The sequence below is a fragment of the Mustelus asterias genome, chromosome 4 (genome assembly GCF_964213995.1).
Source record: "Mustelus asterias chromosome 4, sMusAst1.hap1.1, whole genome shotgun sequence".
In the NCBI taxonomy this organism is placed as follows: domain Eukaryota; kingdom Metazoa; phylum Chordata; class Chondrichthyes; order Carcharhiniformes; family Triakidae; genus Mustelus; species Mustelus asterias.
In genome coordinates, this window is record NC_135804.1 from 89,310,409 (window position 1) to 89,582,123 (window position 271,715).

General features: G+C 42.9%; 1 protein-coding gene across 2 annotated transcripts; it reads right to left on the reverse strand.

The window, feature by feature from the left end:
- Positions 1–95,545: 95,545 nt before the first annotated feature.
- Positions 95,546–236,146, reverse strand: thoc2 (THO complex 2). 2 transcript variants are annotated; one of them, XM_078211345.1, is made up of 39 exons: positions 236,043–236,146; positions 214,508–214,566; positions 209,377–209,468; positions 205,165–205,216; positions 204,659–204,729; positions 192,323–192,444; positions 189,972–190,105; positions 189,107–189,273; positions 187,620–187,712; positions 175,447–175,602; positions 172,867–173,039; positions 168,706–168,901; positions 165,989–166,030; positions 164,769–164,899; positions 164,580–164,681; positions 159,185–159,269; positions 157,895–157,988; positions 156,319–156,399; positions 155,601–155,697; positions 154,654–154,771; positions 153,772–153,951; positions 152,985–153,149; positions 150,120–150,395; positions 149,556–149,697; positions 146,672–146,829; positions 146,459–146,587; positions 146,202–146,333; positions 143,523–143,707; positions 139,409–139,590; positions 133,387–133,489; positions 129,934–130,388; positions 127,669–127,727; positions 126,206–126,241; positions 106,025–106,174; positions 105,599–105,665; positions 103,047–103,216; positions 101,946–102,016; positions 101,580–101,628; positions 95,546–96,246 (listed from the first exon to the last, which is right to left on the reverse strand). In XM_078211345.1, the coding sequence occupies exons 1-38, from the start codon at positions 236,105–236,107 to the stop codon at positions 101,601–101,603; spliced, it is 4,818 nt and encodes a 1,605-aa protein (XP_078067471.1). In that variant the 5' UTR covers positions 236,108–236,146; the 3' UTR covers positions 95,546–96,246; positions 101,580–101,600. The 2 variants fall into 2 exon arrangements, 1 of the variants encoding a protein (XP_078067471.1); XR_013497645.1 differs by lacking the exons at positions 95,546–96,246; positions 101,580–101,628; positions 101,946–102,016 and having other exon boundaries at positions 103,165–103,216; positions 126,852–127,727.
- Between the last annotated feature and the right edge of the window lie 35,569 nt (positions 236,147–271,715).

The window sequence follows — 271,715 nt, forward strand, 5'->3', positions numbered from 1 at the left end:
TGGAGTTGCACTCATCCAGGCAAGTGGAGAGTATTCCAATATACTCCTGACTTGTACATGGTGGATAGGCATTGGGGAGTCAGCCCAAACCTGGATGTTGTCCATGTCTTGTTGCATTTGGATATGAACTGCTTTAGTATCTGAGAAATCACGAATGGTGCTGAACATCCCAACTTCTGACATTATGATGGAAGGAAGGTCATTGATGAAGCAGCTGAAGATGGTTGGGCCAAGGACACTACCCTGAGGAACTCTTCCATTGAAAGCCGGCAACTGAGATGATTGACCTCCAACAACCACAACTTGTGACAGGCATGATTCTAACCAGTGGACAGCTCTCTCCCTAATTTCCATTGACCCCGGTTTTGATAGGGATCTTTAATGCAATACGCGGTCAAATGCTGCTTTGATGTCAAGGGCAGTCACTCTCACCTGACCTCTGGAGTTCAGCTCTTTTGTTCACATTTGAAACAAGGCTGTAATTCGGCGAAGAGCTGAGTGACTCTGGCAGAACACAGACTGAGCATCCGTGAGCAGGTTATTGCTGAGTATGTTCTCCTTGATAGCACTGTTAATAACCCCTTCCATCACTTTACTGATGACCGAGTGTAGACTCACGGGACGGTAACTGATTGGGTTAGATTAGTCCTGTTTCATGTGTACAGGACATGCCTGGAAAATTTGCAGCATTGCCGGGTAGATGCCAGAGTTGTAGCTGTACTGGAACAGCTACTGAGTTAGGGGCGCAACAAGTTCTGGAGCACAGTCTTCAGTACTATTGCCTGAATATTGTCAGGACCCATGGCTTTTGCAGTATCCAGTGCCTTCAGCCATTTTTTGATATCATGTGAAATGAATCGAATTGAATGAAGACTGATATCTGTTATTCTGGGGACCTCCAGAGGAAGTGCTCTGATCTACAATGTGACTAGCTCTTAAAATACCCTCCAAAATGGCCCAGCGAGCCACTCAGTTCAAGGGCAATTAGCGATAGGCAACAAATGCTGGCCCAGCCAGTGATACGCACATCCCATAAATGAATAATTTTAAGCCACAGATTGACTACATTTTGTTCTGATTCTGTTTACAACCTAACCCTTCATTGACATAGCATCTAGATAACTCTCAAACAAAGGCCGGATTTTTACTTTGGAGCGACTGAGGGGTGGACATTGGGAAGGTCTGTTGGCCTCAGGTGGGATTTCACGGTTTTGGGATGAGTGAGGCCATAAAATCCTGCCCAAAATCCCTGAATGATAGCAATCCCTCTCAAAGCTAAAAATAATAAGTGTGTTCCAGTGAATAAATGCACAGTCCTTTCATAACTCAGAACAAGATTCAAATCCATTACACACTGCTGGGGTGAAAAGTTCCAATTTAGCTGCAGGGATTGAAAGCGAAAAGGGTCTCATTAACCTCAATCCATTTCTAATGAGGGTGAATCTACAGAACAGGTATCCATAGTGGACATTAATTAGGATCATATATTAATCTCATTCAAAGGGCTGCACAATGAGTGTTCTAATGAAAGTGGGACTAAGAAACACTGTTAATGCAGAGGCAAATGACCCTATTCCTGCACCCAACTAATCTTGCAGATAGTGAATACTGGTCACTCACACCTTCCCACAGCACTAACATCTCTTATTTACAATATGGAAAATCACCAATAAGTATGATTAAGACTTTTACGACAATTTAACAAATGTTGCAAATGAAGAAATATTAAGCTTCACTGTGTTTTTCTTTTATCTTGTTTTATCGATACCATCACAAATAGGCAATATGTATATGAATTGAATGGTACAAGATGGAGAATGTATTTTCACAGCATTCATAGATTCAGTGGCGATGAGCAGTCTCGTAATCTGTAGCTAACCGGTTATAGCTAATGGAATGATAAACACTGTCCTTAGATAAAGTACGATGTATGAAATATTTATTGTGTGCAGACACAAACACAGCTTTATTCTGACTCAGGCTGTGGCAGCATCACAGTTCCACACATTTATAAGGCTTAATTCTGCTGTCCCGAGGAGCAGCCTTTGTACTGGGAATCTTAGTTGTCACATCAATCTCAAATTAAATCAGTTAATATTTTGAAACACAAGTTGAATTGGTGAAAATCTGATATAAGCAAATTTGCGCTAGATTTGCCACGTCACTTTTGTTCTCAGGTGGAATTTAATCCAAGCTACAGGGGTCTCACTCGCCAGCTGGAGAACTGGCGAGAGCCCCATGTCATGTCCTTCAGGGAAGGCTCACCACATTAAGTGAGAGTCAGGCACTTAAGTGTCCAGCGGTGGGAGGGCACAGATACCACTCCTCCACCCCGCGCCCCTGGAATGCCACCAGCAAGAGGCCAGCAGCTACTCATCAGCATCAACAGCAATGGGGGAGCAGTGCTAGCTGCAGAAATACACCCAATCCAGGCCTGGAATCAATGAGGGAACCAGACCACAGGCAAATGTATAATGACTGAATGCCAATGTCATATGCTCGGGATACATCTAAAGTGACTCAAATCAACCAGTTCTGAGTTAATAAGGAAACATAGGGTGGAATTCTGGGACTAAGTCCTGTGGTAGGGGCGAGGAATGTGGAGTGGTCCCTGTAGCAGAGGCTGACAGGAAACCGCATCATATCTTCCAGCCCCAACCTCATTAATTATGCACCTGGGGATTTAGCGCCATTTCCACGCTGGGGCGGGCGGAAGTTCCGCCATCGTAGCTGGGTGCCATATTGGAAAGTCACCCAACATCGCTGACCCGGGTTGAAGAAAGAAGATGGACTCCCTGACAAAGGATGGATCTCCTGGAATACGCCGAATCTGGAAGATGGATCTCCTTGAAAATACTGAATGATCTACCTGTAGATGCTCCCCATCCCCCCTTCTGTACTGTTCTGGGGTCCAGGGTGGTCTCCATCCTGAGCTCCAGAGGCAGCCCAGGCATTTTTCAAGTAAGTCCTGACTTCCACATGCCACATTGTTCCACACGTGTTCCCGTTGACGATATGGAGAATCAGGTGTGGGCAGAAGATTCCGGTCAGGCCTCAATCTGCATCCCATTAGCGTGTAAATTAGTTTCACGCTGGTCACCAGCGGGTTTGCTGATCCACCATGTCGGGCACCAGCAGAAGATCTCACAGGGGATAAAATCAATCATTGGACTCCCATCGAATAATCCGTGCCCTGCCTGCCATTGAACCCATGGGAGAATTCCACCCACAAGTGGTGAATCTTGATCCTAAGGCAGTTATCCTTATGTTAATGACATATTTGTATCGGTTTCCTATGTTCCATTGTGCCTTCACTATGGAGCATCTTGCAGTTGAGAACAACTGTGACTGGGATGTTGGAATTTGGCATTTACGAAAAGGGGGAACAAACACCTGCAGAAATATTGAGACTGTTACAGAAAATATTTTTCAGCTGGCGTTTGCAACGGGCGAAAATGACGACACCGGTGGAAAATCCCATGAGACCGCAGGAACGAGAATCTCACCGGTGAAATCCTATCCTCCCATTTTCCCCTCCCCTCTCCAGTGACGCAATATATTTAAATACATTAAAGGACTTCCCCACCATATGTTCCCTCCCGCCTCTTCCCCCAACCCCCGCGCTCCCCGGTAGAGAATTCCTCGCTCTCTGATGTGATCGCTCTTGTTGGCGATGTTTACACCTTCTGCAAAAGGTGTAACTGTCAAGGAAAACCCTACCTGGGGTGCAGAGGTCAGTACAGCAGCCGGGGTGGGGGGTAGGGGGGGTTATACCCAGGCAATGCCCTGGCAACCCTGATGTTCGTTGGGGAGGGCGAGGAGGTTGCCCTGATGCTTGTGAGGGGTCCTCCATGTCCGTGGGGTGATGGGGTTGTGGTGCGGGGGATGGGTGGGGTGGTTTCTTTCAAACGCTGATCAGGGTTCCCTTTAAAGATCTCTGTTGCCAGTCTGATGGCACAAACCACGCTCCCAGATTTTATGTGCACAGAGTGCCAGAGAATCTGGAAAGAAAATTTGGCTGGTCAGCTGGAGAGCTGCACGCCAGTTTTCTTGCTGACTAATTATGGGAAGATTTCGCCCTGTGCAACTATTTATTTTTGCATCTGTTAAAAAGAGAAATGGTTGAAATTATACTGAGAAGACATAACCAGGCTGACTTTCCCAGTATGGATTCTGTGGGGCAATCAGGAATCCACTTGATCCCATCAGGCTGACCCTTGCACATTTTTGACACTTGGGCCACAAATACATTTCATTGCTAGGTTATCCACTTCATTCCAGCAGTAATGGGCAGCACACCTGAAAGGCATGATTCCTGGTGAGCTTAAATCCATTTAGGGTGAATTAAAACCAGATGTAATTCTGCTCAGAGAGCGACATCTGCACTCCCAGATATCTCAGGCAGCCGGAGCTGGATTCTTTGACCCAGGAGTGGATCAAGTAAGGGCATTTAGGTCCTCTTTACCTCAGACGACTGTAAGATTCGCATACCAATGCTGCAGAAGGCCTAGAAGGACTTGGCAAACAAGTTTAGTGTCTGGCTATTATTTAGACCTCTTCTCATTCAGACGGCATGGCAACCTGATGCTGCATTATGCTGCCAATCATCTGCTACTCCCTAGCCATCACATACCATGCCAACCAACCCTATCCCTCTCCAGGTTTTCTAGATTCATCTGAAGGCCTGGAGCCTGCAGAGCAATACGCATAGGAAGAAGCATTGGCATTCTTTCATTCATTCCTCTCAAGCACCAAGACAGAAATTGGCACTCTGTTGGGATAAATAAAAAGTTACACAGTTCTGCACAAACACACCACAGAAGGAAGGAACTAATAGAGCAAACAGTCCAGGAGACAGCTCAGATCCTGGCTTCGATGAAGAAGAAACACTGAAGAAGAAAGAAATGGCCAAGTTGAGAAAACTATTCTGCACAAGAGGAGCTGCAGTGGTTGTTGGACAGTTGACAATTCATGTCTGAGAATATGGAAGAGTCTACTTCCAGCTGGCATTGCATTCTGGCCCAAGACATTAGCAACCTGCAATGTACCATGGAGTGTGTGACTATCCCTATGGGTGCTGTGGCTAGGCCCTCATACTAAATTTCTGCATCGCCAGCTCTTGCAGTATTGATTATATTTCAAATTGCTGCCATTCAAGGTATTGAGTTTCCCTCAATTTGAAATGGTGTGCGAACCATAGACTTCTAGCAGTGAAACATCAGTCCAAACATTTTAACACCAGGATCTCAGCAGTAACTCAATTAACAGAAATCATCCCATTCCAGGACTATCGACCCATGATTTTAGTTTTTGATATCTATGGGCTTGGTCTACAACTGCTCCAGCCATAGCTATATCTTTGAATATCATCAGTACAGACAATTTATATTTTATTATTCATTCAAGGGATGTGGGCTTCACTGCCCTTCAAAAGGTGGTGGTAAGCTGCCTTCTTGATCCGCTGCAGTCCATGTGGGGTATGTAGACCCACAGTGCTGTGGTGGGGTTAGGATTTTGACCCAGTGACAGAAAGGAACGGTAATATAGCTCCAAGTCAGGATGGGGCGCGGATGGTGGTGTTCCCATATATCTGCTGCCTTTCTCCTTCTAGATTGAAGTGGTCGTGGACTGTCTAAGAAGCATTGGTGAGCTCCTGTGGTGCATTTTGTAAATGGTACACACTGCTGTTACAATGCATCGGTGGTGGAAGAAGTGAATGTTTTTTGTGGATGAGATGCCAATCAAGCGGGTTGTTTTGTCCTGGATGGTGTCAAGCTTCCTGAGTGCTGTTGGAGCTGCACTCATCCAGGCAAGTTGAGAATATTCCATCACACTCCTGACTTGTGCCTTGTATATGTGGACAGGCTTTGGGGAAATCAGGAGGTGAGTTATGCACCGCAAGACTCTTAGCTTCGGACCTGCTCTTGTAGCCATTGTATTTCTGTGGCTAGTCCAATTCAGTTTCTGGTCAATGGTAACTCTGATAGTGAGGAATTCTGTGATGGTAATAACATTGAATGTCAAGGGATGAGGGTTAGATTCTCTTTTGTTGGTCGTGACCATTGCCTGGCACTTGTGTGGTGCAAATGTTACTTGAAACTGGTCAGCCCAAGCCTGGATATTCTCCAGGTCTTGTTGCATTTGGACACAGGTCTACTTCAGTCTTGAATGGTGCTGAACATTGCAGCAAACATCCCGACTTCTGACCTTATGATGGAAGGGAGGTCATTGATGAAGCAGCTGAAGATGGTTGGGCCTAGGACACTACCCTCTGCAGTGATGTCCTGAAGTTGTGATAACTAAGCTCCAACAACCACTACCACCTTCCATTGTGCTCAGTATGACTCCAACCGGTGGATAGTTTTCCCCGAGTTTTGATAGGACTCCTTGATGCCATACTCGGTCAAATGCAGCCTTGATGTCAAGAGTAGTCACTCTCACCTGACTTCTGGCGTTCAACTCTTTTATCTATGTTTGAACCAAGGCTGTAATGAGGTCAAATGCTGAGTGGCCCTGGTGGAACCCAAACTGAGCATCAGTGAGCAGGTTATTGCTAAGCAAGTGCCGCTTGATAGCACTGTTGATGACCCCTTCCATCACTTTACAGTCAGTCTGCTAGTCTTTACTGTTAGAGAGTTATTACAAGAACTACCACGAAAGGCATCAAGACAACTATCTTAAGAGCTCTTAACAATTTGCAGTCATATATCTCAGGCACATTCTCTTCCCTTCACCATTACACACACACTTCCACTTCCTGAATTCACAAGTCATATTTTGTTTTCTGAAAGTGGTAGTTAATACTAAAATTAATGCCCGAAGAATGATATTAAAGAAAGGGCAGGGACTGCCTAACAGTGAATTTGGAACCAGTTTAAATACTTCACGTAATTTCCATAACTTCCCCTGAGTGGTTAGCACTGCTGCCTCACAACGCCGAGGGGCCCGGGTTCGATTCTCGGCTTGGGTGCGGGGTCTGCGCATTCTCCCCGTGTCTGCATGGGTTTCCTCCAGGTGCTCCCGTTTCCTCCCACAGTCCGAAGGACGTACTGGTTTAGTGCATTAGCCATGCTAAATTCTCCCTCAGTGTACCCGAACAGCCGTTAGAGAGTGGCGACAAGGGGATTTTCACAGTAACTTCATTGCAGTGTTAATGTAAGCCTACTTGTGACACTAATAAATAAACTTTAAAAACTTTGATAGTGGATCTCTGCAATTCTGATGACAGAACTCCAGCTATGAACAACAGAATGGAAAATTTCAAGCTTTGAACTGATAAAATAGGTCATGATCAGAATTGCTTTTGGTTCCCCATTACCACTGGAAATCCAGTTCAACCATTTTAATATTACAATATTTCTTTGTTTTTAGGAAGCCACTTGTACTGTAGATTTAGTATCATTGCCTTTTGTGTTTAAGTTTTAAATCTTTTGTCCTATACTTATTAACAGATTTGATGAGTCTAATTCATATCTATGTGGATGATGAAGAACTGTATTGATTTTGAACTTGAACCAAGATCCTCTCAGTCATGTGAAAAACTTGTTAAGCGAGTTACTATCTATTCAATTTTTAAAAAATTATTTTGCAGACATCCACAGGTAAAATTAGTGAATTACCCAGGACATGAACAAATTAATCAGGCTCAGCCAAGCATAGAAACAATGCTCCTATGAGATCCCGCATCACTGCAGACTGACCTCATTTCCACAGTACACTCAATACAAGGACAAACTCATTATAAATTACACTTCATAGGAGGTTTGCATTTTATCAGAAGCCCTTCATTCCAGCTTTGAGATTCACTGCTTAAACATGAAGCAATAAAATTCAGCCTCACTGTTGTTTTCTCATAGCTGCTGCAATGGCTGTCGAGGGGTTTAATCTCTTTTAGGCTAAGGCCTGGAAATCTGTCTGTAGTTTGCCTTTCTATCGCAGGTCAGAAGTTCTTCATCCACCATATTGGTAAATATATCCAGGGCCCGCACCTGAAGCAGGTGTGATACCCTCTTCATATGCAAATGTAGGCCTCACGCCTCGCTGCTTGAGGTTCCATGCTTAAAACTAAGTTGCCTGATAGCAGTTGGCATCATACTCACTGTATTCAAGAAAACCAGTCCTACCTTTTGCCCAAATAGGAGTGTTTAAAGGGGCAATTGCAAACAAAGTGCTCAAAAGAATCTGCCTGAAAATGGAATCAAGAGGTGCAGGTGTACTCCTCCAAGCTCATCCCTAATATCCCAAGTTGTAGCCCGTTATTCCTCACTGACTCCTTCCCATTCCATCCTCAATGGCCTGCACCGACAGGCGGAGTTAGGCATTATGTGAATAATGCATATAATAATCCTCAGCTGCATGAAAACCCTCTCGTGAAACTAGGGCTGCGATTCTCCCAAAAGTGCTGAATTGGTGGGAAAACTGTTCTAGATCCCGACTGTTTTGTCAGTTCAGCTTCTCATCTGAATCTGCCCACTCTGTGCACTGCAGAGTTCACAATCGTGAATCTCATTTAAAATCCAGGCGGGGGGGGCCTATTCGTGCCGGAGTCTGACAGTTCTGGAACTCTGCACATGCGCAGTGATCCCCATCTGTCAGTCTCCCCATTTGCTGGCCAGCTCGATCACTGGCCTGCCCTGCCCACCGCAGTTCTGCCCCTCCAGCCCCCCACCCCTTAGCCCAATCGCAGCCCCCACAGCAATTCCTGGCCCAGCCCTGAACCGCCCCCACCGTCCCGGAGCGCCCCGATGCACAGCCCACCCCGCCTCCAGTGGTGATCCCCCCACCCTCCTCACCCTGGCAGACCCCCCCCCCCGCTGACCCCCCCCGGGTCAGACCCCCCAAGAGGCACGCCCCCCCCCCCCAATTGCTGCCCTCCCTCCGTCCCAGACAGATCCTGTCTGCAAAGTGGCAGTGGAAACCCCCACGCCCACCAATTTCCCCAGTCTCTGCCCACAATAGACTCTGCCCCCTTGGCACTGCCCAATGTCTGGTGGGCAGTGCCAAGGTTCCCCTTAGGCATGGGCACTTTGCTCCTTGGACAGTGCCGGGGGGCACAGGCTGGCATTGCCAGGGTGCCCATGCCCAGGGGTCACCACCCCCACCGCCCGACCCCTTGGGGGGGCCCCCTTTCATTCCAGCGGGGTGTCCCGCTACTTCCCCGAATGTGGGGAGCTAGTCTGAACCCTGCCAGAATGAAGTACTCTTGGCAGGGTGGAAGATTCGATTGGGACCTGAAAGTTCCCAACAATTAACTGATAAACATATTTAAAATACAGTTTAAAAAGATTCAAATTACTTACCTGCCTTCCTGCCAGTCTCCAGTCTGGTCTGACCGGCTACTGTTCACCAGCTCTGGGAGATGTGCATGCATTCCCGGCACATGCGTAAATCCCGGTTCAAGGCCGGCGACGCGCATCTTCCACCGCTACCCGCCAGAAAAGTTGCGGGTGGCAATGGGAAAACCGCGGCCTAGGTTTCTCTAACCTCCAGAGAAAACATTTTGTTGTCGAAACCACATGTTATCAAGTTGTATATTACTTGCTTTACAATGGAAATAAACAATTCTGACTCAAATAAGTGTTAATAATCTTTTTATAAGGACTCTGCTTCACTTCAGAAAGGGCTTCAATGTAACGCCAGAGACGAATAGAAGAAAAACTGAAAGTAAAGGCTCCGTAACTATATCGGTGAAGCATTTGCAAACACATAGATGAATTAATAGCACATATAGAAATTAATGGATTTAGTTTACAGCGATTACACATATTCATATTTAGTTGCAAAATGACCAAGTTTAGGAACTAGCCTTGGTAATAAAGAGGTGGGATAAAAGCAGTAGGTAAAACAGTGGGTGAAGCTAAGAAACAACAAGAGGCAATAAAACGCTGGTGGGAGGTTTTATAGCCCCCCCCCCCCCCCCCCCCGACCAGCCCTCGTGTAGAAGAGTGTGTACATTGGTACAAACCCAGTTGGTGTAAATACTAACAGGAAGATCCCAGAATGGAACTCTGGCTCCATTCGTGACATTTAGTATGTTTTTAGATAATGTAGATGAACAGCATCACAGGACTGCCGGTTACCTTTTAACAACAAAATGAATTAAAACTTTGACTATAATAATTATCTTCATAAATGCACACAGATTTCAAGGATAGCATAGGTTACACAATGCATCTTATGTTATAACGTTCTTGATAAACACGCAGTCCATGTAATCCAACAGGCTAACTGTAGTCAGACAACACTCCTACTCTGGAACCCAACAGATCTTCTGTGGATATCTCCTCAACTCACACCAGATGATTATTACATCGTGACCCAACCAATCTCCCTGGACTCCAGCTTCCACATGAGTGTTTCCAAACTCCACTCTCGAACAGATATGCCTTAGAATATTCTTTCAAACAATGCTTTCCCTCAGCTGCTCCCAGCAATGATCCACTTCCAGGTTTTCCAACTCTTCTTTCAGTGTTCCTTTGTCTTACATTGTCATGTGCAGCTTCCACACAATCTCTCAGATTCAGCTACCAATGGCTTTGCAATTACTTCAAAGACTGTAGTAAAATATCACAAACCTTTGGATCACATCAGATATTTCTGGCTTCTTTCCAGCCAACTTTACCAGGTCTCACTCCTTTCAGCTCTGTCTTAACTTTAATGAACAATTCCAGTTTCTGTTTGTTCTTTTGACTTCAAAACTTCCGGAATGCATCTTTCATGCATTGAGGGCACAGCCTCAAAATAAGGGGGGGCCGGTTCAGAACAGAGTTGAGGGGGAACTTCTTCTCTCAGAGGGTAGTGAATCTCTGGAATTCTCTGCCCATTGAAGTGGTGGAGGCTTCCTCGTTGAATATGTCAAAATCACGGGTAGATAGTTTTCTGATCGATAAGGGAATTAGGGGATATGGGGAGCAGGCGGGTAAGTGGAACTGATTCGCTTCAGATTAGCCATGATCTTGTTGAATGGCGGGGCAGGCTCGAAGGGCCAGATGGCCTACTCCTGCTCCTATTTCTTATGTTCTTATGTTCTTATGTTCATTCCCTGGTTTCCAGAACTAACTGCTCTTCAGTTTTCTCTGAGATTTGCCTTTCTTCCCATTACTCCATTGTTTTACTTCTGCCTCTGGCAGAGCTGAGAGCGATGTTGTCTCTCCAGTTGCTAAGCTCTTGCTGCTGTAGGTTCGATTAAAAACAACTCAAAAGGTCTTCTCCCTGACTGTGACCCCTGGTTGCTGAGCAACATCTCATTCTTTCTTCAAGTTCTTCTTTACTTTAGACATCATAAACTTTCTCTCAGCACAATAGAAACACAGTCTGAACTGAAACCAAAAAATTCCATACATGCAAACACCTTGGTCTAACATGAATCTAACTGGAGTTTTAACTTTTGTTACACATAAACATTAAATTATACTCACTTAAATCTATACCTTATTTCTATTATTTAACAATACAAATATAGATCACTTAAAATTACCTCTGCTTACTGAAAACATCAGGAAGTTAGGGATGAATTTACCAAGGATGAGGCAGTAATCATGAGGGACTTTAATCTGGGCAAACCAGAATTGCCTTAATTGTATGGAGAATAAGTTCATGGGATATTTACAAGGTAAGTATCTATGTTAGTATGCCAAGGAACCAAATAGCAAATTGTTCATTTAGATCTTGTATTGTTCAATGAGAAAGGGTGAATTAATAACCCTATAGTAAATGAGCCTTTGGGGAATAATGATCATATGTTAGCATTCATTTTGAGAGTGATTTAGTTAGGTCCAAAATTAAACTCTTAATCTAAACAAAGCAAACCTGAAAGGTATGAGGAGAAAGTTGACTAAAATAGATTGGAACACTCAATTGAAAGATACGGCAGTAGATAAACAAAGCAACAAATTAAATAACTAACACATAATTTGCAACAAATATACATTCCCTTAAAGAATAAATTCCCCACAGGACAAGGGATTCAAATGTAGCGCAAAGGACAGGTTATTACCAGATTAAAAGAGAAGACTTGTAATGTTGTTAAAAAGAGTTGTAAACTGGGTAACTGGGAGAATTTTACGTGAAGAGAATATGAAAGTTAGCTAGAGGTGTAAAACAGACTGTAAATGTTACAATAGGTAAGTGAAAAGGAAAGAGTTAGCAAAAGTAAGTGTGGGTTTCTCAGAGGAAGTGACAGAAGAAATTATAGTAAGGGAATTGCAGTCACTAAATGATACATTTCATTTCTAGATGGTAGAGAACACAAAGAAAATCTGGAAATAATGTGGAACGGATGGTCTAGTGAGAATGAATAACTTAACAAAATTGGTATTAATATTAGTAATAAAATAGTACAAGATAAATTGATGGGAGCAAAGGTCAACAGGTCCCCTGGACATGCTTGTCCATATCTATGATTCTGAAAGAGGCAGCTACCAAAAGATAATGGGGGCAATTCTCCCATCCTGCTGCGCTGCGTTTTTAGCGCAGATGGCTGGGAGACTCAGAGGCCATTTTGTGGGCTCCCCACTGGGCGCCATGCCTTCCACGAGTCTCCGGCAGCCAGATTTCTGGCACCATCAGCTCCGTGCCAGAAATCGGCGCGGAGCTGAATAAATTGTGGAAATTAGAATTTTAATATATTTTAAATATCATTAGTGGGCCCGGGGCTGAAATCTCTAAGCCCGCAAGCCTCTCCTCCCACCACCAGGACTATTTCACTCCAGCAAGATTTAGTACAGCTCTCCACTTGCGGGGAGCTTGCGGCTTGACCCCACTGAAGTGAAGAGGGGGCAATCTAGGCCCCACAGAGGGTCGGGTACCGGGGAGGTGCCCCCTGTGAATTGCCCCCTTGGCAGTGCCAGCCTGGGGCCCCTGGCACTGCCCAAGGGGCAAAGTGCCAATGCCCAGGGCATCTTGGGAATGCCCATCGGGCATGGGCAGTGCCAAGGAGATGGGGCCTAATAAGGATGGGGCCTGATGGGGGAAAGACCTCTGGCAGCGATCTTTTGAGGGTGGGGGTGGGGGGGTTCCCTCTGCCACTGCATTTGGGCTGAATAACAGAGGGTGGGAGGCCTGACCAGATGGTGGGGGGAGGTGGGGGGTTCGGGGCTGGGGGTGAGGGGAGGCAGAGATTGAGGCAGGTGGAGGGTGTTGGGTCCAGGCAGGCCCATGCATGGTTGGATGGGGCAACAATCTGGCCGTGGTGGGGTCGCACTGCCGGCAATGAGGGGTTGCGGGGCTGGCCAGCAATCGGAAGGCCGGCAGTGCAGGCTATTGTTCATGCACTAATCTCGGCACTGACAGATCGGTGCAGTGGCCCACTCAGTACTATGCTGCTGATCTCTCCAGCAGGAATAGGCCTCGCCCCTGGATTTTCAACTGGATTTACACTGGTGCACTCTGCAGTGCACAGAGTGTGGGAAATTCATTTTGAAAATCCCACTGAAAAAAACCAGTGGGATTCACTCCGGTTTCACGCAAATTCGACACTTAGAATTTATTTGGGGTAATTCCCCCCCAGTGATTGCATCGGTTTTGATCTTCCAGGATTCCTTAGATCTTAGAACAGTTCCCATGGATTGGAAGGTGGAAATTGAAATCCAACTATTCAATTAAGGATGGAAGGCGAAAACAAGAAATAATGGGCATGATTTTCCGGCCACGCTCACCCCAAGGCTGGAAAACCCACCCAAGGTCAAGGGACCTTTGCATGGTCTGTGTCCTGCCTGCTATGATTCCCTTGGCAGGTGGGATGGGAAAATTCCATCCAATATTTCAGTTACATTTGCAGGGAAAATTAAAAAATCTATTGTTAGGGACTGGGAAAAACATAACACAATTAGACAGAGTTACAGACGTACAAAGGGGCAATCATGCTTCTGTTAAGCTTTTTTAATGTTATATCAAATAGGGTACACAGGGGAAGGCATTGAGATTTTCAAAAGGCATTCATTAAGGTATAACACTCAAAGTATCACACAAAATTAGGATTCCTAGGACTAGGATAATAAATGATCATGAATTGACAGCAAGCAGAGAGCAGGAATAGATGGGTCATTTTCAAGTTGCCAGGTTGTAACCAGTGAAATAGTACAAGGATAGATGCATGAGCCTCAGCTATTTATAATCTATTTGGGCCGGGATTTTCCGGTCTTCTATGGTGGGTTTTCCTGTGGCAAATGCAGAAAAGCCATCGGCTGCCAGCAGGATCTTCCAGGCCCACCAGAGTCAAGGGCTTTTGCCTTTTGCAGGACCCCACCATAGGGGTAAACTTTGGTGGGACTAGAAGATCCCATCGGCAGAAAGGGTGGGAAAATTCTGCCCTTAAATGAAGGGACTGGCGTAATGTATCCAGGTTTACTGGTGATACAAAGTTAGATTGGGAAAAAGCTATTGGGTGCAAAGCAGGTACAAAGGGAAACAGACATGTTCAATAAGTGGACAAGAACATGGCAAATGCAAGGACTTGTAAAGTTTCACACCTTGGAAGGTAAAATAGAAGAGCAGTATCATTGTTAAATGGTGAAAAATTGGGAAATATTGCTGCTCAGTGGGAATTTGGTGTCCTTGTGCACAAACCAGAAAGCTACAGGAACAATTGGGAAAATAAATGGCATGTTAGCAGGTCCTCAGGTAAGCTTGCAGACTCAGAGCCGGCAGGAATGTCTACCAGTGGTTGTGAAGGAGACAGTGGCCATGAACCTTTTCAGGTCGGCTCCTTCCAGACTGTAGCAGTAGAACATTTCCAAAATCTCTCACTTCACCATTCACTGCAGTTTAAGGGAGGTGACTGCCGCTGTCCTTGAATGTCATTTCTGTAATCATGCCTGCTCCCCCACCAGTTTTGTGTTGCTAATGATTTGCTCCACTTTGTCCAGCAAGAAAGAAGAAAGTGCGCCAATGAGTGTGACATACTGTGTTTGGGTGTTAGTAAAATAGTTAACATTTTGAAATGAGCATCTTGGTGCAGGAGATAAATGGGGAGAAGTCCTCTGTCTAGAGGGACAGGAGGTCCTCCAGACAGACACTGACAAGGCAGTGGGAGTATGGGCTACTTTATCTTGAGTAACTGTTCATAGAATCATAGAATCCCTACAGGCAGAAGGAGGCTATTCGGCCCATTGAGTCTGCAACAACCACAATCCCATCCAGGCCCTATTCCCGTAACCCCACATATTTACCGTTACTCCCCTGACTACTAGGGTCAATTTAGCGTGGCCAATCAACCTAACCCACACATCTTTGGACTGTGGAAGGAAACTGGCGCACCACGCAGACACAGGGAGAACGTGCAAACTCCACACAGACAGTGACCCGAGCAGGAATTGAACCCAGGTCCTTGGCGCTATGAGGCAGCAGTGCTAACCACTTTGCCACAGTTGTCTGACTTGACTTGGTTGCTTCAAACTAGTTTATTAACATTATGTACAAGATAGATTACAGAATGGATATACCTCCCTTCATCATGATACATACTTTTCCTTTAAGAGAAATCCAGGCTTTTGTTAATTAATGCAGGCTAGCTTAAAATGGTGCTAGCCTTGTATGAACCTGTGTGCCTGAGCAAGGTGTGAAGCCACTCCGCAACACATTTAACGTTGGGCCGCATCACAGTGAATGGGCATGGACAGGCAGGGAAGGCATGGGCATAATGAGGCACATGGGAGGATTGGAAGGGTAAATTGCATCTATTTCAATGCAAGGAGCCTGTCTGGCAAGGCAGATGAACATAGAGCATTAATCAACGCGTGGAAATATAATATTGTTGCAATCACTGAGACATGTTTGAAAGAAGCACAGGGCTCAGCGTTCCAGGGTACAGAAATTTCAGGCATGAAGGGGGGATAGAAGAGAGGAGGGGGAATTCCATCATTGATAACAGAGACCATCACTGCAGAATGAGGGAGGATGTCTCAGAAACCTCTTCAATTGAAGCCAAATGGGTAGAGCTTAGAAATAATAAGGGATGATCACTTTGCTGGGATTGTACCAAGGTCTCCCAACAGTCAGAGGGAGATAGAGGAGCAAATGTGTCGGCAAGTCACTGAGACATGAGAGGAATAGGGTTATAGTAGTAGGGGATTTCAACTTTGCCAATATTAACTAGAATCGCTTTAGTGTGGAAGGATTAGATGGGGTGGAATTTTTAAAGTGCATCTAGGAGAGCTTTTTGTGCTGGTACATGGATAGTCCGACCATGGATGGGACAGTGTTAAACCTAGTCCGAGGGAATGAAGCGGCAAGTGATCGAAGTGTCAGTAAGGGAGCATTTTGGGGATTTTCCAGCTGCACTCACCCCAAGGCAGGAAAATCCCACTGCATAACTCTGTAAGTTTCAAAGTCATTATGGAAAGGGATAAGGATAGTCCAGAAATCAAGGGGGCAATTCTCCCAAAAGTGCTGAATTGGTGGGAAAACTGTTCTAGATCACAACAGTTTTTTCAAGGCAACTTCACATTCGAATCTCCCCACTCTGTGCAATGCAGAGGTCACAATCATGAATATCATTATAAAACCCGGGAGGCGAGGACTATTCGCGCCGGAGTCTGACAGCTCCAGAACTCTGTGCATGCGCAGTGGTCCCGACCTGGCAGTCTCCCTGTTTGCTTACCAGCTCAATCGCTGGCCAGCCCGGGACCCCCACAGTGCTGCCCCCACAGCCCGATTGCGACCCCTACGACAATTCCCGGGCCAGCCCTGACAACGCCCGCTCCGGAGCATCCTGATGTCCAGCCCACCTCCCCCCCACCACCCCAGCAGTGGCGATTCCCCCTACACCCCTCACCCCAGCAAACCCCACCTACTGACTCCCTCTGGGTCAGACCCCCTGGGAGGCACCCCCGGCAGACTACCACCCACCCCCAGCCCGCCCCAATCGCTGCCCTCCCTCTAGCCCAGATTGATCCCCATGCAGCGGGACTCCCCCCCCCGCCACCCCATCAATCGCCCCCAGACCCCGCCCACAATGGGCCCTGCCCTTTTGGCACCGCCTGATGCCCAGTGGGCTGTGCCAAAGTGCCCCCTATGCATGGGCACTTTGCCCCTTGGGCAGTGCTAGAGGGCACAGGCTGGCACTGCCAGGGTGCTAATGCCCGGGGGGACCACCCCCCGTCACTCGACCCCCTTGGGGGGGGGCCCCGATTCCTCCCCCTCCTTCACTCTGGCGGGGTCTCCTGCTCGTTCCCCAAACGTGGGGAGCTACTCTAAACCCCGCCAGAATGAAGTACTCCTGGCGGGGTATTTCAGGTATTTTAATCACATCTAAAATACATTTAAAATATATGTTAAACATATTCAAATGGCTTACCTCACATCCCGCCAGATTTCTGCGCATTCCCGGTGGCGCCATTTTCTTCCGGTTGGGAGATGCGCACGGGTCATAAAAGCTCGCGGGGAACTCGCGAAATGGCCGACATGTGCATCTCCCGACCGACCTACCAGAAAAGTTGCGGGTCGCAATGGGAGAATCGGGCCCCAAATGTCTGAAGTGGGGGAAGGCCTATTTCAATATCATTAGACAAGATCTGGTAAACAGAGCAGCTACTTGCAGGTAATCTACATTTGGAAAGTGGGAGCCTTTTAAAGGTAAAATAGTGAGAGTTCAGGGCCAACATGTTCCTCTAAGAGCGAAGGGCAAGGGTGGCAAATCCAGGGAAACCTGGATGTCAAGGAATATTGAGGATCTGATAAGAAAGGAAGCATATGGTAGGAATAGAACACTAAAACTGGGGGATGCCCTTCAGGAGCAGAGAGAGTGTAGGGGGAGTGCTTAAAAATAAATCAGGAGGACTTAGAGGGGGCCACAAGATATTATTGGCAGATAAGAGTAAGGAAATCCCCAAGGAATTTTATAAGTGTATTAAGAGCAAGAGGACAAACAGGAGAAGAATGAGGCCCATTAGAGACCAAAGACGCAATCTATGCATGGAGGCAGAGGAGGTGGACGAAATCTTAAATGAATATTTTTCATCTGTATTCACTAAGGAGAAAGACGTTGTAGTTGGAGATTTCAGTTGGGACGGTGAAGTTCTGGAGCATTTTAAGATTAATAAGGAGGAGCTATTAGATGTTTTGGCAGACATAAAGGTGCATAAATCCCCAGGGCCTGATGAGATGTATCCCAGGCTACTATGGGAGGCAAGAGAGGAGATTGCAGGGACCTTGAAAGAGATATTTAAATCTTCGCTGGCCACAGGTGAAGTGCTAGATGACTGAAGGATGGCTAATGTGGTTTAATCAAGAAGGGTAGCAGAATAAGCCAGGTAATTACAGGCCAGTTAGTCTAATGTCAGTGACAGGGAAATTAATGGAAAAATTCTGAGGGACATGATTAATCAACACTTAGAAAGGCAGGGATTCATCAGAGATAATCAGCATGGATTTGCTCCTCTCTAATTGAGTTTTGGTAAGTAAATATATTGATGAGGGTAGCGCAGTTGATGTGGTTTACATGGACTTCAGTAAGGCCTTTGACCAAGTCCCATATGGAAGGCTGGTCCAAAAGTTTAGAGCCCAAGGAATCCAAGGCAAGTTGGCAAATTGGATCCAAAGTTGGCTTGTTAGTAGGAGGCAAAGGGTGATGGTGGAGGGCTGCTTTCATGATTGAAAGCGTGTGACCAGCGGTGTACCACAGGGATTGGTGCTGGGACCCTTGCAGTTTGTTATATACATGAACAAATTAGATGTGAATGTAGAAGGTATAATGGGTAAGTTTGCAGATGACACACAAATTGGTGATGTTGTTGATAGTGAGGAGGATAGTCTCAGACTACAGACTGATATTGATCAGCTGGCAAGTTGGGCAGATGTGGAGATGCCGGCGTTGGACTGGGGTAAATACAGTAAGAGTTTTAACAACACCAGGTTAAAGTTGGGCAGAGCCATGGCAGGTGGAATTTAACCCTGATAAGTGTGAAGTAATGCATTTTGGGAGGATATACACAATGTACGGTAGGTTCCTAGGGAGCATTGAGGAACAAAGGGACTTTGGTGTACAAGTCTATAGATCCCTGAAGGTGTTAGCACAGGTCGATAGTGTGGTGAAGAAAGCAAATTAAATGCTTGCCTTATTAGCTGATACATGGAATATAGGAGCAGGGAGGTCTTATTACAACTTTATCAAACATTGGTTATACCACAGATGGAGTACTGTGTGCAGTTCTGGTCGCCACACTATTGGAAAGATGTGATTCCACTGGAGACTGTGCAGGGGAAATTCACCAGAATGTTGCCCGGGATGAAGAGTTTCAGCTATGAGCAGAGGCTGGATAGGCTGAGTTTGTTTTCCCTGGAGCAGAGGAGGCTGAGGGGGAATCTGATGGAGGTGTACAAAATTATGAGAGGCATAAATAGGATAGAGCGTAAGAATATTTTTCTCGTGGCAGAGGTGTCTGAGACCAGAGGGCATAGGTTTAAGGCGAGGAGTAAGTGGTTTAGAGGGGATCTGAGGAAATATTTTTTCACCCAGAGGGTGGTGGAAATGTGGAACGCACTGCCTGAGAGGATAGTCGGGTAAGGTACTCTGGCAACTTTTAAGAAGCATTTGGACAAGGACTTAAATCGCCAAGGCATAGTAGGCTCTGTCCAAATGCTGGTAAATGGGATTAGTATAGATTGGTATTTGATGGTCAGCATAGACAGAGTGGGCCGAAAGGCCTGTTTCTGTGCTGATTTTTTTTTGATTTGATTTATTATTGTCACATGTATTAACATACAGTGAAAAGTATTGTTTCTTGTGCACTATACAGACAAAACATATCGTTCATACAGAAGGAAAGGAGAGAGTGCAGAGTGTATTGTTACAGTCATAGCTAGGGTGTAGAGAAAGATCAACTTAATGCAAGGTAAGTCCATGCAAAAGTCTGACAGCAGCAGAGAAGAAGCTGTTCTTGAGTCGGTCGGTACATGACCTCAGAATTTGTATTTTTTTCCCGAAGGAAGAAGGTGGAAGAGAGAATATCCGGGGTGCGTGGGGTCCTTAATTATGCTGGCTACTTTGCCGAGGCAGCGGGAAGTGAAGACAGTCAATGGATGGAAGGCTGGTTTGCGTGATGGATTGGGCTACATTCACGACCTTTTGTAGTTCCTCGCAGTCTTGGGCAGAGCAGGAGCCATACCAAGCTGTGATACAACCAGAAAGAATGCTTTCTATGGTGCATCTTTAAAAGTTGGTGAGAGTCATAGCTGACATGCCAAATTTCCTTAGTCTTCTGAGAAAGTAGAGGCATTGGTGGGCTTTCTTAACTATAGTGTCAGCATGGGGGGGATCAGGACAGGTTGTTCGTGATCTGGACACCTAAAAACCTGAAGCTCTCGACCCTTTCTATTTCGTCCCCATTGATGTAGACAGGGGCATGTTCTCCTTTATGCTTCCTGAAGTCGATGACAACCTCCTTCGTTTTGTTGACATTGAGGGACAGATTATTGTTGCCGCACCAGTTCACCAGATTCTCTATCTCATTCCTGTACTCTGTCCTGTCATTGTTTGAGGTCTGACCCACTACGGTGGTGTCGTCAACAAATTTGAAAATCGAATTGGCGGGGAATTTGGCTGCACAGTCATAGGTGTATAAGGAGTATAGTAGGGGGCTGAGAACACAGTCTTGTGGAGCACCAGTGTTGAGGATGATCATGGAGGAGGTGTTGTTGCCTATCCTTACTGATTGTGGTCTGTGAGTTCGGAAGTTCAGGATCCAGTCGCAGAGGGAGGTGCCGAGGCCCAGGCCATGGAGTTTGGAGATGAGTTTCGTGGGAATAATGGTGTTGAAGGCTGAGCTGTAGTCAATAAATAGGAGTCTGACATAGGTGTCCTTGATATCTAGGTGTTTCAGGGTTGAGTGCAGAGCCAGGGAAATGGTGTCTGCTGTGGACCAGTTGCGGCAGTAGGCAAACCGTAGCAGATCCAGGTAGTCCAGGAGGCTGGAATTGATTCGTGCCATGACTAACCTTTCGAAGCACTTCATAATGATGGATGTCAGAGCCACCGACCGATAGTCATTAAGGCACGCTGCTTGATTTTGCTTAGGTACCGCGGTGATGGTCGTCTCCTTGAAGCAGATAGGGACCTCAGATTGTTGTAAAGAGAGGTTGAAGATGTCTGTGAATACCCCCACCAGCTGATCCACGCAGGATCCGAGTGCTCGTCCGGGTACCCCATCCGGGCCAGTCGTTTTCCGTGGGTTGACCTTCATGACTATATGGGGTTAATTGCACGACTCGATCCCCACATTCATTTCTGGCCTGATCAATTTTTCATCCTTTGTATCCTCCTCATTGCTTACCTTCCCACCTAGCTTTGTATCATCAACAAATTTGGAGATAGAACAAAGAACAATGCAGCACAGGAACAGGCCCTTCGGCCCTCCAAGCCTGTGCCGCTCACGTGCCCACTAGACCATTCTTTTGTATCCCTCTATTCCCAGTCTGTTCATGTGGCTATCTAGATAAGTCTTAAACGATTCCAGTGTGTCCACCTCAATCACCTTGCTTGGCAGTGCATTCCAGGCCTCCACCACCCTCTGTGTAAAATACGTCCCCCTGACATCTGTGTTGAACCTTGCCCCCCTCACCTTGAACCCGTGACCCCTTGTGTTTGTCACCTCCGACCTGGGAAAAAGCTTCCCACTGTTCACTCTATCTATGCCCTTCATAATTTTATACACCTCTATTAGGTCGCCCCTCATCCTCCGTCTTTCCAGGGAGAACAACCCCAGTTTACCCAATCTCTCCTCATAGCTAAGACCCTCCATACCAGGCAACATCCTGGTAAACCTTCTCTGTACTCTCTCCAAAGCCTCCACATCCTTCTGGTAGTGTGGCGACCAGAACTGGATGCAGTATTCCAAATGTGGCCTAACCATCGTTCTATACAGCTGCAACATCATATGCCAACTTTTATATTCGACGCCCCGTCCAATAAAGGCAAGCATGCCATATGCCTTCTTCACCACCCTCTCCACCTGTGCTGCCACCTTTAAGGATCTGTGGACTCGTACACCCAGGTCCCTCTGTGTGTCTATACTCCTGATGGTTCTGTCATTTATTGTATAGCTCCCCCTTACATTAGATCTACCGAAATGCATTACTTCGCATTTATCTGGATTAAATTCCATCTGCCATTTCTCCGCCCAATGTTCCAGCCTATCTATATCCTGCTGTATTCTCTGACAATGTTCATCATTATCCTCAACTCCAGCAATCTTCGTGTCTTCCGCAAACTTACTGATCACACCAGTTACATCTTCCTCCAAATCATTTATATATATCACAAACAGCAGAGGTCCCAGAGCCCTGCAGAACACCACTAGTCACAGACCTCCAACCGGAAAAAGACCCCTCCACTGCTACCCTCTGTCTTCTATGGCTAAGCCAGTTCTCCACCCATCTAGCTAGCTCACCTTTTATCCCGTGAGATTTAACCTTTTGCACCAGCCTGCCATGAGGGACATTGTCAAACGCTTTACTAAAATCCATATAGACGACATCCACGGCCCTTCCCTTGTCAATCGTTTTTGTCACCTCCTCAAAAAACTCAACCAAATTTGTGAGGCGTGACCTCCCTCGTACAAAACCATGCTGTCTATCGCTAATGAGATTATTCAGTTCTAAATGCGCATATAACCTACCTCTAAGAATCTTCTCCAACAACTTCCCTACCACAGACGTCAAGGTCACCGACCTATAGTTACCCAGGTTATCCTTGCTACCCTTCTTAAATAACGGGACCACATTTGCTATCCTCCAATCCTCTGGGACCTCACGTGTGTCCAGTGAAGAGACAAAGATTTCTGTTAGAGGCCCAGCAATTGCATCTCTCGCCTCCGTGAGGAGTCTAGGATAGATGCCATCTGGCCCTGGGGATTTGTCTGTCTTAATGTTTCCTAAAAAACCTAACACTTCCTCCCTTGTAATTGAGATTTTTTCTAGCGGGTCAACACATCTCTCTGAGACACTACCAGTCAACATGTCCCTCTCCTTTGTGAATACTGATGCAAAGTATTCGTTTAGGATCTCACCTACTTCCTTTGGTTCTAAGCATAATTCCCCTCCTTTGTCCCTGAGAGGTCCGATGCTTTCCCTAACAACCCTCTTGTTCCTAACGTATGTATAAAATGCCTTAGGATTCTCCTTAATCCTGTCTGCCAAGGACATTTCGTGACCCCTTTTTGCCCTTCTAAGTCCCTGTTTGAGTTATTTTCTACTTTCTCTGTACTCCTCCAGTGCTCCATCTGTTTTTAGCTGCCTGGACCTCATGTATGCCTCTTTTTTCTTTTTGATTAGACCCACAATTTCACTGGTTATCCACGGCTCTCGAATCCTACCTTTCCTATCCTTCCTCTTTACAGGCACATGCCTGAACTGCAGTCCTATCAACTGCTCCTTAAAAGACTCCCACATGCCAGATGTGGATTTACCCTCCCAATCAACAGCCACCAAATCCTGCCTAATCCGGCTGTAGTTAGCCTTCCCTCAATTCAGCACCTTACCCATAGGACAACACTCATCTTTTTCCATTACTAAAGTTTACAGAATTGTGGTCACTATTTGCCACATGTTCCCCTACTGAAACTTTGATGACCTGACCGGGCTCATTCCCCAGTACTAGGTCCAGTATAGCCCCCTCTCTAGTTGGACTGTCAACATATTGTTCCAAAGAACCTTCCTGTACGCATTTTATAAATTCTTCCCCGTCCAGGCCCCCGGCCCTAAGCGATTTCCAGTCTATGTGAGGGAAATTAAAATCTCCCACTACAACAACCCTATTTTTTCTGCACCTGTCCAGAATCTCCTTACATATCCGTTCCTCAACTTCCTGTGGGCTGTTGGGAGGCCTGTATACCCCCAGCATAGTGACTGCGCCCTTCCTGTTTCTGAGCTCCACCCACAGTGACTCGTTACCTGACCCTTCCATATTGTCCACCCTCTGTACCACTGTAATATGCTCCCTAACCAGCATTGCTACTCCCCCACCTCTCCTCACCCCTCCTCTGTCTCGCCTAAAACACTTATACCCCGGAATATTCAGCTGCCAGTCCTGTCCTTCTTTTAACCAAGTCTCCGTCACTGCAACCACATCCAAGTTCCGTGCAAGCATTAAGGCTCTAAGCTCGTCTGTCTTGCCCGTGACGCTCCTTGCATTGAAGTAGATGCACTCCAGACCTCCAGGCCCACTGAGGTCATCCTCCCCCAGAATGCCCTTCCTCTTAGATAGCCTTGTCTTGGCCCCAACCTCGTCCCCAGCCTCTATGCTTATTGACCTATTGTTCTGATCCCCACCCCCCTGCCACATTAATTTAAACTAAGATGTTACAATTGGTACCTTCATCTAAGCCATTGCCTTCCCAGACTGTCCACTCCATGATCATTTCATCCATTGTCCAAAACCACAAGATCTAAACTGTCTATTAACCTCCCCTCTGGTGAATATTGTCAATTTTCAGTTGGACACAACACACTCTGAATAATCAGTCTGATTTCCAGCTGCCAGTGTGTCTGCTCCTCCTGACTGGAGACAAATGGTTCAAAATGACTTGCAAAAGAACAGAGACATGCTAAATGATAAAGTAATTAAACAGTAGCTAACAATGAACAAACATTATTAGCTGGAAGTTATACAAGGATTACGATTTAATCAACTTATATGTGTTTAATCACTTTCCACGTGACAGCAAGTAATTCATTCGCACATTACCGAAAATTTGTTCATTCCTTTTCCATACCTGATTTAGAATAGTTGCTTCTCATCTTACAGGAAACATTTTCCAGAATGATTCTTTAACAAGTAACTCATGACAAATATTATCAGAGAGCTGTGCAGTTATTCTATCATAGTTGACAAGGAATAAATTAAAAACTGTAATCATGACATTTGTTGAATTGGACTAAGTTGAGATGGTTGCTCTCTTGCCCCAGGCATTATGTCACAGAGTTACTGTCAGGTTCTCTCCCATAACACCAATGTATTTATTTTCCAAGAACTAAATTGTTGAGAATGCCGACAGTGCAGAAAGAGGCTATTTGGCCCATCCAGCCTGCACTGACAACCAACCCACCCAGGCCCTATCCCCATAATCCCATGTATTTACCCTACTAATCCCCCTGACACTAAAGGACAAATTAGCATGGCCAATCAACCTAACCCCCGCATCTTTGGAGTGTGGGAGGAAATCGAAGCACCCGAAGGAAATCCAAGCAGACACGAGGAGAACGTGCAAACTCCACGCTGATAGTCACCCGAATTGTACCCGGGTCCCTGAGGAATGAATCAGAGAAAGAACTATGGCTCAAGTCAGTGGTTCCAGGTTTGCCTTCCTCTCGCGTTGACAGACTCTGAAACACTATTCCCTCGGTCCCAAGTCAACCTTTCCCCCACCCGGCTATACCCTTGGATTCCTCCCATCTCGAATAATGCCAGATCCCTGGACTCTCTATCTGCCACATCCTGGCCAAACACTGCCACTTCTCCCAAGCATCCCACCCCCATCATTGATCAGTTCTGTCGCATCACTTGGGTTTCAACATGGTGCTCCAAAAACCCCGAACCACCCCTTAGTTTTGCCAGTCCCAAAGACATGTTCCTGGTGTGATGCTGAATTCCAGGCACCAACTTGCAGCAACCTCCCTCTATCCTGCAGTGTATCTTAACTTAGTGAGAGACCAAAGTAAACATAATAATAGCATTCAAGGAAACTGATTTGCAGTTTAAACAAAAAATAGACAGAAAAGAAAATCAATCATCTAAACATCAGCAAAAATCCCAGGACACCATTAAATGAAAATGCAATTTGACCTATTCAATCACTAAAATTGTGGTGGTGAAAATATATTACGCATCACATTGAATAACAGAGCTTCGAATGGCAATTGATAGATAATATTCATGCTACATAGATGCCAGGTAATGGACACTGGGGAGGTGCCACCTGATTGGAAAACAGCTAATGTAACGCCACTGTTTAAAAAAGGAGGTAGACAAAAGGCAGGTAACTACAGGCCGGTTAGCTTAACATCCGTAGTTGGGAAAATGCTGGAATCTATCATTAAGGAAGAAATAGCAGGACACCTGGAAAAGAATGGTTCAATCAAGCAGACGCAGCATGGATTCATGAAGGGAAAGTCATGTTTGACTAATTTACTGGAATTATTTGAGGATATAACGAGTGCAGTTGACAGAGGGGAACCGGTGGATGTGCTGTATTTAGATTTCCAGAAGGCATTCGATAAGGTGCATCACAAAAGGTTGCTGCATAAGATAAAGGTACACAGAGTTGGGGGTAAAGTGTTAGCGTGGATTGAGGATTGGCTATCTAACAGAAAGCAGAGAGTCGGAATAAATGGGTGCTTTTCAGGTTGGCAATCAGTGACTAGTGGCGTGCCGCAGGGATCGGTGCTGGGGCCTCAACTATTTACCATATACATAGGCGATCTGGAGGAGGGGACCGAGTGTAGGGTAACAAAGTTTGCGGATGACACAAAGATGAGTGGGAAAGCAAATTGCGTGGAGGACACAGAGTGAAGAAGATTAGGGCACACGGAGTTGGGGGTAGTGTGTTAAAGTGGATTGGGGGCTGGCTATCCGACAGGAAGCAAAGAGTCGGAATAAATGGGTGTTTTTCCGGTTGGAGGAAGGTAACTAGTGGCGTGCCGCAGGGATCGGTACTCGGGCCGCAACTGTTTACCATTTATATAGATGATCTGGAGGAGGGGACGGAGTGTAGGGTAACGAAGTTTGCAGACGACACAAAGATAAGTGGAAAAGTGAATCGTGTGGAGGACGGAGAAGATCTGCAGAGAGATTTGGACAGGCTGAGTGAGTGGGCGAGGATATGGCAAATGGAGTATAACGTTGAGAAATGCGAGGTTATACACTTTGGAGGAAATAATAACAAATGGGATTACTATCTCAATGGAAACAAATTAAAACATGCTACCGTGCAAAGGGACCTGGGGGTCCTTGTGCATGAGACGCAAAAGCCCAGTCTGCAGGTACAACAGGTGATCAAGAAGGCAAATGGGATGTTGGCCTATATTGCGAAGGGGATAGAATATAAAAGCAGGGATGTCTTGATGCACCTGTACAGGGCATTGGTGAGGCCGCAGCTGGAATACTGTGTGCAGTATTGGTCCCCTTATATGAGGAAGGATATATTGGCATTGGAGGGAGTGCAGAGAAGGTTCACCAGGTTGATACCGGAGATGAGGGGTTTGGATTATGAGGAGAGGCTGAGGAGATTGGGTTTGTACTCGTTGGAGTTTAGAAGGATGAGGGGGGATCTTATGGAGACTTATAAGATAATGCGGGGGCTGGATAGGGTGGAGGCGGAGAGATTCTTTCCACTTAGTAAGGAAGTTAAAACTAGAGGACACAGCCTCAAAATAAAGGGGGGTCGGTTTAAGACAGAGTTGAGGAGGAACTTCTTCTCCCAGAGGGTGGTGAATCTCTGGAATTCTCTGCCCACTGAGGTGGTGGAGGCTACCTCGCTGAATATGTTTAAAGCGCGGATGGATGGATTCCTGATCGGTAAGGGAATTAAGGGTTATGGGGATCAGGCGGGTAAGTGGTACTGATCCACGTCAGATCAGCCATGATCTTATTGAATGGCGGGGCAGGCTCGAGGGGCTAGATGGCCTACTCCTGCTCCTATTTCTTATGTTCTTATGTTCTTATGTCTGCAGAGAGATTTGGATAGGCTAAGTGAGTGGGCAAGGATCTGGCAGATGGAGTATAATGTTGGTAAGTGTGAGGTTATCCACTTTGGAAGGAATAATAGTCAAATGGACTATTATTTAAATGGTGAAAAATTACAACATGCTACTGTGCAGAGGGACCTGGGGGTCCTTGTGCATGAATCACAAAAACTCAGTTTGCAGGTGCAGCAGGTAATCAAGAAGGGAAATGGAATGTTGGCCTTTATCGTGAGAGAGATGGAGTATAAAAGCAGGGAGGTCATGCTGCAACTGTACAGGGTACTGGTGAGGCCGCACCTAGAGTACTGTGTACAATTTTGGTCCCCTTATTTAAGAAAGGATATATTAGCTTTGGAGGGATTACAGAGAAGGTTCACCACATTGATTCCGGAGATGAGGGGGTTAGCTTATGAGGAGAGATTGAGTAGACTGGGCCTGTATTCATTGGAGTTTAGAAGGTTGAGGGGAGATCTTATAGAGACATATAAGATAATGAAGGGGCTAGACAGGGTAGAAGCAGCGAGGTTATTTCCACTTACAATGGAAACAAGAACTAGGGGGCATAGCCTCAAAATATGGGGGAGTCAATTTAGAACAGAGTTGAGGAGGAACTTCTTCGCCCAGAGGGTAGTGAATCTTTGGAATTCTCTGCCCAATGAAGCAGTAGAGGCTACCTCGTTAAATGTGTTTAAGTCACAGATAGATTTTTAACTATTAAGGGAATTAAGGGTTATGGGGAGCGGGCGGGTAAGTGGAACTGAACCCACTACCAGATCAGCCATGATCTTATTGAATGGCGGAGCAGGCTTGAGGGGCTAGATGGCCTACTCCTGCTCCTATTTCTTATGTTCTTAATCTCCAAGAAGAAAAGGCCAAACCATTTTCTCTCAATCTTCAATGGTGTTATCATCAATGATGCCCCTGTTATCAATATCCTGAGGTACTGGGGGTTGGAGGAGTTGGTGGTGCCTCCTAACATTCCCTGCATAACTATTCTGCTAAGACAGTCAGAACCTTCAAAAGTCTCTGATCCAAATTGAAGTCTCGGAGGGTTCCAGACGCAGGGTAATTGCCCATTGGAAGTTTAAACTTCCTGGGGGATTCCTGTACAGTCCTAGGAAGGGAACTTCTGGGGGGCTCCCCCAGTGCATCGGGTACCTCGGGCATACAGCCCTCCAGGGGATGGAAGGTCAAGGCCCTGGTTTCAGCAATAATTCCACCTGTTCTGCTGACAATTTCAATATCTGAACTTAATCCAAAATTCAGAAACTGAGCTAAGAAAAGGATTGTGAATTAAATCAGATTAGCAACACATCCGCGGGATTAAATGGATTCAGTAACATTAAGATTCAAGTGATCATTTTGTGCAGAAATTGTCAAGTTGCTTGTAAAGCGTTACTTGGATAATGTCAAGCCTTCTTGATTTGAAACTCTGTGGTAGCACCAAAGTAAGCAAGATTCAACATCGCACAGTCAACAAGCATCACAACACATATTGTAAAATTTTGCATCTTTACTCAGTGCCATCCGTTTCACTGTGCTTTTGGAGTTTCATTGTGGAAAGGTCAAAGTCTCTCAACAATTGGATAAATAAATGCACGCATTTGATTAACCCATGTCGAGACCTAAATTCACTTTATTCTGCGACTTGTTTTATCTCCTCCGCTTTTGAATGCAACTCACAATTTTCTTCAAAAAATTCAGAATAAAATAAGGATTTCATTCACAGAAATTGCATTAAAAATCACAAGAGCTATGTCCCTGCATCTTCACCATAAATGTCAGAAAATCGACTTTTGATTTGGATACTTTAATCGGTCTGCATTCCAACTGGTCGAATTTTTTTATGTCTGCTACAGTCAGGCAATGTAGTGCATTTGAACATAAACCAATGGAAATATTCCCTTATGTTTGAAAATGATGGGAGCCTATATTGTACATATTTTAATTTCTAATCTTTTTCAATGTAATTTGGCAGGAAAATCTGCTCTGTATTTATACCCATCTGTTTTTCAACTTTATACTCTTCAGAGAAAACATCAAAGCACAATGTGAAAAGAGGTGAACAGCCAAAATGTGGCTTTCAAATGGGAATTGGATAAGCACTGGAAGATAAATAATTTGGTGGTCTACAGGGAAAGGATGGCAAGGGTGTGGGGAGGCGGGGGGTTGGGGGGGGGGGGTGGCGGGCGAGTCAGCTGAGTTTCTTGCAGAGAACTGGCATTGCCGGCACGGTGGCACAATGCTTAGCAGTGCTGCCTCACAGTGCCAGGGACCCAGGTTTGACTCCTGACTTGATTCACTGTCTACGCAGAGTTTGTACGTTCTCCCCATGTTTGCGTGGGTTTCCTCCAGGTGCTCCAGTTTCCTCCCACAGTCCAAAAGATGTGCTGGTTAGATGCATTGGCCATGCTAAATTCTCCCTCAGTGTACCCGAACAGGCGCCGGAGTGTGGCGACTAGGGGATTTTCACTAACTTCATTGCAGTGTTAATGTAAGCCTACTTGTTACACTAATAAATAAACTAAAACTGAACATGGTGGCCTCTTTCTCTGCTGTAACGTCCTAAATGATTCTACATGTGGGTTTCTTGCAGTGGGATATTTTCATTAGCGGTGTTTCAGGAAATTACAACAAACAGTCAGCCATATTTTTTATATTAACCTGAACATTTGAGTATCAGCAGACTATTCAGCCACAGAGAACATGACAGTAAAATGTCCCATCCTTAGCTGACTTCCAAAATCACGCATTTCCCAACAACTTAATTCCTGGCTGAAATTGAGCGGGGTGTGAGAGGGTGATCTAGGGAGTTGGTGGCAGGCTGGGAACATATGTATTTTAATTTAGTCATAAATGCGTTCCTGCCTGATTCTCGCCTGCCACTATTTCAACTGAGCCCTTTATTTTTTGGACAGCCAAGGTGCCTGTCTGCTTCAGACAGAAGCCTCATTAATATACAATGCCGTTAGGACTCTCAATGGTATTTTACTGTCTACCAAACTGTATGTTGCACTTTCATTAATACCTGGAAAGGAAGAAGGGGTGGTCCTCCAAGGTAAGTCAAGAAGTGTCCTTAGTAAGGCCAGGAGGAGGGGGAGTGTGTCCTTCTGATCCTGTGCTGACCCGAGATACAATACCACACTCCCCACCACTTACCACCCACATAACAGTCTTAATGATTTCTCTTCAAGGCACCCACACTCCACTGCCTTCATTGCCCTCAGGGCACTTGAACTTTGACCTATCGAATGCCAGACTCTACCCTCTTTCTGTCCACTTCATTCAGACAGTTGGCTGGCAAGATGCAAATGGAGCCTGAGTTAAAATGTCCTAGACATCACATCAATTATGCTGGAAGGGTTTGATGCCTATTCTATATTCTGCCTGCCTGAAACTTGCTGTGCATGGTGCATTGATCTTGTTTTATTTTCATCAAAAAGCCAGTTACTGAACAATAATGTCGGAATAAATGGGTCATTTTCAGCTTTGCAACAAATCTGAACAAGCTGGTCCAGCAAGCTGCTGAGTTAAACACTTTGTGACATCTTTGAACATGCATAGGGCAAAACAAATACAACCAAAGCGGTAAAAAAACAATCAAGGTGCAGTAGGTTTGGAAACCCCAAACATTTTAAGGAACACATAATCAGTATATCAAAAGCAGCTTTCCAAATCTTTCTCTTTCTCTACATTTAGTGCCTTCATTGCATCGTCTTTAGAATGGTACCACAGAGAAGGTGTTTACCTCCCAGTGGCTGCTGGAAATCCTGCTCGATCATTATCTTATAGGAGCTACAATTTCTGCAGGTCATTTGAACAATCTCGGGGGGTGGGGGTGTGGATAGGGGGGATATGTTTGTGCATATGGGGGGATTTTCTCTTTATATTTTCTCCATCTCTCTCTCAGCCTAGATGATGCCCATATTCTGCACCGTGGGTCACTGGACAATAGAGAAAAGCCAGAACTGTGTCTGATTTGGTCCTTTCTATGTAGTGCCTTACGCAACACCAGCAGAGGTTAGATAACTCAAACTGTTTCTCCCCTGAAGTTGAACACCATACTGGAGTCCAGCTGAGAACTGAAGAAAATCATAGAAACATAGAAAATAGAAGCAGGAGTAGGCCATTTGGCCCTTCGAACCTGCTCCGCCATTGATTATGATCATGGCTGATCATCAAAATCAATATTCTGGTCCCCTCCTTCCTCCCAAATCCCTTGATTCCTTCAACCCCAAGAGCTATATCTAATTTCTTCTTGAAATCAGACAACGTTTTGGCCTCAACTACATTCTGTGATAGTGAGTTCCACACATTCACCACCCTCTGGGTGAAGAAATTTCTCCTCACCTCAGTTCTAAAACGTTGACTCCTCATTCTCAAACTATGACCCCTAGTTCTGGACTCTCCCACCATTGGGAACATTCTTTATGAATCCACCCTGTCTAACCCTGTTAGAATTTTATAAGCTTCTATGAGATTCCCTCCCATTCTTCTAAACTCCAATGAATACAATCCTAACCGACTTAATCTCTCCTCATATGATAGATCTGCCATCCCAGGAATCATCCTGGTGAACCTTTGCTGTACTCCCTCTATAACAAGGACATCCTTCCTCAGATAAGGACACAAAAACTGCACACAATACTCCAGGTGTGGCCTCACCAACGCCCTATACAATTGCAGTAAAAGACAGAAATGTGAATCTGAATGTCAGGATCCAAACTCATGACCATCTGGTATTCAAAATTAAACATTAAAGGCTTTCAGCTACCTTTATTACTTCAGTTTTTTAAAAAGAAATAGATACATAGAACATTGGTTCTCTTATTAAATAATCTTTATGATCTTCTTTTCCTTAAATAAAAATATCATAATATTAGCATTGTCCATCATTATTGGCCCAGATATTTGGAGGGTATACTTGATGAACTGTCAGCGTTCTCTATTATTCACCCTCTGAAATGGATCACAACTTCAGAACGTTAGGTATGCCGATATCAGCACTGAATTCCTGAAGTTGCTGCTAGCACTCGATCCCTCAGTGAGATTTACTTTGTGGTCAGCAACAAGCATCCTTGCTTTGCCTTGGAGCACAACCTCTGGGCCCAGGTTTTTTGATGCTCGTACGTTCTTGTTATCTGCCACAAGTGCTGAAATTGCTGATTCTGTGGCCGGTATTTTCATGTTGTCTGAGCAGTTGGCGCCCGTCATCCAGAGAGTCAGCGGGGATCCGACAGGCCCCATGGCCATTTCACACTCAAATCAGCATTGATTAGCAGCAGAAGGGGTTTCTGTTCCACCTCGAAGAGCTATCGACCAATCAGATTGGCCGACAGCTCTCCAAGCCCATCCAGACACAGGTGGCCAGAAGAGATGCCACAGTGCCACGCCTGAGATGAAGTCCCAGGAACTGCAGTAATGGTGAGTAGCAGGGTTCCCAAGTGGAGAGAGGGTAGGGCATACACTGGAGGGTTATTTTGCTGTTGAAGAGGTAGGTGGGAGGAGGTCAGGAGGGTCGGAGGTCTACGGTTCATGAGGGTAGGATGCCCCCCCAGTCTGAAGGGGGTCCTCTGATGGGACCTATCACATTCCCACTGAGATCGAGGTTGAGAACATTTTCTGTTTCAAACACTCAGTCATTGGGCACCCGCCAGCCTGAAAATTGAAGCTAGGCGGGAACAGGCCCTGAAGTGGCCAATAAGTGGCCACAAGGGTCTGAATTGGAGAACGCACGGGCTTCCCTTTGGAGGCCCTGCCTGCCGCACTGTAAAACCATGTCCGGGTCAGGATGGGCAAGATCCCTGGGATCCCAGAGTGAATCCCGTCCATGCTATTTTACACTGCAAATTCATGGTTTTGCTCTTGTCCTTTTGAAAATAATGAAGCCTTTTGAAGATGGAAAGTGTCCTGTGCTCCTATGAAATATTTTGTTTGTTATTTTAAATTACTAACACACTGAGAGAAACACATGCCATCATTTTCAAGACTACTGATTAGTTATTACGTTTGGCAACATGTAAGGAGAATTGAGTTTACAGACAAAAATGTATTTTGGCTTTGTTGAAAGGTTATCTTTCCACAGGAACCCACTTACATGCTTGAAATGCAATATCATTAATTGCTGGTGATTTATCTCTGCTTGTGATCTCTTCAGATTTTGCCTGACTGGCTAGCTTTCTTGTTAAATGGTGATCTGTGCTCATGTGAAATTCAGTTGAACTTTGGTTGATTTCAAGGGAGTTTGGATGAATAGAAACATAGAAACTAGAAGCAGGGGTAGGCCATTTGGCCCTTTGAGCCTGCTCTGCCATTCATTTTGAACATGGCTGATCATCAAATTCAATATCCTGATCCTGTCTTCCCCCATAATAAGAACAGGAATTTTTCTAGTTCTGCAGTCTGATGGAAATTGTATAGGCTTACAGATTACAAGGATCAAAGACTACTTATAGGTACTGTTGCAAAGCCAAAGAGTACCTATAAGTACTTAGGAATATAGGACTTAGTATCAGGAGTAGGTCATTCAGCCCTTTGAGCCTGCTCCATCATTTAATAAGATCGTGATTGGTCTGATCTTAACATCACTTCCCTGGCTTCAACCCTTGACTCCCCTTATCGATCAAAAATCCATCACACTTAGCTTTGAATAAGTTCAATGACCCAGCCTCCCTATTTTCTGTGGAAGAGAATTCCACAGACTAATTATGGGTGGCATGGTGGCACAGTGGTTAGCACTGACTATGTGGAGCTTGGGTCACTGTCTATGTGGAGTCTGCACATTCTCTCAGTGTCTGCATGGGTTTCCTCTGTGTGCTCCAGTTTCCTCTCACAGTCTCAAAGATGTGCTGGTCAGGTGCATTGGCCATGCTAAATTCTCCCTCAGTGTACCTGAACAGGCGCCAGAGTGTGGTGACTGGGATATTTTCACAGTAACTTCATTGTCGTGTTAATGTAAGCCTATTGGTGACACTAATAAATAAATAAACTTTAATTAACCCCCTGAGAGAAAAACAATTCTCCTCATCACCATCATAAAAGGAAAAACTCTTATTTTAAACTTTGTCCTCTTGATTTCATCTCCCCCGCGAGAGGAAACATTCTCCCTATACACACCCGTCCAGGATCTTATATGTAAGGTCACCTCACATTCTTCTAAACTCCAATGGGTAAAGGCCAAACCTGTTCAGCCATTCTTCATAAGATAAGTCCTTCATCCCAGGAATGAGTAGATTGAACCTCCTCTAAACTGCTTCTAACTCAATTATATTCCTTTTTCAATAAGGAGATCAAAATTGTATATGGTACTTCAGATGTGGTCTTACCAAGGCACTGTATAGCTGCAGTAACACTTCACTAGTTTTATATTCCATTCCCCTTGCAATAAGGATCAACATTCCATTTCCTTCCTAATCGCTTGCAGTGCCTGCAGACTAACTTCTTATGATTCATGTACCAGAACAGTCAGACATTCCTGTACCATCAATCTGCAATCTCTCTCAATTTGAATAGTATACTGCTAGTCCATTCTTGCTGCCAAAGTGAGCAAGGTCATATTTTCCCACATTATACTCCATCAGCCAAATGTTTGTCCACTCACTTAACCTATCTAAATCCCTTTACAGACTCCTTATCTACTCTTGACAATTTATTTTCCTCCCTATCTTTGTGTCATAAGCAAATTTGATCACTTGATCCATTGATATAGATTGTAAAAAGTTGACACCCCAGAATTAATCTCTATGGCACACCACTCATTGCAGCTTGTCAAACCAAAGAGGACACATTTATCACTATTCTCTGCTTTCCATTAGCTAACCTGACCTTTATCCATGCCACCCATAAGCTCTTAATTTGTGTAGCAACCTTTGAAGAGGCACCTTATCAAAAGCCTTTGAGAAATCCAAGTACATCTACAGATTCCCCATGGTTGTAAATTCCTTTAAAAAACAGTAATAAATCAGTTAAACACTATTTCCATTTCACAAAACCATGTTGATTCTGTCTAATCCCATTATGATTTTCCAAGTATCCCACTATAACCTCCTTAATAATGGATTCTTGCGATTTCCCTGTTAGATCTTAGGGTAATTGGCCTATAGTTTCCTGCTTTCTTGAATAAAGGTGTTACATTTGTTATTTTCCAATCCATAGGGACCATCCCAGAATCTAAGGCATTTTGGAAGATTGTAACCAATTTTACCATTTTGATTCTAAGTGCTGGGCGGGCTTGAAACTGGGAGCGTTTCAGGTCTGACTTTTAGACTCGTTCTGAGACGCCCCATACGCACTCTGCTTGAAAAAATATCAGCAAGTCTGAATCGCACTGCACAAGCCTGTGGGCGGGGCTTAGTGCACCCAAAATCCTGCAGCTCTGATCGGCACCTCCAATTGCACATGCACAGAAAACAATGATAGAATGCGGCTCCCCTACCAGATCGTTCATGGGCCGGATAATGCCTCCCCCTAGCCCCCACAGACATTGCCCCACCCCACAACATTACTGACCTCCTTATCCCCCTCCGCCACCCAGACCAATCGCAGGCCCCTTCCCCCCTTCCCCCTCACTGATCACAGGCAGAGTGGCAGTGGACCCTCCCCTTCCTCCCCCCCACCGATCTCAAGCAGACAGCCGTCAGACCCACCTTCCCCCCACCGCCCCCCCCCCCCCCACCCCCCGCCCCCCCCTCACCAGCAATCTGAAGCAGAGAGCTGTCGGATGCTCGGCACTTTCCGCCTCACTAACTGGAGCCCCCGAATCGATCTTTTGTGGAGCATGTCTGTTTCGCGCCAAATCTGTGTGGGCGAACACGGTGGTAAAGGGGGAAGTGCCGGTAAGATTGGTAAACCTTTACTGGTAAGGCCGGTAAAATTAAGTCAATTTAAATGTATGCAAATGCATTTAAATGACTGTTGCACCTGTTTTGGGCGCGGTCCCAATCGCGGCCATTTTCGGGCTTTGATAAAGGGGGAACCGGCATGGAGGCGGGCGCGGATCGTGCTACTCGCCTCACGCCCACCTTTACCAAGTCTTTGTGCCTTAAAAAGGGCGCAGCGTGATGGTAAAATCGGGCCCAATGTCTCTACTATCTCTGCAGCCACTTCTTTAAAGACCCTAGGATGCAGACTATCGGACAGTGGGGCCTTCAGGCCCAATCGTTTGGGTGATGGTGATTATTTTAAGTTTTTCCCTCTTTTTCACCTCTTGATTTTCAAATATCTGGGGCAGTTTTTGAAGCATTCTGAAGTGAAGACAGACACAGAATACCTGTTCACCATTTCTGTCATTTCCTTATTTTCCATTATTAATTTCCCAGAATCAGGTGGGATTTTCTGGCCTGAAACACCAGTGGGCATTGTTGCCAATGGGATGGGAAAATTTGGTGAGCTGTAGACTTTTAATAGTTCTCCAAGAGTTCCCGTCCCACTCACAACAATGCCCGCCCTTACTCTCTAGAGAACAAACACTTGCTTTTGTTACATTTTCCCTTTTTAAATACTTGTAGCACTTCTTACTATTTGTCTTTACACTTCTGGCTAACTTTCTCTCATGCTCTAATTTCTCCCCTTTTTTCAGTCATTCTTTGCTAGTTCTTACAACCTGCCCAATATTCTGATGTGCCATTAATCTTTGCAGAGTTGTACAGTGTTACTTTCAATTCACATTTGCGCCATACAAATGCAAAGCAATGACCATCATCAATAAGAGACAATGTAACCACCATCCCTTGACCTTCAATGGTGTTACTATCACTGAGTCCCCCGCTGTCAACACCCTTGGGGTTACCATTGACAGAAACTCAACTGGACTCACAGTGCCTACAAGAGCAGGTCAGAGGCTAGGAATACTGCCGCAAGTAACTCACCTCCTGACTCGACAAACCTGTCCACCATCTACGAGGCACAAGTCAGGAGTGTGATGGGATACTCCCCACTTGCCTGGATGAGTGCAGCTGCAACATCGCTCAAGAAGCTTGACACCATCCAGGACAAAGCAGCCTGTTTGATTGACACCACATCCACAAACATCCATGTTCTCCACCATCAATGCTCAGTAGCAGCAATGTGTACTATCTACAAGATGTACTGCAGGAACTCTCCAAGTTTCCTTGGACAGCACCTTCCAAAGCTATGACCATTTCCATTTCAAAGAACATAGGCAACAGATACATGGGAACACCACCGCCTGCAAGTTAGCCTCCAAGCCACTCACAATCCCGACTTGGGACTACATCGCTGCTCATTCGCAGTTGCTGGATCAAAATCCTAGAATTCCCTCCCTCATGGCATTGTGGGTCAACCCACAACACATGGACAGCAGCATTTCAAGAAGTTCACTACTACCTTCTCAAAGGCTGCTAGGAATGGGCAATAAATGCTGGCCAGCCAGCAAGGTCCATGTCCCATGTTTGAATTTTTAAAAACTAGTCACTATCCTTAACTTTATTTTTCACCCACGGATAATCCATCTTTCTCAAGGAATCTTTCCTTCTTACGAGAATAAATCTTTGTTGATAGTTATTCAATACCTCCTTAAAAGTCTACCTCTGCAACTCTACAACTCTACTCCAATTCACTTTAGCCAATCTGCCTTCATACCCTTATAATAATCTTTAGTTAGATTTAGAACATTACTCTTAGACCCACACTTCTCACCTTCAAAAGAAACGTGAAGTTCCATTATGCTATGATCACTGTTGCCTGGAGGCTCGTTTGCTATCAGGTTATTGATTAATCCTGTCTCATTATACATTACCAGGTTTAGATTTGTCTGCTTCCTGGTTGGTGCTCGAACCTATTGCTCTCGAAAATTATTGTGTGTACACTCTGTAAACTCATTTTTAAGGCTATCTTTGACAAGCTGATTTGCCCAGTCTAAATATAGATTAAAGTCGCCTATAATTATTGTGGTACCTTTCATGCACACCCCATTTATTTCTTACTGTATACTCTGATTTGTAGTGTAACTACTGTTAGAGCACCTATAAACTATTCCTGCAGGTGACTCTTACCTTTCCTATTTTTTATCTCAGCCCAAATTGATTCTATATCTTGCTCTTTTGAGCTAAGGTCACCTATCACTACTGCGCTAATGACCCATAATTACAAATCTACCTCACCACCTTTCCCTAGTTTTCTATCTTTCCAAAATGTCAAAATCCTTTAATATTCAGGTTCCAGACTTGGTCACTGTGTGACTATCAAATTATACATATTTATGCCTAATTGTTCTAACAATTCATCCATTTTGTTACAAATGCCGCATGCATTCAGATGCAGAACTGTCATTCTACCATTTTTTCTGCACTCTTGGGTTTGTTTGCTCTGTTCCTTCCTGCCACACTCTGGCCATCTTTACCCAAATAGTTGCCCTGCTATATATTGAAGTTGTCACTTCTCTTTATTTACCACATCTCTCCCCACTATTTAATGTAAAGCTCTATCTACTGCCCTAGTTATATGACTCACCAGAACACTGGTTCCAGCACAGTTCAGACAAAGACTTTTCCAATGGTGCAGCTCCCACTTTCCCCAGTACTGGTGCCAGTTCCCCATGAATTGAAGCCCATTTCTCCCAAACCAGTCTTTGAGACGTGCATTCATCTCCTCAATCTTATTTATCCTATGCCAATTTGCTCATGGCTCAGGTAAGAATAGAGCTTTCTAATTTAGATTCTAGCTGCTCATAATCCATAAGCAGAACACCATTCCTAGTCCTTCCTATGTTGTTGGTATCCACACCCTCCCATTGCAAATGCAGTTCCAGGCCAGAGTATATGTCCCAGACTACCACTTCAGCTACAGAGAACTATATTGTCCTCTACTGCAACAATATTTTTATTTACTCCCTGCACTTGAATGGTTTCCTGTACCACAGTTCCCTGGTTAGTTCACTCATTCGCCTTATAGCCCCCACTCTCATCTGTACAAGCTACAAGAACCTAGAACATGTTGGACAATTGCCAGAGGCGAGACTCCCACTCCTATCTTCTCGATTTCCTTACCTGCCACACTTGCGGTCACACTCTCCTGTCCCTGACTACTGACCAAATAAGAAGACCGCTTACTCATCCCTTTACTCACATCAGAATATTCCACACAAGACAATCTGTGGCTTCTCTGCATGGGATTGCCAATTTAAGCAAGATCATGTGAATTTTTGTGCTGAGATTCAGATTCTCCAAATAGCTTACAAAGAATGCCCTTCTAGTCGGTATAGACTGAGGATGCATTCACCCCATTGTGTCTGCTAGAGATTGTCATTCTAAGAGCTAAGGGTGTTTGGGTGAGACAGGATACTTTTAAATGGTCCACATATTTGCATAGAATTTATATTGTTGATTGTGTTTACATTATTTTTGTGAATCCTTTCATTTGCAAAGATAAATCTAGATATTCAACAAAACGGTTTAACATTTTCATAATTTCCTTCTTTCAAACTGGCAAGAGCTGAATTTTCAGGAATCCTACATGAAGAGTATTTCCAGGTCACAAAGCCACACCACGTGAACTTCGTAGAATCATAGAATTCCTACACTGCAGAAGGAGGCCTTCAGCCCATCGAGCCTGCACCAACAACAATCGCACCTAGGCCCTATCCCCTTAACCCCACGTATTTACCCTGCTAATCCCCCAACACAAAGAGGCAATTTAGCATGGCAATCCTCCGAACCTGCACATCCTTGGCTTCAGCCATGCAATGTCATTTTTAATGAAAAAGACCCTAATTGGCTCAGAGGAAGATTTTGTGTCTAATTAGGGGCTGCAGTGAGGCAGGGGGAACTAGTTCCACAGGGCAACTGTAAAAGGCAGGTGGAGCTGCGCTTGCTGCTGCCTGGGGGAATGGAGTAGACAGGAGAGCAACGACCCAGCAGACTCAAACTTCTCACTCACTCGCTCACTCACTCCTCAAGTATGAAACAACTTTGTGCCACTGCACGGGCTGCTCAGTTTGACTATTCTGCTTTTAGGTACAGCAGCCAGGGGTGTGTTCAACATGCTACTGACAGCTGTGCACTAACATGTCCCGGACAATTTACTCTTCCTGTTATCAACTTTGGAAAGTTTGATCCTCTCCCTCTCCAGTCTCTTAACAAGCTCTCCAACATCCAGTTAATTGGAGCCACGGGTTGCCAGCTTCCCTCAGCTACCTCTCTTTAAAAATGCCAGTGTCACATGGAGACAGAAGACTGACATGCCAACCAAGCACACTATTTTCTGACCTCACTTTCACGGTTGATTGAAAAGCTTGCCCAGATATTGTGAGCATTGCAGGTGATCTCCACTAATCAATTTACTACGAACAGGGTTAATTGGAAAACCTGCATTCCACAGCTGTAACCCAGCCTTAACAGAAACTGTTGTCAAGTTATTCACAAGAGCAAAGAGAAGTTGGGGAAAGCAGCAAACCATAACCTTTACTTAATGTAATATATTCAAATTTGAGTCTGTCAAGAGCATGGCAATTTAAAATAGAAGAACTCTGCTATTTTCATTGCACAATTCCCTCCGGTTATTCTACTGATTTTCTTCAGATATATTTATAAAGACAGAAGACTTCAAGGAATTGAAAAGAAAACATGTCCACCATCAGCCATCAGTACTATTTTGGACATAATCGCTAAAGATCACAAGTTGGCAAATGAGATTGTTTCTGTCAGTTACTTCACCCTGAATGTCTCCTAAAACCTGCATTCAAATTCAATTGAAGGGACTCTGATGGAACATCTAATTATAATTATGGTGTCTTGTATATTCATTCCTGTTTTCATTGGTTATATTTTTTTTAACTTGAAATAAAATAATGCTCTCCCTTTTCTTGACTTAGCTGAATGTGGGGTCAGGTTGTGTGCAAGGAAGCAATCTGTATTGTTTGGCTTGGTAACAAACAGAATAAGGAAATGTGATTGTCTGACAAGACAGGTTTACATTGTGTCAGCATTAGCATCTTGTAGATATTGCAAGTGCTGGGTAATATTACTCTCATTAACATGTTAGGTTACCACTCTGGCCTACTTTGATGTTTCTGATAGTTCTGCAGCCAAACAGTTTCTGAAAATAAACAGGGCAAGCTTCTCTCATTTTCTCACCCCACTTCATGCATAATGTAACATGAATCACAGTTATGCCAAGCTTCACAGTTACCCTGGTAATTCTGGGATTTGTAGGTCAGTAATTCTCACTGGTCGACACAGGCACAAAAGCCATCGACGGGGAGAGAGAGGTGAGCCACTGTGGAGGTGGAGAATGAATATAGAAGGCAAACTTCTGTTTTAAAGGTTAGTGGTGTGCAAAAAATTCTGACAAATAGTTTCTTGCTACAGCCACCGAATTACTAGTACAGTCTCAACACTTTGCACATTGCAGACTCTCGCGGTTGTCTCTTCCCGTTGGAGTTCGTGCGCATCATGCTGAGTGTGGTTAAACCTATTCCATAAATTTACAAATCACAGATAAAAATTGTCACTGTAACCCACAATCGATCATTGACCTGCAATCCACTCAATCTATTAATTTCACAACCAAATTTAAATCCAAAGAAAACACTCCATCATTATACAAAAATAGATATTGTCCACAATTCATATGTAAACAGGGGCTTTTGAAATTAAGTTCTGCTCAGTATAACCATTTCCTCAAATTCAATTTCATTTTTGTCCATTATGTTTCTTGTTCTTGGTTACACTTGAATAGTAATTTTAAACTACTTCACAAAAGCATCAGCAACCTGAATTTTTCGACCCTTGGCTGACTTTCCAGGGGAATGGAAGTGGATAAGAACAATAAATCGGTCAGGGACACACTACACCAAACTCTCTGCCCTGCTCTTATAATCACTCAACATAATGCTGGAAGTGGCACAGGTTGTATGAAGCATACATCCATTTATCACAGTCAAATGACAGAAATGTTACATTCTACTTATTTTCCACCATTCCACCTGGACATTTATAGTTACACTGGGAGAAAGGAGGTCATTACTGTACATAGCAAAAATAGAGCGAAAGGTTACCAGATCAAAAAACCTGTGGAGTCAATTGCACAGATCTGGAGAGGCGTAGGGAGGAATTTGTAAGCTTAGAGCATAGACAGCTAGAGTCAAATCTTGCACTCAGCTGCACAATATTTTATTGTGCCGTAGATCCTCAGCATCACAGATGCCAGTCTTCAGCAAATTCAATTCACTCCACATGATATCAAAAAATGGCTGAGGACACTTGATACTTCTTTGAACCTTGACAGTATTCCAACAATACTACTGCAGACTTGTGCTCCAGAACTTGCCGTGGCCCTATCCAAGGCTGCACCATTACAGCTACAACACTGGCATCTACCTGGCAATGTGTGAAATTGCCAGTTATATCCTGTACACAAAAAGGACAAAACCATCCTGGCCATTTATCATCCCATCAGTCTCGATCATCAGAAATATGATGGAAGGGGTCATCAGCCATGCTATCAAGCAGCACTTACTCTGTAATAACCTGCTCACTCATTGGTGTACAGTTTTGGTTCTGCCAGGGCCACTCAGCTCCTGACCTCATTGCAGCCTTGGTTGAAACAAAGAGCTGAACTCTAGAGACGAGGTGAGAGTGACTGCCCAGACACCAAAGCAGTGATTGACCGAGTGTGGCACCAAGGAGCCTTAGCAAAACTGGAGTCAATGGGAATCAGACATGAAAATCTCCCTTGGTTGGAGTCATATCTAACACAAAACAAAATTGTTGTGGTTATTGGCGGCCAGTTATCTCAGTCCCGGAATATCATTGCAGGAGTTCTTTAGGACACTGTCCTAGGCCCAACTAACTTCAGTTGCTTCCTTCATGACCTTCCTTCCATTATAGGGTCAGAAATGGGAATATTTGCTGATGATTGAATAATGTTGTGCCCCATTTGCGACTCTTCAGATGCTGAAGCAGTCCATGTCCAAATGCAGCAAGGCCTGGACAATATTCAGGCTTGAGATGATAGGTAGCGAGTAACATTCATGCCATATAAGTGTCTGGCAATTCCCATCTCCAACAATAAAGTACATAACCATCTCTGCTTAACATTCAATGCCATTATCATCACTGAATCTCCCAATATCATCATCCTGGGGGTTGCCATTGACCGGAAGCTGAACTGGACTAGCTATATAAATACTGTGGTTACAAAAGCAGGTCAGACGCTAGGAATCCTGTGGTGAATTACTCACTTCCTGACTCCCCGAAGCTTGTCCACAATTCACAAGGCACAAATCAGGAGTGTAATGGAATACTCCACTTGCCTCGATGGGTGCAGCTCCAATAACATGCAAACCACACCACCCAGGACAAAGCAGCTTCCTTGATTGAGACCCCCTCCTCCACAAACATTCACTCCCTCCACCATAGGTGTACAGTAGCAGCTGTATATACCATCTACAAGATGTACTTCAGGAACTTACCAAGGCTCTTTAGACAACACCTTCCAAACCCATGGCTACTGCCATCTTGGAGGGCAAGGGCAGCAGACACATGGGAACACCACCTATCTGGAAGATCCCCTCCAACCCATTCACAATCCTGATTTGGAAATATATTGCCATTCCTTCACTTGTCACTGTGACAAAGTCCTGGAACTCCCTCCCAAGCAGCATTGTGAGTGTACCTACACCACATGGACTGCAGTGGTTCAACAACAACCAACAACTTCTCAGGGGCATTTGGGGATGAGCAATAAACGCTGGCCTAGCCAGTGAAGCCCACATCCCTCGAAGAATTAAAAAATGCCATCGTTGCCAAGTGGAAGATATAGACTAAGGTGTCCAGTTTAATATCACAATAACTCTTTGAAGGAGATAGAGTATTGCTAATCTTTTGATGGATGATGTATATCAGTGACATTACATACAATCCCACTTGGATATCACTGTAGGATGAAGGCTGTTTGCGAACAGGAACATAAGCTAGAATTTCAACCCATTGCTTGGAATTTCAAGCACAGGTTTCCCTTACCCAAAATAAGGTGCTTAAGCGGCCATTTAACAGTGACATAACGGCCTATTCCCACCCAGCCTCATTTTTAGGCTGATGAGCAGATGATATATTGATGAGAAAGCCTGAAATTGAATAAAGTTTGGTCTCGGGCTAGAAAGCTTTCATCGTCAGAATGGTCTTCCTCCCCTTAGGGCTCGGTGACCTCTGGACCTCCCTCCCCCCAGCCCTATCCCTCAAGATCCTAATCTCCCCCCACAACCACCCAAGCCTTCCTTACCAACCCAGGTTCATCTGGACTCAAAACATCAGCTCTTTTCTCTCCTTACAGATGCTGCCAGACCTACTGAGATTTTCCAGCATTTTCTCTTTTGGTTTCAGATTCCAGCATCTGCAGTAATTTGCTTTTATCCAATGGTCGATAACCATATCTCCATATCCTTTGATGTCATTGGCCTCTAAAGATCTATCGATTTCTGTGATGAGCATGCTCAATGATTGGGCTTTCACAGCCCTCCAGAGTACAGAATTCCAAATATTCACCACCCTTTGAGTGAAGAAGTTCCTCTTCATCTCAGGCTTAAATAGCCTGCCCCTTATTCTGAGACTGTGTCCCCTGATTCTAGACACACCAGCCTGGGGTAACATCTTATCTACATCCATCCTGTCACACCCTGGAAGAATTCTGTAAGTTTCAACAAGATCACCAGAAACAATCAACTATAAATAAAAGAGGACCAATTGTGGATGGGTTGTGCTTGTTGTGGTTTGAAATTATTCCAAACAGCCAGGCATTGATAACGTGTAGTTATAGTCTTCATCATACACCCAAGTACTGATGCCTTTAAAGCAAGTGCCAGATCATCATAGAATTGTGAATATAATAACAAAAGCACCTTTCATGTGTTAGCAGTTTTGTCTTGTAGAATGAATACATGATGGGGGCTCCTTATGGTAATAACGATGCAGAATTACATTATAATCCCACCTGAACCAGCAACAGGAAGGGACAAGTGATCAGAAGAGATGTGGGGTTGGGGGGCTCAGCTGTTAACAACAGAAGTTTCTTTTTAAGGGATCGGGGGGAAAGCACTCCTGCTCCTCCAGCAATTTGTGATTGAAAAAGCTCATCTGCTGAATCTAACCGGTCCCACTTCGATTTAGCTGCTGAGTTTCATGAGCTCTGGGAAACCTGGCCAGCCAGCATTAAATTCAAATGAGCGCCAAAATCTTCGGAATAGAGTCTCCTTAACATATTATAGTGACTGACCCGCCCCACTTGTCAAGAACAAGATACTTGGATGTTCCAAATGCACTGTCGTAAACCAGAAGTCTGGGTTTATGAAGATTGTAGGGTTGGCTTTGCATATTAGCAGATTTTAATCCCCATCAAAACAATGCCCCTCATGATGTTTCTTTTTATAATGAATTCTATTGGGATAGGTTGCTAGTCTGTTGCATGTAGCTTGAGGGGCACCACTTCACATCAAGCGTGGCTGACCAATCCCAAAGACATGCTGTTTAGGTGCATTGGTTATGCTAAATTCTCCCTCAGTGTACCCAAACAGGCGCCGGAGTGTGGCGACTAGGGGGTATTTCATAGTAACTTCATTGCAGCGTTAATGTGACAATAATAAATAAAGTTTAAATTTTAAAAGGAGTCTCTCTGACTCTTACCGCGAGCCATTGGCGTATTTAGAAGGATTTGCAGGTTGACACGCAACCTATTTGACCACATTATGAAAGCACCTTCCTTGACCGTCAAGTTCTGCTGTGGGACTTGAACCCGGAACTTCTGGCTCAGAGGCAGGGGCACAAGACCTCTCCCACATATTAAAAGATTACCAATCATTAGAAAGGCTGGTATACTAACTACATCTTATACTTCACAGGAAGAGTTAAGGGTCAACATTCAAAGTAAATAATTTGGATCTTTCCCAACACAGACCACCAAAGGATGGGCAAAATTGGAATCACCAGTGTCAAGAGACTCTTCTTCACATCTGGCTCAGAGGCAGGGACGCTCCCATTGTGCAGCAAGACATTCTCCAGGAACAATGGTGATCCTATCCTCCTTCAAGATAAATTAGTGAATTCCCATCCATCAGAAATTAATGGAGCAACTAACAAGATAAAGATACAGATTTCACTCAGACTTAATGTCATGGGGAAACATCAAGTTTGCATTCCTAAACTATAAAATCAAAAGGTCATTTTGTTCTTATTATCACATTTTCAAGTTACAAAATTAATTTACAATTTCATTGTCTGGTGCGCTGGAACGATTATCAATTTAAACACCTCTTTGGCTCATTGGAAGTCAGATGAAATTCTTCAATCAGCCCCCTTATTTACAAGAAAAATTGAATTATGTCTCTGTCTTTAATTTGGTCCTGAAAGCACAGTGATTGGCGCTGCTGCCTCGCAGTACCAGGGACCTGAGGTCAATTCCGGCCTCTGGTAACTGCCTGTGTGGAGTTTGCACATTCTCCCCGGGGGTTTCCTCCGAGTGCTCTGGTTTCCTCCCACAGTAAGAAGTCTCACAACACCAGGTTAAAGTCCAACAGGTTTATTTGGTAGCAAATACCATAAGCTTTCGGAGCAATGCTCCTTCGTCAGATGGAGTGGTCTCTGTTCTCAAACAGGGCACAGACACAGAAATCAAATTACAGAATACTGATTAGAATGCAAATCTCTACAGCCAGCCAGGTCTTAAATGTACAGACAATGTGGGGGGAGGGAGCATTCAACACAGGTTAAAGAGATGTGTATTGTCTCCAGACAGTACAGCTTGTGAAATTGTGCAAGTCCAGGAGGCAAGCTGTGGGGGTTACTGATAATGTGACATAAATCCAACATCCCGGTTTAGACCGTCCTCATGTGTGCGGAACTTGGCTATCAGTTTCTGCTCAGTGACTCTGCGCTGTCGTGTGTCATGAAGGCCGCCTTGGAGAACGCTTACCTGAAGATCCAAGGCTGAATGCCCGTGACTGCTGAAGTGCTCCCCCACAGGAAGAGAACAGTCTTGCCTGGTGATTGTCGAGCGGTGTTCATTCATCTGTTGTCGTAGCGTCTGCATGGTTTCCCCAATGTACCATGCCTCGGGACATCCTTTCTTGCAGCGTATCAGGTAGACAACGTTGGCCGAGTTGCAAGAGTAGGTACCGTGTATCTGGTGGATGGTGTTCTCACGTGAGATGATGGCATCCGTGTTGATGATCCGGCACGTCTTGCAGAAGTTGCTGTGGCAGGGTTGTGTGGTGTCGTGGTCACTGTTCTCCTGAAGGCTGGGTAGTTTGCTGCGGACAATGGTCTGTTTGAGGTTGCGTGGTTGTTTGAAGGCAAGAAGTGGGGGTGTGGGGATGGCCTTGGCGAGATGTTCGTCTTCATCAATGACATGTTGAAGGCTCCGGAGGAGATGCCGTAGCTTCTCCGCTCCGGGGAAGTACTGGACGACGAAGGGTACTCTGTCCACCGTGTCCCGTGTTTGTCTTCTGAGGAGGTCGGTGCGGTTTTTCGCTGTGGCGCGTCGGAACTGTTGATCGATGAGTCGAGCGCCATATCCTGTTCTTATGAGGGTGCGTTATCCTGTTCGTCGTCCAGTACTTCCCCGGAGCGGAGAAGCTACGGCATCTCCTCCGGAGCCTTCAACATGTCATTGATGAAGACGAACATCTCGCCAAGGCCATCCCCACACCCCCACTTCTTGCCTTCAAACAACCACGCAACCTCAAACAGACCATTGTCCGCAGCAAACTACCCAGCCTTCAGGAGAACAGTGACCACGACACCACACAACCCTGCCACAGCAACCTCTGCAAGACGTGCCGGATCATCAACACGGATGCCATCATCTCACTTGAGAACACCATCTACCAGGTACACGGTACCTACTCTTGCAACTCGGCCAACGTTGTCTACCTGATACGCTGCAAGAAAGGATGTCCCGAGGCATGGTACATTGGGGAAACCATGCAGACGCTACGACAACAGATGAATGAACACCGCTCGACAATCACCAGGCAAGACTGTTCTCTTCCTGTGGGGGAGCACTTCAGCAGTCACGGGCATTCAGCCTTGGATCTTCAGGTAAGCGTTCTCCAAGGCAGCCTTCATGACACACGACAGCGCAGAGTCACTGAGCAGAAACTGATAGCCAAGTTCTGCACACATGAGGACGGTCTAAACCGGGATGTTGGATTTATGTCACATTATCAGTAACCCCCACAGCTTGCCTCCTGGACTTGCACAATTTCACAAGCTGTACTGTCTGGAGACAATACACATCTCTTTAACCTGTGTTGAATGCTCCCTCCACCCACATTGTCTGTACATTTAAGACCTGGCTGGCTGTAGAGATTTGCATTCTAATCAGTATTCTGTAATTTGATTTCTGTGTCTGTGCCCTGTTTGAGAACAGAGACCACTCCATCTGACGAAGGAGCATTGCTCCGAAAGCTTATGGTATTTGCTACCAAATAAACCTGTTGGACTTTAACCTGGTGTTGTGAGACTTCTTACTGTGCTTACCCCAGTCCAACGCCGGCATCTCCACATCATTTCTCCCACAGTCCAAAGATGTGCAGGATAGGTTGATTGGCCATGCTAAATTTACCCTTAGTGTCAAGGGGATTTGCAGAGTAAATGCCTGGGGTGGTATGGCTTTCTTCTGCTCTGTCGGGATTCCATAATTCTAAATTGGGAGGTGTGATGCCAGGCTTAGGTTTCATATAAATAGTCAGTGTGAGCCTATCTCACCTCCACCGATAATTCGTCCTTCTATAGCATTGCACCTTGCGGTGCCTGTCTCACCAGCGGCTTCTTCGGATGGTCAGGGGTGTTGGGGGGCATGAGGCATGGGGCAAGGACAGAGGGAGGGAGCCAATCACATTGCTGTGCACTGCTGTGGCATCACAACAACCAAGCCCCTTATTCACATGATTCAGCTCATTGCTCCAGAACCTGTAAAAGAGTCCCATCCAATATCAGATTAAATGTATTCCAAATATTCTTATGGCATGGAATTCCAGTCCCCAAAACTATCTCACTTTTGTTATGTGTTTAATTAGTCATGGAGGTCAGTTGGCTCAGATGGTGAGAGTGTGATGTAGATAACGGAGTGGGTTCAATCCATCATATGGCTGTGGTAGTTCTTGGAGAGTTGCCTTTTTGCCTTGTCCTATGTTTGATACAGAGTGGTGTCCTTCAAGCTATATAACCAATTGTTTCCAACAGAGAGAGATGCCTATGTTCCCACATGAACTATGGCTCATTACTATCACCATTTAACATTGTCCAAACCAAAGTATAATTTTACTTGCCAAAATCTTCTTGCCGATTTCAGTTGTCTGAGTTTGCAAGAGTTATTATTTAATATAGTTTGTCAAAAAATAAACTAAATATTTTTTCCGATCCCATTAATCTAAGTTATGTTTGGATGACAACTGGTGATCGCTGCATCTGGTTTTTGGGTGTAAAATGTTCCAACAAGGTCCAATTCTGGGATGCAAGGTCCCACACCCAGTTCTTAATCAAGGTTATTAGCATTGTCCTTTGTTGAAATGAGTTCCTGGATCTCCAAAGCGCATGCCAGGAACAAGTGTGAGAACTCTTGCATTTGCAAATCGGCATCTATGCTAGTTTTAGCTCCTCTCAGAAATGGGTGAAAAACTAGGAATAGCTCATGCTGTGTGTCCATTGACTTGTTTTGTCACGTCTATATTGGTCTCACCTTAAGGAGATCAGAGAGGCTACCAAAAAGGGTAAACATTTTTTTTCAACTTACCTTCCTGTGATGCCAGAATTGCTTGCCCTGGCTCCATCGCACAACTGCTGACAGTGTTCAGCCCAATTTAACGCCTCCGCTGCTCTGCTTCCACCCTACCTTAAGGATTTATCTGCGCACATTTACAGGCAAGGCGGCCATGGAGACTGATGATCTGCCTCTAAAGGCATGATCAATGCTCATAGCTCTCTGGTAGGATTGTAATGAGATCTGATATCCTGGCCAACCTCAGGTCTCCCTGTTTGCCTGTCCAGTAGAAATACAAACTCAGTTATTGTAACGACATCACCGACGTTGGCCTCTTGGAATATAAATTCTCTGATTGAGGTCATAATTGCCTGACCTATCTGGGACCCTCACCTGTATATAAAAATGGGAGTGTCAGGTCTTCTGGCATGTGTACCTGAAGCACTCTAGGAGTGGAATGGAGTTTATAAATAAAGAGAATCTGATGAGTTATTTCAGTTATGTTCCCCGAAGTGAGTAATGATGAATTTCTCGACCATATCTCATCAGAAAAATCATCAAGTAAAAATATTATCAGGACTCAAAGGCATCAACTTCAGCATGATGAAATAATCAAATGAAATACAAATATATGAATTAGGAGCAGAAGTTAGTCATTCGGCCCCACTTGCCTGCTCTCCATTCAATAAGATCATATGTTCGAATTCCACAGTTCCAGGTACCCCTGATAACCCTTTGATTCCCTTGCCTAACAAGAATCTACCTACCTCCATCTTAAAAATATTCAATGATCCCACCTACATCGGCTTTTGAAGCAGAGAGTTCCAAACTCTCAAACCCTCTGAGAGAAAAAAGTTCTCCTCATCCCCACACTTTGGACTTGTTGGAAATATAGGCCCATTGTGACCTGCAACTTTTCTGTCGGCTCGCAGTGGGAGGCACATCTCCGGTCTTGAACAGGGATTTGCACAAGCACCGGGAAAGCATGCACATCTCCCAGAGCCGGCGAACAGTCGCCGGTCAGACCATGCTGGAAACCGGAGGGAAGGTTGGTAAGACATTTAAATCTTTTTGCATGTATTTGAAATATGTTTATTAGCTCATTATCGGGATCTTTCTCTGTACATCGGGGCGCTCCGGGGCGGGGGGATCAGGGCTGGCCCAGGAACTGTTGTGGGGGCCGCGATCAGGCTGTGGTGGGGGGTGCTGGAGGGGCAGCACTGCGGGGGTCTTGGGCTGGCCAGCAATCGAGCTGGCCAGCAAATGGGGAGTCTGGCAGATCGGGACCACTGCGCATGCGCAGAGTTCCAGAACTGTCAGACTCCGACATGAATAGGCCCCGCCCCCTCCTGGATTTTTAATGATATTCCTGACTGGGATCTCTGCAGTGCACAGAGTGCAGAGATTCAGGTGAGAAGCTAAATTGAGAAAACAGTCGGGATTTAGAACAGTTCGCCACCAATTCAGCACTTTTGGGAGAATCGGCATATTTTCCACAGTACACTCACATAGTCTCAATCCGCATCTAACTTGTGCACATTCACATCAGGTATAAGATATGTTACATGAATTCTACTCACATTTCTGAGAACGTGAATCAAAATCAGCTATTTGCTTGACAGGACAACCACAATTTGAAAGCCAATGGGTGTATATAATTGTATCACAAGTCAAAATAAATGGCTATTTGTGTAGCGAGACATTTTGATGAAAGGGTACAGCCAGAGATTTTATGGATCGTATGTGGAATTAAAAAAATCTATTACTCTGCTTCTGGGAATTCAATTTCCAAGGAACTATTGTTCCAAAGATTTTCAGCCTTGTGAGCAAAATGGACGCCAGGAGTTTTGGTGATGTTCCCAATAGGCATCGGTTCACAGCAACATGATCTGTTCAGTTCTCAGTCTCGGTTGGGGAGATAAAGGGTCATAAACAATGAAAAATGACAATATCAGACTTATGCTGGGGGGTACTCTCTTGTGATTGAGATTGAAAGGCAGCAGCAGAGCTTTGTATTACTTACAAATTCTTGCCAAGGCAGACTTGGAAAATGCCTGACATGACAACAGGTGCAAAATGGAACAGTAAATGGCTCACAAGAAATTGACTTTGATATACACATGAATAAAGGAATATAATTGAAGTAAAGCCATCATAGAAATTGTGTTCCATATCACCAACTGTTTCAAAGGGAGCTGCAGATGTAATCAGTGCGAATAGGATTACATTGCTTTTGAGAATAAAATCATTTTCGAGGTGTGAGTTTTTTTGAAGCTAAATGCACAAAGGCATACCATAATTATGAGAAAATTGCTAAGTATCCTTGGAAGAGAAATGAATTTAAACTGTCTAGCAACTGACAGTGTAAACAGTACTCTATTAGTTAAACAATTTGTCATACTGTCACAGAAAGTGATGTTACCACAAAGAATTTTGGAAGCACTGTAACAAAAACAATGCTGGAAATACTCAGCAAACTGAGGTAAGAGAATCGTTGGCTCAAATTTTCAGGTTGATAACCTTTCATCAGAGCAAGGTCGACCCAAGCGACATGAGTAGGAAATGAAACTGAGCTCGAGTTGCTACTGGAAACGAGACAGTTACTGTGAAAGCAAGTTATGGCTATAAGATTACACTGGATAGAATATTGCAACATAGAAACAGGCCATTCAGCCCAACTAGTCCATTGCATTATTTTTCTCCCTTCCCATGGATTTTTGCCAATTATCGCAAATCTGTGTCCTCTGGCTATTAATCTATTTGACAGTTTCTCCCTATCAAATCTAACAAAATGCTTCCTAATCTTAACAGTTTTATTAAATTTCCTCTTATCTTCCCTGGGGAACACACCCAGCTTCTCTCGTATTTCCACATAACTGAAGTCTCACATCCCCTCTGCACCTTCAACTGAAGTGTACCCCCCAGAACAGACAAAATATTCCAGCTGAGCACTGAGCAGAGATTTATAAAGTTTTGCCATAACTGTAGAAAATGCTGGAAATACTCGGCAGGTCGGGCAGTGTCTTTAGAGAGTGTTAATGGGTTCACTTTTCTGCTTGGGACCCAGGCTTCAGGAAGAAATGTAGGTTTCAATCCTGCTCTGTTTGGAGAATACTAACATGATATTGATTTAAAGTTTTATTTTTAAGTTTATTAGTGTCACAAGTAGGCTTACATTAACACAGCAATGAAATTACTGTGCAAGTCTCCTGGTCACCATACCCTGGCACCTGTTCGGGTACACTGAGGGAGAATTTAGCAGGGCCAATGCACCTAACTAGCACGTCTTTCGAACCATGGGAGGAAACCAGAACATCCGGAGGAAACCCACACAGACATGGGAAAACGTGCAAACTCCACACAGACAGTGACCCAAGCAGGAATTGAATCCAGGTCCCTGGTGCTGTGAGGCAGCAGTGCTAAGCACTGTGCCACCGTGTCGCCCTTTTGGCAAGCTGGTCAATTAATCACCAGGAGGGTGCACTTGCCGTCCGATTAATGATGACAAGTAGGTTCCCAAGACTGGAGGGCCAGTAGAGGGCCCTCCAGCGATGTCACATCTGCGACCCCAGCCCAAGGTGGGAGCTGCCAATGCCTGCAGTGAGAGGGAGAGAGAGAGACAGGAGAGATTAATTGACAAAAAAACAAAGAACAAAGAAAATTACAGCACAGGAACAGGCCCTTCAGCCCTCCAAGCCTGCACCGACCATGCTACCCAACTGAACTAAAACCCCGTACACTTCTGGGAACCATATCCCTCTATTCCCATCCTATCCGTGTATTTGTCCAGACGCCCCTTAAAACTCACTATCGTATCTGCTTCCACTACCTCCACCGGCAGCGAGTTCCAGGCACCCACCACCCTCTGTGTAAAAAACTTGCCTCATACATCTCCTTTAAACCTTGCCCCTTGCACCTTAAACCTATGCCCCCTAGTAATTGACTCTTCCATCCTGGGAAAAAGCTTCTGACTATCCACTCTGTCCATGCCCCTCATAATCTTATAGACTTCTATCAGGTCTCCCCTCAACCTCCATCTTTCCAGTGAGAACAAACCAAGTTTCTCCAACCTCTCCTCATAGCTAATGCCCTCCATGCCAGACAACATCCTGATAAATCTTTTCTGTACCCTCTCCAAAGCCTCCACATCCTTCTGATAGTGTGGCGACCAGGATTGAACACTATATTCCAAGTGCAGCCTAACTAAGGTTCTATGAAGCTGCAACATGACTTGCCAATTTTTAAACTCAATGCTCCGGCCGATGAAGGCAAGCATGCTGTATGCCTTCTTGACTACCTTCTCCACCTGCGTTGCCACTTTCAGTGACCTGTGTACCTGTACACCCAGATCCCTCTGCCTATCAATACTCTGAAGGGTTCTGCCATTTACTGTATATTTCCTATCTTTATTAGACCTTCCAAAATGCTAAGAGTCTATGGTAGAAGGACACAATGGCGATGGGAGAAGTAAAGGAGTAAAATATGTGTCCAGAGGAGTGAATGATTGACTGATGAACAACTGATGTCCAAAGACAAGAAGCAGTGAAAATATTTAGACCAAAACCAAAGCCCACAACTGATAAGGAAACAAATGAGGGCAGAGTTTATGGTCCGAAATTGTTGAACTCACTGTTGAGTGCAAATGGCTGTGGAGAACATCATCAAAAGGTGAAGTGCTGTTGCTGGAACTTCATTGGGACAGTGCAGCAGGTCGAGGACAGAGGGGTCAGCATGAGATAAAGGCGGAGAATTAAAATGACAGGTGACCGGAAGCTCAGGATCATGCTTGTAGACTGAACAGAGGTGTTCTGAAAAGCAGTCATGCAATCTGAGCTTTGACAAAGGGTCACCTGGACTTGAAACGTCAGCTTTTTTCTCTCCTTACAGATGCTGCCAGACCTGCTGAGATTTTCCAGCATTTTCTCTTTTGGTTTCAGATTCCAGCATCTGCAGTAATTTACTTTCATCCAATCTGTGTTTGGTCTCCCCACTTTGGAGCAGTTCACATTGAGAGCAGTGAATACTTGTACAGGTAGTCCTCGGACTTAAGACACAATTGGTCCCTGAAAACCGTGTTGTAAGTTGAAATGTCATAATCCAGAATCGATTTTCCCATGGGAATAATTGTAGGGGCATAGAGGATGGGGCATAGGACGGGGCATAGGACAGGGCATAGAGTATAAAAGTTGGGGTCTGATGTTGCGGATGTATAGAACGTTGGTTCGGCCGCATTTGGAATACTGCGTCCAGTTCTGGTTGCCACACTACCAGAAGGACGTGGAGGCTTTGGAGAGAGTACAGAGGAGGTTTACCAGGATGTTGCCTGGTATGGAGGGGCTTAGTTATGAGGAGAGATTGGGTAAACTGGGGTTTTTCTCCCTGGAAAGACGGAGGATGAGGGGAGACTTAATAGAGGTGTATAAAATTATGAAAGGCATAGATAGGGTGAACGGTGGGAAGCTTTTCCCCAGGTCGGTGGTGACGTTCACGAGGGGTCATAGGTTCAAGGTGAAGGGGGGGAGGTTTAACACAGATATCAGAAGGACATATTTTACACAGAGGGTGGTGGGGGCCTGGAATGCGCTGCCAGGCGAGGTGGTGGAGGCGGGGACACTGGGAACATTTAAGACTTATCTAGATAGCCATATGAACGGAGTGGGAATGGAGGGATACAAAAGAATGGTCTAGTTTGGACCAGGGAGCGGCACGGGCTTGGAGGGCCAAAGGGCCTGTTCCTGTGCTGTATTGTTCTTTGTTCTTTGTTATAAGTGAGGGATTGGTTCCTGAACCAAGGTTGTAAGTCACTCATGGGGGGGAACAACAGTGGCAAATGCTCTGAATTCTTGCCTTGTAGAGTTGTGAGGCAATTGTTGATGTCTACACACCTTAGCACAAGTTCCCTGATTAGTTTGGGGATATAATGAAGCCATTTGATCATTGTCAGCTGTCTGTTTCATCTTGAACCCCTGCAAGTCTGAGCACAAATTAAATGCAACGTAAGCAGATAAATGCATTAAATTCACGACAGTCATGCCAAAATAAACAGAATAAAATACAGCTCTGATGAAATGTCATCCTGACTTGAAACTTTGATTCCTTTCTCTCTCCACAGATGCTGTCAGACCTGCTGAGATTTTCCAGCATTTTTCTATTTCTGTTTCAGATTCCAGCATCCGCAGTATGTTGTTTTTATATATCTTAGAACAAAAAATACTTGTCTCTAATCTAATAAAAATGGTTTGACCGATCCAGTCATACAGATGGGTGGATCAGAATGTCAATGCGTACAGATGAACCTTCGGCTGCAGTGTTGTAAAGTCAAAGACAATACTGTGAGTCGAAATGAGGTGTCAATTTCTAAACATAAAAATGTTGTTTGTTGTAACTCGAATTTCATAAAGTCAAGGATGGCCTGCATTCTGAGTGGTGAGAAATACATATAAATTGCCATGGATGGTGAGAATAGCGGAAGCAAAAAACTAATTGTTACATCTTCGTCAGAGCTCTGATGGTCACCCTGACTCAAAACGTTGGTTCTATTCTCTCCCAACAGGTCCTGTCAGACATGCTGAGATTTTCCAGCATTTCCTGTTTTTGTTTCAGATTCCAGCATCTGCAGTATTATACTTTTATCTAGTTGTTACATCTGCTGTGCTTGAATGGGAAGGTGCCATGGGAATAAGAGAGGATGTTGGAGATGATCATGGAGGCAATGCTGAAAGGAGAGGGGAGGGCAGGATGCGTTTTGTGGTGACATCACGCAGGAGGTGAAAGAAATGGCAGAGAATAAAATATATTAAACATGGCGGCTGGTGGTGGAAGATGAAAGACAAGAGGACCCTATCATTGTTCTGGAAGGGCGGGGAAGGGGTGAGGGCAGAAGTGCAAATAATGTGACAGACACAGTCGAGGGTCCTGCCAACCACAGTGGAATGGAAGCCTCAGTTTAGGAAAAGGGAAAACATATTGGAAATGCTGATATGTAAGCTGTCATCATCAGAATAAATGTGATGGAGATGGAAAAACTGGGAGAATGGAATGGAGTCCTTACATTTCTTCAAATCCTGCTTCCTGTGAAAACTATGGGGGCGATCTTACCGGCTCATCATGCAATTGATCAACGTGGTAAACTGGTAAGATTGGGAGGGAGGTGAAAAATTGGGTTCTCGTAATGATACCAGCGCTGAATTGCCGGCGTTCAGCCTTGCAACCAGGAAGGGCGTGCTGATTTTAATATTCATCACCTGCTTTTGATATTATTAGTGAGCCCGGGATGCAATTGTCTGGGTTCACTTGCCTGAATGGCCTCACAGATGGAGGTCTTCACTGCCGAGAATCACGTATGGCCCCCCCACTAATGGGGAGATGATGTGATGGACTCGCTGGTGGGACTGGAGGCCATTCAGGCCCACTGGGTGGTCGAGGGCAGGGGCTGGCAGTGCACCTTGGGCAGTGCCAGTCTGACACTGCCAGTCTGGGACCTGGCTGTGCCCACTGGATACCAGGTGGTACTAAGGAGCAGAGCCTAAGGGGTGGGACAGGGCCTGAAGGGGCAGTGCCTGAAGGAGTGGGGCCTGAAGAGTAGGCAGTGCGTGAGCTGCGCACGCTGCAAACGGTGATCACCAGGGCAGTGATCGACTTGGGGGGGGGGGGGATGAACAGTGGCAGCAATTGACCTTGGGGGGTGAACAGGATGGTAATTGGGGGGGCTGTAATTGAGGGGGACGTGATGGGGGCAATGATTGGGGGGTGATCAGTGGGAGGGGGTGAATGGGGGCAGCAATTGGCGGGGCTGCAGTTGGGGGAGCTGGGGAAGTGATGTCCAGGGGGGTGAGTGGGGGAGTGACAATTTCCCAATACACTATGTACATAATGCAGTGGCAGATCAAGGCACATGTACAATAATGTCCTTTAGCAGTCAACAGCCGGGTTTCCTGTGTGAACAGACTCTGTCCACTCTCTCTAAAAGCAAGAATCACACTATGCCTCATTTTTTTTCTAAATGTGATATGATTTGATTTTTACTCTCGCCGGAAAAATGGGTCTGAAACTCTCCTGTTTTCACACTCGTTCGGCACATAGGCCCTGTTTGTGAACACAAGTCCTCACTCGCCTGGTGAAGGAGCCTGAGACTCCGAAAGCTAGTGCTGCAAAATAAACCCCTGTTGGACTTTAACCTGGTGTTGTGAGACTTCTTACTGTGCTTATCTGAACAGACAGTCTTTGTGAATCAGCTTGTTAGCTAAATGTGCACAGAGATACATAGATTTGTTTTTATGCCTTTCACTGTCCATAGTTACTTAATGTGATATGGTCACGATTCTCTCCCATAATTATTAGTATGGATATTATTCCCCTCTCAATTACTACTTGCTTCATGGAGACATCTGTTCTGTTTATAACAAGTCGATTAGTTACTGAGATACTTCGGTGCTTACAGGTTCAAAAACAATTATTGACGGCTCATTGATGAGATCTTGAAGCTTGTAAATCCAAACATAAACACTTTTATTGGTAGGCTTTAACTATGTACAGTTCCAGATATGTCCTTTCACGGAGCTCTTCCATGCAGGTTTGCTGCTTTGCCATTCAGCGAGTGATTCAGCAATCTTGTTCTGGCATGCAATCTTAGTTTCTCTGTCTGCATTGCTGAGTCTGCTGTCAATTTCAATGCTTTTATCTCTTCAGTTAATTTCTCATTGTCAAGCTTCCTTTCTCCAAAATTATATTCTCCTGATTCCATTCTTCACGGAACTTGTTCTTATTTTCTAGTTGCTTTTCACGGAGTTCCATTTATTCTCCATTGCCTCATTAATTTCTCCTTCTGCTTCACTTCATTTTGTACAATTTTTGCAACTTGTTTTTCCAAGGTTCCTGTCAGTCATTTCATTTTGTTGTTTTAATCTCTTCTCTCGAGCTTTAGTTCTTTTTGCCGATCCCTCTTTATGTTCAATAGCTTGCACCCTCTGCCTCCCACCACCAAACCCCCTCCCCCACGCCACCGCAGGCTCTGCTTGGATCAGAAGCTCGGCAATCTCAGCCTCTTCACTTTCCCACTCTCTGGAGACTGAGCTACAACTCCTTGGAGCATTTTTTTTAATTTCAACCCAAAACACTGTTCTGTGATGTTTTTACCTTTTTTTTCAAGAAAAAAGAACTTGCAGCGATTTTTTCATCTTTTTTTCAAACTTAAATGTCACTTTTCCTTAAACACAAACTCACAGCACTTGCATCTGGGAGTTTATTTTTTCTTCATGTTTTTACTATATATTTCTATATTTTGACTGTATCGGCCAATTCAGGTTTGCTCTGTGTCTGTCCCTCTTAACTTTTTTGTTATTCATTCCTGGGAGATGGGTGTCGCTGGCTGGCCAGCATTTATTGTCCATTCCTAGTTGTCCTTCTTCAGAGGGCAGTTGAGAACCAACCGCATTACCGTGGGTCTAGAGTCAGGTGTAGGCCCGACCAAGCAAGAACGACAGATTTCTTTCGCTAAAGGACATTAGTGAACCAGATGGGTTTTTCCGACAATTGTTTCATGGTCATCAGTAGATCCTTAATTCCAGATATTTTTTATTGAATTCAAATTCCAGCATCTGCCCTCAAGGATGGGTGATTAATGCTGGCCAGCCAGCGATGCCCACATCCCATGAACGAATAAAGAAAAATATATTGTGTAAAGTCTCATACAGAGATCATATGCAGTTGACTGCTACCCTAATGTAGGTATGCCAGATTTGCCTAGGCTGTCAAGATCATTTTTGGGTTACTGCCATACATCAGCAGTGGGCATCATTAGCACGGGTCTCAGACAACAGAAAAGTAGCTTGAGTTTACAGCTCAAATCACCAGCCTGCGATAACTGCTCTATGAAAAGTTAAAAGAAAATAAGAATTGAAAATAATTATTCTTTAAGTCACAGCGTTCATCATAATTTAACAGCAGGCCGATAAAATATGCTAACATCAGAGGATGAATAATTCAGTGCAAGTTACAGCAAATGTGAATGCAGATAATTCTTATACATCAACGCTAATGTTTATTCTTTAATATGCAAACCAATTTTTTTGATAGACAATGCAGGATTACATCTCGCAGTGAAATAATAGCAGTAAAGAGATCATTAATATATTGAAGTATCACAGATGAGGAAGACTATTCTCTATCTTAGCTCCATCCAGCCTCCAGGGTCCTCATCACTGCATAGGGCTTTTTTTTACATGATATCAGAGTTTTATTTTTTCTAGCATTTCTCCAACAACTCACACAAGTGTCTATTCTTCAAGCGTGAGTCTGGAAACTGTAGGTCCACGTGTTATTTTTCTCATGGAAACCAAAGGAGTCAAAATCCAATTTTGTCTTCATTTGAAGTCCACCCACACCTTGTAGCTGTGATCACTGGATAATAATCAGGAGAAGCAAATCTGTCTGACTCCTGGCCCCTCAAGCACCTCCCCCCATTCACCTCCCCCCCTCCCCGCCACGTTCCATCCATAACCATGGTGGCAAGCGGGGGAGGGGGGTTTGAAGCCATTTGTAATTTCCAACTGCTATCCAAGCTGAGATTGGCTGTATTAAACATATATCTTAATGATCTTTGGATTTCCTGTGGCATTGCCCAGTTAGAGGAAGTTTATTTTATTAGTGTCACAAGTAGGCTTACATTAACACTGCAATGAAGTATCCTTTAGTCGCCACACTCAGGCAACTAAGGAAATCGGATAAACTGAGGGAGAATTTAGTATGGCCAATGCACTTAACCAGCACATCTTTTAGACTGTGGGAGAAAACCAGAGCACCCAGACAAAACCCATGCAGACACGAAGAGAACTTGCAGACTCCGCACAGACAGTTACCCAAGCCGGGAATTGAACCCAGGTCCCTGGTGCTGTGAGGCAGCAGTGCTAAGCCCTGTGTGCACTGTGCCACCATGCCATAGAAGTGGTTTAGGATGGCAGGACTATAGTATACATAGCATACTGTATTAACCAACTGTTTGGGGGATCTATTTTGGTCAAGATGTGCTCCCAGAGGCTTCTTAAGTTGAACAAACAGACATTATCTACAAGGTTGCTTCATTAGCTGCGTGCTTCAAGCTAATCCATAGGACACACTTCCTCACTAGGAAAACTCTTCCCCTTAGAGAGATTCCTCCGCCAGTTGTTGATTTGTTGTTCAGACCACATGACACTTTCTCAAAGTGACAATCACTTTTAAATGGAAAGCCAAGGAGGAACTTTTAGGATGGTCGGTGCTGATGAGAGCCCGCTCAGGGTGGGAAGAAAGGAGGAGCAAATGAGTGGGATAAAAACACTAAGCTGGTTAGTCAACATCTGAGACAAATAGCTAAGTTCATGTTTCGAGCATACCACACTTGAAATTTGAGATCAGAAAGAAAGAGAGTTAACCAATCATTTTTATACAATCAGAGCAAAGGTTGCGGGGTGGCATCAAGAGAGGAATGAACAATAACCTGCTTAAAATAAAAATGGGAAATTGTTAGATGGCTGACATATTTTACACATTCCACTATAAAAAAAAGACATTAGAGAAACAAAGAACATGTGATGAGCGAAGGCAACAGAAGACAAGCCAAGGAAGAGTTTAAGTTTATTTATTAATGTCACAAGTAGGCTTACATTAACACGGCAATAAAGTTAGTGTGAAAATCCCCTAGTCGCCACACTCTGGCATCTGTTTGGGTACACTGAGGGAGAATTTAGCATGGCCAATACACCTAAGCAGCCCAGCTTTCCAACAGTGGAAGGAAACCTGAGCACCCAGAGGAAACCCAAACAGACACGGGAGAACATGCAGACTCCACACAGACAGTGGCCCAAGCTGGGAATCGAACCTGGGTTCCTGGCGCTGTGGGGCAGCATGCTAACCACTGTGCCACCATGCCACCCCAGACCTATGAGCATTCAGCTTTGGCTCCTATCAGAAATCTGGGTTGCACATTTTGTCCTGATTCACATTCCAATTTTCTATTATCACATTTATAATGGAAAGTGGGTGTGTAAATTGGCACAGTGTAATTACACTATCTCACTGATGGTAGCACTGCAGCATCTCTACAGGACGGAGAGTGGAACTGCAGGGTGACAAATGCATTAGGTGGTTTCCATTATAATTAGGCACAGCAGAATTTATAATGCGAACCGTTGATGGAAAGAGCATACAACCATAAGGTTTTTTAACCTATTCCTAATCAAACACTAATGGAAATGTACACAGGGTCAATATTTAAATGTCATATGCAGGTGAAAAAGGTTCAGAAGGACAGGGATAATTGAACCAGGAAATAATGATGTGAGTCAGTTCCCATATAAAATTACTGCAATTCGTTCTGTCCTTACTTGCATATCAACATATAAATTCCTATGTTTACATTTACAGTGGAAGTTACTTGTGTTAACTTATCACAGCGTAATTAAAAACTCCTTCTAGTAGTGGCATTACAGTATTATAACTACGAATATATAAATTTAGAACAGAAAGTTGGCAGGATGAATGCATACATAACAGGTCTGCCTTACAGCAATTTTGCTAATGTTTTCAATGCCTTTCTTAATGTATTTTCTGCTAAGCGGTGATGTTACAACACATTTACTAACACCTGACAGGCCAACCCGAAGAAATAAATATTAAGTATTTCTGCAATTTTTATCTCTGGTGCTTTTATGTGCCTTGACTATTAACAACCTGAATTTTATGAGCTTTATGTATATAAAACCATAGTTCCACATCAAGCAACCAACAGGCAAATGAAGGATTTTTATGAGTCCAGCAAGTGATGACAGGCACTTCTTTTTAATACGCAGAGATCATTAAGAAGTACATTTGTAAAAATATACTGACACAGTGGTAATTTAAATATAAAGATTTTTGCAAACTTAGAACTTCTGCCCATAAATACATTTACATATTGTTCAGTCTCACAAGGCAGTGTAGTAAAATAAAGCTTGAACTCTACAAAAATGGGATCTTGCAAATGTGACGCAAATAAGCTCATAAAACAGCTCTGTTTTACAACAATTATGTTACCCTCAGGCAATCAGTAGGTGATAGTAAAGTAAGATTGGGCATTAAATTAGAAGCAATGGATGGGTAGACATTGTAACAAACAATGAGTGTCTATGTTGACATACAAAGCTAAATTCATCGACTCCGTTTACACTTACCACTGCCTCGGCAAAGCAGCCAGCATAATTGAAGACCCCATACACCTCGGACATTCTCTCTTCCACCTTCTTCCGTCGGGAAAAAGATGCAAAAGTCTGAGATCACATACTAACTGACTCAAGAACAGCTTTTTCCCTGCTGCCATCAGACTTTTGAATGGACCCTTATATTAAGTTGATATTTCTCTACACCCTAGTTCTGATTGTAACACTACATTCTGCACCCTCTCCTTTCCTTCTCCTCCATGTAGTCTACGAATGGTGTGCTTATAGCATACCAGAAACAATACTTTCACTGAATCCCAATACATTTGACGATAATAAATCAAATCAAAAAAAGAAATTCTTGCTTGCCTATGATAAAATTACCATGTAGAGTGCTTGTTATTTCTACCTGCCATATTGCTGAATGATTTACACTAAGTAGGAGGAAACCTTCACAAATTTTGGGAGGAAAATATCATTTGAAAGTACATGATATTTTCAAAAGTGTATTTTTTAATCACAAAGCTTGTTATGGCGATCTATGTAAATAGCGATGAAATCAGCTGAGGTGATCAGAGATTTTCATAATATGAAATATTTAGCAACTATAACATTGGATTATAAAAAAATACTCAGCAAAGAAAGCTGAACGGAGAGCAAACAAAGGGATGACAAAAAATGTCTCTGATATCCCATTTATAAAGGTCACACTGCTTTTAGATGCAGCACTGCAATTAATTCATACCCGCAGAGGCTGAGACACAACTCATAATGTTGTTTTGTTTTATGCTTGGAGGTGGGAGAGCAAATTAAAGCTGATAGCGAATGTAAATTGAACACAGCTTTCACACAGGTCAATGATGCCACATCCCCATCACTTTCCCGAACATTCGTTTAGCTTTGTGACCAGAATCATAACTTCACAAATGCAAACTGAGCACTCGCTAATGTTACACTCCAGCAAATGCTCCAGTGTTACATCAGTCTCCAGATCTGCTGCATGCATAATAGAACACCAGGTATCATGTCATATTGGAAGGAGTTCCTTCATAGCAATGGGATTTTAACCAGATGGGTTCCCTCTGATTTCTCCCCCTGTTTGATAAATTATAATGATGGTTCTGTGCACTCAGTAGGTGAATGTGTAAATTAATACGAGGAAAGCCGACAAGAGAAAAAGCCAGCTGATGGGAAGATTGCAGTCCTCTGCTGAGCAGGGATGTAACCAGTTGTTGCATATCTTTAGAATGTGTGAAAACCAAAGGGGCAGAAAGTGGGAAATGAGTGTGAGGAAGAGAGGGCAATGAAGAAAGCTGAAGAAATTAATGTTCAGGAAAGGCAGGAGGTCATTCAAAAATACGCAATCAAGGAAAAGTGCAAGAGGGAACCCAAGGAAACCGAGAGAGCAAGCCAAGTGTAACAGAGCAGAAACAGGAGAGAGAGATCAGAAACTGAGCATAAGAGATTCAGCACAAGAGAGCAAGCACCTGGGATAGCAACTTGTAGTGAGAAAGACCTGGATCTGGTCTGGCAGTTTGGTTGTGGCTAAAAGAGAGGCAGAATAAATTCACAGAAGTAGTAGAGTTTGAAAGATGGAGACAAGCAGGCACATGATCAGCAAGTAAGGACAGTAAACTGGGTTCTTGCAAGAATACCTGAAGGACACCTTGGATGCAAGAAAGAGATTACAGGAAAGATCCCTGAGTGGTGGACAACCTAAGCCAGTGGCAATGCAGAGATACCTGATGCATTAGGCAAATCCCCAGCAAAGGAAATAGAATAGCTGGAGTGAGCAGCTTGGGGACGATAGCCCTGAACAGGCCGGAGAACAGTACAGCCATGACATTGGCCCAAAGTGATCGAGTAAAGTCCCATCTCAGATCAGAAGTTTCCGCAAATGTCGCAAGATCCTTGTGAGGGGAAAAAATCTCAACTTTGGAAATCTTGCAAGAAAATGAATAAGATATTGTAAGTATCCAGTGAAACAAAACTTGTATGATATTCTTGATATCCCAACTCCCAAATCACTGAGCTCCCTTACAGGTATTACAGAGTGTGAATTTTTATCTCCGTAGCAAAGCCTCCAGCCTAGCACTCATTTGGTGTGCAGCGCTGCACGGCCAGTTACATATGGAGTGATGAGCCCTCTTGAGTAGGACACCTGTATGGGTATCGCCATCGAGTCTGCACTGACAACAATCCCACCCAGACCCTATCCCCGTAGCCCACATATTTATCCTGCTAATCACCCTGACACGAAGGGGCAATGTAGCATGGCCAATCAAACTAACCTGCACATCTTTGGAGTGTGTAAAGAAACCGGAGCACCCAGAGGAAACACACGCAGACACGGGGAGAACCTGCAACCCAAACTCCGCACAGACAGTGACCTGAGGCCAGAATTGAACCTGGGACCCTGGAACTGTGAAGCAGCAGTGCTAACCACTGTGCCACCATGCCACCCATCATGCACCACTAGCCTCAGAAAGAGCACCATCCTATCAGCACAGCCTGCTGGTGTTATGTCAGAATGTCTCATTTAACCTCACGGGTCTGGGCAACAAATTTGCACATCACTCCACAAAGAACATGTGCTGGGTTGCAAGTTGGGCCCGAGACTCATATTTCTCAAAGGGCTAGGCATCCAAATTGCAGGCAATATAATTTTGAAGAACCTCTGCTATTGCAAAGTATCTGGGAATACAGGAATGCTTTTTGTAGGTGTTGTGTTAAGTTCCTGAAATTGCTAGTGAGTACTGCTGCATCCTTACAGAGAGGGCAGATGAGTAGGTGACCTACTTCTCATGACGTTTTTAAAAAGCCAGATAGACTGCTTACTAAATACTTTGACATAATGCAATCAGTTTCCGAGTATTGTTTTTAAATAAAACCTAGGATCTGCCTCCTATGGGGGCGGTCTGCCAGGATGGGAGGGGGATGAAGGGGGATGGTCACTGCTGCGGGGTGAGGGGGGTGGTGCTGGAGATTGGGGCATTCTGGGGTGGGGGGGCAGGGCTGGCCTGGGAATGGTCGTGGGGGCCATGATCGGGCCGTTGTGGGGGGGGAGCTGGAGGGGCAGCATTGCGAGGGTCGCGGACTTGCCAGTGATCGAGCAGGCCAGCAAATGGGTGTCTGACAGCGTGGGGCCACTGTGCATGCGCAGAACATAGAACATAGAACATAGAACATTACAGCGCAGTACAGACCCTTCGGTCCTCGATGTTGCGCCGACCTGTGAAACCAATCTAAAGCCCATCTAACCTACACTATTCCAATATCATCCATTTGTTTATCCAATGACCCTTCAAATGCCCTTAATGTTGGCGAGTCCACTACTGCTGCAGGCAGGGCATTCCACGCCCTTAGTACTCTCTGAGTAAAGAACCTACCTCTAACATCTGTCCTATATCTATCACCCCTCAATTTAAAGCTATGTCCCCTCGTGCTAGCCATCACCATCCAAGGAAAAAGGCTCTCACTGTCCACCCTATCTAATCCTCTGATCATCTTATATGCCTCTATGAAGTCACCTCTTAGTCTTCTTCTCTCTAACGAAAACAGCCTCAAGTCCCTCAGCCTTTCCTCATAAGATCTTCCCAGCATAACACGCAACATCCTGGTAAATCTCCTCTGCACCCTTTCCAATGCTTCCACATCCTTCCTATAATGCGGCGACCAGAACTGTACGCAATACTCCAAGTGCGGCCGCACCAGAGTTTTGTACAGCTGCAACATGACCTCATGGCTCTGAAACTCAATCCCTCTACCAATAAAAGCTAACACACCGTATGCCTTCTTAACAACCCTATCGACCTGGGTGCCAACTGGGTGCCAGGGACTGGCAGGCTTCGGCATGAATAGGCCTCGCCTTCCAAGCTTTTAATGAGATTCACGATTGTGACCTCTGCATTGCACAGAGTGTGGGAGATTCAAGCCTGAACTCCCACTGCAAAAACAATCGTGATTTACATCAGTTTTCCTGTCAATTCAGCACTTAGAATTATTTAGGGAGAATCGAGCCCACAATTAATAGGAGCTTCCAAGTTTTGAGGGTGGAGCCTGCTCCGAGTGAGATATTTTTAAACCAGCACAAAAATCACAAGAACTCTACTTGCACTGGATCTAATTTGCACTTGAACTTTTTCCACCTTTAGTTAGTTTTGTATTGAAAAACAGTACAAACCAATGGAAACACCAGTGTTTAATGCACTGAACAAATGATTATGGTTTCTCCATCTTTCCAAATTGTTGATATTTTATTTTTGCGCAATTTGTCATTGTTATCAGTAATCTGATCAATCAGGATTGACTGGTGAGTATGTTGAATCAGCTGGGATTATAGCACATTAGTTATACTGCAAAAAACACATGATCATGACAAGTAGCAAATACTGATTCAGATCAGACAGCTGAGGTGACATGCGTCGATAACTCTCTTCTTTCTCTTTTAATTTTGATGCCTCATGTTTACACAACTTCTGAAACCACACAAAAGCATTATCATGGGTCTATTCTTTTCTCTACCACCTACTGCACTGAAGCTTCCCAAAATCTCCTATTTTATATGTTTTCTTAGTGATAGGCACCTGGATGTATTATTTATAGGATTACGGTCTTATAAAGGCTGGATGGGATTCTCCAGCCATGCTCGCCCCAAAACCGGAAAATCCAATCCGAGGTCAATGGACTTTTGCATGGTCCACACACCCCCACCCACAACCCCCCCCCCCCCCCCCGCCCCCCACCCCCGACAAGAGATCCTCATTTACCAACCTGAAATCAGTGTCTCCTATAACAAAAGAATCCTGACTCCAATTAGCTACCTACATTCCATCCTTGGGAATATACATCCCATGTCCAACATTCAGGAGGTATGTCACATGACTTCCCACAAGCTGCACTGTCATCCCATCCAATGGAACTGAATTTTGTCAGTCTACCATCAAACTGGTGGCAGCAGAAAGAACTCTGACTCTCATCAAACCTGCCAATTGCCGGAACCTTGGAACTCGCACCTCCAGACGCATTCACATTCTCCCATTGTAGAAGTCTCGCTCTGAAAAGATGGAGCACTCTGCAATCAGTTAACCCCCCCTCAAAAGGAATATTCCAATTGAATCTGATTCTGCACTCTGGACACATGTGAAAACCCCTCCCTGTGTTTTATTGTGGTCATGCCCTGAACCCCCTTCCTTTTTCTTTATCCCTATTTATTGTGTGAATGCAAAAAGGATAGACGTTGATCAACCAACCCTTTTTATTTCACTTTACCTCAGGATTCCTGTGCTAGTTAGTAAAAGAGGATTGGAACATTTCTAAATTTGAGGATTGGGGAAAACACACCACCATTTATAAAGGGCGAAATCGAAATAATAAAACACCTTTCTGTTTATGAATGGGTAAAGAGCAGGGGCAGTTTAAATTGACACCCCTCCTGTCCGTAACAAGCAGTTGCTCTCCCCCAGTTGGAGAGGCCTCATCTGACCATAGCGCTTCTCAGGCTAACGACAGCTATCATCACCTAAGAATAATTATTTCACAGATTTGTTTCTAGAGACATGAAACAACAGTTTAATCAGTTTCTAGTCAAATTAAACCTACAACACCAGCCTACTTCTTCATCTATCTTAAGTTGATTTTATATATATGTGGCTAATACAGATAGCTAATTTCTAACATGGTAGACTATGAAAGTAAGAAGATTCAATATTCACATTACATTCGCAATTAAAATAACTTAAAATGGCGGTGAAAAATACCACATAAAAATCCAAATACAAAATTATTACAACAGAGTTACCTAGAAAACACCTTCATTCTGTTTAATCTGAACATGAGATGATAATAGGTTCTAAGGATGTGATACATTTCACAGTAGGCAACAAGGACATGCCTAAATTGACTTGGACCATTCAAGTGAAGCTAGTTGGCATATACCATTTTACAAATTGTCCACATGGCCGAAAGCTGACATTTATAATTTAATTGGAATATAATGCATAGCGATTTTAAGCTGCAGTTATATTGCACCACAGGTTTCAGATCAGACACTGTAAAGTGTGAAGCACAGCTGCTAATTCACCAGTTACAGTATCTCCCTGTGAAACACTGCTAGTCTGTTAAGACAGAGATTTGTGCATGTGTGTCAGTGCTGTGCTCCTGGCTGGTAAATTTTTAATGCTTTAAGTGCACAGTCAGGAGCATCTGCCTGTTCAAAGTATTTTGAAGATTGTTTATAACGTGCTCAGAAGATTAACAGAAAGCCTGAGCACATTTGATGATCGGGCCACATTGCACTGCAATAATACAATTAAATTTTGTTTAAATGCAGCATTGGTGGGGTGGCATGGTGGCAGAGTGGTTAGCACTCATAGCGCCAGGGTCCCGGGTTCAATTCCAGCCTTGGATCACTATCTGTGTGGAGTTTGCACATTCTCCCCGTGACTGCATGGGTTTCCTCTGGGTGCTCCAGTTTTTGCCCACACTCCAAAGATGTGCAGGTTAGGTTGATTGGCCATGCTAAATTGCCCCTTAGTGTTAGGGGGATTAGCAGGGTAAATGGCTGGGGCTAAGGGGTGGTGCCTGGGTGGGATTGTGGTTGGTGCAGACTTGATGGGCCAAATGGCCTCCTGCTGCACTGTAGGGATTCAATGATTCTATGTACATCAGAATCAGGTGACCCAAATTATCAAGCACCGTGGTTTTAAGGATATGCAATAATCTGCTGGAGACGTACCTGCCATACTCAGGGTCAGTATGTCAGATATATATAGACTTACTAGGGCAACACAGATGATGCAAATTACATGATAGTCACATAATAAATTTCCAGCACTTCAGCTATAAATGATATAAATGTTGATTTGCCATACAAAATTGGTAATATATTGTGGACTCATTCCCTGAAACGAAGAATATTAAAGTAAAATCACACTTGCAGACTCTAAAGTCAATCTCTAAGGATGGGTGTGTTTCTCAATTTGTGGCCATGTCCCAGAGGGTTTCTTTTCATTGCAGCAATCAATGGAGCTTTTGTGGCAACTTCATTGGATATTGCAATAGATCATCAGCTAGGAATTGGCCAGGAGCAGTCAGTGCTTACATCTCCACAGAAGCACAGACTTCAGCATCAGAGCACATGATGGAGCATAGTATTGATCATGGTTTCTAACTCTACACGGTAGCACAGTGGTTAGCACTGCTGCTTCACAGCTCCAGGGACCTGGGTCGATTCCTGGCTCGGGTCACTGTCTGTGCGGAGTTTGCACATTCTTCTCGTGTCTGCGTGGGTTTCCTCCGGGTGCTCCGGTTTCCTCCCACAGTCCAAAGATGTGTGGGTTAGGTTGATTGGCCAAGCTAAATTGCCCCTTAGTGTCCCGGGATGCGTAGATTAGAGGGATTAGTGGGTAAAATATGAGGGTTAGAGGGATTAGCAGGTAAATATGTAGGGATATGGGGATATGGCCTGGGTGGGATTGTTGTCGGTGCAGACTCAATGGGCCGAATGGTCTCTTTCTGCACTGTAGGGTTTCTATGGTTTCACGCTGTTTTCTCACAGAATCTGATATCTGTTATATTAAGCCAGCTGTCTACACTGATCATAGGTCTAGTGGAATGGCAAAGTTCACTTCCCAGGTACTCCTATCATTTAGGGAACTTTTTCAAAGCAATGGAGAAATTCTGTTGCCCTGAGAAATTGTTCACAATGGTTTGGCAGTTCCACATATTAAGAAGTCTCAAAACACCAGGTTAAAGTCCAACGGGTTTATTTGGCAGCACTAGCTTTCGGACTCTGAAAGCTAGTGCTGCAAATAAACCTGTTGGACTTTAACCTGGTGTTGTGAGACTTTTTACTGTGTTTACTCCAGTCCAACGCCAGCATTTCCACATCACAGTTCCACATACGTCAGTATGCTCACACTTGTCCTGAATGATGGTGAGCCTTCTCACCAATTCCAAGTCATCGTGTCTACATACACATTTCTGGTAAGATCTTGGAAAATCTTCTCTGCACCTTCTCCAGTGCATCTGCATCTTCTTTGTAATCTGGTGACTAGAATAGGGCAAGGTTAATACATATTTGGCATAACTTCCCTCGTGTTCAATTCTATCCCTCTGGAAGTGAAGTCTAGTGTTTTGTTTGGTTTCTTTTAGGGCTTTGCTAACCTATGGTGCAACTTTTAGTGATTGACGTAGTTGTAATCTGAGATCCCTTTGTTCCTCTGCCCCACCGAAACTTTCACTTCCCAAATAATTAGGGATCTGCCTCATGTTTATCTGTGTTGAACTCTGCCAATTAATTGTCCATTCCAGTTCGCTTCAGTATCGACTACCACCATTCCCACAAATATGTGGCCAAAAGAGATAAAGCAATTTTCAGGATTACTGTTCCTCAGCGGGAGAGTCTAATCTAACATCTGTATTGCTCTTGTAAGGGGAAGTTTTTGCTTCCTACCAGCATAAAAGACAAGCAGACATGAGTACAGTACAAAAGGCAACACAAGTTTTATTCCCTGTCCAAAATAACAAAACCACAGGCCTGGGGGAAGACAGCTGCTCGCCAACTGCTTTCCTGGCCATTGTGCGCTTTACAATTTATAGGGTTTTGAACTTCGCGCCAAACGTATGGTAATGGGCTCATTCAAAGCGGTTGCTGATAGTATGAATGGGACCCATGTGGGTTATTGTAACACTAAGCAGTGACACAATAGCGAAGTATTGAAAAGCCATTATAAATAGGTGGAGTTGATCTGTGGCTAATGATGAAGTGATCCTATTTCCCCTGGGCTGATCTCTTTCTGGAGGGTTCCCTTTGTGACTTGAACTTCTTGCACACTCTAATCAGTTGGTCTATTGTCCATGTTTCCCTGCCTGGAGTCTAAAGTGATTAAACCTGTCTGAAGTGATTAGGGGGTGCAAGGAGCCTCTCCATGAGTCATCGCACTGCTGTGAGCTGCTGACAATATTTCCTATCATTCATTACCGGGCAACATAAATTCGATATAAACGCGTAAAAATGTCCATGATATTAAGCATGAAAGTCATCTTAAGCATAAAAGTCGTCCTCTTCACCCTGTCACTCTCCCAAACCCTGAGCAAGTAGCCTTGCTTTCACCCCATCTGCAAGGACATTTTTCATACAAATCTATCTGTGGGACAATGCTGGTCCCAATATGAATGAATTCCAAATTCCTTACAACTGTCTACTTGTTGCCTTGCTCATTGGTTTACCTTATTAATTTATTTTCAGCTACCAAAACTTCACAACCATGTGAAGGGGGATATAGCGGCATGGTGGTAATGTCATGGTACTAGTAATCCAGCAGCTAATGGCTCTGCGAACATGGGTTCAAATCCCACCATAGCAACTGCTGGGGTTAAATTCAATTAATAAAAATCTGTAATTAAAAGTCAGTGGATAACTACCCTCTGAAATGGCCTAGCAAGCCACACAAGTCAAGGGTAGTTAGGGGATGGGCAACAAATGCTGTCTTTACCAATGATGCCCACATCCCATGAAAGAATTTTGAATATGTGAGGAACTCTGCTTCTAATCTATCTCGAGATAGTATAGTAACTCTTGGGGAGTCAGTTAGCTCAGTTGGCCAGATGGCTGGTTAGTGATGCAGAGTGACACCAAAAGTGCGGGTTCAATTCCTGTACCAGCCGAGGCTATTAATGAAGGCACTGCCTTCTCAACCTTGCCCCTCACTTGAGGTGTGGTGATCTTCAGGTTAAATTACCACCAGTTAGCTCTCTTCCTCAAAGGGAGAGCAGACTATGGTCTTCTGGGGACTATAACACCTTTACTGTAACCCTCCTTTTATTGTATAATCTATTCAAGTTGTTGCCTCCATTTGCCCTTCAATGTCTTTTGGGACTAAGATCTCCCCTTCATGTGGTCAGAGATTCTTCCTCTTTTAAAACACAAGACTCCCTCTCAGAACCACTTTTAGAACATGCACTTCCCTCTCTTACTTTCCATTCCTTTCTACCCCATTCTGCCATTCCATGGACTTCAGTTCTTGGCCATCATCTTGAACACTAAACTAATATTTAAACTTGCCGGTAGCTTTTCCTGCATGTTCCACAATAGTTGCATCTCTCCACTGGAACCTTCTGGAATATATGTCATCCGAGTCCATATTTCAGTCAATTGGCCGTTGGGTGTGATAGTCTTGCCCTGTACATCACAATCACTCTGCCAACTACCATTCAGCCCCTCATCTATTGTATTCTGTTTCTCAGGACTGTCCTCGCAAAATATATGAGAATTTGAGGTAGTGGATGCCTCATCACCTCCAGAGCTGCTCAAATTCTGAGAGCTTGTATTTAATTCTTATTAACTATGAGGAATGAACCTTAACAGCTTAATTGCGATACTGAATAACTATTGTTTTATATACCTTAGAGCTCTCCAAATTTTCTCTAAGACCTCAGAGCCTTGATGAATGACCTTCTCACTGCGTGTAAAACATTTAAAGGTGCAGAAAAAATGGAACTAATCGTAGCCCCTCTTGGAAACGGGAACCATAGATAACTTGGGGTTTCTCCCACGAATCAATTGCTAGGGATTATACCCTCCAGACATCTGAAGCAAATTGCATAGCCCATGAAAGAGCAATTATCAACTTGCAGTTTTTCATCTGCTAAGATGTTATGCAGCATTACATTAATCATTGTGTGATTCCTCCAACAGAGTCTATTGCTGAATAATTTTCAGCTGTCCTGTCGATAGCCACCCATGCTGTTTGTTTTACACATCACTTCAAGAATCCTGCCTTTCTGTTTTGGGCAGCTTATCGCAGTTTATTATGATATTTTGCATCAAATCTGAACCAGCTGTAAACTGTGCCCCAGACCTTCCTGTAGTTCATTCATCCGCTATTCCGGCTTCAATTCCATCACGGTATCCAGATCTGCTGGTGGAGTATTTTCATCCTCATTCCTTCTGTCTATAACTCTTTATGTACAATTGTACAACCAGTTCAACTGCATCTGTTATACAGCCTTCTTCCACAAACAAAACATATTTTGCCATAAGAAATATCAGAGAACATGAGCAGCGTTTTTACTCCCAAGTCCTGATCCCACTATCAGGATGAAATGTTGTTCTGGAATTCACAAATGTCAGAGGCAGGACCCAGAGGGAGATCAATTAATGCTCTCAGGTCTGGAGGGTCAATAGGAGACATATAGCAATTATAGATCTGCAACCACGATGGGCTCTGCTGAGGTATGTCCAATCCTGGCTGCTGCACGAAAAGAGGTAAAAGGGGGGGCCGAAAAGATTATGGCTATTGGAAAGAAAGAAGAAAGCCCCCCCCCCCCCCCCCAACACCACACAACACACAGTAACAGGCACTCCATGTTTACCATGGAGTTTGGAACAATGCCTTCCACATTGAATGGAGCATGTGATGTTTACTCAAGCTGCCAATAAGAGGCAGTCATGATTGCATGGATGGCCACCTGATGCAATGGGCACCCCATGAGCCAGCTGGAAAAACAGCTTGATGTTGGGAGAGAGCCCTTAGTCAAACCCTCCACCATTCCAGTTGTCACTTTGACTCCTGTATCATCCCATGGAAGCAGAAACTTCTTGTGGTTCCAGCTGATGGAATTTACCTCCCAATTCCACCACCACCTCCGGACCTGCTTCCACATAAAAATCAATCCAGTATGTGTCAACCAAGTGCTCACCCCAGCAACCTTCCCATGTGAGTGTGTGAACATGAAGCATGTACATATCTAAAATTCACAACATTTTTGATCCTCCAATACACTGGCAGTCAATGGTCGTTAAAACAAATGGTGAGGAAACATCAACACATAAAATGTGATAAATCGTTGAATCATAAAATCCCTACTGTGCCGAAGGAGGCTGTTTGGCCCATCGAGTCTGCACCGACTGTCTGACAGAGTATTTTACCCAGGCCCTCTCTCCCACACTATTCCTGTAACCCCATACATTCACCATGGCTAATCCATCTAACCTCAACAACTTTGGATACTAAGGGGCAATCAATTTGCAATGGTCAATCCATGAGCATACTTATTTGGCAAACTTTCTGGGATTGGCAAATTTCTTCCTGGATCCCGCCTGGAATCGTGTGCAGACGAGGTAGCCATCTGCACCCAGGCTGAGCTGACATTGCTCTTCACCTGTTAAGCTGCTTTGTTTAATGGAATACTTCTGACTTGTGACCCTGCCATCCATTTTGACCCTCATAAGTAGCAGAATAGTTTTTGCTGTAGGATGCACAGCCCTTCAAGAGGTCCTGGTGCCATTCAGAAAGTTCAGAAGGCTCAGAATGGTTTTCAGATTGTTCCATTCTGGCGTAGGTAATCAGAACCTGATTCTGGAGCCAGGTTGCCATTTCTGTGTGGATGTACAGAAAAATTGGCACAAACCTAGCAGTATAATTTCATCATTAGTCACATGGGATTAAGGCTAGAAGAAATAAATACATTTTTCAATATTTTATACTTAATATTAATATTTTATTTTCTTATATTGTTCAAATTTACAGTCTTCTATTCTAAAATAACTGTGACATTTGAAATCAAACCAACTGACAGGCTAACTAATTCTGCTTTTTGGTGTCAGATTAAAAATATATTCCTTTATAAAGTGATTTTTAACATTGAATCTTGTGGGCTTAGCTACTGAAGAATTGTAGAAGTTATTAAACTGTTCATCCTATTTGATAAATATTTCTTCTTCTTAAAGTATTAATTATTGATTAAATATTACAATAGATTTATTGGGAAATTATCTTATTAATCTACATTAATTAACTTTGAAAATGGAAAAGAAATCAACTTCATTTTGCTAAAGAAGTTTATTGTATGAGCAGGTTTGAAAAAAGCATGAATGATTGGGCAGCACGGTGACACAGTGGTTAGCACTGCTGTCTCACAGCGCCACGGACCTGGGTTCGATTCCGGCCTCAGGCGACTGTGTGGAGTTTGCACGCTCTCCCCGTGTCTGCGTGGGTTTCCTCTGGGTGCTCCGGTTTCCTCCCATAGTCCAAAGATGTGCAGGTTAGGTTGATTGGCCATGCTAAATTGCCCCTTAGTGTCCCAGGATGTGTAGATTGGATGGATTAGTGGAATAAATTGTGGGAGTTTGGGGATAGAGCCTGGGGTGGGATTGTTGTTGGTGCAGACTTGATGGGCCAAATGGCCTCCTTCTGCACTGTAGGGATTCTATGATACAGGGATAGAGCCTGGGGTGGGATTGTTGTCGGTGCAGGCTTGATGGGCCAAATGGCCTCCTTCTGCACTGTAGGGATTCTATGATAAGAAGTCTCACAACACCAGGTTAAAGTCAGGGTATGTGCAACCTATATATCCAAATTAATCCGTTAAGGATTATTGAACACTTTATCAGTAAATTTCCTTGCAATATTTAAGGGAACCAGGGATTCTTTTGATAGCAAGGAAACACCCTTCTAATTATTATTTAGTACATTTCTGAGTGTTGCTTTTTGCCTTTCTTATTACTAATGATCATGTTAAAATGTTAAAACTCTGTCTAATTTGTCAATTTGCTACTGAAAATCTGTGCAAAACTACTGAGTAAAGTTAGCAGAGCTATTTAATATAGGTCAATACATCCCTGGGGCATTCTGTTGAAACAGAATGGGGTGTACTGACATTGTGATTAAATTATTAGCAAATTGAATAGGTACTATAAGCTTAAAATTATTTACAGTGTCCCAATGTTGTATTATTTCTCTCTTTTATCGTACAAGCTTTGTTTACTACCAGAAAATTCAATATAGTACACATTTTCTCCCTGTTAATAACCTCATTATACAATCAGCCGATTGCCTATTATTCACGAACACATTACAAGAACAGAAAGGGTGTCCTTCCATATAATGTCTTGCCAGCACCATTATCAGCACAAAGCACATATGCTACATTATTTTCTAACTATCCTGCATATAGTAATTGGTTGCAGCTACAAAATCTGTAGCCTGGTTGATGCAGAGGTTGATTTGTCTTTGCATAAGGTACCAATGAATGTGACTGTACAATAAATTCATAATGAGAAAGCCGTGTAGCAGTCTCTTTTAATGAAAAGTTGAATAAGGTTTCTTTCAAAACTATTTTTCAATTTCCCTCTAATTTTTCTTTCGCCTCAGTTAGGCCGACATCCATCTCCTCCCTCTGGAGAACAGGATATGAACATACAAATATACAAATTAGGAGCAGGAGTAGGCCACCCAGCCCCTCAAGCCTGCTCCACCATTCAATAAGATCGTGACTAATCCGATTGTAACTTCAACCCCACATTCCTTCCTTCCCCTGATAACCTTACACCCCCTTCTAAATCAAGAATCTATCTAACTCTGTCTTAAAAATATTCAAAGACTGAGAATTCCAGAGACTCATGACCCTCTGACAGAAAAAAATTCCAGAGACTCATGACCCTCTGACAGAAAAAAATTCTCTTCATCTCCATCTTATATAACCGACCCCTTATTTTCAAACAATGACCCACAAGAGGAAATATCCTTTCCACATCCACCCTGTCAATACCTCTCAGGATCTTAAAGGTTTTGATCAAGTCACCTCTTGCCCTTCTAAACTCTCGTGGATACAAAGCTAATCTCTCCAACTTTTCCTCATAAGACAACCCACTCATTAGCCTAGTAAATCTCCTCTGAACTGTGTCAAAAGCATTTACATCTTTTCTCAGATAAGGAGACCAGAACTATACACAATACTCCAAATGTGGACTCACCAATACCCCGTACAACTGAAGCACAACCTCTCCACTTTTGTATTCAATTCCCCTCGTAATCAATATAATATTCTGTTTGCTTTCCAAATTACTTGCTGTGCCTGCATACTAACTATTTGCAATTCATGCACTAAGACACCCAGATCCCTCTGCACCTCAGAGGTCTGCAATCTCTCACCATCTGGATGATATGCTTCGCTTTTACTCATCCTGCCAAAATGGACAATTTCACATTTTCTCACATTATAACCCATGTGGCAGATTTTGTGATGTGGAGATGCCGCATTGGACTGAGGTAAACACAGTAAGAAGTTTAACAACACCAGGTTAAAGTCAAGACTTTAACCTGGTGTTGTTAAACTTCTTACAGCAGATTTTTTGCCCATTCACTTAATCTATGTGCCTTTATAGCCTCTTAAATCTTCTTTACAATTTACTTTCCTACAGTCTTTGTGTTGTCAACAAATTTAACAACCATACCTTCAGTCCCTTCATCCAAGTAATTTATATAGATTGTAAAATGTTGAGACCCTAGCATTGATGCCTCTGGCACACCACAAAACAACCAGAAAATGACCCACTTATGCCAACTCTCTGTTTCCTGTTAGCTAACCAATCTTCTATCCAAGCCAGTTTGTTACCCCCTACGTCATGAGCTTTTATTTTATGCAATAAACTTTGATGTGACACCTTATTAAATGTATCTGGAAATCTAAGTACAGCATATCAACCTGTTTCCCTTTATCCACAGCACATGTGACTCCTTCAAAAAACTCCAATAAATTGGTTAAGTATTATTTCCCTTTCATAAAACCAAGTGTTATAGAACATAGAACATTACAGCGCAGTACAGGCCGTTCGGCCCTCGATGTTGCGCCGACCTGTGAAACCAATCTAAAGCCCATCTAACCTACACTATTCCAATATCATCCATATGTTTATCCAATGACCCTTCAAATGCCCTTAATGTTGACGAGTCCACTACTGTTGCAGGTAGCGCACTCCATGCCCTTACTACTCTCTGAGTAAAGAACCTACCTCTGACATCTGTCCTATATCTATCACCTCTCAATTTAAAGCTATGTCCCCTCGTGCTAGCCATCACCATCCGAGGAAAAAGGCTCACACTGTCCACCCTATCTAATCCTCTGATCATCTTGTATGCCTCTATTAAGTCACCTCTTAACCTTCTTCTCTCTAACGAAAACAGCCTCAAGTCACTCAGCCTTTCCTCATAAGACCTACTCACCATACCAGGCAACATCCTGGTAAATCTCCTCTGCACCCTTTCCAATGCTTCCACATCCTTCCTATAATGAGGCAACCAGAACTGTACGCAATACTCCAAGTGCGGCTGCACCAGAATTTTGTACAGCTGCAACATGACATCATGGCCCCGAAACTCAATCCCTCCACCAATAAAAGCTAACACACTGTACACCTTCTTAACAGCCCTATCAACCTGGGTGCCAACTTTCAGGGATCTATGCACATGGACACCGAGATCTCTCTGCTCATCCACACTACCAAGTATCTTACCATTAGCCCAGTACTCTGTATTCCTGTTACTCCTTCCAAAGTGAATCACCTCACACTTTTCCGCATTAAACTCCATTTGCTACCTCTCAGCCCAGCTCTGCAGCTTATCTATGTCCCTCTGTAACCTGCCACTTCCCTCCGCACGGTCCACAACTCCACCGACTTTAGTGTCATCCACAAATTTACTAACCCATCCTTCTATGCCCTCATCCAGGTCATTTATAAAAATGACAAACAGCAGCGGCTCCAAAACAGATCCTTGCACTACACCACAAGTAACTGAACTCCAGGATGAACATTTCCCATCAACCACCACCCTCTGTTTTCTTACAGCTAGCCAATTTCTGATCCAAACCACTAAATCACCCTCAATCTCATGTGTCCGTATTTTCTGCAATAGCATACCATGGGGAACTTTATCTAATGCTTTGCTGAAATCCATATACACCACATCAACTGCTTTACCCTCATCCACCTCTTTGGTCACCTTCTCAAAGAACTCAATAAGGTTTGTGAGGCACGACCTACCCTTTACAAAACCATATTGACTATCCCTAATCAAATTGTTCCTTTCTAGATGATTATAAATCCTATCTCTTATAATCCTTTCCAAAACTTTGCCCACAACAGAAGTAAGGCTCACTGGTCTACAATTACCAGGGTTGTCTCTACTCCCCTTCTTGAACAAGGGGACAACAGTTGCTATCCTCCAGTCTGTTGGCACTATTCCTGTAGACAATGAGAACATAAAGATCAAAGCCAAAGGCTCTGCAATCTCCTCCCTAACTTCCCAGAAAATCCTAGGATAAATCCCATCCAGCCCAGGGGACTTATCTATTTTCACACTTTCCAGAATTGCTAACACCTCCTCCTTATGAACCTCAATCCAGTCTAGTCTAATAGCCTGTATCTCAGTATTCTCTTCGACAACATTGTCTTTTTCCTGTGTGAATACTGACAAAAAATATTCATTTAGTACCTTTCCTACCTCTTCGGACTCCAAGCACAACTTCCCACTACTGTCCTTGACTGGCCCTAATCTTACCCTAATCATTCTTTTATTCCTGACATACCTATAGAAAGCTTTAGGGTTTTCCTTGATCCTACCTGCCAAAGACTTCTCATGTCCCCTCCTGGCTCTTCTTAACTCTCTCTTTAGGTCCTTCCTGGCTAACTTGTAACTCTCAAGCACCCTAACAGAGCCTTCACATCTCATCTTTACATAAGTCTCCTTCTTCCTCTTCACAGGAGATTCAACTTCTTTAGTAAACCACGGTTCCCTCGCTCGACCACTTCCTCCCTGTCTGACAGGTACATACTTCTCAAGGACACGCAGTAGTTGTTCCTTGAACAAGCTCCACATTTCAATTGTGCCCATCCCCTGCAGATTTCTTCCCCATCTATGCATCCTAAATCTCGCCTAATCGCATCATAATTTCCTTTCCCCCAGCTATAACTCCTGCCCTGCGGTATATACCTATCCCTTTCCATCGCTAAAGTAAACGTAGCCAAATTGTGGTCACTATCACCAAAGTGCTCACCTACCTCCAAATCTAACACCTGGCCTGGTTCATTACCCAGTACCAAATCCAATGTGGCCTCGCCTCTTGTTGGCCTATCTACATACTGTGTCAGGAAACCCTCCTGCACACATTGGACAAAAACTGAACCATCTAAAGTACTCGAACTATAGCGTTTCCAGTCAATATTTGTAAAGTTAAAGTCTCCCATAACAACTACCCTGTTACTTTCGCTCCTATCCAGAATCATCTTTGCAATCCTTTCCTCTACATCTCTGGAACTTTTCAGAGACCTATAGAAAACTCCCAACAGAGTGACCTCTTCTTTCCTGTTTCTAACCTCAGCCCATACTACCTCAGGCGACGAGTTCTCATCAAACATCCTTTCTGCCACCGTAATACTGTCCTTAACTAACAATGCCACACCTCCCCCTCTTTTACCACCTTCCCTGATCTTACTGAAACATCTAAACCCCGGAACCTGCAACAACCATTCCTGTCCCTGCTCTATCCATGTCTCCGAAATGGCCACAACATCGAAGTCCCAGGTACCAACCCATGCTGCAAGTTCACCCACCTTATTCCGGATGCTCCTGGCGTTGAAGTAGACACACTTCAAACTACCTTCCTGCCTGCCGGTACACTCCTGCGACCTTATTCATGACCTCACTACTCACATCCTCCTGTACACTGGAGCAACAACACTTGTAAAAGTGCCCTGCTGTAACACCCTCAATAATTGTTTCTAACATTTTCCCTATGACAGATATTAGGCTAACTGGCCTGGAGCTTCCTGCTCTCTGTCTCCCTCCCATTTGAATAAATTTTGCTCAGTCTTCATGATGTCATACTTGGTCGAATGCTTCCTTGATATCAAGGGCTGTCACTCTCACCTCACCTCTGGCATTCAGTTCTTTAGTCCATGTTTGAACTAAGGTTGCAATGCGGTCAGGAACTGAGTGACCTTGGCGGAACCCAAACTGGGTGTCACTGAGCAGATTATTTCGAAGCAAGTGCCACTTGATAGCATTGTCGATGATGCCTTCCATCACTTTACTAATGATCAAGAGTAGACTGATGGGGCGGTAATTGGCCAGGCTGGATTTGTCCTGTTTCCTGTGTACATTCCCGGGTAGATGCCAGTGTTGTAGCTATACTGGAATAGCTTGGCTAGGGGTGCTGCAAGTTCTGGAGCATGTCTTCAGCACTATTGCTGGAATATTGTCAGGTCCCACAGCCTTTGCAGTATCCAGTGCCTTCCCCCAGTGAGCTGTCCCTTTCAGGGCCTCACTGTCCTCAAAGTTCACAGCTCTGTTATAATTCAGGTCAGAAACTCCAAAGTGTTTTATGAAGTCCATCTGTGTCGTACGTTTTGCAATTTGAATTTGGCTAGGGTAAGCATGAGATGTTTCACTTCAGGTATGATTCAAATGACCCACTGGGAAGCTTTTATTAAACAAAGTTTATTTAAGAATACAGTTAACATATAGCAATAACTTTTACCAATTACAAACAAGAAAAAAAATGATATTGTATAAACGTTAACAGCTATGTGAAATGTTCCAACCAAACAAACTTATCTATAAATATACACCTGCCACAGGTTTAACACAGAAAATAAGAATGCTCACGTGATGCTGGAACTTAGTCCTTTGGTTGGATACATGGTATATACACAGTTTGAAGTCAGAACAGCTTCCCAAAACACCAGGGAGAGAGACTCTAGTTACTAGCTAGCAAACCACCAACAGCAGAATTTTCACGTCAGGAATGCCTGCTTCCAGCTAGCCAGCAGAATTTACAATACCAGGGAGAGAGAAACATTGAAACACTGCTTTTCAGTCTGATGTCCAAACACCTTCTAAACTAAAACAGCAGCCAGCAGCTCCAAACTGAAAATGAAAGAACTCCTGTCACCTGACCTGTCAATCATTCCTCCCCTAACAATGCAAAAGCTCATAAAATCCCCCACACTGCATGAAGCCCAGAGTAAAAGTAAACAAAACTCCACTTAAACCATTGAAGCAACAATAAAAGGACTTCAAAGCAGACAGCTCGGCAACAATGAAAAAAACCAAAGCTGCTTATAACTGCAGAAAACACGATTTTAAAAAATACATTTCTTAAAGGCACACTACCGTCACATCTCGCATATCATGATGAGCATAGCAGACCACCTGAATAGAGTAGGGGAAGCCACCACATGACCTATCCAGGCACTGGACCCAGTGCTCTCTGAAATTAAGACGCCCATCAGTTATGAAGCTGCCCAGCCTTGCAGAGACCCTCCATCAGGTGGGTGATCCATTGGCGTGCAGCCCCCTGTAAAACATCATAGGACACAGATGTCTGTGACAATCTGCCGAGATTAGCAGTTTCCTTCGGCACGGTTCTCAGTTATCTACAGGTATCTTTGCCTCTCTGTAGATGTTGTGACGCTCATCCCTTTCCTCTGCCCATCTTGTGTAGGCTGCTGCTCCTAATCTCCACTGGCCTCAATTTCTGAGAGTGCAGCACCCACTTACACTCATCCTGGTGTACAGGTGGAATCCAAACAACTTTGTCCACTGCTCAGATGTCCATGTGATGTCGGGAGGGTGATGACCCCAGATGGAAAAGTTCTTACTGCTGGTTTCCCCCCTGACCTGGGATGGACTGTTGCCAATCTAACTTCAAAGGATTCGCCCCATAACTGATGGAAAGCATGAAAACTCACCTTTTGAAGCTTGCTTGTCCCTGACACAGTCTCAGCTGCCTTAATTGAGTTGGCCATAGAATCATAGAATCCTACAAAGCAGAAGGAGGCCATTTGGCCCATCGAGTCTGCACCAACCACAATCCCATCTGGGTCCTATCCCCATAACTCATGCATTTATCCTAGCTAGTCCCCCTGACACTCGGGGCAATTAAGCATGGCCAATCCACCTAGTCTGCACATCTTTGGACTGTGGGAGGAAACCGGAGCGCCCGGGGGAACCCCACGCAGACATGAGGAAGGCGTGCAAACTCCACACAGTGAGCCAAGCCGGGAATCGAACCCGGGTCCCTGGCACTGTGAGACAGCAGTGCTAACCACTGTGCCACCGTGCCGCCCCTAAAATGTTGAGACAGCCAACCCCAAAATGTTGTTTGCCCCTCGGAAAATTCAAAACATCTGCAGAGACAGGCTTTCAAAAAGCCCCTAATTAATTTAGTAGGCCTGTTTGGGAGTGGAGGTGAGTTCGGAGGTTGCCGCACAACATCACCGCCATCTTTTTGGACTGCCCACCTACATTCCAGCCTGAATTGGGCTGCAGAAATCTGGGCTGACATAGCAGCATTAAAAGACAACAAAGGAATTGTTCCAATTTCATAAGCAACATCCTCTTTCACCCAATACTACCGGAAACAGCTCAATAGATTCTTCACCTGAGACTCATCACTAAACTCTAACGTTTGTTGAAACAATGATTATAAATTGCAAGTTTTCCTTTCTATTGTTCCTTTGGAAGGAAGTTAGGAGATTATTAAAATTACTAAACCTAGAATGATTCAATAATTAAGGTTATCGTATTAATTGCACAATGTACTTTGAAAAATAACTGAAGATAATACAATTTACTTCTTAAGTTGCTTGACCATTTTTAAAAAAATTCTATCTACAGTGCAGCCAGTCCCTTTCCCTTTAATAAACTACTGTTTTAAGTCAAAAGCATCTATTTCTGAACAACCTTTCACAGTCATCACACTACGACAATAGAAATCAAGGCCCTGGTATTATCTGCCAGTAACGTGCTGTGCAAAGATTTACTGTCCACCTTCATGGACATGGCTAGCTTTGAATGATCAATGCCAGTCAAAGCATAAAAGTGTTGCCAGCTGGGCAGAATAAAGCACATAAGTGTGGCATATTAGCGACATGAAATGCCCCCCGAGTCTTCTCCGCAGTTCACTCTATTCCAAAAGATTGTACTAACTACTATCCTCTTTTGTGATGCCAGAAGTCCCTTGCTGGCTGTTCCACTTTATGACTGTTAAATCAGGCAGACTGATGATTGCCCCATGGTACTGTGTTTTCCTGTCATTTTGTTTTCAGGATCAAATTTCACTGCATTGTCCCTTCGCATGCATCGTATTTTTAACTTGAATATCATTGAGATATACTACTGTGAGATAAATATAAAAAATGAATATAATCACTCCATTATTTTTATAAATAATTTTACTATTAATGCCCATTTTATTAGGTTAGCCAGTCTTTAGAGATTAATTTATCTACCAATGCATAATGCCTTAACCTTGGACTACGTAGTTGAAAATTCGAATATAGTGAATACATTTAAGGTGGCGTCGGAGCATGATGACTTTTGTGAGTTGTCCCCAGCATATCCTCTAATTCTATCTTTTACTCTCATTCTAAGCTTTCAAAACTGTACTCTAACTCGTTTAAACTAACAGTGCTCTATGACTGTAACACTATATTCTGCACCCTCTCCTTTCCTTCTCCCCTATGCATAGAATCCCTACAGTGCAGAAAGAGGCCATCTGGCCCATCGAGTCTGCACTGACCACAATCCCACCCAGGCCCTACCCCCTTATCTCTACACATTTACCCGCTAATCCCTCTAACCTGCGCATCTCAGGGCACTAAGGGGCAATTTTAGCACGGCCAATCAACCTAACCCGCACATCTTTGGACTCTATGAACAGTATGCTTTAAGTATATAGCGCACAAGAAACAATACTTTTCACTGCATCCCAATACATGTGACAATAATGAATCAAATCAAAATAATGAAGTGGGGTGGTTAAACTTCTGGTCATGTTACACAAAATTTCTTACAGTAAATTAATTCTCCTCAAGAAAGAAATACCTACGTATATTACGCAGTTTGCCACAGCATTTTTTTATTGATTCATGGGACATGGGTGTTGTTGGCTAGCCAGCATTTATTGCCCATCCCATGTCCTTGGAGGGCAATTGAGAGTCAACCACATTGCTGTGGCTCTGGTGTCACATGTAGGCCAGACCAGGTAAGGATGGCAGATTTCCTTCCCTAAAGAACATTAGTGAACCAAATGGGTTTTTCTGACAATCGACAATGGTTTCATGGTCATCAATAGATTCTTAGTTCCAGATATTTTTTATTGAATTCAAATTCCACCACCTGCCATAGTGGGATTCGAACCCGGGTTCTCAGAACATTAGCTGAGTTTCTGGAATAATAGTCTAGCGATAATACCAGTAGTCCATCACCTACCGATTTACCGAGATATACACTGGCATATTGTAATAGATCATAGAAAGCCTACTGTGCAGAGAGAGGCCATCTGGCCCATCGAGTCTGCACCAACCACAATCCCACCCAGGCCCTACCCCCATATCACGGCACATTTACCTGCTAACCCCTCTAACCTACGAATCTCAGGACACTAAGGGACAATTTTAGCATGGCCAATCGACCTGGCCCGCACATCTTTGGACTGTGGGAGGAAACCGGAGCACCCGGAGGAAACCCACGCAGACACGAGGAGAGTGTGCAAACTCCACATAGACAGTGACCCAAGCCGGGAATTGAACCCTGGAGCTGTGACACAGCAGTGCTAACCACTGTGCTATTGTGCCGTCCAGTAGTTAGTACAAAGTGTACAAACTATTGGACACAACATACTGTTTGGTGATCAGGATAACTTGACATCAGTCCTTGCAGTTTGGTTAGGTCAGGGATGTCATGGAATTGACAACTGTGGTTATGTGACATAACAACTAGAACTTGGTGGAGCAGTACAAGTGGGTTGTTAATTTACCAATCCACTCTGACTTTCTTGGGGGAGGTATTGGACAGAATTTTATGTTCCTCCTCTGGCTGGTTTGTTGGCTGGTCTATTCACCGGGCTGCTGCTACCCCCAGCCTCTCCGCAGTTTTATAGTGGGCTGGGCAGAGGCCTAGGCCTGCTGACCCGCCTTTGTCCCAATTGAGGCCCTTAAGTAGTCAATTAATGATCACTGAAAAGCTATCTTCCATCCAGCCTCAATTTTCAGGCTGACAGGAGGAGCTCAGGGACATGGGGAAAGCTCGGAATGTGACCCAGTTCAGGCCTCGGGTGGGAAGAGGGAAAGTGTCTCCATCAGCAGCCTTCTTTCAACATCAGACACCTCCCCACTCTTACAAGATCTGGCTCCTGTGAATGGCTGGCAGCTCTCAAATGCAGGCTCCCTCCCGAGTGAGGGGAACAAGTCCCATCACCAGACAAGTAACCCTTGCTGGAGGTTGAAATGGCTGTGGGGCAGCCAGTATCGGCAGGGAGCATTCACCACCAACTCCTTGGATGGTGGAAAGGAAAATCCCGTCATCCTAGGATTCCTGGCCATTATGTGCCTGTATGAGAGAGGCCTGATATGGGAGACTGATGGTCCACACTACCACTGTTCCTCAATGTCCTGGGCAGCCTGCAAGAGCAGCACACAATCAGCTAAAATATTTTTTTCTGTTGAGCATAAGATTGTAGGACATTTATTGTTTATAGAGTTTTAAGATTAGGGAGTCTCCACAGATGTAATGTAATATGTCAGCTTGGTCGCTTGTGTTTATGAGGAATGGAACTGAGTTTGAGGGCAAATGTAAACATGGTAAGAAGATGCTTGGAAGAGATTAAGAGATTTTGCTGGGTTCATGTTTGTCATATATTATTACATATGTTTGTTCCATTTTGATTTATTAATAGTATACATCAAATGTAGCAACCAATGGTAAGAATAGAAAATAAGTGAGTGAATCACTATAGAATATTCATACAGCAATTAGTAGGTCACCAAAAACATGATACTGCATTGTTACAATATGTTTGTGTCATCTATTGCTTAGGGTAACAAGAGGAATTCGAACAAGAAAGTTTTCCAATACCTACATTAAGGGGATTTCCAGGAAGGTGTACCACACTGTCTGACTGGTGTTTTCCATGATCTGAGCTCTGGCTGCCATCTGTCCAGCACAGTGGGGAGTCAATCTCTTATAGCTACTCTTGGCATCTGTGCACATTGCTGAAGAGGTGCATTTCCCTGGAGGCCTGCATAGATATACAAGGACTGTGATGTTTGTTATGCTCTCTGTAGCTTTCCCCTGAATGAGGAGCAAGATTTGCCTTTTTGGTCACAACCTCTTCAGTGATAATCTGGCTGCAATTATGTAGGTGCACCTAACCAGTGGTATGAACAGAGTTAGAGACTTTAAGATGATTGACACGTGTAGGGCTTGTTGGTGTAGTAGGTTAGACACTACTTGGGTTTAAAGCTGATAAAATTAAAATTATCTTTGTTGCTGCTTGCAAGGATGCCTTATGAGATTAGCTTGGTTACATCATGGGCCAATAGTAAAACACTCCTAAAATGAGAGTTGGCAACCTCAGTTAATGACTCTTGGGTAGGGTTTTTCCAGTTTCCCACTGTAACTAAATGCAGAAACCATGGAGAAATAGTGTACAGCCATCAATATTGCTTTTTCATCGAAATTTCTATCAAACTATTTGTAGGCGATTGGGAAAATCGATCCAGAAATCTCTGAGAGAGATGAATATCATGGGATGGTGCAGCGCTGAAGGTAGAGTTGAAACATGTTGTTGGGCAAAGCCTCTGTACTATCTATGCTCACTCACTGTGCTTGATTAGTTAAGCCTGGGTGTGGGCTGAGAGAAAAAGTAAGCAGACTGTAGCACTTGCTGGAAGCGAGAGTTGTCAGCATGAAGACATTTGAAAACACGGGACATCTTAAAGCACTGCAATGTTACAGATAGAAACTAGTGTGATCTCTGCATAGCTCAGAGATATAAATGGTGCACTGAAGGCTCAAAATTGACTTTTTATGCAATCCTAGCACTAACATAACATTCCCAAAAAATACTCAAAGGAGAGTTTTTACAGTAAGTTTGCCTGAAATCAAGGGGGAGAAAGCAAACATTAATGAATGAAATCCAGGCAAGTCGATAAATATGGGAACAAACACAAAGGAAAATAAATGGGGCAGTACGGTGGCACAGTGGTGAGCACTGCTGTGTCACAGCGCCTGGGACCCAGATTCGATTCCCAGCTTGGGTCACTGTCTGTGCGGAATCTGCATATTCTCCCCGTGTCTGTGTGGGTTTCCTCCGTGTGCTCCGGTTTCCTCCCACAGTCCGAAAGACATGCTGGTTAGGTTCATGGGACACGCGAAATTCTCCCTCAGTGTACCCAAACGGATGCCGGAGTGTGGCGACTAGTGGATTTTCACAGTAACTTCATTGCAGTGTTAATGTAAGCTTACTTGTTACAATAGTAAATAAACTAAAAGAAATCATTGTTTAATTTATTAATCTTTCAGATTTCCAGCATCTGGGAAATAACTTGACTAGAGGGCGAGTTGAAAGGTACTATGTTTTCTAAATGGCGAGATGATGATTTTGACATGTCTACATCGTAAAGTACATCGTATACATCGTAAAGTACAATTACTTTACATCGTAAAGTAAAATACATCACATTATTCTGCATCTCAAAAGTCAATACTTCAATATGTCCAGATAACTGAGAAAATGAATCTTTGAACCCATATCACATCCAATCTCAGGTCCAGTGTAGCGCCTTTTTGGTCACAACCCCTTCAGTGTTCTGATAATCTGGCTGCAATTATGTAGGTGCACCGAACCAGTGGTATGAACAGAGTTAGAGACTTTAAGATGATTGACACGTGTAGGGCTTGTTGGGAAAATCACAGAGATGGGTACCTGACACACAAAATGGTTGCCTGGCACATAAAATGGTTACCTGAGAAAGAGACATTAAGCAAGCACTGACGTTTAGCACAGACAGCTACTTAAAATTAAAACATGCGGCACAGGCAGTTATTTAAAGTTAAACATGCAGGAACCAAAGGCTGCAGGAAGCCAGTCAGAGCTTGAGGCACTTTAAAGATAAGGACAGACCCAGGACAATAAGGTCTGATATAAGATCAGCCATAGATGGGAACAGAAATACATAAATCCAGCAAAACCAATCACTGAGTGAATAGATCGAAACCAGTCATTGATAGTCATTGATAGAGGAAATGTATCCATTCTATGTAACAATGCGATGTTAAATGCCCATGTCTGTACCTGTCTGATTGTAACGATGTGTTAACTATCGATCACCATGATCTCTCTACTCAACTATAACGATGTGTTAAATGGCTAATGTCCAGACTATCCATTGTCTGGAAAGTATAAAAATGATCAACTGCTATTGTATTATTGAGAAGGTAGCTGCCAAAGTACTGCAGAGTACCAGTGCTTTCTCCCCGAAGCTTCGTGTCCGAAATAAAGCTGTATTATTGAACCTCCAGTCTGACTCCGGTGGTAATTTCCCACACCAGTATACCAATCAAATGCAATGCAACAATACTTCCTTCCCATCCCCCCCCCCCCTCCCCTCCCCCCACACCATGTCATAGAATCCCTACAGTGCAGGAGGCCATTCAGCCCATTGAGCCTGAACCGACAACATCCCCACCCAGACCCTATTTCCGTAACCTCACATATTTAACCTGCTAGTCCCCCTGACACTGAGTCAATTTAACATGGCCAATCAACCTAACCCACACATCTTTGGTCAGCATGACATCTTTTGTCATGCTGACAACATGTTTCAGTTTAAATTGTAAAATTTAGCTACTAAATATTTGCGCAGTGATGGACACAGTTCTTCTCCCTTTTCCTTCGGGCTCTGTCAACTTTACAACATTTGTGTCACAGTGGTGCATAATAATTGGAAGATATGACACTTTAAAATAAATTTTAAATAAAATAAATTGCTACAAAAAGAAACACCATGTTAAATATTGAGGATTAGAATGCTGTCAGGGATGGAATACAGATGGAATGAATTTTTTGCCAGTTCCTGTGGCTCTGGTTTTTCACAAAAGTTAAGCATTTATTTCATCTGTCGTTAACAAGAACTGGCCTAAAGAAATGCCATAGAGACAATAATATTACTCCACCCCATCAACTGGATAGAAAAGCAATATCACTTTACAAATATCAATGCAAAGAAATGGTTTTGAAATGCTGATTTTGTAAATCCTACTTACTGACAAAATGCCACCAGTTCTGTGAGGAACATAAAATATCTCAACAATTTGCATTTTTTGAATGCAGATCAGAATGAAGCTCCACATTACTGATAAGATTTGCTGGGCAGAATTCTCCCAACCCTCCCACGGTGGGTTTGGTGGTGGGCGGGTGTGGAGAGTCTTGAGAGAAACAAAAGTCTTTGCCAGTGTAAAATCCCACTGCAATTCTCCCAGTGGCAAGTTAATGGAGGGTTGCTCTTCCATTAACAGCTGCCCACTGGCATCCCATAAGGCCTTCTAATCTTGCTTCAGAGCAGCACCGCACTTGGTTACAAAATTGGAGAATCCGCCCCTTGTACGGAGTTCACATCCAACTGTAGGTATTGTGCACCAATCTAATGCACTGCAGCAACCCCTCAGCACATTATATTGACATTTTTCTTCTCACTGTAATCAAACTTTACCTGACTAAACCAGTTTGATACTGTCACTGTTTGTCCAACCAACTGGGGCTTTCAAATAATTTGAGGAGTTTTGTTTAAAACTTGTAGTTTAGTGGTTTGTCTAAAACAGCCCAAACTCATTTTACATGTATTAATAAAGGCTGAGACACTGATCCTCAAATTAATTTATGAGCATGGAATCTATTAGCCAGAGTAAGAACTAAATAAAATGTTGGTGCATAAAATTCTGGGCGATTAATGGAGGATTCTAGTGCTGGGTCAGTTTTGGCATTAATTTAAATAAAGAGAGTATGTTTAAATAGTTTGTTAGTATCACAAGTAGACTTACATTAACACTGCAATGAAGCTACTGTGAAAATTCCCTCGTTCACCACATTCCGGCACCTGTAGTCAGGGAGTAATCTTCAAAACATACTGAAACCAAGTTGATACTATGTAGACACTGGGACATTATCATCTCAAAAGACATGGAACAGTTGCTATCAGACAATCCAATTAAAGAACTGGGAGACCAGCATAGCAGATGGCCCCAGACAACAGCTATCATACAAACAAATGTTGATGACAGCAAAGGAGAAATGGACTTCATCACATGCATCTCAGCTTGAAAGCCAAAGACATCTTACCTGAATGGGCTCCGTTGTTTCGATCAAGGAAACATCATAATGAATGGTTTTGTCCGGACCAAGGCAGGAACCAGACAAAAGAGATTAGAAAGTTGCTAAGCATCAACCATCCAAACAAAATGTCTCCAGGAAATGTGTTTTAATATTTTTGATAAAGTTTAGTAATATAAAGGTCAAGACTGTTGGGTCTGACAATGCAGCCACCAAGGAGAGTCAGGAATGGTCAACCTGATTCACAGCCCTTCAGCTTGCAGCAGAACAGTTAACTGTGTGGAGAGCTTTACCAGCCATATCGGAGGGATATTAGAGCTAATGTTTAAGAATAGTTTAAAAGTAGCAACTAAATCCTGAGGTGGTTTGAGTTGGACCGAATAAAATCTGGGGCAATATTTGCCTGTGGTTTTCCATTGGAGGGTTTTATTAATAAGTTGTGGTTTTCAGTGCTGTGCAGTGTCATTATACCAATTTAGAGCTCTTGTATTGGGGCATTCAAAATGTTGTTGATAAACAAGTTTGTGGTCAAGTCTAAAACAGTGCCTGTGTAAGTTTGCCCTTTACAAAATACTAAAATCAAGAACTAACAGGATGGGCATATGGGAGCCAGCACCTTCTACAGCTACTGACCTCATCACAGCCTTGGGTCAAACATGGACAAAAGAGCTGGGTTCAAATTCTCCCAAAAAAATTCTAAGTGTCGAATTTGTGTGAAAGCTGGCGCAATTCACGCTGTTTCTTTTAGTGGGAGCTCAGAGAAGAATTTCCCACAAACTCTGCACTGCAGAGGCCACCAGTGTGAATATTAAAAACTAGGGGGCAGGGCCTATTCCCACTGGAGAGGCAGAAATCAGCGCAGTGTGGGCCACTGTACATGTGCTCATCTCTCAGTGCTGAGATCGGCACATGCGCAGTGGCCCCACACTACCGGCCTTCCGATCACTGGCCAGCTTGATCACTGGCCTGCCCTGTGATCCCTGCAATGCCAGCTCTCTATCCCCCCCATGGCCCAATCGCTGGCTCCCTGACCATTCCCGAGCCCGAACCCCACCCCACCAATCTCCAGCCTGCTTGATCGACACCCCCTTCAAGCATTTACACCCTCCAGCACTGAAGCATACTAGCAGCAGCATGTACTACCCACAAGACACACTGCAGGAACTCACCAAGGCTCCTTATACAGCACCTTTGAAACCCACAACCACTTCAGAGAACAAGAGCAGCTGATACATGGTAACACTATCACCTGGAAGCTCAGCTCTAAGTTTCTCATCATACTGACGAAATAGACCATCATCCTTTCACTGTCACTGGATCAAAAATTGGGAACTCCCTCCCTAATAGTACTGAGTGTACCGACGCCACATGGACTGCAGTGGTTGAAGGCAGCAACTCAACACCACCTTCTCAAGGGCTAAGATGGACAATGAATGCTGGCCTGGCCAGTGAAGCCCCTCATCCCTTAAATAACTAAATACTCTTGACATTCTGTTTTCCCTACTGGATAACTTCACACTTATCCACATTACACTGCATCTGCTATGTAGCTGCCCACTCACTCATTTGTCTCAATCGCCTTGAAGCTGCTTAACATCCTCCTCACCACTCCCATTCCCACCTAGTCTAATGTCATCAGCAAACACAGAAACACTACATTTGGTTCCCTCATTCAAATCCTTGATATATATTGTGAATAGCTGGGGCCCAAGCACTGATCCCCGTGATACCCCACTGTTTACCACCTGCCACTCCAAAAAAAACCCATTTATTCCTACTGTTTCCTGTCTGCTAACTAACTCTCAATCCCTGCCAATATACTGCCCCAATCCCATCTGCTTTAATTTTGCAAATCTCAGTTCTGGAACTATGATTAACCTCCAATAACCATCATCATCTTCCATAGTGCTACGTATGACTTCAATTAGGGCAAGTCCATGGTAAAGTTTTCCCCTTGATTTCCATGGACTTCAGTTTTGCTAGGGCCCTTCTGATATCACTCTCGGTCAAATGTTTCCTTGATATCAAGGGCAGCCACTCTCACTTCAAGTTCAGCCCTTCTGTCCATGTCTGGACCAAGGCTGTAATGAGTTCAAGGGCTGAGTGGACCTGGTGGAACCCAAACTAAACATGAGTGAACAGTTTATTGCTGTCTAAGTGCTGCTTGATAGCACTGTTGATATTCTTGCATCATTTTAATGATAATTGAGAGTAGACTGATGAGGCAGCATTAGTCCAGAATGGATTTGTCCTGTTTTTTGTGCACAGGACATACCTGGGCAATTTTCCATATTGCCAGGTAGATGCGAATGCTGTAGTTTTACTGGAACAGCTTAGCTCAGTGCACAGCTAGCTCTGAAGTACAAGTCTTCAGTACTGTTGCCAGAGTATTGTCAGGCCTTCATAGTATCCAGTACCGTCAGCCATTTCTTAAATCATGTGGAGTGAATTGAATTGGTTGAAGACTAGTACCTGTGAAAGGGGGGACATCAGGGAGAGGCCAAGATGGATCACCCATTCAGCATTTCTGGTTGAAGATGGTTGTAAAAGCTTCATAAAGGCTTTAGGCCTGTCTTTTGCACTGATGCTTTAGACTCTCCTCCCATCATTGAGGATGTGGATATTTATGGAGGATGGCAATTGTGAGTTAGTTGTTCAGTTGTCCACCACCATACATGCCTGGATGTGGCAGGGCTGCAGAGCTTAGATTTGACCCATTGGTTGTGGGATCGCTTAGCACTTTCTATCACCCAAAGGCTATTTTGTACTGACACAGATTCTTATTGGCATCCAGGAGCCTTTAGAAAACAAAAATACATAGTGCTTTCAGGTCTATAAATAAAGCTGACATTCCGATTATTTCAAATATTTTGATAGTACGCCTAAACTTTTTTTTACTAGTTGCAACTTCAAAGCGGTCAGCATAGTTTTTATTTTGTGTCCATCTTCATTAAAGGTGCCAAGAGTAAAAGTGGCAATGGCAAATTCAAAATCACAGTACTGAAAGAATGAGCAAAATCCCCACTACAACAAATACCGACTGAGAAAACTATCCATTTATTTAGAAAAAGATTACACTGGTAGAATACAGCAGATAAAAAATTCAAATGCAATCTTGAAAATTTATGACCAAACATAGGTATTCATGGAAATAGAAATCTCCTGTAGTTGTACAATTTAAACCTAATTTCATCTTTTAAAGGACAATTCTTGCCATTTGTTTTAAAATCATGGAATAAACACAAGATGCTGCACGGGATAGTTTTAATCAGTAAATTAAACAACGGCTGATTTTAATTACACACAATCACTATACTAGTGTATACATAATATACAAATATCTTCATTGCCATAAAGGTGAAGACAGAAGGTTGTAGACAGTCTGCAGCAGACTCCAATCTGTTCTCAAAGTGACTACAAAATGTACTCTGTGGTTTTGCTGCGTACAGCACATTGTGCTTATATTTAAGAGCAAACCACTTGCTAGTATTATACTGAAAATGACATGCATACAGACAAAACATCAAGTTAAAAGACAACACAACTCAACTTTTAAACGATGGCCAACAGAAATGGAGTGAAAGGAATTCAACAAAATGCTTTAATAGGCTTCGGTTAGGTCCTCTGTCTTGATTTGCCATCCTCACAAATGAAGTCCGTGTATCCAAAGTTCAGTAGCACAAGTAAATCCATGGCAGCAGCTTGTAATCCAATGTGGGAGGGGGGGGGGGGGGGGGACCTGTAAAACATTCAAGAAAAAGTAAATGTTTTCTGAAATATCAAAAACCACAAATGCAGACTTCTGCACAGCACTAGAATTCGGTGTGTCAGCACTTTTAATTGGTTGGAATTAAAACGAGCGCAAGTTTGTCAATGTAAATCATGAGTTCATATTTAATTTGTCACACAGCGAGACAAACTGAACTGTTTCTAAACTGAAACAGTAGAGAAAAGCCTGGGCAAGGCAAAGTACTTTTTCACAGGGTCAAAGGGAAAACTGGGGAGGCAGTTTATCCTCTTGTTCACACATTTGCAGTTTGATGACATGTTGCCTGTTCTTTCTGGAAATGGTGAGCCCCTCCTGATCTGCAACTTTAGATGTGGCCATAAAAATAGCAGGCAAGTTTTTCAAGTTTTTAACTTAATCACTTTAAACAAACAATTAAATTTCATGGTCGAAAAGAAAGGCTGCCTACTTGTGTCTCTAAATACCAAATTCAGATCACACTCACCTTCAACCCTTGCATTCCACCTTGCACAAATTTGCACTCATCCATCACTTGCCTTGGGAAGCTCCACTGGTTCCTTGTACTTCAGTTCCTCAGACATGTCACTTCAAAACTGTTGGCCTCATCTACAATATGCTTGTTCTAGCCAACTTCTTCCAACCCCACACTGAGCTTACTTCCCTTCTTTTCATTTTTGCCTGTAGTTTCTCCTTCCTAGGCTTTTCAAGCATCCTGCCCTCACATTCTGGAAGGTTCTCCCTAAATTCATCCACTTTGTTATGCTGCCTTCAAAAGTCTAAATTTAAAACTACTTCCAACATTGCCATTTTCTTCTTTATTCTTTCTTGAACTTGGCTTTACCTGGGAACACCATAGGATGTTTTATGCTAAATTCATCAAGTAAATTAAAATTGTTGGTCCCCAAGATTGAGTTGGCCCGTCAGTAGCATCCGCCGAACTGCTAGTGTGTATTAGAGTAACACTATGTCCCTCCAATGAGGAGAAGGGGAGGCCCTAAAGATTCAAATGGAGAAAACATGCTTTTTAAAAATATATAATTAATCCTTTCCTGGATCAATTACACTTTCTTACTAAAGTTTAGGAAATGTTTTAGATGTTTATGAGTTGACTCAAGATCTACTTGGATCCACGAAAGGTGTAAAGAGCAGCATTCCCTGGGGAAGCTTATCCCAAACATGCCCCCTGATGCCAATTGTTATATATTTGGGATTGTTGTTGTGTTGTTGCATGGTCACTTAGAGTCTAGTCGCATATATAGTTTGTGACGTCATCGACTGCTTCATGGACTTCGCCTCAGTCTCGATCAGTGGCGTATCCCACTGATCACAATCCTCCAATTAAAAAGGAACACTTTCCTGTCACTCAGCCAACTTCATATCTATGTTGATACTGTACCTTTTAATCCTGTGGGCCTCAACTTTGCTGGCCAGCCCACAACATGGCAATTTAACACTTTTGCAAGTCCATGCACACCACACAAACCACATTACCCATATCAATTCTGTTACCTCATCAAAACATTCAAGTAAATTAATCAAACACAATCTGACTTCTTCAATTCCATGCTGAATTTCCTTAATTAATCTACATTGTCCAAACGACTGTTAAATTTTGGCCTGGATTATCGTCTTTAAAAGCTTTCTTACCACCAACGTTAAACTCACTGGTCTGCAGTTTCTGGGTTTATCCTTACACCAGTTTTGGGACAAGGGCGTAACATTTGCAGTTCTCAGCCCTCAGGCACTACCTTCTTATTTAAGGAGCACCGGAAGATTATGGACAACACCTTCACAAATTTTACCCTAATTTTCCTCAGCATCCTCAGTTGCATCCCATCTAGTCCAGTTGACTTCTCACTTTTTAAGTACTCTAATACATCCTCTATCGATTTTTAACCCATCCAGAATCTTAACCACCACCTTATTCACTATGACTTTGGCACATTCTTCCTTGGCAAAAACAAATGTAAAGTACTCATTTTGTACCTCAGTCATGCCCTCTGCCTTCATTCAGATTCTCCTTTTCAGTCTCTAATGGCTTCACCCCCTCCCTCTGACTACTGTTTTGCTATTTGTATGCTGAAAGCTGATTTCAGCACTGAACCTCAATCCTTTCCAAACGACAGCAGTGGTTCTAACATGGATCATGACTTATGGCCATTCTCCTTTCCAGCACAAAATATTCTGCACCTGTTCAGTGATGTCCTTTACCTGGCACCAGAAGGCAGGCAACAGAGCCTGCCAAACGTGCATCGATAGTACAGAAAAGTAGAGAGAGTGCAGAGAAGGTTTACCAGGATGTTGCCTGGTATGGAGGGTCTTAGCTATGAGGAGAGATTGGGTAGACTGGGGTTGTTCTCCTTGGAAAGACGGAGAATGAGGGGAGATCTAATAGAGGTGTACAAGATTATGAAGGGTATAAATAGGGTGAACAGTGGGAAGCTTTTTCCCAGGTCGGAGGTGACGATCACGAGGGGTCACGGGCTCAAGCTGAGAGGGGCGAAGTATAACTCAGATATCAGAGGGACGTTTTTTACACAGAGGGTGGTGGGGGCCTGGAATGCGCTGCCAAGTAGGGTGGTGGAGGCAGGCACGCTGACATCGTTTAAGACTTACCTGGATAGTCACATGAGCAGCCTGGGAATGGAGGGATACAAACGATTGGTCTAGTTGGACCAAGGAGCGGCACAGGCTTGGAGGGTCGAAGGGCCTGTTTCCTGTGCTGTACTGTTCTTTGTTCTAAAACCTGGTTGAACCCCCATGACCACTGTATTCCTACACATTCACTGTGATCCTTAAGTTTAAGTTTATTTATTAGTCACAAGGCAGGCTTAAATTAACACTGCAATGAAGTTACCGTGAAATTCCCCCAGTCGCCATAGTCCGGCGCCTGTTCAGGTCAATGCAACAAACCAGCACGTCTTTCAGACTGTGGGAGGAAACCGGAGCACCCGGAGGAAACCCATGCAGACACGGGGAGAATGTGCAAACTCTGCACAGACAGTGATCCAAGCCGGGAATCGAACCCGGGTCCCTGGCGCTGTGAAGCAGCAGTGTTAACCACTGTGCCACCGTGGCGTCCTATCCTGTGCAGTCATTTGCCCATTGTGCTATGAAAGAGCTCTGAACTATACTCTCCTTGACACCTACACCCTCATCAGTATTCGGCACGGTTTGAGTAGCACCGCCTGCCTCTTCATACTGTTAGATAGCCATCACTTACTTTCTTCATGGGCTCTGCAGTTTGTAGGGTGATCATCTTCTGGAAAGTGCACTGGAAGAAACTCCTGCATCTTTTGCAAAAGGTTCCAGTGAATCATGCTCAAAAATCCTGAGCTTGCGTTTCAGCAACTGGAGGAACTTCCTGCACACATGATTATCCAAGACATATGAAGCATCCTGAAGTTCCCACATGGCGCCAGACAGACAATGGGCCTCAGATGCCTTATATTTTGTTCAAATTTTATGTTAATGTTTACAGCTGAGTATTGCCTTACTTTGAATTGTTACTTAATTATTGATGCATAACAATGTTTTATTGAATACAATTTGGATCCCTTTATTATTGGCATCCCTACTTGATTCCAATTTAATCCTCATAGATCTTGAACCATTGAAAAGTTATGGCACAGAAAGAAGCTATTCAGTCCATCACATCTGTGTCTGCCAAAGGAAAAAAAATGAGCCACTCATTTTAATCCCACTTTCCAGCTCCTGGCCTGTAACCTTGAAGGTTATAGCACTTTAACGGCCAATCCAGGTACCTTTTTAAATAAATTGAGCATTTCAGCCTCAATCATCAATTCAGACAGTGAATTCCAGATGTCCATCACCCTCTGGGTGAAAAGGTTTTCCCTCATGTCCCCTCTACTCTATCAATCACCTTAAATCTATGCCTCTTGGTAACTGACTCCCTCAGCTAGAGGAAGCAGGTCTTTCCAGTCTACCCGATCTTGGCCCCTCATAATTTTGCACAGCTCAATTTGGTCACCCCTTAAGCTTCCTCTGTTTTAAGGAAAACAACCCTAGCCTATCCAATCACTCCTCAGAGCTGAAATTTCCAAGCCCTGGCAATATACTTGTAATTCTCCACTGTACTCTCTCCAAAGCAATTATGTCCTTCCTGTCATGTGGTGACCAGACCTGCACACAAAATTCCAGCTGTGGCCTAACCAGTGTTTTATACAGTTCCAACATTACATGTTGGCCCCTCAACCAAACCATCAATATAATTCTGGAGATGACAGTTAATCTCTTCACCATCAACCAGACACCAATTTGTGTGTCATCTGCAAATATCCCAATCATTACATCCCGACTTTGGTATTCAATACCTCGTCCGATAAAGGAAAACACCTGTTTATTTACCAACTTGTCCACCTGTCCTGCCAATTTCAAGGACCTGTGGACATTTACTCACTGGTTTCCCACTTGCTCTACCCTTCTCAATATCATCCCATGTGTATTCCCTTGCTTTGTTTTCCCTCCTCAAATGCATTATCTGATACTTTTCCAGATTGAATTCCATTAACCACTTTTCTGCTCCCTCAACCAAACCACCAATATAATTCTGGAGTTAACAGCTATTCTCTTCATCAACGACACAATTTTGTGTCTTCTGCAAATTTCCCAATCATGCCTCCAAATTTGAGTCTAAATTATTTATATTTACAACAAAAAGCAAGACCCCCAACATTGAGCCTAATGGAATGCCACTGGAAAGTGCTTTCCATTTGCAAAAACATCTATCCACCACTACTCTTTGCTCCCTGTTGCTGAGCCAATTTTGGATCCAGCTCGCCACCTTCCCATCTTTCCCATAGGATTTCACTTTTCTGACCAGTCTGTGAAATGCCTTACTAAAATCCATGTAGACAACAACTACTACACTACCCTTATCAATCCTCCTTGTTACTTCCTCAAAATTTCAATTAAGCCAGCAAGACATGTTCTTCCCCCTAACAAAACCATGACAATTATCCCAAATCAATCCGTGCCTTTCTAAGTGACAGTTGATCCGGTCTCTCAGAATCGATTCCAATAATATGCCCCCCACCAAATCATGATTACTTATAGATTTATCGGTGCTCCTTAGTTTAAATTACTTAGCATCCCCTTCCTCCTCTGTACTTTAATTCCCCTCTCATCAAATTCTTATTTAGCACAATGACCCCATGCTGCCTCCACCAAACTGTGTGCGCATCCTGAGAAGGGAAAAGCTATTGAAAAACAACAGAGTGACACTAACAGAACTGCATTCTTAGTTAACTGCTAAAATAAGAATATTTAATTGATTTTAAACTTAAATGAAATTAGAATCTTACCATTAGTTGTGTCATTCTTCATTATCTATGTTTTTCTGATGATTTATGAGTATGACTGTTAAGAAAAACAGCAAATCTACATCACTTGTGCAGACTTTCTAATACAAAATTGCAGATGTTGTTCTGAACCCAGTACAAGTGCCATAAATTGGTTACATCAGACCACAGAACATGTCTGACCCTTTTAGAAAGTTGACAATTCAAATCTACACAAGGTATCTGCATTGTATAACATGTTTTTAGCTTTAGTGATTTTATATGATCGACAATATTTAAAGAGCATTAATTATACACAAAAATGTTCAATCTAATTTTCAGTTAGAAATTTGTATGTTTCAATTGTCACAGGATCAATAAAAAGGATATTGTTTTTTGTCTTCTTTCAGCCCTCCACCCTCGCGCTTCTCTTTTTTCTCTCCTTTATCGTGTCTGGATTCCTATAAAATGTAACAATTAAGAAAATAAAATGTGTTACATGTTGAACAGATCTAGATCACACTAATTGCATTCCCCTAAGGGAGAAACAAAGCATTTCACCACAAGCAAAATTGTTTTTCTGTACACAAACACATCCAACAATGCCATTGAGACAGTTTAACGTTTGCGAGCCTGCAATTCTTCCAAGTTTTGCTCATGTATTTAAGCACAGCTATTCTGCATCGTTTCCAAGGCTACCAGAGTTTTGCAGTTAGTGTTCCACTTTATCTCTTCTATTCAGTATCGCCACAGGATTCCACCGAGAGCTCACAATGTTCCAGCTCTGCTCACTCCATGCCAGTGCCTCACCGTACGATGGTTAAAAACGTAAAACATAACCTACTTTCTTTTGGCTTTTTTCTCTCTCTAGCTAAACAATAATTCCTTAAAAATGCAAGAAGCAACACGCAGAAAATTAGGTGACTTGCCAATGTGTCAGTAGATTAAAAATGCTCTTTTGTTATGAAGCATCATCTTAATTCTACATCTTGGACTTGGCGATTGGTTGTACAGCCCGGCAAGGGGCAAGTGAACTAATTCAAGTGGGTGAGTTAAGCTGGAACACAGGATGGGATTTTGTAAATCAGAGGAACTTGAGCCAAAGGTGGAAAACTCAATGGGGCAGAACAAGCACAGCTGGAACATACAAACAAAGCAGGATCTAGGAAACAAATTCACATCATTCAAACTGGATTCCAATTTCACCTTTCCCAATATCTATTTAATACAACTACGCTTAATATGCTGACAGGTACATAACTTGAACTTGCTTTGTCCATTATAGGCATATAATTGCATATATGCCTAGCTCACATAAAATTCATACAACATGAAAAGTGGAAAATAAAATTTGACATCAAGATTGGATCAAAAACTGATGCCTGCCTTCAAAAAGGCTTTGTAAATTTCTCTTATGTCTGACTTCCATTTTCACTTCTGCTCTATGGTCAATTAGCAAGGATATATAAATTTACATCAACAATACGATACCTTTTTGCTTGTTGTTGAACTCTTTTCCATTTTTTCTAATTTGATGGAATCATTTTTATCCCTGTCTTTACCAGAGCTAGATTTTGAACTCTTATTTTTCTCCTTTTCCTTCTCATTTGAGCGCGGGGAATCTGCTGGACTTGCACTTTTACTCCTTTTTCCAGAGCCACCTGTTAAATAAACATTGAATCCTCATTTATTTTTGCAGCAAACACAAAATGGACAAAAAGTCATACCGCTGCGAGGCTTGCTTCAACTGCAACATTCTTGCCTCGAGTCAGAAGATAATGGATTCAAATCCCGCTCCAGACACTTGAGCACATAATGTGGGATGTCACTTCTGTGCAATACTGATGGGCTACTGCACAGTTGGAGGTGTCAATAAACCAATGACTTTAGCCCCTCAGGTTTGCTTAAAATATCAAAAAAAGTGGTCAAGATTGCCTGATATCCTGAACTCCATAAAACAATATCTGCTCATTATCCTATTACTGCCACATTTTCTTCCATTGTAACAGTGACAACACACATTGCCTACGAATTTAATGTACTGATTTGACTCTCACTCATTTCAATGTATTTTGTTTATTAGGAGGTCTAACTGAGGAGCAGAGAGATATATTAGTCACCAAAGCGGAGAAGATTTTCTGTAAACCAACATAACCAGCCATAAGTTCAGTTTAATTCCCTGTAAATTATTCTTTGAATGCGAATTTAAAATAATTTTGAGGTTCTATTGGACAGTTTCTTTTAAATCTTAGACCATTCCCCGGGCATGTTTTCTTCAAAAATAGAATTTATGGGTAGAAATAGGATTACGGGTTATAAGGAAAAGTTTAGAGACAAATTATTAAATAGGATTAACAGCATGTCATTCAGGAAATGTCATTATCTGCAAGAAGTTTCATCTGTCTCGCATCTCTGTATAGAACTCACATATGTTGCCTTTACTGAATGTTTACTATTTTTAGATGGCAATATAACAGACTGGGTTAGATTTGGCTAATGGGCCAGGTTAAGATCTGCTACAACACACAAGTGTTTGGACATAATTAGCAGAGACAAGTTGAGCTTAGGCCGTGATAAGAGAGAGAGATGCTAGGTATTTTATAAACTTCATGTGACTTTGACTATATGAAAAAACAAGTTCATAGATTAACTAAAAGTCAACAAGTACACCATTTAGAGATGAAATTTATTCATTTCAGTTTATTTATTTATATCAGTCAACTAAATATTAAATTAAGAGACAAATGGGAGGTAGCCCTCTTCATCGCAGGCGCAGAGCAAAATATTAGCTGAATTGAGTTGATCACTGCATGCAATTATTCACGTGGTCAACAAGAGTTATAAACCACAACTCAGTCAAAAATTCACTCCTTGCACTCTATGCAACCACGGTCCACATATTTATCTCTGCTTTCTCTGACCTCCTATAACTAGCTCTCAACGCCCTCACCTAAATTTCAAAACTATATTTTTAATTTGTAAATGCATTCATGGATTTACTCTGTCCCATCCATGCAACCTTCTCTAGTCCTACATTCGTACCTACACCCCTTGACTCTATGATATTTGAATACAGCTCTCTGTCTGCTTTGCCATCAGAGGTTGAATCCTCCTCATGTCCAAACACTGAAATCACTCGACCTTTCAGCTCCACCTTAAAAAGCCTCCTCAAGATCCAATGCATTAAACATGCTTGAACTCTGACATCTGTTGTCCTGCACATATGTAGAAGATAAATCCAGCTAAGGAAAAAAAACAATGAGGTGAGTAAGGGCGCCTATATAAAAATGCTTGGCCTATTTAAGGTACAGGGAGGTTCTAAATCAGAGCACAAACTCGATGTGAATCTTATGCAAACTAGCCAGTAAACATTTGTAATCGTCACCTGTTCAAGACCTGCATGTAGAAGTTGATAGGAATGGGTGAAGCATCAACTGACGTTATTAATCCAGGACGCTAGACCTGTCTTTGAGAGTTCTGTATCATTAAATAAATTTTCCCAGCCATTTTCTAAATGGTATCTTTGGAATCACTATACAAACTCATCTCGTCCTACTGGAAATTTCATTGTTGGTTGGGAAGGGGTGATAGAAAGCAGAATGCCAAGTCAAATCTTAATTTTAACAGATGAACCTTTTAAAAAGGAATCTTGACACCCGAGATTTCTCTTTAAACTCCCAGGAAAGGAGCTGGAACAAGCAATCAACTGTAACGCCCTCTTGTCCAATCTATTATCGTAGCAGAGCTTTCAGCTGCTTTAGTGTACACTCTGGAACTCCTTTTCTCAACCATTTCTCTTTCTCTATTTAAAGGCCTTCAGAAAAGTTATTAGACCATGCCTTTGGTCACATCTCCTAATTCTCCTGTATATGTTCATTGTCCATTTTCATTTCACTGTTCAGCACTCTGGGCCATTTTTCGATGCTGAAACCAATAGGAAGCTTGCTGTATTCACTCCACTGTTGAATCATTCAGACACCTTGGATCTGTTAAACTGTGCTTGGAATTTGAACAGCAACAGAAAGTTAGATATTAGCACTTACCTGTCCCATTTTCATCTTTACGCCTTTTTGATTCTTGTATGTTCTCTCGATCGCTGTTTGAATGATCCTGGGGGGGAAAAGATAAAAATCTCAATTGGGAATAATTAAAAAAAGATTTAAGAGGAAACCCCAATCTGAGCATATTTGTAGATCTCAGATAATTTAAGTTCTACCTGATAGATCAATCAAATTAAACACACAATATGCATATCTATTCATACAAAAGCTTCTTCAAACACTAAGCATAGCCCAAGAAAAGACAAAAACCAGAAAAAACAAGAACACTCAACACAACTGGTATCATCTCAATGTAATTACGAAAGTAACAGATTTGCACTGAGATGCTGCTGTCAGCAGAAACCTACAAGCTGCAAAATATGAATCAGATTTGTCTCGCATCTGCTTTTTCAAGCTTTTTTCTCTTACCCTTTTGCGATCTTTTCTTTCTTTTTCTTCTTTCTTTTCCCTCTCTCTTGATCGATCCCTCAACTTCTCCACCTCTTTCTTCTCCACCTCCCTTTCTTTACTCTTTGACTGCGTGCCTGTACTATGGTTGGTGTGATGAGGGCTATGGTGCTGTTGAAAATGATGCAATGCATACTTATGATCACAATGTCTCAACTGAACTAAATGGCATTCCATTAAGGTCAAATGAAACACTTTATTTTAATACTGAGACAATTTCAATGCAGAATACATTTGCTTGTTAGCCATCTTTAGATTATAAACACACATCTGTAAACCAAAGCAATTCCAATCAGGTCTGCACCCAAAATCTTTAAAGTATGAAGGAGGGAATAAAGGTAGTTCTAAACCATTTTAGAGATGAGTGTAAAAATAAATTCAATAAGAATAATGAAATTGCAATTGATAGCTCAGAACCAGCTAGTTAAAAATGAACCAATTTAATTTTCTTCTAATCAAGGCTAAAATCTGTGAAAAAAACTTCACTTTGATCTTAAATCAAAGCCATTTATTAAGCTGCCAGAGACAGTGGCACAAAGTTGTCCCAGCCGCAACCAAATCTATTGAAAACCAAAGAATAAACATTAAGTTTCACAGCATATCCTACCAATTAGCATTTTTTTTCAATATAATGTTATTAATTTTTACTTGTCCCTACATCCAAGCAGTATTGAGTACAAATCCAAACTCCCAGTAGTAGTGTTTTATGCAGTAGGTTATTAGAAAGATTACTCAAATTGACTCAGGAAATTTCTGATTAAATATCTATTAAAAGGGGAAAGTAAACACAATATTTACTTTTCAGAAGGGTCTTCATGCTGATTATTAGCCTGTTGAACCGCAATATGCATCAGGTAACCAAAGGCAAATTCTATATTTATTATATGGCATGCCAATAATTTTTACGTGTTCTGGGGATCACATTGATTTTCACAGAATAATGAACTGCAGCGTCCCTGATAAAACATTGAAAACCTATAGCTATTTTCAGAAGACTTATCATGTGTTCACTGCAAATGTAAATGCAGCAATTCAAGCTACGATACTCCATTTCTATATTATTACACACTTAAAAAAAACCAAAACAATATATTTGATATTAGTTTATAAGTAACAAACCTCAGTGCATATTAACCCAGAAGAAATTGTAACTATTCAGACTTATGAAGTACATACTTTGCCCAGGGGGCCATTCTTTGAGAGTTCAGGCAGTGCTGGCAGGATGTCTGATCACAAAAGTCATCACAGTTGTGCCAGCCCAATCCTCTCTACCATGTAACCATGCATACTTTTCCCTTTCCTAGCCTGAGGGCATGGTGGGGGAGGGGAGGAAAATGTGAACCCAACTCTTGGGCCCTGTATCAATTCATCAAATGCAGTGCAGACAGAGAACCGAGATGGAAATCTTACAGTTACCATGGCTTAAAAGTACATCACCTGTTGTCCACTGCAGATAAGAGGAAAAACCCAGTAAGTAAGCATCTAAACATGAAAGCTCAAGGTGAACAGAAGCTGAAGAAATAAACAAACTAAACATCATGTACTGAATACTGGACAAACACAAACAAATGAGATAATTTCATTACAGCACAATTTACATACCAAATATGTTTCCAATTTCAAAATCAATGCAAAATTAAGAAAGTGTTGATATTTTCAGAGGAAGATCCAACACAGTTTACATATTTTGTACCAATGTAAAATATTGACGAGGATACCAGGTGAAAAGGTTGAGTACAAGAAGTCAACATTCTGTCCTTGCATATAAACAACACATTGTATTTTACTCATTTTTTCTTGATCCTTTCGTCAATATCCTGGAACTTGCACTGTGAATGTCTTAATTTTTAAAGTTCATAAATCACTATTTTCAGATGCACCTTAACGGAAACAGCATTTGTAACAGTATGATTAGAAAATTAGCGAGCTGGAAAATAACACAGCATCCTTACTATATCAAACAAAACAAAATTTATCTTGAGATATAAAATATACTTCAAAGTACAATACTGCAGATGCTCGAGATCGGAGATAAAAAATGAAGTGCTGGAAACATTCAACAGGTCTGGCAGAATCTATGGAAAAAAAGAGTTGACATCGAGTTTAATGGACTTTTCATTGCCCTAGCCAATATTTAACCCTTCATCAACATCACAAAAAGATTATCTGGTCATTATATTGCTGGTTAAGGGAGTTTGCCCGGTGCAAATGAGTTGTTGCATTTCCTATATTACAACATTGACTACACTCCCAGCTCCAGGACATCTCTGCAGGAGTCCCTCAGGGTAGTGTCCTGGGCCCAACAATCTTCAGCTGCTTCATCAATGACCTTCCCTCCACCATAAGGTCAGAAGTGGGGATGTTCGGCGATGATTGCACAATGTTCAGCAGCATACGTGACTCCTCAGGTACTGAAACAGTACATGTTCAAATGCAACAAGATCTGGATAATATCCAGGCTTGGGCTGACAAGTGGCAAGTGACATTTGCACCACAAAAATGCCAGGCAATGATCATCACCAAGAAGAGACACTCTAACCACTGTCCTTTGACATTCAATGGTGCAACCATCACTGAATCCCCCACTGTCAACATCCTTCGGGTTACCATCGACCAGAAACTCAACTGGGCTCATGACATAATCACAGTGGCTACAAGAGCAGGTCAGAGGCTAAGAATACTGCGGCGAGTAACTCACCTCCCGACTCGCCAAAGCCTATCCACCATCTACATGGCACAAGTCAGGAGTGTAATGGAATACTCCCCACTTGCCTGGATGGGTGCAGCTCAAACAGTACTCAAGAAGCTTGACACCATCCAGGACAAAGCAGCCCACTTGATTGGCACCACATTTACAAACATTCAACCCCTCCACCACTGACGCTCAGTAGCAGCAGTGTGTACTGCAGCAATTTACCAAAGATCTTTAGATAGCACCTTCCAATTCCAGGACCACTTCCATCTCGAAGGACAAGGGCAACAGATAAATGGGAAGACCACCACCTGCAACTTCCCCTCCAAGCCACTCACCGTCCTGACTTGGAAATATATCACTGTTCCTTCGCAGTCACTGGATCAAAGTCCTGGAATTCCCTCCTTAATGGCATTGTGGGTCAACCCATAGAACATGGACTGCAGTGATTCAAGGCAGCAGCTCACCACCACATTCTCAAGGGCAACTAAGGATGGGCAATAAATGCTGGCCAGCCAGTGACGCCCATGTCCCACAAATGAATAAAAAAATGAATAACACTGCAAATCGTGTTACATTGGCTGTAAAGCACTTTGGTTGTGAAAAGCACGATACAAATTCAAGTCTTTCACTTTTTAGATTTTGCACAGCCATGTTTAGCTCTTCCAAGCCTCATAGAATCTTACAATGCAGAAGGAGACCATTCGGCCCACTGAGTCTGCACTGACTACAATTCCACCCAGGCCCCAGCCCCATAACCCCTGCATTTACCCCGCTAGACCCCCTGACACTAAGGGGCAATTTAGCACAGCCAATCCACCTAACCCGCACATCTTTGGACTGAGGGAGGAAACCGGAGCACCCAGACGAAACGCACGCAGACACGGGTAGAATGTGCAAACTCCACACAGGCAGTGACCCAAGCTGGGAATCGAACCCAGGTCCCTGGCGCTTTGAGGCAGCAGTGCTAATCACTGTGCCACCATTCCTCATTTTCCTTTAGCAAAACTCCAATGGCACCATTAAGGACAACCCACTGTTCAGTTTCTCTGTGATTAAGTGCATCCTAAAATGTCTTCACATCCACATGGAGAACACCAATCACAATAATTGCACTATCTTCAATTTCCAAGCTCAAGAACATATACTGCCATGTCCCCTTTCATCTCCCACTATTCCTGAATTATATCCAGCTACTCACTCACTGTCATATAGTTTTTATCTCCTATTTTCCCTTCGCCTTCCCCAAAGGGATCTTTTCCATAATTTTCAAATCCTGGTTCCTCCACCTCATTCAATACTATTCAATTACCTTTTCTGGCTGACCAGCATTGGTAATGATTTCCTTTGTCTCTCATCTCTTTCTAAACCATCACTGGCCACCTCCTATAAAAGCAATCTCTTTTTTCCAAATATTACCTCATACCCCTTCTCTTAAGCTCCTTGAAATCGTAGTTGAGGCACAGCTTTGTGATCATCTCTCCCAAAATTTCCAGTTAATATCTACAGCCTTGCTTCCACCCAGTCCCAAGAGAATCTTTGCAAAAGTGACAATGGCAGCATAACATGCAACAACAATTACACTGCTGCATCTTCATTCTTTCCTCAACATCATCAGTGCTCAATGTGCTCAATCATACTAGTATCTCCATTACCTCGCCTTGCTCATGCACGGCTCCACTCACCGCTGCTCAAAACACAGTGGCTTTTCTTTCATACACAAACATCTGTTGAATTCCTCAAAGATTTGCAGTCAGTCCTCTTTCATATCTGCAAATTACCCCTTGCAGACATGATTTGCACAACAAACTTTATGCTGCAACCAGGACACAGTGAGCAAAAACTTCCTGCAATTGATTTGACTGAAACGATTGCTTGCAAACATGCATTATAGCAAAATCAGGTTCGGCATCCTGTTCACCGAGTTGTATTTCACACCCTACATATCCCATTCATTACCAAAATTGCTTCAACTCAGCTCCGGAACATGCCTCACCTATGCTCTACCCCATATTTACAATAACAAAAAATTTGCTTTGTCACTTCCAGTTCTATTTTAACAAGATCTTCCTTACCAGCTGTGATTCTCCATACTCAATTCCAATTTGTCCAAAATACAGTCACATGCATTTTGTCCTGCAGTAAATCCCACTCGTGCCCTCACAAATTAATATTGCCTACTAATTCCACAAAACAATAAATTTATAATCTTCAAATCTGCTTGTGCACATTGCATGGGCATCCATATGGTGCTGTGGGTGATCAGCAGAATTGCACTCAATCACAATCTGCAATTTAATGGGCTGGCATATCCCTCACTCGACATCACCAAGGACCAAGCCAAAGATCAAACCTCATTCAATGAGTGCAGGGGAGCATGCCAAGAGCATCACCAGCCATACCTAAAAATGTGGTGCCAAATTGGTGAAGTTACAATACAGGACTAAATGCATGTGACAGACAGAGCAAAGTGATCCCACAACCAATGAATCAGATCAAAACTCTTGTCCTGCCACATCCAGTAATGAATAGTGGACAATTAAAAAACTAACTGCAGCAATATTGCTGGAGTCCAGCATACGAATGCAAAAGACGGAAGACTGAAACATTTGCAACCATCTTCAGCCAGAAGTGCCAAGTGGAGAATCCAATTTGGACTTCTCCCAAGGTCCTCAGCATCTCATATGCCAGTCTTCAGCCAATTCGATTCACTCGACGTGACATCAGGAAATAACTGAAAATACTGATACAGCAAAGGTTATGGGCTCTGGCAATCGTTCTGAATACTTTTGCTCTTGAATTAGCCAGCCATTTTGATTCCAGTACAGCCAGAACATTGGCATCGTCCTAACATTGAGGTAAGTTCTCCAGGAATGCCATTGCCACAAAAGGTAGGACAAATCCATCCTGATCAATTACCACCCCATCAGTTTACACTCAAAGTGATGAAAATGCTACTGACAGTGGTATTAAACACTTAATCAGCAATAACCTGCTTACTGATGATCAGTTTAGGTCCCACTGAGGCACATGGTTCCAGACCTCATCACTGCCTTGGTGCAATAATTGCTAAAAGAGCTGAACCCCAGACACATGAGGAGAGAGTGACTGCCCTCAACATCAAGGCAGCATTTGACGGAGTATAGCATCAAGGAGCCCTAGCAAAATTGAACACAATGGGAGCCGCGGCAAATTCTTCACTGGTTGGAGTCACATCAATAAAGGGTTGATTGTCGAAGACCTATCATCTCAGCCCCAGGATATCAGACTAGGTGTTCCTCAGGGTAATGCGTAGGTCCAACCATCTTCAGTTATTTCATCAATGACCTTCCCTCCAAAGTAAGGTCAAAAGTAGGGATGTTCACTGGAAATCAGGTCTGGGCTTGTAAATGGCAATAAACATTTGTGCCATCTAAGTGGCGGGTAATAATCAATTTCAACAAGATAACCTAATCATCGCTCCTTGACATTCAATGACATTACCGTAGCTGAATCCTGCGATTTATCATCGACTAGCAACTGAACTGTGCAAACCTTATAAATATTGTGGCCACATGTGCAGGTCAGAAGCTGGGAAGTCTGTGCCAAATAACTCACCTCCTGATTCCCTGAAGTCTACCTACCATTTACATGGCACAAGTCAGAAATGTGATGGAATACTCTCCACCACCAAATACACTGCAGCAATTTGTTAAGAATCCTCCGTGATCGCTATCATCAAGGAGGACAAGGATTGCAGACACACAAGAACTACGCGAACTGCAAATTTTGCTACAAACCACACACCGTCGTGACTTGGAACCATTTTCACTGCTCCTTCATTGTGGCAGAGTCAAAAACCAGAATTCCCTTCTTAACAGCATCATCATGTGTATACCTACACCACACAAACCGTAGCAGTTCAAGATGATGGCTCACCATAACTTTCTCGAGGAAAATTCAGGTAGGGCACAAAGTTGGCTTTGCCATAGACACTCATCATATGAATAAAACAAAATAGAAACACGCGACCTTATTTTGTCCTTCAGCATGCTCTCCTCGGACATCATGACATCCTTACAAATCAACACTGGCTATCCATCCTTCAAAATATTACAAATCCTCAAATTTGTCCATGTACATTGCCAAATTCCCAATGGCAACCTAATATTGGCTTATATCCTCTGAGCATATCCTTAAACCTTCCATCTATGGTCACCCAGCACTCTTCTCATTTTAGACCAGGAACTGCAACAAAGCCTACATCTGCCCCATTTTCTGAAACATGTTCTACTGCACCCTTCTCATCTCACCGCCTTTAAAAAACCTAAAAGACTGCATTCTTATCAATTCTGAAATGACATCCATCCAATTACTTGGAATAGTTATTATTGTGACACAGACAAATGCAGCAAGCTATCTGGGCCCAGGAAGGCCCTAAAAACCCAAGTAACTGGCATGTATAAAGCATCTATAATAATGTAGAAATCCACAAAGTGTGTCACAGGAGCACTGGCAAATGAAAACTTGACACAAAGCAACTAAAGGCAATATTAAGACAGATCAAAGAGGTAGGTTTCAAGAAGCATCTTAACACAGGTGAGGTAGAGAGGTGAAGAGGTTGAGGTGTATATAACACAGCCACTAATGGCGAAGCAATTAAAATTGGGGATACATGAGAAGCCAGGACTGTGAGAGCACAGAGATTTCATAGGGTTACAAGACTGAAGGAGGCTACAGAGCGAGGGAAGGGGGAGGTCTTTCAACTTTAAAATCTACGGCATTGTTGGAATGGGGACCAATGTAGATCAGAGAACACAGAGCCCTTGGGTGACCAGGGCGTGTTGTTATTTAGGATCTGAGTAGCAGAAATTTGGTTCAGCTCAAGTTTATAAAAGTTGAAAGGTCAGCCAGAAGATGATTGGAACAGTCAAGTTAGAAGGTTAAAAAAAAAAGGCATGGCGTGGATTCCAAAAGCAGATAAATGGAAGCAGAGGCAGAAAATGCTGCAGCTGCGGAGGTCGTTCTGGAGATGGAGTGATTAGTGGCCGGAACTTATCTCGGGGTCAGGTACCAAATTGTGAAAGGTCTGGTTGAGAGAGAGGGATGGAATCGATGACTAATGAATGGAGTATGCGGTAGGAAATGAAGCCAATAACTCTGGTCTTTGAATTTAGTTGGAACAGATTTCAACTGACCAGCACTGGATGTCAGACAAGCAGTGAGACAAAATACCAACAGTGGAGGAGTTGAGAGGGATAGTGGTAACGTAGGGCTGTCATTAAAATACATGCAAAATATGATGGTGTATTTTTGATGATGCTGCTCAGGATTTAAAAAGTTCAAACTGTTTTTGATGCCATTGCTTGAAGTAGGAAGGTTGGTTCTGGTACTGAGAAAACGCCCTACTATCTATAATGATGGAATGGGTTCCGTTAGTTATTGAGCAAGCTGATAAAGTCTCATTTAACATCTCACCCGAACAATGCTCCTTAAATAATTCAACACTGCACTGAAGTGCCAACTTAGATTGTAAATCCAAATTGTAGATTTGGGAATGGAATCTATAATTTATAGCTTCAGTAGTGACTGTACTGCTAATTAAGTCAAGCAGACTCAGATCTTTATTTTAAAAGCTACCTTCTCAGTTCCCCTGCCATCATAACCCAACATCCATTTAAAAAAGTGCTCTGCAAAAAGTTTCTACTTATGTCAGAGCAGGTATGGTTTTGGGAAAAGGAAATTAAATTTGACAAATTTATTGGAGTGTTTTTGAGGATGTAACTAGTAGGGTAGATAAAGCGGAACCAGTAAATATGGTATTATTGGATTTCCAAAATGGCATTTAAATAAGGTGTCACACAAGATAAAGACATAAGGAGTTGTGGGGGAGGGGAAGCTGATCCAGTAATCTAAAACTGGCTTTCAATGCATGTTATAAGAGACCCATGTCTCAGTAGCTCTGTATCATATAATCATGAGTGTATTATTTCATCTGATTATATAGCTGTAATTGAAACAAGCTTGTTTTCAGGGGCAGGAAGAGGGGTAAACAACTCCAGGGATCGGTCAGTCCCACTGATGCTGCAAATGCACCTCATCAATTCCCCTTCACCAGTGATAATCCAAGAACAGGCTGCACCATCTTTTCATTCAGGAAAGTCCTCTCTCTATCTCGGACTTGAAGTACTCACAGTCTGTAATATCCCATAGTAAAAATAACAAAGACTCCCAGGAAGCAGGAGAGCAGCCTCAGCTTCTCGCTGGGGATTTTCTCCGTGGAGAACTTGGCCGCCTCGCCCAGCACCTCTGGCTCCCTGGCACAACCCCGGCCGGTCCCATTATTCCCCGGTCCTCCCGGTAGGGCCAAAACAGCTGTCTGAACATAAACCCGCAGCCTCACAGTGCAAACTGCAACCAGTCAATCCCTTTCGACTTTTGGATATTCATTTAAAAGAAAAATTAAAGAAGAGAAGTTCTGTGATGTCTCCCTGAATGGGGAGAAATAACTGGTGTGACTGCTTCCCCGATTGAAGGTGTCTTGCAGTGATGGTTGGAGCTTGTTGCAAGGGCACATGTGCAGGAGTGATGGCAGTGAGGGCAGACTTGCATACTTCGCGCAGTTGAAAACCACTGCGCTACTCTGGTGCCTGGGGCTTACAGCTTGAAGGGTGCCACTCCACATCAAGCGTGGCTGACCAGAGTTTCTCCCTATCTTACCACAGCCATTAGTGTGCTTGGAAGAATTTGCATGTTGGCATACAATCTGTTTGACCGGGTTATGAATGCACCTTCCTTAGCTATTGATCCTGGGGTGGGACTTCTGGTTCACAGACAGGGATGCTAGCCACTGTGCCACAAGACGGCCATCTTAGTACTTTGTTGAAGTTTAAAACCAGGGAGTGAATAAAAGCCTTGGCACTTACTTCTGTCAGTGAAATTTACACTGATGCCCATTCTTTGCAACCAGATTACAAGATCCCAGGAAATAGCTAAGAAAATTCAATTTGAACTATTTGTACTCCATATTGTAGCCAGCATTCAGTGAGAATGTTCTGTCAAGAGGCCAATGGTGATTGGCATCATTTATGCATAAATGAGACAGCAAAGTCAGATGAGGATTGGACGTGCAGTTAAAAACTAATATCTAAAAGTTGGTGTCTGTGCTGGACTAATAGTTAAATGATTATCTTTATGAAAACAACATCCGCCTCATATGCACTGAATGCTATGAAGTTGCTGCATTTACACACTGCTTACAAATTAAACTTGTTGCAGATATTTCTGGATAGCAATTACAAGCACAAGTCTCCTTTTTAACAGTGTGATGTGTTAATGACTGCTAATTAGTTCATTTTTGATGCCAGAGAGCCTATGTAATATTTAGGCTTTCAAAATCAGCAAAATGTAAAATGTCGAATGTAAATTATATTTTGTCTTGCTTTTCCTTTGCTGCTTCTTCTCTCTTTCTTCATACAATTTGAAATTGAACTCAACCCTTTTAATCCACCCACATTCTCAGCCCTTCTATTTATTTTCCAATTATTAAAATGTATTGGTTATTTGGTTCTTGGTTGCCTGTTCATTCAAGAGCAATTAGGGATGGGCAACAAATGAGAGCATAGCCAGCAATGCCCACATACCATGGAATAATTTTTTAAAAATGCTCAAGCCCCAAGTGCCATTTCCCTTAATGGCTGCCTTATTCAGCAACTTCGTGAGTAACATTTTTTTAAAGTTTTATGATAGAAAGGCAAGGCTCACTAATGCCACACAATATCAAAATGTGGCCCATGATGTATTATAGGAGTACAATAAGAAGTCTCACAACACCAGGTTAAAGTCCAACAGGTTTATTTGGGATCACGAGCTTTTGGACGCTACTTACTCCTTTATTAGGTGAGTGACCCAAATAAACCTGTTGGACTTTAACCTGGTGTTGTGAGACTTCTTACTGTGCCCACCCCAGCCCAGTCCAATGCCGGCATCTCCACATCATATTATAGGAGTATACAATGGTCAGAGTGCAACACTGATAAAATGACAGAAAATAAATGCTCCTGGGCCAGTTTGAAAGGTAGACACTCACAATCATTACTTCTCATTCAAAGGTCATTGCTACAGTTACAGGGAAAAATAATGAATGTTGGATCTATCTTGAAAAGGCTAATGTATGTGTGCTGTGCATGCAGAGTCAGAATGAAAGCTTCCAGCACGCCCATCTCAACAGCACTACCAAAATACAACAGCTGGGCCCATAACTATTCAATTTGAGTGACAAACCCGAGAGCCTGAATCCTGGTTCAATTTTTCTGCTAGTTCAAGTCATCAATAAAGTAGCCACCTTCAAATTATGGGTGGTTATAATAGGCAGGTTTTGCAACATTTTGAACAATATTTTCTGTGGATTCTAGCAGCTTTAATTCAGGGCAGAGTAAAATATTGGGTAAATAAAAAGTCACAGTTCCTTTTTCACTGTAGTTATTTTTCATGTAGGCCGGAGACTTGAGGGGGAAAAGAGAGCGAGTGGGGCAATAAAGAGAGGGAGGGAGAGAAAGTGGGTTTAGAGACAGAAATAAATTAGGAAAATGAAAAAGAAACCAAAAGGAAATAAAAAGAAAATAAAATTGGTTTAGTGCTTTTTAATTTCTGGAATATTCTACTCAGAAATTATTATTGCTAAAGTAACAAATTCAATGAGATTTTTCTTTTAACATTACAACAAAATAGCAGAAACATTGCTGCTCCTTTTCTAAATAACCACCATAATGCATTCTTTAGAACAACTAGCTGAAAAAAGCTCAAAAACTAAGTGCAGCATCAGTAACTGTCACATTTAATGATAACTTGAAATTGAATTCATTGTTGACCGCTTTTGAAAATTAGCTATGACCACATGAGGATGATCTACTCGAAGGATCTTGCTGAGTTGCCAGGATGTTTCAGCAGATTTTATCAGTCTGTCAGAAGAAGTGAAAGGCACCCAAGCAACCTGTACAATGCTTAAGAGGAGAAACTGTCAAATGCTTTTTCCGAAACACTGACCCTTCAAACATCTTTGTTTAAAAAAGAAAGACGTTATCTTTTGTAAGCTTGCTGGTTCTTCATTCGCTGTAGTATATACTGATAGCATAAAAGGTTATGTGTTAGCAATAGAATGGTAAATTTAGAATGGTGTGAAAGTTTCTTAGATGGACATTGGCCATGTTAAATTCACTGTAGGGATTCTACGATTCTATGTATATTCCTCTCAATTTCTCAATTGACGTCATTATAAATTTACCCAATGTGGAATAAAAGCGAAATTTTTTAAAATTCCGTTATTGGTGTGTATACAAAGAAAACATTTTTGAAGATGCCTATGCAAGGTGTTGTGCTCGTTTAATTTTGCAACACACCATAACGCATTAGTTCTTGAATAAAACTATGCTCAATAACGGCTCTTTCCTATTGATCATACAATAGGTCAGCCTGCATTGACTAACAATAGTTTTTTTAAAAACTACCAAAAAAAATGAAAAGCCAAGGGAAAGTATAGTACTGTGTGCAGTACAAAGCCATACAGACTGGAGACCTATCATTAGTCTGTGCTGACTTAATCAGCATGAGCTAGTGTGCAATACAGAAGCAGGACTGGCCATTGTACATTCAGGTTTCCGAAAGAAAAAGCTTAGCTCGGTTGATTCTCCCACTGGAAGTACAAGCATACAAATATTAGAAAGGGACAGCTTTAAACTGACTGCGAATAGGTTACCATTTTCCTGTGGCTCACAAATGAAGAATGGTGACTCGAGTGAAGTAGGGTCTGTGACAGGAGAAGCAGAATAAACTGAAGGAAAACTTAGAAGGGGGGTGGGGGTAGAAGGAAAATTTAAAGGGGAATAAAAATATATCATAATACACATAAAAATTCCACAATTTTAATAGACTGGTTAGTATAGTTACTCTCAGTGCGAGGGTGTTTAACAAAATCAATTTGCACCATTATATAATTTAAGCTAACATAATGAAAGGACTATTACTTGATATGCTGAGAATATAAAGATACTGAACTATGTATTTAACATACAAATCTCTGCTTCACATCCAACTAAAAGGCTTTCATATGTTTAAGCAGAAAAGCTGATTTGAAAACTGCATGTGTAAAATGCACTAAAATTTTATGCATGTGCATGGTGCAATATGAAACATTAACTACAATAAAACCTATTATTGTAGTTCAAATTACAAAGTCTAAGTCTTCATTGTCCAAGATGACACGCGTTGCCAGTAAAAATATGAGACGAAGGGGGGATTCACTGACTACGTCGGACAGCTAGCGGGAATCCTGATGTCCCACTGAATGTTTTGGCCAAAAAGCAAGATTCCCACCGGGCTTGAGGGCTGTCGGGATTCACCCCACCCACTCCACCGAGCCAGATCGGGTTCCCATGTGAAGGTCCATTCGCCATCCTCTCCTGCGGGAAGTTCACCAGGCAGGCTTTGGTGTTGGTCATGGCCAGTTTAGTTTCATCAAAGGGGTTAAGTGATTTAATTCCAGGCTTAGAGTTTATATAAACATGGTAGTTAGGAACAATTGAGGTGCTTGAGATGCATTCAAGTGTGAAATGAAACATAAATAAACACAGCTGACTGGTGGCTGAGTAGAAATCCATTAAGCTGTCAATGGAAGCCTCTTTCAAAGCACCTAACTTGGAATTTGACAGAGATCAAAGGTTTTCAATGCAACAAGAAAGCATTTCAAAGGTTTCAGCTTGCTAAGAAGGCTCAGAGACTTCAAATCAAAGTTGTATGAATTAATTGGGGCTGAGTGCACAGCTGTAGAGAATGGAGCCCCCCCTCCACCCCTGCCAGGTGAAACTGACCTCTTCTCTATTGAAGGGCTTCAAAGGGATCTCCTCACACCTGCAGCCTCTGACAAGGAGAAAGGGAAATCCCGACTGTAGAATAGAGTGCAGCAGTGATTTAAAAGCCTGCCAGGTGACCATGAGCATGAAGTGACCAGGGTACTTCAAAATTTTAACAGCAAACAGGCAGGAATGGAGATATTGGTCACTGGGCTGCCTGAAATCACGACGCCATTCATAAGCAAACCTACTAATCAAACCACTTACATTCTCCTCCAAATCATTTACATTACAAACAATAAGCATCTGAGCACTGATCCCTATGGAACACAACTGATCACAGATCTCCAGTCATAAAAACACTCTTCCACTCTGTCTTCTCTGACCAAGCCAGTTCTGTATCCATCTTAAAAGCTCACTGCGGATCCCATGTGTCTTCACTTTATCAGCCTGCCATGAGGACCTTATCAAAGGCCTTGCTAAAGTCCATGTAGACAACATCCACCCCCCTGCCCTCATCAATTATCTTTGTCATTCCCTCAAAAAATTCCAGTTTGTGAGACATGACCTCCCCCGCACAAAGCCCTGCTGCCGATCACTGATAAGTCCATATTTTTCCAAATGAGAGTAAATCCTGTCCCGAAGAATCTTCTCCAATAATTTCCCTACCACTGACGTAAGGCTCATTGGCCTGTAATTTCACGGATTATCTTTGTTGCCCTTCTTAAACAAAGGAACAACATTGACTATTCTCCTGTCCTCTGGGACCTCTCCTGTGGCTAAAGAGGATACAAAGATTTTGTACAAGGCCCCAGCAATTTCCTTCCCCATCTGCCTCTATTCTGGAACAGATCCCATCAGGTCCTGGGCACTTGTCTAAAAACTTGACGTTTTTCAAAACATCCGATACCTCAACATGTCCTAGAATATCAACATACCCTTCTCTCGACTCACCATCCATCATGTCCTTCTCCTTTATACCAAAGTGAAGTATTTACTAAGGGCCTCACCCACTTTATCTGGTTCCATGCATAAATTCCCTCCTTTGTCCTTGAGTGGACCTATCTTTTCCCTAGCTACCCTCTTGCTCCTTCTATATGTATAAAATGCCTTGGGATTTTCCTTAATTCTGTTTGCCAAGGACATTTCATGGTCCCTTTTAGCCCTCCTAACTCCTTGTTTAAATTCTTTCCTTAACGGTAAGCTAGAAAAACACATGAGGAAAGGAACCCAAAGCTACGCTGTTGGAAGAATGGGGAGATATAAATGGAGCATAAACACAGGTGTCGGCCAATAAACCTGATGGCCTGTTTTGACCTAGACATTTTATGTTTTATGCCTTGAGAGGAATGATTGAGCTTTTATACATAGGAGTTTACAAAGATACAGGGTGATCGTATTGAAACATTCAAGATTTTGAGGGGGCTTGACAGGGTAGATGCAGAGAGGAAGTTCCCTTCATGGGGAAGCTGGCACTTGGTCAGAATAAGGAATCATCCACTTAAGACAGAAATGAGGAGGTAGTTCCTCTCTCAGAGGATGAAAGATCTTTGGAATTCTCTAACGCAGAGAACTGTGGAGAGTAAGTTGTTGAATATATTCAAGACTGAGATTTTTGAACTATGGTGCAGTCAAAGGTTATGTGGAACAGGCAGGAAAATATAGTTGAAACCAAGATCAGATCAGCCATAACCTTACTGAAGATGGAACAGGCACAAGGGTTCATGTGGCTTACTCCTGCTCCTTTTCTTATGTTCTTACTTCGTGTCTGTAGAGCTACCATCCATCACTGCAACCATTATAACTTAGAACCATACCCTATTAAAGAAATCCCGGTAGAGTAGTAATTTAATTGCTTTACAGTTTGATTTACTAAAATCAATCATTCGAGAACAAATTCCAGCTCCCTCATTACATGGACTTATTTTCTGAAAGATGATGCTTTATTCATATTTATATTGTCTGTAGTACTGTCCACATTACCGTGAGGTTTGATATCTTGATTGTTATGATGCTGACAGATTTGTTGATAACAATGCTTCCAACCAAAGCGGCAAAAGGATTAAGCCAGAGCATCTAAAACAAAAATCAAATCCAATAGCAAACAAATGCACAATATCGCTTGCAGAAGGCAAGTCACTGCAGCTGAGTTTTTCAGCAGGTGAGTGCAACAGTTGCAATTGGTATGGTCATTATCATCACTGACTTGAACAGAGACCAATCAAGTGCCCCCCCCCCCCCCCATTAAGGCATTTTCCTAATTAATTCACTAAAACATTTGGCAACCATTCAATATGGCGACTACAATTATGAATGAGCAACGACCAGCAATTCAGTGAGTAACGCATGCTGCTTTCCAGAAACAGAGTGCAGCAAGGAACCGATAATGGGCTAAACATAACAATTCAGAAACATATTTTGTTGATCGAGGTTCACTGTTTGGTTTAATGATTGCTGAGTGTTTCACTAGAAAAGACTGCAACTGAAAAGGAACTGTCCCACACGATTCAATAGTGAACAGCCAAAAATAGCAACTTGAGTGAAAATAATCTTCAAACTGAATAATGATAATTAAGAAAAATTTTCTTAATGAACCATTTAATTTAAGCACTATTCAAAAACCATGTATATAGTATTATTTTTGCTAACACTGCAGTTTCAAACTGAATAGTATGCCAATCCCAGTAATTTTCCATTCTTCCAGTCATATTGCATTACATGAATACTTCAGTGATAAAAATTCAACGAACACTCTTCAAAGACGTTCAAAACTGCACATTTGTCTAAAACAGACATAACATCTTGAAGAGCGAGTCAAATTTTAACACAGCATTTTAACCCTTTTCTTGTAATGGAAATATAACCAAATGAAAAATGGACAAAATTGCATCAATTTAAATTGATACAAGTGAACTGCTCCAACTTTCTTCTCTTGTAATCTATCCAAAGGATTCATACAAACACTAAAGCGAATTATAAATCCATAAAAATAACAATTAAGCAAACAGAAAGCTGTATTGAATGCAATCGTGAGTACAACTGCTGCTCACACCGCACAACCATTCCTTGTAAAGGATACCAGAGAGAAGCTGGAGGATTTATGAAAGAAATTGTCGGAATGAAAGATGAAAATAATTCATTGAATGAGGCACAAATTGAGTACTGTGAACTGTCACAATTATGAGCTTAAGATTTTTGTGTTTTGAGAGTGTACCCTTAAATCTTTGCTGAAAGAAGGGGATCGTGTGACCTGTTCTGAAATTTGCCGAGTGGGCTTGATTGTTAGAGATCAAAGGAGAAGGATTAGATTGTTTTACTGAGAAGGAGGTGCAAGATATTTGTGATTGGAGACAGTGGCAGCACTTTGATTTTACAGTAAGGTTACTCTCTGTCTCCCAAAATTCCAGAAAAATGCTGAAGGTGCCAGGTGTCAGCAGTCATGCAGTAAACTGTCCACTTATTTTTAAGATGAACGGGAGTTGAGATCAAAGAGAAGTAGTTAGCATTTCTATCTAGTTACAAGGTAGAGTAAGCCAATCAATAAACATTGCAGAGAGAAGGCAGTTTTGTGTGGGCGACAGAGAGAAGAGGCTAAAAGCAAAATACTATGGATGCTGAAATTTAAAACTAAAACAAGAAAATGCTGGAAAATCTCAGCAGGTCTGACAGCATCTGTGAAGCCAATGTTTCAAGTCTGGATGACCCTTTGTCAGAGCTAAGAGCAAAGAAAACCTGCAGAGATTTATACTATGAGGTTGGGGTGGGGGGGGGGGTTTTGCTTAATTAGACAAAGGGAATGTAAATGAGGACAAAGGCGGCTGAGAAAGGTGCTAAAAGTGTCCATCAAGTGATCAGAATGTGTGAATGGCAGGACAGAGGCACAGATGGTTATGGGACTGCCTGAGGAATATGGCAGTTGCCCCGAATGGTGGGGGGAGGCAAGGAGAACGGGAATGGAGAAGTGGAAAAACGGAAGTGAGAAAGGAGGATGATAAAAATGGATGAATGAGATGAAAAGAAGAAACAAAATGAAATTTAAAAATGGAAATAGGTTGAAGGTGGAGGGGAGAGTTCATGCTCTGAAGCTGTTGAACTCGATGTTCAGACAGGAAGGCTGTAAAGTGCCCAATCGGAAAATGAGGTCTGTTCCTCCAGTTTGCATTGGGGTTCACTAGAACCCAACGCAAAAGGCCAAGGATGGACATGTGGACAGGAGAGCAGCATGGTGTGTTGAAGTGGCAAACGACAAGGTGGTCTGGGTCCTGCTTGTAGACGGACCGAAGGGATTCAGCAAAGTGGTCACCCTGTCCGTGATCGGTCTCTCCGATGTAGAGTCGACCGCATTGGGAGCAGTGAATGCAATAGACCAGATTGAAGGAGGTGCACTGCTTCATCTGAAAAGGGTGTTTAAGACCTGGGATGGTGAGCAAGAGGGAGGTAAAGGGGCAAGTGCTGCACCTCCTACAATTTCATGGGAAGGTGCTGTGGACAGGAGGTGATGTATTGGATGTGATGGAGGAGTGGGCCAAGGTGTCCTGGAGAAAATGATCCCTGTGGAATGCTGACGGGGGACTGAGGGGAAGATGCATTTAGTCGTGGCATCATGCTGGAGTTGGTGGAAATGACGAAGGATAATCCTTTGAATGCGGAGACTGGTGGGGTGAAAAGTGAGAATAAGGAGAACCCCAACATGATTCTGGGAGGGAGGGGAAGGGATAAGAGCAGTGGTTCAGGGGATGGGTCGGATGGGGTGGAGAGCCCTGTCAACCACAGTGGGGTGGAAAACCACGATTGAGGAAGACGACATACCTGCAGTGCTATTTTGGAAAGTGGAATCATCAGAACAGAAGTGACGGAAGTGAAGGAACTGACAGAATGGGATGGAGTCCTTACAGGATATGGATTGTAAAGAACTGTAGTCAAGGAGAGAGAAGAGGCTGCTTGGCTTTTGAGAGCTACCACAGCCAAATTGGGGAAGGAAATGGTCCTTAGTTGGAGAGATGCATCCTAAAGCCACCCAAGGATTCTGGATACTCATCCTGGCATGGCCCAGGGAAGAATTATCAGAGCAGGCTTTACTAATGGCAGTAGATTTAGGAACTCTGAAAACTGAGGAAAGTGCATGGAAATAGTCACTTGAAATGAATGCCTGGTGAAACAGGGATACGGGAATCTGCTGGAAGCCAGGAGCAACTGTGGACGGTTTGCTACAAGGACTATAATTCTGTGGGGTGTATGGTATGTGATGAGTATAAAAAGGAAACCATCCATTCTGTAAATAAGATAGAAGTTTCCTACAGAAAGAAAATAGCATTTAGTCAAAAGCACTTTTTGTACAGTAAAAGTTTTAAAATGTGAAATCTTGTATCATTCATTCAGCTAGTAACTGGAAGGTCAAGTCTCTTTACAAGTTATCAGTCTCTACGAAGATCATAAAGCCAGCACTATTTCCGCATTAGCCAAGTAAATTCAGACAACAGAAAATCATAGCAAATTTACTGGAAGTCACTCTGCTGTTAAATAAAAATGGTTAGTGAGATATGTAATATAATGGAAAATAGTCATGTATCTTCTGAGAAACTATACATGTGAGAAAGATTAGTTTATAGGAGATTTTAATTTGTATATTGATCCAGATGCTTTCAGCAGCCAGATGAGGAGAGAAACATTACCTTGAGGTTTTCAAGAATGTCATCAATCTGCTTTGACAATGGTATCCCAACTAACAGACTAAGAAAATTAATGCTTCATAAAAGGTGTAGACAATAAAGTCACTGAATTTGGGAAACTAAAAAGGCGTACAAAAGATGTGTTAGTGGTATTGTGAGGAACATTTGTGTCAACCAGACTAGTTACATTTCATTCAAATTAAACTTAAAATAACCTCTATTGACTTACTAATCATGTGAAGCCAAGTTTTAACAATCCACTGAAGGACATTCACCATTGGAAAAATGGGCTGTATTGGGCTTGTGTGTGCATTAAATGCTAATTCAAGCTAACAAGCAAGTGTACATCATTGACAAAACCAGATTTTACTAAATCAACTTGACAGTTGTCTTATTTTATCTGTATATTTTAAGCAGCATGAACACAAATTGAAAGCGCATTGTATCACAGAATTTGCAATCATAATTATAAAGTTAATCTCGCACTTCGCAAGGTTTTCTGTACACTTATCCAGTTTGCATAATTTGAGCAAAAGAGCCATCATTCAAAAGGTTTTGAGTATTTCCCCAAAAGTACATCAAAATCATAATAAAAGTACATTATTTCCCTTTATTTTGTAGCTGCTTACAAATATTGTTGTAGCACAAATCCTCAAAGATTGAGATTCAATTTTAGACTAAGCAAATGAATACAACAACCAGTTAATCCATGATAGCTTTGTTCATTATCTCTGCCACCTATAAATGCGAAAAGAACACAAAATTTGGGCAATTTGTTTTGCAACTACCAGGAAAAAACCTACTGCATATTTATAAACTAAGTAACAGCAATAACATTTTGAAAATTCCAGTCAATAAAAGGATTATAAATGCTGTGTTTCTCACAAAATTCACCTATAAAGGTTATGCAGTCAAAATATGACTCAAGTATCAAAATAACGCTCAAATGTCAAACCTTTGCTGATGATTCCTTGTGATCACCGAGACCATCCTGTAGGAATGAATGGAGATGACAGATGAGCTGCGGCGCTTCTCAGATACCAGAGGACTTTGGGATGCAAGTTGACGACCATTCTAAAGTCTTGCTTCTGACATGCAGTTACACCTTTAGGAACTAGGCTTTAGGAACTGTTAATGCTTACTGGACAAGATAGAAAGCTTGACAATAATGCATTTTAAATATGTGTATCGGGAAACAGTTTACTATGATAAAAATGTCTTCTCAAACTCATTTAGATATATTATTTAAATCTGTGTCTGATGCTGCAGTTGTTCACAACTGTAGTGTATATATTAACAAATTTGCTAATTTACAGCAATATACAAACCAATTACAGCATAAAATTCCCTAAAATGCATGATTACATTTAATGTAAAAAAATTAACAAATAACAAATATACACAATTAAATGTCACATAAGTTAAACTATGTCTTTAAATCTGATTATGTTATAGAATACTGTTTCCCGTGTAAGTATACTAAGTGAACAATTAACTTCAATGCAAATTATGTTAATTTTGTAAAGAGGTGCAGCTGAACAAACCACAATGGGCTCTTTAACCTCCCTTCCAGTGCACTGCATCCAGGAATTGGAACTTACAGCTCGAAGTTTCAACCCACTGCAAACTCAAGGATTCGTGAGGGGTTCATCTACATTAAAATAAATACAGCAAACGGTGCAAGGTAGCATCTGCCCTGATTCTTCTATTAGGATACACCCACGTTTCGTGCTGCGTAGAATGCCATCGGCCCTCTTGGCTGGAAGGCGGGCTTTGCTGCCATATCTGCTTTTTCCTAAGGCAGGATTCAAAAGGCTGGCACCCCCAAGGGAAAACAAACCCATGAAGGGAAGATACTAACAACAGCTGCATGCTGACAGAATTTACACAACTACAGGAGATCTGATCACCAAGGAGATATTAAAGACTTTAATGGAATCCCCTCCATTACTTCCTTCCTAGAAGGTACGAATTGGTAGTATGCTCATCAGCGGGCCTGATGAATCCAGAGGTTTCCGGTAATTCTGAACAACTTCAATATTCTTCAGTGCTGAAACACTCTTCACTCTCAGCGCTGACCACCTTTTTTGCGACTCCACTTTGAAGCTATTTTGCTTGAAGCATTATTGCACTCCAAAAACTGCCCACTTAATATAATTTGAGGCACTTCGAAGAAAAATCTCTTGCATTTTCCTCTTACTATTTATAATTTTCGCTAGGTCCTTGAAGCCTTTTTATATAAAATTTGCTTACAAAAAGTCCAATAAAGAAAACGAATGCATTTTCTATTTAAAAGAAACCTCCAGAGGCTCCATTGTGCACCTTGTCTCACTCGAAGGAAGACGAATATTTCCAGAAAACCGGTATTCCAAACAGGACAGCCTAATATTGACGGTGCCTTCCTTAGGCTATACTAACCTTTACTGTAGCGGAATGTGATGGCGAAGAGTGGGAATCAAGCTTGCGCCGTTTTTGTTCTGGAACAGAAGAAGTATTGAACATTCTAGTTGCTGCTTGTAGCATATTCCAAGTATGGAATGAATAGACATAATATTTGACCAGTCATTCTTCATACAATTCTCTTCAGCTGTTATTTCAAATACATAATATTTATTACCATCAATACAAATTAATTGCCTGCAAACAAGATACAGGGCCTAAAGATATTTTCTACATGTAATGTGACATCACAACAATGCAGTAGTTACCTTCACACTTGAATTATTTATTTTAAAATAAGTTCTGAAATAAGAGAATAACTCAATATTGTTATTGGTTAAGTAAAAATGTATTCTGCACAACTTTCAAATAAAATAGGGATGACTAAACTTTCATAGCCTTTGCCCTCTTTTTGGTCTTGTTGCAATGTTGAAAGATTTCAAAAGCATCCTCAAGAAATTCTCATTTCGTGAACAATTTCCCCATCCAATTATTCAACCTATGAAAGACTACTGAAAAAATCAAATAAATAACCTATATTTACAACTATTTGATCAAATACCCAATTAACTTTTCAATTTGTTAAAATGAATATTATTTCTATCTGGTGTGCACTTTATTATATACTAGATTGATTGAACATCACCCCTTGTACAAAAAAAAACTTACGTGAAGGTTGCTTCTCGGAGGAAATCCATTATAGTAACTAAAATGCTTGCAGATAGTGCTATGATAGGGATTGCTCATTAGACCTGCCTGCTAGTGATTCAGTCATAGTGTGTGAATAGGTTTATTGTCTCAGTATTGACTTTGGAGAAATGCAAGCTATGGCACTATAAACTTTTCAGAAGAGATGTTACTCGGTAAAGACAACACTGTGCCATATCGGGGAGAGGAGTAGGGGGATAACTTTTTACTGTATATTGATACATGTGACAATAATAAATCAAATCAGATATAAATCAGATATATCTAAATGATATGTCATCAGCAATCATAGCCTCCTAAAAGTTTAATTGCCTTATGCAGCCGAGGACGAACTTCAGTTTTTTTGTGTGCGCCTAACCCCAGGAGATTGCTTTAGCGTTGATGTTAGTTATGTTGGCCATGACTTAGTTATAGCACGCTGCCATAATAGTTTTGGTGCACTGTGTTTCAGATGAGATGTTAAACAAGAGGCTGTGCTTTTCCTGGTGGAGCATCTTTTGACACAATTCAAAGAGCAACAGTTTTCTGTCAGGCCTCTAGCCAACACTGATCCCTCACCTCACACCTCTAAAAACAGGTAATCTTGTCCATGTTATTTTATTCCTCTTGGTGCAATTTAGGTCTGATTGCCAAGTTTTCCTTTACTACACAGCAAAGTAAGGTTGCCATGTTTGACTATATTATAACAGTAATTACAGTTCATATGTACTTAATTGGCTGTGAATTGCTTTGGGACATTATGAGGCCACAAAAGGTGCAACATAAAAGCACGCTCCCCTTTCTTGGTATAGGTTGTAGAGCCTGATATCATCTCATGAAAGAAGTGTGTCTGACTTATTCACCCTTCTCACTGTTAGTTTTGCATATTTTCAAACAACTTACAAACAGGTTTCAGCAAAAAGTTATTAGGCTTTCACTGAGTGGCAATTCTTGCTGATAAACATTTTGCAATCTTTTCTAGAACATTAAATACAGCTACAAAGCATTTCTTAAAAGCATTGGTACAATTCATCAAGTGAAATAGCTCACTTCGAATCTTGTTTCCTCTACAACCAAAAGCCTGCAGCAAGTCATAAAAAAAAGCTATGTTCCAAAACAAGTACTCGGCACGGTAGCACAGTGGTTAGCACTGCTGCTTCACAGCTCCAGGATCCCGGGTTCGATTCCCGGCTCGGGTCACTGTCTGTGTGGAGTTTGCACATTCTCCTCGTGTCTGCGTGGGTTTCCTCCGGGTGCTCCGGTTTCCTCCCACAGTCCAAAGATGTGCGGGTTAGGTTGATTGGCCAGGTTAAAAATTGTCCCTTAGAGTCCTGGGATGCGTAGGTTAGAGGGATTAGTGGGTAAAATATGTGGGGGGAGGGCCTGGGTGGGATTGTGGTCGGTGCAGACTCGATGGGCCGAATGGCCTCCTTCTGCACTGTAGGGTTTCTATGTCTATACTTGCCGCTAGATCTGTGCTAAATTAATCCTGTTTACTGCTACAGGTTCTTTGAGCAATATAAAAATAAAGCAGATTGCAGCACCATATTAACTTACCCCTATCAGACTCTGAAGATTCTGATCGTGGAACTGGGGACTTCAAGGACCCAGCAACAGCTGATTTTTCTCCCTTAGTGCTTGTGTGACTTTCTTTGGATTTGGCATCCTTGAGTGCATCTCTCTCCTTCGGTGGTTCCTTTTCTTTCTCCTTTTCGGAGTGTGGTTTTGCTTCAGCAGAGCTAGACGCCGACCTGGATTTATCATCCTTTGCTGTCTTCTCTTCCTTCCTGATTTTTTCTTTCTCCTTCTCTTTGTCAGCTTTTGGTGTTTTTTCCTTGGTCTCCCGTACTTTTTCATCCTTGTTTGTTCGTTCTTCTTTTGATTTCTCCTTTGCATCTTTAGCCGTTGCTTTTGCCTCTGGAGGGACAGCTGGGGTTGTCTTCTCTTTCTTCTCCTTGTCTTTTTCCTTTCCACTTTTCTCTTTCTCTTCTTTTTCTTTTGTTATTTTGTTGCTGAAAAATAAAGTTCATCATCAAATATTCCCAGATTAGTTGTAGTTTAATACAATGTGCAGTATTGGATGGTTTAGGTTGTTTTGGCTAAACTCAATTTGAAATAATATTGCTTGATGAGTTACTCTCCACTCAAAGCATTGGACAATTAAGTATTTTTATAAATATGCAAAGCCAAGAAAACATCCTCATTTTCCTATATTGTGAAATGGTAATAATTTCTTAGATCAACAACTGCATTTATGATGGCCACATTCAGCATTGTCAACTGATGATAACTGGATTTGAATTATAAATTTCTCGCTATCCACTGAATTTAACCAGCAGTGACTTGTATTCACATAAAAGCTCTGTCAACAAGTCAATCAAGTCCTTACAAAAAAACATGGAAACTTAATTCCACAAGGTAGATATCAATACAATACTCAAAATCACAAAGGGAGATGCTGTGGTCACATTAGTGGACTGGTAATCCAAAGGCCTTTACTAATGATGCAGTGACACGAGGTCAGATTCCACCACAGCACCTGGGGAATTTAAACTAAATTAATTAAAATAAATATGGAATTAAAAGTTAGAAATCAGTTATGTCCACAAAACCACTGGACTGTCATACAAACCCACCTGGTTCACTAATGCCCCTTCAGGAAGAAAATCTGACACTCTTCATTGGTCTGGCCTACATGCAAGTCTACTGTCACAAAGTGGTTAGCTTTAACTGCCCTCCACAATGGCCCAACAAGATACTCTAATTCTTATTCAAGAAGGCAGTTCATCATTATCTTGTCAACGAAGAACAGACCCACATTTATACAGCACTTCTCAGAACCATTGGACATCTCAAAGTGCTTTACAATGAAGTACTTTTTGAATTGTAGTCAATGTTATAATGTAGCAAAATATGGCAGCCAACATGCACACGCAAGTTCCCACATGTACTCCAATGCAAAAATAGCCAGATAATGTGTTTTTGGGATGTTGATTAAGATATAAATATTGGCTAGGACACTGGGGATAACAACGCCTGCTATACTTCAAAATAGTGCCATGGGATCTCTTACATCCATCCGAGCAGGAAGATAAGGCTGGTTTAACCTGCCACTCGAAAGAAGGCACCTCAGATGCAATACTCCTTCCATTTGCACTGGAATGCCAGTCTTAATTTTGTGTTCAAGCTCTGGAATGGGACTTAAACCCAGAACCTTTGTGATTCAGAAGGCAGTCTGCTACAAACTGAGTCAAATGCAATTATGGATGGGCAACAGCGATGGCTACATCCTGAGAATGGATAAAAAATATTCAGAGGTCTGTGAAGAACTCACTATCAAGAGATTTATTTTACATTGAGCATTCTTGTCCTGAGTCCAAAACCAAAGGACAGGGCTCTATTCTAAGCTAATACTTAGATGGCACTGAGGTTGTCATTAATGTGAGATAATAAATGTTACTATGATAGAGAGATGGTTTAGGTGGACATTAAAGATAAAATGGTACTATTTGAAGAACAGAGTTCTGCAGGCCTTCTGGCCAGCAGTCCTTCCTTCGCCAATACCACATAAAAACAAGTTAACTGGTATTGCTAAAAAGAAAACAGATGCTGTCGAAGCTTTTTGTTGTGTACTCATCTGGACAGATTTATAAGAATACCAATTCTAAAGGGAACAATTTATACCGCATAAGAGAGTATGGATGGATTGAATTGCAAAGTGAAATCTGATTGATAGAGGCACTGTCATGAGGTATGAACCAGTGAATGGCTATCTCCGAGTTTGGTTGAAAAAGACAATGTATGGATGTTTGGACATGTTCTATTTGCAAATGACAGGGCCCTGTGTATAAATGTATGTTGCTTCCAGAAGACACTGCAAGCCTGACTAGTCATCTTAAATTGGTTGTCAGTGCAATTCTCAGCATAATCATGATTGTTTAGCAAGTGCTGTCCAATCACAAAATCTGCTGGCATTCCATTTCATGGCTATTAATAGTTGCCATTACAAGAATGGTTGCCACATTTGCCTAAGTCAGCGCACTTCAATAACATTGGGGGGGGGGGGGGGGGAAAGAGAGATTGATCTCCCAGCTCGAGCAGCGCGCTGGGAGACTCAAGTGGAGGCCGTGTTGAGGGCTTCCCACTAGGTGCCACTGCCTCAGCGCGTCTCCGACGCCATCAGCTCCGTGCCAGAAATCAGCACATAGCTGCATAAATTGTTCGAATGCTGATTTAAATCTCATTAGCAGGCCTGGGACTGAAGTCTCTGGGCCCGCTAGAGTCTCCCCCTGCCGCCAGGAGTGTTTCACTTTAGCAGGGGTTACAATAGCTCCCCACTAGCGGAGAGCTGGCAGCCTGACTCCGATGGAGTGGGGAGTGGGGGGGTGGGGGGTCGTGGGTGCCCCCTGGGCATTGCCACTTTGGCACTGCCCAAGAGTGAAGTGACAATGTCCAGGGGGCACCTTGGTACTGCCCACCAGGCATCAGGCACTGCCAAGGGAGTAAGGTCTAAGCAGGGCGGGGTGATTGGAGGGGGACCCGCTGCCACTCTGCATTTGGCAGTGATAGAGGGAGGGAGGCCAGTGATCAGGGTTGGCCTGCACATGTCCGGGGGGCCATTGATCAGGTTGCGTGGGGGGCGAATTTGACACAGCATTTTTTTGGGATGAATCCCACCCATGGCGAGTTGAGCCTCCACGGGTGTTTAATATGATCATTGCTGACTTTTAACCTTAACTCTACTTTCCCACCTACTGCCTTTATTCCTTGAGATCAAAAATCAATCCATCTGAACTTTGAACATATCCAATGATGGAACAGCCACAACACTAGTGAATTTCAAAGATTTTCAAACCTCTGAATGATTAAATTTATCTTTCTCTCCCCACTCCGGTCATAAATCATGGACCCCATACTTCAAAAGTAATTCATCACATGGAGTACTTTGAGATTTCAATGTGATAAGACATCATCAATGAGTGTATTTCAGCAACTTAGACAAACTGTTACCTATTTACAGCACCGCTTCCATTACTGGCTGTGACTTTGGGTGTTACATTAGCAGCTTTGTTAGTAACTTTAATGGCACTCTGAGATTTCTCCTTCAATTTATCTGTTAAAAGAACAGAACACAAATATTTTAGTTCATTACATTCAAGACTTTTTTTGCAATTTTTTTCCAAGAATACTAAAGATTTTTTTTAAGAAAAGCTGAAAATCAAGCAGATTTACTACACATCAACATCTAATTAATCATGACCAAGTCAATGGGTCCTATTTTACCATCTTGATTCTAAGTGCTGGGCGGACTTGAAACTGGGAGTGTTTCAGATCCGACTTTTAGGCCTGATCTCAGGCACCCCCATACGTACTCTTCTTGCAAAAATATTAGAGATTCCAAATTACACTGCACAAGCCTGTGGGCGTGGCTTAACGTGCCCAAAACCCGATTGGCACCGCCAAATGCGCGTGCGCAGAAAAAAAAAATGATAGAATAACGCTCCGCTGCCACATCCCTCCCGGGCCTGATAATGCCTCCCCCCTGGCTCCCACAGTCATTGCACCACTCCTACAACATTACTGACCCCCTTACCCCCCACACCCCGGTCACCCAGACTGATCGCGGGCCCCTTCCCTTTCCCCCCATTGATCTCAGGCAGAGTGGCAGCTGACCCCTTCCCACCCACTGATCTCAGGCAAGGAGATCCACCCTCCCCCGCCACCCCCCCCCGCCCCCCCCACCCCCCCTCCAGATATCAGGCAGAGTGATCCCCCTTACCCCAACTCCGGACTCTCCTGCACAAGGCCCTCATCTCCTCCGAACTCCCGATGGCTGTGTGACACCTCCCTCTCTCTCCCCTGCCCCCAATCAATCATTCAGGAACTGGTCCACCCCACCCCCCCAACTCCCTCCTCCTTCCCCATCAGCACACGTGCAAGTGCTTACTTACCTGCCCCTCAATGCTAACAAGTAAACTGCATGTAACTTGCTGGAATGTTCTGCCAAACTGCCTGCAGCTGATCTGCCCTAACGAGGGACAGCTCCACTAAAAACTCAAAAGTGGACAGGCAGGCATTCCTGCACAAAATGTGCGCACGACCAGCCCTCCGATTTTCTGAGGGAGACCTGGGGAGGCTACTGGATGCAGCAGAGGCAAGGCAGGAAGACGCAGACCCAGGGGATCTGATGGAAATGAGGCCTGGGAGGCAGTCGCCACCTCGGTCAGTGCCAAGAACCAGGAAGCAGTGCCGGAAAAAAGTCAATGACTTCATACGTGCAGCAAGGGTAAGTGCTGGACCCCATCTTGCATCTTCCCCCAAATCTCCCCAGATCCCCCCATCCCCAGCACCCTGCATGCTTCCAACTCCTGACCCCCAAGCAGCTCCTTCCTATCGCCCCCAAGAGCCCCACTGCGCTTGCCCTCAAAGGGCAAAGATACTCTGTAGGAGTCACGCCACCATTTCTTTCATGGCTCCTTCTGTCTCCACAGGAGAAGACCGACCATAACACCTGTAAGAGGGCGAAGACAGGGGGTGGTGAGCCAGACCTCTGGGTCCCCACCCCCTTTGAAGAGCAGGTGCTGGAGCTCTCAAGAGACTGGGAGATGCAGGCTGTCAGCGACAGCATGGTCAGGCTGCCGTCAAGACGTGGGCACCTGTCATTCCATCACTCACTTTGAGGCAACTTCTCAGGGGCACGAGTTTTAGGTGCAAGGGGCATGGTTTAAAGGAGATGTATGAGGCAAGCTTATTTGCACAGAGAGGGTAGAGGGTGCCTGGAACTTGCTCCCGGGGGAGGTCGCAGACATGATATTGACCTTTAAGGGCATCTTTACAGCTACGTGAATGGGATGGGAATAGAGGCATATGGTCCCTGGAAGGGGAGGGGGTTACAAATCAGATGGGCAGCTTGGTCGCTACAGGCTTGGAGGGCCAAAGGGCCTGTTCCTGTGATGTAATTTTCTTGGTGCTTTGTTCCATGTTCAATGCAGAAATCTGAATCATGTGTTTGGCATCCCGGATTCCTCTCCCTCCCTTGCACTTAACCTTGTGTTCGGTGTTGCAGGGATAGATCTGGACATCCCGGGCCTTCTGGACTCCAGGCCATACTGCAGCTCCCACCCATCCTGGTCCAGACAGCTCGGACGAGTCCTCAGAGGATATGGGTGAAGGGGCCTCTGAGGGTGGCACCGTTTTGGCGTCAGCTTCCACCTCATAACTCACCATCCCAGATACTGACACGTCGGTGGGTCCACTAAGTGGTGAGGCTTCTGGGTCACTCTCTGGTGAGCACGACACATCTGATAATGTGCATCGGGTAGAAGAAGGAACGTCCGAGGCCTCTGGCATTGGGGGGCCTGCCGGAGGCGAGCACTCATCTGGCCCCAGGCTACATGCTGGGCCTCTGAGATCACTTCACCCTCAGCTGTTAGAGATGCAGCAACAGAGCCAGGGAATGCAGGAGGGGCTGACGGCCACACTGGACCAATTGCAAGACTGCTGGGAGGCGTCCCAAAGTTTTCAGGTGGACCAGCTATTGCCGATCTTGCGTGCTCCCCAGGCCAACACTGCAAGGGTGACGTCCATCGTGGAAAGCCTGGGGCAGGGAATCCTCACGATGGCCGAGTCACAGCTGAGGGACTGAACAGGATTCTTGAGGTTCTGCAGCCCATGGCTGAGAGCCTTGAGAGCTTGCAGAAGACCCAGCGGGACAGCGCTGAGACAGAGCGGGCTACGGCAGGAGCCCTTGAGAATGTGGCCCAGTCACAGAGGGTCATGGCTGAGAGGTTGCAGAGTGTGGCCCAGTCTCAGAGGGCACTTGCTGCGGCCGTTGACAGGTGGCCCCCGGCTCAAGTTGCCATCGCAGAGAGCTCAACCACCATGGGTAGGACGCAGGTGGTCCTCCAGGATTGATAGTGCCAGGTGACGCTGGAGCTCACTGTAGAAGCACCACCGTCCCATGGAGTGACACGGGGCCCACAGGAATCCCAAGGAAGGAGGAAGGGTTCGAGCCCATGCCGGGGCTTTCCAGCCAGGAGACTGTGGCTGTGGCTACACCTTCCGACTCCCCCCTTCCTGACACCGGGGCATCTCAGGGACAGCAGGATGACGAGGGTGTCACGGAAACATCCCAGACTCCTGGAAGCAGGCAAGGAACCTCAAGGTCCAGGGCCTCCAGAGGACACCTGCCAAGCGCATCACAGGCCACGGGGCATGGTAGGCAGCTGACCCCCTCCACTTCGGGGAGTCACTGAGACGTAGTGGTGGGCCATGTAAGGTTAGGAAGTTGTAGTTGCACTGAGATGCCATGGGTGAAGGGCTGCACTCATTGGAAAGATATTTAAGCACCTTAATGTTTTCTGTTCACAAGTTTGTATGTTAGAACGTCTTATTTAAGCACCTTGATTGTAATTAAATATTTTTTCACACCCACTTGTGACTAATTTGTTTCAGATTTGTCTCAAGTAGGAATCCACTTCCATTGATGATCACCAGAGGGATGCTTCATGTTGGTGTCAGTTGGGGAGGCCCCTCAATGCTGTGTCACTGAGAAAAGGAAGCCATTGGTCCCCCAGACCCCATGAGCAATTCCCTCCTGTCCCCCACCCCAGGCCCTGTATGGGGGTTTCAGATTCCTTACCCACTACACAGATGTGGGCCCAGGTGCCAGCGTGCATGCTGAGCTCAGGTAGGAGTCAGACTAGTTTGCACCAAGGCATCATCACAATAGTGCTTAGTGAGTCATCATCACCTTCCTACTTGCCAAAAAACTCGCTAACACTGAGTACACAGGCCCACCACTCTGGTGTGACAATGTTTCAGGAGCTAAAAGGAACTGGGGGGGGGGGGGGAATGAAACCCACAGACACAAACCCCTAGCAACTGAACCACCTAGTGATCAGGACCTCCCTTGCCGCCCTCACATGCTTCATTTAAGCCGCCAGCCCTCCAGCACCTGGGTGGTGTTCCTTGGCATGCTCTTCCTCCTCCTGTTGGTCAGCCTCCACGTCCTCCTCCTCCAATATGTCACCTCTCTGTAGAGCCAGGTTGTGCAAGGCACAGCACACGACCACTATGCAGGAAGAGATCACACGGCTGTACTGGAGGACCCTGCCAGATCAGTCCAGGCACCGGAATCGCATTTTAAGGAGCCCAATGCACCTCTCCATTATCGCACGGGTGGCTACATGGGCCTCATTATTGCGGGTCTCTGCCTCAGTCACAGGACTCCACACAGGCATCATCAGCCATGTCCGAAGCAGGTAACCCACATCACCCACGAGCCACCCCCGCAGCCTGGGCTCCTCCTCAAATGCCTCCGGTTTGTCCGAGCTCCTGACAATGAAGGTGTCAGGAGCTCGTCACCTGGGTGTCTTGTGCAGACATGCATAATGTTCATTTTATGGTCACACACCAAGCTTTCGTGCCCGAAAATGGGCACAACTTGATGGTAAAGTTGGGCCCAATATCATGATTATGTGAAGAAAAACTCTTGTGTATCTACATTGGCCTGAAAATGACTAACTGATGGAATTTCCTTGGAATCCCATAAAGCTAAGACCACTTTCGCTCTCTAATCAGAGAAATAATCTGGACTTGGACAAAAAGAAGTGGATTCAAAAAATTGCTAAAGATAGTCTGGGCTTTGAATTTTAACCAAATTCCTGAAATAAATATCCTATCAAAAATAGCTTCCCCTCCAGCTTGCAACACTTATAACTACGCTTCAGAGTTAAAATGTCATTGTAAATATCATCTTTCTGATGATTCAATTATCTATTAAAATACATGTTTTTCATACAAATGAGTAAGCAGCAATTTGCTGCAACATTTTAATGGTAGAGCACAATTAAATTAGCAAGACGGTGAATGCAAGATTAATAATAGAATGACAAGTGAGAGAATATAGGCTGCATTTTCTCTGTGGGCGTCTGAGCCCCTCCGACAGGTTCAAATTAGGTTCAGAAACCTGGTTTGTGTGGGAAACAATGTTGTTACTGCTGGAGCAACCAATTAATGACCAGAGCTAGGTTTACTGTCCAATTAAGGAGAGTGGGGGGCTTTCAAAGCTGGATCACCAATCAGGGGTCTTTCAAATTGAAAGTAGCAGCAAGATGCCATGGCTTCAAAATAGAGATACTCTGTCTCCAACTTATTTAATTATTTTTTTAAATGGCATCAGCAGCAGAACCACAGCTGTGGCGATGGGGACCAGAACCCTTCCAGAAGGTGCCTTACAGCTACAGTTGCATCCAAACAGGCAGCATCCAGCTGAGCCTAGCTTCAGAGCTCTCAGGCGGCATTTCACAAGGGCATCCCGATCTCAAAGTGCACTCGGAGGGGACCCCCCCCCCCCACCCCACCCCAACCTCATCAATCACCAGCATCCGGGCCCTACAGATGGGTCCCCCTGCCCAACCTCCAACATACAATTCACTCCTGCCACAGCTGGGCAGTCCAGTGGCCACTGCCTGTCCATGCTCCTGATCATCTCAGGGCTTCAGTGGTCTCTGAGCGCCCCCCCCCCCCCCCCCCGCCCGGTGTGACCACTGCGTAAGATCCCTGCTTGTGGTGACCAGTCGCGAATCTCACTGTTATCGCGCTGAGCCTGAAGTCTGGTGAATTCTGTGCACTGGGATTCAAATGGGCTATGCATATTTAAATGCTACTTTAAATATGCTAATTGGTCCCATGCCTTTCCTGGGCATGTCATTAGAAAGAGGCCGGGAGAATCGCAAGTTGTTTGACTCCAGGTGCAAAACTGATTTTCAGCCCGCACGTTATTCTCTGGGATCGGCACATTCTGCTAAAGGTGCAGCAAGGTTGGGGAATCATCCCCATGGTTTCCAAACTGCTGAGATCAGTAACACAAAACAGATGAAGAATTCAACATGGAGCTTCTGGACTTCCTCACCCCATAAATACATTCTTCATCTGCTGAATTCCTAAACAAATATGAAGCAGCCCTGAGAAAAGGTGATTTGTTGTGTTGAGCTTTGACTGGTACAAACAGTCAAGCAATTGTTAATACCTGTCTCCTCATTTGTGCCTTCTTCCGCTTTAGCTGCATTGGTGGTTGCTGCAGCAGGTGTGACTGAGCCTGGTCCATTCTGAACTGTTGCAGGTGTTGCACTCCTTGCTGGGGGATCCTTATGGTGGAATTCGTTTTCAGGAACCATGTATGCTTTCCTACTTTTCAACTGGCCAGAATAGCTGCAAGTCGCACAGAGTGTTAAACAAGCAGAGAAAGAAAATCTTGGAAGACAACTATCAAAGAGTTACAAAGTAACTAATGACTACTCATTTTTTTAAAAAAGTACATAATTTGAGACTTGGCAACTTTATTCCACAACGTGGAGTCTCTCACAGCACTTCAAGGAATTATATCTGATACCCAACCATAGTTATTTATGAATGAGAATGGAACAGCTTTCAACTTCTCCAGAATTCCCAGAGGCTCTGTGATGTAGCTGCCGCATAGCTGTCTGTACTCACAATTACATCAAAATGTTGTAGTCATATGTGCAAAAACTCATGTTATTAACAAAGAGACCTAAATGTTCCATGTTGTTTATATTCCTGCGTCTGAAATTCCAAAATGTGTAATTTGCTGTTTATGTTCTCAACTTGTTTAAAATGCATTTAGCTAATCAGATAACTGAATAAAGACCAGGTGCAAACTCAAATCTCTCAAAATTGGAATAGCTCAGATCAGGTCACTGTGCACACAAAAAATATCACCAATTAGGCTGCTGGAAAACAAACTGCAGTGACCTTGTAATAACTGCCTAATTGTTATATACAGCTAAGAAGTAAAACTAAGAAATGTGGGATTGCTCAAGGAAAACTAACACAAAAATCAACACTATATAGGCTATTTGACGGAAGATCAATTAATTTCAAAAATATCCAGACATTTGAAGCATACTGAAAATGCTTACGTTACAACCTTTTGGCAGAGTACGATTATGTGGACCCATTCACAATACCATATTACCCATTATATGGAATAACAGAGCCACCTAGTGATAAACATACCTAACTTAGAATTTTTCTACCACAGAATGTCTTCCCCATTTTCTCTCCTGAAGTTGCTAATATACCAGGATATGGATCTAACAATTCCAGCAGACCTCCAGTAACTCACCCAACTGATTATTCTTTGCATATAAGTTTAGGCTTTAGCAGCAGACTATATGATCATGAATCCCATCACACTTAGTGCACCAAGCCTGGCTGAATTTTCTCCTTGCACCCTAACTGTGGCAGTGCCAAGATTTGCTAATTCAACATTAACCTGCAACAAATATGGGCCCATCTGGTTTGCATGCCTTCATGCCAAGCAGTTCTGTTACCCACGACACCAGAGAGCATTCCAGACAAGTCATTAACTGGAATTGTGGAAGCTGCTCATTCAGCACTGCATTGATTCGAACATCAACAATCCTTGCTGTCATGGTGCTTTGCATTCAGAAAGTAGATACATTCTGCTAGACTATAACACTGCCTACGCTTCAACATTTATTTATTGGTTGGGAAATGTTTTGGGGCATCTAAAGTTATAAAAGGCACCATATACATATAATCCTTTAACATTATATTTTCAGTTTTCTCTGGGTCACAGTTACTATTTGCAATTGCAGTTACACTTAGTCTTAACCTTGAAACTCTTGTTTCACAATCCAAAATTTCAAAAACTTAACTCTCATAAGAACGGAAAACAAATGCATTAAAATGCAACAGTAGCCTCTTGGTAATCCAGTAAGTCCATTTTTTAAACCACTTACAAACTAAAGGGCAAGATGCATCATACATGATATTACAAATGTTAAAAAGATTAAAAGATAAAGTTGGGAAAAAGCAATGACAGACTTTAGCAGTCCTTTTTAATTTGGATTGCAGAAGATGATCTCCGTGCACATGGATACCTATCTTTACATTAATAATCCAGCTCTCGTCTCCCAGCTGGAGAATTATTCAACTATGAGAAATGGGCTGCAGATTCAATCTCTGGTGTAAGGCTAGTTAGCAGATTTCATGAGATTTTTTCCAAAAATGGGGCTTGCTGCACCGAGAAGGCGAAGGGGAAACTCACAAAAATGCATCACTACCCTGCACCCCACCAACTGCAACCCCTGCAGTAATTTTACTTGGCCCTTCATTTTAAGCAGTCATTCCATATATAAACATTTGATTTCAAATTCATATTGCCTGTTTCATTGTCTCAGTCAGTAATTCAATAACTATAAATGTGAGTATATTTGTTTGCTCAGTGACCTTCGATCTTCATGCAAATTCTTTCAAAAAATCTTTTCAAAAAGAGGTAAAATTACATTTACCTACTTTTTACTGCCTTAAAAATTCAAACAATTAATGCCTGCACGTACATTAAGTGAGCGCACTTGTTTTCTTCAAAAACTGTGGACACCAGGGTCTTCATTTGAATTACAGCTTAGAAAGACTGAATAAAGATAAGGCCCTAAAATTGCTGTGACAGCCCACAAAGTGGCATCAGCTGTTACCTAGACTCATCTGTGCCAGTTTAATGTTGGGGTATTTTGTGATGCAAGTTACTGGAAGATGCACTCCACCCCCTACAGGGCATCTGGGATTAGAGTTAACATGGAAAGCAACTGGATACCATTTCCAGCAAGAAGATTATACTGCTAATTTCAGAATTTTCCAAGGATAGACAAGTGGTTGTAAATTAGAATGCATGAATACAAAGTTAAATCATTTCTAGGTTAGAGAGAACAAAAAATATATAAAACTTATCAAATTTTACATTAAAAAACTACGATAGCCAAAAGTAATGAGTCTTCACATTTGGGATAGTTCATTCTTAGTGATATGGAGGTTCATTAGCAGTTATAAAATGGTGCTGGGACCTCAGCTATTCATAATGAAAATTCATGATTTAGACGAGGGAACTAAATGTAATATTTCCACATTTGCAGTTAAAAGCTGGGTGGCAGGGTGAAGAGGATGCAGAGGTGCTTCAGTGTGATTTGGACAAGTTGAGTAGGTGGTCAAATGAATGAAAGATGCAGTATAATGTGGATAAACGCGAGTTTATCCACTTTTGTAGCAAAAACCGGAAGGCAGATTATTATCTGAATGGCTATCGATTGAGAGAGGAGGATGTGCGACAAGACTTTGGAGTCCTTGTAAGCCAGTCACTGGATTTAAGCATGCAAGTGCAGCAGGCGGTGAAGGCGGCAAATGGTATGCTGGCCTTCACTCCAAGAGAGTTTGAGTACAGGACCAGAGATGTCTGGCTGTAATTATACAGGGTCTTGGTGAGATCACATCTGGAATATTGTGTGCAGTTTTGGTCTCCTTATCGGAGGAAGGATGTTCTTGCTACAGAGGAAGTGCAATGAAGGTTTACCAAGATTAAGTCAGTTAGCATTATATTCGCAGGAGCTCAGAAGAATGTGGGGGGGCGGGTCATGTAGAAATCTATGAAATTATAACAGGACTAGACAGGGTAGATGCAAGGAAGGAAGGAATTTCCTAATTTGGGGAGGAAGGGGCGGGGTTGTGGAGCAGAAGCAGGGGTCACAGTCTGAAGTTCTGGGGTAGACCACGTAGGACTGGGATGAAAGAAATTTCTTCGCTCAGCGAGTGAGCCCGTGGAATTCTCTACCACAGAAACAGTTGAGGCCAAAACATTGTATGTTTTCAAAAAGGAGTTAGATACAGCTCTTGGGGCTCAAGGGGTCAAGGGATATTGGGGGACGGGGGAGGGAGAGAAGCGGGAACAGGTTACTGAGTTAGATGGCCAGCCATGATCATAGTGAATGATGGGGCAGGCTCAAAGGGTCAAATGGCCCACTCCTGCTTCTATTTTCCATGTTTCTAAGACCCAGACAGTAAGAGGCTACTTGCATAAAACAACAGAGAAAGGGTGCATTTTTGACAGTAACTTGGTGATTCCTGCATTTAATTGCACATTTGTCCTTACCTAAAGTTGCTGCGGCATTTACACGTAACAACGAGTGCCATGAGCTTAGTTATTATTTTTAAAATTTGGGGGCCATTATACTCGCTGCTGGTAAATCTAGTCACTAAAAACACGAGACAGATATATTTCCTTAAACTACTTGGCATTAAATCACATTCATTTGACTTCACTTTGTTACCCCATAGCCAGAGCATATAGATCAGGTCTTTTCTCCTTTTCTTCTTGGCAAATTTTATGAACTCTTCGCTCCAGTGCTTGACCTAGGTTCAGTACTTTAGGATACCAAGGGAGCACTTTAGTCAACACGATCAATATGTTCCGGATATGTACATACTCGCCAGTTTCAAGGCAGTGCACAGATGCCTGAAAGAAAATGCAATAATTAGGTCAGAAACTTCTGCAAATGGCTTAGATTATATGCAGTATTTGAATATATTTACATGTACAGTCAAGGTCAATCTTTGTTGAGCAATCTGCATGGCCAAGTGCAATACACAACCTTCAATTCTTCCAAAAGGGTCAGTTTATTACAATATATAATTTGAATTGAATCAGGTTAATAACCTTAAGGGAGTAAGCACATGAAGATAGTCTCAACTCTTAGGAATCTTGCAACTGATAACCAATTCCATTACTGGTTTACCAGTGTGGTGCTCGGTGAATGGCTCCCAGTCTAAATTCCCAGTTAACATTAAGTTTGCCTATTTCAGTTCAAGTGGAAATAGGGGAATTGCAAACATGCATACCACACCAAGGCTAAGAAAGAAAATGTGGAGTTACAGCTCTAGATCACAAACCAAGCTTCTGGATATGCAACAATGGCTGTGATGCATCAGTCAGCTGGGAAACATGCAAAGATTATCAAATGCAAGTCTTATCTTCTGTATATCAATTACATATTACCTGATATTATAATTAAAAGATGTAAAAAACACAACCTCAATTTATTCATCTCTAATTAAACACATCTCATTCTTTGTAGGAATAATAAAACAGGCACGAAATGAAGTTATGGCTCAGTTGAACTGATGAACATCTAAATCTTCATTCAACAATTTTGTGTTCACATTCAACACAATTTCAAACACTAAAATTTCACAGCATAATTCTATAATAAAACAGTCAACCACACAAAGACAAGATTAATATTTACAGATGCAAAGTAATGGCTCAGACCCTGAGAAAGAAACAATCCACAGCCCCAAACCTATTTTGCTAGAAATCTTGCCACGAATGCATTCAAAGAAAAAAATATTTGTTTTGTATGCAATGATAAGCATTTAGAACGCATTGTTTAATAGCCTGCACTCATAGATACAAGTTTAAAACCTCAAATTAGTATGTATACATTCTACCTGTGGCGTTAGTCACCTGATACTGTCTTGCAAGTCACAGTGGTGTTGAATTGCATAAGCCCAACCAAAGCATATAATTGTTATATGGCAATTAAGCACACTGGAGATGTTGAAAGAGGAAAATCTTTTAACAAATCAGGTACAAATCACTGCAGCAAAGTTCCTTCTTAACAAATGACTAATTCCTAAAATATAGATGAGGAAAGTTCACCGGTCTTCTTCATCTCATATCTGTAAAATACCAAATATACTACCTTCCCAGAATAACATCATTTTCTTGCTAAGTGAGTTGACAATCCTGATCAGAACCAATTTTACCAGGAATTCATTCATGCTGCTGAATAACACCGATGCAAGGACAAGCATCCCAATATCTGAATTAAATTTGACCTTCACAGCCCTCTTATTCCTGCAGACTGTTTAAAATTGATCACCTCTATTGCATTAAGGAACATTCCCAGATGTTATGGTCAGCGGCAAAGTGCGAGCCTCAACACAAACAGAAAACTGCCCACAAAGATCTAGTGAGCTCTGCAGCATCAATTTCATTTTTCTAGACATGAATTTTGTTCTACTGCCATCTATAGGGATTCTCTGGCATTCAGCAATGATGATGCCATCAGGCAAGCTAAGCAGTCAATCACATTGAAAAATTCAATTAGCGAAATAACAAGTTGGCTTTACCATTCGCTTTTGATAATTTTACAGAAAGTAAAATCAAAATTGGGACAAACATATGGGATCATGATGAAGTTAATAAATATCAAACTATTCCTATGGAAAATCTATCGAAGTTTATCACTCTGGAAGTCTGATATTCCAGAAACATACAATTCCGTTTTTAGGGCCAAAAGGATTATGATTAAGCACACCATTGAAAACACAGTTACATCGCATCCAACAAGACCTAACTTTTCCAAGGATTTTTACAATGAGAATAACAACATAAGTGGAAGAGTCTGTCAATTTAGTGATTTTTAATCAAATTCCATTTGTCAGGATTTCAACAACGTACCCCGAAGGAAATCACTAACAGCAACTTCTGGGTTCCAGTGTTTAACTACATATGTAGAGATAGCAGAAATTGCTGTCAGTTTCAAGGATTAATGACAGCAAATGTTGAAGTTTCACCATCATCACAATTGCAAGATCTGGGTCATTAACTTGAATTCATAATAACTCATTAAAACAAAAATACGATCAACTCCCAGAACTGGCTTCAGATTTAAAACTATTAAAACATGAGCAAAAGGTTAAATGAATGGCCCAACTCGCAGACTTGCACATTAAATTGACAGGAAGATAAACAACACATTTTATCATATACCAAAGTCCACCTTGAAAAGAAAACCACAGAATAGTGGTATAGTGTTCCCTATTTTAGACTATACTACACCCTTGCACACCCTCTCACAGCCTACACCCAGGCCAGGCAATGCCAGCAGTGGCAAAGAAATCTTATCAGTTCTAACAAAACATGGAAAAAGAGACAAAAAACTTACTTTGGTCAATTTGTAATGCCATTTATGTACAACATGTCTGAAATTTTCATAGTCTAACTGGTCAGCCTTGTTTCCGCCATCGAATCCACTTGCTCGTAAAATTGTGAGGAACCCTGGGTAATTGCCACATTCCTACGGTAAAAATGGAAAGAGCTCAAAAAAGCAGGAAAAAAACTCCTCATTCATGAAGTGTTAAAATAATATGACACAAATATTAGAAGAAATAAACTGTGTCCAAAACATTATTAGAAGGTTACCTTATCGTATATAGTCCTGTCACTGTGCCACCTGGTTACCGTCTCCAACATGCTGCAGAGAAACCTGCCATAGCGACTGGCCTCATTTTCTGTGCAGCTCGCAACAGTGTAAATAATGTCAGAAAAGACCTAAACACAAAAAGTTGTACATTAAAATTAACAATACTTAAAAAAAAGACTTTTTTAAAAAAAAACAAAGAAGTTTTTTTTTACCCGATCATAACACAGAAGCGTAGAAAAGTTAGGTGTCTTCAGCTGATGAACTAATTCCACAAACTTAGCACAGTAAACTGCATCTATGGCTGAGAAGATGCACCTTGGGAAGATGCACAGTTGGAGGAATTTTGTAATGGTCTCATTTTTGGTGGATTCTAGGAGAAAAGAAAACACAATATAATTAAATAGGTGCCCAATTAACCAAAACAATGACACTTATGCAGTCAAGGGTTTCTACCAGCATGAGAGGAATATAAATTTTTAACCAATATTTCGATGCTTTATCCTTCAATGGTGAAATCTCTCTGAATGGTGCCATATGTAGCAGCACCAGCACGTCAAGTGGAATTCCCAGTGTAAGCCAAGCTATGCCAGAAGTGGCTTGAAAATCTCAAAACAAGAAAAGGGGTAGGAAAATCCACTACCATTTCTGCATTGATTCCTACTCAAGAGCAAGTGCATGCAAGAAAGGGCTTCAGTGCGTGAAAGCGGGCATGTGTGCGCACAACAGTAAGTCTGGCACTGAGTTGGCATAGGGAGCAATTCAAGGCCATGGGGAGTAGGGGGTTGAGGGGTGAGGGCAATACGGTCAACAGAGTCTATCAGGTTGTAATACAACCAGAACCGTAACATTACATTTTACTCTCGTTTCCTTTTCCATGAACAGTATGCTTTGTCTGTAGAGCGCGCAAGAAACAATACTTTTCACTGTATGCTAATACATGTGACAATAATAAATCAAATCAAAAAACCAGAAGCAAGTCCAATTGAACAGAGCTGGCTGTTCAATTGGAATGCCTTGGCACATGCACACCATTGTGGCCACCTCTGCTCTGCTTATGAGGTCAGCAGGCCCAACTCTATCCCACTCCCGCAACCCTGAAGTGAAAATAATGCATATTGGGGCACTTTTCAATGGGTCCGGCAAGTGAGGAAATTTCTTGAGTCAAATTACTTGCTGCAGTATTGAAAATCCAGCCTAAACGCCCCAGATTAGAGGCATGATAAATAGGGAATTGTGCAAAGAAACACATTCTTACAGGAGTAAGAACTGGTTTATAGCTGAAAAACTTAAGACAGAGATTTGATGGTAAAACTAAAATCCCAGCAAAACATACAATGGAAACACTAATTACATTTTTGTTATGTTAATCAAATGTCACCCACAGTTTGTTTTATAAATTGCCTTTAATGTAATAAAGTACCCACAGCGGCATTACGAAACAAAACTTTTCAATGAACCGTATAGGGAGATACTGGGGCAGATGGCCAAATTCTTGATCAAGGAAATAAGTTTTAAGGAGTGCCTGAACAAGAATGGAACCAGTTGAAAGTAACCCCATCCAGCTAGATGATGATGGAGAGTTGGAGGAGGATGGTGTGATCAACCATGTGTATGTGAAGTTCAAGTTTGTTTATTTGGTGTCACAAGGAGGCTTATATTAGCACTACGATGATGTTACTATAAAAATCCCCTAGTCACCACACTCCGGTACCTGCTCGGATACAGAAAGGGAGAATTTAGCGTGGTCAATGCAACTAACCAGCACACTCTTTGGACTGAGACAGAAACACAGTAAGAAGTCTCACAACACCAGGTTAAAGTCCAACAGGTTTATTTGGTAGCAAAAGCTCAAAGACTATTTCCTCGGGTGGATGGAGCTATTACAAGGAGGCATAACTATAGGGTTCATGGTGGGAGATATAGGAAGGATATCAGAGGTAGGTTCTTTACGCAGAGAGTGGTTGGGGTGTGGAATGGACTGCCTGCAGTGATAGTGGAGTCAGACACTTTAGGAACATTTAAGCGGTTATTGGATAGGCACATGGAGCACACCAGGATGATAGGGAGTGGAATAGCTTGATCTTGGTTTCAGATAAAGCTCGGCACAACATCGTGGGCCGAAGGGCCTGTTCTGTGCTGTACTGTTCTATGTTCTACTCTGCACAAACAATGGCCTAAGCCAGGAATCGAACCCAGGTCCCTGGCGCTGTGAGGCAGCAGAGCTAACCACTGTACCACCGTGCTGCCTACATTGCCTCCTGCTTAAACAACACTGCAAATATGATGGAACCATCTGTATCAACACATACAGATCATATGATTTTGGAGAAGTATATTAAATAGAAATGCGGTAGTGCAGTATGTTCATCAGATCTGTGAGCCAAGGGTTGGAAGAGAAATAAATAAAGGCTTCCTCTTTTTAATCACATTTAAGAAGCCAATATGATCTGAGCTTTTGGAATTTGAGCAGACATGTGTCTGCCAATTGTACTTGCCGACCACATGCACAGAGATCATAAAAATTACAGATACGAGAGATGTAAATGGTTGCATTGCTGCAGTGTACCCTCTGTATTAGAGATTAAGGCACATGGTCAGCTCAAAGTAGATTTTGTTTTATTCAACATTTAACATGTTATATGGCAGCTAATGCAAATAGCAGACATAAAGCGAAGGAAACTCCACTTTCCCACAATAGTGGCATGCTTTACATATGGGCTCACAGATGGAGATTAAGTACTTTCAAGGACCAAAAGGTGACTGTCGCAAGCCAAACTATACTGCAATCTCTCTGGAAAAGAGATGTGGAAAAATGGGTGCAAAAACAGAACAAAATTAAAGGAAAGTAGCAGTTACAGTCTGCATATCCAGGTCACTCTAAGTGTCGTAATGGAATGATGGGAGGTGGCCTTGATATCCACAATATTGAGATTGGGAGCTCCAAGTGAGAATCATAAGCATGATTCTGCATCAAATTTATTAAAACGTATAGAGCACTGGCTGTTTAGATACATAATGCCACCTATTAAGGTGCCTATTTTTGCTTTAATAATTCTCGATTTCTCAAAAATGCTCAGTTAATTAGCTGCTACTCACTAGCAAGTAGCCAGTTGTCCTTTTCCAGCTTTAATCTCTGTAGAACCCTGTGGGCATGCTCTAACTGCTTCTTTTCTTCTTCTTGGAGTTTATCTTGTAAAGCTGTGCAGCGCTCCTTTTCCTTCTTTTTCTTATTTAGTGGCTTAAAAAAAATTAGAAAGCTGTTAATGCAGCCTTGTAACAGATAGATAAAAGTTGAAACTGAACACTTAAAATACTTCTTCAAATCCAACATTAGAGTTTCAGAATGTTTTACATGATATTTTTGCATTCAGTTGAACACATGCAACATCAGGCTTTGTGAATTTGCTTTCATTAAAACTGTGATCCTAACAAGTTAAACTGGTTCAGTGATTCGGTCCTCAAGCCTATAAGCAAGTCTATAATCACAATAACCAATTGTAATTGGCATTCTCAATATTTAATCAAGTACTTGATACAAATGCTACAACATAAATTACTGACATTTGACCATGAACCGTTTTTAAGGCAGCTAACATAAAACATTGAAAACAAATGCAACAAATCCAATTGAAACCACAAGTTTAATTTCTGTTTTCTTACCATTTCCTGATTGTCATCAATTGCTTTCATTTGGACCTTCAATTTGTTCACTTCTCGATCATAACTTGTGCTGGGGACAGCAAGGTCATACATAGAGAGAGACCAAAATGTGGCATAGAACTGGGGGCTGATGTCATCCCATACTTTAGGAGGATGAAGTGAAACCACAGCATCGTGGACAGGTGCCATCACTAATTCACATGCATTGATGTATTTGTGAACTTTCTGTTGCTGTTTGTTCCCCTTTTCAGCTTTCTTCAGTTCATCATATTTGGACTAGAAAGGAGCAAACAAATACTTACATTTTGTCAACACTTCAGCACTAAGATATAATAATTTTGCGACAGAAAGACACAAATTTGTCCATTGAACTTGTCCCCTGTAAGAGCCTGTGAGGACACAAGAAACCACACCAACTGACATTTACCAACTTTGTTTCCATATTTTTTCTTCTGGTGATTTCCATTGCCTCGTAATTCCGTGTGTAATAAATTCTAAATCTCTTGCATTTAATTATTCCTTTATGGAAGTGGCTGTAGAACTGTCAAACAACATGATGTTCTGATTGTGTGAAGCAGGAAGCAATGAGGGCATTCCTGGTCCTCCTGCCCATGCGAACCCTTGCCCCCACCTGGTCTCCCTCCTTCAGCTTCTCTTTGGCCTCTCCCTCCTTGACTTCTTTTTCATCAGAGGAGACGTTCACTCCTCCTGGTCACCATCATCAAAGACGCTGCTGTGTCAAGTTACGCAAAGCACAGCATACTGCCATGATGCAGGAAACACATTGGGGATGTCCTGGGGGGTCACACCTGACCAGTCAAGACAACAGGAGTGTTTTTTAAGGGACACCGCTCAATCAGTGCCAGGTGGCACTGTGAGCTTTGGTGTAGTGGTCCTCCGCTTCAATCTCAGGCCTCCAAACTGCGGTCATAAGCCATGATCTCAGTGGGATCCCTTGTCCCCAGTGAGCCATCCCTGCAGCTTTGGGTGACTTTAGAATATTGCAGAGATTTGAAATTGCCCATGGATGAAACTATCATGCACACCCCCTGGAAAACGTGCATTATCCTCATCTGGTGATCGCAGACCATCTGAACATGAGGGAAGCGAAACCCCTTCCTGTGTATAAATGGGACTCCCTGATGTCACAGAGTGTAGTGCAATCAATAAGTCTTCTGCACCTGTGGCACACCAGCCATGGTGCCGAATCCCATAGTCCTTGTCCTGATGGGCCTGGTCTAGGTCAAAATTAATGAAGTTCGATGCCCCACATAGAATGCATCTGTGTCCTCAAGGATACATTCATGGGTGGATGACCGCGAAATGCCATGCATGTCACTCATTGAACCCTGGAATAACCCGTGGCATTCAGGGCTGCCACGACCTTCATGGCCACATGGAGCAGGTGCCCTCTTAATACACGTGGCACCAAGTCAGCAAGAACGTTGCACAGGAACCACAGTGTCTCCCTGCCGAAGCGGAGTCTCTTGTGGCACATCTTGACTGACAGCTTCATGAAAGGATACCTGGGTCCTGTAAACGTTTATAACCTCCCCGCACCTGGTCCTGGAAGCAGGTAGTCCTACACCTTATCCGGTAGCTACCGCTCACTCACATATCTGGTGCCCTTCCAACTTCATCATTTGACTGGCCCCGGTAAATGCCACCCTCTCCTTCAGAGTTACCTCGGGCCTCCAGTCTGGTTGGCCCCTCCCCTAATCTCTGCATCACTGGGGGTTCAGATAGATGATCAGCCATGATCTAATTGAATGACAGAAAAGGCTCAATGGGCTGAATAGCCTACTCTTCCTTTGTTCCCAAAATTATCAGTGTATCTGGGACTTTTTGAGGTTTGAACAATAATTAATAACCTTGGAGAGAATTGCCAAACTGGAGTCAAATCTCTGTTCATTCTTCTCTCGGGGATCGAAATTCAGAGTTGAAATCAACCAGTGTACAATGTGTATATCTACCCAAGATGACAGAACACCCAGGACCAGCTAAACAATTAATCACAAAACGAGTTCAAGTACAAAAACTATTAAATAATCAGTAAAAAGCTCGGAAGTGGAAATGTGTATTCTTTGTCCACTGTAGCATCAAGCAAAACAGCAAATAAAATCAATTTAAAATAGGAAGCATTTAAAAAGGCAAACTACCAATCTAATAGATTCTCATCATGTAAATTTTTTCCACATTTTAACAAGATAAATTGTGTATTTTGCAATGAACAGTGACAGGATTTCAGGCATAATTGAATTCAGGGAACACGTGTGATATTGAACAAAGTTCAGAAGTGCCCAAAGTGCATCAATATTTTGGTGATTTTACCTTCCTTATTTTCAGCTTTCAGGAACTATGCTGCATTGCCTCTGCCAATAGAACTAGCCCATTATGAAACAACCAAACTGTTCTTTGCAATACATCCAAGTGCTGAATTTTCTTGGGCTGAGGCTCTGAGTTTTGTTTTCAGGGATTCCATATAACATGGGCCCCTGCCCAGATTGGCACTTATACAAGCACAAATATCATCACACTGCAAAAGGAATAAATGAATAAGGAAAGGTCTCCACCTGAGCCCCATTCTTCTGAAGCTATTAAATAGTTCAAGCATTAATTTAGAAACCAAACGGATTTATAGAGAGAGTTGGATTAAAGACATTTTAAACATGGCTCAGAGAGTTTAAGTTTGCGCTTCCACCAATTTATTGGCAAGCCAATGTTTAAAGTCCCATTTTATGTGACCTGTAGTGCTGATAGGTTGGCCTTCTTAAAGAAATATATAAATAAGGGAAAAAATATCATCAGCATAGTAACCTTTCACATCAACTGGAAAGGAGCTGCCAAAGACCACACTGAACTTACCGAAATGTGGTGTGCATACATAGGACGTGATAAGAAAAATGCAGCATCATGAGGTGTGTGAAACTGATTACAAAGAACATCAATTGAAGGCACTCGTTTGATGTAGTCTTCTGTACTTAGGTTTGAAGCTAAAAATCCTCCAAATTGCACCAGGGTATCATGGCACTGCGAAAGCAAGTAGGGTATATTTAGTATATAAATTGGATTTATAAGCATTTTGTACATTATTTCATAAATCTGAGTGGAATAAGAGAATGCTTGAAAGTGTAGACAATATTAATTTGACAGTGTTGCACTTGTGCTTGTGCAACTAGGTTTAAGTTGTAAAAGAAACTATTCAGGCTGAAAAGGGAGAAATGAAAAATATCTACAGATTAATATGAGAGCACAGCATCCTTTACGTTTCTTCAAGATCATGGCAGAAGTAATCTCAAAGTAATGGAGATGAAGTTCTCATGCAGCTCCTTCTCTTGTCCATACAGGCGGTACAGATTTGGAAGATGCTACAAAATAAGTCTTGACGAGTTGCTGCAGTGCATTCTCTTAACAGTACACAAGGTAACCAAGACATGCTGTTGGTGGAGGGGATTGACATTTAAGCTAGTGGATAGTGTGCTCATCAATCAGACTAGTTTGTCCAGAAAATACACAGTATCTGTCAATGTGAACCAACAAACTTGATAAATAGAATTCCTGAAATAACTGTCAAGCAATTTTATAATCCCACCACCCACAAAAATTATTAAACGATCATTAAACGAATTCCTTGTATATTTGCAACACTTACCTGATCGTACAATTTTCCAACTAATTTGAGGTGCTTCTCACCCCCCTCCTGGAAAATTACGCCGTTTCTCTGCTGAGCCATAAGGAGACAAAGTGGAAGTGCCAGATCATGGTCCAACAGTGCATCTTTTAGCCGCTGAGATGACTTCTTTGTGTTCCTAATTTGTCCAAAGTAGCCACCCTTAAAACAGAATCAAAAACATTTTACCATGATGAGCAAGTTTTTCACCAACGAAGAGCTTTACACCTTTTAATGTTACAGAAGAGATCTCAACATAATTATACCCTGTAGTTAATAGCTAAACTCAGCTTTGGCACCCAATAACAAAATAGAATATAAGGCAATAACAGGAATGTCACATCATAAACTATTTTCTCTTCTCTATCCAATCCAAAATAATAATTGAAATTTACCCTGACGATAAAAGTTATGGTTTTCACATGGTACAAATGGGAAAAGTGACACGTACCACATATTTTGGACCAACTTGATAACCTACTACAGAACACAAGTTAATTCTATTCAGGGAACAACCATAAAAAAAGATATTTCCTCATGCTACTACTGCTTAAGCCAATCAAGAATGCAATTTAAATTGGCAAATGTTACAACCCACCCAATGTTAAGACAATTTTGCAACCTGATTAGGCCTGAGAGAAAAGGTACTTGGTGAAACTCCAAGCACCTATATTTCTGAAACTTCAAGTTCATGATTCCCATTTATTTCAAAGCAGAGCCCAGCAGACTGGAATCCACACATCTGAACGGATTTTATTTTCTATGACGCAAGTTACAGCAGATTTTTAAAGCAAACTTGTCAATGTTTGGTCAGTTGCCCCACATAACCTTTTACAAATGTCATAGCATGCAAAAATGTATTGCCTCAGCTTTTAACTGTTCTCCACCAGTCATGGCTTCCAATTGCTCTGTTGTCATTTCCTCTGTAATTTCAATACCAGCCATCTTCTGCACCACTTCTTTTAGGATCAGCAAATCAAAGCTGCATTGAACAATTAAAGAATAAGTTGAACGGAAAATCACATTGACCTCAAGAATGACAAAAAGTTTTTTGCTGCCCACAGACCACTAAAAATGAAGACAGAATATTTACTGCATAAATTAACTTAAACTCCAAAATTGTTTGCTCCTTACATTATAGTAATTCATTCAGAAAAGGCTAAAATTACTAAGATTCAGACATGATTGCAGAGGCAAAAACTGTGCCTTAATCTTCTAATCTCAAATCTCCATGTGGGTATGCCCCCCCGCCCCCCCCCGCCCCCCCCCAAAAATCATTAAAAAGTCTCACAACGCCAGGTTAAAGTCCAACAGGTTTATTCGCAATCACGAGCTTTCAGAGCGCTGCTGCTTCATCAGGTGAGTCTGAGGAGCATCATAAGCAGCGCTCCGAAAGCTCGTAATTCCGAATAAACCGTTGGACTTTAACCTAGTGTTGTGAGACTTCTAACTGTGCCCACCCCAGTCCAACGCTGGCCATCTCCACATCAAAATAAAACAGGAGTGATGTAACCATACACATACAAGGCAACTGGTAAGCTGTAGGTCAGTAGTTAGAAGAGGTGCAAAACTAAAGGTTTCCGCTGAAATTAGTATTTGACAAAAAAAAAGCCGCAACTAAAATTAACAAGATTTATTTCATTAATTATACCAGTTACAGCTATTATTTTAATCAAAATTAAAACTTGCATATACCAGATTACAGAGTACACAGTTTGTGGATGTAGGTTTGCTCAGAAATCAGACTTGTCGAATGATACCCAAACTTCAAATTATAACCCTAACATTTCCTGGGCATACAATAACCGTACCTTTTCCCAGCTTTTAGTTGGTTTGCCACATACTGCAGAAGACCGGTAAGTTCTATGGGATATTTTCTGAAAATTGCACCACAAAAACTCGCCAGACCTGTTCATAGAAATAAATAAATATTTTCATCATACCACTACAAAAAACAAGGCAATCTTAGTATGATAATACAGTGAAATATTTCTTTAAATAAATAAAACCAATGAATCTTGGAAGTTTGAATGAAAAATGTGCTGGAAATATAACCATGTGAACTTAAAAAAAACCCATCTTAAGTAAAATTTATGCTCAAAGGTAGGGACTCCACCCGACACAGTAGCACAGTGGTTAATACAGCTGCTTCACAGCGCCAGGGACCCGGGTTCAATTCCCGGCTTGGGTCACTGTCTGTGTGAAGTTTGCACGTTCTCCCTGTGTCTGCATGGGTTTCCTCCAGATGCTCCGGTTTCCTCCCACATTCTGAAAGACGTGCTGGTTAGGTGCATTGACCCAAACAGGCGCCGGACTGTGGCGACTAGGGGAATTTCACAGTAACTTCATTGCAGCGTTAATGCAAGTCTTACTTGTGACAAACTTTAAACTTTCTTTTCAAGTTCTCTGTCTAGCAATTTTTATAATCTCTCAACTTGGCTGAATTCCAGACAAACATATTATTAAAATTAAAAGGTAAATCATTAAAGCTACTGCAAAATAGCAAAACTGAATAAAAATTCCACTGACTCTGCAACCAGGTTGAAATGGTGGTGTCATCATGCTTCATCCTCTCTTTTTCGGGATTAGCCAGAGCTTCAATGATGCAATCTTTTCAGAGGTTAAAAGAAAACTATCAACTTGAAATGAAGCAATGACTGATTGATCCTGACAAAAACATTTTGGGCAACTGCATGCAATATTGAACTCTCTCAAAGCTATTTCTCAGCTTTAAAGCCAGAAAGCTAGCATTTTACTTTCCATCTTAACATATGACAGAAAAACATTTTTTGGTCTTATTTTATTTTTATATTTTTCCATTAAATATAGTAATTTTAAACTAGTTAGGTTTTAATCAAATATGCAAACCAGAAAACTAGTTGAATTTCCAATACAAATAAAAGAATTAGTTTCTGTTTTTACACAATATCACAAAGTGAAAAAAAAATTAAAAGCTGTGGAGATTCTCAATCTTTCACGTTGGAAAGCGATAATGGGTTATCAAAATACCATTTCAATTTTTCTGCCTAACATGCCAAAGTTAATCAAAGGACAGTTGTGCACCTTTAAAATTTTTGTGTCTACATGCCTGCTGGGTCTATTATTTATAGTGTCAGTGTCAAAGAGGGAGTTCTTAAAAAATTACTGCCGAAGTGTTTAAAATTCTACCTTTTCAATTGGTGAATATCACCCAACCACATTACATAAATTTTTCTGAGCAGTTACATTCCATCACTGCACCTCATCAATTCCGCTAAATAGCCCTAAAATATTTTCATTAACTTAAAAAAAATCCAATTGATCGGAACCTAAATACAGTGGGGTCGGGGAGGTAGAGTGGGTTTAAGTAACTTCACACCACTGAACCTCTGAATATCTTGAGTTCTGCATCTTGTCTGTATTTGGGAAAAAGGCATTTGCCCATGGTTGAGTTAAGGGATGGTAAAAATCTTTGCAAGGTGATTTGCGAAGCTGAAGCATTTCCAGATCAACTCTTGGCTCGTGTTAAAATCTCACTCCCGCTCCGTTTGCTATTGAGGCACTTTATGGCGCACAGCAATGACTCCTGCAATTGACACCATCGGCACAATCAATCAAGAAAGAACATTATTTCTTTCAACATGGAAAGTTGTGCCAAAAACACCTGCCTCATTCTTCTTCTGAACATCGCTTCTGTTTCAAAGGAAGTTTAAATAGCATCAGACAAGGTTGATATTTTGCCCTTTAGAGACGCCTCATACCAAAAGACATTTTTTTAAAAGATGCTCACAAAAACCTTTGTTCACAGGTATGCTTGACTTCCACATCTTAAGAGCACAACCTGAAACAATTAGTCATCAATCCCACAAATCCTACTCATTCAAACATGCTCCAAAGATCCAATACTTAATGCATATTAAATATAAACATCCCTATTAAGGTTGACTAACATAAGCAGTGCTTTTCAGTTACCAGGGAAAATTCAAATGCAAAATAATTTCTGATTAGCTCTTAATTACTGTGTATTATTTTTGACTAATAAATGAATCCAGTGTATGGGACATCATGACAGACCTAATGATGTTAAATTAATATAAATAAACAACTTCTTTTAAAAAAAGGATACAAGCCAAGACATCATAGTTCAAGGAAGTGAGGTATTTCAAAGAATCCACAACAGGAGTAATTAGGTTGTCATATTTCTGAATCTGTGATAAAATCTAAAAAAAGAACAGATGTAAAAGAGACACACTCAATATGGTGACTGGAATAAGAATGACTGACCATTACAAGAGAACCTATTACACTGCAAACTGGTTACTGTTTAGTTTTTTTAATTACATACTGCGACATAAGTCATAAGTTTCTATGATTTCTATGACATAAGGAAGAGTCATCGTCAAATCATTGGATATTTGTCTTATATTAAAAAAAGATGCATTAAAACTAATTTCACGTACAAGTACAGTAAAAGGCAACAAATTAAATTACAGATGTGGAAGTAGATAATCGATTGTTGAACATAAATACAAGAAAGAGTTACCCTTCCATTTATATTGTGCCTTTCACATCCTCAACACCCTCAAGTACCTCTCAGACAAATGCCATTTGCAATGTAATGTGGACAAAGGCAGTAGCTCAATTGCACACAGGAAGTCACTGACATAATCAGCAAGTATTCTGCCCCATTAAACTATCTGAATACAGGGCTCATGCCTCGAGTGGGTTTAGACCCATGACTTTTGACTCAAAGGTAAATGTGCTATCCCTACGCCACGGCGAACATCTTAAAGCAAATTAAATATACATGACCTGTATATTTAAACTCTGCTCATTTAATTAATTTCTGGCAGATATTGGAACTGAAATTGAAGTTGGAAGGAATGACGAAATAATTTTCAGCCTTTTGACTGTCATTCTTTAAGTTAAGCTTATACAATAAAAATATAGCAATCTGGTAACGAGTCAAAAGCATAGTCACCATTTAGTTATATTAAATTTGGTGCATCTACCAGCTTTTTAAAAAAAATCTTGCCCTTTTCAAAATTGAATTCCAAAATATTTGCAATATCAGTGACCTTTGTGCAGTCAACACAGTGTAACACCATGCTGTGATGGACAAGTCAAATCTGTGGCAGCAATGAACTCTTAGTTCAGACAGACGTGGAGTGAAGAATTTAACATTATGTTGGAAACGTTAGGAACTGGATGGAGTCTCAGCAAACCAGATGCTTATAGCTAGCAGTGAGGGGGATTGTTTCATCTCTTAGACATAGCCAACATTCAAATCCAGATTCCAGAATAATAAGTTATCTCATTTAAAATACACCTAGATCACCCAAAATAAACCATTATACTTTCAGCTGGATGCATGTAATTTTCACTTGTACATAAGTGATGGCAAAAGAACACGTACATAATCAAACAAGATTGTTGGATTGCTGTGACTCAGCTTTCCAATTTGTCTTCCAGAAGGCTTTACATTTTCCTTAGTCAATCGCCTGGAAAAGAGAACAACAGAAAATGAAAACATGGTTTTAGTATTATTTTTACATTTGAAGTTTGAAAGTGCATCAATAAATTGTAAATGTGTTAAAAGTCAGAATTAAATAACATTTTAATTAAAACTTCCACATCATGGAAACGGTGATTTGCAGCACTGACGAGAAGCTTAATAAAAAGGGAGAAAGAAAAAGCTAATTAAGAAAGCATATTTCTTTGTTTGGTAGTTGATGGAAAATCAATCATCAACCCTAACATGCAACCATTACAAAGTGGCTTATACTATAACTACAAAACTCAATTAAATGTAGAAACCATCAACATTAAATATAACTATATATCCTAATTTTCTTCAATGTGCATGGAAAACATTTCAGGGTGTTTCACATTACCATTAAAATGTGCACAAAGTTCCCCAAAAAATGCTTAATTTCTGACACTGGGCAGGACCGAATGGCTTTTTTCTATTCCTATAAATTCCCAGGTTACCAAATTTCCTAAATCAAAAGCTTCTTGAACAAAGACAAATTTGACTGACATCATAGGTAAAAGGACATGTCCATATGATCCAAAAATCAGAGTATTACTCTATCACTGATTCAATCCATTCAGCCAGCAAAAAGGACCAATGGATACCAGAGACACTGGGCCCGATTTTACCATCATGTTGCACCCATTTTTAGGCACGAAAACTTGGTAAAGTTGGGCATGAGGCGACGAGCGCAATCCGTGGCCACCTCCACGCCGGTTCCCCCTCAAGGCACAAAAAATGGCCGTGATCGGGACCGTGCCCGAAACAGGCGCGACGGCCATTTAAATGCATTTGCATGCACTTAAATTGACTGACTGGGCTGCACGCCCAACTTTACTGGCACCTCCCCATTTACCACCGTGTTTGCCCATCCGGAATCGGCGTGAAACAGACATGCTCCATACAAGTCCGATTCACACGTTCCATCAGTGAGGGTTAGTGAGGAGGTAACTGCCTTGCGCCCGACGGCTCTCTCTGCTCGAGATTGGTGGGAGAGGTCTGCTGCCTCTCTGCTTGAGATCAGTGAGGGGGGAGGGAGGGTCCGCTGCCACTCTGCCTGTGATCAGTGGGGGGGGTGGGAAAATCACTCTGCCTGAGATTGGTGGGGGGAGGGGAGTATGTCTGTGGGGGCCAGGGGAAATGTGGCATGTGAGCGGCATTCTATCATTTTTTTTTCTGCGCAGGTCGCAGTTGGAGGCGCCAATCGGAGCTGCAGAGTTTCGGGCACATTAAGCCCCACCCACAGGCTTGTGCAGCACGATTCAGACTCGCTGATATTTTTGCAGGCAGCGTGCGTATGGGGGCGCCTCAGAACAGGTCTAAAAGTCAGATCTGAAATACTCCCGGTACTTCGAATCAAAATGGTGAAATTGGACCCACTGACTCATTTTTCCAGCACAAGCAGAGTATAGCACAGCTGCTGCTATCCTTGTTCAAATCTGTGGGGTGGAATTTTACCGTCCTGCCCATCACGGGAATCATAGACAGGCCCATGCAAAGCTCTGTTGACTTCAGGCAGGATTTTCCGGCCGGAAAATCCCACCCGTGGAATGCATTCACAATTTTGTAGATGGGTTCATCTACGTGCCCAGGACAGGCCAGCTGCAAAAACGCTTCAGCATCAGCACCGTCTCTCATCATGATTTGCCCTTACAAGTGTCCTACCACCACTCAGTCTAAGGTCTCCTGAGGCCCAAGATCTTCAGCTCGAACTGGAGAAAAGAATAATAACCACCAATAAGATAATCAAACTTTTTCAGAATCAAATGTCTTTCTCTTTCAAAAGGCTGAAAAGGGTTCCGCCAATGCATTATTCTGACGCAACTTATAAAAGTGCAATCAATTCAATATTGTCCTAGTAAATTACAAGATCCAAACTAATAATATAAAAATGGCTGTCTCAAAATCTCAAGCCAGATTCTGTTTCAAAAATCCCACTGACCCCATCAATGCATCCTGCACTCCAGGTAAGAACTTAGATCCCATTGCTTTCTGTCAATTATTTCATACATGCTTTGAATAATACTGCAAAAGTTCATTGAAAATATGAAGTCAAATGGCAGAAAATAGTGCTGTTCTTAATTGCAGGGCAGTCAGGTCTGGAAACAGCAACTTGAATTATAAAACGTCAGCTATTTGCAGAAAATTCACATCAGTGTACAATATCGCAGTAAATAGATTTTACCACAATCAGATTAATCTAGTTAAACGATATTTTTAATTTCCTATGCAGGAAGAAAATGCCTTTACTGTTACCAGTGCACAATTCATAACTCTCATGGGCATGAGGCTTCATTTCTACTTCAGTACACACAATATAAGATTACGGCAATAGTTCACAACTGCCACTTTTCATGTCCTTTGCTTAAAACTGTTTACTTGATATTAATAAGAAGTCTCACAACACCAGGTTAAAGTCCAACAGGTTTATTTGGTAGCAAAAGCCACTAGCTTTCGGAGCGCTGCTCCTTCATCAGGTAAGTGGGAGTTCTGTTCACAAACAGGGCATATAAAGACACAAACTCAATTTACAAAATAATGGTTGGAATGCGAGTCTTTACAGGTAACCAAGTCTTAAAGGTACAGACAATGTGAGTGGAGAGGGGGTTAAGCACAGGTTAAAGAGATGTGTATCGTCTCCAGCCGGGGCAGTTAGTGAAATTTTGCAAGCCCAGGCAAGTCATGGGGGGTTACAGCTAGTGTGACATGAACCCAATATCCCGGTTGAGGCCGTCCTCGTGTGTGGAACTTGGCTATCAGTCTCTGCTCAGCAACTCTGCGTTATCGTGCGTCGCCTTGGAGAACGCTTACCCGAAGATCAGAGGCCAAATGCCCGTGACCGCTGAAGTGTTCCCCAATAGAAAGAGAACATTCTTGCCTGGTGATTGTCAAGCAGTGTTCATTCATCCATTGTCGTACCGTCTGCATGGTCTCCCCAATGTACCATGTCTCGAGACATCCTTTCCTGCAGCGTATCAGGTAGACAACGTTGGCCGAGTTGCAAGAGTATGTACCGTGTACCTGATGGATGGTGTTCTCACGTGAGATGATGGCATCCGTGATGATGATCCGGCACATATTGCAGAGGTTGCTGTGGCACAGTTGTGTGGTGTCGTGGTCACTGTTCTCCTGAAGGCTGGGTAGTTTGCTGCGGACAATGGTCTGTTTGAGGTTGTGCAGTTGTTTGAAGGCAAGCAGTGGGGGTGTGGGGATGGCCTTGGCGAGATGTTCATCTTTATCAATGACATGCTGAAGGCTCCGGAGAAGATGTCGCAGCCTCTCCACTCCAGGGAAGTACTGGACTACGAAGGGTACTCTGTCCGCCATGTCCCGTGTTTGTCTTCTGTGGAGGTCGGTGCAGTTTTTCACTGTGGCACATCGGAACTGTCGATCAATGAGTCGAGCGCCATATCCTGTTCTTATGAGGGCATCTTTCAACATCTAGAGATGTCTGTTGCGATCCTCCTCATGTGAGCAGATCCTGTGTATACGGAGGGCTTGTCCGTAGGGGATGGCTTCTTTAATGTGTTTAGGGTGGAAGCTGGAGAAGTGGAGCATCGTGAGGTTATCCGTGGGCTTGCAGTACAGTGAAGTGTTGAGGTGACTGTCCTTGATGGAGATGCGTGTGTCCAAGAATGCAACCGATTCCGGAGAATAGTCCATGGTGAGTCTGATGGTGGGATGGAACTTGTTGATGTCATCATATAGTTGTTTCAGCGATTGTTCACCATGAGTCCAAAGGAAGAAAATATCATCGATGTATCTCGTGTATAGCATCGGTTGAAGGTCCTGTGCGGTGAAGAGGTCTTGTTCAAACCTGTGCATGGAGATGTTGGCATATTGAGGTGCGAATTTGGTCCCTGTGGCTGTTCCGTGTGTCTGGATGAAGAACTGGTTGTTGAAGGTGAAGACATTGTAGTCCAGGATGAAGCGGATGAGTTGTAAAATTGCAAGTGGAGACTGGCAGTTGTCGGCGTTGAGTACTGAGGCAGTTGCAGCAATGCCATCGTCGTGGGGGATGCCGGTCTAGAGTGCCGAGACATCCATTGTGACGAGGACTGCTCCTGGTTCAACTGCTCCATGTGCGGTTGGTCTTGAGAGTGCGGATGGCGTTGCGTTGTGCTTGGGTGATGTTCGGGGCTGTCTGGTGAGTGCGGCTGATGAATCTGGTGTTGACACACCTCCTGACGGCTTGGGCATACATGTCAAGTCGAGGGCAGCGGCCTTCCGGAGGAGTCCAATTCGACTCTTCCCTCTTCAGTTGCTGCACTGCGGATCTCTCTGTCGGCTGTTCCGGTTCATTGGCTGTCTCACTGTGATCACTGTTGGCCTCTTGGGGTTTGTGGAAGAACTCCCGCAGCCTCATACATCTCCACATACTTGATATTACACAGAATAGTTGAAACAAATTCAGTTTAAAGATTACATTTTCTCAACACATGTCGAAAACCTTGTTTTAGTACTGAACGAAATTGTAATAAAAAACCTGAACCATAATTACTATTGCTGCTCTAAAGATCTGCTACTAACCATGACAAATCAAGCAAAAATAATTAAATACATTAAATGAGAGGTGGAAGAGAGAGAAGAATTTGTACATACAATCTTGCACATTCACAATATCACAAAGACAACTGTTCACTTATAAATTGTTGGCATTACTATGTAAGCTTACAGAGACAAATTTTCATGGAGCATTGCCCCACATGCAGCAATTAGATAATTATTTAAGATAACCATTTAATCTGTTTTGACATGTTGGGTGCAAGAAAATGGGATCCCAGGAGAATTCCACCAACTTTAATCAATTAGTCCCTTGGGATTTTTATGCTCACTTACACAAAAATGAGGCCTCATATACGCTACTGCCACATCGATAATAAAACTGTTCAACCAAGACACCATTCATAAACAAACAGAACAGCATTGGTATTTGAAGACAAAAAGAAATTCCAAGTTTTTAAAGAAGAATGCTTGCAAATCTCCTAAAACGTGGAGGGGAAAATCCAAGTGTTTTAATCATCATTTAATAATCTTACCACAAAAAAAATGTAGTGTGGCTTAATTAACATTGTCTGGTAACTCGCATGTCAGAAATAAAAATCAATCATCTGTTCTCAAAGTGGTTTGCAATAATCTATGAATTTAAAAATGGCATGTTTTCCAAGGGGGAAAAAAGCATTAACTTTTCTCATCACTATAACATGAAAGTAATAGGACCTTCTGTAATGATCTTTGTTCCAGCTGATTTATTTGAATATAAGATATATAAACTTACTTCATAATATATTTGGCCCTGTCAATTGTCTGAGCTTTGACTTTAACCAGAAGAGGATGGCTACTGTAGGTGTCATTTTTCCACTGTCCATACAAACGATACCTTAAAACAATATATTTGAATATTAATCCACAATGTAACTACACAAGAATAAATCAATATATTTGAATGCTCCTCTATGATAATCACCTATACTGGTACGGGAATGTTTTCAACATTCCCCAAAGCTCTTCGGACATGCACGCATTGGAGTCCATTAAAGTAAGGGAAGGCAGCAATACCTGATCTGCAATACTGAGAAAACAACTCACGAGTGACTCCTGTAGAATTAAACAGTTACACGGTTAGTGCTCTAGAATTGTTTAAGCTCAAGTTCATGCTTATTCACTTTAATATACAACACAGTCCACATTCATTTGGCTCATCAACATCAAATGGCATATTCAACAATGATCAGAAAAACTGTACATTTCAGCAATGTTTAAACCCTTCATAATGACGTACGGTACTTCACTAAATTAAAATAGAGATCTAAGTCGCTAGCATCAGAAAAATTTAAACAGGATGTCAAATCTTGAAAGTTGAGATATTTCACAATGCTCTTTAACAACTGTCTAAGCACCTCTGAATATTTACTGGAAATAGTTTATTCTTCCAATGCAAGTGCATAATTCTCTGAAGGTGGCCAGGCAAGCTGAAACACTTAAGACTTATAGGATCCTCTGGTTTATAAATAGAGCCTTGGGTATAAAAGCAAGGAAGAGCTGCTACACCTCTACAAATCATTAGTCAGACTACATTTGGAGCAGTGTGTTCAGTTCTGAGCACCTTGTTCAACGAAGGATGCTAAAGCCCAAGAGAGTGTGCAACGGTGATGTGCTGGAATGATACCAGGAATGAGGAATTTTAGATGCAAAGAAAAATTTATGAACTTGAGCTTGTTCTCTTTGGAGTAGAGAAGAGGTAACCTTTTTGAGGTCTTCGATTATGAACAATTCTGACAGGGTAAAGGAGGATATTCTGTTTCCACTAGTTGGTATGTCAGTGACTAGGGGGTCACAATTTCAAGATGTCAGCAAGGGAGCTCGGAGTGAGGTGAGGAGAAACTTCTTTATTCAGAGTAGTTGGGATTTGGAATGCGCTGCTGGGGAGAGTAGTGGAGGCAGATTCCATAAGAGGTTTCAAAAGAGAGCTGGATACATATTTGAAAGTAATGCATTTACAAGGCTATGCAGATAGGGCTGGACAATGGGACTAGCTGAGCAGCTCTTTCAGGAGCAGGTGCAGTCATGATGGGCCGAATGGCCCCCTTCTGTGCTGTAAAATGTTATGATTCTATGATATTGCATTGTGTGTGGATGATATATACATTTCAGTAATTTGATCTCCAAAGAATCATAGTAACTTACCATTTTTTCCTTGTCATCTGGTTTACCTCCATCTGATGCATGCTGCGAATGCATAAAAGTATTTGTTAACTCCATTATTTAACGAAGAGTTTAAAAAATGACATGGTCAGTCTCAGTCACCACAACAGTCCAATTACTGGCTTTGCAGGTCAAGTCAGAAACACAATGACAAACCTGCATTTAATAGCAAGTACAATAGGTTCAAGTTCATCATATTGATTAACATGTCCTTTTAGTTAATAAAAAATAAATTTCTCCACTGATTCTCAAACACAAATCTTCTCAAAATTCTCAAACCATTTTAGTCTTCTATTCTTTGAAAAGCCAAATCTTTAGCAACCAGTACATTCAGAACAAAACAAGAAACAGCACCAAGTTTTGCGCTGATTTAACTACATTGACAACTCGTAGTGAGCATCAGAAAACTAACAAATTACTGCATATACAGATGATCTCAGTAAACTAACTTAATTTAACAGACTGGCTACAAATCAAAGATTTTCAAACGTGACAAGCAACCAATGCTTGAGGGGGCTTATTGATAGTCTAACAAGTAGGTCTTGGAGCAAAGCTGCATTATTCACTACACCACAATGAAACAATATCACAAACTCCAAAGAATGGGGATGGTGTCTAAAAACAAACCTTGTTCCAGGGTGATATATTCAGAAATGAAAATTCCGTACAACTGTTGATCTGTCTTTGAGCAAAAAGACCTTCTATTGACAAACCATCTTTGCAGCACTCATCATTTAAAGTATGACACAACAAACTGAATAAACCTTGGGAGTTACCACCCAAACTGGTTCGTCTACAAATTGACTTTGAGCACAATCTTCCCCCAAAAAATTCAAAGTATCATAAAAGCCTGAAAATCGGTACGTTTCACTTTGGGTTTTTTCAGCACGCAATCGTCCCACTTTTTTTTGGCAGTTGGGAGATTCATGCTGGTAGGGGACAGTGGAGCCTAAGCTTGCCAGAGAAGCACAAACATCTTGTCCAAAGATGTGCGGGTTAGGTTGATTGGCCAGGTTAAAAAATTGCCCCTTAGAGTCCTGGGATGTGTAGGTTAGAGGGATTAGCGGGTAAATATGTGGGGGTAGGGCCTGGGTGGGATTGTGGTCGGTGCAGACTCGATGGGCCGAATGGCCTCCTTCTGCACTGTAGGGTTTCTATCTTTTCTATGTTTCTATGTTTAAGCTGGCTGCAGAGCGCACCAATGCCATTGTGCAGGAGCCCCAATCTCCCAGTGCACTGGGAGATCTCCTTAGAAAACCACAACCAACCCCCCCACCCCTCCAACCATGGATTCACCCCCATCATCACTGGTACACCCCCCGCCCACCGTGGACTTCACCCCCACCAGCCCCTTCATTATCAGTGACAGTGACAACGCCCCACCCACCCACCCCCGCCAGATTCCAGGTGGCTGTTAATGTCATAGAGGGCATGCGCATGAAGCCGATCTCACTGGCAAAAAAGGGCCAAGAGGGTGGGGTTTGGCATTAAACCAGCGCAAATTGGATTTTCAGTCTCATGCACTATCTTCCCTGCCCACTGCGTGGTCGATTAGCGCAGCAGGCCAGAAAGATCAAGTGCTAAATTTGTATATACTTTAATCCTTCATAAACAGCAAACTATTGTATTCTAAAATAAATAAGAGTTGTTAATTTGTCTTACACACCAAGTTAATGCTTTGACAAGGTACAAGTGAATTAAACCTGCAGATAACTGAATGACCTGTGGAGTGCAGCAATTACTCTTTAATATTTATTGTTAACGCAAACCATTCACTCTTGTTTCGTGTTTAATAGGGCAAGACTGAATAAATATTAAGCAGTACACTGAACTGACATTTGAGTAGCATTACAATAATAAAACGATTTGTTGTTGATGTCATGGTCTGTGAGCCGAATTGTGAGAAACCAGTCAGAAAGCGATTAGTTTCAGTAAACCTGACAGTAATTTCAAGGCTCAGTATTTGTCAAAATAGCTACTCCTCACATTTCACACTCATTGTGACTGCTGCATGCATTGCACTGGTCTCCTTGACCTTTCATTTTTGCTTTTCAAACATCTTCGTCTCGCTCTCAGTTTTAATTTTAAGTATTCCCCACACACTCCCACCACTCGCCCAAAATTTTACGTAATTTACATTATACAGAATTTACATTAATAGTTCCTTAGTGGCCAAACTTTTACCTTTTCACAATTTAGATGTGTACATGTTCTTGTCATCACTTCCATGATCAATAAACCCATTCAACCTTGCACCACATTTTTAAAAAAAAAAGTAAAGCAGAGTCATATCGGTTGATTGGCCATGGTAAATTGGCCCTTAATGTCAGGGGACTAGCAGGGTAAATACGTGGGGCTACGGGCTGGGTGGGATTGTGGTCGGTGGGCTAAATGGCCTCCTTCTGCACTGTAAGGATTCTATGATATAGGGAATCATTCACTCCAATCCAGACCTTAACCACTCAACTGTGTGCAAAAGATTTTTTTCATGCTGTTGTTCGTTCTTTTATTAATCACCATAAAAGATTCAAACATCCTGATGAAAAATGAAGACTTTCTGGTCAAGTTGCAAACATGTCACTCTTCTAGATTTAAAGAGCATTAAAACAGATACAAGACTGCAACATGCGTAAAAATTTTTAGAATAATGACATATAGATATACACGTCACTTGGAATTTGAATAAAGCTCACACCAACCTCTTTCATAAATGCCTTTCCAATACGAACCACTTTAGCAAACAAGATGGGATCATGCCACAGGTGAGGGCCAAGGTAGCACAGCATGCTGAAGACTTCTTTTCTTAACTCTTCAAATGTTTCTATTGGTTTTGGAGCCCTTTCATTTCTAAGCAATGGAATGACAGCTCCCTTGGCACCCTTTGGTACACCAACTCTGCAAATAAAATATTACGTTTTTACACAAATATAAGCCAAGTTGATTGAAACAGGTCAGAACAGATAAAATGCTTGACATTAACAAAACCCACAGAAAGGTAGGAATACTTTTATGAACTTGTGTAAATATCAGTATTTGGTTGATGCCAATCAAATATTTTGGAAAGTGAAGAATCTGATTTGATGTAACCAGGTTTCATTAGAATAATTCTTGTTGAAACAGAGTCTGTAAACTATTTTTAAAGTAATTCGATAACTGCTTAAAATGGAAGAATATCAAAAAATAATTGAGATCAACCACAACAATGAATTTAGATTTGTGATTAATGTAGGGAGAGAAAACTACCGGCATATAGTTTCTGCACTGTAACATTCTACAGCTCCAAGACACAAAAGTTTCCGTGACTAATCCCTTGGGTTTTTCTCCAATATTTCAAATATTACTTATAGATCTGTAGTTTTCACAATCCTCTCCACGTAATCACAGAATTTCTCTTTAACAAATATCAAACGATTTAATTCTTCAAAAGATGCGTTGACTAGCAGACGTTTTTAACATTCAATAAAATATATTATCTACCAGTTAGTTTAGGGGAGCAAACTTGACATCAAGCTTCTACATCAAATCTGCTCTGCCTATTTGGATTTTGAAGACTTTTAAAACCTCTGAACGTTTTCCTCTTTCAATTTCTCCAAAAGCCTCAATAGTTGGTGCAACTTCACTGCTTGCATGAAAACACTGAAGTCAGAATTTTCCATTTTTTCTGCGCATTCATTTATGGGCAGCATGGTGGCAATAGGCGGCACGGTGGCACAGTGGTTAGCACTGCTGCCTCACAGCGCCAGGGACCTGGGTTCGATTACCGGTTTCGGTAACCGTCTGCGTGGAGTCTGTATTCTCCCCATATCTGCGTGGATTTCCTCCGGTTTCCTCCCACAGTCCAAAGATATACGGGTTACGTGGATTGGCCATGCTAAAATATCCCTTCGCATCAGGGAACTAGCTAGGGTAAGTACATGGGGTTTTGGTAATAGGGCCTGGGTGAGATTGTGGTCAGTGCAGACTCAATGGGCCAAATGGCCTCATTCTGCACTGTAGGATTCAATGATTCTTCACAAAAAAAGAGCTATAAATAAAATGTACCAAGAACTACAGGACAGATGAGATTTTAATGAAGAATTGTACCTTCCTCTGCTAAATGCTTGGATGCTGATTCAGGACAAGCGTCCATCCAGGTTTAATTAAAGTTCAAAGACAGACTTTGGCAATATTCGCATTTCCCATCAAATTAGCGGTTATTATTCACATAAATACAAACTATTGCGCCTGTGGATACGAGTGACTTATGGAAGTCCAATAAATGGTTTGCAGTCAGCACTAAAAATGTATTAAGATTTATTAGTTTTCAAAGCTAATGCTCAGTGTGCCTACATTTACTAATTGATATTAAAAGTAAAGATGTATTTTGCATGACACTGCTTATGCTGAGTTGGAAAATACATTACAAGGCTAAGTGTGTTGAAGCACATAATGTATAATGCATCAGAGCAAATCCAAAATCTATGGACCTTCGTCACACGAAAGGTCATCTCATGTGTCCATGCAAAAAAGTGGAAGTGGAAGAACAAAATAAAATTTGGACATCTGAGGCTGGAGGTCTGAAGACAAGTTTTTTTTAAAGCCACCAGCTCGATATACATTTGTCTCATTTGAAGAGAGTCATTAAAGGTGCTTACTCAGCATCAACAACAACTTGCATTGATATAAATAAAGGCAAAAGACTGCAGACGCTGGACTCAAACAAAAACAGAAAATGCTGGAGAAACTCAGCAGGTTCGATAGCATCAGTGGAAAGAAAATAGAGACAACATTTCAAATCAGTTCTATTTTCTCTACACAGATATTATCTGGCCTGTTGAGTTTCTCCAACATTTTCTGTTTTTGTTGCATTTATGTAGAGCTGTTAATTTATCTCCTACCTATTATTTACAGCCACATCCAAACATACAAAGCAGTATACAAGAGGCTTATGATCTTTATGTAGAAAAATATCAAGCTGCTTCAGAAAAGAATGATCAAATTAAAATGGATGCCAAGTCAATACAGAAAGGATCAGAAAGAAATGGCCAAAACATTGGTCGAAGAAATGGAGTTCAAGAAGGATCCAAAAGGAGAGATGAAACGAGGGCACAGGGATTTATAATGGGAATTCCAGGATGTGGGCCCGGAGAGCAAAACACACTGTCCATGACATGACACATGGGAAGCAGTTAGAGTCAAATAAATTTTGGAGCTCTCCGTGGATGATAGAGGTCAGAGGGAAGAAAGTTCCAGACATAGGAAAAGTAAAGACCATGGAGGGAAGAAAAGAGGAGGTTGATAATTTAATTTGAGAAGAGGTATACCACCAGCATGCATGTGGAAGACCCATGCCTTCAAGTGATCTCACCAAAGAGCAGCAGTTAGATGAGTAAGGAGGGGGCAAGTGCATTCCAGAAGTAAATAAAGGTGCAGGAGAAAGAGGAGAGAAACCATTAGTGGAGATGCTTTGACTATAATCAAATAGTTAAAACTGGAACGCAGCAAGGCCACATTGCTGGATAACGGAGAAACATTGGAGGAGGGTGATATGTTCAGCCATATAAAAAGCTGCAGAGAGGTCTGCGAGGATAAACACGAGTAGTGTCCACATCATGAAAAGTCACAGTCAGAGGTTTTAAATGGGGCAATTCTGTACTTTAGCAGGGGTGGACTAAAGAAGTTCAAACATGGAAGTGCAGGAAGGAAGGTCAGAGATTTGGAAGGCTCCAACATATTACAGGCTTTGGAGAAGAAAAGGGGGTTAGAGAAAAGACCGTTGTTTGCAAAATCAGAGAAATACAGGTTTTTGTTTCCAAATATGGAGTGACAGCAATACTTTGCAAAGGGAGTAAGACAGTACCCGAGAGGAGAAAACTATTTACAATGATAGTAAACATGGTGATTAGTAAAATAACTTGGGTGCTCAACAGTTTAGTGAGAATGGGGTCCAAGAAGCAACAGCTGGGTCTCATGGATAAGCTGAGTTTGAAGGAGTCAGCCAAGAACATGGGGAAAGACAAATTGCTGGATTGAGCCAGTAATATTCAATTGATTACCGCTTTAAAAAAAATGCCATGAGTTTCAGCAACCACTTAATTCTGACTGTAGCCAGGGCTGGCAGGCTGAAGAAAAACGAACCGAGGAGAGGTCACCCAGGGAAACCAATGGAGGAGGAGCGAATAACATTACCTATTAAAGCAGCCAATAAAAATGGAAGGTTAAAAATAGCGTATTTTTTACAGATGGGTATGACAGATGTGATGAGCAAAACAGCCATAGAAAATGATTGCATTTGTTGCATTAAGAGGTCACAGCATCACTTAAGACGGCAAGCAAAGGAAAGGCAATTTTCTGATATTGCTTTACCCTCAATATGGTTGCAGTTTTCAGCAAAGAAAGAAAAACAAGTGTGACTGTTCAAAAATTGCAGATACCAGTTATTTTCCTGTGACATTATACAGGGGGAGAAGGCTGATGCAGTCTTCAAGTAAAGTAACATTACAAATCATGAATTAAAATGCATCAGGGAATGCAGAATTCCTGTGAAGTGACACATTTGATTGTTATTTCCAATATAAACTCATGTACATTTCTGTTGTGCAAACTTGCCATGTTGTGCTGCTCCGGTAGCCAAACAATCCACCAACACTGTCTCATTTCAGGTATAAGGACAGAACACTGGGAAAAGTTGCCAGAGGGCAGCGAGAGCTGGTGGAATTTTACCCGAGCATTACAAGGTGCTTGTGGAACTGTAGACAATTACAGGACTTTTTTTTTAGAAAACCAAATAACATCCATCAGTTAAAAACTAATTAAACAGCACAAAGTAAAGTGAACTCCAGAACAAATTGCACTAAATGAGAACTATAAAATGCCTTTACCTTCTATACAAGGGTTCTGTAATGACGTGAACCAACTGGCAGAGAGCAAGTGCTATCGATTTGTGTGAGGTGGCATAAAAAGGTGGTATCTGATCCATGATACACTGTGCATGATACCAATCACCAATCTTCAAAAGAGCTTCTAATAATCCAAGCTTCTGATTGTCAGGAGGCTGAAAGGCATCAATCATTTTAATTTAACACCAAGGGAAAAGTCATGCAAACTGATCGAAACACAATTATAGCTGCTCTAGATTTGCTTTACAAGTGAAGAATAAAAAATTAACCACTGAGCAAATTATGAAGATTCTCAAGTGAAGCAAAGTAAAGATTTCACAGTTCCATCTTCGACATGCTACTAACAAATCTTCCAGGATACTTGAAGTAAAGTAATTCGAAGACTGGTGCACTGTTACTGCAGACTGAAGCATTGATACAGGCATGTCAAAGATGGGGGATACTTGCTGAAGATGTAATCCATCCAACTCCTGATTTCAGTTATACAGCATGTAGCAGTGTCAACTATTGCCCAATCAAGTGAAAGGATAGGAAAATGAGGTAGGGTTCATCATTCAGCCACTATCATCTACCCAACAGCTAATAGAAAGCAACATCCTGTGATCCTCTTCTGTGTTGATCTTATGAACACTTATTTCTATCGTATCCTGAATTCTCAGCCAAAAATGATTCTAATTTGCAACACTGAGCTACAGGTCGTTGGGTCAATAAAGTCACCTTGCAAATCAAAATTAATAGTGTTATAATCCAGGTCAGAAAGTCCAAGGTATTTTATGAAGTCAGACGAGACCACAAGTTTCGCAGTTTGAATTTGGCGAGGGTAAGCGTAAGATACCTCACTCCAGATATGATTCAAATGACCCACTCGAGAGTTTTTATCAAACAAAGTTTATTTAAGAATAGAGTTAATATATACAAAGAAAATTAGCAATAACTTTTACCAATTACAAACAAGAAAAAAACGACCATGATATTGCATAAACCTAAACAACTAAATGCACTGTTCCAACCAAACAAGCCTCCTTACAAACATATACCCGTCCCAGAAAACAAGAATGCTTACATGATGCTGGATTTTTTAAGCTCTGCGACAACTGCTGTGAATTAGTCCTTCAGAAAGAGAATTAAAACTGACTTTGCAGCCCTGTAACTTCCAGGAGACCTCGAGGTAGAGATAGAGCCACTGCTGGCCTTTAGCTTTTAGCCTGCAAACCACTTCAAAAGACAGAAGCAATACTTGCCTCGAGTTACAAGCAATCCAGCCACCAAGAGCTAAGTTGTCAAAACCAGGGAGACATACAGAAATACTGCTTTTCAGTCTGGAGTTCCAACAGCCAGCAGCCAAAACTGAAAATGAAAACTCTTGGGAGAGAGAAAAAACTGTCCCAACTGACCTGTCAATCTTTCCACAACAATTCAAAATAGGTTGTAAACTCCCAGAGTGCATTAGACCCAGATTAAAAACAAACAAAACCCCATTTAAACAGCAATAAAAGATGCCACTACAAACCTCATTGTGCCAGTAACAAAAACAAAAAAACACAGGCATGCTGACAAACTACAGAGAACATGATTAAAAATATATTGCTTAAAGGCACAGTAGTGTCACAACAGCTTTAATGTATCTCCTTGAATCTCAATGAATATCTGATAAGCTGAATTAAATCAAGTACGAAACAGTGAATACCCTGAAAAGATAAATTATGCAATTTTAAAATGCATGACCTCTGACCACAACATTTTTTTTTAGGTAATCCATCCATCATCAATCAATTGGTGAAGTGGAAATAAATGGTTGAGCGCTTCAATTTTCCAGGTGTCCAGATCAGCAACAACCTGTCCTAGTCCCTCCGAGCCAACACTACAGTTAAGAAAGCCCATCAACGCCTCTACTTTCTCAGGAGGCTAAGGAAATTCAGCATATCCGCTACTTTCACGAATCTTTACAGATGCGCCATAGAAAGCATCCTTTCTGGATGTTTCCCAGCTCGGTATGGCTCCTGCTCGACCAAGACCGCAAGAAAATACAAAGGTAGTCAAGTCCATCATGCAAACCAGCCTCCCAGCCATTGATTCCATCTACACTTCCCACTGCTTCATAAAAGCTGCCAGCATAATTAAGAACCCCATGCACCCCGGACATTCTCTCTTTTACCTTCTTCCGACAGGAGAAAGATACAAAAGTCTGAGGTCACGTACCAACTGACTCAAGAACAGCTTCTTCCCTGCTACCAAACTTTTGAATGGATCCACTTTTATACCAAGTTGAAATTTCTCTACACCCAAGCTATGATTATAACACTACATACTTTCCTTCTCCCCATATGCTCTATTAACAGTATGCTTGGTCTGTAAAGCACGAAAAAAGCAATACTTTTCACTGTATACCAACATATGTGACAATAATAAATCAAATCAAAATCAAATTTCAGACCAAACATTTGAAGCCTTGCTTAGTACTTTATACTTGCACTGGAAAAACCACAAGGGGAGAATTAGTCTAATAACAAGGGGTAGACAACTCATTATCTGAACTAAGATTAATTTATTTTCTAAACTCACTTTTTCATTCTTTTCTTCCTCTTTCTCCTTTTCCTTCTCTTTTTCATCTGGTTTATCTGCAGAGAGTACCACCAAAGTAAGCTTTCGTGCAATTTGCTTCGCTTCAACTATTTCACGTTTGTGGTGTTCTAAAATGGTGGCATCTAATGGAAGGAGCTGGAAGAGCAAAAAAAGACAGACAATTGAAATTAGAGTTGTTGCGCTGAATTGCTCATCAAAATAAGCACCAGGTGTACCATCAAGCCAGAGGGACACGAAGGTCCTGGTGGAATTCAACATCTACGTCTAATTTGCCGATCCCATTCATGCAGTTTGAGGCACTATAAATAGAATTCAGCAACAATATCCCAATTGAGGGGGACAATTAGATCGGGTCCCTGTTCACACTTCAGTAAGGACTGCAGACCATACAAGTGTGGATGCTGAGAGACAGGATCCAAATTGGTAATGCCCATTGCAGGAAAATTATCCCACATTTATTCTTATGAGAATAAGGCATCAATGTGCCAGCACTGCACCCCAAACCAACAATGTTCACCAAAACCTGCCCCCCTCCTCCTCCAGTGGACACTATCCCAATCTCTCCCCCACTCAATTTTCCTGACATACCTCCCCATCAACACTCTCTGCAATGCTCATGACTCTCCCAAATCATTTTCTAGACTCTCTGGCTCCTGTCCAGCCAATATTGTGAAAGTCAGCAACGCAGGGGGTGTAAATGAGCATTGGGAAGTGATGGTTTTGGGGGGTGGAGGGGGGGGGGGGGGGGGGGGGGGGATACTGACAGGGGATGGTGAGTGGGCAGTGACTGGGTGTAAGGGAGTGAGCAGTGACGAAGGGGTGGGGGCATGGGCAGTGATGAGGGGGGCAGGGTGAGCAGTGATGGGGGTGAGGAAGAGGCAAGGTTACTTGGTAACTCATCAAAGGACTCATTGGCCCATTCCCCAACAAACAGACAGCATCTTCAGCAGAAGGGTGCACAAATGCCAGTGCAAACATTACAAACCTTGAGACTTGGATATCCATCCTACATCCAAGTAAGATGTTCAACTACCAGAGAAATGGCAGTTATTAAGCTAGAATGGTTTACTGCTCAGTCTCATTAAGACGCACATGAAACCAACTGGCTGTTACAGTGCTATGAAACATACAAAGGAACAAAAATGAAGTAATGACATGAATAATTTAGATTACAGTTGAAGTTGACGCAACAACTGGACCATGAATAATCTGTACCTAAATTGAGGTACATGTAATTTCACATCATACGTACACAATTAAAATTACAGCTCACAAAGATGACCACATGTACTTCAAACTAGAATCATAGAAACCCTAAAGTGCAGAAGGAGGCCATTCGGCCTATCGAGTCTGCACCGACCACAATCCTACCCAGGCCCCCTATCCCCACATATTTACCTGCTAATCCCTCTAACCTACACATCTCAGGACTCGAAGGGGCAATTTTTTTTTAACCTGGCCAATCAACCTAACCCGCACATCTTTGGACTGTGGGAGGAAACCGGAGCACCCGGAGGAAACCCACGCAGACACGAGGAGAATGTGCAAACTCCACACAGACAGTGACCCGAGCCGGGAATTGAACCCGTGACCCTGGAGCTGTGAAACAGCAGTGCTAACCACTGTGCTATCATGCCACCCGAATCATCAGAACTGAATGCAATTCTGCAAAATCATTGTATTTAACAGTCTCCAAATGGCATCTTTGTGCCAAGTGCTGAATAGATTAAAAGCCTACAACACCAGAACGCATTGTTGCACCAGTAAATGGAAACTAAAACTCAGTTTTAGTTATTCCTATTTAACTAATATGGATTCCCTTTTCTGCATCAAATCTATAAATGGAAAAGGTATATTCTCTCTTTAAAGGCTTCACAAGATGCATGGGGTGCACACTGCTGCCACTGCAGTGAATGCCTAAAGTGTAGATGGGTTTTCAATCTAATGGGCTGCTTTGTCCTGGATGGTGTCCAATTTCTTGAGTGTTGTTGGAGCTGCATACATACAGGCAAGTAGGCTCCTGACTTGTGCCTTGTAAAAGGTAGAAATGCTTGGAAGAGTCATGATGCAAGTTCGCTGCAGAATTCCCAGCCTCTGACCTGCTCTGATGACAACAGTGTGTATATATGGCCCGTCAGGTGGTTTTCTGTTTGATAATAACCCCTAGGATGTTGTTGGTGGGGCAATTCAGCAATAGTAATGCTACTGAACACCAGAAGGAGATGTTCAGATTCATTCTCACTGGTATGCAAATATTACTTGTCACTTATCGGCTCAAGCCAGAAGGTTGCCCAGGCTATGCTGCATGTGGGTATCGACTTCTTCAGTGTCTGATGAGTTTGCAAATAGAACTGAAACAATGTACAATCAAACATTCCCACTTTATGATAGAAAGAAGGGCACCAAGGAAGCAGCTGAAGATGGTTGGGCCGAAGCCACTACCCCGAGAAGCACCTGCAGTGACATCCTGAGTATAAAATAATTGGCTTCCAACAACCACAACCATCTTCCTGTCTGTGCTAGGTATGACTCCAACCGGACTTCAAATTAACTGGGATTACTTCATGGCATACTCGGTCAAATGCTGCCTTGATGACAAGGGCAGCCACTTTCACCTCACCTCTTAAATTCAGCTTTTTTGTCCACATTAATTGATTTTGAACCTGCCGAGGAACTCCTTGCAAATGATGTCAAAAACATTACAAATTTTTCTACAATGGCAAAACTATCAACATCTTCTGGGATGCATTCTCACAGGAAGCAATGTAACATCAATTACATTTTGGTTATCAGCAACTTCAATCCCATCCCATCCAACAAAGTCAGCATGGATTAAAAAAAGGAAAATCATGCTCAACAAATCTATTGGAATTCTTTGAGGATGTCACTAGTAGAGTTGATGAGGGGAGCCGAGAGTGTGGTTTATTTGGACTTTCATAAGGCTTTCGATAAGGTACCATCTAAGAGATTAGCATGTAAAATTGAAGTGCATGGGATTGTGGGTAGTGTATGGAGATGGATAGAAAACGGGCTGGCAGATAGGAAACAAAGAGTAGGAATAAACAGGTCTTTTTTCAAGTGGCAAGCAATGACTGATGAGGTAGTGCAAGGATCAGTGCGAGGACCCTAACTATTCACAAAGTATATTAATGATTTAGATGATGAAATTAAATGTAATGTCTCCAAATTAGTAACGCTGAGTGGGGGGGGCGGGTGAGCTGTGAAAATGCAGAGATGCTTCAGTGTGATTGGGACAAGCTCAGTGAGTGAACAAATGAATGGCAGCTGCAGTATAATGTGGATAAATGTGAGGTCATCCACTTGGTAGCAAAAACAGGAAAGCAGATTATCTGAATGGCTGTAGATTGAGAAAGGGGAATGTGCAACCTGACCTGGGTGTCCTTGTACACTGGTCACTGAAAGTAAGGATGCAGATGCAGCAGGTGGTAAAGGAGGTAAATGGTATGTTGGCTGTCATAGCAAGAGGATTCAACTACAGGGTTGTAGTTATACAGGGCCCTGTTAAGACCACATCTGGAATAGTGTGTGCAGTTTTGGTTTCCTTTTTGGAGGAAGGATATTTTTGCATGGAGGGAGTGCAGCAAAGATTTACTAGACTGGTTCTTGGGATGGCGGAATTGACATATGTGGAGAGTTGAGTCAGTTAGGATTACATTCTCTTCAGTCTGGAAGAATTGGGGGGGGGGGGGGGGGGGGGGGTCATCTCATAGAAATCTCAAAAGGGACTAGACAGGGTAGATGCAGGAAGGATGCTCCTGATTGCAAAGGAGTCCAGAACCAGGGGTCACAGTGTGAGGGGTAGACTACATAAAACTGAGAGGAGGAGAAATTCCTTCACCCAGAGTGAATTGGATGATCAATAATGATCGGCAGAGCAGGCTTAAACAACTCAATTACCTACTCTTGCTCCTATTTTCTATGTTTCTATGTATCCTTAGGCTTTCCATAGAACCATAGAAAATTACAGCTCAGAAACAGGCCTTTTGGCCCTTCTTGTCTGTGCCGAACCATTTTTTGCCTAGTCCCACTGACCTGCACTTGGACCATATCCCTCCACACCCCTCTCATCCACGAACCCATCCAAGTTTTTCTTAAATGTTAAAAGTGACCCCGCATTTACCACTTTATCCGGCAGCTCATTCCACACTCCCACCACTCTCTGCGTGAAGAAGCCCCCCCCTAATATTCCCTTTAAACTTTTCTCCTTTCACCCTTAACCCATGCCCTCTGGTTTTTTTCTCCCCAAGCCTCAGCGGAAAAAGCCTGCTTGCATTCACTCTATCTATACCCATCAAAATCTTATACACCTCTATCAAATCTCCCCTCATTCTTCTGCGCTCCAGGGAATAAAGTCCCAACCTATTCAATCTCTCTCTGTAACTCAGCTTTTCAAGTCCCGGCAACATCCTTGTGACCCTTCTCTGCACTCTTTCAACCTTATTTACATCCTTCCTGTAACTAGGTGACCAAAACTGTACACAATACTCCAAATTCGGCCTCACCAATGCCTTATATAACCTTAGCATAACACTCCAACTTTTATACTCGATACTCCGATTTATAAAGGCCAATGTACGTACCAAAGGCACTCTTTACGACCCTATCCACCTGTGACATCACTTTTAGGGAATTCTGTACCTGTATTCCCAGATCCCTCTGTTCAACTGCACTCTTCAGAGTCCTACCATTTACCCTGTACGTTCTACTTTGGTTTGTCCTTCCAAAGTGCAATATCTCACACTTGTCTGCATTAAATTCCATTTGCCATTTTTCTAGTTGGTCCAAATCCCTCTGCAAGCTTTGAAAACCTTCCTCACTGTCCACTACACCTCCAATCTTTGTATCATCAGCAGATTTGCTGATCCAATTGACCACATTATCATCCAGATCATTGATATAGATGACAAACAACAATGGACCCAACACCGATTCCTGCGGCACACCACTAATCACAGGCCTCCATTCAGAGAAGCAATCCTCCACAACCACTCTCTAGCTTCTTCCATTGATGTGGAGATGCCGGCGTTGGACTGGGGTAAACACAGTAAGAAGTTTAACAACACCAGGTTAAAGTCCAACAGGTTTATTTGGTAGCAAAAGCCACACAAGCTTTCGGAGCTGCAAGCCCCTTCTTCAGGTGAGTGGGAATTCTGTTCACAGACAGAGCATATAAAGACACAGACTCAATTTACATGAATAATGGTTGGAATGCGAATACTTACAACTAATCAAGTCTTTAAGAAACAAAACAACGTGAGCGGAGAGAGCATCAAGACAGGCTTAAAAGATGTGTATTGTCTCCAGACAAGACAGCCAGTGAAACTCTGTGGGGGTTACAGATAGTGTGACATGAACCCAATATCCCGGTTGAGGCCGTCCTCGTGTGTGCGGAACTTGGCTATCAGTTTCTGCTCAGCGACTCTGCGCCGTCGTGTGTCGTGAAGGCCGCCTTGGAGAACGCTTACCCGAATATCAGAGGCCGAATGCCCATGACCGCTGAAGTGCTCCCCAACAGGAAGAGAACAGTCTTGCCCGGTGATTGCCGAGCGGTGTTCATTCATCCGTTGTCGCAGCGTCTGCATAGTTTCCTCAATGTACCATGCCTCGGGACATCCTTTCTTGCAGCGTATCAGGTAGACAACGTTGGCCGAGTTGCAAGAGTATGTACCGTGTACCTGGTGGATGGTGTTCTCACGTGAGATGATGGCATCCGTGTCGATGATCTGGCACGTCTTGCAGAGGTTCTATGGCAGGGTTGTGTGGTGTCATGGTCACTGTTCTCCTGAAGGCTGGGTAGTTTGCTGCGGACAATGGTCTGTTTGAGGTTGTTTGAAGGCAAGAAGTGGGGGTGTGGGGATGGCCTTGGCGAGATGTTCGTCTTCATCAATGACATGTTGAAGGCTCCGGAGGAGATATCATAGCTTCTCCGGTCCGGGGAAGTACTGGACAATGAAGGGTACTCTGTCCACTGTGTCCCGTGTTTGTCTTCTGAGGTCGGTGCGGTTTTTCGCTGTGGCGCGTTGGAACTGTTGATCAATGAGTCGAGCGTCATATCCTGTTCTTATGAGGGCATCTTTCAGCGTCTGGAGGTGTCTGTTGCGATCCTCCTCATCCGAGCAGATCCTGTGTATACGGAGGGCTTGTCCGTAGGCATGGTACATTGGGGAAACTATGCAGACGCTGCGACAACGGATGAATGAACACCGCTCGACAATCACCAGGCAAGACTGTTCTCTTCCTGTTGGGGAGCACTTCAGCGGTCACGGCCATTCGGCCTCTGATATTCGGGTAAGCGTTCTCCAAGGCAGCCTTCGCGACACACGACGGCGCAGAGTCGCTGAGCAGAAACTGATAGCCAAGTTCCGCACACACGAGGACGGCCTCAACCGGGATATTGGGTTCATGTCCCACTATTTGTAACCCCCACAGAGTTTCACTGGCTGTCTTGTCTGGAGACAATACACATCTTTTTAGCCTGTCTTGATGCTCTCTCCACTCACGTTGTTTTGTTTCTTAAAGACTTGATTAGTTGTAAGTATTCGCATTCCAACCATTATTCATGTAAATTGAGTTTGTGTCTTTATATGCTCTGTTTGTGAACAGAATTCCCACTCACCAGAAGAAGGGGCTTGGAGCTCCGAAAGCTTGTGTGGCTTTTGCTACCAAATAAACCTGTTGGGCTTTAACCTGGTGTTGTTAAACTTCTTACTGTGTTCTTCCATTGAGCCAGTGTCTAATCCAATTTACTACCTCCCCATGTACACCCAGCGACTGAACCTTCCTAACTAACCTCCCACGAGTGACCTTGTCAAAGACCTTGCTGAAATCCAGGTAGACACATCCATAGCCTTCCCTTCATCCACTTTCCTGGTAACCTCCTCGAAAAACTCTAATAGATTGGTCAAACATGACCTACCATGCACAAAGCCATGTTGACTCTCCCTAATAAGTCCCTGTCTATCCAAATATTTGTAGATCCTATCCCTTATCACACTTTCCAATAACCTGCCCACCACCGACGTCAAACTTACTGGCCTATAATTTCCCGGATTTCTTTTGGAACCTTTTTTAAACAACGGAACAACATGAGCCACCCTCCAATCATCCAGCACCTCCCCCGTGAATACTGACATTTTAAATATGTCTGCCAGGGCCCCTGCAAGTTCAACACTAGCTTCCCTCAAGGTCCGTGGGAATACCCTGTCCGGTCCTGGGGATTTATCCACTCTGATTTGCCTCAAGACAGCAAGCACCTCCTCCCCTTCAATCTGTAAAGGTTCCATGACCTCCCTACCTGTTTGCCCTATTTCCGTAGGCTCCATGCCCGTTTCCTCAGTAAATATGAATGCAAAAAAACCATTTAGTATCTCCCCCATCTCTTTCGGTTCCATACATAGCCGACCACTCTGATGTTCAAGAGGACCAATTTTATCCCTCACTATCCTTTTGCTCCTAACATACCTAAAGAAGCTCTTTGGATTTTCCTTCACTCTGTCTGCCAAAGCAACCTCATGTCTTCGTTTCGCCCTCCTGATTTCCCTCTTAAGTAGCTTCTTGCACTTTTTACACTCCTCGAGCATCTGATCTGTTCCTCGCTGCCTGTACAACTCTCTCTTCCTCTTAATCAGTGTTACAATCTCCCTCCAGAACCAAGGTTCCTTATTCCTATTTACTTTGCCTTTATTCCTGACAGGAACATACAAACTCTGCACTCTCAAAATTTCTCCTTTGAAGGCCTCCCACTTTCCATTTACATCCTTACCAGAGAACAGCCTGTGCCAATCCACACTTCCCAGGTCCCTTCTCATTTCATCAAATTTGGCCTTTTTCCACTTCAGAACTTCAACCCGAGGGCCAGGTCTATCCTTATCCATGATCAGGTTGAAACTAATGGCATTATGATCACCGGATCCAAAGTGTTCCCTCACACTCTCATCCATCACCTGCCCTAACTCATTTCCCAAAAGGAGATCCAATATCGCATCCTCTCTAGTTGGCACCTCTATATACTGATGTAGAAAATGTTCCTGAACACATTTTACAAGCTCTACCCCGTCTAAACCTTTAACAGTAGGCGAGTCCCAATCTATATGTGGAAAATTAAAATCCCCGATCACAACTTTGTGTTTCTTGCAGTTGTCAGCTATCTCTCTGCTAATTTGCTCCTCCAATTCTCGCTGACTATTGGGTGGTCTATAATACAACCCCATTAATGTGGTCATACCTTTCCTGTTTCTCAACTCCACCCATAGGGCCTCTGTAGACAAGCTCCCTAATCTATCCTGCCTGAGTACCGCTGTAACATTTTCCCTGACCAACAATGCCACCCCTCCACCTTTTATCCCTCTGCATCTGTCCCGCCTGAAACATTGGAACCCCGGAACATTGAGCTGCCAGTCCTGCCCCTCCTATAGCCAAGTTTCATTAATGGCTATAATGTCATATTTCCATGTGTCTATCCACGCCTTCAGCTCATCTACCTTCCCCACAATACTCCTGGCATTGAAATAGACACACCTCAAAAGGTTATTTCCACCACACTCAGCCCTTGCTTGAACTAACCTGTCTTTTTAGCCCTGCTCCACTATCTGCTCTGGCACTCCGGTTCCCATTCCTCTGCAAATCTAGTTTAAACGCTCCCCAAGAACACTAGCAAACCTCCCTGCAAGTATATTGGTCCCCTTGTAGTTTAGGTGTAACCCGTCTCTCTTGTACAGGTCCCACCTGCCCCAGAAGAGGTCCCAATGATCCAAGAATCGGAAACCCTGCCCCCTACACCAGTTCCTCAGCCACGTGTTCATCCACCCAAGTATCCTACTGCTACCCTCACTGGCACGTGGTACAGGTAGCAATCCTGAGATTACTACCCTCGCGGTCCTGCTTTTTAACTTCTTTCCAAGCTCTTTTTACTCACTCTTTAGGACCTCCTCACTCTTCCTATCTATGTCATTTGTACCGATGTGTACCACGACATCTGGCTGATCACCTTCCCACTTTAGAATGCTGTGCACGCGATCAGAGACATCCCTGACCTTGGCACCCGGGAGGCAACAAACCATGCGGGAGTCTCTGTCCTGACCACAGAACCTCCTGTCCGTACCTCTGACCATTGAGTCCCCTATCACGACTGCTCTTCTCTTCTTCCTCCCACCCTTGTGTGCTGTAGATCCAGACTCAGTATCAGAGTTCCGGCTGTCGCAGCTTGCCCCAGGTAAAGCATCTCCCACAACAGTATCCAATTTAGTATAGCTTTAGGAGCTATACTAAATTTAGTATACTTCAGTTTAGGAGCTATACTAAATTTAGTATAGCTTTAGGAGCAGAAGCTGTCATCACAGTTTTAATGTCAAGTTTCCTAACCACTGCCCTGCTGAAGAGGAAGTGTAACTCCTGGACATTTTCTTCAAACTGAGTCAGAAGCACAATGTTATGTGCTCCTGAGTTGGTGAAGCCATCAGTTGCCTATCCAAGATTGTGCTGCATGGAGAACTGACAACTGGTAGATGGAAGACAAAGCCTCCAAATGTTGCAAGGACTCCCTGAAATCGTCGCTCTCTGCATGTGCAGAGCTAGATCGATTCTTCATTAACAAAGGGACGAAAGATTCTCAGGGTAGGCAGGAATGTGGTATTCAGATTACAGTCAGATCAGCCATGATTATACTGAATGGTGGAGCAGGCTCGAGGAACCAATTGGCCTACTCCTACTCCCAGTTTGTTCATCAGACATTTGAAAGAGGACTTGAAACAGCTATAACTTTGTAGGAACTTTTAACAAAGTTAGATTTTCAATTAAAACCTGATGAACCTCAAGCATCAGCAGTTTCTCGAAAGCATCGTGGAAAATGCCTTGAATCTGCAACAACAATTGTTGATGCATCAGAACAGTTGCTTGAAATCAGAATTAACAACCCAAACTGATGGAAGTTTTTCAACTTCAATCCAATCTAAACATGGAAGGATGAGATGCACAGTATGGCAGAACAAATCCAGACTTTGAAAGTAGATAGGCAATTCTACTAAGCTGACTAAAGGTCTAACAAATGAATTGAAAGGGTTTGAGAGGACAGTGACCATGGAAGAAAAGGTGTGAATAAAACTGAAAGCCCAGGTGAAGTTGTTCAGCTTATAATAAGTGCTATAGATAACTGTGAAATAAAGATATCTGAACTTAACAGAGTGGGTGCTGAGCTGAATGAAAAGATTCCTAACTTCAAAAAACTGAAAATGAGTAATTAGATTTTTGGCTACAGCTGTGAAACAAGTGGGAATGAAGGTTCCATTGTTGAAACATAAATTCCCACATGCATCACAGCAAACCGCAAGCAGGACGAAAAAAACCGACATCATAGATGACCTATCAGTTTGTTCTCCCTGTGAGGAACAGGATAAACCAATGACCATCAATAATGCCAGATGGGGAGTTGAGAAGGAGTAGTTGAACTCAAAGAGAATTAAGATCAACCAACCAAATGCCAGAACGACTACATTCAAAGCAACCTCCTATTAAACAATGTTTGCCGAGTACCGCAGAGTCTGCCACTCCATCAACTGTCATAAAGAGAAGATTTGCAAGAATTGTAAAGCCTCTCGTCCACCTGATGAAGGGAATATTTAATCATATAATACCCAACATAGGAATATCAAGCAGCTAATGTTTTAATACAAGATTTTCTAAATAAAACAGGCATTTCAATCATAAATATAAAGCTAATAAGTTTGCCAGTAATTGATTGTATAACTCAAGGACTAATTGTGTCAGTAAAATTGACCAAAACATGAAAACTCAATTACAATGCAACTTGAATATGGTAGTTATGAAGCCAAGCATTGTTTGAAAGAACAAATTAAATAAATTTGTATTCCAGAACAGGGAATTCAATCTGGGAATTCTGCAGATGACTCGGCCCTCATCCAGTAGAAAACCAATTCTGACTATCCCACAAAAGGCTGAATTAGTTAAAAATATAGCTTTGTATTGCTAAGTAACAAGGAAACCATTTTTATTGAGGAATATGCTTCCAATAGTTGAATGAACGAATGACAAACCATTATCTAAGGCGTCAGATTGTAATTCGATTTGAGAATGTTGTCATGAATAGATTGACAAATTGTATATCAAATGAGATCATGTTAAGTTAATTGCTGGGCTGTATCGAAGATAACTGAATTGTATAATTGTTCAAGTTTTTGGCACAAAAGTCAAGATCTGCAGAGGAAACTCGAGGTGCTGCCGCTTCACCAGATCCCCCTTTGGTCGAAGTATTATATTTGTCTAATGAATGTTCTTTGTACTCTTTGCATATTTTATAACAAAACGAGGTTTGGAAATAAATTAATTCTGCTTTAAGTCTGAGTTTCATTTACCTTTGTGAAAGTTATTAAACAGAATTACTCTTTAGTATATCTAAAGTAATCCAGCCACCAAAACAGAAATCCCCACAACACTACCTGAACCTGCAAACACAAATTTTGAGCATCACATGTACATCAGGTGGCCACATTGGCCATGTCCAATGCACATTCTCCTGAGGGTTGTCCACATGCTTCTGGGAAGATTAATGCCTGGTTCATCAGATGCCGGGTCGGAGACAAAAATTTATGTATTTGTGATAGTATTTTCTGCCCAAACTTTGTTCCAGGTTTAACAGTATTATGGAGCTGGAGTTGTTCAATTCACGGGACTGTGAAATGCCATCCGGACGTTTGGAAAATTGGGAGCTCTTGAAGGTTTCTATGAATCAGTTGCAGCTGATACAAGATTGATCTGCACGTTGCTCTTCCCTTCGCTTGAGGGTGGGGCGATATTTGATCACTGAACTGAACTGGAGTTGATCTCCAACATTCCAGAGATTATCCTCATTACTGAGTGAAATTGTGACTTAAAGGTCATAAGAATGCCTCAAGTTTTTGTATTCTGAAGGGGTCGGAATGAGGCATTGTTATCTGTCTTGCTGTTACAATATCTGGTTGGGACATCAATACATCACAAACCTGAGCATTATTTTTTGTAGCTGAAGTGAAGAAAAGAATTACTGACATTAAGTTTGGCATAAAATAAAACTCCACCCCAATTTGGATTTTACAAAGTTAGCAAAAATTCATGACATTCTCAACAATTAATTCACTTACATGCACATAAAGATCATCAAGTTCTATCAAATTGTTTTGGAGTAGTATCGCAGCAACCCGATAAAGTGAAGATGGCGTCTCCCCATTTGGTTCCTTAAATTTAAAAAAAAAAGTTTGATTCAGCAGGACAAACTTGCTTGTTCACAGCACTTTGATTTTTTTATTAAGTCATACAAAATGTAATATTTGCTCTCCATTAATTCACCAAATGCAGAAAAAAGAAACCACATTCAACCACTTATCTTAAGTCGGCAATAAACTCAATACATTTATTCAACTCCTATTTTAAACTGAATTTCCACATCAATTACAAAGATCAAACAGCACTAAGAAAGTCTAGTTTTAGATCACAAAAACAAATTGTAAACTGCAATTTCACATTCATTTAGAACACTATTTTGGTTCAGTTCTTGTCAAGTGCCTTGATTTTTCTTATCACATTTTTCTTGACATGCACAACATGAATGAATAAAAAAGAAAAGTAGCAATAAACCAAGTAGTATGATTTTTTAAAAATGTGTTCATGACATGCGAGCATCATTGGCTAGACCTGTGTCTATTGCCCATCCTTAATTGCCCGTGAGAACATGGTGGTGTGCTGCAATCCACGTGTTACAGGAATACCCACAATGCTGTTGGGAAGTACATTCCAGGGTTTTGATCCAGTGACAATTACGGAATGGCGATATAGTTTCAAGTCAGGATGATTGATGTACGACTTGGAGGGGAGCTCACAAGTGGAAGTGTTCCCATGCATCTGTTGCTCTTGTCTTTTGAGCTACCAGAGGTTGTGAGGTTGGAAGGTGCTGACCATTATCATTAAACGCATGGTTTTAAACTTAAAAGTGAGATATTTGAACTTCACTGACTTTCTAAAAACAGATTTAAGGAACAAACAGGAAAATTGCAACACTGCCAAATTAATGCATATAACTACATAACTAAATAACACCATGAAAAATTAAGTTCCGGTGATATTATGTAAATCATCTTAAAAGAAAACATATCAGTGCTGACCAATGGAAAAAATACAAAATAATGCAACACAACTGAAAATTCAGTTAAATATTATAAACCTGTTAGCGAGACATATTTATATCGTTGAATGCAGGTACTTACCTCAGTTTTGAGAGGCTGTCTTCTCAACACCTTTTCCCACAGTCTAGAACTAAAAGGCATCAGCTGAGCAGTTCTACAGTGCAGGAGGGAGGTGAGAGAATATACCATCAAAACAATAAGTACCTCCAGTCAACATCAATTAACTTGTTAAAAATCTTAAATGGCCATAAAAAAAACAAAATACACACAACAAACAATTACAAGTTGAAACGTTCCTACATAAGGCTCATCGTTAGTACCGAGTTCATCGCTATTCAGTGCTAATGCTTGGGAGCCAACAATTAACTCACGCTACAGACCACTGTTACAGAATGTTTAAGCAAATCAACTGAAACGCTTCAAAATAAAGGAACATCTTTCTACAGTACCTGATAAAATTTAAATTTGAAGCCCAAGATATGACAGAGAGTCTGCAATTCACACATGTACATGTAAGATTCTATCAAAGGTACAAAAAAATCATCTTGTTCTGGCCTACATTCATAAACTTCTAGGATAATGTCCAAAACTCGGTTGGGATCCAGATTAAAGCAACCTTCAAAACAAAAAGAGGAAAATTTCATTAGTTCAGTAAAAGTTATTGTAATACTGCTACATCTAAATACCAAGTTTTACTTTGAAATGAACTTGTTGAAAATGGGTAAAAGTTTAGTTTCTCATAAAAAGAAATGACTGGGTTATTTTAAGGACGGTCACAAAATTGAAAACCAAAATCTAAAGCAAATCAAACCTGATAAAAATACATTTTTCATCTTAACAAGCACCTTGATTTTTCTTGTTATAGATAGACACTTGCAGGGTTAGAATTATTTATAGGCTAAGCAAAAATCTAGGCCTCAAAGGTGATGCCATCATTCATGAGGCATCCTTTCTGGTCATAAACTAAGAGCTACAATTAGACACGTTTAATGATAAAAGCAGGCTTTTTTAAATTAAAAAAAATGAAAAAATGGTGAGGACCAAAACAACCAACTCTCTGGTAAATTACATGGCTGATCCTGCATTATCAGTTGTTACAGAGGGGACCCAGGGTGGATAACCAATGCTCCCAATCAAAAATCCCAAACCTCTGGTCCAAATTGCATTGATGCATCAATACCCTAAATATGGAGAACAAAGAAAGTGCAATCCACAGAGCAAACTATCCACTGGCTATATGCACAGGTAAACCATAGATTCACGATCACAATGAACAATCTATTTCCGACGTGTCTTTTAATTGTGCTACATTACCTATAAGTGATTTGATGTTTTCTAGTATTAAGTCACTTGTGAGATTTCCAGATAAGTCTTGGCCCAACTCTGTAAAAAGCTTTCCATAACCTTCGTTTTCTTCTCGTAACAAATTAAACTTTTGTTGCTTATAACTAAGAAAGAAAGTGTGAATAAGTTATTATAAAATTCCACACATTATCACATACCTGCATTTCTTAACCTTCAGCTTTACTCAGATTCATGCATACACTCAAATCTCGATCAAGTAAGAGATGTGAGGACTTGGACTCATTAATCTCCATAACCAGCTGTTGGATAACACCAACTCACAGCATGAATGACCATTTTGCTTTTGCTCCCATGCCACAGGAGAATGTTTTAGCTTCACCGAATGTGTCCGAACAATCAGCCAAATTCAAAAATCACAGTATGCGACACATTGAGGTTATAAACCTGTTATACAAATTGATGTACTGAACAGAATGCTTCAAATCATATTTGTATGTGTACCAATCATCAACAAATTGGAATTGCTGAGAAAATACTGATATTGTTCCTTATTTAATAATTAAAGATACAACCTCAAATGGGTAATGAATATTGAATTTAACAAATCAGTTGTGGGTTCTCTGACAACCCAACATTTTGGACAATTCAATATTTTTTTGCCAGCTTTCTCGATCTTTCTTTCCTCTGCATGAACTCTTGCAGCAATTCAGCTGATGAATGCCAATTGCTCTGATAACCAACAGACCTCATACTTGAGCCTAGAATGAGCACGAGCACACAATTTGACCTCATCTACCTTTGTCGATATATTTTATACACAATCATAATATATCTACTTCTATGGTATGAAGCAGTACACGCTACCTGTGTTCAGAGTCAAATATTCCTCAAATCATTGACACTTACCATGATACTTACCTACAAGATCTTCCAACATTAAGTGGCACCACAACTTCTGTAAGATTTGTCTCCTAGTTTCATTTCTGTAGATAGTATTAGTGGAGTTTAATAAAATTTAGACTCAGTTAATTACTGTTGTTATTTTGTTTGTTCCAACTATCTCCATAAGCTTCAGGGTTTCACGAGTAAAATGTTAGACCTCCCCTGCCCTGAACCAAACCCCTCGCGATGCTTGAATTGCAGCCATCTTACTCACTGGTATGAGTAAACTGATTTCTTAACTTTTCATTCATTTATTTTTACAGCTCTACAAGAAGAATGTTATGTAAGATTCTATTCATAGCACATAAAGCATTTGTCAAAAATTGTCATTCGGTTATGCTGGCCAATTGCCACTGAGGCGGCATGGGGCACAATGCAGGTCAAGACTGTTCTGCCGGGATAGAATGTAGGAGTGGCAAGCCTCAAAGGCTACAATTCCAAGGGGGTGAAATAAAAACTGCAGTTATGTGACTGAGACAAGAGAGAGGGCACAAGCACGGATGCATTATTGACAGGAGTATAAAATTACAAAGAGACGTTGATAGATTAACTGAATGAACCATGTCCCTGTACAGATGATAAACATGTTAATAATGTAAATCTAAAGTTGAAATACCTATATCTCAATTCCTTAACTTGATAGTTGGAAAACATACTGGTTGAAAAATGCAACACAATGACTCGCATCGACTCTTCATGTTGGAGAACCACCATTAAAAAATACACTTAAATATTCAGTCATTTAACCGTTAAAACTTCAAATGACCAACTTTTAAACTTGTTCGGATTTCTGCTCAAAGCATGAATGATATTAACCCTTGTCACTTTCCCAAGTTTAATACAAAATTTTGTGAACATTTCCAGACAGAGTAATCTAAAAATTAACTCTCTGGATTGCAGTAGAAGGGCAGCTTAACAGCTGGTTTAAACATCTAAGACTTATCTAGACAGCCATATGAACGGAGTGGGAATGGAGGGATACAAAAGAATGGTCTAGTTTGGACCAGGGAGCGGCGCGGGCTTGGAGGGCCGAAGGGCCTGTTCCTGTGCTGTATTGTTCTTTGTATCCCAGAATTGGGATGTAAACAATTCATCGCCTCTGAATTTAGGCCCTCCCATTGAAAAGGTCTGACCAGTTGTAAATGGAACACCGACTCCAGGTGCGCCTTTTTTTTAGAAACTTTCACAACACATTAAGACTTATATCAACTAACTTCTCTTATTTAAAAAAGTTACTTCAGATATAATATTCAAATTACATACATTTATTGGAATACTTCTGGACAAGTATCCTCCCTGAATTGATATGTAATGAGAATAAATTAGAACCTCCTGAAAGTTGAGTAACAGCAATATGTCCATTACTATAATTGCAGCTTACATTTTTCCAACCACATAGGGGAAAAAAGACGACTTACAATAGTTTGGTTTTGATTTTAACAGATTTCTGGTTGAACTGCTGCGATTGCTTTACAAGTCCAAGTGATTCCAATGTCTCTGGATCCAGTCGTTCCTTGAGAACTGTATCCGAAACCAAAAACTGTAAAGAACATTGAAACAAATTACTCTTTTGGTACTATTTATGTATCACTATTGCACTGAATAATTTAACAGTTTGTTCCAGAGTGCAAAATAACGTTGCAAATTCAAGTAAAAAAAGCTTCACAACAGTTCAGTGTGTGAGCACAAATGAAAGAATGAATTTTTGAGCAGAGGTATATGACACAGCCAAACTTTTAAAGAAAAACGTGAAAATGCAAACCAAGGTTGTGGTTGGCGAGATTTTCTACAAGCAACTATAGTTCTACCTGAACTACCTGCAACTATAGTTTGACCATCAGCACACCCACCTAGCCCAATTCGAGGCTGATTCAAACTGTTGACTAGCCATCCCCTGATTAATAGGTCATGCACCATCATTTTAAGGGGAGGAGAAAGGTTCAAGTTAAAGAAAAAAGAGAAGCTAACAATGTAGGGTTAAGATACAGGTAATAACCAGGGTGTTGCTGCAAAAGACAACAGCATAGAAACATAATAGATCACTTGGAAATAAGGTCAGAGTGGGGGAAAAGGTAAAAAGACAGAATAAAAAGCTTCCATCTGTCTGTATGCAGCAGTTGTAACATGATGGATGAATTGAAAGCACAACAGAAATAAATTAATGTGATATGATCGCCACTAAAGAGACATGGTACCAAGGGGCCTGAACATTTTTGAAAGATAGGACTTGGCTCAGAAGTTCAAATGTAAAATCAATTTGGGTGGAGGTAAGAAATAGCAAAGGAAAGAAGGTTTATCAGCCCACTGACAGTTGCTATACTATCGATTAACGGAGCATAAATCAAGAAATATTGGAACTTATAAGAAAGGTACTACAATAAGCATGGAAGATTTTAATTTTCAGCTTGACTAGACAAATTCAATTGGTAAAGTTAACTTGAAGGACGAGTTCAGAGAGTCCATTCAGGAAGGTCCTGAGAACAAGACATTCTGGAATCAACTAGGAACAGGCTATTTTAAATCTGGGAATGTGTAATGAGACAGGATTAAACAACCTCAGTGAAGGATTCTGTATGTACGAGTTATCATAAGATGAGAGAATTTCACATGCAGTTTGAGGGCGAAAAATCTGGGACTAAAACCAATGTCTCAAACAGACAATTACATTCACGAAGACAAAGTTGACTAAAGTTGAATGGGAAAAGAGGTGAAAAGGCAACATAATTGTGTTTAAGGGGATATTTTATAACTTTCTATAAAAATTATATTGCATTAAGAAAGAAATACTCAACAAGGAGGATGCACCATCTTTGGCTAACTAAGGAAGTTAGGAACGATAACAAATTGAAAGAAAAGATGCACAATTCTGTAAAGATTAGTGATAGGCCAGCAGATTGGGGAACATTTTAGAAACCAGCAAAGAATGACTAAAAAAGAGAAAATCAATGCAAGACAGAAAACTAGCAAGAAATACAAAAACAGACAGTAAAAGCTTTTACAAGTATATAAAGGGGAAACAAAGAACAAAGAAAGTTATAGCACAGGAACAGGCCTTTCGACCCTCTATGCCTGCACCGACCATGCTGCCTGACTTAACTAAAACCCCCTACCCTTCCGGGGACCATATCCCTCTATTCCCATCCTATTCATGAACTTGTCAAGAAGCCCCTTAAAAGTCACTACCGTATCCGCTTCCACTACCTCCCCGGGCAACGAGTCCCAGGCACCCACCACTCTCTGTGTAAGAAATCTGCCTCGTACATCTCCTTTAAACCTTGCCCCTCGCACCTTAAACCTATGCCCCCTAGTAATTGACTCTTCCATCCTGGGAAAAAGCTTCTGACGATCCACTCTGTCCGTGCCTCTCAATCTAGTAGACGTCTATCAGGTCTCCCCTCAACCTCCGCCGTTCCAGTGAGAACAAACCAAGTTTCTCCAACCTCTCCTCATAGCTAATGCCTTCCATATCAGGCAACATCCTGGTGAATCTTTTCTGTACCCTGCCCAAAGCCTCCACATCCTTCTGGTAGTGTGGCAACCAGAATTGGACACTACATTCCAAGTGCGGCCTAACTAAGGTTCTATAAAGCTGCAACATGACTTGCCAATTTTTAAACTCAATACCCCAGCCGATGAAGGCAAGCATGTCTTCACCTGCATTGCCACTTTCAGTGACCTGTGTACCTGGACACCCAGATCTCTTTGCCTATCAATACTCCGAAGGGTTCTGCCATTTGCGTATATTTCCTATCTGTATTCAACCTTCCAAAACGCATGACCTCACATTTGCCCGGATTAAACTTCATCTGCCATCTCACCGCCCAAGTCTCCAACTGATCTATATCCTGCTGTATCCTCTGATAGTCCTCATCACTATCCGCAAATCCACAAATCTGTGTGTCGTCCGCAAACTTACTAACCAATCCAGTTACATTTTCCTCCAAATCATTTACATATAATACAAACAGCAAAGGTCCCAGCACTGATCTTGAGGAACACCACTTGTCACAGCCCTCCATTCAGAAACGCACCCTTCCACTGCTACCCTCTGCCTTCTTTGACCGAGTAAGAAGTTTAACAACACCAGGTTAAAGTCCAACAGGTTTATTTGGTAGCAAAAGCCACACAAGCTTTCGGAGCTGCAAGCCCCTTCTTCAGGTGAGTGGAATTCTGTTCACAAACAGAGCTTATAAAGACACAAACTCAATTTACATGAATAATGGTTGGAATGCGAATACTTACAACTAATCAAGTCTTTAAGAAACAAAACAACATGAGTGGAGAGAGCATCAAGACAGGCTAAAAAGATGTGTATTGTCTCCAGACAAGACAGCCAGTGGAACTCTGTGGGGGTTACAAATAGTGGGACATGAACCCAATATCCCGGTTGAGGCCGTCCTCGTGTGTGCGGAACTTGGCTATCAGTTTCTGCTCAGCGACTCTGCGCCGTCGTGTGTCGCGAAGGCCGCCTTGGAGAACGCTTACCCGAATATCAGAGGCCGAATGCCCATGACCGCTGAAGTGCTCCCCAACAGGAAGAGAACAGTCTTGCCTGGTGATTGTCGAGCGGTGTTCATTCAACCGTTGTCGCAGCGTCTGCATAGTTTCCCCAATGTACCATGCCTCGGGACATCCTTTCTTGCAGCGTATCAGGTAGACAACGTTGGCCGAGTTGCAAGAGTATGTACCGTGTACCTGGTGGATGGTGTTCTCACGTGAGATGATGGCATCTGTGTCGATGATCCGGCACGTCTTGCAGAGGTTGCTGCGGCAGGGTTGTGTGGTGTCATGGTCACTGTTCTCCTGAAGGCTGGGTAGTTTGCTGCGGACAATGGTCTGTTTGAGGTTGTGCGGTTGTTTGAAGGCAAGAAGTGGGGGTGTGGGGATGGCCTTCCAATCATTATTCATGTAAATTGAGTTTGTGTCTTTATATGCTCGGTTTGTGAACAGAATTCCCACTCACCTGAAGAAGGGGCTTGCAGCTCCGAAAGCTTGTGTGGCTTTTGCTACCAAATAAACCTGTTGGACTTTAACCTGGTGTTGTTAAACTTCTTACTGTGTGTACCCCAGTCCAACGCCGGCATCTCCACATCACTTCTTTGACCGAGCCAGTTTTGTATCCACCTTGCCAGCTCACCTCTGATCCCATGCGACTTCACCTTCTGCACCAGTCTGCCATGAGGGACCTTGTCAAAGGCCTTGCTGAGGTCCATGTAGACAACATCCACTGTCCTATCCTCATCAATCATCTTCGTCACTTCCTCGAAAAACTCGATCAAGTTCGTGAGACACGACCTCCCCTTCACAAAACCATGTTGCCTCTCACGAAAACATCCACTTATTTCCAAGTGGGAATAAAGCCTGTCACGAAGAATCCTCTCCAATAATTTCCCGATCACTGATGTAAGGCTCACCGGCCTGTAATTACCTGGATTATTCTTGCTCCCCTTCTTAAACAAAGGAACAACATTGACTATTCTCCAATCCACTGGGGCCTCCCCTGTAACAGTTTTAACAACACCAGGTTAAAGTCCAACAGGTTTATTTGGTAGCAAATACCATTAGCTTTCGGAGCGCTGCTCCTTCGTCAGATGGAGTGGAAATCTGCTCTCAAACAGGGCACAGAGACACAAAATCAAGTTACAGAATACTGATTGACGAAGGAGCAGCACTCCGAAAGCTAATGGTATTTGCTACCAAATAAACCTGTTGGACTTTAACCTGGTGCTGTTAAAACTGTTACTGTGTTTACCCCAGTCCAACGCCAGCATCTCCACATCATGACCTCCCCTGTAGCCAGTGAGGATACAAAGATTTCTCTCAAGGCCCCAGCAATTTCCTCCCTTGCCTCTCTGTATTCTGGGGTATATCCCATCAGGCCCTGGGAACTTGTCTACCTTAATGTTTCCTCAAGAACCCCAATACCTCGTCCTTTTTGATCTCAACATGACTCAAACTATCTCCACATCCTTTCCCAGACTCATCATCCACCAAGTCCTTCTCTTTGGTGAATACTGACACAAAGTACAGTAAAGAGAAGTGACAGTGAGCATTGATCCCTTGGAGGAAGAGACTGGGGAATTAATAATGGAAAAGAAGAAACTTTGAGCAAGCAATTTGTATCGGTCTTCATAGTATAAGACACAAAAGGCATCCCAAGAATTGTAGAAAAGCAAGGGACAAAAGGTAGGGAGAAACTTAAAATAGTCATGATCGCAAGACAAGTACTAGGAAAATTAATGGGATGAGTGTCAGATTCCTCCAGGTGTTCGGTTTTCCTCCCACAGTTCAAAGGTGTGTCGTTTAGGTGGATTAGCCATGGTAAATGCACATGGTTACGGGAATAGGGTTATCGCGGCTGGGGGCTAGGTAAGATGCTCTTTCAGATAGTCAGTGCAGACTCAATGGGCTTTCTGCACCGTTGGGATTCTAAAGCCAGAAGTGTCCCCTGGGTATATGGTTTGCATCCAATGGTCTTGAAAGAAGTGCCTGGATATGTCATGCAACGGATCAGAACCTCCCATTACATACAAACATGTTTTTTTTTTAAAAAGACATGCAAGCAAAAACGGACCGAAAGTGTAAAATAACCACATTCTGAAGTGGATTATACTTGACCAACTAATCCAAAGAGAACAGAATGGCACATCCTTTTTCTGACAGAGACACTTCAAAGGAAGAGATGCAGTGCAAAAACTGATCATCTCCTGCAGAGATAATGGAGACCAATTGCTATCTCAGCAGAAACAATCTCCTGAGAGTTATATCCAGACTGTGAATATGTTGTGATTTGAAAGAAAGCAGTTGTGAGCGAGACATGTTTTTGTTTTTCCCCTTCCACAAATACACATAAAAAGGAGTTAAAAACCAACTGCAATCCTGGTCTCTGTGTACAAGTCTGCTGTTCTCATTCTACTGTGCTAATGAGTGCTGTGAAGGTCACAGCTGAAGAACATCCACAAGGCCTCTCTGCTCTTGCAGGTAAAAAGTCGTTTCTCTCTCTCTGATTCGCGGAAGAAAGTTGCAAGTCAGCAAAGTCACAGTCGAAAAGGACAATTCTATTCAGCTAACCTGCAGAATCAAGAATCTCTGAACAAACTGTCAAAGTCAGCGCCACTGGAATCAGCCAACTTAACGGCTGCAACAATTCACCATCTACTCCTCACAGACAAGCCAAACACCGAATTGCATATCTTCTTAATCTTTACTTTTGAACTCACTTCTCATTTCTAATCAGCGTTTATGTGCTACATTTTATTATTTCTTTCTTGTATTTTCCTAACTAATAAATTCACTGTTCCTTTAACTCAAGACCGGCTAAATTGGCTTCTTTAAAAAATGATGTGGAGATGCCGGCGTTGGACTGGGGTAAGCACAGTAAGAAGTCTCACAACACCAGGTTAAAGTCCAACAGGTTTATTTGGTAGCACAAGCCACAAGCTTTCGGAGCGCTGCTCCTTCATCAGGTGAGTGGGAGTCCTGTTCACAAACAGGGCATATGAAAACACAAAGTCAATTTACAAAATAATGGTTGGAATAAGAGTCTTTACAGGTAATCAAGTCTTAAAGGTACAGACAATGTGAGTGGAGAGAGGGTTAAGCACAGGTTAAAGAGATGTGTATCGTCTCCAGCCGGGACAGTTAGTGAGATTTTGCAAGCCCAGGGCAAGTTGTGGAGGTTACAGATAGTGTGACATGAACCCAAGATCCCGGTTGAGGCCGTCCTCATGTGTGCAGAACGTGGCTATCAGTTTCTGCTCAGCAATTCTGTGTTGTCGTGTGTCGTAAAGGCCGCCTTGGAGAACGCTTACCCAAAGATCAGAGGCTGAACGCCCGTGACTGCTGACGTGTTCCCCAACAGGAAGAGAACACTCTTGCCTGGTGATTGTCGAGCAGTGTTCATTCATCCGTTGTCGTAGCATCTGCATGATCTCCCCAATGTACCATGCCTCGGGACATCCTTTCCTGCAGCGTATCAGGTAGACAACGTAACCTGTGCTTAACTCTCTCTCCACTCACATTGTCTGTACCTTGAAGACTTGATTACCTGTAACGACTCGCATTCCAACCATTATTTTGTAAATTGAGTTTGTGTCTTCATATGCCCTGTTTGTGAACAGAATTCCCACTCACCTGATGAAGGAGCAGCGCTCCGAAAGCTTGTGGCTTGGGCTACCAAATAAACCTGTTGGACTTTAACCTGGTGTTGTGAGATTTCTTACCTTCTTTAAAAAACACATACATTTGGATTAAGAACTGGTATCCATGCAGTTTTTAAAGTAATCTTCTTACCACAAGCCAAAGGGGTTGAATAGAAAAGGGGAGTCAGTTCATCCCTCCTCATCCAGGAGCATAACAATTAGGAGCTATATCATCCAGCATCATAACAAATCGGAGGACCTTACCCGGGGACCGGTCATAACAAAGAGACAGTGGATGCATGCAATCTTCCAAAATTCCTGAGATTCTGGAAAGGTCCCAGCAGATTAAAAAGCCACAAATGTAACGCCACAATTCAAGGAAGGAAAAGATAGAAAACAAAAATCTAAAGGCCAGTTAGCCTAGTAAAGGTCCTCAGGACAATGCAAGAATCCATTAAAGCTGTAGCATCAGGACACTTGCAAAATTATAACACCATCAGGCAGAATCAACATGATTTCATAATAAGGAAGTCAGGTTTGCCAAATCTATGAGAGCTCTTTGAGGGTGTAACAAGCAGGATGAATAAAGCCAGGTAACACATTTTCACAGTACCCCATATGTCAATTCTCCTGCAAACCAAAGTTCATAATTTCTGCTAAATCACAATTTGAATTCCAAAGAATTGTTAACAATCCCACATTATTTAAACCATGCAGTCCATCTGGTCTGTATTCTACAGATCAATCCAAAAACGAATTCAATACACAGCATCACTGACACCCCACCAATGCACGATATTATCATCTGCTTCAAAGATGTCTGTTATTTCCTGAAGTGATGCAACGATCTCTGCCTCTCAATATATATTTCTAAAATTATCAGTTGATGGCCTGGTATCAAATCCGAGATGACAGTATTAAAATGTTCAATTGACATTTCCAAGATCTTTCACAATTTTTAAATATTTTATTAAATTCCTCTTAAATATCTATGATTCTATGGAAATACAAATGAATAAATTAAGAGCTGCAAGCCACTCGGTACCTCAATCCTTCTCCAACATTCAATAACTCTATATTCCATCTATCCCCGTTCACATTTGACTTCCTTGTGAAGTCAAACATCTATCTCTGCTTTAAAAATGTTTAATGATCCTGCCTCACTCTGAGGAAGAGAGTTCCAAAGATTGACAACTCTCAGAAAAAATTCTTCTCATCTCAGTCTTAAATGGGAGATGCCATATTTTTTAACTTTGTCCCTGAGTTCTAATCTCTCCCACAAGGGAAAACATCTTTCAGCATCCACCCTGTCAATTCCCCTCAGGATCTCTCGTGTTTCAATAAGACCACCTCACAATCTCCTATACTCCGATGGATACAGGCCCAGCCAACACAATCACTCCTCATTAGATAACCCACCCATCCTAGGTTAGTCAGGTGAACCTTCTTTGAACTGCTTTTAGTGCATTTATGTTCTTTGTTAAATAAGATGATGAAGAGTGTCGACACGTGGTCTCACCAATGCCCTGCATAACTGTAGCAAAACATCCCTACTTTTAAATTCAATTCCCCTTGCAATAAACAACAACATCCCATTTGCCATCCTTATCACTTGACATACCTGCATACGAAGTTTCCTGATTCATGTACCAGGACACTCAGATCACTGTACCTCCTTTGCAATCTCACTATTTAAATAATAGGCTGCTTCTCCATTCTTTCTGCCGAACAATACATTCTGCTGCAACACTACATTCTGCACTCTCTCGTTTCCTTCTGTATGAATGATATGCTTTGACTGTAGAGCGCATAAGGAACAATAATTAACTCTATAATACATGTGACAATAATAAATCAAATCAAAGTGGACAAATTCTCATTGTCCCCACAACATACTCCATCTGTCAAAGTTTTGCCCATTCACTTAACCTATCCATGTCCCTTTGCAGAATTCTCATATCTTCTTCACAACTTAGGTTCCTTCCTTTGTCACCAGAAAATTTAGCAAACAGACATACGGTCCCTTCATCCAATTCATTTATATTAGTTCTAAATACTTGAGGCCCCGGAATTTATCCTGTGGCATGCCATGCATCACATCATGCCAACCTGAAAATGGCCCATTTATGCCTACTCTGCTTCATGTTAACCAATCTTCTACCAGTTCGCTCCTACACCATGAGCTCTAATTTTGCATAGTACTCTTTGGTGTGGTACCTGGTTAAGTGCCTTCTGGAAATTTAAGTTAAGCACATCCACAGGCTCCCATTTATCCATATTGCTTGTCACTTACTCAAAGAGCTCTAATAAATTAGTCAAATGCATTTTCCCCTTCACAAAACCATGCTGTCTCTGCCTGTTTGCAGAGATTTTCTCTGCTATCACCTCCTTAATAATAGATTCTAGCAATTTCCCTGCACCAGATGTTAAGCTAACTGCCCCGTAGTTCCTTGTCTCTCCCTCCTTTCTTCAACAATGGAGTAACAAAATCACAAGCCTCAGGATGCAAATTTGTCCTCACAGTTAGGGTTTCTCTTCTGTGCTATTGTATTTCTTATTATAGATGGGCAAATTGCACTAACTTCATTCTAATTACCATCTCAATAGAAATGTATGACTTCTAATCTCCTGTATGTGGTGCCTCTATTTACAAAATATCACTCTTCCTTTTATTACTTTATCTAGCTGCAATTGCTTTTCTATTTAAATCTCGATTTCTCTGTTCAGCGTTGTTGCACTGAGTAACAACTCATTTTGTTTTTCATCCCACAATACATTAACGCACACTTCTCTTCATGAAATAGTATTTCCCACCAACCCACCTATGCCATAAGGTGCCATGCTGGGGGAACACAATGTTATATATTTAGCTACCGTTCAGTTCCCTAGCTAACATTGCACCCTCCAGTTCATAAAGCAACATCACAGCATATCCACAACTGCAACCTGTAAGGCATTCCCGGCTCTTTCAAAAAGCTGCAAATGTGTTTTTGGAGTTTTTCCTCTTTCAAACTGTTTGCCGATGCAAGCAAAAATACCCTCACTGATTTTAAATAAAACACAAAAGCTTTGAATATGTGCTGCTTTACCATTAATTCTTTGCATCAAGAAGGATGTTTACCAATGAAATTGACAGTGAAATCAAACTGATTTGCAATGATCAGTATTGCAACTTATTTAAGGTAGTGTCAGTTTGTGAATGGGCCTTCTCTCCAAATGCAGGTGGGATTCTACATGGCAAATTTTAATAAGAAACAAACACAGAACATTCACAGAGCAATTTCACCCCCTAGTGGAATCTTACTGTTGCAGTTAACTGGATTTATTTTCTAACTAATGAAGAAAAACATTGCAGATCCATCAACACAGAAATCCTGAAGTCAGGAATATTTCTGAATTGTTCCTGAAACTTCAGTTTGAGGATATTTTGCCTTCCATTAAAAGTGGTGAATGATGGGACCAACAGTGCATTGATGAAACCTAAGAGATTTAAGGACCGAGAAATAAAGAATAAAGACGGAGGTGAGTGAATTAGAATCGGCGAATTCCACTTCAAATGAGAGAGCGAGAGAGAGAGAGACACAGAGACAGGCAGAAAAAGGAAAAAAAATGCATTTTAAAAATCTCCAACAATTCACTCTCTGAAGGACTGAATCTCCATACTCAAAACTGTTCACTTTCTAGGCAAGAGATTGATTGACAGTAAAGATTATCTTGGAATTACAAGCGTATTTACGCTATTAATTACTGCAATTAGCTTTTTGTCATGAGATTAATGGACAATTAATGCATAAATGCAGCAGCACCTCGAAAATCAAATTAAGAGTGAGATGCTGGCCGTAATTCCCACTACCACTGCCAGCGGGAATGGAAAATCCCAGCCAAATCTCCATTGACAGCAGTGAGAATCCCGGCGATGATCTTTGGTAAACTAATGGTGGAAATTGGCCACTAATTTAGGCACTCCATGCTATATGGGTATCTCTTCCTCACTACAAGTTGTTGGATGATTTTCACATTAATATGCATTGTTCATAGACCATTATTTTTCTGTAAATTCTGTTGTTTCCTTTATAGAATGGTTACAGCACAGAAGGTGGTTAATCAGCCCATGCTTCCCTTGCTGATTCTGTGCGTGAGCACCTCAACTAGTACCACTCCCCTGCCCTTTCCCTGCACTTCTGCAAATTTTCTCTCTGGGTGCTCATCCAATTCCTTTTTGAAAGCCACAATTTTTTATGTCTGCACCACCCTCTCAGATAATGCACTCTAGATCCCAAGCAATCGCTGCACATAGCCTCAAGCGCTTAATTCCATACCGACTGGATCCAAGAGAGTTGCCCGCTCTAGGTTCCCAAACTGATGTCAGTTGTCAGGACTATCCCTCCTTGCACTCAGATGTTAGACTAGATTTTAATCTTTTCTGTCCAGCTAAGTACCATGGAACTTCCCAAAGTCTCCAATTGTAGCTCAGAGTCGGCAACTTTCGGGCAGAGTCCTCGGAGCAGATTGGAAGTCTACATTTCTTATCTACAGATCAAAAATTCCACAGGGTGCTGACATGCATCTTCAGTTATATGTCCACTCTCTCATGATCTGAAGACCAAAGGATTTGGCCCATGTTTTTTAATGCTATTCCCAAATGGAGGGAGATCTTTAGCATGCACTTTTTTGCATGATGCATTCAGTGGTAGCCTTGTGACCTGAAAGACCTGCATTTAATTTTTGTTGTTACTGTTTCCAGTAATGTGCGCCCTTCTAATTCAAACCCATCTAATTTTTTTAAAACTCTGAAGGTCCGAATTCCTAATTTCTAACACGAGGTTCTTTAGTTGTGCTTGATCTACAAGATACAAGTAAATAGTATTTATGAATCAACGTGGATTCATCAAGCAAGATTTTACATATACTTAACAAGAAGCAGTGAAGACAACATGGAAGCTTCTCATTTCTCAAGACCCAGGAATCATTGGTGTTATCAGCACAGATGATGTCTTTCTCTCTTCTTTGTCTTTGAAGTGATGTTGAACTGTGTCCAGAATGGTCATGCCCCAGAAGCATGATCTTGGAAGGTCTCAAGCATACCCACATGCACTGCATGCTCCTTCTCCAGGGACACGTAGGCACGAACATAACCACTGAAAAGTATCTCTTTATATGTTCACATGTCATTACCCAATGACTACCCCTCACCTGTAACCACTTAACCTTACCCATGCTGGCTTTTCCTTACTTGATGATGAGAGGAATTGGCAACTGATCCACCTAAAAACCACTGTTGTGTATTTAACTGTACTGTTATCCAGGATTCAATTGTCATTTCACATTTGAATGTTTTTCAAGTATTTTCCAGCGTGCAGGAGCAATGCAGCTCAAAATCTTCCATCTATCTGGACTTGGGAATGATGTCAAATATCCTTTGGACGCAAAGTATATCACATGACACTGAATTATGCCTACTAAGTTATCTGGATGGCCCTGCATTGTGATGATCCAAGTACTATAAGATGGAAGGCATTATGTGCCAAGTCTGCATGCAATAATACATTCATTTGAAACAGAAGTAAAACATCCAAAGCTTGACATTTTTCAATATGTACCAAGGATACTCACCAAACATGCTAAAACCAGTTGAGTAAAATGATCTCGTTTACTTTTTTCTTCCATGCAACTTGTTTCAATATCTGAAATTAACATTTATCATTAATCTAATGACCTTTTAATGCCATTATACAAAATTAATATTCATTAATTACTGCATAGGAAGTCATCCTCCGGCATAGTGGGTTGTGTCCCTGCCTCCATGTCACAAGTTCTGGGTTAGAGTCCCATCCCAGGACTTGATGCCCAAGGAAGGTGCATTCATAATGCAGCCAACAGATTGAGTATGAACCTGCAGAATCCTTCCAACACAGGCTAATGATAGGTGGTAAGAGTGGGAAACTCCTGGTCAGCCAGGCTTGATGTGGTGTCCCTCAAGCTACAAGCTGCTGGTGACAGGCAAGCAGCCTGTTCAGGAAAAACATTGCAATGGGAACGGATGAAAGTCTGCCTTTGCGCCATTCGATGCAGGAAATGAAACAAAAACATTTGCGACAAAAAATATCTTTCTTTCTCACCTAGAACACAGAAAACATCAGCCAGGATGGATGACATGTCATCCCGAAGTTCCTGAAAATACAAGAGGAAAAACAACTCATTAACATGAATACTGTCTTTTCTGTAGCGAAGTAATAACTTTACCGTAGCTGGATTGGTGGTGTGGATGCACATGCAAGAAGGGAAAGATAGAACACCATCCTGACTCAGTTAGTGATGCCCAAATCCGAAGAACAAATAATTTTTAAAACGTGCCAGACTAATCACAAGTCTAAAAGGGTTGCTGCAAAATTGGTTAGCACCAATGAGAATGGAGAGAGACTTCCTGGTCTGTGCTGAGTTAGTTATTCTCAGCCAAGCCAAAATTGGAGGCTTGGTTACTGTGCCTGAACTCAAAGGGTGGAGGATTGGGAGCAGATATGGCACCCTCCACACATCAATCTTCTGCCAACATGCAAGTCTGGGATGACATAAGGAATCCAGAGAAAGGGAGGTTTACAAAGAACTGTTCTAGGGAAGAAACGGACAAGAGTCAAAACGTTCTGCACCGGTTTTGCCTTTTCATTTTGAACTTGTGCAACCAAAATATTCTTCCAAGTAAACAGAGATGAGCATTTGTTTTAAATAGAACATTCAGCTTGGGCATCATTCCCACTCCATTACGTCAATATTTTCCAAATTGTTTGACTGCCAGCAACAAACTTGAACCCTTCTTGATACAAGCAGCAAGTGTGGACTATCCTGACCTATCCAAGTTTTTTTTTTAAACCCACCAGCCTTAAGATTAAATGAGTGAAAACTATAAAATTCCAAGGTGGGAGATATTTATTACAAAGGAAAACACCGATTACACCTTTCTCTCCCTGGCGACTGTCAAGTTGAGCAAGACTGTTAACAACCTTGTCGTCAGATTTGACATGGAGATGAACCAACACCACCTATTTCAACTTCTGCCCCTGACAGTTCAGCTGCTGCTGCAAACTCCATTCACGGCTTGTTATCTCTATGCTTGACCTTTCCAATGCACACTTAACGGGCATCCCAAGCACAACCCTCAAAGACTCCGCTACCCATGTCCTTAATCGCACTCAGTTCCAATCACCTCTGTGTTTACTGACTTGCATATTGTCCCAGCTGGAGCCATTACCTGCATTATAAAATTTTCATTCACGTTTTCAACTTCATTTGTGGCCTTCCCCCTCGCCACCTTTTGTAAGGACCTCCCAGATATGTGTTTCTCCAATCCAAGTCAACTTGTGCATCATCAATTTAGCAGCTCTGATTTCAGCCGACAGGGCACATAGTTTTGGACCTCCCTCCCTTAACCTCTGCTTCTCAGCCTTCAAGGCGGTCCTTACAACCTGCCTCTTTGACCAAGTTTCCGATCATCAGCCCTAATATCCCTTATGTGACTATGTGTCAAATTTTGTTTGTGAACAATCGTGCGGAGCGCTTCGGGATGTTTTATGTTCAAGGATAACACACATAGCGCCATCAAATTAAGTAATTGCCTTCAGTAATGTCCAAGAGTGTGATCAAGTTAAAATATTAGCAAAGTACAAGCATGGGCGGCACGGTAGCACAGTGGTTAGCACTGCTGCTTCACAGCTCCAGGGACCTGGGTTCGATTCCCGGCTCGGGTCACTATCTGTGGAGTTTGCACATTCTCCTCGTGTCTGCGTGGGTTTCCTCCGGATGCTCCGATTTCCTCCCATAGTCCAAAGATGTGCGGGTTAGGTTGATTGGCCATGCTAAAAAATCGCCCTTCGAGTCCTGGGATGTGTAGGTTAGAGGGATTAGTGGGTAAATATCTAGGGATATGGGGGTAGGGCTTGGGTGGGATCGTGGTCGGTGTAGACTCGATGGGCCGATTGGCCTGTTTCTGTGCTGTAGGGATTCTAAGATTAAGTAGAGTGGACCATTAAATACTGAAGTGTGTGAAAAGAAGGGACAAACTCAATCATTTATATTTATTCAGGCTTTGGAGCTTGTGATTTTGCATTTCATGAAGCCAATGATGCAGGTCTAATCCCACCACAAATTAAAACTCTATAATTACACACTGGAAGGTCCAGGACATATTCATGAAGGTGCAAATTCGCAGTCGTCTCAATTCCATGGGTCAGTAGCTGGCAATAAAACTATTTACTCAAAGAAAATTATGTTTCACTTTTCCAAATTTCTGCTACTAAAATAGTGAGAAAAATCAATGCAGTCTGTGAGCAAGGTCAAATAATTCAGCTGAAATTGTTGCTCTTTCAGAATTATGCACTCAACGCTGGGTCCTGCAATGCGCATACATCACCAATTGCATCACACAGGTTGTGTGCAAACTTAGCCAAAGTGTCTCCAAAGTGTGACACGCTTAATTAGGATTTAATTAATGGAATCAATTAACTTGACTAAAAAATAATCAATACTGGTTGAGAAGAGACTAATTATTTCCAGTGGTGATGAAAAAACTGTATATGCCAATTCTGAACAAAATTGGTTGTGCATGGAGAACATTAAAATTCTAAGTGACAGCAGAAAACTATTTGCTTTTAAATTTTCATCAAGACTTTGTGTTCTTCAGATCAGAGGCAGAATAATGGATACTGCATTAAGCTAAAGAGTATTGGTAACATCACAACAAATCCTTCCATTAAAAATGGGTGAATTAACCAACCAACTCATGATCACGTAGAGACTGGAGGACATCTTCTGACAACAGCTGCAACAATGCAACCTTTCAGAAGTGTGCAAATCTGATTCTTAAATGTGCTGCTGGGTGCATATCTCAATTTATATATCACAGTTTCATTTACTGGACTCTATTTCCGAAAGTTAAATAAGAGGTTCTCACTAATTATAATTAAGAAGATATGATATGAAAAGTCTGAAGCTTACTTAAGATTCCTTTAAGGAAGGGACACAATGAGTACTACTAATGTAAAATACCTTTCTCGGCCATTCATCCCTCCTCAACAAAGGCTTTTTTCTAGAAATACATATTCCAAATCAGCACATTGGTCATTGCATTGTCTGCAGGAGGAAAAAGCAGTTTTTCTTCAGGTTGTATTATCAATCATGCAAGGGACTCGAGCTTCTGAAACTTCATCTTGTGACAAAAGTGTGCAGCAGCAAGTGAGGAGGAGTGATAACAAAAGCCTGGACAATCAGTACCAGAAAGAGTCACAACACTGAAGATAGTTATCGCAGGACAAGCATTTCAAAAGGCCAAGACCACAAGAACTCTGGAAAGGTGGAAACAAGTCCTTTGAGTTGGGGGATGAGGAAGGTGGCAAAACGTGTCAACATAATAAATCTCATAATTAACAGTCTCACAAAATATTTAATAAAAAAGAACCTGAAATAAGGGAGTAAAAACTGAATAGTTGTTACAAACTTGCTGTTATTTAGAAAGAAGGTAAGTAATGTTGGTGGTGTTCTGGAGTTATTTAAATAGTGCGACTGCAGATTTAGGAATGATTGCTTGCAGTTTCTGCAGTGTATGCAGCTCCATCTTGTGGTACTTGTTAGCGATTGCAGAAGTGTCCAGCAAGCAATGCAAATTTAATGCATTACAACTGCCCACCTTTCAAGAACTGCATCATTTTGCGGTTAACAAAAAGCAACCTCTTCCAAAACCGACTATTTTTAATACACCTGAAAAAGATGCACTGAATTTCTTTTTAAAAATTTACACCATTCTTAAAGTTACAAAGTGAATGCTCAGAATGGACCGGACAAATCCAAATCCATTCCTTGCTCGCTCCAAAAAACAAATTCAAATTCTAACTGAATCCAATTCAAGGTCCTCACAAGAGAAACAAATAAGATCCAAACTGACAGGATCAGGCATTCTCGCCACCTTGGGCTTGACCTTAGCCAAAAGGCCAAGTTGATGGGTCAATCTGCAGGTTGCTATTGCAATAAGTGACACTACCAACCTGGATCTTATAAGGCAACTTTGACCTCTTCACTATCAAGTCAGCCAAAAGTAAAATTGTCCAGATTGGTGGTCAACCCAAAGTGAAAAACGACTACTTTATGAGAGGCCAGCATATTTTTTAAAAATATGACGTGAGTATGATCTTCAGACTGTAAGTATTTCCCCTTTTTGAGTCATGTGTCCACTTCATTCACAAATCTATACCCCCCTGCAAAATAAGCTCATGTAAAGAATAGATTTGGTGCACTCAATTACTATGCATGCACAAAAACAACCTTTTCAGCAATGAATCACTTACCATTACATCACTGAGAGCACTGGCAGCTTGTTCCTGTTTTAGATTGCCTTTTATAACATGCCACGCCAACTCGTATAAAGCTTGTTGGATATCTGTTAGACAATTAAATTAAATCAACGTTAATAAAGGGGAGTTAATAAACTGCAACAAACAGTATTGCCGGAAAAACAGGAAATCAAAATAATTAGCTATCAGCAATTAAAAAAGATGTTGGAAATTTGTTCTCCGAAATTTTAAATCAAATTTCAATCAATAAAATATTAACACAAGTTAGCAACTAAAATAAAACTAAATTCATCCCCAGAATATTTTCAGTTAGCAACCAATGTTACAATGGATGCAATGAAGTCAATCTACCTCTCTCGGATAGCCAACATTGCAAAAGCATTGTAAAGCATGCAAGCAACACTTCGAATGCCTTCAACATAAAGATTAAAACTAGCATTTTCTCTAATCACTGTATAACGTACATAGGCTAGTAATACTGCGCAAAATTTACTTCCAACACTGCACCAGCACATTCTTTGCATCAAAACGTATCTGCCAGAACCAAATCAATCTACCAAGATCCTTCTTGCCTTGCTGGTGAACCAGTACTACTCCAGTACAATACAAAATATTGTTAGAGACAGGAGGGTTAATTTATACAGCACTAACTTCTCCTGTCATCATTCATCCATAAACAAAAAATGCATTGTAATTTGTTCCCCTCCTGATGAGTGATGGTGTATTTCCCAACCCCTGTGTTTTGTTGTGCTAACATTTTCTATTATTAGCCCCACAGCAAACTGGAGATATGATGAACTCGAGGTCAATTTATTTGCGCAAACCTAAAACACAAAATGAGGGTCACAACTTGACTTCCACACTCAAGATAGTAAAGAAAGGGAATAAAAAAAGAAAATTTAGTGTAGAGGCCATGGAGAAAATAAATATATTTTCCCATGGGTTTTAGGGTCCAGAATCAAAGAATGGCACTGCTGCATGTTCGCCTCTACGCTTCCTGAAATCAATGACAATCTCCTTCGTTTGTTGACATTGAGGGAGAGATTAGTATCACTGCACCAGCTCACCAGATTCTCTATCTCGTCATTGTTTGCGATTTGACCCACTATGATGGTGTCGTCAGCAAACTTGAAAATCGAGTTTGTGCAGTCATTCTGCACAGAGCGAGTTGTGGGACAATGCAGAGAAGGGGACATGTACCCGATCATCTCAGCTTCAGAACATCGTTGCATGATTTCTTCAAGGCAGGATTCTGGGCCCAACTGTTTCATCGATCACCTTCCCTCCATCATAATGTCAGAGTGGGATGTTTGCAGAGTTTAAAACTCTTATTGGTAATTCAGCCGATAATAAATTCATCTATAGCTGTATGCAGCAAGACTTGAACAACATCCTGGCAATGTCAATTGACAGTTGCATCACACAAGCTGTGGAACAGTCACTCCCCACAAGAGAAAGACTAATTATCACTTTCTGACGTTCAATTGTCTTACCTGCACCAAATACCACACTCAATGTCCCCCCGCCCGGCCCCCCACTGTCAGATCTGGGGGGGGTGGATTTGGCAATCATATTACAATTGAATGTCAGAAAGTGGCGGCTAATCTCCTCTTATACGGGCTCACTATAACCAGGAACCCACACGACCGGTGCGCTGAAAATGCAGGTCACGGCTTGGGTATTCTGACATGTGTATCTCACCCCGATTCCCCAAAATCTCTCCACCAGGAGGTGCGACTGTGGAGGATGATGGAACACACTCTCGACCACCAGCATTATGTAGCTGCAGTCTTTATTATGATGTGGAGATGCCAGCGTTGGACTGGGGTAAGCACAGTAAGAAGTCTCACAACACCAGTTTAAAGTCCAACAAGTTTATTTGGTAGCACAAGCCACAAACTTTCGGAGCACTGCCCCTGCACTTCATCTGATGATGGGGCAGTGCTCCCAAAGCTTGTGGCTTGTACTACCAAATAAACCTGTTGGACTTTAACCTGGTGTTGTGAGACTTCTTACTGTCTTTATTATCCATAGGACATATTGCAACAAGTCAAAATGTATCTCACCAATAGCTCCCAAACCCGTGACTGCCAGCACTTGGAAGGACAATGTCAGCAGGCACATGTGAACATCATCTCTTCAAGTTGCACAACATCATGACCTGAATATATAATTGCCATTCTTTCATCGTGGCTGTATCAAAACCCTGGAGACCCTTTAACAACACTGAGAGAAACATCAACACATGGATTGCAGTGGTTCAAGGGAGTCTCACACCACCAGACTTGATAATTAAAGACCTAATAAGGGTTAGAACAAAATGCTGCCTTGTCAGCAATACCCATATCTTACATCACATTGACTGTAGTGGTTCAAGAAGACAGCTCACCACCACCTTCTCAAGTGCAATTAGGGATGAGCAATAAATGGTGGCTTAGCCAGTGACACCTACATCCCATGATTTAATACAAGAAACCAGATTTATGTGGTCAAGGTTGTGGACTGCTTAATCCTCCAGAGTGTAGGAGTTAAATTTCCACATGGATTCTCCTTTACATGTGAAATAGTGGGAACTCCAGAAAACTGCAAAACATAAATTCCCCAGAGTTTTCACAGAGGTTATAACTGACAAAAAGTCAAAAAGGAGTAACCAAGTAAGTAAATTTATTAGTCACAAGTAGGCTTACATTAACACTGCAATGAAGTTACTGTGAAAATCCCCTAGTCGCCACATTCTGGCACCTGCTCAGGTACATGGAGGGAGAATTTAGCATGGTCAATCCACTTAACCAGCATGTCTTTGGACAGTGGGAGAAAACCCACGCAGACATGGGGAGAATGTGCAAATTCCACACAGACAGTGACCCAAGCCGGGAATCGAACCGGGTCCCTGGCATTGTAAGGCAGCAGTGCTAACCACTGTGCTACCAAGAACATCCATGGAAATTCTTAACTCAGTGGTAAGGCACCATCCTCCATATAAGGAGGCAACACATCCTACTCTAATTATAAACTACTCAGGGAGAGAAAACAAAATAAAAAATGGGAATTCACAATCACATGAAAGCCAGAACAAAAAGAATTTTTACAAAAATAAAACAATTTCTTAACATTTGCAGAGCTGGTAAAGAATGAGGTCTGAGAATTGTGTGCCAGAATCTCTAAGGAGCAATGGGATAAGAAACGGCATCAGGCTGCAGTTTTCTCAGAAAGATTAAGTAACTCAAGGGGCCAAAAGGAAAATATTAAAATATCTTCAAGGTTTGGGGTTCAAAGCTCAGTTCAGAGTTGAACAGAATTTAAAGGCTTTACATCATCAGTTGAGTGTGAGCAAACATTTATGAACCTGGACCAAATTGAGGGCTGGCATTCCTGAGTGGGGGCTTGGAGGGAAAGATGGCTTAATTTTTGCTATCACCACCAAGGCTATATCAGCAACCTTCCTTCATATTCCACATATCGAAGTTTTGCTAACATCGATAGGTTTCCTACATTACAACAGCAATAGCACTTCATAAATACTTGATTGGCTGCAAGTCATTTTGGATGCTTAAAGGTTATGAAAGAAGCTAAATAAATGCAAGTTCTTCCTTTATGAAGTGTGCCCAAACACTGCAGCGACCAAAAAAAGTAAGTTCTTAATGCCTCAATTACAAGGAGAAAGAAAATCAATTTTCTACATATTTCTACAGAAACCATTCAAATAACAGGCACCTAATGGAAAATTTGAAAATTCACGCCATCCTGTTTTTAACAGTAATATTCACAGTCTTAAGACAAATGATTTTCAAAGAATCATCATAGAATCACAGGATCCCTGCAGTGCAGAAAGAGGCCATTTGGCCTGTTTCGCCTGCATTGACAACAAACCCACCCAGACCTACCCACCCGCCCGCCAACCCCACATATTTTACCCTGCTAATCTCCTTGACACTAAGGATCAATTTAGCAGAATCAACCCAACCCACACATCTTTGGACTGTGGGAGGAAACCGGAGTACCCGGAGGAAACCCATGCAGACACGGGGAGAACGAGCAAACTCCACAGTCACCAGAGGCCGGAATTGAACCCAGGTCCCTGACACTGCGAGGTAGCAGTGCTGTGCCCATAAACAACAATTTTCTATTACTATAAAAATGGTGCCAGAAATCCACAGAAGAAATTCCCCTAGTCTTTATATGAAATAAGTCAACACTGCAATGTTAGCCAGTACTCACTAATAACTTAACTCATCGTATTACCGAGGTAACTACCAAACCCCGTGGATAAAACAGGCAAATGCTGGACCCGATAATTACAATAAAAATACGTAAACACATAAAGCATAAATATATGCGGCGGCACGGTAGCACAGTGGTTAGCACTGCTGCTTCACAGCTCCAGGGACCTGGGTTCGATTCCCGGCTCAGGTCACTGTCTGTGTGGAGTTTGCACATTCTCCTAGTGTCTGCGTGGGTTTCCTCCGGGTGCTCCGATTTCCTCCCACAGTCCAAAGATGTGCGGGTTAGGTTGATTGGCCATGCTAAAATTGCCCCTTAGTGTCCTGAGACACATAGGTTAGAGGGATTAGCGGGTAAAATATGTAGGGATATGGGGGTAGGGCCTGGGTGAGACCGTGGTTGGTGCAGACTCGATGGGCCGAATGGCCTCTTTCTGCACTGTAGGGTTTCTATGATTCTAATCCTTCGCAGTCCAGCTAGTTGAAGTAATCATGCTTTTGTCAATGTTCAAACTGCACCAAGAAAACAACTTTCCTTTCAATGGGTTGAAGGCTGGAAACGAGGATTGACCTTCAAATCTACATTGAAACAGACAATTAAATGAGTCAATCAATGGTCTTCAAATGGCTCAGATACTCATTCCTGCTCCTTATCCAACTCAAAGATTGATCCTAGCCTTGTGCTGTTGAATTCGAAAAGCTGCACATGGTAAGAACAGCATTTTGAACAGAACTCTTTGGTTATTGAGTCATAAATGGCATTGAAGGAAGGCATTCAGCTCATGTTCATGCTGGTTCTCCATACAGCAATTTAGTCGCAAAATAATTTCAGTTGGAATAATGATTCAGATCAACCTGTGAAAATTTATCTTCTCAATATACATTCAAACTGAAGAAAATCTTACCTTTAAATGTTACATCATTGTACCCTCGTTTTTCACTAAGACTGCGGCATAATTGTATACTGTAAGATAAAAGAGATATTGGAAATTTTAAAAGAATTAGCCAGTAAAAAAAAAGGAAAATCACAATTGCATGCATTTCCACATACAACAGAATCATTTTCTAAAAAATTACATATTTTTATTGAAAATAATATGGCTGCTTACTTTACATATATTATTCCATTAGCTGGGTTCCTATTTATAATTACTACTGCAGCCAAGTTGAAACCAATATTCATGTATTCCTTCCATGAATGACTTGAGCACTTGTAACAAAATAACACAAATCTTAACTAAATCCCATCGCTGATCAGTGACAAGTTTTATAAACATTTTGTTTGGTTAGGAATCATGTTACTATTAACCCCTCTCAATAAAATGGCAGAGTGGGTCCCAAATGTTCCAAACCAGGAAAATACATCACAATTTGAATTTGCCACAAGTGTCACTCCTCAGGCTTTTGCTAACAACTACACAGGTGGTGAATCACTTCTATACTCTCGACATTGCAATAATTGCCACCAGGAAATTCCTTACTTTTTTAACATCACTGGAAATGAGAACTACAGTCAATTGCAATGCAAGACTATAGATATTGAGGCAACTAAAACTCAAGAGTTTTAACCAAAGAGAAATAGTTAAGAAATCCTTTCGAGAAACAATGTGACCCAGTTCTTCTCAAGCCTATGTATACTTGTCTTTCTCACAAAAACGTCTAGAAGACAGATTGGATGCCTCTCACTAATGGGAAACACTGCAAAGAAAACAATGCAATACGGCATCAAATTACAATGCAAGAGTTTGATGAATTGTGACTAGAAAAAATTGCCATGAAACTCCAAATACTGACCCAATGAAAGCAACTTTGAAACACATTATTACAGACTAAAGAGCAAGAATTGTGAAACATTATTCAGCTTTCTTAGCTAATATTTTTGAAACATGTCAACTGGTTAAATGAACTGACTGGCAGGTCATTGGTTTTGACAAAAATAATCTGGCAGTATTAAGTTCACATTCAACAAAAAACATAACATAATGGTTCAGATCTTCTGGACAGAGACCGGGTCTACAACCAAGGCCTGGGACCTCTGGAGGAATGAAGTGGAAAGTTTGCATTTCTGATGGGCAACTCCTCTGGACTCTCCACGAGTGTCTAACACTGAATTAAAGTTGGAGACTTCAAACACTTCTCACATACCTTACCCTGGACAGTCATCCAGGTGGACAGACAAATCTGAGTTGATCCTAATGTCCCAGGATGCGTAGGTTAGAGGGATTAGCAGGGTAAATATGCAGGGCTACAGGGATAGGACTGGGTGGGACTGTTGTTGGTGCAGACTCAATGGGCCGAATGGCCTCCTTATGCACTGTCAGATTTCGATGATTTCCATGGTAACTGGCTTGACTAATAAGCTAAAGAGGGTTAATGAGGAAAATGCAGTTGATGTGGCATTTGGTACGTGCCACACAACAGCCTTGCCACCAAAGTTTGAAGCCCACGGAATAAAATGTAAAGTGGCAGTATGGATATGAAATTAGCTGAGTGCAAATAAACAAACAACATTGGTGAATGGTTGTTTATCGAACTGGAGTACAGTATTTAATGGAGTTCCCCAGGGTCCTACTGGGGCAACTGTTTTTTGATATTTATGCATGGTTTAGATTTGATGTTCAGTGAACAATTTCAAGATAAAACATGGAAGCATCACAAACTGCAAGGACGACATTGTTAGACTTCAATAGAACTTAGGCTGGTTGAAAAGGTGGACACGTGGCAAGTTAAATTTAATGCAGTGTGAAGTATGAAGTGGTATATTTTAGTAGGCAGAACAAGGAGAAACAATATAGAACCAAGGGTAGAATTCTAAAATGATGCAGGAACAGAGACCTAGCATTTATGTCCACAAATCACTGAAGACAGCAGGGCAGGTTGAGGAAGTGGTTAAAAGGCGTATGGGATCCTGGATGTTAAAAATAGAGGCGCACAGTACAAAAACAAGGAAGTTACAAAAAAAACTTTGATTAAACACTGTTTCAGTCTCAATTGGAGCAGTGTTCAATTCTAGGTACTGTATTTTCAGAAGGTTGTGAAAGCTTCAGAGGGGGCGTAGGAAAGGTTTACAAAAAAATCAATCCAGGGGTTAGGCGTTTCAATTGAATGGACAGATTGAAGAAGCTGCAATAGCTCTGCTTCAAGAAGGAAGGTTGCGAGGAGAAAGTGTTTAAAAACATGAGGAGCCCAAGCAGATGGAAGAAACGGTTTCCAATCCAAGAACAGTGAAGAACCACAGAACACCAAGTACTTTACATCCGTCTTTTGAGGGAGAAGTACGAGCATAAGTTGCAGAAGCATTGGCCATAACCATTCAAATCTCCTTCAATACAAGGTTGATGCCAGAGGGCTAGAGTATTGAAAACATCACACCCACGTTCAGAAAGGGCACAAGGATAAATCCAGAAATTACAGGCCAGTCAGTTTAACCTGAACAGTGGGAAATCTTTCAGAAATTATATCAGACACAATTGTACTTTACAGAGCAAGCATCAACATGTGGAAAAACATTTTTAAAAACACCCTGTCCTGTCAGTGGGACAGGACATACTCTTGCCACCACCTCTGCTGGCTAAGTTGCCCTTGGAGTCCTCAATATTGAATCTGAACCTCATGATGTCTCACGGCCCCAGGTCAAACATGGGCAAGGAAACCATCCCCCATCAGCTGATGAATCAGTTGGACACAATTTGGAGGAAGCACAGAGTGCAAGGTATAGAAATTGCATGCCAAACAGCATGAACAGCAAGTAACAGAAAGAGCTAAGCAATTCCACAACCAACGAATCTAAGGCATTCGCAACAGTCTTTGACCATAATTGTTGAGTGGATGATGCATCTGGGCCTCCTCCAGAGGTCCCGAGCATCATGGATCTCAATCTTCTGCCAATTCAATTCTCTCCATCGGAAAGCACTGGATACTGCAACGGCTGTGGAGCCAGACAGCATTCTGGCAATAGTACCAAAGACTTGCAATCCAGAAATTGCCGTGCTCCATGCGAAGCTGCTCCAGAACAGCTACAACACAAGCATCTACCCAATGCAAAAAGTTGCCCAGGCATGGCCTATATACAAAAAACAAAGCAAATCCAACCCAGTCAATTTACGCCTCTTTGGTCTACTCTCAATCATTAGTAAAGTGATGGAAGGGGTCATCCACAGAACTAACAAGCAGCACATGCTTAGCAATAACCTGCTCACTGACTCAGTTTAGATTCCAACGAGCACTCGGTTCCTGACCCCATTACAGCCTTGATTCAAATATGGACAAAAGAACTGAATTCCAGAGGTGAGGTCAGAATGACTGCATTTGACATCAGTATCACATTAAAGAGCCTTTGCAAAGGTGAAGTCAATGCAGATCAGGGAAACCCTCCACTATTCAAAATCATACCGAGCACAAAGGATGACGATTGTGGTGGTTGGAAGTCAATCATCGCAATTCCAGGGTATTAATGCAGGAATTCCTAAGCGGAACACTATAGGTCAAACCAGCTTCAGCTGTACGGACGGTGTGCGTGATGTTCGCCGATGACTGCACAATGTACAGTACAATTTGTGACTCCTCAAATACTGAAGCAGTCCTTGCACAAATGCAGCAAGGCCTGGACAATATCCAGGCTTGAACTGACAAGTGGCAAGTAACATTTGCACCACACAATGACCATCATCCCTTGACATTCAATGGCGTTAACACTGCTGAATCCGGGTTACCTTTTACCAAGTGGATCTGATAGCACAGGATGAATCATACTCGGGGGTGATAACAGTCATGTACTGGGACATTACATGAGATGATTCTGTTCGCATGACTGTTTCAAACTGTTATTTGGCTGGTCTTAGGCAGATATCCCAACTTTGGCGCTGTCCTCAAATATAAGTGAGGACTTGAGAGTTAACCGAACTGGGTGCATCTAGAATGCAGCAACTAGCCCCACCAGTTTTATTCTGTTCCTTTCTTTAAGTTTGACACATTCAGTGGCTTGGTTAACAGTGAGGATTCAACTATCAGTGATGTGGGAGCAGAGTCACTTTTTTTTTCTAAAAGGGCTCATGAATGAAGCAATTAGGTTTTTACAACAATCCATGGTCACTTGTTTGGTACCAGATTTTTATTTTCAGATTTCCTTTATATAAATTCAAAATCTCAAATGGCCAAAACCACTACACTTATCATATACTTCAGATCATCATGGATGCAAGTGCCAATTGGCAAGTACAACCAAATATGAGAAAATATTTTGTGTCAGGATTCAAACGAGTCAGTTAGCTACAGACTATAAAAGCACTGGACAAATGCCAAAATTCAAACAAAAGGATAAGAGGGTATTGATTGGCATGGCTTACCATAGAGAAAACTACAAGCTCCCCAAGTAATTACAAATGTGAACATATTCCTTTTGTTTGTGGAGAACTGGTCCCAGTCTATGAATGGATGTCACTTCTCGCAAGCAGAAACGAGCCACCTTCGCTGATCAATATCAATATTGGAATCCATACAGCTCCATGCGCTATAAGATTGGCCTTGAAAGTGATCTCATCAATAGGCCACAGCCATTTGCTCACCTTGCAAGCTTGTCACAGAAACAGAGTGCATCAGAGCTATTTTGTGGGACAATTGCTGTCCTGATAGGATCGCTGTTCACTGTGTTATCCTTCAAACTCGCAAATGGGTAAAAAGCCAAAACACCCCCACTGCAACTCAAGAATTTGAACAGATTGAGCAAGTCATTTCACACTGCTACTATGCAGTGGCTTCGACTCAACTGGTATTTTCCACCAGCGTGATGCTGCTGTCAGTCCAACAAGATGCTCTTCCGAGCAAACTATTGAGCAACATTGTCTATGAATTTCAGCGGCAGTGATTTGTCAGATTGGCAGGTCATAGGTCCCAACAATTGGCTGATCGTATCCAACAGCATGTTCCTTCCGTTCATAATAGGCAGAGTACAGACTACTGAATCACTGCACCAAGAAAAGGCATTTCAATCAACACATTGGAGAAGCAATGAGAATGAATGCGCTTTTCAATTGCTAAGCTTAACCAACTCTTATATTCCTTATGGTTACACATGAAAGAAAGCAAAACGGATTTCAGCAAAATATCAAGTTGAAAGCAACACACTGATAAACATGTCAAAACTCTGACCAAACTGAAGGAAAAAATCAGTAGTCAGAGCAACAGGTCATTTTTAAACATGATCAGCTTGTTTTCAGATATAATCATAACACAAAGCATAATTTTGCACATCCACTAGGTCATCTTTCATGAGCTTCAGCTCATCAAATAACTCGCTGATGAAAGTCAAGTTAACCCATGCAAGAACATCTGTCCTTCAGTTACTTCCACTGACGTCTGTATCCCATCAGCCTTGCATATAGTTGAAAAGAGACAACAGAATGTTTGCAAATCGAGCTGTCAATGCTCTACTGTTTGCTCAGAATAAAGTGTCAGTTGCTGTGTTTGATACCTACAGGAATAATCTATGAAGGCATGTTTGAAAGAATCAAAAGTTGACACAATTTAAGAACTCAGCTTCAAAGCACAAAGTTTTCAGCAAGCTCCAACACCCAGGTAAGTTTTTGAATATAATCTCTGGTGCAAGCCATTTATCAAACTGAAAACTGCACTGCACTGAATATACAGTCTAAATTGTTGTTGAAACAATAACAATTGTATCCAAAGACCAAGGGGTTTTCATATCGTACCTAGTTATTAACCGCTTAGCGATTTTCCCAAATGTATCATAGACTCAAATAAAATGTTAAATTCAGAAACTATGTAACTCAGCTAGATATTTGATATTGCAAACCCTCAGCACGTACACACACATCTAATAGTTGTGGTAATGAATACACTTGCGAGCTTTGGGAAAATGGTTTTCACAGTACTAAATATGGCAACATCCTGGAAGTTACCATTGATCAGAAACCCAATTATAACCATATAAATACTGTGGCTTCAAGAACAGACTCGACATGTATGCCCAAGCCGTCAGGAGATATGTTAATGCCAGATTCATCAGCCGCACTCACCAGACAGCCCCGAACGTCACCCAAACACAACACAACGCCATCCGCACTCTCAAGACCAACCGCAACATTGTCATCAAACCAGCAGACAGAGGAGGGGCCACCATCACATTGAACAGAACAAATTACTGCAAAGAAGTGTACCGACAACTGAACAACGAGGAACACTACAGACAGTTACCCACAGATCCGACCAAAGAACACACCCGTCAACTCAGACTGATCAAGACTTTTGATCCGGACCTTCAGAGCACCCTTCGTGCTCTCATCGCACGTACTCCCTGCATTGGAGATCTCTAATGCCTCCCAAAGATACACAAGGCCAACACACCCGACCGTTCCATCGTATCAAGCAATGGGACACTGCGAAATTCTCTCCGGCTACGTCGAGGGCATCCTGAAACCCATTGTACAAAGAACCCTCAACTTTTGTCGTGACTGTATGGACTTCCGACAGAAACTCAGCACACATGGAGCAGTTGAATCAGAAGCATTCCTCATCACAATGGATGTCTCAGCACTCTACACCAGCATCCCTCACGACGATGGCATTGCTGCAACTGCCTCAGTACTCAACGCCAACAACTGCCAATCTCCAGATGCAATTTTACAACTCATCCGCTTCATCCTGGACCACAATGTCTTCACCTTCAACAACCAGTTCTTCATCCAGACACACGGGACAGCCATGGGGACAAAATTCGCAACTCAATATGCCAACATCTTCATGCACAGGTTCGAAAAAGACCTCTTCACCGCACAGGACCTTCAACCGATGCTATACACTAGATACATCAATGACATTTTCTTCCTTTGGACTCATGGCGAACAATCACTGAAACAACTACATGATGACATCAACAACTTCCATCCCACCATCAGACTCACCATGGACTATTCTCCGAAATCGGTTGCATTCTTGGACACATGCATCTCCATCAAGGACGGTCACCTCAGCACCTCACTGTACCGCAAGTCTACGGATAACCTCATGATGCTCCACTTCTCCAGCTTCCACCCTAAACACATTAAAGAAGCCATTCCCTATGGACAAGCCCTCCGTATACACAGGATCTGCTCGGATGAGGAGGATCGCAACAGACACCGCCAGACGCCGAAAGATGTCCTCATAAGAACAGGGTATGGCACTCGAATCATCGATCAACAGTTCCAATGCGCCACAACGAAAAACCGCACCAACCTCCTCAGAAGACAAACACGGGACACAGCAGACAGTGTACCCTTTGTCGTCCAGTGCTTCCCCAGAGCGGAGAAGCTACGACATCATCTCCGGAGCCTTCAACATGTCATCATTGAAGACGAACATCTCGCCAAGGCCATCCCCACACCCCCATTTCTTGCCTTCAAACAACCGCACAACCTCAAACAGACCATTGTCCGCAGCAAACAATCCAGCCTTCAGGAGGGACCACGACACCACACAACCCTGCCACAGCAACCTCTGCAAGACGTGCCGGATCATCGACACGGATGCCATCATCTCACGTGAGAACACTATCCACCAGGTACATGGTACATACTCTTGCAACTCAGCCAACGTTGTCAACCTGATACGCTGCAGGAAAGGATGTCCCGAGGCATGGTACATTGGTGAGATCATGCAGACGCTACAACAACGGATGAATGAACACCGCTCGACAATCGCCAGGCAGAAGTGTTCTCTTTCTGTTGGGGAACACTTCAGCAGTCACAGGGTTTCAGCCTCTGATCTTCGGGTAAGCGTTCTCCAAGGCAGCCTTCACGACACACGGCAATGCAGAATCGCTGAGCAAAAACCGATAGCCAAGTTCCGCACACGAGGACGGTCTCAACCGGGATCTTGGGTTCATGTCACACTATCTGTCGCCGCCATGACTTGCCTAGGCTTGCAAAATCTCACTAACTGTCCTGACTGGAGACAATACACATCTCTTTAACCTGTGCTTAACCCTCTCTCCACTCAGTTTGTATGTATATATGCCCTGTTTGTGAACAGAACTCCCACTCACCTGATGAAGGGGCAGTGCTCCGAAGGTTTGTGGCTTGTGCTACCAAATAAACCTGTTGGACTTCAACCTGGTGTTGTGAGACTTCTTACTGTGCTTCAAGAACAGGTCAGAGACTGCAACGTGGAACTCACCTCCTGACTCCCCACAGCCTGTCCACCATCTCCAAGGCACAAATCAGGAGTGTGACTCTCCCCATGCCTGGATGAGTGCAGCTCCAACACTTAAGAAGATTGACATCATCCAGGAAAAGCATCCTGCTTGATTGGCATCCCTTCCACTCCCTCCACCAATGACACACAATAGCAGCAGTGTGCACCATGTGCATGATGCACTGCAGAAACTCGCTAATGCTCCTGAGGCAGCACCTTGAAAACCCACAACCAAGACAATCTGTAAGAACAAAGGTCGCAGATACATGCGAACACCACCATCTGGAAGTTTCCCTCCAAGCCATTCACCATCCTGACATGGAAATATATTGCCATTCTTTCATTGTCACTGGGTTAAAACCCTGAAATTCCCTCCCTGTGGTGTACCTACACCACTGGGACTCCAACAGTTCCAGAATTCAACTCATCACCACCTTCTCAAGGGCAATTAGGGACGTTTTTAGTGTTCCATCCAAATAAACAAAATCCAATTAACTTACGGTGGACAATGAATGCTGGTCTCGCCAGCAAAATCCACTTGCCTTGAATCAATCTTAAAAAGTCAAAGCAAAACATGCTGGCAGTTGGAAAGGCAATGGGATTTTTTTTTTTAAAACAGAAAACTGTTCCATTTGGCCCACTTCACTTATTTGTTCAAAATTAGTGTAGTGATCATGTCAATACACACATTTTCCTATCAATATGTTCATTTCTCCACTTGCCCATCTGCCCACAAGCCTGACACAAGCACGGTCTCTATGCAATTATAAAACTAAAATCCAGCAGTCATACAATGAGCACTCTGCAGTATCATGGCTGGAGGATAGCTTGGGGTTAACGATACTTGTGTCATAAAGGTATACAATTGTTAAAGATGCCCACCTAGTTCTTCACGCAAATTGCAAATTAATAGCTATCACACAAGTGGTGATTAATATTAAATCTACGAGACGAAGGGGATCTGGAGGACAATATTGACAACATTTAAGTGAAGATAGTCAATCATACAACTATTATAAAAGATTGGTTTCACAGGTTTAGTGGCAATATTTAGCTATAGTATGAGACTTAAAAAGACTGATGGATTCAAGGCCTCAAGTCCAAATATGTGGTGGTTCGGTGCATTGGCCAGGCTAAATTCTCCCACAGTAGAAGGGGGGAGTGTGACGATGAGGGGATTTTCACAGTAACTTCACTGCAGTGTTAATGTAAGCCTGTGACACTAATAAATAAATTTTAAAGAATTCAAGTTCAAGAACAAGAAACATGGCTTTAAATCTCAAGTTGCAAAAAGATTAGCTTTGCTTTAATTTTGTTGATTTCTCCTTCAAACAATCGCTGAAACAACTTAAACATGAAGATAATATCAATGACCGCACAGCAAAGGTACTATTATTATATGCATAAATATTTATTACACATAACATACACATTTATGACATAGGAAGCACCCATTTGGACCTTATGAGTCTATGTTCGCTCTCCTTGGAGCAAAGCAGTTAGTCGCCTCTCGTCCATCCCCATAGGGCCACAAGTTCAAATACTGAGCCACTTTCCTGTTGCAATCATTGACTGAACTTCTATTTCCATCATCTGCACGGGCAGCGAGTTCTAGGTCAGCACCAGAGACTGTAAAAAAAGTCATTCGTCATATTCTTTCTGCATCTCTTGCTCACCTTGTACCATCAGCTAACGGGAACAGTTTTTCCTTGTCGACCTTGTCAAAGCCTATCATCTTGCATACCTCTAGAAACTCTCCCTTCAGTCTCTTATGCTTCAAGAACACCAGCAGCTCCTCAAAATTAACTTTATAGCTAAGATCCCTCATTTCTGAAACTATTTTGGTAAACCTCCTCTGCACCCTCTTAAAGGCCCCTCTTTCCCAAAGTGTGGTGAACAGAACTGAACACAAGACTTTAAGACTGACAAGGCCTGAGCTTTATGGTTCAGTATAAGTTCTCTCCTTTTGCACATAAAACCTCTACTTATAAATAGAATTACAGAATCATAGAAACCCTACAGTGCGGAAGGAGGCCATTTGGCACATCGAGTCTGTACTGACAACAACCCACCCAGGCCCTATCCCCTCAACCCCACACATTTACCCTGCTAATCCTTCTCACCTACACACCCCAGGACACTAAGGGCCAATTTAGCATGACCAATCAACCTGACACGCACATCTTTGGACTGTGGGAGGAAACAAGAGCACCCAGAGGAAACCCACACAGACACGGGGAGAATGTGCAAACTCCACACAGACAGTGACCCAAGCGGGAATCGAACCGTGTCCCTGGAGCCGTGAGGTTGCAGTGCTAACCACTGTGCCACCATGTCGCTTTATTAGGCCACGATCCCATATGCTTTGCTAACTACTTTCAAAATGTCCAGCCACTTTCAAAGATTTCTCTGCATGTGCATCCCAAGGTCCCTCTGTCCCTGCACTTCCTGTAAAAATAAGTCTATTTTGCCTTTCCTTATTCCTTGCGTTAAAATGCGTCACCTTACACTTCTCTGTGCTCAATTCCATCAACCACTTCCTTGTCCATCCTACTAGCCATGTTCTGTTGCAGTTCATAGATCAGAGAAACCCGACAGTGCAGAAGGAGGCCATTCGGCCCATCGAGTCTGCACTGACCACAGTCCCACCCAGGCCCGACCCCCATATCCCTACACATTTACCCGCTAATCCCTCTAATCTACGCATCCCAGTACACTAAGGGGCAATTTTAGCATGGCCAATCAACCGAGCCCACACATCTTTGGACTGTGGGAGGAAACCGGAGCACCCGGAAGAAACCCACGCAGACACGAGGAGAATGTGCAAACTCCACACAGACAGTGACCCGAGCTGGGAATCGAACCCAGGTCCCTGGAGCTGTGACGCAGCAGTGCTAACCACTGTGCTACCGTGCCACCCACATGATTCACATCATCCTGACAGTTTGCCACTCCTTGAAGTTTGTTTTCATTGGAAAATTTAGAAGTTATACTCTGCATTCCAAGATTCGATCCAAGGCATTTATATGTCAAAAAAAACTGAGCACTGACCCATAGGAAACACGACTGCATACCATCCTCCAGTCTGAAAAACAACTACGAACTATAACTCATTGTTTGCTGCTCTTGAGCCTTTCTTTAAAATTGAAGTTGATATTGACCCTCCTCTTCCATGAGCTACAATTCTGTTCACCAGCCTTTTAAGTAGTACTTTGTCAAAACTTCCTGAAAATCCATATAGACATGATTAATCAACGTATATTTGTACTTCCTCAAAAAATCAATTGTACAACATAAACGTGATCCGCCTTTTACAAATCCGTGTTGACTATTTTTAATAACTTAAACCTCTCCGAGTCAGGATTATTGTTTCTAAAACCTTCTCACCGCTTATGTTAAACTGGTTTGCAGTTGCTAGGACTGTCTTTACACCCTTCTTGGAATAACGTTTAAAATTTATTTGTGTCACAAGTAGGCTTAAATTAACACTGCAATGAAGTTACTGTGAAAATCCCTGAGTATCACACTCCGACACCTGTTCGGGTACACTAAGGGAGAATTTAGCATGGCCAATGCACCGAACCAGCATGTCTTTTGGTCTGTGGGAGGAAACCAAAGCATACGGAGGAAAACCACGCAGATACAGGGAGAATGTGCAAACTCCACACTGTGCCATCATAAATAATGGTGCAATTTGCCATTCCTCTGGCACCATCCCACAATATTGGCACAATGGCACAGTTATTAGCACTGCTGCCTCTCAGCGCCAGGGACCCAGGTTCAATTCCGACCTTGGGTCACTGTCTGTGTGGAGTTTGCACTTTCTCCCCGTATCTGCGTGGGCTTCCACCTGTGCTCCAGTTTCCTCCCACAGTCCAGAGATGTGAGGGTTAGGTTGACTGGCCACGCTAATTAGGGGGATTAGCAGGGCAAATGTGTGGGATTACGAGAATAGGGACTGGGTGGAATTGTGGTCAGTAGAGACTTGATGGGCTGAATGGCCTCCTTCTGTGCTGTCGGGATTCGATGGATGTCCAGGCAAGTTTTGAAGATTCTACCAAGTTCTTCCTTATCTCCACTCCCAGTTCCTTAAGCAACCTGCAACACAAGCCATCTATAACAAGAACTTTGTCCACTCTAAGCATAAACAGCCTTTCATGTGCCTCCACCTCTTAATTTTCTCCTCATCCATTAGCTCTACTCCACCTCTCCTTCTACTAATGTTCTGTCAGATTCCTCCTCCTTCTGAAACACTAATATAAAAGTATTTAAGTATTTTAGCCTTGGCCCTGTGACGTTTAGCATATATCACCCTTTTTGTCCCTCATAAGACCAAAGCCACTTTCTAATAGTTGTCAGTTAGGGGAGGCGGTGGTCTAGTGATATTATCTAGACTATTAATCCAGAAAATCAGCTAACATTCTGGGGACCGGGTTCAAATCCTGCCACAGCAGATGGTGGAATTTGAAAGCAATAAAAAAAATCTGGAATTAATAATCTACTGATGGCCATGAAACCATTGTTGATAGTTAGAAAAACCCATCTAGTTCACTCATGTCCTTAAGGGAAGGAAATGTGCTGTCCTTATCTGGTCTGGCATATATGTGACTCCAGAGCCACAGCAATGTGGCTGACTCTCAAAATGCTCTCCAAGGGCAACTAGGGATGGGAAACAAATGCTGGCCAGCCAGCGATGCCCATGTCCCACGAAGGAACAAAAAAAAGATCGTTTTTGCATTCCCTTTCATGTTAACTGCTATTCTGTCTTTATCAGGTTTTTTTTCCTCTTCACTTCCCCCCTCAACCTACTGTATTTGATTTGGTACTCACTTGAAGAATTCACCTGGCATGCATCATCATATTTTATATCACACTTATCATCCAAGGAGTTCTGGTTTTGGTTGCCCTACTTTGTGCCCTTGTTGGAACATACCCAACCTGTAAATGAAGTGTTTCCGCCTTTAAGATCATCCAATGTTTTGTAGTTTTTCCTGTCAATAGGGTGGCTTGGTAACACAGTGTTGAGCACTGCTGCCTCACAGCACCAGTGTTCGATTCTGGCCTTGTGTGATTGTCCATGTGGAATTTGCATGTTCTCCCCGTGTCTGTGTGAGCTTCCTCCAGGTGCTCCAGTTTCCTCCCCTCGTCCAAAGATGTGCAGGTTAGGTGGATTGGCCATGCTAAATTACCCCTTAGTGTCACAAAAAAGTGGAGGATAGATGAATTAGTGGGATAAATACATGTGGTTACAGGGATAGGGCTTGGGTAAGTTGGGAGTGTCGGTGCATACTTGGTGGGCCGAATGGTATCCTTCTGCACTGTAGGGATTCTCTGATCTTGGGTTCAATTTTTCCCTGGCTGTATTGTTCCTTGCCCTTCTGCATCGGACTCTAAACCTTGAGATGTGATGTGAACTCACAACCAAGTGCACTTGGTTCACTCGGCCAACTCATTCCCAGCACCATACCTCACAATGTCTGTTTTCCAGTTGAACCAAGAATATACTGATCAAGGAAGTTTTCCTGAACACATTTCAGAAATTCATCCCCCTCCTTACTTTTTAAACACTATCCCGATTAATATTTGGGAAATTGAAGTTTGCCACTTGATAGCTCTTGTCCATCTCTGTGATTTTCCTGCAGATTTGCTTGTCCAGCTAGCTCTCTCACACTATTTTGAAGCCGACAGAATACCCTTGTAGCATGATCACATTCTTTTGGCCTCTGAACTCAGAACACGGGAATTCTGTCCTTGCCCAAGGACATTCCCACTTTCAAACACTACAATGTGTTCCCTGGTCAGTCCTGTAACGATGTGGAGATGCCGGCGTTGGACTGGGGTAAACACAGTAAGAGTTTTAACTATACCAGGTTAAAGTCCAACAGGTTTATTTGGTAGCAAATGCCATTAGCTTTCGGAGCGCTGCTCCTTCGTCAAATGGAGTGGATATCTGCTCTCAAACAGGGCACACAGAGACACAAAATCAAGTTACAGAATACTGATTAGAATGCGAATCTCTACAGTTTCTGCTCAGCGACTCTGCGCTGTCGTGTGTCGTGAAGGCCGCTTTGGAGAACGCTTACCCGAAGATCAGAGGCTGAATGCCCGTGACCGCTGATCACGGGCATTCAGCCTCTGATCTTCGGATAAGCGTTCTCCAAAGCGGCCTTCACGACACACGACAGCGCAGAGTCGCTGAGCAGAAACTGATAGCCAAGTTCCGCACACATGAGGATGGCCTAAACCAGGATCTTGGGTTGATGTCACACTATCAGTAATCCCCATAGCTTGCCTCCTGGACTTGCAGAATCTCACTGGCTGTCCAATCTGGAGACAGTACACATCTCTTTAACCTGTGCTTAATGCTCTCTCCACTCACATTGTCTGTATCTTTAAGACCTGGTTGGCTGCAGAGATTCGCATTCTAATCAGTATTCTGTAACTTGATTTTGTGTCTCTGTATGCCCTGTTTGAGAGCAGATATCCACTCCATCTGACGAAGGAGCAGCGCTCCGAAAGCTAATGGCATTTGCTACCAAATAAACTTGTTGGACTTTAACCTGGTGTTGTTAAAACTCTTACAGTCCTGTAACTCCAGATCCCTTTTTCCTTTTGCTATGTTTTCTGAACACCTTACATCCTTCAATATTAAGTGTTCAGTTCTTGCCATTTTTAAGGAACACTTCCATAATTACCACATCATCAAATTCCCACATGGCTGTTTATGCTTACAGCTCACCAACTTTATTCATCACACTTTGTGCATTTACATACATGCATTATAAACCTGTCTTTAGATTCCTTGCAGACCTTCTTCATTCACTTCTATTGAACTTAGAACTACTTCCTTTACTATCCTGTCCTACATTCTCATCTTATATATCTTATTCTTTTTTTCTACTTGTATATGCTGGTGCCCATCCTCTGTCAACTTAGTTCCAACCCTTCCGAACTCCTATAAAATCACTGGTCCCAATCTTGTTGAGGTACAGCCTGTCCCTTTTAAATGTCTGCCACCCGTCCAGAACTTGTACGAACACCCGAAGACTCTGAAGCCCTCCCTCCTGCACCTTGCTTCAAGCCATTTCTTCACTTCTATTCTCAAGAGGATTTTAACTAAAAATCTACCACTGTTGGATTATGAGAGGAAAACATAAACTGAAGGGACATGGCTTATCAAGAATATAAATGAAAATTTGCTACTGCAGCAGTCGTGGTACATGAATTTTGGGTCAGGACTGAGCAATTGTTTATTTTAATAAATTGTACCAAAGGTCATGTAAGTTTCAAGTTATTTTTCCGGCATTTTTTGTAAGACTGTTTCCAGCAGGCTAAACATCACATCCTGGCTGATTGCTGCTGCAGAAATAAACCATTAAAACAATTCAATCGTGGAGAAAATATTCAGATTTTTAAAATGGAAAAATGATGAGCAATGTGTATAATATCAATGGATTATCCTCCAATCCTAATCTTGCTGACTGGAAGCAGATTGATTCCTCTCAGCCTGTGCAAGGTTCAATCCCAATTCAAGTATCAGCTTGCCTTATGGGACAAGAATTATATGAACAAGTTATCCTGTTTTGAATTTGCCACAGTTTCTCTGTTGCACTTTTGAGTAACATCAGGCAACAAAAATTATGTTTAAAGGTGGAAGCAAGTTCATGTTGGGTGTTCAGTGTGCAATCACTCGTGTTCTGGTTTGGGGAGATAACAAATCCAGGAAAAAAAGATAACTGCAGGAAAGATTATTTCTCACACACACTACTCATGTATTTCAGAAAGATGAAACGGCAACCAATGTTTGTGATTATAATTGACTCTTCCAGCACGCAAGACTAGGCCTGCCTTCACGTCATATATCAGAAAACTATTGCATTCAACAACAAGATCTCAGAAAATACTTAATAGACTCAAGAGTGTGATTTCATTGGCATTCAATTGAATAAAAAAAGCATTTTCCCCCCATTTTGAAAAATGAGCACCAGGAGTAAAAGGTACTCACTGTGCTGCACTAGCTTCCCCTCATTACTCAGAAATATCATCAAAAAGCTGTAGCAAATCCAACAGAAGGCAATTTCTTTGAGAGTTAATTTTGGTACTATAAGACAAGCTGATACTGGTATTGAAATTAAGCCGTGCACAGACGCTTAGTCATCAAGATTTGGACTAGATGATAATCCATCAATCACACAAACATGCTAATTTGTAATTAAATGCAGATGTGAACCACCTGCAAAATTGATAACTGATAGCTGCAGTACTTAAATTCAGAAAATAACATTTGAGATACTACTGAAAGACTCAGGCAAAGGATTCTCCAATATTAAATATCACAACAAACAGAAATATTTAAATTTTGGTGATAATTTTAAAAACAAGTACACATATTCTCATGTCGTTTAAAGGGAGAGGGGAGAGATACAAAAGAGTCAAGAGGGGCAATCTTTTCACAGAGGGTGGTGAGTGTCTGGAACAAGCTGCCTGAGGTAGTAGAGGCGGGTACAATTTTGTCTTTTAAAAAGCATTTAGACAGTTGCATGGGTAAGATGGGTATAAAGGGATATGAGCCAAACGCAGGCAATTGGGACTAGCTTAGGGGTTTAAAAAAAGGGGTGGTATGGACAAGTTGGGCCGAAGGGCCTGTTTCCATGCTGTAAATCTCTGACTCTGAGTTTTAATTGCAATCCGCATCTTGAAAAATTGGTTGATTTGACTCATTCAATGTCCACACTATGAAGGAGGAAACGTATTTAAACACTGAATTTGCTGTTTTTCCATCGAAAATATACAAATCAATTCCAATATATAAATCCGTCCAGTAAAGCACAAACATTTACCCAACTATTATGTTTGACAACTTTAATTCATTAAATGAAAATACAGTTTATCGCATTTAAAACTTTTATGCCCGTTTATAAGAAATCATCCAATTAACTGAGTTTACCCATTTGGACAACAGAAGGGAAAAAGAACATTTCGCAGGAATGAGCAGTCAGTTAGGTGGAGAGACTGGAGAAACTGGGATTTTTTTTATTTATTCATTCACAGGATGTGGGCGTTGCTGGCTCAGGGAAGATTTACTGCGAACTGCCCGAGAAGATGGTTGTGAGCCAAGTATTGATTACAAACAAGTGGCTGGTCAGGCAACAATTACGGGCTTTGAGGAGAAAACACCTGGAATTGTGTGTGCAGTTTTGGTCTCCATATTTAAGGAAGGATACACTTGCATTGGAGGTGGTACAGTGAAGGTTCACTCGATTGGTCTCTGGGATGAGGGGGTTGTCTTATGCTGTCAGGTCGAGTAAATTGGGTCTATATTCTGCAAACTTTAAAAGAATGAGGAGCGATTTCAATGAAACATACAAATTGTGAAGATACTTGAGAGGGTAGATACTAAAATGTTGTTTTCTCTGGCTGGGGAATCAAGAACACAGGGTCACAGTCTTCAGAAATGTGGCCAATCATTTAGGACTGGGATGCAATGTGGAGAAATTTCTTCACTCAGGTGGTTGTGAATTTTTGGAATTCTCTAATCCAGAGGGTTGTGGATGATCCGTCATTGAATATTAAGGCTGGGACAGACAGATGTTTGGTCTCTCAGGGAATCAAGGGATATGGAGAGAGGGCAAGAAAGAGTAGGAGAAGCCAAGGATTAAGCCATGATCATATTGAATGATGGAGCAAGCTGGACACGTTATGCTGTCTACTCCTGTTTGCAGTTCTTATTCTTAATTTCTTATTTCAGAGGGCAGTTAAGAAACAACTACATTGTTGTGGATCTGCAAGTATGCAACGGTCAAACCTGGTAAGATCAATACATTTCCTTCCCTAAAGAACGATAGTGAACCATATTTTTTAATACAACCATCCACCAGTTCGAGTCACCCTGACATTTGCTTTTTAATTCGAGATTAATTCATTGAATTTAAGTTATGCAGCTGCCATGGTGGAATTTAAACTCGCATCTTTGAATCAGTCCAGGCACTTAGATTACTCGTCCAATAACATAACCATTCAACTACGTACTCTTGAAGCAGAGTGTTAATGGGGACCAAATAGATGTGCGTTTTTACAAAGAGTACATAGGAAGAAACTATTTTCTCCACCATGTGACTCAGTAACCAAAGGGCACTGATTTAAAATAATTGGAAACTGAAATAGAGGTGAAATTAGGAGTATTTTTCCCCAAAAGGAGGGTTATGATTTGGAACGCATCACCTGAAAGGGTGGTGGAAGTGGATTCCATAAGAGCTTTTAAATTTTGACATATAGTTGAAAAGGTCTAACTTGCAGGGCTACAGAGAAAAGCTGGGGTGAGACATTAAATTGGGCTGCTCTTTCAAAAAGATACGGAATGACTTCCCAATTTGTAAAATGTTATGATTGTATAAATACATACCTAAGAATGAAAAAGGTATTTCATTTGTTGCAACAGTAAAAATGCAATTGCTAAAATGCATAGATATCATGACAGCCATATTTTGTAAAAGGCCAAAATCTCATGTTCTTAACAGAGCTCTAAATCATGGCCAAACTTCCTTTAATGCTCCTCTATGTCCAAGCCCTAAACTCTTAACTTTCTCTAATTTCTCTCCCAACTTCCCCCATGCCCTCTCTGAGCTTACCTTGTCCATGAGACCCATCTCCTGCTCCCTCAATCCTATACCTATTAAACTGATCACTGAACCTCCTTACTAGGTCCCTATTTTAGCCAATGTTGTGAATGGTTCTGTCCTCAGATGTTTTTCCTGCCTTCTTTAAATCTGACATCACCTTTCCACTTAGAAACCCTCGATCTCTCCATCCTTGCACACTATCATCCTGTCTCCAACCTCTCTTTCCTTAAACATGTTGTCACCTCCCAAATCCTTTCCAATATTTCCAAGAACCAATGTGGTGTCACATTTGATCCTGAGGTGAGCTTCCAACTCACATGTGTCATCTCTGACACTATCTATTTTCATGTCTGTTACATCACTCGACTTTACCCCTGTCTCAGCTCATCTTTTCTGGAACTTTCATCCATGCCTTTATTGTCACTAACTTTGACATCCCAACGCACCACTGGCTGGTCTCCCATATTCAATAATCCATAAACTTGAGGTCACCCAAAACTTTTCTGCCCATGTCTTAAAGTGCCACAAGTCCCGTTACCCGAGGTCAAGCAATGTTTTGATTTTAAAGTTCTCACCCTCGTCTTCAAATCTCTCAGTAGCCTTTGCCCCTCTCCATCTCTGTAATCTCCTCCAACCTGGTGACAAGATATCTGTACTTATCTAATTCTGACCCCTCGTGCTTTCCCGATCATAATTGTTCCACTATTGGTGGCCATGTCTTCAGATCTCCAGGCCTCAATATCTGAAATTCCCTCCCAACACTAATCCACTTCATTTGTCTCCTTTAAGACGCTATTAAAAATGCACCTATTTGACCAAGCTTTGGGCTTTTGACCGAACATTGCCTAATGCAGTTCTGTGATATTCTGTTTCATAATACTCTTGTGAAGCACCTTGGGACGTTTTGTCACATTAAAGGCACTGCATAAGTTGGTGGTGATGTTACCACAACCATAGCATAAGCTTTCTTGTGGAAAACTGACATGTATCTTCTACGTGTACTTAATGGTCTGAAGAAAACACTAATTAAAGCAGAATTCTATTCGGCACCATTCCAAACTTGAAGTTTTCAATAATATTACACAGAAACCTAATCGTTATAACGATGCTACCAATACTTGATCAGATTGTATTGAAATACTTTTTTTTTTTAAAAACAGTTCATTCAAAGGTTCTCTCCAATGACATTTGAAATTTCAGAATACTTGTGTTCAGTTTCTGATTTGATGAAGTACAGTATTTTAATACCTTTAGACCAAGGATTTTATAAATAAGATATTTCATAATTATTCAACTACAAAATAGACAAATTGAGATGTAAAATATAAGTATACTATTTACAATGTAACCAAGACTGGATGTAAAGAGCTGTTGCTTTGCTACAGTAGTGCAGTTAGCGTAACCAGCCTGACAATGCAGCAAAACAGATCACAACTTTCTGGATGAAGAAATCTTGCTCCACGCTACTCTGAAATCAGTTTGGGCTCTACTCACCCATTTACACTCTGCAGGTTTGGGTGCATAACATAAATTTTAGCAGAATTTCCTGGCTTTGGAGAGGGTCCAGAAAAGAATCACAAGAATGATCCCAGGAATGAAAGGTTTGACATATAAGGAACGGTTGAGGAGTTTGGGTCTATACTCAATTGGGTTTAGAAGGATGAGGGAGGGGATCGAATTGAAACTTATAGAATACTGACAGGCTACATGGAGTGGACGTAGAGAGGATGTTTCCACCAGTGGGAGACACTGGAACTCGAGGGCACAACCTTAGAGTGAAGGGATGCTGTTTTAAAACTGAGATGAGGAGGAATGTCTTCAGCCAGAGGGTGGTGAATTTGTGGAACTCATTGCCACAGAGGGCTGTGGAGGCCACGTCATTGAGTGTCTTTAATAGATAGGTTCTTCATCAATAAAGGGATCAAGGATTATGGGGAAAAGACAGGAGAATGGGGATGAGAATCATGTTAGCCATAAATGAATGGCGGAACAGACTCAAAGGGCCGAATGGCCTAATTCTGTTCCTATATTTTATGGTGTTGAGATTTTAAATTGGGCAGTGTAATACATTTTAATATAGTCACAATACTACTTTGTACAATATGGCAATCTGCTGCAAAATAATTTAACACCAATCACTACTTTTCCTTGATGAATTGATCATGAGCTGAACTGCAAGAGAGACGTTGTATTGTCACTTTCAACCTAAATTTAGACTCCACTATGATGACAAAGAACCACAAATAATAGTTTTATAAGAAGAAAAAGAAATATTAGAAGCCTATTTACTATTCAAAATAACACATTTGTCTGCTGACTTTTCCGGCAAAAAAAGGGGCAACTTACAATCAAGCTGTGGCACAAGGGCCACAATATTCACAAGATTTCGGACGAGAAAAAGTCAAGTTTGCTGGGAAACCTTTTCTGGATTAAAAAAATTAGGCCGCCGCCGAATTAAACGGCACCACGTTTTTGACATTATGTAAAATTACACAAAGCTCACACACAAGGGGCTACGCGGGCCGATCGGCTTCCACACACACTCCGCTCAAAAAAATATAAATACCCGGCACCGAATGCGCCGCTCATGGGGACTCTCTCTTTTATTTTCCTCCGACGCGCCGGAACTTACAAGTCCGATTTGCCCCCTTTCTCCCAATTCTTCAACCAGTCGCCATGGAACACCATCACCGCCATCTTAGCTGCACACCATTCTGCACTCAGAGCCCGGATGTATCGCCCGGTGAGCCGCGTGGGGTTCAGAGGTCAATGCTGCCCGCTGCATGCTGGGAGGCTGAGGGCAAGCCCATTGTTGTTGTTGGTGGTGGTGGGTAAACTAGCAGCACTGGGAGAACTCCACAGGCCAGCCGCAGGGTTGTCTACTTTTTAAAGTTGATTTATCAGTGTCACAAGTAGGCTTACATTCACACTGCAATGAAGTGACTGTGAAAATCCCTGAGTCGCCACACTCCGGGGATTTTACCCTGTTCGGGTACACACTGAGGGAGAATTTAGCATGGCCAATGCACCGAACCAGCACGTCTTTCGGACTGCGGAAGGAAACCGGAGCACCCGGAGGAAACCCACGCGCATACGGCGGGGGGAAACGTGCAGACTCCACGCAGACAATCACCCAAGCCGGGAATCGAAGCTGGATCCCAGGCACAATGAGGCAGCAGTGCAAACCACTCAGCCCACAGGATTGGACCCCTGGAGCCTCCTGCACTTGAAGATCAGTCACTGTTATGTGCAAGCCTGTGAAAAAATTACCTGCACATTTCAAAACAAAACATTTTTTTGTTTAGTCACTTTTCGTTCGACACTTCTTTTTACCAAATGTAAAAGTGTTGAAAATGGAGGGGCAAAGAGTAAAAAAGGCTGTTCAGCTATTGGCCAAGCATAATCCAATTGGGCAATTTGCTTTCCAGTTGGCGTAGGAAGACAGTGACTGTCTGTGTGGAGTTTGCACATTCTCCCATATCCGTGAGTTTCCTCCGGGTGCTCTGGTTTCCTCCCACAGTCTGAAAGACGTGCTGGTTAGGTGCATTGGCTATGCTAAATTTTCCCTCAGTGTGCACCCGGACAGGTGCCAGAGTGTGGTGACTCGGGGATTTTCACAGTAACTTCATTGCAGTGTCAATGTAAGCCTAGTTGCGACATTAATAAACTTTAAAAAGGGGAGAAGGTGCAGACTCCTCACAGACAGTGACCCAAGCCGGGAATCGAACCTGGGTCCCTGGTGCTGGGAGGCGGCAGTGCGAACTGCCACCCTCAGTATTGAAAATGGAAGGGGGTGGAGGGGTGGGGAGTAAAATGCTGGCTGTTGGCCGAGCATAATCCAATTGGGCAATGAGTCTTTTTCCTCAGATAAAGGCAAAATACTGAGGATACTAGAATCTGAAACAAAAACAGAAAATGCTGGAAAAACTCAACAGATCTGACAGTGTCTGTGGGGAGAGAATAAGGTCAATGTTTCAAGACTGGATGACCCTTGGCTCTATTCTCTCCACAGATGATGTCAGACCTGCTGATATTTTGCTTTCCAGTTGGCGTAGGAAGACAATGCGTCATAAGGGTGTGTTGGCAGACTGATGGCTGGAGTGTGGGGGCAAGTCATGTGTTGAATACACAAGTCTATATGTATATAGATAGATTGAATTACAGTTGACAACTTTAGTCAGCAGCAAAACTACAGAATATTTATCAGTTCTCCAGACTTTGCTGAAAGGGGAGCAGTTTGGGATCCTGCAAAACAGAGATAAACCTGTACCATTTCAAAGGAATTCTCTCTTTGGGAAAAGAAGTAAGTCAGCACCTTCCGAGGTGAATCAAACTAATTTCTCAGGGGAGTTTCTATATTTGCCCAACTTTTGTTGTATGTGAGAGATGAGGTTATCAAGGTCTGATAAATCTGAAATAAAAACAGAAAATGCTGGATAAACTCAGCAGGTCTGGTAGCATCTCTGGAGAGAGAAACAGAGTTCACATTTGAAACCCAAATGGCCCTTCAACAGAATTCTACAGAATTGTACAAGAGTTATTGTAAAAGGGAGTTTAGAATGACTCGGGCTGAAAGACTAACATATCAGAGTGAATAGATTCTAGAAAAGTCACAAAGTGCCTGGAATATAGTTTACAAAGGTACTATTTGCATAGAGACACATATAACCAATGTTAGAGAATTTAGTAAGAAGTCTCACAACACCAGGTTAAAGTCCAACAGGTTTATTTGGTATCATGAGCTTTTGGAGCGCTGTTCCTTCATCAGGTGAGTCCATCACTCACCTGATGAAGGAGCAGCACTCTGAAAGCTCGTGATACCAAATAAACCTGTTGGACTTTAACCTGGTGTTGTGAGACATCTTACTGTGCCCGCCCCAGTCCAACGTCGGCATCTCCACATCATTAGAGAATTTAGACATGTATTTTTCAATATTCTGTGTTAAAAACGTATACCTTGATCAATATCACCTCTAAGGCATGATGGGATGTCGTCAAGTAAAAAGAACCACATTCCTCAGAACAATGCAGCTACTGAGTGAAAGGAAAATCAATTCTTATCGGTGTCTCTAGATGATTCTAATGAACAGAATATTCACTTCCCAAGCAAAAACAGAATATGCTGGAAAATCTTAGCGGGTCTGACAGCATCTGTGGGGAGAGAATAGAGCCAACGCTTCGAGTTGAGAGAACCCTTCGACAGCTCTGATGAAGGATCATCTAGTCTGGCAGCATCTGTGGAGAGAGAAACACAGTTAGCATCCATATAACTGTAGCAATGTTTTTCAGAGACCACGTATTAAGCTGCATTTCACTAAATTACGGCTTAGCTAACATAAAAATTCATGGAGACAGTACTCTGGTTCAAGATGTTTCTTTATTTTCGAAGCCTGGTTAAAAGTAGGCGGGAGAGAAATCTGCTGTTCATCCAGCATTTTCTGTTTTTATTTCTGATTTCCAGCATCGGCAGCATTTTGCTCTTATAAAGGTGAACTTCGTACTTGGGAAACTTATAGAAATCATATTTGGGACAAAATTAACAGTCACCTTGACAAATGTGAGTTAATTAAGGAAAGCCAGCATGAATTTCCGAAGAAAAAAATCATGTTTAAGTAAAATGGACGAAAGAGCTAAATTCCAGAGGTGAGGTGAGAATGACAACTTTAACTTTCCAAATATTGATTGGAACCTTTGTAGGTCAAATAGTTCGGATGGGGCAGTTTTTGTGCAGTGTGTGCAGGAGGGTTTCTTGACACAATATGTGGATAGGCCGACAAGAGGTGAGGCCACATTGGATTTGGTACTGGGAAATGAACCGGGCCAAGTGTTAGAGTTGGTTGTGGGAGAGCACTTTGGAGATAGTGACCACAATTCGGTGTCTTTTGTTATTGCAATGGAGAGGGATAGGGCCGTACGGCAGGGCAAGGTTTACAATTGGGGGAGAGGTAATTATGATGCGATTAGGCAAGAATTAGGGGGCATATGTTGGGAACAGAAACTGTCAGGGAAAGGAACTAATGAAAAGTGGAACTTTTTCAAGGAACAAATACTGGATGTCCTTGATAGGTATGTCCCTGTCAGGCAGGGAGGAAATGGCCGAGTGAGGGAACCATGGTTCACGAAAGAGGTGGAATGTCTTGTGAAAAGGAAGAGGGAAGCTTATGTAGGGATGAGGAAACAAGGTTCAGATGGCTCGATTGAGGGTTACAAGTTAGCAAGGAATGAACTGAAAAAGGGGCTTAGGAGAGATAGGAGGGGACACGAGAAGTCCTTGGCGGGTCGGATCAAGGAAAACCCCAAGGCTTTTTACTCTTATGTGAGGAATAAAAGAATGACCAGGGTGAGGTTAGGGCCGGTCAAGGACAGTAGTGGGAACTTGTGTGTGGAGTCAGTAGAGATAGGCGAGGTGATGAATGAATACTTTTCTTCAGTGTTCACCAAGGAGAGGGGCCATGTTTTTGAGGAAGAGAAGGTGTTACAGGCTAATAGGCTGGAGGAAATAGATGTTCGGAGGGAGGATGTCCTGGCAGTTTTGAATAAACTGAAGGTCGATAAGTCCCCTGGGCCTGATGAAATGTATCCTAGGATTCTTTGGGAGGCAGGGGATGAGATTGCAGAGCCTTTGGCTTTGATCTTTGGGTCCTCGCTGTCCACGGGGATGGTGCCAGAGGACTGGAGAATGGCGAATGTTGTTCCTCTGTTTAAGAAAGGGAATAGAAATGACCCTGGTAATTATAGACCGGTTAGTCTTACTTCGGTGGTTGGTAAATTGATGGAAAAGGTCCTTAGAGATGGGATTTACGACCATTTAGAAAGATGCGGATTATTCTGGGATGGTCAGCACGGATTCGTGAAGGGCAAGTCGTGCCTCACAAATTTGATAGAATTTTTTGAGGAGGTAACTAAGTGTGTTGATGAAGGTAGGGCAGTTGATGTCATATACATGGATTTTAGTAAGGCGTTTGATAAGGTCCCCCATGGTCGGCTTATGATGAAAGTGAGGAGGTGTGGGATAGAGGGAAAGTTGGCCGATTGGATAGGTAACTGGCTGTCTGATCGAAGACAGAGGGTGGTGGTCGATGGAAAATTTTCGGATTGGAGGCAGGTTGCTAGCGGAGTGCCGCAGGGATCAGTGCTTGGTCCTCTGCTCTTTGTGATTTTTATTAATGACTTAGAGGAGGGGGCTGAAGGGTGGATCAGTAAATTCGCTGATGACACCAAGATTGGTGGAGTAGTGGATGAGGTGGAGGGCTGTTGTAGGCTGCAAAGAGACATAGATAGGATGCAAAGCTGGGCTGAAAAATGGCAAATGGAGTTTAACCCTGATAAATGTGAGGTGATTCATTTTGGTAGGACTAATTTAAATGTGGATTACAGGGTCAAAGGTAGGGTTCTGAAGACTGTGGAGGAACAGAGAGATCTTGGAGTTCATATCCACAGATCTCTAAAGGTTGCCACTCAAGTGGATAGAGCTGTGAAGAAGGCCTATAGTGTGTTAGCTTTTATTAACAGGGGGTTGGAGTTTAAGAGCCGTGGGGTTATGCTGCAACTGTACAGGACCTTGGTGAGACCACATTTGGAGTATTGTGTGCAGTTCTGGTCACCTCACTATAAGAAGGATGTGGAAGCGCTGGAAAGAGTGCAGAGGAGATTTACCAGGATGCTGCCTGGTTTGGAGGGTCGGTCTTATGAGGAAAGGTTGAGGGAGCTCGGGCTGTTCTCTCTGGAGCGGAGGAGGCTGAGGGGAGACTTAATAGAGGTTTATAAAATGATGAAGGGGATAGATAGAGTGAACGTTCAAAGACTATTTCCTCGGGTGGATGGAGCTATTACAAGGGGGCATGACTATAGGGTTCGTGGTGGGAGATACAGGAAGGATATCAGAGGTAGGTTCTTTACGCAGAGAGTGGTTGGGGTGTGGAATGGACTGCCTGCAGTGATAGTGGAGTCAGACACTTTAGGAACATTTAAGCGGTTATTGGATAGGCACATGGAGCACACCAGGATGATAGGGAGTGGGATAGCTTGATCTTGGTTTCAGAGAAAGCTCGGCACAACATCGTGGGCCGAAGGGCCTGTTCTGTGCTGTACTGTTCTATGTTCTATGTTCTATGACAACCTTTGACATCAAGGCTGCATTCAACCGAGTGTGGCATCAAGGATCCCTAGCAAAACTGGAATCAATGGGTATCAGGGGGAAAACCCTCTGCTGGTTGAAGTCATACCTGGTACAGAGGAAGATGGTTGTGGTTGTGGAGGATCAGTCAGCTCAGCTCCAGGACATCTCTGCAGAAGCTCCTCAGGGTAGTGTCCTAGGCCCAACAATCTTCAGCTGCTTCATCAATGACCTTCCCTCTGTCATTTGTCAGAAATGGGGATGTTTGCCGATGATCGCACAATGTTCAGCACCATTCATGATTCCTCAGATACTAAAACAGTCGACATTCTAATGCAACAAGATCTAGACAATATTCAGGCTTGGACTGATAAGTTGCAAGTAACATTCATGCCACACAAATGCCAGGCAATGACCATCACCAATAAGAGACACTCTAACCACCGCCCCTTGACATTCAATGGTGTTACCATCACTGAATCCTCCACTGTCAACATCCTTGGGGTTACCATTAACCAGAAACTCAACTGGACTCACCACATAAACACAATGGTTACAAGAGCAGGTCAGAGGCTAAAAATACTGTGGTGAGTAACTCACCTCCTGACTCCTCAAAGCCTATCCACCATCTACAAGGTATAAGTCAGGAATGTGATGGAATATTTCCCACTTACTTGGATGGGTGCAGCTCCAACAATACTCAAGAAACTTGACACTATCCAGGACAAAGCAGCCCACTTGATTGGCACCACATCCACTCCCTCCACCACCAACGCTCAGTAGCAGCATCTATAAGATACACTGCAGCAATTCACCAAAGATCCTTAGACAGCACCTTCCAAACCCACGATCACTTCCATCTTGAAGGACAAGGGCAGCAGATACATGGGAATACCACCACCTGGAAGTTCCCCTCCGAGCCACTCATCATCCTGACTTGGAAATATATCGCTATTCCTTCACAGTCGCTGGGTCAAAATCCTGGAATTCCCTCCCCAATGGCATTGTGGGTCAACCCACAGAACATGGACTGCAGTGATTAAAGAAGGCAGCTCACCACCACCTTCTCAAGGGCAACTAGTGATGGGCAATAAATGCTGGCCAACCAGTGATGCCCATGTCATACGAATGAATGAAAAAAAACTTGCTGGAATTTCTTTGAAGAAGTAACAAAGAGGGTGGATGAGGACAATGCTATGAATGTGCACATTGATCCAAAAAGTGTTTGACACAGTGCCACACAACAGTTTTGTGGGCAAAGTTGAAGCTTATGAAATAAAAGTAACAGTAGCAACATCGGTACAGAATTGGATGAGCAAAAGAAAACAAAGTGTAGTGGTTAATGAATATTTTCAATGCTGGAGAAAGGTTTATAGTGGAGCTCCCCGGAGGTCAGTGCTGGACTCCTGCTTTTCCTGATGTATATTGTTTATTCTGTTTTATTTATTTGTGTCACAGTAGGCTTACATTAACACTGCAATGAAGTTACTGAGAAGATCCCTTAGTCGCCACACTCCTGTGTCTGTTCGGGTACACTGAGGGAGAATTTAGCATGGCCAATGCACCTAACCAGCATGTCTTTCAGACTATTGGAGGAAACTGGAGCACCCAGAGGAAACCCATGCAGACACAGGGAGAACTCCGCACATACAGTGACCCAAGCCATGAATCAAACCCAGGTCCCTGGCGCTGTGAGGCAGCAGTGCTAACCACTGTGCCACCGTGCAGTTTCAAATTTTGCGGATGACACAAAACCTGGAAGAATTTTAAACTGAGGAGGATAATGTCGAGTTTCAAAAGAACATAGACAAGTTAGTGAAATGGGCTGACTGGTGGCAGATGAAGTTCAATGCAGAGAAATGTGAAGTGATTGGAGAAACAATATAAAATACAGGGTACAACTCTAAAAGGAGTGCAGAGGCATAGAGGCCTGTGTATAAATGTGCATAAGTCACTAAAGGTGGCAGGACATGTTGAGAGAGCAGTAAATATAGCATGCGGTATCCTGGGCTCTATTAATCGGGGCATGAAGTAGAAATATGTTGAACTTGTGTAAGTCACCAGTTGGCCTCAGCTAGAGTATTGTGTCCAGTCCTGGACACCACTCATTCGGAAGGATGTGAAGGCATCAGAGACGGTGCAGAAAAGATTCATGATAATGACTCCAGGAATGAGGAATTCAGTTGGAAAATAGATTGGAGAAGTTAGGACAGTTTTCCTTAGAGAAAAGAAGACTGAGAGAAGATTTGACAGAGGTATTCAAAATCATGAGATGATGTGGAGATGCCAGCGTTGGACAAGGGTGGGCACAGTAAGAAGTCTCACAACACCAGGTTAAAGTCCAACAGATTTATTTGGAATCATGAGCTTTTGGAGTGCTGCTCCTTCATCAGGTGAGTGGAGAGGTCTGGATAAAGTAGGTAGGGAGAAACTGTTCACAATCGTGAAAGGATCATGAACCTGAGGGCACAGATTTAAAGTCATTCGAAAAAAAGCAAAAGTGATATGAAGAAAAGAGTGTCCTGAAATACTCTCCACTTGCCTGAATGAGTGCAGTTTCAACACTCAAGAAGCTTGACACCATCCAGAACAAACAGACAGCATGATTGACATTATATCCACAAACATCCACTCCCTCCACTTCAAATGCACAGGGGCGTGTACCATCTATAAATATGCACTGTAGGATCTTACCAAGGCTCCATAGACTGCATGTACCAAACGCACAACCAGTACCATCTAGAACGACAAGGGCAGCAGATATGTAGAAGAGAATCCATAGGTTGCAACAAGAGGCCATTCTGTCCATGCGAGTCTCCACCAACTCTCTGAAAGAGCACCCCACTCAGGCCCTCCCATCTGCCCTCCCCCCGTAACCTCACACATTTACCATGACTAATCCACCCAACCTGCACATCTTTGGATACCAAGGGACTACTTAGCATGACTAATCCCTTAACCTACACACCTTTGAACACTAAGGAGCAATTTAGCATGGCCAATCCACCGAGCCGGCACATCTTTGGACTGTGGGAGGAAACCAGAGCACCACATAGAAATTCTCCTCCAAGTCGCTCACCATCCTGACTTGGAAATATATCGCCATTCATTCACTGTCACTGGGTCAAAATCCTAGAATTCGCTCCCATCAGAACTGTGTGTGTACTTACACCGCATGGATTGCAGCGGTTCAAAAAAGAAGCTCACCACTCACATCTGATGGGCAATTAGGGATGGGCAATAAATACTGGCTTAGCCAGCGATGCCCACATCCATTTAATGAGTTTTAAAAACATAAAGCCCAAGTGGGTGATATGTAGAGTGAAGAATGTAGGAGAGGTCTCGAAGCAGAGGTTTCTGTCTTTCCCCACCCTTTTAAAGGTATAAACCTTGCGATGGTGTTGTGGTAATGTCACTGAACTAGTAATCCAGGAACACAAGGTTCAAATCCCACCATGACAACTGATAAATTTAAATTCAATTAATGAAATCTGGAATTGAATGTAGTCTTGGTCATGGTGGTTTTGAAACTATCATCAATTGTCGTTAAAACCTATGTTGTTCACTACCTTTTAGGGAAGGAAATCTGCCATCTTTACTTGGTCTAGGTTACATGCGATTTTAGACCATGGCATTGCTGCCCTCTGAAGTGGCTCAGCAAGCCAATCAGTTGCATTGAACCACAACAGACCACATGCTTTACAAAATCCCAGGCACCAATGTTACCATCCCTACTCATTCACTGTCACTGGGTCCCACTGCTAGGAAAGACCCACCAGAGGTGGCTACACAGTGGTATACAATCAGAAAGGAGTTGCCTTGGCAGTCCTCAACATTGACTCCAGATCCCATGAAGTCTTATGACCAAGGAAACCACCTGCTGATCACCTGCAACCAAACACCTAGCAAACCAGCATGAAGAAACAGATTTTAAAAATATTTTATTTTTTCATGGGATATGGACATTGCTGGTTAGGCCAGCATTTGTTGCCCATCCCTGTTTACTCTTAAGAAAGTGACGTTGAACTGGCTTCTTGAACCACTGCACTCTGTGTGGTTTAGGTTCACCCAAGGTGTTATTAGCAAGGGAGTTCCACGATTTTGACCCAGTGACAATGAAAGAACGGCAATATAGTTCCAAGTCATAATGGTGTGCAGCTTGGAAGGGAACTTGCATGTGTTCCCATACACCTGTTCCCCTTGTCATTTTGGGTGCGAGATGACACAAGTTGAAAGGTGATGTCTAAGATAAGTTGCTGCAGTGCATCTTGTAAAATGCCATGTGCGTTGATAGTGGACAGGGTGAATGTTCAAGTTGATGGATGTGGAGACAATCAAACTGCCTGCTTTGACCTGGATGGTGTCAAGTTTATTGAGTGTTGTTGAAACTGCACTCATCTAGGCAAGTGAAGAGTATTCCATCACACTCTTGACTTGTGCCTTGTAGATGGTGGACAGGCTTTCAGAATTTAAGGAAGTAAGTGACTCATCACTGAAATCCCAGCCTCTGAACTGCTCTTGTAGCCACAGCAGTTTTTGAATAGTCCAGTTCAGTTTCTGGTCAATGGTAACCTCCAGGATGTTGATAGTGTGGGATTCAGCCATGGTAATGCCATTGAGGAGAGATGGTTCGATGGTCATTGCCGAGCACTTGTGTGGAGTGAATATTATTTGCATTTATTAACCCAAGCCTGAATGTTGTCAGATCTGGCTGCATATTCACACCGACTGCTTTTGTATCTGAAGAGTCACAGATTGTTCTGAACATTGTACAATCATCAGCAAACATTCCCACTTCTGACCTTATTATGGAGGGAAGGTCATTGATGAAACAGCTAAAGATGGTTTGGCCTGTTACACACCCTGAAGAACTCCAACAGTAATGTCCCAGGACTGAGATGATTGACTTCCAATAACCACAACATGTGGTTATGCTCAGTATAATTCCAACCAGTGGAGAGTTTTCACACTGATTTCCATTGTCCCCAGTTTTGCTCAGGCTCCATGTTACTGCATTTGGTCAAATGCTGCCGTGATGTAAAAGGCGGTCACCCTCACCTCACTTCATGAGTTCATCCCTTTTGTCCATTGTCCAGGACTGGAGTACGGTCAGGAGCTAAGCAGCTCTGGCAGAATGATGACTTTAAGGCAATGGAAAGGAGTAAAAAAATAGGAGTGCCATAGTGGCACAATAGGGACCAGGGTTCTGGCCTTGGGCGAATGTGAGTTCGGAGTTTGTATATTCTCCCCGTGTCTGTGTCAGTTTCCTCCGGGTGCTCAGGTTTCCTCCCACAGTCCAAAGATGTGCAGGTTAGGTGGATTAGCCTTGTTAAATTGCCCTTTAGTGTCCTACAATGTGTAGGTTACATGGATTAGCCATGGTAAAAGCGTAGGGTTTCAGGGATAGGGTAGGGGTCGTCGGGGGAGAGGGCTGTTGAATGGACTTCATTTCAGCAGGCCCAGTCCTGGGTCTGTCTTATAAAATGCTCAGGTAATGAGTTCCAGCAAGGCAGGCCACTGCCTGTTATCAAGGGAACTCATACTCAACAAGTCCACAGGGGGATCAATCAGTGATTTCCCATAGCCATCCTGGATTTTATCACACCCCTCCTCCCCACCTCCCTCCCTCGAGTCCGAGGGTTCCCCCTTTCTCCCATGATGATGGGGCCTTCTCTGTCTCTTTGCCCGTGGCCTCATCATCATCATTTGTAGGGTCTGGTCGGGGAGGGGGGAGGGGTTGGGGGGGGGCGTTGTAACGGATAGGTAAATGTCTCTTCTGCGAAGAACGTCAACGAGCCACGATAGGGGGCTCGGCCTCGGTGGCAACCTCTTACTGGGTGTCTACTGCCTCTGAGTCCATGTCCGAGCCAGAATCTTCATCGTTTTTAGAGGGCAGAGTGGGAGGTGGGTGAGGTGGTAATTGGGTGTTGTGGTTGAGATTAGTCAGAAGATGGAGTCAGGTCTCGTCATGGGGGCAATCAAGTCAAGAGTGATAGTTGGGTCAGGTCAGGAGTTTGGTTGGGGATTGAGATGGTGGTCAGGGGATCAGGGGGTATTTGGGTCTGGTCAGGTGGGATAGTTAGATTGGGTTGGGGTAGTGCTCAGGGGGTCAGGGGTGTAATCGATGTTGTTGTACCTGTTAATTCTCAGATACTTTCAACCAGTTTACTTACTCCAAGGTTTTACCCCGGTGCCCTTATTTGCAAGGTGGACAAAGGACAAAAACAAGTAAAGATTCAACAAGTTTATTAAATAACACTATTAACCCTTAAATTACCCACATAAAACAAGAGGATACCCCAGCAGATTCAAGTATACTACCCGTAAAGATGGCTTGGTTAAACTGCAGGCCCGATTCTCTGAGTCCCTCTGGTCTGTTGTCACGAAGGTGAGTCTCGATGGCCGCTTCTTCCTTCCTTCCTTGTCTGGTCAGTCTTCTGAATGGTCACGGCTGTCTCCCCTGTCGAGTCTTCGCTCCTTGTGCCTCTGAGTGTGTCCCTTTATCCCCAGCCTGCTTGCCTTTCCAGAAACTTCTCTGGCTTCTGGCCAATGAGGTCCCAGGAGGGGGTTCCAATACCCGGTGGGTTTCTTGATGTCTGCCTGACAGGACACCAGGGTCCGCCCCCCAGGTGTCCATCTCCATGTTGTTAAACTTGTTATCAGGTAAGGTTTCTACAGGATCTCTTGGTGACAGAAAGTCTGGCCCGATCTGGGCTTCTAACAATAGACCGATGCATTTCAATGAGGTGCCATGATCTCCTGCTAAGTCTCAAGTAGAGTGTAACGACCTTTGATGGGTGGTTGATGGGTCAGGCCCAGACACATTTGTGTATTGTACAATTGGCCTGCCTGCGGTTTGACTGTGTTTGATTTCCATGTGCCTAATTCTTTAATTTAGGATATCCAATTTTATCAGCCTTAAAACTAGGCCCTGTTTATATCACCACATTTCCTCCTCTTGATCCAATGAACGTCAGCGAACCGGATCACACAATTCTCACCAAACCATCTGAACAAGCAAGTACCCCGAATCTGGAGTTGACAGTATCATCCCTAACCCACAATAGTACTAACAAATTTAAATGAAGTAAAATAATTTAAAAAAACAATAAGCAATCGGGTATATACAAAACAAAGCAATAAACAGTACAAAATGAAGTAAAATAATTTACAAAACAACAAGAACAATACGTCAATTGGGTATATACAAAACAAAGCAATAGTAACACTGAGCGTAGTAGGTCAACTGGACATCAACATAGTCATGCAGGCAACAAAGGTGATGAGCATGTGTACTGCTAATTCTTTCAAGCAAAAGTCTTGTGATCTCTGCCTGGCGATCAAATTCACTTTGTGTAATTCGCATTTCCTGTTCTGCTGCTGAACGGGCCTCTGAGACCTTTGCCTTCTTCAGTCTTGCTTTTGCTGCATCTAAATCAAGTCTTTTATTCTGCAAGAGTTTACGTTCTTTAGATATTGTTCTGTAGTCCCCTTCCAGAAAGTTTCTAAGGGGTGCCAAAAGGTTGACCTCTGACGAGTGTACTTCCATCGGGCGTGGGGTGAACAACGTATATCCGGGGTATCGTAGGCTGATCTTCTGGTCTTTGGTTGGTGTGGTGTCTCTGGTTCGGTCTGAGACAAGGAGTCCCAGATAACAGGGAAGTATGTAGTTCATTCTGGGGAAGATCAAGGTAGCACCTGTTAATTCTTATTAATATCTGATTCTCTTTTCCTTTTCTTTACTAGAATGTCGTATGACTCCTCTTTTTTTATAAAATAAAACCAAAGAAATAAGTAAAGGAATAATAAAGGCCCAATCGTGTCATACGAAGGGTAGTGGGGTAAGGAGTTTGCAGAGCGTGAAAATAAAATGTTGGGTATATGGCACGTGTCCTTGTTGTTGAAGGACTATGGCACAGTATAACAATAGATTCTTCATCTCACAACCAAACTGTGGTGTGTCGGAAGATTATGACGCAGTATAATGTGGGCAGATAAGAAACCCTTTTCAATTGGGTGATGCGTGGAGTGGACGGATAAAGCTATTTACAATTTGGACTGTGATGTCCTGATTCTTTCTTAGTGGAGGGAACCTATATGGGCGGGCTTTGGCTGCCAGGTACCCACTGCATTACCACCTCTGGTGGTGAGCGCCGGGTCAAACGGTTCTGGCAGTCCCGGTACCAGGGGCGCCACAGGGGGTAAGGTTTGCGGGTTCCCCATCCTTTCCGTCGGGGTCCCCTGGGCCGGGTTTTGGCTGATTCCCCTGGCTCCTCCCCCATTTTGTTTTGGCAAAAATGGCCCCTTGGGGTCTTTTATTGCTGGAACCTGGCATTCATGGGGCTCCCTGCCGTAGGTTAGGTTGTCTGCCAGGAATGTGGGGGTTATAGATGTTTGTCGGGCCGGTCCTTCAAGGGGCATGGGTCGGGGTCCATCATCGGGGAACCGCTGAGATGGCCATGCGGGGTAGTTGGGTGGTGCCCTACAGTTCCGGGCGAAATGGTTGGGTTGCCCGCAGGTATAACACTGTGCTTGTGGGCATGGGCCTCTGGGCTCAGCTCTATATCGTTCTCGGTGTCGGGGGTTGGGCCTATGTCCTGCACGGCCTTGTGGTTCCCTGTGTCGGCAATCAGCAGGAGTGTATGGGTATTCGGGGTTTGCTGGTCCCCTGAAATTTGGTGGTGCCCTGCAGTCCCGGGCAAAATGGCCGATCTGGCCACAGTTGTAACACTGCACTTGTGGGGGTGGATATCTGGACGTGGCTTTGTCTTGTTCCCTGTACCTGGGGTTGGGGATATATCGGGGTTCTGGGCGGGGCTGCGGTTTTCTGTGTCGATGATTGGCACGGGGAAATGGGGGTAAGTTTCCCTGTCCCCTGTTTCCACCACCCCCTTCGTTATGCCAAACCGGGGCCAGGTCTGTGTGGATCGGGTTCATCTTTCCGTGTTTTGTGGGCTTGGGGGTGTCTGTTTGTCTGACTTCCCGTTCCCACACACGAGTCATTTTGCGGATGGCCCAGGCTTCTGTATGTGTATTATCATCAGGGTCAAAATTCTCACAGGCTTTCCGACTCCCCTCGGTGGCATGTGCTATCAGGGTCCGGATCCATGTGGGCCGGTGGTGTGCATTTAATTGGACTCGATTTAATTGGCCAAAAACCCCAACAAATTGGTTCCATAGTCGGCCAGCATAGGCTGTCGGGTGCTCCCCTCTCTTTTGTTGGCAGTTGTTTAAGCCTTGTACCGGGTCATCCCTATTGTAGCCTATGGCGGCCAGAACGGCCGCCTTCATTTCTGGGAGGGTTCCCCCGGCCACGTTCTGGGGTTCGGGTAGGGCGGAACGGATGGCAGGACTTAAACATAACAGAATAAGTTTAACCTCTTCTGCCTCATCTAGACCGTTTAAAACACGATATTGGGTAACCTGGTCAAAGAGAGCATGTGGATCCCCGGAGGGTTCAAATACTCCAATCACTTTAGCTATGTCAGTGAGCTGTGTCATGGTGTATGGAGTTACATAAGTCACATTGTGGTTCTGTCCGTCCTGTCGTTGGGTGGTGACCGGATTCATCGGTACAGGAACCGGATTAGTGACTGGGCTTTTTGGGATGGTAAAAGGACTAGGAGCTGAGACTGAGTTTCCCCAGGTGGGGGCCGGATTAGGTGGTGCCGTTGGTTCCACTCCCGGGAAGGGAGGTAGGGGTCCCCAGTCGGCAGTGATGCTAGCTGTTGCATAATGGCAGGCATAGAAAGCCACAGCACAAACAGGCCCCTCGGCCCACAAGTTGCGCCGATCACATCCCCACCTCTAGGCCTATCTATAGCCCTCAATCCCATTAAATCCCATGTACTCATCCAGAAGTCTCTTAAAAGACCCCAACGAGTTTGCCTCCACCACCACCGACGTCAGCCGATTCCACTCACCCACCACCCTCTGAGTGAAAAACTTACCCCTGACATCTCCTCTGTACCTACCCCCCAGCACCTTAAACCTGTGTCCTCTCGTAGCAACCATTTCAGCCCTTGGAAATAGCCTCTGAGAGTCTACCCTATCCAGACCTCTCAACATCTTGTAAACCTCTATCAGGTCACCTCTCATCCTTCGTCTCTCCAGGGAGAAGAGACCAAGCTCCCTCAACCTATCCTCATAAGGCATGCCCCCCAATCCAGGCAACATCCTTGTAAATCTCCTCTGCACCCTTTCAATGGCTTCAACATCTTTCCTGTAATGAGGTGACCAGAACTGCGCGCAGTACTCCAAGTGGGGTCTAACCAGGGTCCTATAAAGCTGCAGCATTATCTCCCGACTCCTAAACTCAATCCCTCGATTAATGAAGGCCAGTACGCCGTACGCCTTCTTGACCGCATCCTCCACCTGCGAGGCCGATTTAAGAGTCCTATGGACCCGGACCCCAAGGTCCTTCTGATCCTCTACACTGCTAAGAATGGTACCCTTCATATTATACTGCTGCTTCATCCCATTGGATCTGCCAAAATGGATCACCACACACTTATCTGGGTTGAAGTCCATCTGCCACTTCTCCGCCCAGTCTTGCATTCTATCTATGTCTCGCTGCAACTTCTGACATCCCTCCAAACTATCCACAACACCACCTACCTTGGTGTCGTCAGCAAACTTACCAACCCATCCCTCCACTTCCTCATCCAGGTCATTTATGAAAATGACAAACAGCAAGGGTCCCAGAACAGATCCCTGGGGCACTCCACTGGTCACTGACCTCCATGCAGAGAAAGACCCCTCCACAGCCACTCTCTGCCTTCTGCAGGCAAGCCAGTTCTGGATCCACAAGGCAACAGCCCCTTGGATCCCATGCCCTCTCACTTTCTCAAGAAGTCTTGCATGGGGGACCTTATCGAACGTCTTGCTGAAGTCCATATAGACCACATCCACCGCTCTTCCTTCGTCAATGTGTTTGGTCACATTTTCAAAGAACTCAACCAGGCTCGTAAGGCACGACCTGCCCTTGACAAAGCCGTGCTGACTACTTTTGATCATACTAAACTTCTCTAGATGATCATAAATCCTGTCTCTCAGGATCCTCTCCATCAACTTACCAACCACTGAGGTTAGACTCACCGGTCGGTAATTTCCCGGGCTGTCCCTGTTCCCTTTCTTGAATATAGGGACCACATCTGCAATCCTCCAATCCTCCGGAACCTCTCCCGTCTCCATCGACGATGCAAAGATCATCGCCAAAGGCTCCGCAATCTCCTCCCTCGCCTCCCACAGTAACCTGGGGTACATCCCATCCGGTCCCGGCGACTTACCAACCTTGATGCCATTCAATAGTTCCAACACATCCTCTTTCTTTATGTCCACATGCTCGATCCTTTCTGTCCACCGCAAACCAGCAGTACAACCACCCAGATCCCTTTCCACCGTGAATACCGAGGTAAAGTATTCATTAAGCAGCTCCGCCATTTCTAACGGTTCCGCACAAACTTTTCTCCCTTCACCTTTTAAGGGTCCTATGCCTTCACATCTCATCCTTTTACTCTTGACATATTTGTAGAAAGCCTTGGGATTCTCCTTAATCTTACCCGCCAAGGCCTTCTCATGACCCCTTCTCGCTCTCCTAATTTCCTTCTTAAGATCCTTCCTACATCCCGTATACTCCTCTAAATCCTTAACACCTCCTAGCTCTCTGAACCTTCTGTACGCCTCTCTTTTCTTATTCACCAGGTTCATCACAACCTTCGTGCACCACGGTTCCCGTACCCTACCAACACCCCCCTGTCTCATCGGAACGTTGTCATGCAGAGCTCCAGACAAACATTCCTTGAAAATCCTCCACTTTCCTTCGGTACTTTTCCCCAAGAATGCCTCCTTCCAATTTACCCGTCTAATTTCCTCCCTGATGACACTGTATTTCCCTTTACTCCAGAGAAACACTTTCCTAGCCTGCCTGATCCTATCTCTTTCCAATGCTATCGTGAAGGAGATAGAATTATGATCGCTATCCCCAAGATGCTCACCCACCGAGAGATCCTCCACCTGTCCAGGTTCATTAGCCAGCACCAGATCAAGTACAGCCTCTCCTCTAGTCGGCTTATCCACATACTGTGTCAGGAAACTCTCCTGGACACACCTAACAAACTCCTCTCCATCCAAACCCCTAGCCCTAGGGATATTCCAATCTATGTTTGGGAAATTAAAATCTCCCATCATGACAACTCTGTTATTCCTACATCTCTCCAGGATCTGTTTCCCCATCTGCTCCTCAACATCTCTGTTACTATTGGGCGGCCTATAGAAAACACCCAGCAACGTTACCGACCCCTTCCTGTTCCTAACCTCCACCCACAGAGACTCCGTAGTCAATCCCTCCACGGCGTCCACCTTCTCTACAGCCGTGACACTATCCCTGATCAACAGTGCCACTCCCCCCCCTCTCTTGCCTCCCTCCCTGTCCTTCCTGAAACATCTAAAACCCGGCACCTGAAGCACCCAGTCCTGTCCCTGGGACATCCAAGTCTCCGTAATGGCCACCACATCACAATTCGAAGCAGCAATCCACGCTCTAAGCTCATCCACTTTATTCACTACACTCCTGGCATTAAAATAGACACATCTCAGACCTTCAGCCTGAGCACTTCCCTTCTCCATCACTCGTCTAACCTCCCTCTTACCCTGTTTACATTCCTTATCTATTTGCGAGCTAACCTCCTCGCTCTCAGTCCCCTCATTTCGATTCCCTCCCCCCAACCTTTCTAGTTTAAAGTCTCTCCAGTAGCCTTAGCCAACCTTCCCGCCAGGATATTGGTCCCCCTGGGATTCAAGTGCCACCCGTCTTTTTTAAACAGGTCACACCTGCCCCTAAAGAGGTCCCAATGATCCAAGTACCCAAATCCTTGTCCCTTGCTCCAGTCCCTCAGCCACGCATTCATTCTCCACCGATTCCTGTTCTCACTCTCCCGCGGCACAGGCAGCAATCCCGAGATTACTACCTTTGCATTCCTCTTTCTCAGCTGTCTACCTAACTCCCTATATTCTCTTTTCATGACCCCTTCCCTCTTCCTACCGATGTCAGCAGTACCTATATGCATCACGACCTTCGGCTCCTCTCCCTCCCCCTTCAGGATTTCTGGGACTCGACCAGAGACATCCCGGACCCCTGCACCAGGGAGACAAACCACCATCCGAGAGTCCCGTCTGTGTCCGCAAAAACGCCTATCTGACCCCCTCACCGTAGAGTCCCCAATTAGCACTACCCTCCTTTCCTTACCCTTTTGCACTACTGGGCCAGGCTCAGCTCCAGAGACACTGCCACCGCTGCTTCCCCCAGGTGGGCTGTCCACCCCAGTAGTACTCAGACAGGAGTACTTATTATTAAGGGGCACATCCACCGGGGTGCTCACCATCAACTGAGCTTTCTCCTTCCTCACTGTTACCCAGTTACCCTCCTCCCATGGTCCCGGTGTGACCACCTGCTGATAGCTCCTGTCAATGACCTCCTCACTATCCCTAACCCGGCGAAGGTCCTCGAGCTGCAATTCCAGTTCCCTAACATGGTCCCTTAGGAACCGCAGCTCAACACACCCAGCACAGATATGGTCGTCCGGGAGGCTAGGAGCCTCCAGGACCTCCCACATCCTACATTGGGAACAACATACTGGCCTCACACTCATAATTGCCCCTTTAAACACACAGGGAAAAAAAAAGTGAATGAAAATTTTAAACTTACCTTTCCTCCTCCTGTTTTCTCCAAAGCCCTGCTCTCACTGGGTCTTTTTTTTTAGATTAGAGGAGGAGGGAGGGTGGGATACTCTACAAGTGTAGAGTATCGGGATTCCTCTCTGTTCCAATTTATTGGGGAAAAAAAAAATCTCTCTCTCCCAGACCTCCCTGCGCGACCACTTCCGGGTTTAGATATTTTTAAAGAAAAAACCCGCGAAAAAGGAAGTTAAAAATAACAGCGCTTACCCGCAGCACTCCTCTCGCGAATCTCTCCCTCTCTGCTGCACTTCCAAGACGCAATGAGGCCGATTCACTGAGGTGAGTAACTTTAAAAAAAAAAAATCTCTCTCTCCCAGACCTCCCTGCGCGACCACTTCCGGGTTTAGATATTTTTAAAGAAAAAACCCGCGAAAAAGTAAGTTAAAAATAACAGCGCTTACCCGCAGCACTCCTCTCGCGAATCTCTCCCTCTCTGCTGCACTTCCAAGACGCATCCTCTTCTAAATCCCCCCACTCTACCCCTGGGTCACTATCCCCTGTTTCAGTCGTGTATGCACACATTACACCCCTTTTTATGGCTAGTTGTGATTTTAAATCTTTAATCTCGCGCAGACATTTGGAGTGGTCTGTTGCGCGGGCTGTATTTACTTTTCCTGCTTGGTGCAAAACTTTTACTGCAGCCTGTAGGTCGCTGCATTTACGTTTAACTTCCTCTACCTGCTGCAGCGCAGCCTCTCTCTCACGGACAGCACGCTGTGCCTTTAGGTAGGCTTTATCACATTGAGCCTGGAATTGGCTCATGTGTATCATATTGATTTGGTTCCTTTCCTCTCGTGTGTTTATCTCCGCTTCCAATTGTTGTATGCGCGCAGTCTTCCATCGCGCGCACTTAAATGTGAGGATGGTTAGGTACACTATCATCAGTAGGATTCCTATTACAGCCAGTTGTGACAGAATGCGGACCCATGAGTGGATTTGGACATTTGAACCCCAATCCCAGAGGTCCTCCCATGCAGCATGACTGGCCATGATTATTTCCTTTTAGGATTCGTCACTTGAGTATAGGTAAGGTACTAAATTCCCTCCCGTAGATTTTACCCAAATTCCCTAGACTGTTCTAGTTCTGACTACACAGTTTGTCCACCTTGTGTTACAGACACCGGGTTTATGGCCCAATTTACTGGTTGAATCTGTATTAGTTCTTCATTCACTTAAGACTGGCCGTCACGTGGGGCATCTGCCCTCTTAATTCAGGCTCAGACGGAGTGTTGGAGAATACTGGGTTGAAGGTTCGACTTCGGAGCAACGTATTACTTCTTATCGACGTCCCATCTGGGTCGCCACTGTTGTACCTGTTAATTCTCAGATACTTTCAACCAGTTTACTTACTCCAAGGTTTTACCCCGGTGCCCTTATTTGCAAGGTGGACAAAGGACAAACACAAGTAAAGATTCAACAAGTTTATTAAATAACACTATTAACCCTTAAATTACCCACATAAAACAAGAGGATACCCCAGCAGATTCAAGTATACTACCCGTAAAGATGGCTTGGTTAAACTGCAGGCCCGATTCTCTGAGTCCCTCTGGTCTGTTGTCACGAAGGTGAGTCTCGATGGCCGCTTCTTCCTTCCTTCCTTGTCTGGTCAGTCTTCTGAATGGTCACGGCTGTCTCCCCTGTCGAGTCTTCGCTCCTTGTGCCTCTGAGTGTGTCCCTTTATCCCCAGCCTGCTTGCCTTTCCAGAAACTTCTCTGGCTTCTGGCCAATGAGGTCCCAGGAGGGGGTTCCAATACCCAGTGGGTTTCTTGATGTCTGCCTGACAGGACACCAGGGTCCGCCCCCCAGGTGTCCATCTCCATGTTGTTAAACTTGTTAAGAAGTTTAACAACACCAGGTTAAAGTCCAACAGGTTTATTTGGTAGCAAAAGCCACACAAGCTTTCGAGGCTCTAAGCCCCTTCTTCAGGTGAGTGGGAATTCTGTTCACAAACAGAACTTATAAAGACACAGACTCAATTTACATGAATAATGGTTGGAATGTGAATACTTACAACTAATCCAGTCTTTAAGAAACAAAACAATGGGAGTGGAGAGAGCATCAAGACAGGCTAAAAAGATGTGTATTGTCTCCAAACAAGACAGCCAGTGAAACTCTGCAGGTCCACGCAACTGTGGGGGTTACAGATAGTGTGACATGAACCCAATATCCCGGTTGAGGCCGTCCTTGTGTGTGCGGAACTTGGCTATCAGTTTCTGCTCAGCGACTCTGCGCTGTCGTGTGTCGCGAAGGCCGCCTTGGAGAACGCTTACCCGAATATCAGAGGCCGAATGCCCGTGACCGCTGAAGTGTTCCCCAACAGGAAGAGAACAGTCTTGCCTGGTGATTGTCGAGCGGTGTTCATTCATCCGTTGTCGCAGCGTCTGCATAGTTTCCCCAATGTACCATGCCTCGGGACATCCTTTCTTGCAGCGTATCAGGTAGACAACGTTGGCCGAGTTGCAAGAGTATGTACCGTGTACCTGGTGGATGGTGTTCTCACGTGAGATGATGGCATCTGTGTCGATGATCCGGCACGTCTTGCAGAGGTTGCTGTGGCAGGGTTGTGTGGTGTCTTGGTCACTGTTCTCCTGAAGGCTGGGTAGTTTGCTGCGGACAATGGTCTGAGGTTGTGCGGTTGTTTGAAGGCAAGAAGTGGGGGTGTGGGGATGGCCTTGGCGAGATGTTCGTCTTCATCAATGACATGTTGAAGGCTCCGGAGGAGATGCCGTAGCTTCTCCGCTCCGGGGAAGTACTGGACAACGAAGGGTACTCTGTCCACTGTGTCCCGTGTTTGTCTTCTAAGGAGGTCGGTGCGGTTTTTCGCTGTGGCGCGTTGGAACTGTTGATCAATGAGTCTAGCGCCATATCCTGTTCTTATGAGGGCATCTTTCAGCGTCTGGAGGTGTCTGTTGCGATCCTCCTCATCCGAGCAGATCCTGTGTATACGGAGGGCTTGTCCGTAGGGGATGGCTTCTTTAACATGTTTAGGGTGGAAGCTGGAGTAGTGGAGCATCGTGAGGTTATCCGTGGGCTTGCGGTACAGTGAGGTGCTGAGGTGACCGTCCTTAATGGAGATGCGCGTGTCCAAGAATGCAACCGATTCAAATTTAAACTTGTTATCAGGTAAGGTTTCTACAGGATCTCTTGGTGACAGAAAGTCTGGCCCGATCTGGGCTTCTAACAATAGACCGATGCATTTCAATGAGGTGCCATGATCTCCTGCTAAGTCTCAAGTAGAGTGTAACGACCTTTGATGGGTGGTTGATGGGTCAGGCCCAGACACATTTGTGTATTGTACAATTGGCCTGCCTGCGGTTTGACTGTGTTTGATTTCCATGTGCCTAATTCTTTAATTTAGGATATCCAATTTTATCAGCCTTAAAACTAGGCCCTGTTTATATCACCACAATGTGCTCTGGGGTAGTCACATTCAAGGAAGAAATCGGGTGGGTCAGTATGAGTGATTGGCAGGATCAGTTTTGTGGCTACCCAGATGTTAGAGCAGGATTTTTCTATCTAACATTTCCGGATACCAGAAGATCTAGGTCATTATCTTTGTCACAAATATCTTCTCATTTCGCCGACACCAAATTGCACATTTTCGACCTCTCTCTTCAGCAGCACTGACACACTCAATCTGTCCCACTTGTCCAATCACTTCCCATTTACATCTGTAACACTTTCAATGCCCTCCATCATTTTGGCAATTTCCAATTTCTTGGCTCTAAGCATCTCCTCTTCACCATGGTTACAACCAGTTCCCAGGTGAAGTTCCTCAAATTTGTTAACCCAGGTGAGATTCTTCAATTTATTCCCAAAATGTTATGCCCCAGGTGAGGAGGGATGAACTGGCTTCCTTTCTTTATCCAACTCCCTCTGCTGGTTGCAACAAGATGAATCTAAAAAGGATCCCACTTCATGGGTATTTTTTCCCAGTCCCAATATCTCTGTTTAAAAATGAACCAATTTAACAGGCTTTCTCAATTTAAGGCAAGAAAATAAAGTTTTTTTATTAGCCACAAGTAGGCTTACATTCACACTGCAATGAAGTTACTGTGAAAATCCCCTAGTCGCCACACTCCAGCGCCTGTTCGGGTACACTGAAGGAGAATTTAGCATGGTCAATGCACCTAACCTGCACATCTTTGGACTGTGGGAGGAAACCGGAGAACCCAGAGGAATCCCACGCAGACACAGGGAGAATATGCAAACTCCACACAGACAGTGACCCAAGCTGGGAATCGAACAAGGGTCTCTGGCGCTGTGAGGCAGCAGTGCTACCCACTGTGCCACCGTGCCACCCACTGGTAAATAGTAAAACACATGAAGTACATTGATACAGTGAGAATTGAATCCAAAGTAAGTAAATGAGAAAAGGTAAATGAAACAATCCTTTACTCATGAGAAGTAGATGATTGAGGGCTGCAGCCGTTGTATTCAGGATTCCACTCGCGTTGAATTCAGCAGATGAGATTATAGTGTTCTGCAGTGTAGCAGAGAAACTTCCATGTTTCTGTTTCAGCTGCGGTCTTTACTGACTTGGTTTTTACTTCATCGAACAGAGTGCGAAATATGGAGATATACCTGCAAAAATGGTCGAGGAAAGTCTCGTGGTTGGAGCCAGGGAGCTGAGTAGAACAATCCCATTGTAATTCAGTCTGACCTTGTTGTATATATTATTGTTATTGTTGGCTTTATTGCTGTGGTGAACCATCGTTGGTTCCCACTGGATAGTGCTGAGCCAGGGGCTGGCCAGGACTACAAGGATGTACATATGTTACTGTTGGGTTGTGCTATTGTTGCTGTTGGGGTTAAGGTGGGGTTGTTACACCTTTGTACTGCAGTGTTGTGGCACATCCCAGTCGGGCTCCGCCTCCTGGGAGAGGTATAAGAGTCCCTGCTCTGGCCGGGACCCCTTCAGTCTGGGAAAGTGTATATAAGTTATGGTAGCTTCGTTAACAGTAAATAAAAGCCTTTCATTTACTGAGCTTCAAGCCTCGTGTCTGAATAGCGCATCAATTGCCTTTGTTGATTGAATTCACATCGAGTCGCCCTCAATCTATTACCTTGGTGATGAGGCAAAACTTGGAAGTCGCCGGGGATCACAGTGTCCAGCTGGAGGGGGAGGAGACTTGACCATCGAGAATATGATGAAGTCAGAAGAAGCAAGGTATATTTACTTAATAAAATGCCTATAATTGGAAAAATCAAGCCTTTTGACCCCAAAGTAGACATCTGGGAACAGTATACAGAAAAGCTGCATTACTTCTTTGTGGTGAATGAAATAACAGCTGAAGAAAAACGAAAAGTTATTTTGCTTCCAGTTTGTGGCCCACAAACAATAACATTGCTAGACGCTCCAGATTTTAGGTCTTTTGACCAGATTGTGGAGCTGGTCAAAAATAATTTTAACCCCTCTCCCTCAATCATTATCTGATGTACAAATTTCATATGGAAATCCGAGAGTCAGGGGAGACAGTCTCAGACTGAGGGGACCGGCAGAACACTCTGAGTTTGACCCAGCTTTCAGAACAATGGTAAGGGACAGAATGGTCTGTGGTATAGAAAGTCTAATCATACAAAAGAAGTTCAGAAAATGCTGGACAACCTCAGCAGGTCTGACAGCATCTGTGGGGAGAGAACAGAGCTAGTGTTTTGAGTCAGGATGACCCTGACAAAGAGTCATCCAGACTCGAAACGTTGGCTCTATTCTTTTTCCACAGATGCTCATAGAAACCCTACAGTGCAGAAGGAGGCCATTCGGCCCATCGAGTCTGCACCGACCACAATCCTACCCAGGCCCTACCCCCACATATTTTACCCGCTAATCCCTCTAACTTATGCATCTCAGGACTCTAAGGGGCAATTTTTAACCTGGCCAATCAACCTAACCCGCACATCTTTGGACTGTGGGAGGAAACCGGAGCACCCGGAGGAAACCCACGCAGACACGAAGAGAATGTGCAAACTCCACACAGACAGTGACCCGAGCCGGGAATCGAACCCGGGACCCTGGAGCTGTGAAGCAGCAGTGCTAACCACTGTGCTACCGTGCCGCCCAAATGCTGTCAGGCCTGCTTAAATTTTCTAGCATTTCATTTTTTATTTCAGATTCCAGCATCCGCAGTATTTTGCCTTTGTACAAAAGAAGTTACTGCCTAAGACTAAAATCAATTCAGAAAAACTGTGAAGTTGGCCCAGGTGACTGAATGCATGGAGCACAAATGAGTCACAAGATTTGCAAGGCGTGCTTACAAGAGAAATCATTTATGGTGGGAAATGGCTGTGGTGCAAAACAGCCCAGAAGCGGACACAACTGTGCCAATAGATAAAGTACAAAAGTGAGGACTGAAATGTTTTCAATGTGGGGGACAACGCTCCCAGAAAGTTTGTCGATGCAAGAATTGCGTGTGCCTCAGGTGTAATAGAAAAGGTCATTTTAAAGCATGATGCAGAGTGAAGCAACCAGTACAGTCAGTACAAAAAAAATACAGCGACTATAAGTTTAACTCCCTTAAAGGAATTGGATGAGGATTCTGACAAGGAATCTAAGTCTTTCACCATAAGCCAGGTCCAGTTCAGCAAAGTGCCCCTGATAAAGATAATCTTGCCGGTAAATGCAAAGCACTCAAAATGCAAGTCGCCGATACAGGGGCAATGGCCACAGTGTTAGAGGAACAGGCATTTTGTTATCTTCAAAAATGCTCTGACCATTAAGATTAAGTGAGTCAGGTGCCATTTTGACCACATGTGCCAGAGAGACATTGCAGCTTTTAGGTGCAGCAACAGTAACAGTGACATATCAGAATCAGACAGCGAAGCTGCCAGTCTTGATAATCAAGAGTCACAGACCTTGTTTCGTAGGGCATGATTGGTTAAAGCAAATACAGCTAAACTGGCTGGAAATATTAAACCTGATGGATGGAGGTTTTCAGGAGCTGCTGTAAAAATATTCTGAGATGAATTAGGATGTATATGGGAAGCTAAAATCTATCTGGATCAGAAAGCTACACCTGAATTTTTTCAGGCGTACCTGATGCATTATACCCTTCATCAGATAGTTGAACTCAAACTCAGGAAGCTGGAAGACTTAGGTATCATAAAGCCCGTACAATTCTCTGAATGGGCTGCACCCATAGTCTCCATTCTGAAACCGGATTGAACAGTAAGAATTTGCAGGGATTACAAACTAACTGTCAATAGAGGAAGACAGATAGACAGGTATCCCATACCCAGGAATGGAGATCTCTATGCAAAACCAGCAGGAGGTTTAAAACATACTAAATTGGACTTCAGTCATGCTAATCAGCAGCTGGAGTTGGACGAGGACGTGCAGAAATTGGTGACAATCAACACGCACAAGGGTTTGTATCAGTATAGAAGGTTGCCTTTTGGAGTCTCATCAGCTTGTGCCATTTTCTAGTGTACAATGGAGAATCTCCGACAAGGCATCCCCAATGTAGTGGTATATCTGGATGACATACTCATCACTGGTACCTCGGCTGAAGAACACAGATTGAATTTAGAAGAAGTATTGAGACTGTTTAAGGAAGCTGGTGTTAGGCTGAAATGGGAGAAATGTACAGTTCTAGCAGAAGTAGTCATCTCTTTAGGGTTTAGGATCAATTCAAGAGGACAACATCCCTTGGAAAAAAGGATAAAAGCTATCAAGGAAGTTTCACAGTCAAAAAACGTATCAGAGATGAAGTCATTTCTGGGCATGGTAAACCATGATGGCATTTTTTAAAAATGTTTCTCCCATTTTACCATTTCACCAACTGTGAAAAAAAAACACAAAGATGGAAATGGGGAGAATAACAAAAAGAAGCCTTCATAAATTTAAACAGATTTTGCAGTCATCTGTCTTGTTGGTGCAACACTCACTTGATACTAACCTGCAATGTTTCACCGTATGGTGCGGGAGATGTTTTGTCCCACCGGACGCTTGATGGAGCAGTAAGGCCTTTGCTTCCAGAACATTGTCCGACGTGGAGAGGAAATACTCCCAAATAGACAAGGAAATCTTGATGGGTCATTTATGCAGCCAAAAGGTTTCATCAGTATATTTATGGCTAACATTTTACAGTAGCTTCAGAACACAAGCCGTTGTTGGGTCAATTCATCGAAGGTAAGCTGGTGCCTCTAATTGTCTCTGCAAGGGTGCAAAGAGGAGCTCTTTTGTCAGCAGCATAGGTTTCAGCATTGCTTTGGAACAGAGATATCACATGCAGAAGCACTTAAACAGTTACCTTTGCCACAAACAGTAGCATCACCACCGGTTTCTCAAGAAATGATGCCGGCACTGCTTCAGATAGAAGTGTGGCGACTAGGGGATTTTCACAGTAACTACACTGTTAATATCAGCCTACTTGTGACTAATAAATAAACTTTCACTATTACATACACGTTCTGACACCCCAGCTCTCCCTCTCTCTCTACACACACACACTTTTCAAATTACTTTTACCTCAGTCTTTTTTTATTCCTGGCAGGTGGAATCAACAAATCCATCTGGACATTGCGCACACTTTGACACTCTTTCATGCTCTCACATTTCATTAATCTTCCTTTCAATTTCCACCCTTGTCTCACCTTCACACGATCCACCTTGAGTTCTTCCCTTCTCTCCCTCGAATTCCCTGTCTCCAATTCGGGGGATAAGTGAGTAACAAGTGGTCATTGTAAGCCCACTGACTCCCAAGGCTAACTTGATGACACTGCAGCACACCCTGCTTCCTGCAAGGACTCCATTCCATTCTCTCAGTTTCTTCAGTTTTGTTGCATTGTTCTGATAGTGCAATCTTCCACACTAAAAATTCCAGTGTATCTTCATTTTTCCTCAAACAAGAATTCCCCTCACCATGATCTACAGGACCCTCGGCAATGTCTGTCATTTCCCACACATCTGTTCCCATTCCTTCCCTTCCTCCCAGAACAATGACAGGATTTCTCTTGTCCTCCTCACCTTTCACCCGATTTGTGCCACCAGTCTCCATGTTCAATGGATTATCCTCTGTCATTTCCATTACATCCAGTGTGATCACCAACAAACAGGTCTCCATTCAGCATTTCAAAAGGGCAGTTCCTTCAGTGACCTCCTGGTCCAGTCCTAAAATATCCTCAAAACACTTCCCACAGCATCTTTCAATGAAAATATGGGAGCTACAACACCCGCTCATTTACTTTCTATCACCTCACCATTCAAGACTCTATGTCTTAGAACATAGAACATAGAACATAGAACAGTACAGCACAGAACAGGCCCTTCGGCCCACGATGTTGTGCCGAGCTTTATCTGAAACCAACATAGAACATAGAACATAGAACAGTACAGCACAGAACAGGCCCTTCGGCCCACGATGTTGTGCCGAGCTTTATCTGAAACCAAGATCAAGCTATCCCACTCCCTATCATCCTGGTGTGCTCCATGTGCCTATCCAATAACCGCTTAAATGTTCCTAAAGTGTCTGACTCCACTATCACTGCAGGCAGTCCATTCCACACCCCAACCACTCTCTGCGTAAAGAACCTACCTCTGATATCCTTCCTGTATCTCCCACCACGAACCCTATAGTTATGCCCCCTTGTAATAGCTCCATCCACCCGAGGAAATAGTCTTTGAACGTTCACTCTATCTATCCCCTTCATCATTTTATAAACCTCTATTAAGTCTCCCCTCAGCCTCCTCCGCTCCAGAGAGAACAGCCCGAGCTCCCTCAACCTTTCCTCATAAGACCTACCCTCCAAACCAGGCAGCATCCTGGTAAATCTCCTCTGCACTCTTTCCAGCGCTTCCACATCCTTCTTATAGTGAGGTGACCAGAACTGCACACAATATTCCAAATGTGGTCTCACCAAGGTCCTGTACAGTTGCAGCATAACCCCACGGCTCTTAAACTCCAACCCCCTGTTAATAAAAGCTAACACACTATAGGCCTTCTTCACAGCTCTATCCACTTGAGTGGCAACCTTTAGAGATCTGTGGATATGAACTCCAAGATCTCTCTGTTCCTCCACAGTCTTCAGAACCCTACCTTTGACCCTGTAATCCACATTTAAATTAGTCCTACCAAAATGAATCACCTCACATTTATCAGGGTTAAACTCCATTTGCCATTTTTCAGCCCAGCTTTGCATCCTATCTATGTCTCTTTGCAGCCTACAACAGCCCTCCACCTCATCCACTACTCCACCAATCTTGGTGTCATCAGCGAATTTACTGATCCACCCTTCAGCCCCCTCCTCTAAGTCATTAATAAAAATCACAAAGAGCAGAGGACCAAGCACTGATCCCTGCGGCACTCCGCTAGCAACCTGCCTCCAATCCGAAAATTTTCCATCGACCACCACCCTCTGTCTTCGATCAGACAGCCAGTTACCTATCCAATCGGCCAACTTTCCCTCTATCCCACACCTCCTCACTTTCATCATAAGCCGACCATGGGGGACCTTATCAAACGCCTTACTAAAATCCATGTATATGACATCAACTGCCCTACCTTCATCAACACACTTAGTTACCTCCTCAAAAAATTCTATCAAATTTGTGAGGCACGACTTGCCCTGCACGAATCCGTGCTGACTATCCCGGATTAATCTGCATCTTTCTAAATGGTCGTAAATCCCATCCCTAAGGACCTTTTCCATCAATTTACCAACCACCGAAGTAAGACTAACTGGTCTATAATTACCAGGGTCATTTCTATTCCCTTTCTTAAACAGAGGAACAACATTCGCCATTCTCCAGTCCTCTGGCACCATCCCCGTGGACAGCGAGGACACCAAAGATCAAAGCCAAAGGCTCTGCAATCTCATCCCTTGCCTCCCAAAGAATCCTAGGATACATTTCATCAGGCCCAGGGGACTTATCGACCTTCAGTTTATTCAAAACTGCCAGGACATCCTCCCTCCGAACATCTATTTCCTCCAGCCTATTAGCCTGTAACACCTTCTCTTCCTCAAAAACATGGCCCCTCTCCTTGGTGAACACTGAAGAAAAGTATTCATTCATCACCTCGCCTATCTCTACTGACTCCACACACAAGTTCCCACTACTGTCCTTGACCGGCCCTCACCTCACCCTGGTCATTCTTTTATTCCTCACATAAGAGTAAAAAGCCTTGGGGTTTTCCTTGATCCGACCCGCCAAGGACTTCTCGTGTCCCCTCCTAGCTCTCCTAAGCCCCTTTTTCAGCTCATTCCTTGCTAACTTGTAACCCTCAATCGAGCCATCTGAACCTTGTTTCCTCATCCCTACATAAGCTTCCCTCTTCCTTTTCACAAGACCTTCCACCTCTTTCGTGAACCATGGTTCCCTCACTCGGCCATTTCCTCCCTGCCTGACAGGGACATATCTATCAAGGACATCCAGTATTTGTTCCTTGAAAAAGTTCCACTTTTCATTAGTTCCTTTCCCTGACAGTTTCTGTTCCCAACTTATGCCCCTTAATTCTTGCCTAATCGCATCATAATTACCTCCCCCCCAATTGTAAACCTTGCCCTGCCGTACGGCCCTATCCCTCTCTATTGCAATAACAAAAGACACCGAATTGTGGTCACTATCTCCAAAGTGCTCTCCCACAACCAAATCTAACACTTGGCCCGGTTCATTTCCCAGTACCAAATCCAATGTGGCCTCACCTCTTGTCGGCCTATCCACATATTGTGTCAGGAAACCCTCCTGCACATACTGCACAAAAACTGTCCCATCCGAACTATTTGGCCTACAAAGGTTCCAATCAATATTTGGAAAGTTAAAGTCCCCCATGACAACTACCCTGTGACCCCCACACACATCCATAATCTGCTCAGCAATTTCTTCCTCCACATCTCTATTACTATTTGGGGGCCTATAGTAAACTCCTAACAACGTGACCGCTCCTTTCCTATTTCTAACCTCAGCCCATATTACCTCAGTGTGCAGATCCCCCTCGAAGTGCCTTTCCGCAGCCGTTAAACTATCCTTCATTAACAATGCCACTCCTCCACCTCTTTTACCAGCTTCCCTACACTTAGTGAAACCTCTATACCCCGGAACGTCCAACAACCATTCCTGTCCTTGTTCTACCCACGTCTCCGTAATGGCCACAACATCGTAGTCCCAAGTACCAATCCACGCCCCAAGTTCATCTACCTTGTTCCGGATGCTCCTTGCATTGAAGTAGACACACTTCAACCCACCTTCCTGTCTACCGGTACCCACCCTTGACCCTGATACCTTCCCCAATACCTCACCATCCTCACTGACTTCTGGACTACAACTCCTTTTCCCACTCCCCTGACAAATTAGTTTAAACCCCCCTGAAGAGCCGTAACAAATTTCCCTCCTAGGATATTGGTGCCCCTCTGGTTCAGGTGCACCCTGTCCTGTTTGTACAGGTCCCACCTTCCCCAGAATGTGTTCCAATTATCCACGTATCTGAAACCCTCCCTCCTACACCATCCCTGCAACCACATGTTTAACTGCACTCTCTCCCTGTTCCTCAACTCGCTATCACGTGGCACCGGCAACATACCAGAGATGACCACATGTTTTGTCTTGGCTCTCAGCTTCCAGCCCAGCACCAGAAATTCCTGCTTTAAATCCCCGTCCCTTCTCTTACCTATGTCATTGGTACCAATGTGTACCACGACTTGTGACTGTTTCCCCTCCCCCTTCAGAATCCGGAAAATGCGGTCTGAGACGTCACGGACCTTGGCATCCAGTAGGCAACATACCATCCGTGAGTCTCTTTTGCTGCCACAGAACCTCCTATCTATCCCTCTAACTAACGAGTCCCCAATAACTATTGCCCTCCCGCTCTGCCCCTTACCCTCCCGAGCCACAGAGACGGACACAGTGCTGGAGATCCTCTCACTGCGGCTCACCACTGGTATGTCATCCCCCTCAACCGTATCCAAAGCGGAATACTTGTTGCTAAGGGGAACGACCACAGGGGATCCCTGCACGGACTGCTTCCTCCCAGCCCCTCTCACCGTCACCCATCTGTTTTCATTCCTCGGAGTAACTGTATTCCTAAAGCTTCTGTCTATGGCCACCTCTGCGTCCCGAATGATCCTAAGTTCATCCAACTCCAGCTCCAGTTCCCTAACACGGTTTTGGAGGAGCTGCAGATGGGTGCACTTCCCACAGGTGTAATCAGCAGGGACACTGTCGTCGTCCCTCACCTCAAACATAGTGCAAGAGGAACATAGCACTGCCTGCACACCCATCCCCTCTAGAGACCTTGCCAGTACCAGGTAGAAACAGCAAAAATGAATTAAACTCACCCCTGCTCGCCCTGTCTGCCTAAGCCCTGTGAGCCAAAGCCTTATAGCTCACACTCTGCTTCCCACTCACTCCACAGCCCACTCCCGACGCTGCCCGCTATATACTGCAGCCTACCTTTTATACTTGGCGCGCTTAAAAAACCCTTCCCAGACTCCTTAGCAGCCCACTTCCAGTTTTCACTTGAAACTTAAAATACTACTGCAAAAGTAAAGGCCAAAAAAAAACACACACTAGCTGACTAATTAAACAAATAAACAATTCAATTAATCTCTCACCAGCACTGCTGCCTCCAATCACTCCCTCTCAGCTTGCTCCAGTGGAACAATTCTCTTCTTACAATTTAAACAGAAATTTGCTTGTACTTCTTTCATTTTAGTATCTTGCATTGGTTCTCAAAATGTGGTCTCCTCTAGATTGGAGATTGGGAGTCTGCTTTGTGGAAAACCTCCACTTCCAAACTTCCATAGAATCTATAGAATCCCTACAGTCCAGGAAGAGGCCATATGGCCTGTTGATTCTGCACCGACTCTCTGGAAGAGCATCCTACCCATGCTCTACCCTCTGCCCTGTGAATTTACCATGGCTAATCCACCTAACCTGCACATCTTTGGACTTTGGGAGGAAACGGAAGCAGCGGAGGAAACCCACACAGACACGGGGAGGATATGCATCGCTGCCTCAGAGCTCTCAACTTGAATTGCTTGTCCTGTGACCCCATTTGGAACCTGCAGATTACACCCACTGACCTCCCCATTCCCTGCCACAGGACCCCTGCTCCACAGTCTTCTGGAGTCAATATTGAATTTAACAATTTCAGACTATATTTTCTATGCGCCCCCGCCCCACCCCCCACTATGCCCCACCTATTGTTTCCATTTTTCAACTAGTTTTTCCTTTGTTGTTGCTTTAGAACAGCAGCTGATCCTCATTCTACCATCAACACCTTCTCTCAATACCTCTCTTGTTTCTTTCATTGTCCCATTAACAATCTCTTTGGTCTTGCATTACCAACTCTTGTGTCATTTAATGTCCACTGTCTTCCACTCGATCATCAACCTTTTTTTATTTTTCCATCCTACCCCACCCCTTTCCATTGTTAAAAACCTATTACAATTCCTAACTTTTCCTGACTCTGATGAGAGGTCATCAAACTTATGTGTTAACTCTGTTTCTCTCTCTGCATGCTTGACTTGCTGAGTATTTCCAGCATTTTCTGTTCTTATTTTCATATTTCCAGCATCTCAGTGCCACGCTATAAGAAGGATGCAAATGCACTGGAGAGTGAGCAGAGGGGGTTTACAAGTGTGGTTCCAGGAATGAGAAACTACAGTTATGAAGATAGATGAAGATAGGGCAGCATGATGGCACAGTAGGGTGGCACAGTGGTTAGCACTACTGCCTCACAGCGCCAGGAATTTGGGTTCAATTCTCAGCTTGGGCCACTGTCTGTGTGGAGTCTGCATGTTCTCCCAGTGCATGCGTGGGTTTCCTCTGGGTGCTCTGGTTTTCTCCGACATTATAAAAGACGTGCTGGTTAGGTGCATTGGCCATGCTAAATACTCCCTCAGTGTACCCAAACAGGCATCTGAGTGTGGCGACTCGTTGATTTATATGGTAACTTCATTGCAGTGTTAATGTAAGCCTATTTGTGACAATAATAAATAAACTATTTTTTAAACTAAAAAAAAGATTGGAGAGGATTGGAGTCTGTTGTCCTTGGAGAGAAGAAGGCTCAAAGCAAATTTGTAGAGATATTCCGAATCATGAGGGGCTGGACAGAGTAGATGGGAAGAAACTGTTCCCATTGTAAATAGATCAAGAACAAGAGATCACAGATTTAAGGTGATTTTTTAAAGAAGCATTTTGTTTTCAATCATGGGACCAGGATGTGGATTGCCCATTCCTAGGCCAGTTGAGAGTCAACCACATTTCTATGGCTCTGGAGTCGCATGTAGGCCAACCTGGGAGGGAGAGTAGATTTCCTTCCCTAAAGGACATTAGTGAACCAGGTGGGTATTTATGACAATTGACAATGGTTTCATGGCCATCAATAGATTTTTAATTCCAGATTTTTTTTATTGAATTCAAATTCCACCGTCTGCTGTGGTGGGATTCGAAACCGGGTCCCACTACATTAGCTGAGTTTCTAATAGACCAGCGATAATACCAATAGCCATCACCTCCTCCTAAAATGAAATGCGATTAAAAAAAACTTTTTAACATTGTGAGTGGTTTGAGTCTGGAATGCGCAACCACAGGAAGTGTGGTGGAGACAAGTTCAATCGAGGCATTCAAGAGGGCATTAGATGATAACTTGATTAGAAACAATGTGCAGAGGTATAGGGAAAAGGCAGTGTAATAGTACAAAGTGATAATGCACCTTTGAAGATAATGGTCCAAATGATCTCCTTCTGCACCATAACAATCCTGTGATTGGCAGCATTTTGCTTTCTATTTGTTCTGGTGTTTGGGAGTGAAGTTAACGATTCCAGTCCATCACTGGAAACAAAAGCACACAATAAAATCCATAAATAGCAACCAGTTGAATGATCTATTTTATAGAATCATAGAACCATAAAATCCGACGGTGCAGAAGGAGGCCATTCGGCCCATCGAGCTGCACCAACCACAATCCCACCCTGGCCCTATCCCCGTAACCCCACATATTTACTCCAGCTAGACTCCCTGACACGAAGGGGCAATTTAGCATGGCCAATCCAACTCACCCGCACATCTTTGGACTGTGGGAGGAAACCGGAGCACCCGGACACAGGGAGAATGTGCAAACTCCACACAGACAGTGACCCAAGCCGGGAATTGAACCCGGTTCCTGGCGCTGTGAGGCAGCAGTGCGAACCACTGTGCCGTTGATTGAAAGATTAATTTTGGCCAGGACTCTGAGATGTATTTCCTTCCTATTTTGTTTTTATTTTTGGGCGGTTCCCTTCTTTTTGGGGGCTGCCCCCTTTTAATTTGTCCCTTAGTTAATTTGGTTAGTCAAAAAGATTGACCCTGAGATGTATGGTCAGAGATGTATGGTCATGTATAGTTATAGATGTATGGTCATGTATGGTGTTAACCCTGTTTTTTCTCTTGAGAGATTCTGCCAGATCTACTGAGGTTTTTTGAGTTTTCAACTTCTGTTTTATATTGGAACGAGGTTGCTAATAAAGAGTCCTAGC

Bases quoted from the DNA above. Each gene is read 5' to 3' on its own strand.
- thoc2 (XM_078211345.1), bottom strand. From the start codon at position 236,107: ATGGCGGTGATGGTGTTCCATGGCGACTGGTTGAAGAATTGGGAGAAA. The intron at 105,666-106,024 runs GTAAGAGAAAAA...TTTCCCCCCCAG, and splicing joins AAAGAAAAGATCGCAAAAGG to GATCATTCAAACAGCGATCG. The intron at 101,629-101,945 runs ATATCCTTTTTA...TAACAGTCATAC, and splicing joins CTGAAAGAAGACAAAAAACA to TCATAAATCATCAGAAAAAC.